General features: G+C 37.2%; 4 protein-coding genes across 5 annotated transcripts; 2 read left to right on the top strand and 2 right to left on the bottom strand.

Annotated features, from left to right (window-relative positions):
- Positions 1-2,137: 2,137 nt before the first annotated feature.
- On the top strand, positions 2,138-69,262 carry MS3_00011102 (uncharacterized protein; the record flags this gene model as incomplete). Its single annotated transcript, XM_051219508.1, has 7 exons — positions 2,138-3,512; positions 38,436-38,654; positions 51,476-51,670; positions 54,201-54,335; positions 58,662-58,940; positions 66,418-66,597; positions 69,074-69,262. The coding sequence occupies exons 1-7, from the start codon at positions 2,586-2,588 to the stop codon at positions 69,260-69,262; spliced, it is 2,124 nt and encodes a 707-aa protein (XP_051064673.1). The 5' UTR covers positions 2,138-2,585.
- A 5,312-nt stretch (positions 69,263-74,574) lies between these two features.
- On the bottom strand, positions 74,575-84,707 carry MS3_00011103 (uncharacterized protein). The gene is made up of 5 exons (XM_051219509.1): positions 84,509-84,707; positions 84,247-84,468; positions 80,564-80,755; positions 78,582-78,746; positions 74,575-75,149 (listed from the first exon to the last, which is right to left on the bottom strand). Exons 1-5 carry the CDS (start codon positions 84,701-84,703, stop codon positions 74,628-74,630), a joined length of 1,296 nt encoding a protein of 431 aa, XP_051064674.1. The 5' UTR covers positions 84,704-84,707; the 3' UTR covers positions 74,575-74,627.
- Positions 84,708-88,614: 3,907 nt separating this feature from the next.
- Positions 88,615-157,239, top strand: FLVCR2_1 (Feline leukemia virus subgroup C receptor- protein 2). Of its 2 annotated transcripts, XM_051217293.1 has the most exons (14): positions 88,615-88,645; positions 89,938-90,110; positions 113,086-113,471; positions 116,509-116,701; positions 121,705-121,884; positions 122,394-122,666; positions 125,062-125,129; positions 130,327-130,427; positions 135,635-135,745; positions 139,784-139,889; positions 141,767-141,878; positions 145,189-145,232; positions 147,420-147,447; positions 155,187-157,239. In XM_051217293.1, the coding sequence occupies exons 2-14, from the start codon at positions 89,948-89,950 to the stop codon at positions 155,192-155,194; spliced, it is 1,773 nt and encodes a 590-aa protein (XP_051064675.1). In that variant the 5' UTR covers positions 88,615-88,645; positions 89,938-89,947; the 3' UTR covers positions 155,195-157,239. The 2 variants fall into 2 exon arrangements, with proteins under 2 accessions (XP_051064675.1, XP_051064676.1); XM_051217294.1 differs by lacking the exon at positions 147,420-147,447 and having other exon boundaries at positions 88,615-88,669.
- Positions 157,240-217,421: 60,182 nt separating this feature from the next.
- MS3_00008955 (uncharacterized protein) lies at positions 217,422-218,949 on the bottom strand (the record flags this gene model as incomplete). The annotated part of the gene is made up of 1 exon (XM_012946969.3): positions 217,422-218,949. Exon 1 carries the CDS (start codon positions 218,568-218,570, stop codon positions 217,422-217,424), a length of 1,149 nt encoding a protein of 382 aa, XP_012802423.3. The 5' UTR covers positions 218,571-218,949.
- Between the last annotated feature and the right edge of the window lie 69,409 nt (positions 218,950-288,358).

Genomic DNA, 288,358 nt, shown 5'->3' on the forward strand with positions numbered 1-288,358 from the left:
CCCTGGACCCAGGTATCGTGCTACTTGGCACTCGTCAGTAAGGTGTACATGTAATCTTGACGGAACTGGTGCTCCCTGGAGGATTCGATCCCATGTCACCCTGCTTCACAGTCAGAGACATTACCACTGAGCTATCCCGGCCGCGACTGACCTCCTGTATGATTGAGATGTAATCACAATTGATTGATCACTAGGTGGTGATACCCAACTACCATCTAATCTCAATATATAGTGCCGGCAGTGCCGAGTCATCTAGATTGGCGGGCACATTGCAACATGATCGATAGCATTCGATCTGCACTAAATAAAGACTTGACATACATGAAATTGATCACCACTCAGTGATCAATCAATTGTGATTACATGTATTTTGTAGTAAACATAACTGAATTACTTAGTTACGTATTAATTCTTACCTAGTATCCTCCTTAAAAAATAAAGTTACTGTTCAGTTGAATAGTCTATGAAGATTGATTGATTTGGTGATTTTTATTTGATACTATAGAATGAGATCGATTGGATGAATTAAGAATGTTGGATAATTGATTTCAACTAACAGATCTTATAAAAAACATCTTTGATAAACTAATTGAAAGATCTGAGATTAATTGTATACATGTTTGTAAGTGCAAACTATTGAGGATATTCATCTAATAATGTCTTTTTGTTGCTAAGAAAAAAATTTAAGGAGTAAAGTAAGTAAGTAATGTTTGTTAAGTGTTGTTGATCACTAGACCTATATTATCACTAAGAAGAGTTTTGGAGATAGTATTACAGTATTATAGTTGAATTCATGTGTTAACCTAATCTAGACCACCATTACAAACCTGTAAGCACTGGAAAGCCGTTTTATCTTAGTATGAAACTCCTCAGCAGTGTACACGTAGGACTTGAACTCAGCTGCTTGACTATTGCATCCGAACGTTTAATCTTCAAACTATTGAGCCGGTATCCAAGGGTATTAATATCTAAATTCAGTCATCAATATAACTTAATAGTATTAGTCGATATCCATTAATTACCCTTGAGAACGTCGAGAACAGTTTTGTTACGATAACAGTGACAGAGATGATAAAATTATTTAGCGAAGTAATAAACCTTCCAATTCGAGAATAATAATCGATGTTTATCATAACTGGTAATTAAAAAAACTATCTTTTGAGGAATTTTCAACTTAAATTCACTTGGTATTATTTACTTGCATCTTCCCATTGATGTTAAGGACTGTAAGTGATCAGTCGCTTATTGGCATATGTACATCCTATGCGGATTGCCTCGATATTGCCTTAATTCCCAAGCAATCTAAACAAAGATGGATAGTGACTAGCAGTGGAATCCAGGATATGTATCTCATCCTATTTAAGCTTTTCAGCTGGATGTACTTTCATCTCGAAATTGAGAGTCACTTCGAGGCTCGAACCCAGTACTGTTCATTTCAAACGCTATCACATTATTCCCTTAGCTACTGAGTCCTGACATCCATTAACTTGTGCAATGCGGTGAAGTTTTATTGTTGTTTAATTGTATCTTTCTATTGTTATTTAGGAGTGCAATGGATCAATCTCTTATTGGTATATGTGTACCCTGTGCCGATTGCCTCGATATTGCATGTAGCCTTTAAGTATTATAATTAAAGATGCATAGGGACTAGTAGTGAAATTCAGTATGCGCATCTCATTTTATTTAAGACTCATCAGCTGGATATACTTGCATCCCAGTATTAACATCTATTTGACAATTTGAACCTAGTACCGTTCGCTTTAAAAATCATCGATTAATTCACTTAACAACTTAGTCCTAATAACCACAAATTCTTATCATCAAGTTGACATGGAAACTAAAAATACAAAAAAAATCCAAAATAGAAATCTGTTCAACATGAATTGATGTTGTAAAATTTTTAACTAAAACTAAACTCTTCTGTCATATCATTAGCTATTTAAATTGTACATTTATATGTTTATAATTAGAAGCGGACAATTCAAATGTGTTTGTTCCTATATAATGACCTTGAATGTATTTCTCAAGGTTGAATTTAATTGGCCAATTATATTGCAGAATTCTGATTGGTGTTTTGATTTTTTTGTTGTTTTTTTGTTGTGGGGGGGGAAATGTGCTATAATATAATTAATTATTTGACATACACCATTATATATTAGACAAAGTATTTTCTTAGTTATACTTTTGACATTCATACATACAAAAGTATATACAAAGTTGTTGCTGTTGTCGTTGCTGTTTTTTTTTATTTTTCGGGGGATCAATGTTAACAGTTATGTAACTTCTCAGAAAAATACAAAAAGTTGTCTGACAAAGCTTGAAAAATAAAAAAAAAATAAACTAAACACGGATTACATGTAACCAAATTCATTCAATATTGTGCAATCATATATAGGCACAGAAACTATTGATACACAATTGTAATAAGTAGGAGAAGAAGAAAAAGAAGAAGACGGACAGTCCCAATATATATATATACATAAAGAGAGAGAGAGAAAGAGGAAAAAAAAGAAGAGGAAGACGAATTAACCAAACATATTTCACCAATATTTAATCAATAAGTCTGATTATATTGACAGCCTAGAATGGAAAGTAATATTCATTTATCAAATAGTGATCATGAATTAGTGTTAGATAAACGTGGTGCTAATACTAATACTAATACAACTAATACTAATAATAGTGTTAATAATACAAATAGATCAATTTTATTAAAACATACAACCTCATTACCAAGTGAAGAAGATTCTAATATTGATTTTAATCAACAAAATAATCAATATCATGAACAATTTCAACGTGATAGACCACAATCATTACGACCACGTATGGTTACAAGATCATCGGTAAATTATCATCAACAATCAAAATATAAATTACAATCAAATAGTGAACAACAACATTTAAATAAAATCAATAAATCATATAGCAATAATAATTATTCTATTCTAACACCATTTAATACAAGAAATAATAGTATTCATCAATCAAGTGATTATATTCCATTATTACATAGTGATAAAGCCTTAGTAACAACAACAACAACAACAACCACCGCCACCACCATCACCAACACCAACACCACAGCAACAACAATCAATATTCCAATTGATAATAATATGGATTCACAATTATTATCTTCATCAATTAGTCCAGAATTCATGGGGAATACATCAAAAGATTCACATATTGATGATTTATTATTAACTAATAAAAAATTCAATCGTACAATTAAATATTTAGATAATACAAAATTAATAAGACGTGAATCAAAATCATATTCAACAACTATATCACCAATACCATTAATTTCTTATCATCAAAATGTATTACCAAATCATATGGATTTATATCCAATGATGATGGATAGATATAATAATAGTAGTACTATAATCGATAAAAAATTCCCTAATAATAATAATAATGATAATGATAATAATAATCATAATAATAATCTAATTAAAAATATAAAACATAAATTCAATATCAATAAAACATTGAATACAACAAAAGTAAGTATCATACAGTTGATTCTTTATTGATTACTTACTTATATTTGTTACTACTCCCAATAGATGAGTATAGGCCACTGATCAGTATTCTCTAATCTATTCTGTCTTGAGCTTTCCTTTCTAGTTCTATCCAATTTTTGTTCATTTTTTATTCTCATGTATGTGTTCTTTGGCCTTCCACTTTTCCGCTTCCCTTCAACATTCCAAGTTAGGGCTTGTCTCGTGATGCAGTTTGATGATTTCCGTAATCTATGTCCTATTCATTTCCATCGAATTTTCCTAATTTCCACTTCAGCTGGAAGCTAGTTTGTCCTCTCCTATAGAACACTGTTGTTGATGGTATCCGGTTAATCAATGTTGAGTATCTTGTGTAGACAACTATTTATAAATACTTGTACATGTTTGATGATGCTTGTAGTAGTTCTCGAAGTTTCAGCTCCGTACAGTAGGACTGCCTTGACGTCCGAATTGAAGATTCTGACTTCGATATTGATTGAAAGGTGCTTTGAGTTCCATATGTTCTTCAATTGTAGGAATGCGACCCTTGCTTTACCAATACTTGCCTTTACGTCTGCATCTGAACCTTCTTGTTCATCGATGATGCTTCCCAGGTATGTGAAGGGTTCTACATCTTCCAGAGTCTCGCCTTCAAGAGTGATTAAACTGCTGTTCTCCGTCTTTAATTTGAGGACCTTGGTTTTCCCTTTGTGTTCTCACTTCTCTTTCGGCTTTGAAGATTCCATAGGAGAGTTTGTCTTGTGATGTAGTTGAGCGCTTTCCTTAATGTGTGTCCTATCCAATTCCAGTGCTTCTTCTTGATTTCTTCCTTCGTTGGAAACTGGTTTTCTTAATTTCTTCTTCAAACTGGAATATGGTTTGTCCTTTTCCACAGTAAATTGTTACTGATAGTATCTGACCAACAGATAATGAGTATCTTATGTAGATAAGGAGAACTTAAATGTTTATTGTATGATAGTTGATCAGTATAAGTTATGTGGTTTACAATGATATATATTTTATGTTTTAACCTATATGAAGGAGTATAGACCGCCCACTAGCATTCATCATTTAAGCTTGTCTTTGGTAATCCATTCCAGTTATTTTCATCTCCTAATTATTCTTCTTATATTAACTTCTAAATCCATATGTAATGTCTTGTCTTGTTTGATCTTCCTCTTTTCCATTTCCCATCACGATTCTAAATTAGTGCTTTTCTCGTGATGTAGTTTGCTCATTACCGTAATGTATGTCTCATCAATTTCCAACTTCTTTTCCTAATTTCTTCTTCAGCTAGAAGCTATTTCAATCTCTTCCATTGTAGATTGTTGCTGATAGTATCCGGCCGACAGATATTGAGTATCTTGTGTAGACAAATAGAACATAAATGTCCATTGTATGACAGTTGACCAGCATGAGTTATGTCCTTAATAATGAATTATAATAAATTATTGACTGTGAAGACTTGTTAATAATAACTATAAATAATGTCGATTTGTTTAGAATTTATGTTTTAACCCTCGTGGAGGAGTATAGGCCAACTAATAGTATTCTCCATAAAACACTGTCCTGGACAATCCTTTCCAGTTCATATTCATATCTTTCATCTCTGCTTCCAATTCCTGACGTAGTGTATTATTTGGTCTTCCTCTTTTCTGCTTCTCATCAGGATTCTGTTATGGCGGGATAAAAGATCAAAATAAGATTGATTACTCATTATGGTTTTTTACTCAACAATAATTCCGTTTAATTCAACTTGATGATCAATCGGTGAAAGATTCGCTTTCGTATTCCCCTGACATTTTGTTCTGTGTAACATACGATATTCTTATATGAAGTATTTTTTATATATGTGATTTATTTTAATTATCAATCGAAGATGGGGGTGTACAAACCAATAAATAAATAAGTGTATTCCCGACTAGACTTGTCGTCATTGCTCGTGCTTCTGGCTGCTTGCGGAATATATTTACCCGTTTCAAACTTGAACTTCTCTTTCTAACTAGCGGGACTGGGACGCATCAGAATAGCTAGCTTATTTGTCTTTCGTGACAAAGTCTTTGTTCCGTTCGCAGAGTAGGTTAACTTGTAATCGCTTCAAACATAGTAGATTCTAAGTGAGCGCTCTTCTCGTGACGTAGTTTGCTCATTTTCTCAATATATTTCCTATCAACATCCTATGTTTTTTTCCTAATTTCTTCTTCAGCTGGAAGCTGTTTTAATCTCCTCCACAATCGATTGTTGCTTATGGTTTCCAACCAACGGATATTGAGTATCTTCTGTAGACAACTGTTTATAAATATTTGTACATTTTTGATGATAGTAGTTCACCACGTTTCAGCTCTGTATAGTAGAACTGTGTTGACCTTAGTAATAAAGATTCTGAATTTGTTGTTATCTCGCAGACATTTGTATTGGGTCAGATTTGTTCTTGAGTTGTAGAAATGCTGTCTTTGATTTGCCAATCCTCACCCTTATGTCTGCATCAGATCCTCATTGTTCGTCGACGATAATCCTCAGATACGTGAAACATTTCACCTCTCCCACAGTTTCTCCATTGAGTGTGATGCGGTTAGTGTTTTACGTGTTGTATTTGAGGATGTTACTTTTTTCCCTTATGTATGTCGAGGCCTAACGGTGTAGAGGCTTCTCCTACACTAATTCCCTTCATCTACCTTTGTGTATAAGAGGTCACGTCATCTGCGGAGTCCAAACCAACAATTGACTGATCAATTGCAGTCTTAAACAACAATCGGAAGGTACAAGTAAAACAACACTAAGTGAATTTATAGTTTTGATCCATTTTTTTGGTGTATGATAAATCCCCATATATATAGTCAATGGTTTCAATGTTGGATTGTACAATTCTTGATTCATTTTTTTCCAAGGACCAGTTATCCTTAGTTATAAAAATTGGTTATCATCAAGGAATGACAGTAAATAGAAAATATTTGAAAGAGGAGGGAATACAGTATATATGTCACCCTGGTTTGTGTATTCGACTAACATTGCACACTAATGATGTTTTTATTAGAACTTGGACTAAGGATTTTGTTTATGCAAATAGTAATCAATACTCAAAGTGATAGATTGATAGGCCAGACCTTCTGAATATCTGTACTTAGTAGTTCAGTAGATAACAAATTTAGCGTTTCTAATAACACTTTTATTTTCAATATGAATATCAATACTGGGCTACAGGTACTTCTCAGGTAACGAGCCGTAAATAAAGTGAAATATGATTCCTGGGTTTCAATGACACCTGAATATCATCTATTCAAAATAAACTGTAACACAATTACTTACTTACACCTGTTACGCCTCGTGGAGGAACATCGGCCACTCACCAGCACTCTCCATGCAACCCTGTCCTGGGCAATCATTTCTAAGTCTTTCCAGTTTTTATTCATCCTTTTCATATAGGCTTATATTTCCCGACATAATGTGTTCTTTGGCTTGTCTTGTGATGCAGTTTGATGATTTGCGTAATGTATGTCCTATCCATTTCCATCGTCTTTTCTTAATTTCCTCTTCATATGGAAGGTGGTTTATTCTCTCTTACACATTTGCTAATCTTAGAACAATACACATATGATCAATATGTGTCAAAAATAAACCTAACTGATATTCATGACTTAAGATCAACATCAGAATCAGTCAGCAAAGTATTAAGAAGAATGTTATATAGCTATACCTCAGTTCAGAAATCGGAAAGCCAATGCAAACATTTATTCATTTGAACAATTAAACTTATATCAAAATTTATAGGAATATTTATTTATTTCAACAGTTGAGATCACGAGTCAATTGAAGTTAGACGACCATGGAAAACCTCGAAGCACTGGACGGCCGTCCCGTCCTATTGTGGGACTCCACGGCAGTGCACAACCACGACCCCGTCTCGCGGGATTCGAACCAAGGGCTTATCAGTCTCGCGCCAGGCGCTTAACCAACTAGACCACTGAGCTGGCATCCAACGGTGTTAATGTCTAACTTCAACTAATCCACGAAATTGAGCGACACATCCACTATTGTTATCAGTGAGTTACCACCTCACAACAGACACGGTTGAACTTCAATGGTTTTGTGTCCGAATCCTGCGAGGCGGAATTGTGGATGCGCACTGCTGAGGAGTCTCACAATAGGGCGAAACAGCCGTCCAGTGCTTACAGGTTCTCCATGGTCGTTTAGCTTCAATTGACTCATGATCTCAACTGTTTAAATTACTATAATCTCCACAAAACCCCTTAGAATATTTATTACTTATTTCATTAGTTACCTATTTCTTTCGTTTCTTCATTCCTTCATTCCTTCCCTCATTCCTTCCTCACTTACTTACTTACGCCTGTCACTTTTCATAGAGGAGCATAGGTCACTAATCACCAAGATTCTTCGTTCAACTCTGTCCTTGACAATTCTTTCCATTTACTAATATATTTCAATTATTTACATTTCTGTATAGTGAACAATTATGCCATTCAATAGAATATGATTGTTTACAGTTTTTTTTGTTTGTTTGTTCTTACAAATTAATATCACAATAGGAAAGTAATAAATAACTTTGTTTTAATTATTGATTTAATATTTAATGGAAAATCTGAATGTAGAATGGTATAGAAAATCTTTACATTCTACTAATCAATAGTATAGTTCTATTTGACGAGAGTATAATTTATGAAAGAAACCAATCAATTATAAGATAAAAGATCTTGGATTTAGGCGTGAATTTCGCTCATTCATTTGATGAAATAAAGCTCCATTGATTTCTGATTGAATGGAACTCTTTGGTTCCTCAACGGCTCTCTGAAGGCTCTGTCGTAGTTCTCAGAAACTGTCCCAACACTATCAATTGTAAATTATAATCTTTATTCTTCACACTACTTTATAATGCTCATTTAGCCCTAGTAATTAGGTGGACATTTACAAAGTCACTTTGGCGTCACTTAAAAATCGTCCGCAAATTGTAGTTTCACCTTTTATTTTTATTCAATAGGTCTGTATTACACTTCATATTTGATTGATACTTTAACTGAGAACTTCTTCTTATTGAATATTGTAGAATACCATACTCCATTTACTGTCATTAGTGACAAAGGAAATGAAATCAGTTATTTCAACAGTTGAGATCATGAGTCAATTGAAGCTAGACCACCATGGAAAACCTGGAAGCACTGGACGGTTTTCCACGTTGGTCTACCTTCAAATGACTCATGATCTCAACTATTGAAAGTACTATAATCTTCACAAAACCCCTTCTAATAGAAATCAGTTATGTAAATAAACTGGAGTTTATAATGTAAACAATGAAATAGTCATTTGTCAGACACAAGAGATCTGGAAGTTGCAATACTTTGATTCAGTATGAATTACAAACCATTTAAATTTATATTCCCTAAGGATCTATAATGAAAAGATAGTAACCTAATATTACTTACTCACTTGCTTACTTACGCCTGTTACTTCTAATCAAGGAGCATAAGCCACTGACAAGCATTCTCCAACCTAATCTGTCCTGGGCTTTCCTTTCTAGTTCTATCCAATTGTTGTTCATTCTTCTTTTTATGTCTGTCTCCGTTTCTTGGTGTAATGTGTTCTTTAGTGATTTGGAAAAGGCCTTGAAACTATATTTTGTCCTATTCATCATATTTCATCAAAGTAACCCCATGCAGATTCTAACAAGCATCAATCACTTTTTTTAGTTCTGAACGCTACTAATAAGCTTATCAAGTAGCAATGGACCTCCTACTAATTGATCATTGAGCACCAACCGATATCACATTGATCTGGTCACTAGTTCGGATAAGTGAAACTCAACTCTTGGATCTATAAGCAATCCGTAGTTAATTTTTAGCAACTTTGGAAATATGAATGAAGTGTGATAAATTTTCTCTTCTCGTTCATTAGATGAATATAATTTGGAATACCTTGTTATTACTTATGTTTCTTCATTCTAAATAAATCTTCCTCATATTACATAAGTAATCAATAACCATTATTCCAAAAACTATCATCATTCTGATTGCTTATAACTATTTATGACATTAATATTCTATATCCTATAAGCCATGTCCAGCGGAGCTAGTCCGTGTCGGGTTGAGACAGGTATCTACCTCAGTACAATGGAAGATGGTCGCGCGATTTCATGGATTGATTGAGGTTAGACATTAACACCGTTGGATGCCGGTCGGCTCAGTGATCTAGAGATTAAGCGTTCGCGCACGAGACCGAAGGCCCTGGGTTCGAATCTTGCGAGTGGGGTAGTGGACGTGCATTGCTGAGGAGTCCCACAATAGGATGAAACGGTTGTCCAGTACTTCCAGGTTTTCAACGATGGTCTAACATCAATCGGTTCATGGTCCTAATAAAAACTATTCGTTTCTATTGGTTTTCGGGACGTAATTCCCCCTTACTTACTTACTTACGCCTGTTGGCCCTCGTGGAGTACCATAGGCACCCACCAGCATTCTCCAACAAACTTTATCCTAGGCAATCCTTTCCCGTCAGACTGATTTTTGCGCTTCATTAAATATTCATAGTTGTTATTTTACGGTGTAAACAAATATTATGGTATGTGCTACTGATGTCAACAGATATAAGTAGTATGTATCATCAATCGAATGTGAAATACCTTGTGACAGAATGTTAAAAAAGATCGAAGGAAAGAGAATAAGAAGATTGAATGATTCATATGGAAACAAAGGAACAATGAAGTCTTAGACGATTGATTGACATTTTGCAAATGAACTATTCACTATATGAGCAAAGATGGATAGTAGCTAGCAGTGGAATCCAGGACGCGCGTTTCGTCCTATTTGGGACTAGTCAGCTGGATATACTAGCATCTCAGAGTTGATGTTCACTCTGGAACTATCCATCTTTGCTTATAATGCTTGTAAATTAAGGCAATATCGAGGCGATACGCACAATATGCATATATACCAATAAGAGACTGATCAATTGCAGTCCTAAAAATCAATTGGAAGATTCAATTAAAAACAATACCAAGTGAATTATTCACTATATGGTTCTCAAATTTTATCATGATGTTCTGTAATGCTGAATTACAATACATTTGATTGTCCTCACTTGTATTCTCGTTCACTACAGTAGTTGTAACAGTAGTAATAATACTAGTACTGTAGTGTATACTACTGATATCGACAGAGATAAGTAGTATGTAACATCAATCAAGAGTGAAATACTTGACGGCAGAAGATTAAAAGGGTCTAAAAGAAGTGAATGAGAACAGAGAATGATTGGTGTGAAAACGAAAGAACATTCAAGTTTTAGATGGTTAATTAACATTTTGCAAATGAAGTATTTACTATATGATTCTCAGATTTTTGTAATTTTGTATCCAAGTATATTCGATTGTCCCACACTTCACCTTCAATATATATTATGAATTCAGTCATGATTTAAGTGTTACTTAATTATCACCTCTAATCTGTTCATTCAATGAACAATTAGCACATACATGTTAATCATACAAAAGAAAAAAATGGGTCAAATCATCAATTTGTTGAAAATGGAAAGTTGTGAGCTTCATTAATATAATAAGATAGACATTGTAATATGGTGTTAATAGATTGAATACACAGTGGATCTGATGCAGATGTGAAGGTGTGGATTAGCATAGCAAGAGCAACATATTTACAACTGAAAAAAACACATCTGGAACTCAAAACAACAGTCCGTCAACCAACACCAAAGTCACAATTTCCAACAAAAATGTCAAGACAGTTCTACTGTATAGGGCAGAAGCTTGGAGAACGATGAGAACTCATACAAGTGTTGATTAGCAATTTTCTATGCAAATTACTTCAGATCCATTGATTAAACACTATAGGCAACAACCTATTGTAGGAAAGAACAAACCGGAAGAAATCAAAAAGATACTCTGGAAGTTGTTAGGACATACATTGAGGAAAGCACCCAACTGGATCACAACGCAAGCTCTCACTTGGAATCTTCAAGGCCAAATGAGAAGTGGAAGATCAAAGAATACATTACGCTGAGAAATGGAGACAGATATGAGAAGAAGTATAAATTGAGGCTCAAAACAGAGTGGGTTGAAGAATGCTGATTGGTAGTCTATGCTCGATTGGGAGTAACAGGCATAAGTAAGTAAGACTAAATAGTTCCATGCGGAAATTTCTTGATTACTAATTTGATTAGTGAAGTTACCGAATCGCTTAATGATATGACCTATTCTCTTTTTCTACTTTAAACACTATACTTTAACTATCAATAGTAATTAATGTATAAATATGATAAATACAGTTTATTTGATGATATGAAGTAAGAAATTATAGCAACTCACGTGCAATTGATTTGGCTCACATGTAATTCGGTTAAGTCATTTTGTTAACTTATTTAACGGATAGAGTCATCGGTACAACAACAACTTATCTATATCATTGTATCTTTATTATTGTTACGAATGTATGACCATGTATGCTTAAGCATTGCTTTCTGCCTACTCATTTATTCACGATGCTAGCCTTACTACTAACCGCTTAATTCATTCGATGATTCATTCATTTCACTATGTATATATATATATATATGTCCATGTTATTCATATTCATTGCTCTCTCTCGTTTAATTGTACTCGCTTACTCGTACCCATATTCGTTGACTCACTCGCTCGCTCGCTCGCTTGCCTGCTTACCTTCCGGCACAACTCTTTCATGCTTGTTTAACGCACCTGTAATTTTGGATATCTGTGTGTGTGTGATCCCATAATAAACATAATCAACACTTCGTATTCGCCTTCTGATTAATGTACCGTACGGGCGTTATCCAATGACAGTTACCAAAACGAACTGTATACAAATTTTAAGGATTATATGGAATACCGACCATCACAAAATCTTAAGTTGTAATAGAACGAGAGATTTCATGCTAGAAAGGGACTCTTTAGAAAAAACTCAATAACAACTCTAACAAGCATCAGAATCAAGATCATAAAATCTTATGATGAATAGTTAAAATTTAGATCATGGTAAACTCAAAGTTTGAAACTTTGAAAATTATACACATTCTTAAAGATCATTCAAAGTTCTTCATCCATTTTCATACATATCATATTTATCACACTTGGGAGTACAAATTAAATTAGAATTCTGTTTGTTTTTGTTTTCTCATTGATTCTCTCAAATTCAAAGAGCTAAGTTATTAAGTGAATAGCGTAAACTTCTATTGGATATGTTTTATGTTATTGTATCTAGTTTTTTAATCGTTTATTCAATCTATTACGTAATAGGCATCATTACCAGGGTTTGATTTGATAATTTCGAATAAATTGAGCATCTATTACATAATATTTCACTGATTGAAATCATGAGCTAATTGAAGCTAGACTACCGTGGAAAAACCTGGGAGCACTGGACGGCCGTTTCATCCTAGTATGGGACTCCTCAACAGTGCACATCCACGATCCCGCCTTGCGAGATTCGAACCCAGGTGTTATCAGTCTCGCTCCAGGCGCTTAACCTTTAGACCACAGAGCCGGCATCCAACGGTATTAATGTCGAAATTCAACTACGGTGGCGCAACTTTGTGGATTGGTTGAAGTTAAACATTAACACCGTTGGATGCCTACCGGCTAAGTGGTCTAGATGTTAAGCGCTCGCGCGCAAGGCCGACAGACCCTGGGTTCGAATCTCGCAGGTTGCGGAATCGTGGATGCGCACTGTTGAAAAGTCCCATACTAGGATGAAAAAGCCGTCTAGTGTTTCCAGGTTTTCCATGGTGTTCTAGCTTCAATTGGCTCATGATTTCAACTATTGAAATTTGTAAAAATCTCCACAAAACCCCTTCTGATATTATGTAATAGCTGAACTCAAGAAATCATAAAATTATTAAAATCGAAATATTATATAAATTCTAAAGGAACAATATGAAAGTGATATTCATTTAAAAGGAATAATCTTTTACTCATCTCTATTCTATTTTTACTGGAAATATATTGAGTTCACATAAAATGTTTCCAAAACGAAATTGTAATTTCTAAAAGTGCTTTGTAATATCCCGCCTTGCAGCCAAACAAGTTGGTGAAGCCTAGTAGGCCTTTTTGAAGAGAAAGAGGTCACATCGAAGCACAGCACAACTACCGAGGCTAAAATAGTTGTTTCTGCAATCCGTTGGAGTTTTCTATTTGACGAGCAACACCGTACGTTAAATGCACCACTTTTGTAAATTTTTTGTCGTTTTCCAATCAAAATGTAATTGTGCTGGTTTTCTCTGTGGATTTCGTAATCAGATTGTGGGTATCGGTAAAAGTTAGCGATCACCCTGATCTCCACCACCTGGTTACCGCTCACGTTAGTTCATGAATCATTCGTCCCACTATCCAGGAGACATGATGCGGACGTGTGAGTCAGATTTTGCCTCCCTTTACTGATAGTGTCGGATATTTATTCTCTTTAAACAGATATAACTTACTTACCTACTTACTGTTGTAACCCCTCATGGAGGAGCATAGACCAATTACTAGTATTTTTTATCCAACTCTGTCCTGGACAATCTTTTCCAGTTGCTATACATCCTTTTCATGTCTGCTTCCAATTCCCGACAAAATGTGTGGATTGACCTTTCACTTTTCCGTTTACATTCAGGATTTCAAGTCAGCGCTTTTATCCTGACGTAGATTGGTAAGTGATTTCTGTAATGCGTGTCCTACCAATTACAACATCTAGTCCCAATCTCCCATACAGATGAAAACTGGTTCGTTCTCTCACAAAACAGACTGTTGTTGATCGTATCCAACCAATCGATGTTGAGTATGTTGTGTAGACAACTATTTATAAATACTTGCACATGCTTGACGATGGTTGTAGTAGTCCTCCATGTTTCAGCTCCATAAAGGAAATCTGTCTCGACATTCATATTGAATATTGTGACTTTGATATTGGTAGACAGACTGTTGTTTTGAGTTGCATATGTTCTTCAAGTGAAGGAATGCGTCCCTTGCCTCCCCAATCCTCGCCATCACATCCGTATCCGATTCTGCTTGTTCATCGATGATGCTTCCCAGGTACGTGAAAGATTCTGTATATTCCAGAGTTTCGCCATGAAGTGTGACTGGGTTGGTTTTCACAGTGTTGTATTTGAGGATGTTACTTTTCCCTTTTTGTATGTTGAGGCCCAGTGATGCAGAAGTTGCTGCTACACTAGTTGTCTTCATCTGCATTTGTTGGTATGTATAGCATAGAAGGGCCATTGTCATCTGTAAAGTCTAAATCTTCTAATTGATTTCGAGTTGTCCATTTTATTCCACGGTTTTCATCAGAACTCGTGGTATTCATAATTCAGACAGACATGATGCTGCGTATTATATTATGTTCACACAACAATTTAGTGATAAACAATTCCAGGTCATTTCATTTTGACTTGTCACTTCAATAAAGTTATCTTCCTATAGTGATCACACTTTGCTTAATGATAAGTCTTGTGAATAATTCTTAGAATATTTTGATCAAGGCTTCGATTGTTGCAATCATTTAGTCAAAAATTTACTAAGGCGACAATCTAACGCCATTATCGTCCTGGAAATATAAACTACACAAATTGAACTTCCTCGTTTATGGTTGCGATCAACCAGCATCTCAATGCAAAGTTTCCATTCCCATAGTAATTATAATTATACTGAATATGTTGTAATGTGTTGAAACTATTCCCAATTATTAAATAGTTTATGCTACTTGACACTCATCAGCAAGATGTACCTGTAATCTTGAGGGAACAGACGTTCTCTGACGTATTCGATAACATGTCAATCAGCTTCATTGTCAGAAACGTTGTTACAGGGTTATTCGAGCAGCGACTGACCTCCTGTATGACTGAAATGTATTTACAATTGATTGATCAATGGATGGTGATCAATATCATGTTCATCAAGTCCTTCTTAGTGCAGATCGAATCCCATCAACTAATTTACAAGATTACAAGTACATCTTGCTGACGATTGTCCAGTAGCACAAAACCTAGGTATATGTATTCCTGTTGACTACCTCCAAACACCATCTTATCTCAACGTAGTGCACGTAATGTCAAGTCACTTAGACTAGTAACCACATTCCAACTTGGTCGATAGCATTCGATTAGCATTAAAGAAGGAGTTTACACACACAGGACATTAATCACCACCAAGTGATCAATGAATTGTACTATTTCTACACAGATACAATAATGAACAAACTAATTCTAATGTAATTTCCAACAGTACAAAAAAATCAATGAAACAAATTCTCTAAACACAATCATTTGAATACATTCAACAAATATAATATGAGCGCAATAAACGTTACTTACTTACTTGCTTACTTACTTACGCCTGTTACTTCCAATGGAGCATAGGTCACCAACCACCATTCTCCAACCCACTCTATCCTCGGTCATAGTAACAAAATGATTTAATTTAATCAATAAAACTGAACAATATACTAAGATCAATAGCGATTATTGTAGAATGTCATATAAAATTTAAACACCTTAGAAATATTATCACATTTCACTATTGTTTAATGGTTATGCAATAATAATAATAATAATTGTAGTAATAATAATAATAGTAACAGTAATGATATTAATAGGAATAGTAATATTAGTAGTAATGTGGTACGTGCTACTTATATTGATATAAGTAGTATATAACACGAGTCAGGAATGTAATGTCTGGCAGCAGAAGATGAGGGAAGATCAAGAAAGGAAGAACGAGAATAGAAAACAATTAGTATAGAAATGCAAGAACAATGAAGTACAAGACAATTATTGAACATTTTGTAAATTAAGTATTATAGTATGATCTTTCTACCTTACCAAGTAACTCTGTAATGTTGTGTTGAATATAATTCGGTTATCCTCACCTGTGTTCTCCTTCACTACAGTAATAGTAATAATAGTAGTAATAATAATCATAATAACACTAACAATAATGATAATAAAGGTGTTCTATTCTCTATTGTTAATCGTTTGTTTATTTCCATAATAAAAACAAAAAGACAAAACAAAGTAATCTTGTTCCCTTAACAATTGAAATACCTTCTATACATACATGTTAATCTTTAATAATAATGAATTATAAGTAGTCTCTTATATCAGTAGTCTATTTTTGTAAAATAGAATAGAATAAAATTATTTATCTATCCATATTTAAATCATTATTGAAATAAACTAAATATAGATACTACTTATTATCAAAATATCATTCTTTATGAAATCAATAGTTTGTATTCTTTCTGATAAGATAACTATTCATGATTATATATAGATATGTTATATGTTTATAGGGATTATACATAAAAATATCGATTTTACTTTGTACTATATGAATTCATGAGACGATAAAAGATAAACTATCATAGAAAACGTGGAAACGCTGGACGGTTGTTTCATCCTAGTATGGAACTTCTTACTAGTATGCGTTCTTAATCCTAATTGCGGGATCCAAACCTAGGATATTCGGTTTTGTGCGCAAACGATTAACCTTTAAACCACTGAGTGGAGCAGCATCAAACTGTGTTAATGTCTAAATTCAACCAATGTTATGTCATTGCCCCACCGTCTAATTTTGTCTTCATTGAGTCAATGCCTCACAACAGATATGGTTGAACACCACCGGTCATGGCTTATCACTAGAAATCCAGGAAATACATTTGATACCAGTCAATAATGAGCACGTAACGATTACTATCAGAAAGGGGGTTTTGAGGGATCGTGGTAATTTAATAATTGAATTCATAAGTCAGTTGAAGCTAAACCACGTTGGAAAACCTGGTGACATTGGACGGCTGGTTCTTCCAAGTATGGGACTCCTCAGTAGTACGCGTTCACAAGACTGCTCCAGGGATTCTAACCCACGATATTCGGTTTCGTGTGCGAACGATTAAACCTCTTGACCATTGAGCAGAGCAGCATCCAACGGTGTTAATGACTAAATTCAACCAATCCACCAAATTTCGACATCGTCCACCATATTGTTCATTCAATCACTGCCTGACAACAGACCCGGTTGAACTTCACTGGCTTCTACAGGTTGAGCGTTCGCGCACAAGACCCAAGTCTTGTATGCGAATCCTGCCAGCAGAATTGTGGATGCGCATTGCTGAGTATTCTTATACTAGGATAAACTGGCCGTCCAATTCTCAAATAAAACACTGTGAAAACCAACCCAGTCACACTTCATGGCGAAACTCTGGAATATACAGAATCTTTCACGTACCTGGGAAGCATCATCGATGAACAAGCAGAATCGGATACGGATGTGATGGCGAGGATTGGGGAGGCAAGGGACACATTCCTTCACTTGAAGAACATATGCAACTCAAAACAACAGTCTGTCTACCAATATCAAAGTCACAATATTCAATATGAATGTCGAGACAGATTTCCTTTATGGAGCTGAAACATGGAGGACTACTACAACCATCGTCAAGCATGTGCAAGTATTTATAAATAGTTGTCTACACAACATACTCAACATCGATTGGTTGGATACGATCAACAACAGTCTGTTTTGTGAGAGAACGAACCAGTTTTCATCTCTATGGGAGATTGGGACTAGATGTTGTAATTGGATAGGATATACATTACAGAAATCATCAACCAATCTACATCACATGAAAAGCGCTAACTTGACATTCTGAATAGAAGCAGTGAAGAGGAAGACCAAAGAATACATTACGCCTGATAATAGAAACAGACATGAAAAGGATGAAAAGCAACTGGAACAAGCTTAAAACGATTGCCCAGGACAGGTTTGTATAGTGTGTGTTCTGTTGAGCAGCTTATTCTCCTCCATGTGGAGTAAAAGGAGTAAGTAATTAAGCTTCAGCGGATTTATTTCTTTGTTCAATATTATATTATCTTTTTTAATAGCATTCATCTTGCTAGCCTTACAATTTTCTTATTATTCTATTTGTCACTTACATTTAAGTGTATAGACCTAATGTCCTAACATAGGCTGATATATGTATATGTATGTATGTATATATACATATTTGTCCCAGTTTATACATTGTTAAAAAATGAATGACCTTCGGGATATTTTGAAACATAATTTATCATTATGAACATATGATATAACAATTTATTTAAATGGATGGAAATATATATGTTTTCGGCAAATGACTTTGACTGGTAGAGAATGAAGAAGAAGAAGAAGAACAAGAACAAGAAGAAGGAAAAGAAATGTAACTTGATTGATAATAATCAAATGATACAAATTGAAAACGATTAGTTCTTGTAGATTTTAGTTATCTTTCAAAACAAACAAAACAATAAAAGATATTGATGGAGTTTTGTTCTCTGAGCTGGATGGTTTGGTCGTGGAGCTTTCATCGTTCTTCTGAAAGCTCCACGACCAAACCATCCAGCTCAGAGAACAAAACTCCATCAAAATCATCCACCTGAGCTACAAATCTTCTCCACCATCTCAATAAAAGATATATTTAATCGTTGAATTCATGAATTTATTGAAGCTAAATCATTATGAATAGATAGGTTCTGGGTTCAAATCCCTTGAATGGCATTGTAAATGGGCACTACTGAGAAATCTTATACTAGGATGAAACTATTGTCCAGTGCATTCAGATTTTTCATGGTGACCTAGCTTTAATCAACTCATGAATTCAACTATTAAATATAAGATATAATTTAAGTATGTAGCCTTGTTTAGAAGGATGAACATAGAGTGGATTTATGGCTTAATTGGTTGATTTTTATTTCAAACATTATTCAACATTCATTACAATGTAACAGTTCATCTTCATTGTGTACTGAAACTGATTTTAAGTTAGTAATTTCTTTGATAAGTCTTCTAGATTCAGTTCCTAAACTCTTCTAGTAACCTTCAGGTTAAATCTACACACATCGAATTGAATACAAGAGAAAAGGTGCGACATATAGAAGAAATACTTTATTTCAAATGTTCATTTATATCCAGAAAATCTTGAGTATTTATAAGTACTTTAGACGGCTTTGGGCCTCTGGAAATTTCTGGAACGCTACTAAACATAATATCAGTATAAATATTCATCCAAACAGAAATTCGACATGTGATTTGTTACTTACTAGATGTTTCTGGAAAAGCTTCTGTTGAATGCTGATTAGATAAGATGTTTGTCGATGTCTTCAGAGCTTTTTGTTTTGACCTTTTTCGATAAGCTTTCTGGATCTCTTCAACAATACAAAAACGTATAGATGGAATTAGCCATCTCTTTATTATTCGTTAGAGATCTTTGAATATGAAAAGGTTCCGATTAATAATCAATATCTTTCAAAATTGATCTTTTGATCTGATCATAAAGGATATGTAAAAGGTTTTTTCAATAGTTGTATAAAACATCCCAGTATCTAGATTATAATCTTCTCGGAAGGTTGAAGCAAATTACTTGTGTAGTCAATGAGAAAACCATTGGGGACAATCAAATGTACGTGAATACAAAATCACAGAATCTCTTAGTAAAATCTGAAAACCACCTAGTAAATGGTTCATTTGTGAAATATCCATCAATTGTCACAGACTTCACTGTTCCTTCGTTTCCACATCAATCATTCTCTGTTTTCGTTCTCTTCTCTTCGATCTTCTTAAACTTCTACCACCAGTCATTTCACATTCGATTGATGATATATACTACTGATATCTGTCGACATCAGTAGCAGACACGACACCAGTATATATATATATATATATATATATATATATATATATATATATATATATATATATATATATATATAGTTGTCTTTTGTCCTACTCCGATTAGATAGTGTGATCATCGTCCTTGATATACATTCATTTTATCTAAAACATATAAATGTTTTCAGTGATACAGTCACGTTGTAATAACCCTGTTCAATAACTGAGTTCAGTCATTTGAAATCTACCCCCTCACTTTCATCCGAAGTGGTAATAATCTTGTAATGAGTTTTCATTACAGAATAACTTTATTTTGGATAGCATTAACAACTAATCTTTATTATAATTTGCCTACAGGTTAGACTGTTCTAAACAAACATAATAATACACTCGATATTAATTTGGTCTTAGATGTGCTCTCAAGTAACTCACTGAAGACAATGGTGGATGTTTCGCTCAATTTTGTGGATTAGTTGAAGTTAGACATTAAAACAGTCGGATGCCGACCGGCTCAGTGGTCTGGAGGTTAAATAATGACGTGCGAGACCGATAGATCCTGGGTTCGAATCTCTCGGGATAAGATCGTGGATGAACACTGCTGAGGGGTCCCGCAGTAGGACGAAACGGCCGTCCAGTGCTTTCAGGTTTTTCATGGTGGTCTAGCTTCAACTGACTCATGATCTTAACTATTAAATTCACTATAATGTACGCAAAACCCCTTTTGATATTAAATCATATAGACAGTGAGATTTTGATCATTGTTGCTTCGTATAAAAAATTGACACAAATTATGGACTAGTGAATCTCACCATATTGGTTTACAAGTTGTTAACTAACTATAAAATCACAAGATTTTGGATTTAATCTCTTGTAAGGTGAAGGTAAATCTGACATCATAACGCAACAACGGTCTAGTTGTTCTTACTTTTCAATGATTTCTCAATTGTTGATGAATTCTACAAACACAAGTCGTCAGTTTAGTAAGTTTGATTTATTCCTGTGATTTAATAAATGAAGCACGAAAAGAACACTTACCTACTTACACCAGGTACCCCTACTGGTGGAACATAGGCCTCATTCTACATCGAACTCCGTCCTGGACAATCTTTTCCAGTTAATTCCAGTTGCTATTCATACTTTTCATGTCCGATTTCATTTCTAAAAGCAGTGTGTCCCTTGATTTTCCTCATTTTCGTTCCCCTTCACGATTCCATATTAGTGTCTGCCTTGTGATGCAGCTTGATGATTTCCTCAATGTCTGTCCTATCCACTTCCAACGTCTTTTCTTGATTTCCTGTACAGATGGAAGCCGGTTTGTTCACTGCCATAGTAAACTATTGCTGATGTTATCTCGTATAGACAACTGTTTATAAATACTTGTAAATTTTTGATGATAGTTGTGGTAGTTCTGCGAGTTTCAACTTCATACAATAGATCTGTCTTCACATTCGTGTTGAATATTCTGACTTTCATAATGGCTTGCAGACATTTGTTTTGAATTCGATATGTTCTTCAATCGCAAGAATGCTATCTTTGATTTACCAATCCTCGTCTTTACGTGTGCATCAGATACTCCTTATTCATCGATAATGCCGTGCAGATACATGAAAGTTTCCACCTCTTCTAGAATTTCTTTAGCGATTGCAATTGAGTTGGTTTTTACCGTGTTGTGTTCGAAGATGTTGCTTTCTCCCTTGTGTATTTTGAAGTCCGCTGATTGCAGAAGTTGCTGCTACACTACTTATTTTCATTGGATAATGTGTATGAGATAGAAGGGTCAGGTCATCTACGAAGTCTAAATCGTCTAGTTGCTCACTAAGCTGTCTATTGTACTCCTTACTTCCCTACAAATATGAAGGTCTTTATCATTCAGTCAATCACAATGAATATAGTCGACTTATTGTCATTATTCGCCTCAAATCAATCAATCCATCAACATCCCTATATTCCATCAGTTGGAAGCACAAAATATACAATCATATTAAATAACGGTAACAAGAAGTGATCAATAACTTATTCTTTATAAAAACGAATGTGAAGTTATCCGGTTCGCGTTAAAGACAATAATAGAAGAAATAGACCATGCTAAATGTCGTCACGTATAGTTCATATATATATGAAGTTGTGGAGATTGTTATGTTTTTTGATTAAGATCATGAATCGTTTGATGATAGACAACCATTGAAAACCTAGAAGCATTGAACGACCGTTTCATCCTAGTATGAAGTTTCACGACAGTGAGCATTCACGATCCAGCATATAGGACTCAAACTCAAGATATTTGTTCTCACGTGTAAGTGCTTAACCACTGAGTGGGTCGGTATCTTACGGTATTAATGTTTAAAATCAACTAATCCATGATCTTGCACAACTCTTTATCCATTGTCTGAGGTAGATAACTTTCTCACATCCGATATGGATTAGACTTCACTATTCACAGCTTCATTATTCACGGTATCCTTATTAAAATTATTTGATTTTATGGTTTACATGGTAAACTGACTTTAGTTGGACAACATCTAGAAACCGAGGAGAAAAGAATAGCTATTTCATGACATTATAGAAAATCTTATTCTATGTTCATTTATAGCTTCACTTACTATCGAACCTAGAACTTTCAGGTTTCATAGCGATTACTCAATCTTTAAACCATTAAATCCGCATCCAATAGTATACATTTTCAAATTCAATCGATTTGTGGACCGTGGTGGAGCATTGCTGAAGTGTTCCATACTAGAACAGAAATGAAGGGATTCTTGATTTTCTGTAATTCTCTAACTAAGGTCATTTCACTAGTTGATGATCAGTTTTTCTAATTTAGTCACACACACATTTGAGACGAATGGTACTAGCTTCGAGTCTAGGGGTGAATATCAACTCTGGTATACAAGTACACCCAGCTGACGAGTTCAAAATAGGACGAAACACGCGTCCTGAACTCCACTACTAGCCATCATCCATCCATACTTATAATGCTTATGACTTAAGGCACTATCGATGCAATACTCATTGGATTTACATAAGTCAGCAAGTGATTGATCCATTGCAGCCCTAAATAACAACGGGAATATTCAAACAAACAATACGAAGTAGATCTTGTTTAATCAACTTGAAAAAAGATAACACAATTAAGAATTGTAATGTATAGGGTACTACAAACAGAATTTGTCAGCCTGATTATTATGTCGGATAAATTGTAAAGTTATGTCATCAATAGAAAATGCGTAGTTATTATTATTTAATAAACATTATGCAATTGCGCAGTTACCATTATAACTAAGATAAGCAATATGAATGTCATTGAGTAGTGCGAAGAATGAACCTACTTGACTACAATAGTCGTTAATATTGTTCAAAAAATGAGAATTAAGACGAGTCTACTGCGCCTGACAGGAAACATATGATGTTAATAGTATCTATATATGTGAACAAAAGGGTCGTTATTTGTTTATTAATTAATCTACCCCTCCCCTACTAGGGATATTTACTTCATAGAATGCACCCTATGTCTTCTGTTAGATGTTTCCTTAGTATTATTGTAGTGAACAGAACACGGGTAAGGGGCATCAAATTACAGAGTTACTTGTTAAAATAGAAAATCCATATAGTAAATTGTTAATTTGCAAAATATTAATCCATCATATCAACCTGGACTATTCCAGTTGCAAACATCAATTCATTGCCTCATATTTTATTGTTCATGAATTTTCTTACAAATTGCATTGTGTTCCCGCTCTTCCTTTCTTGATCTTCCCCCATCTTCTTCTGCCAGACATTATATTTTTAACTCGCGTCATATACTACTTACATTAATATAAGTAGCACGCACCACATTATCTTTTCGAAAGCTAGCATAAGGTTGTAGAGATTATCAGAAATCAATCAAAGTTAGTCAACTAATTGAAAACTTAGAAGCACTAGACAATTGTTTTGTTTTAATATAAGACTTCTAATCTGTGCAAATTCATAACTCTGCTACTGGAAAATGATTTCAGGATCTTCGATCTCACATGTGAACGTTTAATCATCAAATTCATGTGCTGGTGTAGATGTCTATGTTTAGTTAATCAATGATATTGCGTAACTATTTTTCTTTGCTTTCAATGGGTACCTTCTAATCAACCGACAGTAATCCTTCTATTTTATATGAACCAACAACTCATTCGAATATCTGTTTAAGTCATGTCTTTTAGAAGATAGATTATGCTACTATATCAACGCGAAATCAAACAGTACTTTATTTTAATATATGAAAATCATGCATTACATAAATCATTTACATATCCACTTTCAATTGTCCTTTACATACTTCATCATTCTTTCGAATGTGTTATTATTTCGAATGCTCTTGATTTCCTCTCCTCTTCTCTTTATTTCACTCCTCTTCTGATAAGTATTCTATTTTGAATTCCTACTACATACTACTTATATCTGTCCGTATAGTAATAGCGTACAGTCTGATAATTTTTGGTTAGCGCTTTTTTAGCTATTTAGTTTTCTACAAGATATAGTCGTTAACTATATGTCCAATCCTACTCCTTTATCCGGGCTTGGGACCGGCAGTAGCCCCAAAGGGGCTCCAGCTCGAGGTACACCCTGATAATAGTACACAGTGATGTCATAATACATTGTAATTTTTAAACTATAAATAACTATGATAGTAGTCAGTTTGAACTAAACTATTCACACTTCTTTTTTAACCAGTTATTTCTTGTTATTGATATTGATCATCAAAAGAAATCTATGAAAAATAATGGAGAAAAACATATTAATACTTTTAAAGACTGAGGTGAATAAGATGTCATGATATCGGAAGTAACAGTATAGCTAACAATATTCATCTCCCAATGGAATAGGTCTTGTTGTAGTGAAGGTGAGCACAAGTGTGGACACCCAGACGTATGTGAATATAAAATTACAGATTCTGTTAGTTAAATTTGAGCATCATACAGTAAATTCTTCATTTGCATAAGTGTCAATCAATCGTCTCAAGATTCATTGTTCTTTCGTTTACACACCAAACATTCTCTGTTCTCGTTCTCTTCTCTTTGATCTTCTTCACCAGACATTTCACTTTCATTTGATCATACATATTACTTATATATGTTGACATCAGTAGTACACACTGCACCGTCAGTATCCTGTTATGGAAATTGTTAGATTTAATTGAGATCACGAACCCATTTTGGTTATGGGGCCAGTGAGTACGTGGAAGCAATGGACAGTTGTTTCGTCTTGACACGAGACTCTTCGAAAGAGCACGTCAACCACCATGGAAGTGTGAACCAAACTCAGCTCATTTGGTTTTGTACGTAAATATTCAGTCTCCAGATCAATGTATAAGGCTCCTGTGTTGTACTAATCTAATTCCAATTATTCACGAAACTGTGCGTCTATCTTTCATTCCTCACATCCAAAATAGTTGAGCTTTACTGGTCAAGGCTTCTCACTAGAACTCCAGGAATCTCCTCTGCAAGTTAGTTACGTGAATCAAATGAAGTTAGACCTGTACACCATCGGAGCTCGTTTTAGTAGCTGAGAGGTTATGCTTTCGCGCATCGGAACGATATTTCAGGGTTCAATCACTCGTGTTAGAATCGCAGATACAAAATGATACATAGTTGCATAATAGGACAAAACAGCTTTCCATTGTTCCCAAGTTTTTATTAGTGTTTTAACTTCGATCGGTTTACAATTTCAATAAAACCAACATTAATTGTCTATGATATGATGACCCCTTTAAACTTCTGGACTGTTATTTTTCTAAATGTACATTTATTGTCATGGATTTTCCTGTTTAAAAATTGTTTAAATTAACCTACTGTAAATTAATCATTAAGAAACTCGAAATGTATCACCATGGAGATTCGTCCTTTATAGAAACTTATGGTGATTACTGTAAAATTCATACATTCAATACAATAATCAATGAAAATTAGAGATGTCATGGTAAGAAGATTGATCGTTAACATTTATGAATGAATATGATAACTAACTAATCACTATCTTAAAACGGTTTATATACAGTTTTTGAATATAATTTATTTAAGAGTGTTATCCCTCAGGGACGAGCATAGGCCACCTATCAGCATTCTCCATCCAACTCTATCCTCGGCAATCCTTACCAGTTGTTTCCAGTTGCTATTCATTCTTTTCATGTCTACTTTCAATTCCCAGATTTCAATTCATTTTGTATTGTCTGTTTCAATCTTCCCATTGATTTTTAAAACTGCAATTGGTCAGTCTCTTATTGACATATGTGCATCCACTGAGGATTGCCTTGATAGTATCTTAAGTCATAAGAATTATAAGTATGGATGGATGTTGGCTAGTATTGGAATTCAGGTCGCACTTTTCATCTTATTTAGTACTCTTTAGCTGGGTATATCTGCATCCCAGAATTAATGTTCACTCGAGTCAATCTGAATAGTATGCATATATGCCAATAAGAGATCGATCAATTACAGTTCTCAACATCAATGAGAAGATTCAAACAAATAATATAAAATGAATTTAAACTTCTCCCTATTGCATAGGCAAGTGGCCACCAGAACTCACTAGCTAAGTGAATAACGTAATGGTGTTTAAATCGAATTGTATTGGGTTCGAGCCCTGGATAGCATATCAACTGTAGACTGAAGATATATCCAGTTGACAAGTACCAAATAGGAAGAAACGCGCTTCCTTGATTTCACTGACAGTCATTATCCATTTTTGCCTAGAATGCTTATGAATTAAGGCAATATCGAGGCAATTTGTACAGAATGCACATATGCCGATAAGCGACTGATTAATTGCAGTCTTAAACATCAATGCGAAAATTCAAGTAAACCATAACTCACTGGCTAAGTTAATAACATGATAATGTCCAAATCGAATTTTACTGGGTTCGAGCCCTGAACTGCGCCTCAATAATGAGATTCAGATACATCCAGTTGACTAGTCTCAAATAGGACAAGACATTCATTCTGGATTTCATTACTAGCCACTATCCATCTTTTGGGGTACTTAGCCTGTTGTATACCCTGATGATGTTCTCGTAACTTTCGAGGTGCCTGATCTGTAAAAGACGATAGGACAGTGCTGTTCGGAACGTTAGGTCCTCAAAACTCACTTGGGATAGGACCTAATTTTGTAATTTTATTTACAAGATTTGAATTTCTTTGTTTTCGCGACAAAGGCGCTCTTGTCACCATGTCGTATTTCCCACTGGGAAATATCTTAAATGCTATTGGTCCGTTGCATCTTTTAGTATGCTATTTGGTAACTCTTCCCAAGGACGGTTTTATACTGTATATATACGTTTTGAATTGTGTTTGTTGTTATCGCTCGTTTCTGGCTGTTTTGTAGGATATACGTCCCCATTCCAAACTTGGACTTCTCTCTCTAGTTAGTGTGGCTGGGACGCATCAAATAACTAGCTTACTATACTTTGGTCATTGAGATCTTGTTTCTTGTTCGTAGATTAAGTGAACTCGTGATAGCTTCAATCGTAGCAGTGCATAATGCTATTGTTGTATGCTAGATTCAAAGAGAATGGTATACTATATCCATGCAAATCCGCTTTGTTATTGTTCTTATTGTTGTATTATTATTTATCTTTGCTTCAAATAAGATTTCACTACACTTTAGTATCATTCAATAATAGTGAATAAATAAAAAGAGTATTTTCCATATGTAAATATCACAATTGCATTACTTCTTCATATAAGTAGAATGAATGAATAGCTATAAACTTTTATAGATTAGTTCATTCATTCATTCATTAGGGAATTTTATTTGATACTTACGTTTCTTCTTCTTCTTTTTTTTGTTTGGATTTTGGCAAAATTAATTTGCATTACATGAATGGTGTATAATAATAAATTAAGGGAAAGAAATTCAGGGAAAATTTTAATGTTTCATTTCTCTATTATTATTATTATTATTACTATTACTAGTAGTATTAGTATTATTATTATTATTATTATTATTATTAGTAGTAGTAGTAGTAGTAGTAGTAGCAGTAGCAGTGGTAGTAGTGGTAGTAGTAGTAGTAGTAGTAGTAGTAGTAGTAGTAGTAGTAGTTAAGTAGGAAAATGGGCGTTATCCAGCTGTACGATGTCTAAGATATTTCATTATATTCTTCTTTCTTTCTTTTTTCCTTTTTTTCTTTTCTTTTCTTTTTTTCTTTTCTTATCTTTTCTTTTTCCTTATGAATGTACTTTCTATTTTGAATAATAATATAATAATATAATGAATGAAATAGAAGAAAGGTTTATACTAGAAATAAGATATTCTAAATGATTTCAATGTAATTGAATAATAATAATGATAATTACTTGGTCAATTAATAACAGTATAGAAAATTGAATGAATTAAAAGATGTTAATATAAAGAAAAATGAATAATAAAGTACATTGATTACTATTTTCAGTACATGCTTACATTATTTTGGTGGAGTTTTGTTCTGTGAGTTGGATGGTTTGGTCGTGGAGATTTCATCGTTCTTCTGTACGACATCATCCGCAGCACGAACTTCAGATAGAAGTGAAGTGTTCAAATTTCTCCATATGTGTTTCACAGATTGTTCTGTGCACCTCGATGTTCATTGGTTCTTATTGACCTTAAATTTATCATTGTTTACTTCTTTGTTTTGGTTGTGTCTCCCATTGGTTTGATTTTTGTTCTTATACTTGTGCATGATTTTTTATGATTGATTGATAAATTGGATTGATTTCAACATGCTTGTTGATTGCTGATTGACCTGAGTGCCAGGCTTCTAAAAATTCTCTGGTGTTTTTGGAGTTTCCTCTCTCTAAGATTTCCACATTTTTCCAATCGAATGAGTGTCCGCAGTTGTCCACGTTTATTGATATAAGTGAGGAGATACCATGGCGTTTGACTACTAACTGATGTTAGTGTAGGCGAAGGTGAAGGGGGCGTCCGCTTTGTCTGATGTAGTGTTTTTTTGCAGTTGGCACAATTTATTTTGTAGATGATGTTTGATTTGTTTCCCTTTGTTATTTCATCCTTTGGTTTGCATAGGGTTGATTGTAGTGATTTTTTCGGTTTGTGTGCCACACCTATCCCGAAGGTTTTCAGCAGTCTCGTTACGGTTGCTTACTTACTTACGCTTGTCAACCCAAATGGAGAAGCATAGGCCACCGATCAGGATTCTACAACCTACTCTGTCATGGGTCCTTTCCCTTCTATTTCAATCCAATTGTTGTTCATTTTTCTTCCTATGACTGTCACTATTTCTCGGTGTAATGAGCTCTTTGATCTCTCTCTTTTCTTTTAGCCTTGAGGATTAAAAGTGAGGGTTTGCCTTGTGACGTAGTTGAATGATTTCCTCAATGTATGTCCTATCAACTTCCAGCGCTTCTTCCTGATTTCTTCCAGTTTGTTCTGTCCCATAACAGGTTGTTGCCTATAGTGTCTGGCTAATGGATCCGAAGTAATTTGCTTAGACAATTGTTAATAAACACTTGTATCGGTTTTTATCGTTCTCCAAGTTTCCGCCCCATCCAGTAGAACTGTCTTGACGTTTGGATCGAAAATTGTGAATTTAGTATTGGTTGACGGACTGTTGTTTTGAGTTCCAGATGCTTTTTCAGTTGTCGATATGTTGCTCTTGCTATGTCGATCCGCGCCTTCACATCTATATTACTATTTTTAGTAGTCTGTTAAAAAAAAACCTTAGCTAGGTAACTGTTAATAAGACTAGAATAAATCAAATAAACGTTTTGTCATGATTTAGAATTTTTCATTAGGGCCTTATCTATAATCTAACCAGGCAGATAATTCTCAGTGTTTAGGTTACTGCAGTAAGTTGTTTATAGTTAAATTATTGGCTTTGAATCTAACTTGACGAAATTGATATTACTGATGACTATGAATAATCCTGGATTAAATGACATCACAGTTTTACCAAAGTAAAAATATGAATGTTATCAGAAGTCTATCTATGAACCTAAGAATTTAATGATAATTTATACTGACAGATCAACGACGTTCCTCCGCTTTGAGTTAGTGAATATATCGTCAATGTTGTTTTAACAAATAGTCATAACGGTATACAAAGCTAATTCTGTAAGCGTAGGTAATTAGATAGGGTTTTACAGTAAACAGTTTTCAAAAATATTCTAATCCACTAACAATCATTTCCATACTACAATGAAAAGCAATTGACCAGGTTTCTGTTAAGATCTAAATGAAAAAAACGGCAGTGTATGTCTACATCACAATATAACTCCAATTGAATAAAGTTAGAAATGCAAACGACCAAATTGTAACACAATAGTCCAAATGTAATATGTTTATTGTAATGACATAGTGTGGTGCGTGCTACTTATATTGATATAAGTAGTATATAACACAAGTCAGGACTGTAATGTCTGGCAGCAGAAGATGAGGGAAGATCAAGAAAGGAAGAACGGGAATATAAAGCAATTAGTATGGAAATGCAAGAGCAATGAAGTCCAAGACAACTATTGAACATTTTGCAAATTAGGTATTATAGCATGATTTTTCTATTTTACCAAGTAACTCCGTAAGTTTGTACTGAATAATAATTCGGTTGTCCTCACCTATGTTCTCCTTCACTACAATAGGTCTTGAGTTTTCGATTATTGATAGTGTTATCAAAGTTCAGTAGCCAGGTAACAGTTGGTCAGTTCAACATGATTTCCCATATCTCAGTAGGCAAAGTTCAGTTACAGTATCAACTATATTAATTTACAAACAACTCATCTATGCAATAAACGATTAGTCTATTGTTGAGTCGTAGCAAACTTTTGAGTGTATTATCCATTTTTGGTGTTAAAGGTTTCCCGCAGATTGTTATTATTTGATTATTCAAACATTTACTACTTATTAATGTACATTGTATACAGAGAATTTATTTCATAGTTGAATTCATGAGTCAATTAAATCTAGACCGTCATGAAAAACTTGGAACTACTAGACGACCATTTCATCCTAGTTAATGACTACTCAACAATGCGTATCTATAATCCCGCACATGGTAATCGAACCCAGAACCTCTGGTCACACGTACGAACAGTGGCACTATTTCCTCCTAAATATCTATCCTACTTCATGATCAACTCAATTAGGTAATAGCATGAATAAATCTCTAATAGACAAGATGTATGTTTTTCACAATACAAATTATAGCCATTTGTTTATTTGTTATAATAGTTATATCTCAATTAATCTAATCATATAAGTTACATTATACAAATTAAATTAGTTTCCTTTTATATTAATGAATTACCCCTTGAAGCAATAATAATACGATGATTAGAAGAAGAAAAAGATGAATCGCTGCAGAATACTTCTTCGGCATATATTTAATTGAAAAATACTTTTAATTATTCATCTATATACAAACTGATTAATGTCTGAAGCGGTTTTATGGATATTATAGTAATTTCAATGATTGAGATCATGAGTCAGTTGAAGCAAAACCACCATGGAAAACCTGGAAGCATCGGAAGGTGGGACTCCTCAGCGGTACACTTCCACGATCCCGCCCCGCGAGATTCGAACCCAGAACCTATCAATCTCGCGCGCACAAGCACTTAACCTTCAGACCACTGAGTAGGTATCCAATGGTGTTAAGGTTTGACATCAACTAATCCACGAAATCGAACGACACATACACCATTGTCACAATAGACACGGTTGAACTCCACTGGTCACTGCTTCTCACTAGAACTCCAGGATATACCTCTTGAATCCGGTCACTATTGAGCATATGTTGATTATTATCAGAAAGCGTTTTGTGGATATTATAGTAATTTCAATGGTTGAGATCATGAGTCAGTTGAAGCTAATAAGAAAATAAGATCTATATAATAAATACTAACTAATCTTAACTAGTTAGGAAAAAGCGATCGACAGTCGTTTTTGTCCTGCTGTACTGTTCTACAGTAATAAACAATCACAACTCCATCTATAACCGACTTCAGGATCTTTAAGTCTCATTGTCAGAACGCGAATTTCAAATCCCTCTGAATAAGACTTCTCAGCAGTTTAAAGCTTAAGTATTCACCGTACGATCTAAATGTACAGAGTTCGATCTTAAGTAGTTTCATGTATCCTGACTATTGAAGAGTCCGATATTAGTATGGAACAAAATTCCAGTCTTCTTACTCTTCAGGATCAGACTGCGGTGTACATTGGTCATTGAAAATATTTAAACAAAATAATTTAAATTTGATTATCAACTTGGCGGTTGTTTTAAATTCAAATGACACCATCTTCAAGATAACCACAAAGTATTCCCACCAATGATGATGATGATTTGAAATTTTTTATGGTAAGTGCATGTCTTTTGTCTGACAGATGCTTTCCAAGTAAGAACCGGAGTCATACAAGACTTTTCAGTTCATTTCAGTCAAACTTTCTTAAATTTATGAGTTGATCTAAGCTAGACCACCATAGAAAACTTGGAAGCACTGAACGGCTGTTTTGTCCTAGTATGGGACACCTCAGGAGTGTGCATCCACAATCTAGCATGCAGGACTCGAACTCAAAACCTCCGGTTCCGCGCGAGAAAGCTTAACCCCTAGACCACGGAGCCGGAAGGTATCACTGTCTAACTTTTATCGAGCCATGAATGAATGTTCAACCATTAACTCATTGTCTGAGATAAGTACATTTCTCTACCCAACACGATTTGGAAACTATTTGTCATTGCTTCTCATTAAAACTATAGGAAATCATCTTGGAGTCAGTCACTAATCAGCACATGATGATTATGATTAGAATAGGGTTTGTGGAGATTGGCTCATGAATTCAACTACTAAAATTACTACAATCTCCACAAACCCCATTCTAATCATAATCATACACAGATCAAGAATCCATAGAAAATTTCCCACTTCAAAATATGAACAATGGAACTCAGATAATTGACGGGAAAATACTTACTTAGGCTTGTTACCTTTCATGAAGGAGCCTAGGCCATCCACCAGTATTCTCCATCCAACTCTGTCCTGAGAAGTTGTTTCCAGTTGCAATTCATTCTTTTCATGTCTGTTTCTAATTCTCGAAGCAGTTTGTTCTTTGATATTCCTATTTCCCGTTTGCCGCTTGCTGCGGTACGATGATTTCTACAATATATGTCTTATCCACTTCCAACATCTTTTCCTAATCTCATTCTCATCTGAAAGTTGATTTGTTCTCTCCTATAGTGAACTGTTGCTGATAGTATCCAATCAAAGGACATTGAGTATCTTACATAAATAATTGTTTATAAATACTTGTCCCGTCTATAGCTCTTCTAGGGCTACTGTCGGTTCCAAGTCCAGGTAATGAAGAAGGGTTGAGCATGAGGTCAGCAACCTTATCCCGTTGAAAACAACCTTGGTAAAAATTACTAATCAGAATATATAGAATACATGACTATAGTACACTATTATTAAAAAATTTCAATCATCACTTATGTAGAACATTTGTAATAATAAAAAAGAAGAGTTACATAAGTTAATTAGTTGTAATTTACGAAAGATAAAACATATGTCAACAATTTCTATGTTAAAAATAGATTATAATTTAAACTCATATGAAAAAATATACTACAGTTTCTTATACTTGTTAATTAAGTCGAATCGCGCGAGGCTCAATCGTGGACACGCACTGCTGAGGAGTCCCACATTAGGACGAAACGGCCATCCAGTATTTCCAGGTTCATCATGGTGTTCTAACTTCTATTGTCTCATGACCTAAACTATTGAAATTACTATAATATCTACAAAAACCACTTCTGATACTAATATTTAATAGTTAGAATTGTACCAGTTGCAGGGGCTCGTATTATATCAAGCCCATATATGTTATTCTAGCATCTGGCCTTATCAATCTAATGGTTCTTCTCAAGTCACATTTTTACTCCGTCACTTCTTCGCTTATCAATCTTGAGTGTTTTTATGTAAGTCTATGTATGTACATTTTTGATTTTATTCATCACATGTCTGACTATAAATATCAGTTCGCGCTTGATTAAATAGAGTTGGCTCTCATGTCATCTCTACTGCGAGTCGTTTAGTTTCGCTTCTTTGCCTTAGCTACGCTTCTGTAATTGTCTGTCCAGATCAATGAATGTATGAAGTATACGTATTCGAAATCCATTCTCGTGTTTAACTTGTTTAATTGCTTCATTAGCTAACGCAAGTCGTTATTTATATGCGAGGATAGATGACATTTGTACTTCAATAACGATGATCACACTATTTAATTGGAGTCAGATAAAGGGCAACTATATACATATTAATTAAACCAAGTTTGAATGATTACTGGTGTAGTGTCTGTTACTGATGTCGACAGATATAAGTAGTATATATCATCAATCGAATTTGAAATGACTGGTGGTAGAAAGTTAAGAAGATCGAAGAGAAGTGAACGATAACAGAGAATGATTGATGTGGAAACGAAGGAACAATGAAGTCTGAGACAATTGATGGATATTTCGCAAATGAAATATTTACTAGATGGTTCTCAGATTTTACTAAGAAATTGTGTAATTTCGTGCTGAAATACATCCGATTGTCCCCACTTGTGTTGTCGTTTACTACACTGATATTTGTTCAGTTTTCTGTACTAATTATTATTACATGTACAACTGCTTTATACGATACTTATTTACTTACTTTCGCCTGTTATTCCTAGTGGAGCATAGACCAACGGCAAGCATTCTCCAACCCACTCTGTCCTAGATCTTCCTTTCTAGTTCTATCCAATTGTTGTTCACTCTTCTCTTATACTATACTTCAATTATTTAGGAATGATATAATGATTTCTTGAAATGATTGCAATTTCTAACTGATTTTATCATCATTAAGTACTGATGATTTCTAACATTTTGACGTAGTTTGAATGAAAGATTTACTATGGACTAACGATAATGATGACCCATAATCGACTAACCGATTCTGTGGTGAACTAGAATACAAGTGGGGACAGTCGAATGTATTTCAGCAAGAAATTACACAGTCTCTCAGTAAAATCTGAGAACCATACAGTAAATACATCATTTGCAAAATGTCAATCAATTGTCTTAAACTTGACTGTTCCTTTTGCAAATATCACTCAATTGTCTCAGACTTCATTGTTCCTACATTTCCATACCAACTTCTTTCTGTTCCCATTCTTCTCTTCTTGATCTTCTCAATTTCCTGCTGCCAGACATTCTATTATTGACTAATGTTGTGCACTACTTATATCGATATAAGTAGCACATACCACAATTTCATAGATAGTTTTTCATCACAGAAGGATTTTTTGTGGATATTATAGTAATTTCAGTGGTTGAGATCATGAGTCAATTAAAGCTAGACCATCATGAACGGCCGTAATAGACGGCCGTTTCGTCCTAATGTTGGACTCCTCACTAGTGCGCTTCCATGATCGAACACAGGACCTATCAGTCTCCTGCACAAGCGCTTAACCACTAGACCACTGAGCCTGGCGACATCCAACGGTAATAATATCTAACTTCAACTAATCCACGAAATCGAGCGACACATCCACCATCGTCTTCATCAGTGAGTTACTAACTCACATCATCATTTGGAAAAAGATACATATTCAATTGTGAACAGTTTTTAGATCAAGTTCTCTACATGTTCATAGTGTTTTATCAATTGTAGTTTGATGACATTTATGTAAATATTAGCATAAAATTGTTGTTCATATTAACATTCTGCTTTTCATTTGTTTTATATTATCAAGTTCTGTTTGTTTTATGATAGAACACTGATAAATACATGAATGTTTATGTACAAGAATTTAAGTTAAACAATGAATTGCCCTATTTATTTTATATAAATATAGTTTGATAAAAAGGCTAATAACTCATTTCAATCCAATATGGAATTATCTAAATGCGATGAGATAATAATTTATGTATGAACCAATCAGATTTAAGACAAAAAGTCTTGGCGCGAAATTCATTCAACCGTTTGACTAAATAGAATTTTGGCATTCTAGTTGATGTCAGTTCATGATGAAAACCAAAAATCTAATTCTTAATCCAATAGTGACATGTTACGGTGATATTTTAGAAAGCTCCATTACATTCTGATTAAATGGAACTCTTCAGCTCAGTTAGGGCCTCTGAAGGCTCTGTCATAGTTCTCAGAAGCCGTCTCAATAACATCAATTGTAAATCTTATTCCATATTCTTCCAACTGCTTTATAGCCCTCATTTAGTCTTAGTAAGTAGTGTTGTTCAAAAGTTGTTCACAAATTATAGTCTCACCCCAAAGTGTTTAAGTTATTCTGTTGTGATTGACAATGATTGCGACAACATACTAAACAAATATTGACTAAGGAACATATTCTTTTAAGTTATCTTATTTTAGATAGGCTAAGTTAATAGGGCTAAAACAAGAAGAAACAAATTAAAGTTTGTGTGAGTCTGCGGTAACATAAAACTTTTATATCTTCATTGAGCTACTATAATCTATAATCGTAACTGATTGCACAAAATATCGTTATCTTTTGAGTTGAACTAAATTCATATACACACGTTAGTGTTCATAGAAAAAGTATATTTTATGGTAATGGTTTTATTTGATCTTCTTGAGTACAGAAGTAAAGTGAAGACTCTCATTGTTCCTAAGTTTTATTTATTTAAACACTTAAACATTGGCACAAGAAAAAACCCAAATAGATATGCGTCACATAAATTATTCGATTTCTGTGAGGGATATGATACTGACCATGTACCCAAATCGAACAACGTGATTTACTTAGAAGGCCACACTCGAAACCACCAACCTAAAAGTTTGATCCACAAGGTAGTGTAGTGGAGGAACGTCAGGAGATGCAGTCACATGGTTGCCGGTGACCAACAATTCGTTCATACACTATTTGTTTCTTCAGGATTTCATAATCCATGTGTACGACTTGTATGGAATGAGGGTCTTCCAACTCCATTAGGTGGACTGTCTGTGTCCAGAGACCCGGTTAAAGTACCGAACATTCGTTTTTCGTCCTCTCAATTTCTTAAACAACACCATGGATTAGGGAAGGCAGTTAGTACGACTTCCGTGGGAGTGGTTGTATTAACTTGGCCATGTGAGAGCATTTTGAGAGAGGTAGCTAACTCTCCTCACTCACGGTCGTACCAGGGTATTTGGGGGTAAGGACTAGAGGAATACGAAATTATTCACAATACAGTAATCAATCAATATAAATATTCAAGTTCTAATAGAAGCTGAACGCAGAAATATCAATCCATCTGACACGCGTTTTAATCTCATGTGAATCATTAGTTTCATCAAGAATGCACATATACCATGCTGACAAGTGACAATCAACACAAAACCTATATCTAGTGTTTACAAGAATCTATGTCGAAACGACCTGCATCGGTACGTAATGTATGCTAAGTCAGATGACTTAGACTAGTGACTGTATTCCATTTTGACTGACAGAATTCAATCAGGATTTATGATCAGATAAACAAAACATTGGTTGCTACGAAGAACTAGTCATTTTACATGGTCTGATCCGTTTGTATTAGCTGTAGAACCGTCACTTATAGATTACGGAAACTTGTTAAGATATGTTTTTTCTTATATATTTACTAGCGGAAAGGGTTCAGACCACAAAATAGCCCCTGGAACCCTCCTTCTGAGCTATAATTCCTCATTATCATCTTACAACTTTACTATTCTTAACTGATTTTGGCTAAGACTATTGAATACATACCACTGTTCCCAATAAATACACTAATTAACATGAACTTCATGAGTAAATCTATTAGACAAAGCTGATTTCCAATATGTAGTTGAAATCATCTCTTGGTCAAATTCCGATTTTTATGAGTATTCTGCCAATATTCAAACCTTATAATTCACGAACAAAAAAATCAACCTAGATGTGTTTTTGCTTGACACTGTTTGCTTGTATCTTCCTATTGTTGTTTTCGATTGAAATTGATTAATCTCTTGATACCATATGTGTATCCTGTGTGGAATCCCTCAATATTGCCTTAAGTTACAAATATTATAAACAGTGATGGATAGACTGAAACGCGCGTCCTGGATTTCACTGCTAACCACTATCCATGTTTGCTTATAAGTAGTATGATGTGATATTAATCAGTGGTGACCATAGGTGTCTAAATGATTTACCATTTATTCAGTCATTTCACTCACACATAACTCAGTTCAATCTGAAATGGTTACCTAAATGTTATATTGAGTTTAGTTCTCGAATATCTTTCATTGTCAATATACATCACATATTAAACCATCGATTCCATTTATTTTGATTATTTTTAGGCTCGTGTTGAATTAGTTTTAATATTTGTTAAAGTTGGTCAAGTCGATACAGTGAATGAACGATATCAAGCAGATATATTCCTTCAAGCAAGATGGCGTGAACCATTACTTGATGCTATGTGGAATAAAACTAGTTTAAAATCAAAAAGTAATTGGCAAACAAATCCTTCAATTGAAAATCCATTTACAGATTTAACATCAAAACGACAATTGAATACGGTAATTTTTATTCTTTTCATCATCTTACATTCATGAAATGATCTTTTATTTATGCTTTTCTTATAATGAGGTCGATGATACTTGTGACAGTCTAATTGGAATTTTTCTCAAAGTTCCAAGAAGAATGTGTATGCAAATGAAGTTGAAATTACATTAGAAGCGAAATAGTACGAAGTGCTGATTGTATAGTATTACGAATCAAATGAAGTTAGTATCTCATAAAGTATGCATCATTAAGCTGTTTAAAATCTAACATACTATCCTGGATAACCTAAAATACAAGTGTTCACTCTGTGACAAAATTAGAAGTGATGATTCTGATAAGTCCTAAAGGAGAAGGTCGGTCCAGTCTGTTCTTCACTAACGCGATTTAATTCAACAATAATATATGAGAATAATCAGGATGTCTAGTTCAAAAGCAATCATTCAATAACGATCATTTGTCCGATCTCAGTCAGTAACAACGTAGAACTTCGTATATACGTACATCAGTTCGAGTTGTCATACCACATTAGCACAGAGATGCAATTGTCGATTCAAATCCCGTAGTGGAAGTGGTAGTAAGAGTATAAGCAATAATCGGAAAGATTGGGGTTTGAAGATGTTATTCAACGAGTATAATCCAATGAAATAAATTTGGAAAGAGAAAAAAGAAGGGGACATGAAGAAATCAGAAGATTAGAATTTGGGAGAACACAAAGTGAGGACCTGCACCTGCGCCATTGCAAACGATTTTCAGGCATGTCATTTAAGGTCTCTAACCATCGGTCGCTATCATCTCGCGGTCCCCAACCAGGTAGTCTACACCTACCAACATGACTCAGTCCACTTGTCAGTGACTTCATAGATTTGTGCCATGTTTTGGTCTGTTCGTCTCTAGCTTTCTTTTAATTTACTCCTATACAACAAAACATCGCACGTCATTTATGGCGTAGGCGAGATATCCATCTACCAACCAAAAGTCGGGTTTACTGTCCCAGCCATCTCAACTGATGAAGTTTTACGACTTCATCATTTGATTTGCCATCCTTACCTAGTACCCATTGCCTAACAACTGCATTACTTACTCAGTGGTCCCAGGATATACGAGCAATATTTCGAAGACACCTATGATCGAATACTAGTAACCTACGAATATCCTCTACTCTTACCGGCCATATTTGACTACCATAAAGTAGGACGGAACGAACTGCTGTGCAGTAAACCCAACTTTTGGTTGGTAGATGGATATCTCGCCTACGCCATAAATGACGTGCGATGTTTTGTTGTATAGGAGTAAATTAAAAGAAAGCTAGAGACGAACAGACCAAAACATGGCACAAATCTATGAAGTCACTGACAAGTGGACTGAGTCATGTTGGTAGGTGTAGACTACCTGGTTGGGGACCGCGAGATGATAGCGACCGATGGTTAGAGACCTTAAATGACATGCCTGAAAATCGTTTGCAATGGCGCAGGTGCAGGTCCTCACTTTGTGTTCTCCCAAATTCTAATCTTCTGATTTCTTCATGTCCCCTTCTTTTTTCTCTTTCCAAATTTATTTCATTGGATTATACTCGTTGAATAACATCTTCAAACCCCAATCTTTCCGATTATTGCTTATACTCTTACTACCACTTCCACTACGGGATTTGAATCGACAATTGCATCTCTGTGCTAATGTGGTATGACAACTCGAACTGATGTACGTATATACGAAGTTCTACGTTGTTACTGACTGAGATCGGACAAATGATCGTTATTGTTATGTATGGTACTTGAAACTTATCATTCAAAACCTAATCTTGGGCCTCTCGATCATACAACTGAAGAATAAACAGTTATCTAAAGTTTTTAGTAGGTCTTTACTCCATACCAATACAAATAGAAACTTCCTGTTGCATTAAACTACTCTACAAAAAATACCTAAGTAACCAGTAGACACAACAATTGTATATTAATACATAACTAAGAAAGTAACGGCCATCATTATGTTCTTAACAGTTGAATTCACAAGATAAGCTAAGCTAGATAGCCGTTTCATTGTAGTATGGGACTCCTCAATTAGGCACATTCATAATCTCGTACATGGAAATCTACTCAAGGACATTCGATCTCGCGTGCGAACGTTTAACCTCTAGACCACTGAGCCAGCGTTCAACGGTGTTATTGTTTAACTTTAATCAAACCATGATCTTGCGTAACCTTTCATCCATTGAGTGATGTAGATAAATGTCTCACACCTAACAAGGATTAAACTCCAATGGTCATCAATTCTCACTAGAACTAAAGAAAATCTATCTTGAAACAAGTCACAAGTGAGCACAAATACTACAATCCCCGTAAATTCCCATATTGATTATTGTCATCATTGAAGAGGTTAACTAAACATTACAAACCCCTGGTATCTAAATCGTATTCCTTACTTTATTTTACTTACTTACTTACTTACTTACTTACTTACTTGCTTACTTACGCCTGTTACTTACAATAGAGGAGCACATGCCGACGACCAGCATTCTCCAACTCACTCTATTCTAGGTGTACCTTTCTAGTCCTATCGAATTGTTATTCATTCTTTTCATGTCTGTCTCCATTTCATGTCGTAATATATTCCTTGGTCTTCCACTTCTCCATTAACCTTGAGTATTCCATGTGAGAGCTTGCATTGTGATGTAGTTGGTTACTTTTCTCATCAATGTTTTCTCAATACTAATCAGAAAATCTTATTGTTTACACTACAAATCGACAAACATAGTCAAATCTAATTCACTTGATATTGTTTTACTTGAATCTTCCCATTGATGTTTTAGGACTGAAATTGATCAGTCTCTTATTAGCATATGTGCATACTGTGCGTATGCCTCGATATTGCCTTAATTTACAAGCATTATAAGCAAAGATGGAGTGAACATCAACTCTGAGATGCAGGTACATCCAGCTGACGAGTCCCAAACAGGACGAAACGCGCGTCCTGGATTCCACTGCTAGCCACTATCCATCTTTGCTTATAGTCAAATCTAGTTTATAAATAGTGAATATTTAAGGTGTTTTATTCTATTCATATCATTTTAATCTAACTGTCAATAACAGTTAGTATAAGAAGTAGTTTTAATGACACATTTCATTCATATATATGTATATGTCCTATACTTAACTAATTCACAATGACTTTAACTAAATGATATCATTGAGATTAGTACTATTAGTATTATTATTATTATTGTTAATAATAGAGATAGTCTATTTCAATGCTTTTGCTTATGTCAACCATTACAAATTGAACAGTTTAATTCATTATACTTAATGCAATCACAGGATATAAACAAACAGGTCAATTTATTATTTATAATCTTCTCAATAATAACTTGGTGTGTGGTTGTGGAGTTTATTAAGTTATTTTTTTTATTGGGATCATGGATCGATGAATGTTAGATCACTGTTGAAAACCTGGAAACACTAGACGGCCATTTTGTCTTAGTGTGAGGTTCCTCAAAAATGTACATCTATGATCCCACATGTGAGACTCGAGCGCAGTATGTTGGGTCTTGTTCACGAACAGTTAACTTGTAGGCCACTGATCTGGACAACTTTCAACGGTGTTAATGTTTAAATTCAGATAAACCACAAAATTATATAATGTACTGAGGTAGATATTTGTCTCTACCTGATATGGTTTCTTACTAGAACTCCGAGAATTACTTCATTAAGCCAATTATTGGTGAGCACATAGTTTCAAAAATGGTTTAACATTCATCAGTTCATGATCTCAATCAAAAATACAATAACAATTCGGTCATTAATTTCTTTTTAACATTTCACTTCCCAATTTTATTGATTATTTACTCTATGAATCTTTTCTTTTTCTTTTATTGAACTACATGTTTGTAATATGAATATTTTTTTATTTCAATGAATTGAATAAAATATTGAAAAAAAAAGAAAAGATGCTCAATTAATTAATTGAACAATGAATATGCCACAAAAGCCCTTGCACGTCCGTGAGGAGGAAGAGTCAGCTATCTTTCTCAAAATGTACTCACATGGCCACGTAAATAAAACCCCTCCCACGGAAATCCTACTAACTACCTTCTCTCATTCACGGTGTTGTTTAACAAATTGAGAGGACGTAAAACAAATATCCCGTGCTTTAATCGGGTCGCTGGACACAGACAGTCGACCTAGGGGAGTTGGAAAACCCTCATTCCATACAAATCGTACACATGGATTATGAAATCCTGAAGAAACAAATAGTGTATGAACGAATTGTTGGTCACAGGCAACCATGTGACTGTATCTCCTGACGTTGCTCCACTACACTACCTTGTGGATCAAACTTTTAGGTCGGTGGTTTCGAGTGTGGCCTTCTAAGTAAATCACGTTGTTCGATTTGGGCACGTGGTCAGTATCATATCCCTCACAGAAATCGAATAATTTATGTGACGCATATCTATTTGGTGCTTACTTGTACCAATGTTTATGTGTTTAAATGAATAAATAATATATAAATTGAAATCTAGGCTAAGCGTTTCGACTTATTTGTGACTCTTCAGACATTTCAATGTGGGTATTCATATCTACACTATAATGTATAATACTTCGCTTTAATTCTCTATTATTTTTGAATCAATATTCATTATCCACATAATTCATGCCCTTTAGATTAAAACAACTTGGATTATATCTAGTCTAGTGTTAAATAGTTAGAAACAACAGGTATATCATTTTGAATGTATTATCAATTCTCTTTGGTGTAAACCAAGTTATCTTTCAAAAAGTTTGGTCTATTATTTTTAACAGAGGGGGTTTTGTGGAGATTTTTAGAAATTTCACTGGTTGAAATCATGAGTCAATTGAAACTAGACTATCATGGAAAACCTGGGAGCACTGGACGGCCGTTTCTTCCTAGTGTGGGTCTCCTCAGCAGTACGCACCCACTATCCCGCACTCCCCGAGTTTCGAACCCAGGACCTATCAGTTTCGCGTCAGGCGCTTAACCAACTAGACCAATGAGCCGGCATCCAGCGGTGTTAATGTCTAACTCCAAACAATCAACGAAGTTGCGCCACCATATACCATTGTCTTCAGTGAGTTGATATGTCACAACAGTCCTGGTTGAACTCCACTGGTAACGGCTTCTCACTAGAACTCCAGGAGTATTTCTTGAAGTCAGTCACTAGTGAGCAACATAATGTACTTTCTACTTCATTGCTTAACTGAGTATTAGACTAAATTATCTTATTTACTCTCTGAAATAATCATAATCCATGTAGATATACATATATAACATTAGCAAAGTATCATTAACTGATTTCATACTTTATGGATGTCACTGATTACCACCACCAGCAACAACAACAACAGATATCGATGAGATTATAATTTATGGACGATCATTAAGCGACGCTAAAGTAACCCTGAGAGTGTTCACTTAATAACTAAGACCAAATGATGGTTATAAACTAATGTAAAGGATTAGAATTCTGATTCATAGTTGATAGGATTAAGATTAGAAATTAGATCTAAAGTTTTCATCACGAATTGACATCAACTATAATGCTTAAACTCTATTTGATCAAATTGTAACACGTTGTATTAGTGTTTATTCGGAAGCAGAAACAATGTGAAACAACAACACAACAGTGAGAACTGGTAACTACCTCTGAATTGAGAACGCGACGTACTGACACAACAGAGATATATTTAAAAATTGAAAGATTCGGTTCTAGTACAAAAAGGAAAGCTTATTACAAAATGAATTTATTCATTGTCCTGCCGGTTCAGTTTGCTTGTTCCTCTTCTTCTAGTACGTTCACTCTTTGTTGCCCTGTAATGAGGAAAACAAACTCATATTAGTAACGTCATATGTAATGATTTTTAATACCATTACAAAATTTAGATGGTGGTTGAAGGTAGTCAACAGGAAACCCTGGACCCGGGTTTCGTGCTACTTGGCACTCGTCAGCAAGATGTACCCGTAATCTTGTGGGAACTAGTGCTCCCTGGCGGATTCGATCTCGTGTCACCCAGCTTCACAGTCAGAGACGTTACCACTGAGCTATCCGAGCCATGACTAACCTCCTGTAGGACTGAGATGTAATCACAATTGATTGATCACTGGGTGGTGATCAATGTCATGCTTGTCTAGTCCTTATTAGTGCAGATCGAATGCTATCGATCATGTTGCAATGTGGCCACCAGTCTAGGTGACTCGACACTGCGGGCACTATGTATTGAGATTTAGATGGTAGTTGGAGGTAGTCAACAGGAAACCCTGGACCCGGGTTTCGTGCTACTTGGCACTCGTCAGCAAGGTGCACCTGTAATCTTGAGGGAACTGATGCTCCCTGGCGGATTCGATCTCGTGTCACCCAGCTTCACAGTCAGAGACGTTACCACTGAGCTATCCGAGCCGTCTAAATCTCAATACATAGTGCCCGCAGTGTCGAGTCACCTAGAGTGGTGGCCACATTGCAACATGATCGATAGCATTCGATCTGCACTAATAAGGACTAGACAAGCATGACATTGATCACCACCGAGTGATCAATCAATTGTGACCATTACAAAATGAATAAATAAATTTCACGTCAATATCCAAGACATATTACCATAAATCTAAATTAGTTTGTCCATAAATTATAATCTCGCCCAGATATCTTTTTCCAAAAAGTTAAAAGTTCCATATTACATGGTGAATATGATTAACAAACAATAAAGAAACAAACACATACACACAGGTACACGCACGTACGCACGCTTACACATACGCATACATACATATACAAATGTATACAGATACATGTATAATTCCATGTATTTCCTTTTGTTTTCTGTATATAGTTAAAAGTACTGTATGACAATTAGAAAATCTGTGTACGAATTTACGAATCTCTCTCTATATAGTTTGTAAGAAATCAATTTTATGATCCTAGATACTACACACACACACACACTTGAACACACACACAAAGTAAGTAAATAAACTTTTGTTTTCAAAAAAAACATTTTTAATTCCTATCCAATATCAAATGAATATTGTTAATATGTAACTGATCTTAAGTAATATTAAAGTTTAAGATCATGAGTCGTGAAAAGCATTAGACGGCCGTTTCATTCCATTATAGTACTACTCAGTAGTGCGCATCCACGATAACGCATAGCGATATTCGAACCCAGGACTTGTGTGCGAAACTGTTGGGTCTTGGGTTCGAATCTCGCAGGGCGAGATCGTCAATGCACACTGCTGAGGAGTCTCACAGTAGGACGAAACGGCTGTCCGGTACTTTCAAGTTTTCTATGATTGTTTAGCTTCAAGTGATTCATGAATTCAACTAATAAAATTACTTTATTATCCACATAACCCCTTCTGATATGAATATTAAGGTGTATGCTGCTGATGTTAATAGATATATATAGTATATATCATCAATGGAATGTGAAATGACTAGTGAGAGAAGGTTAAGAAGATTGAAGAGAAGAGAACGAGACCAGAGAATGTTTGGTGTAGAAACGAAGGAACAGTCAATTTTGAGACCATTGATTGATATTTTGCAAATGAAGTATTTACTGTATGCAAAGATGAATAGTGGCTAGCAGTAGAAACTAGGACGTGCGTTTCGCCCTATTTGCGAAGATAAAAGCAAAAATTATCAAGTGAATTTAAAACTTCATCCTATCACACAGGTAATTGGCTATACAAAGTCAGTAGTTAAATGGATAACGCAATTTCGTTTGAAACAAACAGTACTGGGTACGGGTCTCAGAGTGAATATCAGGTGCAAGATGCAGGTGCATTCAGCTGACGAGTCCCAAATAGGACGAAACGCGCTTCCTGGATTCCACAGCTAGTCACAGTCCATCTTTGCTTATAATGCTTATGACCTAAGGCAATATCGAGGCAATCGGCATAGGATAAGAGACCGATCACTTACAGTCCTAAACATCAATGGGAAGGTTCAAGTAAGCAATACCAAGTGTATTTACTGTATGATTATTAGATTTTACAAAGGCGTTTTGTAAGTTTGTACTTAAATACATCCAATTGTTCCCATTTGTTTACTCGTTCACTACAACATTATAATAAATAAGTAACTATTCACGAACAATATTTGTTTACAATACAAAAGAAACAATCAAATCATGAAAACCATCCTGAATCTAAGTTCGCTTAAGTAAAAAAAAAACGAAAATTCAATTTTGTCCATTAGTTCATTGTTCTATTTATATTATTTATTTAAACACATAAACATTGGTAAAAACGAGGCTTCAAATAGATATTCGCCATATAAATCATTCGATTCGTGTGAAGGATATGATACAGACCAGATGCCCAAATCGAACAAGGTGATTTGCATAGGAGGACACACTCTCATTAATCAACCTGGAAGTCTAATCCAAAAGGCTCTGGAGCAACGTAAGGAGATGCAGTCACATGGTTGCCTGTGACCAACAATTCGTTCATACACTATTTGTTCCTTTAGGATTCTATAATCCATGTGTTCCATTTGTGTGGAATGAGGGTCTTCCACCTCCGTTAGGTGAACTGTCTGTATTCACCATCCCGGTTAATGCACCAAACATTCGTTTTTCTTCCTCTCAATTTCGTAAGCAACACCATGGATGAGAGAAAGGTAGCGAATTGGTCATCTGTGGGTATGGTTGTATTGACGTGGCTCTGTAAGAGCATTTTGAGAAGGATATTTACCTATACTGCGATTCGTATTAAATGGTTTCACATATTTGTTTCTGTATATAATTCCATTGAATCATGAAAACATCATATCGATAGTGGTCATTCCAGTTAACATACATACATAGAGATAAGTTCATCTATCGACTGTTATCACATATTAGTAATAATTCGCATACTATGTATATAAAGTTGTAGTGAGACTATAATTTATGGACGAATCAATCATATTTACGATAACACGTCTTAGAGTCTAGCACAAAATTCATTCAACCATTTGGTTAAATAGAGTTTTGGAATTATAGCTTATTGTCAGTTGGTGATGAATAGCCTAAATCTAATTCCTAACCTTAACTCCATCAACTGTAAATCATAATCCTTATTCTTCAAACCCCTAGTTATTAAGTGGGCACTCTCAAGATCAGTCTAGCTTCACTCAATGATCGTCTATAAACGATAATCTCACCAAAGTTGTTTCTTTGATATTTATTTAACTGATCATTTGTTTATTAGTAAAACTTAAAGTATCATGTTAAACAGACAATGATTGCGTCACTCTATTGTTTATCAAAATAAAAACAATTCATTATATAAGCAATGATGGACAGTGGCTAGCAGTGGAAACCAGGACGCGCGTTTCATCCTGTTTGGGACTGGTCAGCTGGATGTATCTGCATCTCAGAGTTGATGTTCACTATGGGACTCGAACCCAGTACCATTCGCTTGTATCTTCTCATTGAGGTTTAAGACTGCAATTGATCAGTCTGTTATTGGCATTCATTATATTAAAAAGGTCAATGTGAAAAAGTGTGTAATATGTGTAATGTTATCTTATAAATCAGATTAAAATCATTTCTAATTACGTAATTATTAATAAGATTGAATCTTGACAATTCTATCCTAAATATAAGCCCAAAACTCTAAAAGACTTAGAAAATCACTTTGAGATCATAGACCCGATTATTACTTATTTACTTACTTTCACCTGTTAACCCTTGTGGAGGAGTATAGGCCCCCGATCAGCATTCTTCATCCAACCCTATCCTGGGCAATCCTTTCCATTTATCCTTTTCAGATCTGCTTCCAATCCCTGACGTAGTGTGTTCTTTAACCTTCTTCTCTTCTGTTTCCCTTCACGATTCTGAGTTAGAGCTTGCCTCGTGATGCAGTTTGGTGATTTCCGTAATATGTGTCCTATCCACTTCCAAAGTCTTTTCATAATTTCATCTTCAGATAGAAACTTGTTTGTTTTTGATGGTATCCAGCCAATGGATGTTGAGTATCTTACAGAGAGGATTGTTTTTAAATACTTGCATTTTTTGATGATAGTTGTAGTAGTTCTTCACATTTCAGCTCCATACAGTAGGACTGTGTGTGACGTTCGTATTGAAGATTATAACTTGGATATTGGTTGACAGTTGTTTTGAGTTGCATATGTTCTTCAATTGTAGAAATGCGGCCCTCTGCCTGTAGCTCAGAATTCAATGAGCTAAGTAATCGAATGCAGTCGTTATAAAGTGCCAACAAATAAATGATATCAGAATAGGTTCTGTGGATAATATAGTAATTTCAATAGTTGAATTCATGAGTCAATTGAAGTCAGACTACCATGGAAAACTTGAAAGCACTGGACAGCCGTTTCGTCCTACTGTGGAACTCCTTAATCGTGACTGATAGGTCCTGGGTTCGAATCTCGCGATACCGGTATCATGGATGCGCACTGCTGAGGAGTCCCATACAAAGATGTAATGGCAGTTCAGTGCTTCCAAATTTTTCATGGTGGTCTAGCTTCAACTGACTAATGATGTGAACTATTAAAAATAAGTGATTAAAACAAAATCAACCAGCTCTCAAACGAGTGATCTGAGCACCAGACCTTACATACCCTTTATTTTTCAAACCTGAAGAACTCATATGCTTATATACATAAAATATGAGACCAAACGACACCATTAATGATAAATGTCACTTGGTATACGACTAGGAGATTCGTAATAGAAGGCTAGGTAACAATTTTAATGTGAGCTGACTATAATTTATGAATAGTACTATAACTTAAAAAGCCTGTACATAATGTTACAGTTGCTTCACAAATACACTCAAGAAATATATAAACTGATCTCTATCAAAGCAGTTTCTCTAATTGCATAACTTTATACTTTGATGCTTCTTATTACTTGGTGGCTTCAAATCATTTACGTTAGACAACTTTTACTGAAACATTCTCAAGCATACTTGATGAAACAGCTAGTTGATTTAGTTGTGTGAGGACGGTTCACGGGTAAACTCAAGGAAGATCTAAGAAGCTCCAAAAGAACTGAAGGTATTCCATCCAATCATTTTTAAAAAGAATATTGCAGAATCTATACGTATAGCTTCACTATGGGACAAATGCTACAACTCCCTGTATTCAGATTAGATGACTATAATGATTTCATTTTTACTAAAAACTATAAATACCTGGAAGTTTTATACCATATTTTACATTGTTTTGGAATAGCACTACTTTTACTTGTCGTCTATCTTCATATTTGCGACTTAGAGGGTTCCAGAGTTCGAGCGCTCAATTTGTACGCAGTTTAATAAGAACTTAAGCACTAGATATAACAGGTTGTGAGAAACGTTAATTGTAGATTATCATCATTTTAAGACAGGGATTCTTGGATAAATTGATCATTTTAATTCACAAGCCATTAGAAATATGAACTAATGATCTTATATCTGAGAGTCGAAGATCTTCTACACTAATGTAGTAAACAGGATACCATGTAGCATTTTATTATTTATTTATTTATTCATGTAAACACTTAAACATTGGCACAACGAGGCTTCAAATAGATATTCGCCATATAAATCATTCGATTTGTGTGAGGGATATGATACTGATCAGGTGCCCAAATTGAAGAAGGTAATTTACTTAGGAGGCCACACTAAGAGCCTTAGACCTAGAAGTCTAATCCACAAGGTAGTGTAGTGGAGTAACGTCAGGAGATGCAGTCCCGTGGTAAGCGATGACCAATAATTCGTTCATACACTATTTGTTCCTTCCGGATTCTATAATCCATGTGTACGATTTGTGTGGAATGAGGGTTTTCCAACTACTCTGGGTGGACTGTCTGTATCCACCATCCCGGTTAAAGGGATGGACATTCGTTTTTCGTCCTCTCAATTTGTTAAACAACTCCGTGGATGAGAGAAGGTAGTTAGTAGGAATTTCCTGTCAGTGGCTGTATACACGTGATCATTTGAGAGCATTTCGAGATGAAGAGTTGGCTCTCTCCACTCTCGATCGTACCAGGGCATTTAAGGGTCATTCTATTATGCTAAACCCCCCCCCTAACTGAAGTTTGTGCTGATGATGTCGTTCAGAAGAACGACAAAAGCTCTACGAACAAATCATCCAGCTTAGAGAACAAAATTCCATCAAAATCATTCACCTGAGCTACAAATCTTCACCATCGTAGATGAATTATATTCAATGATTGTAATCTCTATTCATATGAAAAGTATAATAGTCTAATCAAAACTTCATTTGTTGAATATTTTGTTCTAACCTCGAATGCCTCATATGTGACCATAGGAGATATAATTTTAGTTAACGTCAGTCTATAATGATGTTACGTTTATATCAAACCACACATTAAACAGATTTACAAGATAATATTTAACTATATCAGTGGCTTTATTGTATTACATGAATTGATATAGCAGCCATATATACAAATCGTTTTGTTTCGATGATCGGCATTGATTCTACTATGAAGTTGTTGAAAAAAAATCTGTATGATGTTGTGGAGATTGGTAAGTTTTTTTTATTGAGAACATGAATCGATCGATGTTGGACCACCATTGAAAACCTGGAAACCTTGAACGGCCGTTTCGTCCTAGTATGGGACTCCTCAGCAGTGCGTATCCACGATCCCCCACGCTGGATTCGAACTCACGACTCAACATCTAGACCACTGAACCAGCTGGTATCCGACGATATTCACGTCTAATTTTCATCGATCCACGAATCTTTAAATCAATCAATTCATGATCTCAATCGAAAGAAAATCTTTCCAGTTCAATTTATGAAACATTCCTTATTTTGTTATAAACGAAAAGGCACATTTAAAATTCTTTCATATCATATTTAATTTGATTACAGTTGAAGTTACAAGATGATGAATTTTGGAATCCTCGTTTATTAATTGATAATGCTGAAGGTGAACCAATTGAAATAGTTAGTCATGAAGTAGAATTTATAGAACCAGATTTTGAAGCATATCTTGTAGAGAAACGACGAATTAAAGGTATCTTTCATGAAACATTGGAATTAAGACATTTCCCATTTGATTGTCAGGTAATTTAACGAAAGAGTTTTGTCATTTTTCCCTTCTTCTTCTTCTTCTTCTTCTTCTTCTTCTTTGTCTTCTATAACATTTACTAATGTTAATAATATGGGTTTATTAAAGTGTTTATAAATGTATAATGTTATACAATAATAGTATTGTGCAAATGTTCCATAGATGATAGAGTTGATTTGTAGCTTAAATCGATGCTTTTGATGGAGTTTTATTCTCTAATCTGGATGGTTTGGTTGTGAAGCTTTCATTTTCATTGTGAAAGACATCATCAGCGTAAACGTCAGATAGAAGGACTTCAATCCATTCAGCTAAGAGTATAAAACTTCATCAAAATGTTTTATAATTTAATTCCATTTAATAATTGTTTATATGTAGAAAATAATTAAATAAGAATCTATATTATCGACTTGCTTACTTGCTGACATACATTTGTTATTCCTTTTGAAGGAGCATAGGTCGTCCACCAACACTCTTCATCGAATTACATCCTTGATAGTCTTTTCCAATTGGTTCCAGTTGCTATTCATTCTTTTTTGTTCTTCGGTCTTCTTCTTTTAGAACTTGCTTCGTGATACAGTTTGGTGATTTTCGCAATATGTGTTCTATCGACTTTCAACATCTTTTCCTGATTTCCACTTCAACTGAAAGTTGATTTGTTCTCTCCCATAGTAGGCTATTGTTGATGGTATTGTTCATAACTACTTATACTTTCTTAATGATGGTTGTAGTAGTTCTCCACATTTCAGCTCTATACAATAGGACTGTGTTGACGTTCGTATTGAAGATTGTGACTTTGATATTGGTTGAGAGACAGTTGTTTTGAGTGAATTAGTTGATGATGATCTATTCGAAATCATGCTATTCACATCAAGCACATTGGTTATGCTCAAAATATACAGAATTATTAAAATGAATACGTCTGAATACTTTAAGTATGACTGTCTAAATTATTCAGATATTTCTTAGTATTATAACAAGTTCTGTACCTCTATATACAAAATATTTCGTTGATAGGTGTATATAGAAAAAGCAACGCAATTGATTGATCACTAGGTGGTGATCAATATCATGTGGATCAGGTCCTTCTTAGTGAAAATTGAATGCTATCGACCAAGTTGCAATGTAGTCACTAGCCTAGGTGACTCAACATTGTGTGTACTGTGTTGAGGTAAGATGATGGTTGGAGGTAATCAATAGGAAGCCCTGAACCTTGGTTTCGTGCTGCTTGGCACTCATCAGCATAGTGTACCTGTAATCTTGAAGGGACTGATGCTCCCTGACGGATTCGATCCCGGATCAACCAGCTTCACAGTCAGAGACGTTACTACAGAGCTGTCTGAGCCGCGACTGACCTTCTGTATGACTGAGATGTATTTACAATTGATTGATCACTGGGTGGTGATCAATATCATGTTAATCAAGTCCTTCTTAGTGCAGATCGAATCCTATCGTCCAAGCTGCAATGTATCCACTAGTCTAGATGACTCGACATTACGTGAATTATGTTGAAATAAATATGGTGTCATGTGTCAAAATAATTCGTTTCAATTATCAAAATTCAGCAACATATCAGATTGTTTATCACAGTTATGCACTCAGTCTTTCATCGTCCATTTACATCTATTCTATATTCCGCAACCTATGCTAACTGTAGACTGTCTTCTGTAGCTTCTATTCTAGTCTCACAATTATTCGCAACTCGCAGTGTTTTTGGCTTTACGAGACTCCTGTCTTCGGCTACCGACTGTGGAAACTTCCGTACGATCCTCAACTGACTACCACTTGTAAACAATCTTGTGAGTAGTGTCCATCACATTAGTCATGGCTAGTAATTTTTCTTACACAGGTGCGCGTAATTTTGGATACTATTAGTTTAAGCTTTCCTGCCTATTCATTATCTTAACTTAATACACTCTGAATACTTACCTACCATAATATGATTAGACTATTTAGTCCATTTAGTTAAACGTTTAATTTCAGAAGAGGGTTTTGTGGATATTATAGTAATTTTATTCGTTGAATTCATGAGCCAATTGAAGTTAGACTACCATGAAAAACCTAGAAGCATTGGACGGTCGTCTCGTCCTAGCATGGGACTTCTCAGCAGTGCACATCCACGATCTCGCACCGCGAGATTCAAACCCAGGACCTATCGATCTCGCACGTGAACATTTAACCTCCAGACCACTGGGCCGGCCGGTATCTAACAATGTTAATTTCTAACTTCAACCAATCCACAACACTGTGCGACCGTTTATCATTGTCTTTAGTGCGTTACTGTCTCACAACAGACACAGTTTGACTCCACTGGTCACAACTATTCACTAGAATTCCAGGAAACACATTTTGAAGAGTTCTGTAATAGGACGAAACGGCCATACAGTGCTTCCAGGTTTTCCATGGTAGTGTAGCTTTAATCAGCCCATGAATTCGATCATTAAATTACTACCACTTCCACAAACCTTCATTACACTTGTTTAAAAACTCTTAATTCTGTGCTAATTTTTTTCCTATACTAAATATAAGGATCTATCCGTTACAATCACATGTGATCGTACAACAGATGAAGTGGAATTAGTTGCTTCACCAACAGAAGTTAGTCAAGTTGATGTAAGATGTGCAGCTGACAGTCAAGAATGGAAAATATTTCATCATGTCGATGTAAGTTGATAATCTATTTATTTGTAGTGTCGGTCATTATATGAATCCTATATATCTTATTCTATCTTTTGGACAGGCCAATCCAATCATTCTATTTGAGTCATATTTTGACCTTGTTGATTATTCGTTTATCAATCTTGACTGTTTTTATATGAGCGTATTTAGGTGTATACTTCTTATCCTATTCATCACATATCTGTAGCTTATTTTTGTGTGATTATAAATATTGATGAACGCTTGATTAAATGTAGTTGACTTACCCGCCATCACCACTGCTTGTCGTTTCACTTTCCTCTATTGCATTCTCGTTATTTGATTTATTTAATTCCGTTATTCACTCAACGCGATTTAAGTCGATGATTACGTACGAGGATAAGCGACATATACTTTACGACAATAATCATCCATACGATCTACTTGAATTCAGATCCCGGGCCAGCAAAGTCAAGAGCCTGTCGACAAACATCGTCCGATCGAAATGACAACAAAATAAAAGGCCACCAAAAGTTGATAATCTATTCATTTGTTCAAATTTGAATTGTCTTCAATTGATGAATATTGAAAAAAATAAAGACAATTTACAACCCGTGTGGATGCTTTCATTGATAGAAGTTCATATAAATTAAACGGTCTAGAATAATGGTATGGTCTAATAATATGGTCTAGAATAACAGTTATGGTTACTTATTTAAGCTGTTTAGAATAGAGATTTGTGGAGATTTCAGTAATTTAAACTAGATCGTTATTGAAAACCTGAAACCACTAGACGGCCGTTTTGTTCTAATAAAGGACTATTTAGTTCAACAAAACACAAAATCAATTTTTGATGAGAAATCATATTTTTAAACAAAGATGGATGGTAGCTAGTAGTGGAATCTAGGATGTGCGTTTCATCCTATCTGAAACTCATCAACTGAGTGTACTTGAATCTAAGAGTTAATGTTCACTCTGGAAGTCAAACCCAGTAGCATTCGCTTCCAATGCCATTGTGTTATCTACTTAGATACTGAGTTCTGATGCCTTATGCAATAAGGTAAAGTCTAAATTCACTTGATATTGTTTGCTTGTATCTTCCTATTGATGTTTAGGACTACAATTGATCAGTCTGTTGTTGGCGATATCAAGGCAGTCCTTACAGGATGCACATATGTCAACATGAGATTGATCAATTAGTAGTCCTAAACAATAAAATACGAAGATATAAGGTAACAAAACCAAGTGAACTCAATAAAGAAAACATGCATCTTACACAAAATATCAAACTACATAAATACGATTACATTTCGCATACGAGAATAATAATAATGAAACAATGCTATCAATAATCTTATTCACTGTTATCTATTTCATCGCATTAGGGAATCCTTAGCACCTGTTATGTAATACTATGACAAACTTCTCTTTTGCATGCATTCAAATTGTAATCAATCCAACTTTACTTTAGAAATGTCAGTTTCTAACAGTTTAGCTGATACAAACTAGATCCCTATCCAATCAATACTGTATATGACTAATACATTAAAGCAAAAAAGGATCTAGAACACGCCTTTCATCCTATTCGCTATTCTTCAATTGCGTGTACATACATACCAGAGCTGATTTCCACTAAGAGACTCGAACTAAGTACCGTTCGATTCAAACGCTATCACACAAACAAGTCACTAATTGAACTCAATGGCAAAGTGAATAACTCGATAGGATTTAAAACTAATGGTACTAGATCCCAGTCTCAAGGTGATGCACTATTGGGCATGTTAGATCCTCAGAACTCACTTGGTAAATACCTTATTTTTGTAACTTTATTTTGAAAATTTTAATTTCTTATTTTCGTGCCAAAAGCGCTCATTTTCACATTCGTTGTATGCTATTTTGTAACGCTTCCCAAGGACGGTTTTGTGCTGTATATATACGTTTTATTTGTGCTTGTTGTCATTGCTTGTGCTTCTGGCTGCTTGCGGAATATAGTCCCCTGTTCGAACTTGAACTTCTTTCTCTAGTTAACAGGGTTAAGACGCATCAGAATAGCTAGTTTATTACACTTTGGTCACAGAGTTTTTGTTCCGTTCTCAGACTGGGTGAACTCGTAATCACTTCAAACATAGCATGCACGTACATCCAACTGACAAGTCCCAAGCAGAATAAAAGTGCTATCCTAGATTTTACTGTTAGCCATATCGTTTATTCCGATCAACTTGTGTCATAATGGCTATATCAAAGCAACTTGTAGAGGATACATATATACCAATCAAGACCAATTAAATCTCAATCAGAAACATCAGTCACAAGATAATCCAGAACTATATCAAATTTAATTCAATATTCATATGTCTTTTAATCAAATGATAAGAGTCAAGACTATAATTTATGAACGAACCAATCAGATTTAAGATAACAGATCATAGATTTTAGCGCGAAATTCATTCATTCATTCATTTGTCTTAATAATGTTTTTTGGAATTTCAGCTGATGTCAGTTTATGATAAGTTGGTGAACATTCTCAAGATCACTACAGTATCCCATAGTATTATATCTTTGTATACTTTGAGTTTCTGTTATATGATACGTCTTCTATCTGGTCATATAGACAGCGACTATCCAACATTTCCCTATACTTAGAAAGGTTTTTAAACTCTTGAAAGAAAACTGAAGACAGAACATTCAAAAGAGCTGTTATTACGAATGTTCATATATAAAAAACAAATGTATTTTATAGAACATATGTGACTTTGAAGTCCTACAAGCTTATGGAGACATGCTCAATTCTTTAAAAATGCTCACTTGTTAAATAATCAAGATGATGAAAACATAATCATTCAATTCTTAGGTTATTATTAGAAGTTTCTAAAGAACATTGATTAGTCGGAGCACTTTTGACACTGTTCCTGTATTCTGAAGAATTGTTTAAGTAATTATAAAAGGGCTAACAATATAATTACTGATAATTATTTCATCAAATGGATCATTTCAATCATCCGCATGGGATTGTTGAGATTATTAAGTTTTTGATTAAGATCACGAACTGATTGATGTTAGACCAGCATCGAAAAACTGGAAGCACTGGAAAGGCTAACTTACGCTTTTTACTCCCAATGGAGAATAAGCCAACGACCAGCATTCTACAACCCAATCTGTACTGCACCTTCCTTTCGAGTTCTATCCAACTGTTGTTCATTAATCTTTCTATGTCTGTCTCCATTTCCCGGCGTAATGTGTTCTTTGGTCTTCCTCTTTTCCTTTGACCTTCAGGATTCCATGTGAGGGCTTGTCTTGTGACGCAGTTGGGTGCTTTCCCCAATGTGTGTCCTATCCACTTCCAGCGCTTCTTCCTGATTTCTTTCTCCACTGGGATCTTGTTTGTTCTCTCTCACAGTAGGTTGTTGCTGATAGTGTCTGGTCAACGGATCTGAAGATATTTGTGTAGAAAACTGTTAACAAACACTTGTATCTTTTGGATGATGGCTTTCGTAGTTCTCCAAGTTTCCGCCCCATGCATTAGAACTATCTTGACATTTTTATTGAAAGTCCTGACCTTGGTGTTGGTTGACGGACTGTTGTTTTGAGTTCTAGATGTTCTTCAGTTGTAGATATGCTGCTCTTGCTTTGCCCACCCACGCTTTCACATTTGCATCAGATCCATCGTGTTCATCAATGATGCTGTCCAGATATGTAAAGGATTTTATATCTTCCAAATCTTCTCCCTCAAGTGTGATTGGATTGGTGCATGCTGTGTTGTATCGGAGAATCTTGCTTTTACCTTTGTGTATGTTGAGACCTACTACTGCTGAGGCTGCTGCTACACTGGTCGTCTTCTCCCGCATTTATTATTACGTGTGAGATAGAAGAACCAGATCATCTGTGAAGTGTAGCTCGTCCTACTGCATCCTAGCTGTCCACGTATCCCATGCTTCCTCCCAGATGTTGACGTCTTCATGATCCAGTTGATCACCAGACGAAAGAGAAAGGGTGAGAGTAAGCAACCTTGCCTGACACCGGTCTTTACTTCGAACGAGTCTGTCATCTATCCACTGGATGAACGTGTCACTCCATCACAGGACTCCTCAACAGTATTTATCCACGATCCCACTCTCTGGATTCAGTCTCACATGCAAACGATTAACTATTAGACCACCAAATCGGTCGTCATCTAACAGTGTTCATGTCTAACTTCAATCAATCCACTAAATTACGCGACGACCTTTCATTGTACTAAGATAGATGATACCTGTCTCTAACCGACATGGATTGTATTACGTAATCTATATAAAATCAATTCAATCTTTCATGTAATATCTTGTGTGTGTGTTTTTTTTATAATTTCTTCTTTAGATTAAATCAATAGAAATTCAAACAGGTTATAGTCCTGGTACAAGTAAACGTCGTCATCCTGGTTTAGTATTTACAAGTCGTTCAGCGCGTCGTTCTGGTTATTTTCTAGTGAATATGATATTAATTAGTTGTGTATTATGTTTATTATCATTTGCTGCATTCTCTGTACCAGCTAATGAAAATCGTTTACAATTATCATTATTATTATTATTAACTACAGTGACATTTAAATTTGCTGCATCACAAAATCTTCCAAAAATTTCATATTTAACATATTTGGTAAGTAGAATTATATTGAGAATTATTGTTAAAAAAAAAACTGAGATAGATAAAGGATTATAGATGTTGACTCAATGATTTAATGGGTAAGTGTTCGTGTACAAGATTGAAGGTATTGGGTCCGAATCCCGAGAGTGGAATTGTAGATGTACATTACTGAGGATTCTCATAGTAAGACGAAATGGCCAACCAGTGATTTCAGGTTTTCAATAGTGGTCTAGTATCAATCGATTCATGATCTTAATGAAAAAGATTGTATACTCGTTTCATGTTGATTAATGAAGCATTCCAATGGTGAAGATCATGAGTCAGTTGAAGCTAGACCACCATGGAAAACCTGGAAGCACTGGGAGGCTGTTTCGTCCTATTGTGGGATTCCTCAGCAGTGTTCATCCACGACCTCGCCCCCTGCGAGACCCGAACCCAGGACCTACTGGCTTCGCGCCCGAGCACCTAACCACTAGACCACTGAGCCGGCATCCAACAGTGTTAATGTCTAACTTCAACTAATCCACGAAGCATTCACTTGAAAGTTTTAATTAGTTTTGTTTACAACTTTTAACTCTAGTTGCTAGTTACTGTATGGTTAGAATCAAGTGACTTAAAGTTTAAAAATAACTATAATGTGACTACAATCGAATTATTATAATTATTATTATTAGAACGCAAAGAGAAACTAAATATATATGCGTCACACAAGTCACTTGATTTATGTGTGGGTTGTTATGCTGTCCGGGTGCCCAAATCAAAGAAGGTGGTTTACTTTTAAGGCCAATTCCGGAGACTTCGATCTTAATGTCTGATCCACAAGGTAGTGTAGTGGAGGAACGTCCGGAGATGCAGTCCCGTGGTTGCCGGTGATCAATAATTGGTTCATACATAATTTGTTAACTCAGGATCCTGGAGCTTATGTGCACCATTGGTTGAGAATCAGAGTTTTCCAACTCCCTTAGGTGGACTCTCCGTTTTCACCAACCCGGTTAAAGCGCCAGCATTTGCTTTTCGTCCTCTGAATATCCTAAATGCACCCCGTCCTTGAGAAGGCAGTGAGTAGGACCTTTATGTGAGTGGCTGTATACGCACGGCTATGAGAGCATTTCGAGAGCGCTAGGCGAATCTCCCCACCCCCGGTTGTATCGGAGCATTAGAGGGCTTACAATCGAATACTGTTCTGATAATCATGACTTTTGTAGAGATTTCTGCCCAAGTGTCACTGAGCAACAGAGAACACTAAACACTTGAGTTCAGCCGGGTCTGTTGTCGCTCAATTTCGTAAATTGATTAACGTTAAACACTTACACCGTTGGATGCCGGCTAGCTCAGTGGTCTAAAAGTTAAGCCCTGACACATGAGACCAGGGTTCAAATCTCACAAGGTGGGATCGTGGATACGCACTGTTGATGAGTCTCATAATAGAATGAAATGGTAGTCCAATGCTTCCGGGTTTTCCATGATGGTCTAACTTTAACTAACTCATCAATTCAACTATAAAATCTGATGTTTATTCAATTATTTCCTTGATATTTGTATAGATAAATAAATATTCAGTCCAACACTTGCTACATTCTTATACAAATAACAGACCGTCCCATTGATAATAATGATAAGGTGTATTTGTGTATGTACATACGTGCATATGTATGTATATATGAAGATACATTAAATAAACAGAGATAAACTAAAGAGATAAAGCTTCATCTTTCCTTTATAGAGTATTTAACTTAACTGTATAATATCAGATGGGTTTTGTGGAGATTGTAGTATTTTCAATGGTTAAGATCATGAGTCAGTTGAAGCTAGACCACCATGGAAAACATGGAAGCACTGGACGGCCGTTTCATCCATTTGAAATTCACCTATTCTGTCGTGAAGTATAACTTAACAATGAGCATTACAATACGAATAACTAGTCAGCAAATGAAATCCCCCCTTTAGTGGATATTCAGCGCTTCTTTATTATATATAGTCTACTTTAGTGAATACTTCAATATTACTTTATTTTACAAGATTTGTTTGTTGTTACATTCATCTCAATGTTAATATTCACTTTGAGACTCATTTCAAATGAAAATAACTTATGACTTAAGAGTGTGGATCTTGATAAAGATCCATATATTCAACACATTATATCAACTATCAATGAATGTTGACAAATCTAAATAAATAAACTGGATAAAATATAAATTCTGGAGTACACTTTTTCGTAGATTAGTGATCAATTATAACGTTAATGAGATTTCATTTCAGTGTTCTATATTTGCCGAATTGATTAGTTACTTGTTGATCTGTTAGAAATACAAAGATCAATGAATTAGTGGAGTATAAACCTTGTTTTATAGTTGAATTCATGAGTCTATTAAAGTTAGACCACCATAAAAAACCAAAAAGCACTGAATGAACGTTTCGCCCCAGTATGGGACTCCTCAGATGTGAGCACTCACGATCCCGCACATGGAACTCAAACCTAGGACCTTCGGTCTGGCGCGCGAACGCTTGACCTTTAGACTAATGAGCTGGTTGGCATTCAACGGTATTAATGTCTAGCTTCAACTAATCCACGATATTGCGTGACTGTCCATGATTGACTTCAGTGAGTTATTATCTCACTGCTGAGGAGTCCCATAGTAAGACCAAATGGCCATCCAGTGCTACCAGGATTTCCATGGTAGTATAGCTTTAATCGACTCATGAATTCAGCTATTGAAAAGTAGCTACAATCTCCCACAGTAGGCTGTTCCTGATGGTATACAGTTAACAGACATTGAATATCTTACGTAGAAAATTATTGATAAATACTTATACGTTTTTGATGATGTTTGTGATAGTTCTGCAAGTTTCAGTAGAACTATCATGACATTCGTATTAAAGATCGTGACTTTGATGTTGGTTGATAGTTGTTATGAGTTAGATATGTTCTTCAACTGTATGAAAGTTACCCTTGATTTGACAATCCTTACCTTCACATTTGCATCAGATTCTTCTTGTTCGTCGATGATGTTGTCGGGGTACGTGGAATTTTTTTCTACTCCATAGCTTCTCCATAAAGTGTGTTTGGGTTGGTGCTCTCTGTATTGTATTTGAGGATGTTTCTTTATCCCTTGAGATTACTTGATCACTTTCATATATATCTAGGTATCTTGAGAGATTGAATTTAACAAAAATTGAAACATTCCTTTTTCTATAGAGGCTTTCTAGGCATCTGTCTACCAATCATCATTTATTCTGACAAAGCCATTGTGTTATATCGGTAAAAGAAAGATAAAACACAATTAAATGTTCTAGGTATTATATAACCTACCGTGATTGACTTATTGGATCTACTTAGTGTATACTTGTATATTGGTATAAGACTGTTTAAAGTTCCATTTACTTACGTAGTTAATAAACAAACTTTTATACTTTTGATTCTTTCTGTTCGAGATCCATTAGCAAAGAATAAATGCTCCCTAACTTTACTAACCAGAATTTGTCAACAATAGCATATTTGATAACAGAAGAGGTTTTCTTGTGGGTATTATAGTAATTTCAATAGTTGAGATTGTGAGTCAATTGAAGCTGTACCATCATGAAAAACCTGGAAGAACTGAACGACCGTTTCGTCCTACTGTGAGATAGTAACTCACTGAACACAATGGTAGATATATCGCTCAATTTTGTGGATTAATTGAAGTTAGACATTAACACTGTTGGATGCCTACCGGCTCACTGGTCTAGATGTTAGGTGCTCGCGCGCAAGACCGATAGGTACTGAGTTTGAATCTCGCGAGGTGGGATCGCGGGTGCGTACTGCTGAGGAGTCCTACGGTAGGACGAAACAGCCGTTCAGTGTTCCCAGGTTCTCCATGGTAGTCTAGCTTCAACTGACTCATGGTCTCATCTATTGAGATAACATATTTATCCCTTTCTACATATTAGATTACATATTATAATATGCTACGACAGTACGCTACTCAGCAAATGCAAAGTGATTAGATGTAATTATATAGAAATTTTACCGTCAATAGCCATCTTAAAAGTGAATTCTGTTATCTACTGACATCAGACCGAAAATATTAACTTCAAAGTGTGAAAGTTCTACGTTTGGTTAGCAGAAGTATCGTAAAAGTGAACGATTGAGTATTTAGTTGATATGATAAAGCAGTGATCAACATGCTTTTTGATCATTCAGCTCATTTCAGAAAGGGTAGAAAACCATTTCAAAATCAAATTTATTTTCATAGCTACATAGAATTGTCTATTCTAAGCAACTCACTAGTTTTTGATACATGCCTACTTACTTATTACTTACGCCTGTTACTCCCAATGGAGAATAGGCCACCGACCAGCATTCTCCAACCCACTCTGTTCTCTGCCCTCTTTTCTACTTCTATCGAATTGTTGTTCATTTTTCTCACGTCTGTCTCCATTTCTCGACATGATGTGTTCTTTGATTCTCCCCTTTTCCTTTGACCTTGAGGATTCCATGTGAGTGCTTGTCTTGTGACGCAGTTGGACGCTTTCCTCAATGTGTGTCCTAACCACTTCCAATGATTCTTCCTGATTTCTTCTTTCGCTGGCATCTTGTTTGTTCTCTCTCACAGTAGGTCGTTGCTGATGGTGTCTGGCAAATGGATCTGAAGTATTTTGCGTAATGAGAAGCGCTTTACATCAAAGATTTTTTATGTATAGAAAATGTAGGGTATTTTTAGTATTTAGGATGGCCTTGGGTTTCCGGAAAATGCAGGAACCCTACAAAATGTTGTAGCAGTACAGGTAATCATCCAATCAGAAACTCGACGTGTGACTTTTCACATCCTTTTTTTCGACCAAACTTCTATTGAATGCTAATTAGATAAGATGTTTCTCGGCGTTTTCAGAGCCTATTGTTGGCTATTTCTTGATAAGTTTCCTGGATCTCCCCAACAATATCAATGTTTTTAATGATTTCATATAATAAAAAAATTAACTTTGAGCATCCATATATCGGAATTTGGTATGTTAAGTAAGAAAGATTATCAAAACTATCAGAGAATCACATAATAAATGTAAGGATAGTTTTCAGTAAGAATGTACAATGAATGTAACCCTGGCTAATAAATTTACAAATTATTTCACCCTACTATAAAACATTATAAGTAGTTCATACTATAAAATAAAAGATTTAGATCCTGAGGTGCAATAAAAATACTGATCTAGTGTACTTTCTTTTAGTTGATTGAGATCATGAATCGATTAATGTTAGACCACCATTGTAAACTTGAAAGAACTGGACGACCATTTCGTCCTAGTATGGAACTTCTCAGCAGTGTGTATCCACAATCTTGCATGCGGGATTTAAACCCACGACCTTGGATCTCTCGCCTGAACGCTTAACCTCTAGACCAACCACTTAGCTGGCCGGCATCCAACAGTGTCCCATACTAGGATGAAACACCCATCCAGTGCTTTCAGCTATTCAATGATGGTCTAACATCAATAGATTCATGATCACATTCAAAAACTGAACAATCCCCACAGCTTCATACTGACGCATTTTTCTTAAAGAAACAAATCATCTATCTATTTTCATTTCAAATCTAAGTGATTGACATAATATTCTAATCTTGTTTAAGTTTTATATTCTTTAATAATTTCATTGAAATATTTAAAATTCTATGGTATATATATATACTACTTAATTCAATGAAATAATGATGAATAATGATTATCCATTTATTAATAATTACACATTCCCGGTACTGTTTAATATCAACAATGATTTAGTTCTTTTACAAGGATCTAAGTTCTTTGAATTTCTCATTCAACCTGCATAATGACTTTGCTGCTTAAACTAAAAGGCTAACTAGATGAGACTTTCGATTATAAATTATAGTTACAATGTCAAAGAGTAAACAGGCTATGAAACAATATTTTCTATGCATAACACTTACAATGACTTCTACATCGTCCACAAATGCCCTGGTATGATCGAGAGGGGGGGAGAGTCAGCTCTTTCGCTCTCCCTCGAAATGCTCTCAGATGACCACATGCATAAAATCACTCACAAGGAAATCCTATTCACTGCCTTTTCGTGACGAGTATGTTGTTTACGAAATTAAGAGGATGGAATGCGAATCTCTGACTTTTGAATCGGGTTGCTGCACACGAAGGGTTCATTTAGAGGAATCGGAAAACCCTGATCCTGAGGGAACAAATGTCGTATGAACCAATTGTTGGTCACCGACTACCATAAGACTGCCTTTCCTAACGTTGCTCCATTATCTTGTAGATTAAACCTCTAGATCAAAGGCTCGGAGTGTGGTCCCTTAAGAAAGCCACATGCTTCGTTTTGGTCAGCCGAGCAGTATCCCAGCCCTCACACAACTTGAATGATTTATGTAGCGCATACTCTTTTCTTAAGATAACGCATAAATAAATACGGATAAAAATTTACATTTTCGAAATGATGTATAATATTTTGAGTTCAATATGTAGATTTTAGAGGTGTTATACTGTTTGAACTAGATGGTTTAGTCATAATCCATTTACTGCCTCTCTAGACAACATCATCAGATCAGAATTTTTTCTAGGTAGTGAAAACGTCATGACTAAATTGTTCAATTCTGACAATCAAAAAACTTATTTTTCAATGTTTAACAAGATCTCGTTTACACTGTTTTGGTCAAAAAGTCTTCATACGCGTTCTAGAATTGGTTGTACTGATTAGTCACTTAATGGTATTCAATTATTTAATCCTAAGTACTGGTTAAACCCTAACGATGAACTTACAATTCAATTACTAATATTGAATCAATCACTTCAATACTGGAGCTCTCACTTTCTCATAAGCATCAACTTACGCAAATCCCGGCATAGAAGCTTTCCACTGATGGTCTATAACTACATAACGCCTAGAATAGTACATTCAAACATTAAGTCATTTAGGCTAGTGATTGTTACAAATGTTTGTCTAATGAATCCTGTTGTAAATAATCGACATTAAATCCCACTAACGATGCCTAGTACAAGTGTGATTTGGAATACAAAGAGGAAAGTCAACTTTCCATATACCTTGCTTAAATAATCCACCATTCTAGAACTCAGGTAAACGAAGTATCTGATGTATATTCTAAATTTGCACGACAAATTGACCCCCCCCCCATCACTTTTTATCAGAAAAATGATATTAGATCTATCTAATCTGTACACTTCCCTAAAGCATTGAAAGTTGAGTACATTGAGCGTTATTTGATTATATTTAACGACGTTTAGGGATCTTCAAATGATTCTGTAGTAATAACCTTAAATAGTGATTCTCTCCTGATATATTTTTGGATTCACTATATTAATTGTAATCCTCCTATTCATACGATATCAAAAGAAACGATCTTCTTAGGACATTGTTTTCATTTTCAATCCACATAAGGTTCTATTATTTATGCATAAAAAAATGAACTACTTCTAAGTAGCTCAATATTTTTAGTAAAAGTTTTTATATGGATTTTTTTTTATTTCCTAGGATAAAGTTGTCCTGGTGAATTTTTTCATGCTTGTCATTCTCACTGTATGGCATGCTATAGCTCGTGCTGTATCTGCTTCAAAGCCAAAATTTTTAGAATATGAACATTATGTTATGTACAGTCTACTCAGTTGTTATTGTATTGGTTCTGTGTTATTTGGATTAACGGTTTATCTCGATGTAAGTGCATATTAATTAGCATACGTATACTATTGCTTCTGAAAAAAGAAAAAGAATAATAATAATGAGTGTACAGAATAGTTATTATTGTATAATTGAGTATATGGTTGGTAATCTATTTAGCCGCTACTAGGCTAAGCGAACAATTCCAGTGGTTATCTAACATGAAAGAGACATTTCCACTGCATTCTAATTATTCTGCTGATAAACTAAGAAAAAAATTGAATCGACACACAGGATGTTAATTTACATCATGTCCATCAAAAACAAGTTCATAACCATTCAATTTCAGTTCTTCAATGTGAAATTACTTACACTATTCAACATCCATCTGTTTCTAAAGTGTACTTTAAAGGTAACTGTCAGTTATGTTAGGTGTGAGGAATTTGTGCATTGAGTACAACAGAAGATGATCGTGTCATATTGTGATTTTACTGAAGTTAGACTTGGAAATGAATGAATGACAGTTCATTTCGCTAAAAGTTAATCATTCGAGTACTATACTAAAAGCCCTTGATTCGATTTCCGCTGATGAATTCGTGAACAGTTATTGGTAAAGAGTCCAATTATAGGTAAAAATGGAAGTCCAATGTATACAGGTCACTAATAGTTGTCTAGCATAGATCAGTTCATGACCTCAATAAAAGTGAACAAACTCCGCCACCCCATTGTTGGAATTATAACATTGTACGAAATACTTTAGAAAGAGCATTCAACACATCACCATTAAGTTCTTCATTTATCAATCAACTAATAAGAATCTTAGCAAAGAAAACTACCCATCAATTTGTCCCATCACCATGAAGATTTTATGTATCAGGGATAGGGATTAATTTCTGTTTAAGTGTTTCCAACATTCACTTAATTGTCTAAATGTACCATTTTTATAAAACCTACTACATAACGCTTTAGAGATTGATCTATGATACAACATTACAAGTCAGTTACTTGAATTATTTCACTATTTTTATTAGTAGACTTATCACTGTAGACAATAAATAAATAATCGTTTTAATAATTGAATTCATGAATCAATTGAAGCTAGACCATCATAGAAAACTTGAATGCACTGGACGGCTGTTTCATCCTAGTATGGGACTCCTTAGTAGTGCGCATCCCCTAATTCACCGCACGAGATTCGAACCCAAAACCTAAAACTCAAGACCGTTCAGTGCTTTCAGGTTTTTCATGGTGGTCTAGCTTCAATTGACTCATGATCGCATTTGTCTAATAGGGAACCACCACATTGAGATACTGGAATGTTCCTTCGAAAAGACGATTGGATGTAATATCTTCTAGACTTATTAAAGCTTCCTCGAGATCACTTGTGGATCATCCTCACACATAACATATTCAATGAATTACGTAATATATATATAATTTATAAATGAATCATAAAAACCATTTAATCATCAATGTACTCACTTTCTGTGTCATTAAGAAGTTATAACCAATTCATGTTACATCGTAATTTCAGTGGTACAAGTTGATTAAATTGCCTTATATATGATCATACGGTTTTCCTTTACTTATTTAATATCACTAGAGGTGGAAGAGGGGGCGGGGCAATAATAATATTTCATTATTTCCGTTATTATATTTCAAAGAATATTATGGTATATGCTACTGATATCGTCAGATATAAGTAGCATGTATGATCGATCGAAAGTGAAATATCTGAAGGTAGAAGGTTAATAAGATCGAGGGAAAGAGAATGACTAGTGTAGTTACGAAAGAACAATAAAGTCTGAGATGACTGATTGAGATTTTGCAAATAATGTATTCACTGTAGGTTTCTTAGATTTTACGAAGCGATTCTGTATTTTTGTATTCAAGTACATTTGACTGTCTCCAGTTGTGTTCTCGTTCACTAAATTTGATGTTGCTGCCAACCAGGAGATCGGAAGAGTTCTATTCTGCAGATGTCGATGAGGGCCTAGAACTGAAATTCTAGTTGGTGTGCCGTGTACTACTTATATCGACATAAGTAGTACACAACGCTAGTCAGGAATAGAATGTCTAGCAGCAGAAGATCAAGAAGATCGAGAAGGAAAGAACGCGAACAAAAAGCAATTGGTATGAAAATGAAGGAACATTGAAGTCTGAGACAATTGATTGATATTTTGTAAATAAAGTATTTAGCGTATGATCCTCAGATTTTACTAAGAGATTCTGTGTTTTGTTGTTGATATACATTTGATTGTCCCTAATTGTGTTCTCGTTCAGTACATTTGGTGCCACTCCCAACCTGGAGAGAGGAAACGTACTATTCTGCGGACACCGATCAGAGCTTGGAACTGAGATGCTAATTGATGTAATGTGTACTGCTTATGTCGATACAAATAGTACACATCACTAAGAGATTCTGTACTTTTGTATTCAAGCACCTTTGATTGTCCGCTCTTGCGCTCTTTTTCATTTCCGTTTTCTTTTCTTTATTTTTTCTACTCCTTCTTCTTTTTCTTATCTTATTTAGGCTGGTTCAAGAAGACGTTTAATGAAACGTAAAGATGCAGAATTTAATCAATATAAACAACAAATTGAAGCACAAAAACAACATCATTCTATATTAAGTGTATCATTAGAAGAATGGTTAAGTTCACCACATAATAGTATAACAGATAATTTATTAGATAAAAATGATCCTTTAATCAATAATTATTAATAATTCTGATCCAGATTATTTAGGATCATCAATCAGAATAATAATCATAATAATAAAGGTTATATCATTCATGTTGTGATACATACAAATGGATATGGATATGGATATATATATATAAACAGATAGGCGATAGATCCCGATCAACAATGATCTTATTTGTTGTTTATGTTCTATTTCAAAAGGATAACTTATCCATTCTGTACATCGTTGAATAGTATTCAATGAAAATCAAGATGATATTCATCAACTAATGATCCATCGATCATAATTGACCAGTATCAATTATTCAAGATGATCTCTATTGTAAATATGATATACATATATATACATCTCTATCTCCATATAGAGATAGATATCTATATAGATTATAGATATATATACAATGTATACATTGTATACATTATATTGCCCCCCCCAATATTATTATTATTTGTCATTATCGGTGTTGTTCAAATCAATTATGTAATGTGATAATTAAATATTCCAAATGTTTGTTTGTTTGTTTGTTTTTGTTTTCCTTTCTTTTTGCATAATTTTCTTCTTTTTTTTTTCTTTCACATATTTATTTGTCGTAGGGAAATTCAAACGTAATTAGATCAATAAATTCAATGGATATTAGTGTTTTATTTGAATGTTTCCATGGTTACTATAGACTGGTCAGTTTTCTTGTTGGCATGGGGATTGCTTCGATATATCCCATCGAAGTAAAAATGGATAATGGTTAGCAGTAGAATTGATGATGCGCGCCGCTTCATGTTATTCAGGAATCTTCAGCTGAATGCGCTTACATCACATGTTTGGTGTTTAGTTTGAGAATCGAATTCAGTATTATTTGCTTCAAACGTCATCACGTTATCCATTTAGTTACTGAGTCCTCATAGCTGCCTGATTGTTCAATCGGGTGAAATTATATTCACTTGGTGTTGTTTACTTGAAACTACTTATTGATCAGTCGCTTATTGGTATATGTGAATATTGTGAAGATTGCCTCGATATAGCCTTAATTTACAAGCATTATAAGCAAAAATAGATAGTGGTTAGTAGTTGTTGAATCCAGCACGCGTGTTTCGTCCTAAGTGGATAACGTGATGATGTTTGAAGCGAACGGTACTGGGTTCGAGTCTCAGACTGAACATCAACTCAGATGATGAAACCCAAATATTGAGGAACACGCGTCCTGGATTCCACTGCTAGCCACTATTCATCTTTGCTTATTTAGACTAATATTTTGTTCTAATTTATAGTTAATCAGTAAATAATACTGTTAAGTTCGTTCATTGATTAACACAGAATACGGTATACAACCACGGTACTCGAATGTATAGAAACCCCCACAGTTGCAAAGTCAGACGAAAGCTGGAGATTAGATTATTGGGTATCAATCAAATATGTACAAACATTTTTGGGTATTTTTAGATATTAGCTTTTGTTATATCAACATTATAATTCAAGCAATCAGCGAAGACGCATATTATGCTACTGCCCAATTGTAGAATGCCACATTGACATTCTAGAAAGCTCCATCATGTACTGATTGGATGAAAACTCCTTAAGTCTTTTAGGGCCTGTTAGATCTATCGAAGCGTCTAGTTCACCTGAATGAGATACGCGCGAAACCGAAGTTCCAAAACAACGATTTGTCTACAAAAGCGGTTCTTTATTGAATAATACACAACATTTAGGCACAAACCTCAACTTGTGAGGTGTCTGGGGCGTTTTTATACATCCTTCAAGTATAAAATAAAAAGACTTCCTGTAACAGTAACATAAAGAATAATTACAACATACGATAGTACAAAGGACAGCTGATAGCTGTGTCCAAATTTGATAACAGTTTACGAACAACCGAACCAAGAGCAAAACAATATGGAAACTGTTGCGTTTAAACAAATGCACAAAACTAGGGATAACCACTATAGTGATTAAGGTACAGTAATTATAATGATAAATACAATGATAAGTACAATAAACGTTATAAGTTTATGCGAACATTTCAGAACATAACATTACAACTTACGTTACAACATAAGTATAAAAATTGTTGGGAATGCAACTGCTTACTGAATGTAAATAAGTAGTATAGAACACAATATACAAAGGAGTGGAAAGGGAGTGAGTAGTAACAATGTAAGACAAACTTAACAGGCCTCTTAAGGCTCCGACATAATTTTCTGAAGCCATCCCAAGAAATACTACAAACACAATGCTTTGAAGTTAGGGATTTTTGTCTGTGGTATACTACGGTTATAAGACTGAATTGGATCACCAATTTTATAATACAATTAGTTTAGATTAATCGAAGGATTCATTATACATAGACCAGACCATATTAAATTAGATAAACGACTCACAATCAATAATAGAGTACCAGAGTACCAATAGGCAATCAATTAATTCCATATAATTACAAGTAGTTTACACTCAGTAACTTCAGAACGAAAATCAGTAAGTGGGTTGAAGCTATCAAGAGTTCACTTAATCTACGAACGAGAAACAAGATCTCAGTGACCAAAGTATAGTAAGCTAGTTATTTGATGCGTCCCAGCCCCGCTAACTACAGGGAGAAGTTCAAGCTTGGAATGGGGAAGTATATTCTGCAAACAGCCCGAAACGAGCGATAACAACAAACACAATTCAAAACGTATATATACAGTACAAAACCGTTCTTGGGAAGAGTTACTAAATAGCATACTGAAAGACGCAACGGACCAATAGCATTTGAGATATTTCCCGGTGGGAAATATGACATGAAGGTGACAAGAGCGTCTTTGGCGCGAAAACAAAGAAATTCAAATCTTGTAAATAAAATTACAAAATGAGGTCCTTTCCCAAGTGAGTTCTGGGGATCTAACGTCCCCAACAGTAAATAAATCATATATTTAGTATTAAATAAACTAAGTGTCAGTTTGTCAAAACTCAGTAACCAGTCATATTTATTTTCACTACTACAAATCAACAATCAAGTCGAAATTGTTCACTGAAGTCACAATGAACTTGAGTTTACACTACTGAATCAGATATGTTTGATGTTATTTTGCTAGTTAGAGATTCATACCTAAATTAACTAAGAATTGTGTTCAGATTATTTTTGGCTGTTTAAAAATGTTGGACATAAATTAGTTATTCTGTATGAATCTATTTCTTCTCCTGAGATCAACTGCAATTTATAAGTTCTAAATACATCTGACTTTCTACATCGTCAACAAATGCCTCGGTACGGTTAAGAGTAGGGAGAGTCCACTCTCCCTCTCAAAATGCTCTCATATAGCCACGTGTACACAGCTACTGACAGAGAAGTTCCACTCATTGCCATCTCTCATCGACGGTTGTTTAAGAAATTGAGAGGACTTAAAGAGAATGCCGGCGCTTTAACCGAGTTGGTGAATACAGACAGTTCACCTAGGGGAGTTGGAAAACCTTGATTCCAAACCAATGGTGCACATGGACTCTAGAATCCTGAAGGAACAAATGTCGTGTGAACCAGTTGTTGGTCACCGACTACCATGGGACTGCATCTCCTTATGTTGCTCCACTGTCTTGTGGATTAGAAGACCAAAAAAATGAAATTCCAAGAAAACCATCTGATTTGGTCTGGGCGCCCGGGTAGTATCATAGCCCTCACACAAATCAAATCATTTGTGCGGCGCATTTATATTTTTGGTACCTCCTTGTATCAATGTAACTTCAAGACAGTTCTACTGTACGGAGCTAAAACTTAGAGAACTACCACAAACATCATCAAAAAGGTACAAGTATTTATCAACAATTGTCTATGCAAGATACTGAATGTCCGTTGTCTGAATACCACCAGCAAAAGAATGCTGTGGGAGAACAAATCAGCTCCCATTTGAAGAAGAATTTGGGAAAGATAATCGAGGTGGATAGGACATACATTAAGGAAATCATCAAACTGTATCACGAGGCAAGCACTAACTTGGAATTCTGAATAGAAACGAAAAAGCGGAAGTTTAAAGAACAGACTGCGTCGAGAATGGGAAGTAGACGTTAAAATGATGAATAGCAACTGGAGAGGATTGTTCAGGACAGGGTTGAATCCAGAACGCTAGTGGGTGACCTATGTTCTTCTACAAGCGGTAATACGTGTAAGTAAGTAAGACCTAACTGAATGTGAATCAATTAGAAATTCAACTATTTTATATTGCGAAATGTTCTTAATTAAACTAGTAGTATAAAACTTCTCGATAGAATACATCTACGACCTTATCAAATAGTTATACCCACTGGAACTTTCAAGTCTCATAGAGAATGTTTTACATTCACATCACTAAATTACATTTAAATATTCATTAGTCCTATTCTACTTAAATGGCATTAGCTACTGAATGATTAACTTTACCATCAAAATAAACTTCATTCTATAATCGCTATTAATTTATTGCTAAACTAAACTTATGTAATATATATATATATATATATATATATATATATATATATATATATATATATATATATATATATATATATATATATATATATATATATTATAGTGGTTAACCCTATGTTGAGCCCATATAGGTTATTCTAGTTTCTGAATAGATCAATTTATTCCTTCATCATGAATGATTTACCTCTCCTCTTGCTTTGCCTTACTTCACTTCTCCTTGTTTAACATTTATCATGCCTTGATTCGATTTGACTATAAATATTGAGTAATGCTTAATTAAAGACAGTAAGCTGACATTACCTTCTCCACTGTGTATCATTCCGTTTTGGGGCTATTAATAGAGCACTTTAATGGCCCTCAAACGCCTGACTTCAATTGGATTATGTAATTATCGTTATCGACTTAATTTGCGTTAGTAAATAACGGAATTAAATCATTCAAATACAAGAATGAAGTATTGAATATTGTATATTTTGTAAAATTGTTGATCAGATAGACAGAGTGAAGAAAGAGAAGAGGAAAGATCGAAGCAAAACAGATTAGAGAAGGCATAGTGAAGAAGTTTTGCAGCTCAAATGGATGATTTTGACGTTTGTGATGATGATGTCATTCAGAAGAACGATGAAAGCTCCACAACTAAACCATTCAGCTTAGAGAAAGCATATTAACTAACTCTCTTTAATTAAGCGTTGCTCAATATTTATATTTGAATCGAATCGATGTAAGGCAAAGATTAAACGAGGAGAAGTGAAGTAAGGCAAAACAAGGAGAGGCAAATCATTAACAAGGTCAAAATATGATTCAAGACGAAGGAATAAATTGGTCTATCCAGAAACTAGAATCACTTATATGGGTTTAACATAGGACTAACCACTATGTTCCTTTAAAATTCTGGAAAAAGAAACTATTGATATGAATGTATTTTATATAAATAAACAAACAAACAATCAATATCACTAATCAATAATGAGAATAACGTGTAGTGTTATGATGATAACCTCTTTGAGATGTTGGTAATGAATGTCTAAGAGGAGAAGGTGATGATGTCTCATGATGCTTATAATCATTATTATCACGTTGAATAATTGTATTTCGTCTATCATCAGGATTCTCAGATAACATACTAAGATCTTCTACATCTTCATTTCCGCCTAACGGTGAATAAGATTTCATATTAGATGATGATGGTGATGATGATGAATAATTTGATGGTTGTATTATACCATGTTTGTTATATTTTGTTGTTGGATGATTTACATATAATGGTGTTTCTTGACTATGTTGTTCACTTTCAATGAATGAAATTGTTTGTGAATTAGATTCATTATGAAGTTGATTATTGAATGGAATGGATTGTTTTTCTATTCCTTTATAATGATGATATGGATTATTATTAGATATCATTCCAATACTAGGTGAAAATAAACTCATACTTTCATGTCCTGTATCCATAGGTCGTAAGTCTGAATCTAATGCAATCACCTAATAAAATAAAAACAATAGGAAACTGTTCAATCAACAAAGATTAATTTCAAATAAGATGTTGGTTGATAGTTACTTACTTATTCCAGTTACTCCTCGTGAAGGAGCATAGAACGCTCACCAGCATTCTCCATACAACCCTGTCCCAAGCAATCCTTTCTAGCTCCTTCCAGTTGTTATTCATCATTTTCATTTCTGTTTCTGTTTCCCGACGTAATGTGTTCTTTGGCCTTTGTATTTTCCGCTTTCCTTCAGGATTCCAAGTCGGGGCTTGCCTCGTGATGCAGTTTGATGATTTCCGCAATGTATGTTCTATCCATTTCCATCGTCTTTTCCCAATTTCCTCTTCAGCTGAAAGCTGGTTTGTTCTCTCCCACAAAAGGCTGCTGCTGATGGTATCCGGCCAATGGATGTTGAGTATCCTGCGTAGACAACTATTTATAAATACTTGCACCTTCTTGATGATGATTATTGTAGTTCTCCCAGTTTCAGCTCCGTACATTAGAACTGCCTCGAAGTTCGTATTGAAGATTCTCACTTTGATATTGGTTGAGAGTTATTTTGAGTTCCATATGTTCTTCAACTGTAGGAATGTCGCCCTTGCTTTGCCAATCAATCTTTGTTAATTGGTTGATGGTAGTCAACCGGAAAACCCTGGATCTAGGTTTTGTACAATTTGGCACTCGTTAGCAAGGTGTACCTGTAATCTTGAAAGGACTAGTACCTACTGATGGATTCGATCTTGTGTCACACAGCTTCACAGTCAAAGGTGTTATCACATGACATGGATTACCAATCAGTGATCAATCAATTGTGATTAATTTCAAAGTTGTATGTATCAATAATACCCTATAAAGTATAATCCATGTATAATATTTGTATTATAAATGATGCAAATGTTTTAATTTGTGAACTTTGGTATTATTAACCAATAAATAATGAAATATCATCTTCACACATTCAGTGGAGCAATGACTTATAAGTTTAAGAGTTTGACTTTCAACTGCCATGTCACAGATTCATGTTTCAATCTATCTGATTTGCATTTGGCCAACAGTCGATTAGTATCATTAGTTCTCTCATACGTACAAATAAGAGAATCTGGACTTGGTATTTTGCACCCTAGTCAATAGTTTACAACAAAACATCATGAACAGAAATACCTTGTTGACCGAGACCGAAGGCCCTGGGTTCGAATCCCGAGAGCGGGATCGTCGATGCGCACTGCTGAGGAGTCCCACAATAAGACGAAATGGCCGTCCAGTGCTTCCAGGTTTCCAAATGTGGCCTGACATCAATCGGTTCGAGGTCTCAATCAAAAAATTTTAAAAAATAACTGAATTACGTCCTTCTAGTTTTCTTCTAAAAACCAGATGGTAAATCCGTAAATTCAAGAAAATGTCATAATTTTATGGTTGGATTCATGAGTTAATTGAAGCCAGACCACAATGGAAAACCTGGAAGCACTGAACAGCCGTTTCATCCTAGTATGGGACTCTTCAGCAGTGAGCATTCACGATCCTGCCTTGCGAGATTCCAACCCAGGACCTATCAGTCTCGCGCAAGAACGCTCAACCACCCGACCAATGAGTCAGCATCCAACGGTGTTAATGTCTAACTTCAACCAATCCACGAAACTGAGCGATACATCTACTATTGTCATCAGTGAGTTACTATCTCACTATAGACACGGTTGAACTATACAGGTCACTGCTTCTCACTAGAATTCCAGGAAATACCTCTTGAAGCCAGTAACTAATGAGCATACGATGATTATTATCGGAAGGGGTTTTTGTACATATTATAATAATTTTATAGTTGAATTCATGAGTCGACTGAAGCTAAGCCTCCATGGAAAAACTGGAAGCACTGAAATGCCGTTTCGTCTTAGTAAGGAACTCCTCAGCAGTGAGCATACATATCATAATTGCCTACTATCTTCTAGATTGATCATCAGAAAAATGTAATAGAATTTCGATTTACAGTAGGACTAATTACCATTAAAGTAACTACTGTAAATTTGGTGTTCATCTTGTTATGCTAATGACATGTGACAACTTGGATCGGTACATATATGTGCCTGATCCTACGTTGTAACTAACTGACTGGAATTATTTATGCAGTTAATAACTGAATTCTCCTTTTTGAATTACTCAATAAAAGGTTAGGCTAAGACTAAAATCTTACTGAATTAAGTTTATTGGTGATTTTTTATATAGGTTTACAATGATATTAAATAATTCGTCTCATTATAAACATCTTATGCATAGTATAATCCACAATATAACCTGGGATAGTATCAAAATAACTTTATAAGGACTAGTGAATGCTGTATTCCCGAAAGTTGTGGCTACCTTGACGTGGTGACCGGGATTGCCTATCGTGGTGAAGCAACCGAGCTTTATTGGCTGGAACAACCGTTCCTCAAGGTTCTACCACGTCAGACAGGTCGGTTGAAGAGCAGTAAGACTAAAAGCAACAAACCCAAGGCCCGAAGGCGAAGTCGTACTACTGACTGTACAGAGGTGTGACAGCAGTAAGGTGTTTCATTCAGACAACTAGCATAACAGTGATGCTGCCTTCCCCCTAAGAAGGGGTGGGGTTAAAATAGGTCGAACCTAAAAATGCACACCTCGCCTTATCCCACGGATATCCGTCTCCGGCGGTAAGGTCTCAACAAGTACGGAGCTAACAAAAAAATTACTAATAAAAAGGTCGTGTGTGACCGACCTCAAGCAGTTGTCCCTTGGGCACTGCGGTCACGCTCTCAGGTCACTAAGACCACCTCTAATCCAATTTTCTTTTCAGGTACCCCCAGAAGAACCTTTCCACGGTTTGGGCAACCGGGAAGTGATAACCGCCCTCATACTTCTAACAGCACTCAAGACCACTGAATTCTGTATTGAAAATACACATAGATAACTAAATATCAAAATGTGAAATATGATAACCAATAACATAGAGGTAACTATAATAACTAAGTAAATTAAGGTATAAAGTTATTGTGATTGAAGTAATTGTTATCTATGAAGTATTGGAAATTACTGTTATATTGGGAATAGTATATCCGGAGCCAATGAATCTATGAGTGTGAAAAAGGGAACATCAATAGGTTTTCTGAAATGTTTTTCGTATTGAAACCGATTGTTTGTCACTAATGCATCTCTTGAAAGTTGCTCGAAACAACTAACTATCAAGTATACACACTGCTTTCTAATAGATGGCATCGTTTCATACTGAGAATTGTCTATATGGTTCTCTATAATCTAGCAATTATATGTACATATATATAACTCCGCCTGGAGACCCTCCGGAGGCTACTGCCGGTCCCGAGCCCGGATAAAGGAAGAGGGTTAGCGACCCCATCCCGTAGAAAACTAACTCGCTAAAAAAACGCTATATATATACGAAATATATTGATTACAAACATACTTGTTCAGGACGAGCTCCAGTTGATGGAACTTTAACTACAACACCGCCTGCACCCCCAATACCACTTAATCCTCCACTATATAAACCACCACTGCCTATTCGACCGGAAAGAACACTTGGCATACCATAATTTGTTTCAACAGCTTCGAATTTTTCAACTTCTTCCTTGAAGCAAAAAAGTATTAGAGATGAAAGATTGTCATGTGGAATTTATTGTTCAACGAATTTCTTACTATAAATAAGTAAACCAGCCATAATGATCTTAAATGAATATGGAGAAGGTTGTTTAATGCTACATAATTATCATGATTGACTTCAATTTTTGATGTCAACGGCAAACCAATTAGGTATAAGATAACATAACATAACATAACATAATTCGAATTCCTCACACCGGTTTATAACCTTCGTTTGGTCCTAGTTATTAGATGGACATTATCAAGGTTACTTTAACGTCGCTCAAAGATCGTATAGAAATTATAGTCTCACCTTGATAACTACAGTATATGATTGATTAGCTTTCAATATACGTTAAAACTTCATCAACTTATATCTAATTGAATTCTTTTGGGGTTAAATTAAGTTGGATCATATGCCATCTCCGATTTGTTTTGCATCGTTTTCCTGATTGTTTGTTCACATCAACGGCTTTAAAATTCATTCTCATGTTTGACTTATTTAATTCCATTATTCATTAACACAAGTTAAATCGATAATTATACACGAGGGCAACTAGGATTTATTTTTCGATAACTAGATAACTATCAGCAAACGATCAAATTGCAGTTAGATAACGGGCCAACAAAAGTGATGAGTCCGATGTGATAGTGCAGCTTGTCACGTCGGGCTCATCATTTCAGTTAGCGCAGCCTCCTTCATTGCACATCATTTTGCTTCTCTTCGCTTTTTTCGCTTTGTTTCTCTGACCGTCTATTAGAACCAACGATTGTATGAAATATACACATTCGAAATCCATTCTCGTATTTGACTTATTTTTATTCCGTTATTCATTAACGTAAGTTAATTCGATGATTATATGCAAGGATTTGCGGCTTGTATGTTTCGATAGCAACCATCATACGATATAACCGGAGACAGATATCATGCCACTAAAAGACTCTCGGTAATTTTAGATATAATTAAGTGGATCAAAAAACATTACAGTTGAATATTAAAGTATTTAAAGGTTTGTACGGACTCAAATGTATAACTGTATCATGTATTAGTTTTAATAAGTAGACAGATGGTTATTTCATATCCGATATACTATACATGGATTGTTCAATAAAATTAGTGAACTAAGCTACTGCGAATCTTGGTGAAATTAGCGAAGAACTTTCAAAAGATTTATGGGATTTTGATGTTTATACATGAAAATAGTGCCATCAACAAAACGACTCATTTCAAATGGACAAGGTGTTTTAGTAGAGACTACGAAGAATAGAATGGTGATACAAAAGAAGGAAGATCTCTGACTTATTGAGTTGATAAAAATATCAGATGTATGTCATCTGTTGCAATTTACGATGACGAACACACTGTCTGAGTGATTGTTGATAAACTAAATATGATAAACTCGTTTATCTATGCGATTCCGGAAAAAATTAAAACAAGGCAGCAACTGGACTTGACTTCTAATGACTTAACAATAAAAACCTTTATGAAACAAGCTTCACATTTGTGCGCAAGACTGAAGACCCTGAGTCCAAATTCCGCAAGCGAGATCGTGGATGCGCACTGCCAAGGAGTCCCACAATAGGACGAAACGGCTGTCCAGTGCTTCCAGGTTTTCAACGGTGGTCTAACATCAATCAGTTCATGATCTCAATCGAAAACTTAATAATCTCCACAACCCTATACTGAAAATGGAGAATAGTTTGTAAGAGATAAGAATGAGATACCTTATGTTTTATGGAATATGGTCTCTAATAAATACACATGAAAATCATTTCCATATTGATTCTAACTACACAATCACTTACTTGAGCTGCTCGATCTGTATAACTTATACAATACAAGAAACCAGATGAAATAAACGAACAAATAGCTGCTAATATAATAAAACCAAATGACCATGAGAGAAAATATTGATCAGGTCTTGGCATCCATATTCTACTCTGTGAGCTAATACCAAATACTAAAATACATATTGTCAAAAGAATCCCTATAAATATCTGAATCATTTAAAAAGAAAGCATGGAAAAATATGATATTAACTTTTTGTAAAACATAAAACAAGCAATCACTATAGTATATTTTAAAGTAAAAAAATTTCATTAGGTTACGACATGAAAACAACTTTATACAATTATGCTGTTTCACATTACAAAGTCAGCCAGTAACAACGTAGAACTTCGTACGTACGTACATTAGTTCGAGTTGCCACATCACATTAGAACAGAGATACAATTGTCCATTCAAATCCCGTAGTGGTAGAGGTAGTAAGAGTATAAGCAGTAATCGGAAACATTAGGGTTTGAAGATGTTATTTAAAGAGTATAATCTAGTGAAATAAATTTGGAAAGAGGAAAAAAGAGACGAGGATTCAGGAAATTAGAATTTGGGAGAACACAAAGAGTGGATTCACTTAAACAATAGGTAAACTTTCCTTTAATCATTTTGATAAATATCACAAGCTGGAAACTTCACATCGACATCATGAATCATGATACAATTTTATTTAAATCCTTAATAAAACGGAATCATATCTGAATTTTTCGTACACACAGAGGATAGGTTATTTTTAAAGGGAACTGATATTGTTGCTTGGTGTAATAATACAAACTTGAAGCTATGGATGAAGTTTGTTAATTAACGTCAATTTACAAAAGATAAAAAAACTCGGTAGTAAGGATGAAAAATTGCTAGTCTGTTTTCAACTGATGCATTTTAGTATCGTAATCATTACGTATGTAATTGTAGTATAAACTACTACAGAACAAAATCATTAATAATGTAGAAGGCCTTAGTCTACTGATACTAAGCAAGGAAGTTTTTATTCTTGTGAATCTTCTTGCAAAAATCAACCAATAATTTTGATGAAAAGGCTATTCCTTTAGATACTGTCTGGTAACCCTCGATTGGGTGTCGGATCTGAAAAGTTCTCAAAGGTTTATCACTTACGAGGTAATAAATGTTATATGAACCTGAATATGAAACCTACTGTCCGGTACAAAACCTAGGATGAATTTTAGTCTTCGGTATTTAATGATGATCGAACACGAATTCATGGTATCTTAAGACGTGTCATCTATTCCCATACTAGAAACAGTGAGATTTGTGTCAGGCAAACCCGCTGAAAAAAAGCAAGGGGACTAAAATTTATGTTTTCACACTGAAGTAGTTAATCCACAGGTCAACAATGAACGTAAATTTTCTGTTTAATAACCATCTTTAAGTAAAATCGGATATTGCTTACACGGAGTTAACAATTATCTCCATCCTCACATACGTTTTTTTTTTTGAAAAAACGAAAAAATGGCGGATTAACAAATGAACCCAACTCTCTAGGATTTTATTACAGCTGCATAAACGACACCTTCATGGTACTTATGAATTCCATGGAGACAATTATTCTGCTTGATTCAACAGATTTTATCAATCTATGATTACTTTAATGGGAGAATGTAGTGATAGTTCTTCATTTTTAGATGCTTTAGTGGCGAAAATGAATAAATTGACGTCAAAAAGACGTAATAGTAGTAAATCGACATTGATTGGTTATTACACTCATGTAAAGCTCTATATTTCTCAGGTACACGAGAAACCTGGTGAACAGCTTAACACATCATGCCATACTTATTTCCACCGGTGATAATTCTGAAACAAATTTAAATACTGAGAATAGAAACATGTCCATTAAATTTTATTAACAAGCATATGACCAGCTTAGGACAAAGTTAGAGACAATGACAGTTCCTAAGAAACCCATATATTTGAAATCATGACTCTTCAACGACAGTCAGCGAATAAATAACAAAACGGGTAAGAATGACTCTGCAAGATACAAGCGCCATAGGTGAGCCATATACCCTGTTATAAAACTACCTGTTCATTAGAACCGGACATAAGAACGAACTCCTGAAACTAGCTTTATCTATGTACATTAGTGGATTTAACTTCTATAAGGAGCCAGTTACGATGAGCGAAATTTGGACAAATCTGTAACCACATTCTCAAACACCATACTGTTTGATTGAGTAATAGACAGTTCACATGGATAAACTTTATACTAGCTAATCTAATTGATACGAGACACCGTGAGGACGTAAACAATACATTCCTCATCATCCACCAGATCGTATAAAGTAAACCGTACAGTTTACGTATACTCCATTTATATACAGCTTAAGCCATCAACATTTATCTTAATGAACTAGACTTTTGTGTCTATTAAGGATTCAACCGTTGTCCTGGCTTAGGCCATCGGAATAGCTGGCAATAAAATGAGTCGCTAATGACTTATTACACCCAATGTTAAACCGTTTTCTTTTGATCGAAATGTTTGTTTTCGTTCTACTGTTGAGAACCAGTAACATTTTTTTCTTTATGCTTATGTAACTGTGAATAAAATTCGACTTATTGCCAAACGTTTGACAATCTTCTCATACCGTACTATATAATCTATAACCACATACTCCAATTCATTCATTCACTAACCAATGACTTCGAAATGATAGATCACAAGCATTATTAAGAATACAAAATATTAAAAGCTCGGTTTAAATGATGATTTAACCGTTCGTTTGTCGATTATATTTTCTTCTACAACAGGTTGCCTTCGGGGAAAGAAAGCTTACGACGACATAATGTAATAAATTCAGTAATCGCACTTACTTTAGTCCCATACAAAACCAAAAGTCATTAGTTTCTAGAACAAACATTTTGAAGCAGAAATATTCGCAGAAATGCATGCAAACCATCTGTTCAACTACTTCGAAGAAAGAAAAGTGGCCCTCGCATTAATATGTTTTGTTATGGAAAGGACAACTTAGTTACCGGGTAAAATAACATTGAACCCGATATATCATTCTTTTCTAACGAACATTCAAGTATGTCGTTGTACATTGGTAAATTAATTTACATGCATCTTAATAAACGTGTGACGATCCAAGATTTTACTGAGTGTTCATAATAGTGTTCTTAATAATATAAAATCCTATTTCAACTTATAATTAATTGATAACATTAAGTTGAGAGCTACGCCTACAGCCACGAAAATTTCATTCTTGGTGATTTGAAAATAGTGAGCTTTTTTCATATATTCTTGTGTTAACAAACCTCTTCACAGAAGCCTATCGCAGAATTTATGCGGTAACTAAATTGACTGTGCTAAAAACTTGATCCTTCTACAGAGCAGTTCCAAGTTGTAATTGCACAAATGACTTCAAATATCCCAACCCACCAGTTCCATCAAAGGTGAATGATACACAAAAACGGCAACTACAAGATCTTATTACGTAAGCCCTGCTTTTCATTTTTGAGATGAGTAGTGGGTTACCTACTAGAAAATTAACACTATCGCATAACTATACAAGTAAGTTCAAACTCATTATGGCAAAACATTAACCCCTAGCCGAGATAAGGTAGTAAATGATATAAAAATTTAATTATGCGAATAAAGTAATGGTGATTACTGATCGCTAATCTAAGTGATTTTACTTACCTCACCAACAAGAGCCATAGTTGATTCAGCAGCTGGATGACCAAACAACAAGTGGTACAAGACCAGGATTAAAATGACGCAACATTTTGCCGTAAATGCTATAGTTATTAAAACTTGGACACCAATCAACCAGTATGGATTTAGCCACTGCCATATGCCAATCTTGAAGAAAAAACGATCATATACCCAAAAGCACCCGGTCAACACATTAGCGTGGTAATCCTAAACTCTGATAAATCGGACTTATTATTAAGAATAGTACTTGTGGATGCACAAATTTGTCAAAACATACAGACCATATCCCCATGTGGAGAAAAGAACTATGTACACGATCATACGACTGCAACCAATAAGGACTGGAAAACGACAAGAAAAAGAACAGGAACCCTAAAGCAGCTGATATGCAAGCTGCATAGAAAGGCATATACATCTGAGTCAACTTGTAGTCCTTCTTCATTTCCGCTGCAAGATTTATAATTCCGGACAACCCAGAAGGTAAACAATCATAGGTAATTAAAACAATGTTTAGAACACAATTTTCAGTCTCTAATAAGAGGATAACAGAGAATTTTACCACCTATATTTACCAATCCTCTGACTAATCAGCGATAGTGTATTGACTTCTTTTCACTCGCTTATTGACATTAAGTAGAGATTTCAATTTTTGCACATTTCTAATGGGGTTAGTCGAACCGCCTGGCTGCAAATGTCTTGTTAATCAAGTGAAAAGTCTTAAGATAGCAACCATTTTTCACCAAAAAGATATTTGGTTGGCTCAGTTCAGCCAGCTCAAAATCATTTGAAATGTTCGAGATTTGTTAAGTAACGAGATGAATTGAAACGATAGTATAACTTTTTGCCTGATTTTAGGTTTCTTCTCAGTAACCTGAAAATGCGTCATTTAAAGGAGCTGCAAATTTTTTGGCATGTTATCGTTCCAGATGTCTTCCGATGTCTGTTTTTCATGACTTAAGCCACCATATTTTGATTGTCACATAGTGAACTGATTACCTTTGTTCTGTGGTTGATTTTAAAGTTCATCCCCTACTTGTACCAGGGGCTTTTGATATTCACATTTGTTGATTCTTTGACGCTGGGGGAAGTTGAATTTATCTGTCACTTTCCTTTGGGTAGGATTGTAGTAGCTTGGCTTTGGGGTAATTCCTAAAATGTAATATGTCAATCACTCGGAAAACCGTTACTAAAAATATCTCAATGGTGTATGAATGCAGAAGACAGCCGAAGCGCCTACGACAGTTTATCATCCTACAGCGCAGAAACAAATATACAAGCACATCAGTATTTGAGCAGGAAAGCTGATACGCCCAAGCAAGCGAATACTGAGGAGAACTTAGGGTTAAGTCGGTTAAGAAGATTCAGGAAGTGTATGATTCATCGAGTGATCTTCGAGCAACAAACATCTAAGCTGGGGAGGAGGATTTACGGGTGGGTTGTCACATATGATCAAGCATACATATTCATACAGACATGGTGGTAATAATTGTAGGGCCACTGAAGTGTCGCTGGGTCCTAACTAAATCATCTAGCAGTCGGGTCACTGAACTTCAAACAGTTTGTTGATCCTCATCTAGTTCAAAGACAATCAACGCGGATCAGTCAGTTGAACGTCATGGACTAGTCAATGAGGAGGTGGTCTGACACTTTCTTGCTCCTACTCTTACGAATATAATACTGCAGTAATGTCGTTTGTGTTCTACAGTCACCAACACAACCATAACACCTGGATACGATGAAAGGGTAATTCACTTCAGGTACTAAACGGGAGGTGTGATTTCGACGTTAGTTATCCCTCACTCATCCGAAAGATCATCTACGTTAGTGATCTACATGATAATAGCACGAAGACAGGCAGGTTGTTAATGTTAACTGAAGGCCATGACGAAACCAACGTAATTATAGGAGGAGTGTTTTTGACTGACAGAACTATCATTCCATCAGTGGTAATTGAGTCTTACCAACTGCATGTCACTGTTGAAAAAGTGCTGTCTGATGCCACTTTGAACGTCTGTGACATTTTTAATGAATTTAACAGCTTCTAACGTCTTTTAAAAATTTTAATCATAAGTACAACAACTGTTTAGACATGCTGAAACAGTTAAGTTGTGGATTTAGCAGTGATTGTGATACCTTCGCAAGTTCATTCATTACTCGGGCTGTTTCGTTTTAACGGAGCAAAGCTTGCAATTTTAAATGAAAAATGCATAACCATCAACCCTATTTACTGACAAATTGCTAATACTCAACACATCTAATATAAAGCAATCAATGTAAACAAAGATAGAATGCTGTATTCATGATGGGCGAACGGTTACAAAGTAGAAGCTGCTTTATTTGCTAGAGAATAAAGATAGTGAGTTTCCCATCTGTAAACAAGACGGTCACTAGATGTCATCACAACTGGGTTATCCCGGATTAGTGCCAAATATTAGTGTTTCCAGATAAGTTATTCAGCTTAAACATCACATGTACATCATGTGTAATACACTTTTCTGTCAAACCGAAGTATGCGAATTTGTAAGCTTTCACCTAAATACAAGATTGATAAGAACACTTTAAACTGATATTATGTGAAATAAGAATAAAAATGTCTCCCTAAACTAGTGGGGTCTGTAGAGAATTGTCACCAACGAAGTTGAACTAATTAAATGCCTCAGAAGACTGATTACTGAGTGCCGAATAGTCTGCCTCACATAGACAGGGTCGCAAATGACGGATCATTCAGTGGGATGTCTGTTACAGTTGCGGTAGAGTAACTATCCAGTAAACCGCCTCAGTGGTAAGATTCTGTCATTTCTTTGAGTGAATTAAAGAAGCAACTTAGGCTGACCACTAGATTAAACTCGGTGACGCGGCTGATGCACTCGCGGCCAATGTTTGAGAATAGGAAACAACCCAACTGACCTTACGTCTGACTGCCGGGACATAAGTGAACCAACAAAAGTTAAGTATGACAATCATAAGCTCTAACCACTTGCTAACGATAGTAGCAACGATGTCTTGATAATAATGACAATAATGACCGGTACACTAAACTCTACTTGATATTCTTTCCAAAGATTCACATCAAGCACCAACTCCGTAAATATTTATCACAGTGATCGAGATGACTATAATTGACTTGGGAATATGAACAAACAAAACCAGCGATGGAATGAAAATTAATATCAAGATACTTAACAAAAGGAATAGTGGAGAAAAGGTGTATGTGTTTCCAATAAAATTTTCATCGTGCTTCTACACCAATATGCAAATTATTTACAGTAGTATACTGATACTGACTGATTCATACTGCTATATTTTAACGTCACAAAAGACTGGGAATAAATGTGAATGATCAGCTACGTGGTGAAAAGTGTATGTGGTATTTGCAATGGGAATTCGCCATGTTTTTCACTACTTTTTATCATTATTTTCAATCTTTCAGAAGTTTTTTGCAAGTGAACTTTTGTCAACGACATCGAAAGAGGATACCTATTGGTAATTCACAAGCAACCTATATGTATGTATATATATACATATATATTCTCCGATACTCTCCGCCAAGCTTTCAAAAGTTTTGTAATTTCAGAGACATCACTTGTACTAGATGCTATCTAGATTTAAAATAATGTACTTGTACATATGAAGTTCTTGTCGTACAGCGCAAAGTAGAACATGTCAGTTTAAGAATCTTCCTGTAAGTCAACAATTTTGACGGTCAACAGCCAGTTATTTCTGTTTACAAAGCAGTGCTATAGTTTCATTTAGGTTGAGTCGGATTCAGACCTCATGGTCAACATTCAGTTTTGACTATTTTTTTCATGGTAACCAGCTGAATCGACTCCTTTAGTGGCTGGCTGGAACAAAAATAATCTTACGCAAGAAATGTATTATAGGAAAAGACCGTAGACGTTTTCTGTCAAGGCTCTTTGCATTGTGTCATTCAATGATGCACCAATATTATCTCGTGTGTGTCAACCTTGACATTGGCTCAACACTCAGTGATATCACGTCTAATCTAGTAACATTTCCGTTTGACAGGTGACCTTGTAGGGTCTCAATGACATTTTACAGACCCTGAAATCTACGCGACACCAAATGTTGCGTGAGGTACTTCAGATGCCAGTTTTGTTACCTGTGCTGTACTTTTTATTCGTTCAATCATATTCAGTAGAAAAATGATTGACACCAGAATTTTGCCCATACTTCTTGGTTGAAAACTGATAATTTAATAGTTTTATGAGGTCTTAATTATGAAACAACACTTCTTGTCCTGTATTTTTGGAGATGAACGGACAATCGGAAAACGTGTTTAAATCGATCAACAAAGATAGTGAGGTGATTATTGCCTATAAGTGCTTGGTTTGAGCAGCTTTCATGTCACCGTCATACGCATCAGGTACGAGCATTTACATTGTTAAATGTGAGCGTCAATCTTAATATTGACTGTTTTGGTTCACTACAAGTTGTACAAGATACTTTTTTGTCGAAGTGAAGACACTTTAACAAACATGATTTTGTGCATTATTTAAAATTTCAGCATTTAGATCGAATAAGTTTATATTCTATTTTGCGAAGACTTAAAATGAGCTTTCAAACTGCAGCTAAAGTTTTTGTGTGATAAATTTTTCATCGTAACGCACACAATGTATGTTGATTTGCGTATTACTGAACTTTTCCCTCGTGTTTTACATCATTCTTTGACAAAGCAGCTCACGTAAATATAGGGTTTGAGTAAATAAAAAATGTTGATTCATATTTAGACATGTGTATGGTTGTATTTCTATTTATCCCGGATGAACAATTCATTCAAAATCAACATATGAATGTCATAGCTCTTATTAATACACAACATGTAAAAATTATCTGAGTTAATCTCAGACATTCGACTAACAAGCATGACTAAACTGTCTGGATGTGTCGTCATAATAAACAAGTGTTTCTCGTAACCTCTATACGTAAAGGATGAAATAAGTCCATGAGGTACTATGATTCAGTAAAATTTGTATTATTCGTTTAATTATCAAGTGATTATTTTGAATATTACTAAAGGTTTTGTCTACTAAAGGCTTAAAAATGTCGAATCGATTAATTGAGTGCCATTTGTCGACTAATGCTCACAGATTTATGTGAAAACTAGAATCCTTAATCGTATGACTTAGTAAGCTTCAAAATATTGTATACGTCATATATTTCGTTGTTGAAAACTTAACAGATGATAACAAAACAGATAATCTCGACACTTATTAAAACCATAATTGGTTATCCTCTAATAGGACACCTTAATTAAGTAAACTTGACATGTGTACTTGATAAGTAGTTTCTTATTCATAAACGTAATCTAGTTCGTGTTCAGATCTTTCTGCATTCCATAGAAAACGTTTTCTATAAGGATTAACAATGACTCAAGACTTTTCAAGAGAAGTATTAAAAGCATGTTCCTTATACACTATCCCTACTTCTGATTTCCTTCAAAAGTCGAAATTCAAAACATGTCAGGAACTTGTCTCAAAGTTAAAAATGTTTACAATTTGTATACTGATTACTTTCAAAGCCAGTAAGGCCATGCACTATAATAGATACCAAGTAAGTCTTATATTTCAAGTACAGCAAATGAACTGTAAAGGCGCTCACCACACATTTCTAAGTGTTATTTCATATTTTTCACTTTGTTTAATTTGATTATAACAGTGTTTGATAAATGCAAAAGAAAGAGGCCGATGGCTTCACGGTCATCCTATACAAGAGAAGATGGTTTTCGCTACTGATATTTTGTCTGTGTTCATTTGGGAATGCTTATCAGTGGATTCATTTGAATATAATTTCTGATATTGTTCTGTTTTTTTGGGATGCTTCTATTCCAGGTGAGCCATTGTTTGTTGAAGTTATGATTTAGCAAAAACGATTACTGACGTTTTATTACCAATAAACCTATAAGCATGGATACAGAAACCTTTTTTGGCACTTACTGTTATTTCTTATCAAAAAGTACTAGCATTTTTAAGGCTGGTTGTATAGGTTAAGTAACACCTAAGTTTAGAATCTTATATTAGTTAAAATGATTCATTTCACAAATTTTGGGATTTTCTTATTATCTTACTAGCTATGCTGTTTACCATCAAAATAGTTTAATCCATTTTTGAGTGCACAACTGAACTGCATAATTAGCAACGATAAATAAATCTTTCATTTAGCCTATCATATTATAAAGACTCCGTTTGGCGACAGTGATAATAGAAGTATGAGTTGAGTTGGAAGAGTATTTTTCAGACAAATGTACAGACGTATGCGCAATCACACATGTATAAGTGCAGAATTAGGAGGATGTGAATATATGTGATAATTGTGGATAAATTCATGACTTTCTATGAAAAAAATAGTCATTAGAAAGGTAAAAGCGACTCGTGAGCCACATACCGTTTTAGTTATTAAAATAAGTTCAAAAGCTAAGATAATGTGTGTGCACACTATGGTGTAATGACGTAAATAAAACAAACACCTACCAGTCCGTTGGTGTAATAAGTTTATTTAAAAAAATGGCTTGTTTACCGTACTTTGTTAACTATTTTTGTGTATTTTACCAGTTGCGATGTCTGTATGATGATGTATTGATGTATATTTGAGATTTCGTCTGCTACTGTCATCATAATTTGAGTATTGTATCATTTATGGGTCTTATACTGATTTATGTGGATCTGAAATGTTTAAAATGATAGTTAATTTTTGTTACAATCAAATTTGTTTGCTAATATACTTATATTTCTGTTGGTAAGTAGATAGGATCCAAATGAGCTAGTTTAGCATATAGACTGTATAATATATTTCACTTCAGAATGATGGTTTATAGAAAAAGCTTATCTAAAATGTTATTTGTTAGTTATAATTAAAGCGATGAATCTTATTATGCTTCAAACGCATTCCATAAAACTGTCTGTAAGATCTATAATTTTTATTCCACAGAAATACCTTTTTATTTGTTGAATAAACTGAGACTAAGTGACATAATGGATGAATCTTTGTCTTGTAAAATAACAAGTACTTAACTCAGTCAGTCAGCCAGACAACTGCTCAGACTTGTTAAGGAAACCGGTATTAGGAACCCGACTGTTAGCGAAACTATCTCGGAAAAAGATGAATATATTATTCACTATCAATTCAGGAGATTGGATCGATGGGCAGAACACTTTAGGGATCAGTTCAACCGGCCTTCAGTCGACCTGAATGGTAAGTTAATGTAAGTCCTCCAACTCTTTACGAGGTTGAAAATGCTGTAGGAAATCTGAAGCGTGGTTCTGTGACAGTGTTTGTCACTGAAAGGAGTACCAAAGAAGTACATTAATCTTATAAAGACTCTGTACTCGAAAACAACAGGTCGAGTTAGAGCTTATGGCTAACTGTCATCAGAATTCTTTACCTCAAGTGGTACTTAAATAGTATTTTAGTATTGATATTTGTATTGAGATGAATAAATCTACAACTGATGAACTTTAAACAAGACTAAGACCGCTCATCCTGAAACATAATTTAAAGAATTTCTATAACAGTTACAATAGTAGTAGCTTGTAAATTAACCAATAAACTAGACTAAACTAAAATAAAAATTAACTTAATTTTCAATTATATTACTGTTAAACTTGATCTTAGAAAATTAAAAGGTGATTTGGTATACACCACATTTAAATGTATGATCATATTTTAAAACATTTTTAGTTATTAAATCTATCTAAGCTTTATTTATATTACAAAGTTTAAATTAAATGGAATTCATTCCGAGGTATTAAAATTCAACCTATTTCATGACAATTAAGTAGATAGAATAAATATGAATTATTTATTATATAGATCTATTTATTTGTACACATAAATATTGGTACATAGGGATACCGAATATATATGTGCCGCACAAGTCCTTTGATTTATGTGTGGTCTATGATACTGCTAGGGTGCTCAAATCGAAGTAAGTGGTTTCCTAAAGAAGCCACGCTTGGAGCCTGATCCACAAGGCAGTTGAGCAACGTCAGGAGGTGTAGTTCCATGATAGCCGGTGACTAATAATAGGTTCATACGCCATTTGTTCCTTCAGGATACTGGAGCCCATGTACACGATTGGTTTGGAATCAGGGTTTTCCAACTCTCCTAGGTAGACCCTCTGTGTCCACCAACCGATAATATTGTATTCTGATTTTAACTGAAGTACATTTCACAACATAAATTCATTTAATTGTATTTATTTGTCTAGTGTTCCAATGTTTCAATCTCAGTTAGTTGACAGATAGTTTTTATCATTTCATGAATTTATTTACAGCTTTGTGATGTCCTATGTTGTTTTGTTTTACTACCTATTGCATTTACTCATCTTTAAAAACTTTATTATTAGCCAAATACCTTACTTTGAGCTGCATTCAAAATGATCTAGCATTTGATGATAAACAACTTCAACTCATCGCTCGTGTATACGGAGGGCACTGAGTAGGCAGTACTGGGATTAAACGTACGGTGTCATATAAAAATGTTAAATCTATCGATGAGGTAGGGAATATTTATCTAATGAGGTGTCAAGGACAAGTGTTAGGTATGCCTAATCACTGCCTCCTTCAACGGGCAATGCTTATCGACGTAGTATTAGGTTGGATAAAAGCTAGGAGTGCTTAAACAACACAATACCAGATTGACTGTCAGTCTGAGTGATGTTGATAGATCCAAATTCTGTTTGTCGTGATAACTGCGACTAGCAGTTGGAGAATCTGGGTGATATAGCTTAGAATCGTCCAAAGTGGTGCAGGTACATTCACTCTTCGTCTTCGTTTTGGTCTAGAATCTCAGCATCTCTTCATACATGCCTTTCCATGTTATTTTGTTTCTAACCATATTCCTAACATTCAATGTTTATTTTTTCTGATCTTCACTGCTATTACATGATACCGATCTCTTTTACGATTATTCAAGGTATTTTTATCTTACAGTGCCAATGTGGCATGGATACTTTGACCAGCGCACAGTTATGTCAGGCACTATGTTGTTTCAATTTACTAACTGACTGTCACTTCCTTAGACCTGATTTAAGACCTCATAGATGTTCATGATTTTTCTAATTATTTGATAAATTAGGTCAATTTCGATATGGTTACTGGTTGCTGATTGACGTGAATGTAAATCCTTTAAAAATTCTGGGATTCATGGTGTTTCTGTATTCAGGGTTTTAACAATGAAAGCCTAATCATTAAACAACTGGAATCAGAGAACAAAACTCCACTAAAACCATTCAACGTAAATACAAATCTTACCATCTTAAAAACACATTATATATTGACTGTATACAAGTAATGTAAGAAAAAGAAACATTTCGTACAATTCCTCATAAGTTAAATTAGTGTAACACAAACGAGTAAACAAGTAAAAGGACGGACAGGTATAAAGTTATTGAATCTGACACAAATACGTATTGATCCAAATTGTTGAATTTTATAACAGCACAATAAAAGAAAAAATCATTGGATCGAATATTAACGTTCATTTTGTTTAAATGTCAATGATTCGACTAAGAAAGGTGCTACAAACAGTAAGGTCACATGAATAGCTTATTAACACTGACCTAATTCAGTGTTGATACTCTACAAAATCAAGGTTATTTTGATAGAATGACATTCTGTAAATAAATGTACAGTGGGTATGTGTGTTAGAAAGTGCTGACGATAACTCTTCAGCTCAGTGGTCTAGAGGTTAAGCGTTCGCGCGTACGACTGATGGGTCCTTGGGTTGAAATCTCGCGAGGCGGGATCGTGAATGAGCACTGGTGGGAGATCCCACAACAGGACGAAACGGCCGTCCAGTTCTTCTGTTTTGTCTTAATATTAAACTAATCAACAATACCCATTAAATTCCCTGCAAGAGATCCAGCCCAAGACCTCTAGATTTATCTGTTAAGCACTTAATCTTTGAATCACTGAGAACGGAACTAATGGTTTATATGTCTAACTCCAATCATCACACGATGTTCCGCAACTAGCCTCTGTTGCCTCTAAGAGGTAATCATCTCAAAATTCGTCACAGCTTCTTACCAGAAATAGTTTACTATTTATTTACTTAACAAATTCATTTATGTATATAAATTTCTAATGATGATATTAATACTAACAATAATAGTTTTCAATAATGGTTCATATTCAAATCAGGAAACATTAAACTCTTAATTCGGATTATACTTCTTACCCCATAATGGATAACTTGAATCATTTATTCTTATGCATAAACTTGTTCAACTTATATGTTGGTTTGTTTGTTTGTTTCGATTCAGTCCTATTTTTACTTCCGTTTAGAAGTCATGATAATTTATGCATACAACAGGTACACATTCATACATATAAAGAGAACCTAAGAAGCTAGCAAACATATGTATATATATACGTGTGTATATGTTTGTGTTTCATTGGGAGAGGGTTTCCCTTTAGTTTTTTTGACAATTAAACCATTATTTGTAGGCAATGATGGATAGTGGCTAGCAGTGGAATCCAGAACGCGCGTTTCGTCCTATTTGGGACTCGTCAGCCGGATGTACCTGCATCTTAGAGTCGATGTTCACTCTAGGACTCAAATCCAGTACCATTCGCTTCAAACGCCATCGCGTTAGGGAGAAACGCGCGTTCTGGATTTCACTGCTAGCCACTATCCATCATTGCTTACAAAGCTTGTGAATTAAGGCAATATTAAGGCATACGCACAGTATGCACATATGCCAATAAGAGACTGATCAATTGCAGTCTTAAACCTCAATGGGAAGATACAAGCCAAACAATATCAAGTGAATTTAAACCATTATTTTTTAAACAAAAATTAAATGTAAAACAATATTGGATTGTCAAAGATATAAATAAACCGAAATTGAATAAGATTGTCATTTCTAGTAGTCAAGTCGAATTATTGATCATTTGGTAATAAGTTTTGAAAGGAATCGTTATACCAAAGTTTCCTATGAATTTATAGCTCATTTGTTTATCAATATTCAATATATACATATAAGGTATCAAAGATCCTCAGCCATCTTTTTGTTTCGTTCATTTAATGAGTGAGTGTTCTATTCAACAGAATAATTTCCATTGAGGATTTCATTTCAAACTGTAACTTTGTTTTTTTTTGTGATCCCGTAAGTTGGGATAAACCACAGTGGTGTATTCATAGAAGACCATGCTCTTATATGCAGTTTTCATTCACTAAATCAACAGGCATGTGCTTCAAAATGCTAGAGATATTGGAATATAATTGAACATTGAAAAAAGGATGTGTGTATTTGAGTGTGTTTATTTACTATAGGATGATGATGATAGGTTATCGTTACCGCATGTCATAAATGAGTTAATGGTAACTTGGTGGCTAACACCTTAAATTCACATCTTAACTCACCTACTTTGGTTTTCATAAATGGGTTACGTTAGTAGCTCATAATTAATAAAACATGAGAAACAGCTGATTTACCTAAAGCTGTATTCAGCAAACGAGATTATGTCATACAGGAATAGTATGTACATTGGATAAATGATGCTCTGCAGTATTATGTAATGATTCAAGTAACCACTTCAATTAGATCGTTGTCAGGCTTTATTCTAATATATATGAATATTTATATCAAAATCCTAAACTAATTCTCTTAAAGAACTGAAGTAAGAGGCAATAATCACATCTGAGCTTTGTGATTCACTTAAAATGATTGGACCAAATACACTACAACTGTACGGTTTACCAAAAGTCCATTAGTCGGGTCCTTCTCTCCATCCAGTTTTAAATATGTACAATTCTCCATATCACAAAATTACGATGTGGCTGGTTCGAATCTTAGAATCTCTGTACAAATCAACCATACGAAAGTGTCATAGACGTTTACGACTTCATTTCCAAAGTGGAAAATGTGAATATTAGTACAAAACATATGATCTCACTAGATGTAACTTTATTTACCCACGTAACACTAGTCCAGACCATTGAGTTTATATGTAAGCAAATATCGGAATAGAAAGCCGACGTTAGCTTCTCTGAGGATGGCATGAAAGAATTACTCTTAAGATGTATGTTGAATGTCCGCTTTGTTCTTAATATTGTTTATTATACATGAAGTTATGGAAAAGCTATAGGATCACATCTAGACCCAATTGTAGCTGTTTTTTCGTAGTAAAATTAAAAAATGGACCCCTTAATCAGACTTTTAATAAATAAGATCTGTGTTGCCGCTACATCGACGACACATTCATTGTCTTGGATCAGAATACTAACAAATAAGTACTCCTAAGTCAGTTTGGCAGTTTACACTCGGCAATCACTCCCACTGGTCAGAACGAGAGTGACAACAAACTTAATTTCCTTGATATCTTATTAAGTATTTTTATTTATTTATTTTAACACATAGATATTGGTACAAGGAGGCACCAAATACATATGCGCCACACAAATCTCATTTGATATGTGTGAAGGCTGTGATACTACCCGGGTGCCCAAACCGAAGCAGGTGGTTTTCTTAGGGGGCCACACCCGGAGCCTTCGACCTGAAGGTCCGATCCACAAGGCAGTGGAGCATCGTAAGGAGATGCAATCTCATGATAGCCGGTGACCAACGATTGGTTCGTACGCCGTTTGTTCCTTCAGGATACTGGAGCCCATGTGCACCATTGGTTTTAAATCAGGGTTTTCCAACTCTCCCAGGTGGACTCTCCGTGTCTACCAACCTGGTTAAAGCGCCGGACATTCGCATTTCGTCCTGTCAATTTCGTAAACAACACCGTCGATGAGAGAAGGCAATGAGTAGGACTTCCCTGGCAGAGGCTATATACGCGTGACCATATGAAAGCATTTCAAGAGGGAGAGTTGACTATCCCCACTCATGGCCGTACCAGGGACATACAAACCTATATAAATTGTAAAATGAATATCAAATTTATTACTAGTATAGGGGTTGTGGAGATTATTAAGTTTTTGATTGAGATCATGAACCGATTAATGTTAGACCCTCACAATTGAAAACCTGGAAGCACTGGACGGCCCTGGGTTCGAATCCCGCTCGCAGGATCGTGGATGTGCACTGCTGAGGAGTCCCACAATAGGACGAAACGGCCGTCCAGTGCTTCCAGGTTTTCAATTGTGATGGTCTAACATTAATCGGTTCATGATCTAAATCAAATTTATTGTTTAGCATTTATTTATCTAAGCAACAAGATATCGACTAATACATTCAATTGACTGATTTTTTTGATTATATAATGCAAATTGATCAGATATTGTTTATTAATACAGTGATCAAAACACTTATTAACTATTTAATTCCATTTATAATAATTCATTACAAACCGTAGATATCATTTCTGATTTGTGTACGTGTTTTTAGTACGTTGTTATACATTTTGAAGTGTTAATTTAGAAGAGAAAACACTAATATTGAATATTTCACATTTTTTTTTGTAAACTATCTAGACTCAAGTATTACATAAGATAGAATTGTATGAAAGTAAATTCTTTCCATTGTATGTTGTATGTAGGTAGGTAGGTAGGTAGGTAAGTAGGTATATATCTGCACATTGGCACATAACATTGGCATTAAAATTCCTGATAAAGAATAAACCATCAATGAATTGTTTATATTCTTTCAACTATTTCATTGAAGACATAAAAAGTTGTCTATAATGTATCCAATTCATATTTGTTTAATAACATTTTGATAACCAGTTTATTATGGTGTAAATTGAATTAGATTAAGAATAATGAATGTAGTAGAATAACATGAATTCATTATTACTTTACCATAAGCAAAGATGGATAGTGGTTAGCAGTGGAATCCAGGACATGGATTTTGTCCTATTTGATTACTGATCAACTGGATGTGTACCTGTATCACAGAGTTGATGTTCAGTCTAGGACTTGGATACCAGTTACTGTTCGATTCAAATGCCATTGCATTATCCACTTAGTTACTGAGTTCTGATAGCTACTTGCTTGTGCAATAGAATGAAGTTTAAATTCACTTTGTATTGTAACATATTGGAAAAGTCGTCATCAGTGAAAATGAACGATAAAAAGGATGTCTGAAACAACCATAAGAGATATGTTAAATGTGAATGTGAACATTTATAGACTAAACAAATATGAACATTCTTAAATGAAAACTAACAACACAGTGACAAAATTATTTAGAAAAGAAAAAAATGAATATTGTAGTTATGTGATCCTAAAAAAACTTTAATTGCAATCATTTAATCAACTGAATCCAGATCATAAAAGACTTACTTACTTACTTATTTACGCCTGTTACTCCTCGTGAAGGAGCATAGGCTGCTCACCAGGATTCTCCATCCAACCCTATCCTGGGTAATCCGTTCCAGCTCTTTCCAGTTCCTATTCATCCTTTTCATATCTTCTTCTATTTCTCGACGTGATGTGTTCTTTGGCCTTCCTCTTTCCCGTTTCCCTTCAGGATTCCGAGTTAGGGCTTGCCTCAGATCATAAAAGAAGTGAGAATTAATGATTAGTGTTATGAGAAGAAAATTTTCATAACGAACATTTATAAGGTCACCACGTTTAAGCGAAAATGACGACTGACTCCTCACGGATGTGTAGATTCAGTTTATGTTCTTTTTTATAGTAATTACTTCATCGAAGCGTATTAAATTTAACGTTCTTTATTCATGAATGATCTTGATGAACTTTGAGTCTTGGCCGGAATTCTTCCAAATCGTGTCCAAATATAATATTGATATTATTGTAACTATATTCAACGTGTAAATATTCACATCATTTAGCGCATGAATATTTTTTATAGTTCTTTCGTACTTATTTCTCTTTGCTTTAATCTTCACTCATGAGACCTTTTTCGATATTATGAAGTAAAATATGTGAGACTCCAAATACCCTGGTACTGCAGAGAATAGGCAAAGTACTATCTTCTTCTCGAAATGCTCTTGTATGACCAAATCCAGTGCTTTATCCGGGTTAGTGGTTACGCAAAATCCACTAAGAGGAGTTGGAAAGTCCTGATTCCACACTGATGGTGCACATGTACTACAAGATTTTTGGGGAACAAATGGAATAAGAGCTTATTCTTGGTCACCATCAACTATGAGAAGAAATATCCTAAGATTGCTCTATTGCCTTGTCTACTAAACCTCTATGTTAAAAACCTAGGAAGTGATCCACGCAAAAACCACCTTTCTCGGTCCTGCGTCTTGGGGAGTATCACAACCTACACATTAATTTGTGTGGTACCCATATCGTTTGGTCCCCCTTTGCACCAGTGTTTATATTTCTAAATGAATAAACAGTTCACTAGATTAATGAATAAAATATATAAGCTAATTTTAATGAATAAACAATTATGTTTAAGTTGTGAGCAGCTCATACAAAAATATGAAATAATAATGAATTCATTTTATTCTAACACATTGATTGTTCGTAATTTAGTCAAAGTAATTTTCTTTTTACTGTTTTATACCTTAACAACACAATGGTATTTTGGCACCAAATTGGTTAATTGTAATATTATCAGAAGGGGTTTTGTGGAGATTTTAGTAAGTTCAATAGTTGTTATCATGAATCAATTGAAGCTAGATCACCATGGAAAACCTGGAAGCTCTGAACTGGATTGGTTGAAGTTAGACATTAACACAGTTAGATACTGGTCGGTTCAGTGGTCTAATGGTTAAGCGATCGAGCGCGAGACTGATAGCTCCTGGGTTGGATCTCACAGAAGGTGGGATCGTGGATGCGCACTACCACAGAGGAGTCCCATAATAGGACGAAACGGCCGTCTAGTGCTTTCAGGTTTTCCGTGGTAGTCTAGCTTCAATTGACTGATGATTTCAACTATTGTAATGTTAACATTGTTATATTTTAGACATACCATTCAAGTTGTTGAAACTTTTTTAGTTTAACATCACGAATTAACCTTAGTTAATATACACACTAAAAATTCGTTAGTTCTGAATATCTGCTTTGTAAAATTATGAGATTTCTTCGTAGTATGTATTCACTAACTTAAAAGTGATCGAATTTAGGACCTTCATATTTTACAGTGAATAGATATGCACTAGGTGCAAAAACCGGAGAAAGTGATTTTTTTAGGAGTTCACTCCTCGAGCCTTCGTCATAGAGGTCTAATGCATCAGGTAGTGGAACGACGTTAGGAGATGTAGTTCCATGGTAGTCGCTGACCAAAAATAGGTTCACCCGCTTTTTTGTCCCTCAGGATCCTGCAGCCTATGTACACCAATGGTTCATAACTGTGATTTTCCATCTCTCTCTTGATGGATCTTCCATGTCCACCAACCCGGCTAAAGAGCCGGAGATTCCTATTTTGTCCTCTCAACTTCGTAAACTACACCCTTGATGTGAGAAGGTAGTGAGTAGGACTTCCCAGGCAGTGGTTGTATGTACGTGTCCATGTGAGAGCGTTCCAAGATGGAGAGCTGACTCTTCCCGATCTCGGCCGTACTAGGGCGTTTGGGGGCAATATATTACATAACAATTTGTTGATCAAGCTAAAAGAGTTCAGTACAAAATAATTAAAACAACTACTCCTATCATCTAATTTAATGTTTCCTATAAAGAAATATTACCATTAAAAGAGATATATACATATCTTGGTTTCATTGCTGAGACTAAGTAGAATGATTCGAAGTTGACATTCTAGATATTGCTAAAATTATTGGATCGACCTGAAGTGATATAACCATTAACAGTTGAATTAAACATAATGAAATACCTAATAATTTGTTTACCCGTTTGTTTACACAGATATAATGACGGGCATAAATACATAAATGAAATTTTTTTCAGTAGTTGAGATCATGAGTCAATTGAAGTTGGAACACCATGGAAAACCTGGAAGCACTGGGTGGCCAATTCGTCCTATTTTTGGACTCCTCAGTAGTGCGCATCCACGATTCCAGCCCGCGCGATTCAAACCCAGGACCTATTGGTCTCGCGCGTGAACGTGTAACCTCTAGATCACTGAGTCGGTCGGCATCCAACAGTATTATTGTCTAACTTCATTTTTTTGTTGAAAATAAAAATAGAATACCGATTTCTATTCCCTAATTGAATTAAATGAATAAAATTATAAAGTAATTAAGTGGTAAGAGAGTTAAGTAAATGAAAGCATTGAATAATGGATGAAAAATTTTAACGAAACTGTTAATCAAACTTTAATGTGAATCAATTATATACATATAGTTCAAGTTTGAACAAAAGCTAAACTCTTTTACATTTTTTTTAATAGCTGAATTCATCAGTCAATTGAAGCTAGACCACCATGAAAAGCCTGAAAATACTGAACAACCATTTCGTCCTATTATGGGACATCTCTGTGCCAGTGTGCATCCACTATCCCGCCTCACGAGATTCGAACCCATGACCTATCAGTGTCGTGAACCGATCTAAGTCTTTTACATTTACTATTTAACAGGCTATGTGTTGTGAATTTGTAGTTTAGTGGGCTAAACATTCTATATTTAGCCATTAAACTAAATGCTCAAACCTTATTTCTCCTACTTCATTATGTGCAACCATGTAAAACAATACGTCCTTACAAACGGTGTATATGTTGAAGTACACAAATATGTATCTGATAGCTGAGTCAATTAAAATATTCATTTAGCAAATCATTTCGATCAGTTCAACAGTATTTAGGTTTACAATAACATTGCTTATTATCTGTATCAGTAAATTTACTAAGTAGAACGGAAGTTATACAACATCATTCATAGTGATCAATGACAACGTCTATATATCAAAATGAATTCAGTCGTAATGATAGACAGGCTAATATCAGCTAGTAAATATAAAACAATGAATTTTCTTCTCGATTCACTACACTTATAAACAGTATCAACAGGCTAAAGTTTAAAATACACAGATATTGAAATAATAATGTATTTGATGTACGATAATGAAATGTTCCAAATCAGAATGAGTCGATTAAAACTAGATCACCATGGAAGATGTGGAAGCACTGGACGGTCGTTTCGTTCTAGCATGAGACTACTCAGTAGTACGCATCCACGATCCCACCCCGTGCAAGATTCTAACCCAGGACCTATCAGTCTCACGCGCGAGAGCCTAACCATCAGACCACTGCGCCGGCCGGTATCCAACTGTGTTAATGTCTAACTTCAACCAATCCAGTTCAGAGCTTCCACGTTTTTCATGGTAATCTAGCTTCAATTGACTCATGATTTCAACTATTGAAATTACTAAAATCTCCACAAAACCCCTTCTGATATTATGAATCTATCATGAAAAAAGTTACATTTTGCTACAATAAATATTCTTATTTTGTTTATCTGTGTAAAATATAATTATCAGCTTTCATAAACATTTAAATCTAATGAAAACTAAAACAATCCGTCTACTCGGTACCGCGTCGATATCGAAGAAAATTAGTGATTATATTGTTGTTTTTTTAGTATGGTTAGAATTTTCTTAGCAAGATTTTTTTCTGTGGGATGGGTTTGTCGACCCCATGCCCCACCCTCCTCCTTTGCCCGGGCCTTGGACCGTCAGTAATTCTAAAAGAGCTACAGGCGGATAAATCAAATTTGTCAAAGAGAATCATTGGTATGCAAAGTTTAAACATCAAACGAATGCATTTATGTAAGTTACAAATTGATATCAGTTTAGGATCCTATTAAAGATCAAAGAACATTGGATAACTAAAAAATAATAGACAACTTCATGATGTTGATAAAGTTCTAGTTAGTTTTGTCTGGTAGAATTCAGACATGTAGGTAGTGAGACAATTATCAACCATGACATTAAATAATCACCACAATATATCAAAAATTGTCTGAACTTAGAATTGTACACCAACTATATGATTTTAATGGTTGAAAGTTCATTATATAACCTAAAAATATTTCATTTAATCCTTAGAGGGTTAGAGACTATGAGTGACATGGTTCAGAATCGATCACAATGGCGTACTTATATGCACTCTTTGTCCTCCCTTAAACTATGAGATTAAAATCACTTTATATCTTTCTTTCTACGAATTAATTCTTTCTTCCTGTACTGTATCCTTATACACAATCTTTCTTTATATATTACTATCACTGAAGTGACTACTTATATGAATTTGGTGTTGATCTTATTGTCCTAATGAGGTATGGCAACTTGGACCGATAGAAATATTTTCTTGGTTCTATGTTGCAGCAGACTGACTGACTGAGAGGGTTTGGTAGTGCAAACTGTTAAACGATCTTATATTTGGCTGAAACAACTATTCAATTCCTCTTGGTTTCCAATAACAAATCAACTGAAATCAATCTATAATAAATACAACTTACATATATATAATCGATCTTCACAGAGTTCCTTCAACTAAACTGTATTTTTATGGTTAATACAATGACTTCAAATAAGTGCTCTTTTTTAATGAAGTACTAATTAAGTTTATTTTTGATTAGCCTACCTTATAATGACAAACTTTGTTCATTCAATATTGTTAGAATGAATCAACTAGTCACTTTTCTATTGAATTTCATGAATATTATTATTTTTGCTATAAAACTATATAACTATTGACAACTCCTTTCTTTCTATAGTTGATATTGTTCAAAATTGACTGATCATTGAATAATATCCAATGTCATATTTGTTCCATATTTAAGTGTCAATAGAATTTTATCAATCATGTCTTTAGTGTGTTCATTAATTTAGATGATTCTATATCACATACACTGTTTTGAGATTGTATATAGTCATAAGTAGTCAATTTGGGATGAAGAACAAGTACTAACAGACTGAAAAGAAGGATACCTGATCAAGATACTAAACAAAGAAGATCTCAGTAATTGTGAGAACTACAGAGGCATCACACTTCTCTCAATACCAGGAAAAGTCTTCAATAGGGTATTGTTAAACAGAATGAAGGATTTCGTAGACACCCAACTTGGAGATCAACAGGCTGGATAGATCGTGTACAGACCAAATCGCAACACTACTTATCATTCTGGAACAATCAGTTGAATGAAATTCACCACTCTATATTAACTTCATTGACCATGAGAAGGCAACACAAGACTACACCATGGAGGCTTTTCGACACTGCGGTGTGCCTGAGAAGATAGTCAATATCATACAGAATTCCTATGATGGATTAAACTGCTAATCGTGCTTGGAGGACAGCTCACATACTCGTTCGAAGCAAAGACTGGTGTCATGCAAGGTCGCTTACTCTCACTCTTTCTTTTTCTGCTGATGATCGACTGGATCATGAAGACGTGAACATCTAGGGGGAAACACGGGATACAGTGTACAGTTTGGATGCAGCAGGATGATCTACACTTCAAAGATGATCTGGTTCTTCTATCGCAAACGCAATAACAAATGCAGGAGAAGACGACCAGTGTAGCAGTAGCCTCAGCAGCAGTAGGTCTCAACATACACAAAGGGAAAAGCAAGATTCTCCGATACTAAACAACATGCACCAATCAAATCATACATGACGGAGAAGATTTGGAAGATGTAAAAACCTTTACATATCTGGGCAGCATCATTGATGAACACAATGGATCTGATGCAAATGTGAAGACGTGGATCGGCAAAGCAAGAGCAACTTATCTACAATTGAAGAACATCTGGAACTCAAAACAACAGTCTGTCAGCTAACACCAAGGTCAGAATTTTCAATACAAATATCGAGGCAGTCCTATTGAATGGAGTGGAAACTTGGAGAATTACGAAAAACATCACCCAGAAGATACAAGTGTTTGGTAACATTTGTCTACGCAAAATACTTCGGATAAAATTTTGATAACTTTTTAAGTTTGATAGGTCGTACAGCAATGGAAAAAATGAAAATTTAAGAAAAGCATACTTATCCAGTGCTCAATGAAATTAATTCATTTTATGTACAATTCAGTTGATTATTTAAAACTCAAACGTTAGAACAACATATATAAGTGAACAATGTGGTCTCCAGTTAGATTATCATTAAGCTTTACGCTTATTTACTGCTATGTTTCAAGCGATTACGAGTTCATCTAGTCTGAGAACGGAACAAAAACTCTGTGACCAAAGAGTAATAAGCTAGCTATTCTGATGCGTCTTAGCCCCGCTAACTAGAGAGAGAAGTCCAAGTTCAGAATGCGGAAATATATTCCACAAGCAGCCAAAAGCACGAGCACTCATAACAGGCACAAATCAGACGTATATATAGAGCATAAAATTGTCCTTGGGAAGAGTTACAATGTAGCATACTAAAAGATACAACGAACCAATAGAGTTTAAGATTCTCTCAAGTGGAAAGTACGACATGAATTTGAAAGTGAGCGCTTTTGTCACGAAAACAAGAAATTAAACTTTTCAAAATAAAATTGCAAAAATAAGGTGTTTACCGAGTGAGTTCTGAGGATTTAACATCCCCAACACCTCCCCTTTTTAATAACGTACGTTCTTGGAGTCCACTTGCATCGTGACCGTCTGTCGCCGTTGTCGGAGTGACCATCTTCTGGGCCGTAGATTGACTTGTCAACGTGCTTCTTCCTGTTTTGGGACTACGGGTAGATTAAAGGTATCTAAAAGGATGTTCATCGATGAACGAACTGGGGCTAGCCGCTTACGTATCTGGTTTCGAGGTCGAGTCCACCTGTCTCTTCGCACCTCTATCTCGTATATAACATGGCCTAGTTTTCCGACCACATGTGCTTCTGTCCAGAGATGGCGTGGTTCTCCGAAGCACCAGATCGTGGAACGTCCTCAATTTTCTTCCCATGAGGATCTCTGTCATGGACTTTTGCTAGGAGTCACATATCACTAGGTGTCGTTCGGTAAACGACTAAGAAGTTCTGCAGTGTTTCCGCATAAATATTTATATGGATAGATGAAAATAACAAATCAGTTAATCTAATTTGTTCATGACACCGTAAATCCTAACTTTAATTTCAGATAACGGGATCGTGAATGTTCACTGTTGAAGAGTTTCATACTAAGATGTAGTAGTAGCTGTCGGATTCTTTTTCACTTATTCAATGGTTAATAATCTTTAATTAGTTCACACCTAAGTGATTTCTTTTGAAAAGTTTCTACAAGTTCATTAAAGTGATGTCTTCTTAGTAAGAATGCAACCTTAGTGAAATATATTCAAACCTAAGATAATGAAAAAGTAATATTTCTTCATTGATTTTGTCATCTATTATTATTATTCTCTTACTGTTGTATTGAAGTTTACTTAAATGATAGGCGAGACTGTTATATTATAGATAGACCAATTAGGTATATGATAATAGCTCTCGAATTTTGGCACGAAATTCACTCACCCATTTGGCTAAATAGAGATTATAATTGATGTCAGTTTATGATGAGAACCGTAGGTCTAATATCTAACCTTAACCATAAACTTTAAATCATAATTCGAATTCCTCACATTGGTTTATAACCGTCATTTGGTCCTAGTTATTAGGTGTACACTCTGAAGGTCACTTTAACTAACGTCGCTTAAAGGTCGTCTATAAATTATAGTCTCACCAAATGATATCATGACATTAGTGTTAATTACACATTCTTTAGCTATCAGAAAATCACCTCTTTTTTTCTAGAGTATTTTATGTTGTAAATGATAAGCACTGTTGGTAATATGGTAAGATTATAATAACTCTTATGTTTAATTAACATTTTGTCAGCTCAATTAGTTAATGTTTTATTTAGGTGTAAAAAGATTTCAATATTTGGAAGTCACATAAGTTTATAATTACAGAATACATATATAATATAAAGTTTTTTGAGATTGTTGAATTTTCACTATAGAGTTGTGGAGATTATTATTCAGTTATTGATTAAGATCTTGGATCGATTGATATCAAACCACCATTGAAAACCTGGAAGCACTGAACGGTCGTTTCGTCCTATTGTGGAAGATGATTGCACAATTTCATGGATTGGTTGAGGTTTGACACTAACGCCGATGGATGCCGGCTCAATGGTCTAGTGGGTTGATCTTTCGCGCGCGAGACTGAACGCCATGGGTTCGAATCCCACGAGCTGGATCATGGGTGCGCACTGATGAGTAGCAGCACGTTAGGACGAAACGGCCGTCCAGTGCTTCCAGGTTTTCAATGGTGGTTTAACATCAATCGGTTCAAGATCTCAATCAGTAATTGTTGAATTTCACTGGAACTATTAACTGATCTAAATTATATGATTATTGAAAAGGTAGAAGCATTAGATGGCCTTTTCATCCTAGTATAAGGTAACTCAGCAGTGCTCGTGCACGATCCCACAACACAAGATTCGAATCCTTGACCTTCAGTCCTACATGTGAACTTTTAACCTCTAGACCACTGAGCCAGCCGGCACCCAATGGTGTTAATGTCTATATAAGAAATTATTAAACCAGTCAAGGCATTTTATGATTCAATGATGATAATTGTGGAATAGATTACATAAATAAGTGAACAGTACAAATTGGTAATGTGATGACAAGTGCACCAGTTATGTTAAGAATAATAAAGGCTTGAATCAATGGGAAATGATTAGAAAAAATATAGGCAGTGAGATGACATTTCTAAAAATAAGATTACGTAATAAAAAGTGTTTAGATAATTGGACAGTGATGTGTATACTTGGGGTAAAAAATAGATGGGAGGGTGTGAAGAAAAACGAACAAGAAGTATGGATAATAATAATCAATAAAATCATTTACTATAAGGCTAAGGGAAAGATAAAGGGGTTACAAAAATTTCTTATGAATACAAAGACTTGGATTCTTGGCTCGAATTTCTATAGCTTCTGCTATGTGTAAGAAATGAGATCGAACCCCGTAAAGAAAACTAGTCGGAATAGGATAAATCACTTTAAATGACCTATTTTTGTCTACTGTATGACGGCTATCGATCAAGTGTGATAGAACAGAGTTGCGTATTATGTTGATGGTACTCTTTCTTAACCACGAAGGGAGGTGTTCGCTAACTCGTTGATTGATAGTACACCCAATATATCTTTCCCCATAAGAGCAGCTGAATTTCTAGATACACATAGATGTATCAACTTACACATTTAAAAGAACTGAGATCATTCTAAAGTTAAATGATATTAAATGTACTTGAGGAATAGTAGTTTTTTTTCTCAATACTAAGATGACCTCAATATTACAGCATAGATATTCCTGTCAGTTATAAATGACATTGTATACAAAGATTTAAAAAAAAAATTTTTATGGTTGATCATTGTCAGTTAAAATCTTGAGTTTAACAAACTGTCGGGAAAAAAGTGTGTTGAAACTAATTCACAATGATTGACTTTGAACTTGGTTTTTTCTTGAGAAATAAAATGATGAATTGGTCTACGACTGACATTATAGATTCTTGAGGGGGTAATAATTGGCATATGATCATACTTCTGATAACAACAAACATATGTGTTTTAAGTGATCTCGAATGTCGTTCCAGGTATAACAGTGATTTTCACTTTCACCCTGTTCAAACTATGAGAGGATGGATTTTTTGAGGTACTTAAAATGGAAATTATATTAGCGATGGTCTTGACTACTTGAGAATGTGACCACGATGCCCATAGGACAACTGATTGTGGCCTGTCACACTGATGTTTAATGAGTAGTTTTTGATAAGTTAGTTTCATACGTTAAAGTCCTTACCACTAGTGAAAGAAGTTTACAAGATAATATGGGGTGTGTCACTTTAAGACCAGTCTTATTCGATTCCTTTCCTTCCATTGTGGGAAGGCAGTTTATCTCTAGATCATATTTGTTTAAGGAAGACACATTATTATCGTCACACCCCTGTACAAATACCTTCACGAATAAACTATCAGGTGATGGGTTTACTGCTTTTTAACTTGATCATCTTTCACCTGACCTACATTGTGTGGTAGGATCTAAAAGAATATGTTCCATGTGGTGTTGTTTGATTAGATTATTGTGATATTCAGACCTGATTGCCAAGTTAAAGTAACATCCAACGTTAAGGTATAAGCCGATATCATTTATTTTAATACATAATTTACTACCTATATTGTACGTTCAGATAAAAATGTAATACTATATCCACATAAATAAGTAACCAGTAAAGGTAGTTATCTTTGTGAAGAAAAAGAATTACTATTGTAATAGACGTTACTATCAAGGTTGTTTGTAAGTTATGTGTAAGAGAACGTGGCGTCAAAGTTGCAACACTTATCGTACGGATTAAAGAGTATCAGTGCATCGAAAGTACGGCGTTGATAGAACATTTAAATATCAGTCGAGAAGACAGTCTAGATTGCAGAATGGATCGAAAGTTATTAATGAATGAAACTACTTGAAATTCGGTCTATTTAGCTCAAATTTAGTCCTCATGTCACTTCTACGTCCATATAAATGTAAATAAGTCAAATAAGATTCGTTACTGTATTTTGTTACACAGTTGATAAACAACGTGAATTCCTACATTAATTTATTCATCGAGATCATGAACCTATCAATGTTAGATCAAGCATTAAAAACCTGGAAGTAATGATGGTCTAATATTGATCAGTTCATCATGTTAATAAAAGCTCAACAATCTCCATAACTTATTAAATTTACTGATTGTCTGAACTTTATACGTTAGTGAATATGAGGTAGTATCATTTAAAGCAATAGGTTATGAGTTCAAACTGCCTTATGGGCATCAATTTTTGAATGATAGTAAATTAGTTCAATTGATGATTTTCACTCAGGACTATAGTTGTTATAACTTGTGACCGTCAATTAGGGAGTAGTGAATTATAGACCGAACCAATCACGCGTAAAACACGTGTGAGGAGTCTAGAGTCCTGATTGGTCCTGTTTTCCACCTAGCTCAGCCGGTTAAGTCCAGAACACCAATCTCATCCTCTGCAATATGAATCATTTATTTCAAACATACGGGGTTTATATACCAATCAAACAGACCACAACGTACCAATAAAATAGAAAACAACATTTGTATAAGATCTAGCCCAAAAATGGCTGTGAATGTGAGAGACTGTAATTGACAGACTGGGCATAACTCAAGAATGGTAAATCGTACAATAATAGTTCATAGGTCAAAATGAAGCTCATAATAACAGGGACATGAATATGTATAGTTTGGTTATTTAATATACTGGCCTATAAATGGATCCCAAAAATTACCGCTCATTGTTATTCTTATCGGGACATAACAATGTAGTGAACAAGAACATCAGTGGGGACAATCAAATGTGTTTAACACAAAATTACAGAACTTTTTAATAAAACCTAACAATCAAATAGTGAATGCTCAATTTGCAAAATGTCCACCCATTGTCTCAAAATGACCCAGACTTCATTGTTCTTGCATTTTCATACAAATGGCATCCTATTCCATTCTATACTGTTCGATTCTCTTGTTTCTCTGCTGCCTGATCTTCTGTTCACGACCGACATGATATACTACTTATGTCAATATAAGTAGCACACACTATCACAGTAGTATACCACTAGGATTCTAATATTAATCACAATTCAACTTGGTTAATAATTCCCAGGATTTTCATATTTCTCATTATAAACAGAAATAATTCATATTTGAAGCCATGATATGAATAGAAACTTTAAAAAAAATTAGAATGTTTCCGTGACCTGATACAAATCTGATTGACATTGGTATACTATAAGATACACACAAAAAAAAACTACATGATGAACTTCATTTTAATAATAATAATAATAACAACAGCGAACTAAGTGGTAATGTAAATTGTTTCCAATACTCATTGACTAAGTAAATTTAGTTAGTTGGTTCACTTTTGTATCTCTCTTATCCACTTACCTACTTACTCCCTCTCTCACTCTCTCTTTCAATACTATGTTCTTTAAATGTATTATTAACAAAGATACATGTATTATTATATACAGTATTAAATAATTCAATCTGTATAATAATGTGGTCGATTGAAAAAAAAATGTTATAATCCATGAAACATTGAGTAGGATATGTTGAATCAGGTCATTGACTAACTGATTACGATTGATAAACAATATAAACTTGTTATGATTTTCCAAGTTGTTTTTGTTTGTTTGTTGTTGTCGTTGTTGTTGATGTTGATGATCCATTTTCATTTTCATCGTAAATCAATCATGTGTAATGTAAAGGATGTGATATATGTTTGTAAGTTTGTAGCGCAATTCCCTTTCCATGTTTAATGTATATATGATATCTAGGATTTTTCTATTTATTTAAAGAGTGTAGCATGTTTACAGTAAGACGATAGTTTTTACACAAGACTTTATTTCATGATTGAACTAAGGTTTTTACATCCAGCAAGTTGTGATGGGCTCCAGTAGGCTGTTGACCGAAAACATATGTTGATATTTTATTGAAATTACGAGTCGACCAAAGTTAGATAAACATTGAAAAGCTAGAAGCTCTAGGCAACCGTTTCTTTCTATTCTAAGACTTCACAGAAGTGCTCATCAACTACTTTGTATTCGAGAATCGAATGCAAGATCTTCGGTCTCGCGCATTAGTAAAGATTATGCTCTCATCAGCAACAATGATACACTAAATGGACGGTAAACTGGTCGAAAATACTCAATATTACACTTTTATTAAACGTTCAAAAAGCATGTTTATCTCCACATACAGTTTAGTGATCGCTTAGTTGCCAAATCATTTTTATTTTTGGGGGGTGTTACTACTCACATATAACATTTCAATATAATTAAGTAATATATAGCTCATAAGTGAATAAATATATCAGACACTTGAAGATAACATTCTAATTTGTATTTGTAAGCCTTGGATAATGAATCAAACATATTTCTCCACAGATTGATTTTGAATGTATACTCTATTATTTACGTTCTCGTGATACGTGGTCAGCTTATTTACTGAGCACGTAAATTAGGCTTTGCCAGTATCAATACGTTCACTAGAGTTTTATCGTGAAGGAACAATTTTAGGTTGATGACTGATGAACATCATCAGAGGGTAATAAAGATCACAATAGCCTAGGTGTATACACTCTCTTTGCCTTCCATTAAACTAAGAGAATAAAATCACTTCATATCTTTCTTTCTACGAACTAATTCTTTCTTCTTGTACTGTATTTTTATATGCAATCTTTCTTTTATATATTACCATCATTGACTTAACCACTCCTATGAATCCGGTGTTCATCTTGCTGTGCTAATGCGGTATGGCAACTTGGACCGATGCATATATGTGCCTGGTCCCATGTTGTAGCTGACTGACTGACTGAATAAAGATTAAATTATAATTTAACGAGTACAACATTGAGGAGCGAATGAGTAATAATTCGTAAAGTGACAAAACATGTGTCTAATTTATGTTCTGAAGATTTCCATATATGTTTCGAAGAATGGAAACGGAGATAAGAATATAACTACAAAAGAAACGTATTTTGAAAGCAATAAGGCTGATATGTGCTTAACCTTATGAAATGTATTTTCATAACTTCAGTTTGCGTATTTACTAAACAGATTAATTACATGTTGGATGCCGGCTCAGCGGTCTAGAGGTTAGGCATTCGCACGCGAGACCGACGTTCTTCAACTCTATTCCTGGGTTTAGAGTCGCTGATGAGCACTGCTGAGCAGTCCTGTACTAGGAGCAAACGGCCATTCAATACTTCCAGGTCCTAATTAGTTATTTAATTAAGGTCACTTCGTGATTAGAACGGCGAGAATTATACAATCCCCATAAATCTGCTTATACATTGATGACAATCCATTATAAGTAAATAGACCAAAGTTGGAGCATGAATCAAATTTATCAACCATATATAAATTCGTTTATAACAAATAATGACTTCCTCATGAGTATTACAGACTGTTATGAAATTTTTGTTTTTATTTGACCTTCCTATATTCAGGGTCATCTGTAGATACCAAGACAATATCTGTAGATTGGTTGTCAATGATTTATATGCTCGCTTATATTCCATTGATATTTCCTTCTAATTGGATACTGAATAGATGGGGCCTGCGTGTAACTCTGCTAGTTGCCTCAGCTTTGAATGCAGTCGGTGGTTGTATTAAATGTATAGCGGGTGCAGTTACGTATGAAACAACATTTGGACAGTCTAATAAATCTATTCCATTCAGTAATAAACTTGGTTTTCCAATACTTATGGCTGGACAAACTATTTGTGGAATAGCTCAATCCGGTATATTGGGTATACCAGCCCACTTAGCAGCAGTTTGGTTTGGAGTGAATGAAGTTTCAACGGCTACTGCACTTGGTGTATTCGGGAATCAAGTAAGTTTGTATTGTCTACACTGTTTTTTTGCCGTTGATTGATATAAGGCTATATAATTAATCAGTCTCGACCGAAATATGTGGATTCTGAACGAATTAACTTAATGTTATCATCTAATTACATGTTTCCAATAGAACTCGGTGTTGACTAACAATAATATCCTAGATTCATATCCTAACCTACTTAGAACTCATCAACAAGATATATCAACATTTCAGTGTTGATGTCCACCCTAAGACAAAACATAGTACCTATTACTTCAAAAGTCGACACCTTATACACTGAACTACCGCTAGCTTGTGCGATGGGTATGCATGAAATGCATATTCTATATCCTACTACTAGTCATAATTTAACATTAACAAATGCATATAGATAAACTATCTTTTTATATAAATCACAGTTACAACAAATTGTCAGTATTTAATATCACTTGATTAGAATGTATTAATTATTAGAAGTTGTTTACTCTTAGGTGGTAGATGTGTATTTTACAGTTAAATGAAATAAGATGATAAGTAATTGATTAAGAATTATTACAATTATTTTTCAATATCACATATTAACATTATATTCAAAGATGGATAGTGGCTGGCGATGGAGTCCAGGACGTGGCCCACTTCGTCCTATTTGGGGCTCGTCAGCTGGATGTACCCGCATCTTAGTGTTTATGTTCACTCTGGAACTAGAACTCAGTATCGTTCACTTCAAACGCCATCGCGTTGTCCACTTATCTACTGAGTCCCGATAGACACTTGCTTGTACAATGGAGTGAAGTTTAAATTCACTCGGCATCATTTGTTTGCTACCATTCATTTTTGCATATAATGCTTGTGAATTAAGGCTATATCGAGGCAATCCACATAGGATGCACATATGCCTGCAAGAGACTAATCAATTGCAGTCCTAAACATCAATGAGAAGATTCAAGTAAACAATACCAAGTGAATTTATATATTGACGTTATTTTTAAGTTTTACATATCTGAAACACTTAGTACATTTTTGGTCCGGACCACTGTAACATACTTTTAAAAATAGAAACCTTAACAAAAATATATTTGATATGTGCCTAGTAGTTGAATCCAGGATTCACCATACATACATTCTATTCGAGACTTTTTGATTTGGTGTACCAGCATTTGAATGTTGATGTATAGACCAATAATTGAGTTCAGTATTTGTTGCCCCTAAACGTCTAACGCGTTATCCAATAATTTTTTAAAAAAACAAGAATTTACAAACCCTTTCTAATATTTTCATACATGTTGATTAGGTTGATAGCTATTTGAAATGACTAGTTGACTGTTGGGTGTCTGATACTAAACGACCTAGGTTCGAATCCTAGTGTGACTATTAATAGTGGAGTGAGGAGTAAATGTAATTAATGAGTCCCAAACAGAATGTAATGTGCATCCTTTACTCAGGACTGATATTTTGTCTTGTTCGGGATTTATCAAATGGATGTTTTTGCATCTCATTGTTCCTCTTTACTATGAAATTGTAAAGCAGTGCTTATTGCTTCAAACTTTAATGCTCTGTCTATAGAACTGCGAAGTCTAGATCTACAGTAGCTTATACATTGAGTGAAAAAATTTGTTCTTTTAAGTTTGTATAAGTTTCTGAACTGCAATTAATCAATCACTTTTATGATAAGTCTTAATCGACCGATTCGTTGCATTCCTCAATTCCTCATCAACAAAATGTTAAAAATCTACAAATTTCGATAAGTTCAGTTGATTAGATCACTTGGCTAAAATTCAACACTGTAATGTAATACACAACCTAGGAGATCAAAGTAGAAGGTTTAGCGTTTACTCTTGATGTGAAGTCATTACATTCATCAAATAGGATGGAGATTGTGGTCATTTTTCAGCTCTAATTTTAAACAAAAGAAATAAATCTTTTCAAATTAATGATGAAATATTTACAACAAGTGATACACTACGCCAATCAAATGATACGTGCATCTGATTGGCTGAGAGAGATGACTTTTATCTCTAAGTAACATGACATGAACAACTGATAGGTTTAGCTTCCTAGGGGATATATATATATATATATATATATATATATATGTTATATATATGTAGCTCATCTGCAGAAAGAGTGTGTATCTGTATCAAATCTTAGAAACTATGTATCACGGCACAAAAGTTTTGAAAAAATCATTTTTCTGTACCTTACTGATTAAAGATCTCTTACAAAAGACTTTTGACAATTGAGATCATGAGTCGATTGAAGTTAGACCCCCATGAAAAACCTGAAAGCACTGGACGGCCGTTTCGTCCTCGGATGGGACTCCTCGATCCACTCCACGATCCCGCCTCACGAAATTCGAACCCAGGACCTATCGGTCTCACGCGCGAGCGCTTAACCTCTAGACTACTGAGCCGGTAGGCATCCAACGGTGTTAATATCTAACTTTAACTAATCCATGAAATTGAGCAACCCGTCCACCATTGTCTTCAGTGAGTTACTGTCTCACAACAGACACGGTTGAAATATGCCGATCACTGCTTCTCACTAGAATTCCAGGAAATACCTCTTGAAGCCAGTCACTAGTGATCATATGTTGATTAGTATCATAAGGGTTTTGTGGACAAAAATAATTTTTTAACCTACTATTGTAAAGTTTCTATTATTTAAAGTACATTTTGTTGGTTGTATATGTGTGTTCGTGTGTGTGTAAATGTGCGTATTCTGATGTTACTTTATTACCAATTTGCCCATTATTATTTTTATAGAATTTAAAACACTATATCTCTATGACATTGAGACCTAAATTTTGATCAGTCTGTCGACATATGTATATCTTGTATAGATTACTTAACCATATCCATATTGTTAAAAGTTTCATATTGTATAGATGGAACATAGTTAACAGTTACATGTAATTAGTCCTAAATTGAAATGAAACACTTGGAATAAACTCCATCATTAACCATAAAAATGTCATCTGTTCTATAAACATTGTTCATTGTTCATTTGACTAATTGTATAGAATTATTCTTTTCATTATTTATTATTGTTCTAGCTTGGTGTTGCATTTGGTTTTCTAGTACCACCGCTTATTTTACCATCGATACCGTATAGTTCAAATGGAACTAATCAAATTGATCCAACAACAGATATGAATGAATTATTCAATAAAATTAAACACTATATGATGATTATGCTGTATTTTAGTGCTGCTTTAAATATTCTTCCATTTATATTTGTATTGTTTGGTAAGTTGTGTATTATATATTCGATGGGTTTTTTGTGGAGATTGTAGTAATTTCAATGGTTAAGATCATGAGTCAGTTGAAGCTAGACCACCATGGAAAACTTGGAAGCACTGGACGGCCGTTTCGTCCTATTGTGAGACTCCTCAGCAGTGCGCATCCACGACCTCGCCCCCTGCGAGATTCGAACCCAGGACCTACTGGTTTCGCGCATATATATTCGTTGCATAATTTTAAAGTTTCTGTTATAAACCATTGACATGATCAAGATCTATTAAAGTACAAATCGTTACCCATCATATTATGTGGTTTGAAATATCTTGTAGGGAAATTTGATCAGTATTTAACAGAATACTGTTTGATGAACAATCTTGGAGTAATCTATGCCTCCGTGATATTTGGACTGACATTACATAATGTTACTGTTAAATGCATTGACATTGAATTATTCCTAAAACGACTGATTTCTTCTAGAATTGTGACTGACATAATACCACCAGTATTGCTTTAGTTATAAGTTGGATATATAGTTTAAGTTTCAAGTTATTCTTGACTGACGACTGATTGACTTAGTTGGCTGTCGATAAAGAGTTATAAAATACTTACTCTCTCTCTCTCTGTCTCTCTCATATCGCTTTGGTTCAACTTGTTTTGAACTGAAAAATGTTTGAATAAGCAATTAATTTTCAGTTTTCAATTTTTTTGGCGGATTTTCATTCTTTGAGTTGGACGGTTTAATAATGGAGCTTCTATTGTTCAAAAAAAAGTGAAACAATCAAAATAGATGTCTAGACAATTACAGGTTAAAGGTCAACACTGACCAATCAAGATGACAGGAGAATTTGTCAACTTATACATGGAGAAATTCTAATACCTCAATTCTACTTGAAATTTATGCTAATGATATTGTTCAAAAGAACATTGAAAGCTTTATGATTAAGTCATTCAGCTAACAGAAAAAAATCTCACCCACAAATCTTTTCTACCGTTTCAGTTTTTTAATAATAATGTAATATGAGTTCAATTTGGAAGCTAGGATGATGTTAATGTTTTATATTGTGAACAATCATAGTTACACATTATTGTTAAACGAACACGTCAGTTTTTTAACTTTTATATAGTTGTATAAGATCATGAACTTGATTTAAAATCTTATTAAAAATCTAGTAGTTGAATTCATGAGTCAGTTGAAGCTAGACACCACCATGACAAACCTAGAAAGTACTGGACGGTCATTTTGTCCTGGTATGAGACTCTTCAGTAGTTCATACCCACGACCCCACCTAGTGAGATTCAAACCCCATACCTATCAGTCTTGCGCGAGAGCACTTTAACTCTAGACTGATAGGTCCGAGGTTTTGATTTGATTTTGATACTCAGAACTATGAAAGGATTCTTTTTTAAGACTTTAAAATCTGGATCATCTAATTGATCTCTATTTTGTTTTCAATATGACATTGATAAGTTAGAAAAAAATGTTTGATTGAGAGGTTTGTTGAAATTAATAACAGTTAAAGTTTAGTTTTTTTTATGGATAGATGGTGATTGAAAAGCTATTGAGTACACTAGAATGCATAGTGAACATTATGTTTCGTCATAGTATGGATCTTTTTATCAGTAGACACTTAAGTGGTCCTTTATTTGACTCCAATTAGATCATTTAATGATTGAGTGACAGATTGTTAGTGAAATATACATCCTAGCTACCCTCGTATAGAATAATCGACTTAAATCACGTCGTTAGCGAATAACGGAATTGAATAAGTTGAATATAAGAATGGAGTTTCAATATGTATATTTCACACAATCGTTGATTCAGAAAAACAAAGTGAAGATAGTGAAGAGAATAGAGGGGAACGAAACGAATCGGAAAAGGTATATTAGCTATCTACATTTGGTAGTGTTACTCAATATTTATATTCAGATAAAAATAAATTACATACACGTGATGAAGAGCATAAGCAATTAACACACGATCATATAAAAACAGTTAGGGTTAAATAATCGAATAAGTGACAGTGTAAAAATGTTGGGGACGTTAGATCCCCAGAGCTCACTTGGGAAAGGACCTGATTTGGTAATTTTATTTAGAAAATTTGAATTTCTTTGTTTTCGCGCTCTTGTCATCTTCATGTATTTCCCAGTGGGAAAATATCTTAAATGCTATTGGTCCATTGCGTCTCTTAGTATGTTATTTGGTAACTTCCCAAGGACGGTTTTGTACTGTATATATACGTCTTGAATTGTGTTTGTTTTTATCGCTCGTTTCTGGCTGTTTGCAGAGATACATCCCCATTCCAAGCTTGAAATTCTCCCTCTAGTTAGAGGGGCTGGAACGCATCAATAGCTAGTTTACTGGTCTTTGGTCACCGAGTCTTGTTCTCGCTCGCAGATCAAGTGAACTCGTGATAGCTTCACACCTATTAAAATATGTGGCTTGTAACGAATGGAAAGATGAGTGGTCTGTCCAGTGGCTAGAATCACCTAAATGGGCTTGATATAGTACGAGCCCTTACAACACTTACTATACAGACAGTCTTTAAACCTAGAGTATTTAGATTTCGCGTCATGTGCTTAAACTGTAGAGTATAATGCTGAAATTTTCAGTACACCATGAAGTCATCTAATCCCATAAGTTTCTGAATAAAATCTAACACAAAAACATACAAATCGTCTAAATTATATGCTACTATCAAATGTTAACTAAAAATACCAATCGATTGGAAACAGTTACTAAGATCGCTTAAGTCTAACTATTATGGTAGTTACCAATCGACATTATATTCATTCTTGATAAAATATCATCACCTCATGTCATATTCATTGATGTTACCATTGGACTTTTTAGGTAGAATATTTTTCACTAAGTAGAAACTATCAATCATTGTTTTCATAGTTTATATCATGAACCGATGTTTAAAGACCTTGAATGACATGGCTAAAGATCGTTTGCAATGGCGCAAGTACATCCACTTTTTGTGTTCTCCCAAATTCTAATCTTCTAAATTCTTCATGTCCCTTTTTTTTCTCTTCCCAAATTTACTTCACTGGATTATACTCGTTGAATAACATCTTCAAACGCTCATCATTCCGATTACTGCTTATACTTTAACTATTTCTACCACGACAATTGTATCTGTGTGCTAATGTGGTATGCCAACTCGAACTGATGTACGTACGTACAAAGTTCTATGTTGTTACTGACTGACTTATATCATGAACTGTTCTTAGTTAGATAACTACTGAAAACTAAATATCCCTGGAAAATTGTTGAAAATATGCATTCATCTTAGAAAAATATGACAATTCATCAATTAAAATTGATAGAAATCAAAATAACATCCTCACCTATTAATCAAGTTTAAACAGTTAATTGGTGATGTCTACATAAAGGTGAATGATATGTAGTTTAATAGAAATAAACGATAGATAATAATGTGATCAGCCAACTTGTTTATGACAAGATGAAAATACACATAAGCTTTGTCGAAACACAAAGACAAAGTCGGCATATTGTAATTTGATCAATAGAATGTAATTATTATTAAATGACTAGACAAACAATAATATTAATCACTACACAATAGTCAATCACACTGTGAAATACTTCAAGTCAGTTGGGTCATGGACACTGTTTGTATATTAACCCAGTATATTTGAACTACATGATTCTTATCACAGAGGCTGAGATTGGTGTTCTGGACTCAACAGGCAAGGTTAGGCAGGAGGAAGGACAAATAAAGTCTCTAGACTGCTCGTACAAGCTTTATACGTCATTAATACGGTTGATAAATCACTGTTCTGTGATTGGCTGTATCATTACACTATATATTGATAGGAACAACAGGGTCACAAGTTATGACAGACACTCCAATAGTGATATCTCTGAGTGTGTAGCGGAATAATTGAGATTTGGGCGTCAAATAGCACAAAACTTAGATCCAGAAGAGAATCCTTCTAAATACTTACAAACACCTAATGAACATATCTTTTATGAGTGACATAATTTAAACATTGGAAACTTATATAATCATACATTTTTATTTAAGTTAATTAATCCATTAAATGATTTAGTTCAATTAAGGAGTTAATTGAATTCTATTGTTTTATAATCGATTCTGATTTCTGGACATGTAGGCAATCTACTTCATGTCATTCACTGAAATATTAATTTGTTATCTTAAAAAACCTATAATGTATTCATATTTCTTAATAAAGAGTTCAAATTACTGAACCCAATTGTTTTCCAATGAATACAATATTTCAATAGTTGAGATAATGAGTTAATTGAAGCTAGACCATCATGGAAAACCTAGAAGCACCGGACGACCGTTTCGTCCTATTATGGGGCTCCTCAGCAGTGCGCATCCATGACCTTGCCTCGCAGGATTCAAACACAGGACATATCAGTTTCATGCGCGAGCGCTTAACCTCTAGACCACTGAGCCGGTCGGCATTCAGCCGTGTTAATGTCTAACTTCAACCAATCCACGAAATTGAGCGGTACATACAATATTAATAATTAAAAATTCAGTAATCTATATTACGTTCTAAAAGATGGTGAATGTGAAATCTTTATTCTTAAACAGTTCTCTCAAGAGAATAAAACAACATTTCTTTGGCATTATATTTGGAATAAACAGCGAGGCTATAATTTCTGAACAAACCAATCAGAGATAAGATAACAGGTCTAAGATTTTGGCGCAAAACTCACTCATCCAATTGGATAGATTGAGTTTTAGCAGTATAGATGATGTCAGTTCGTGATGAAAACTGCAAATCTAATTCTTAACATCAATCATCAACTGTTAATCATTATTGTAATCCCTCACATTGGTTTATAATCGTCAATTGGTCCTAGTTATTAGGTGTACACTCTGAAGGTCACTTTAGAGTCGCTCAAAGGTCGTTCATAAATGATAGTCTCACCGAATAAACTTTGCTTTGTTATAAATTAATTATTAATCGTTTGAATTCAATTTTATCTTTTATTCAATTCTATTAAGGTTTTCGTGCAAAACCTAAAACTGAACCAAGTTTAGCACAATATAAACGTAGTGGTTCATCGGTTATTCATAAATTACATGTAAATGACCAATTATCCATTGATAACAAACCTTCAAATGGAATTCATTCAATAGTCAATAATAATGGTCTACACGAAAAGAAAAACAATATTGATAAAGGTAATATATTGTTGTTGTTATATCCTGATGATGAGAATAATAAATGGTAACTTTTAGGATCCATTTATGAACTAATACTGTACATATATATTTATTGTATAAGTGTTAAGTAAGTAAACTGTCAATATTCATGTCCCTCTTATCATAAGCTTTATTTTGACCTATGAACTATTATTATACGATTTACCATTCTTGAGTTATGCCCAGTGTGTCAATTCCAGTCTCCCGCATTCACAGCCACTTTTGAAATATAATGATTCATATCGCGGAGGCTGAGATTAGTATTCTGGACTCTAACAGACAGGCATAGCTAAACAGGAAGAAGGATCGGTAAGGACTCTAGACTACTAGTACGAGTTGATACGTCATTGGATCGGTCGATAAATCACTGTTCCCGAATAGGCGTTATCATTACGTTATACATTGATAAGGTCAGAAACTCACAAGTTATAACAGTTTTCATGAAATGACTGTAAATCTCTTGTTTTCTTTTTAAATATTTTTCCTAGAATTCTATACAAAATCATTAGACGCTGATCAACAATATCCAGCGCTTAGTCCAAATGAACATTCAATATCATCAACAAAACAGGATACCCTAAATACAAATGATTCAATCATGAATAATTTTATTATCAATATTGATGATAAAAATGATATCAGTAGTATAGATAATTATTCATATCAATCATTACAAAATAATCCTAGAAATGAAACTATTTCAATGGCATTAAAACGTTTGTTTAAAAATACTCCATTCATTTTATTGTTTATTAGTTATGGTAAGTATATTTGAAGTTTATTTTGTTTTTAATATGACCATATTTAGTACATAACATGATTATCGTAAACTTATTCCTTATGTTATGATTCAGTCAAGAGGAGGAGGGGGTACCTGAAAAGGAAATTGGATCAGAGGTGATCTTAGTGACCTGAGAGCGTGACCGCAATGCCCAAGGGTCAACTGCTTGAGATCGGTCACACACGACCTTTTTATGAGTAATTTTTGTGTTAGCTCCATACTTGTTGAGACCTTACCACCGGAGACGGATATCCGTGGGATAAGGCGAGGTGTGCAGTTTTACGGTCGACCTTTTCTAACCCCACCCCTCCTCATGGAAAGGCAGCATCACTTTCATACTGGTTGTCTGAAGGAAACACCTTACTGCTGTCACACCTCTGTACAGTCAGCAGTACGACTTCGCCTTCGGACCTTAGGTTTGTTGCTTTTAGTCTTACCGCTCTTCAACCGACCTGTCTGACATGATAGAACCTTGAGGAACGGTTGTTCCAGCCAGTATAGCTCGGTTGCTTCATCATGATAGGAAAGTCCGACTACCACGTCAAGGTAGCAACAACGGTCGGGTTATGTTATGATTTCTATTTATGGGATGTTTGAAATGGTTTCTCAAATTAAGAATGGTAAACTTTTAAAGGTGTAGATTGAATAAACACTATGGGATGATTCAAATCAACAATACTAAGTGAGAATTTCAACTTCATCCCATTACACAAACAAGTGATTATCAGGATTCAGTAGCTAAGTAGATGACGCAATGGTATTTTAAATCAACTGTACTGGGTTTAAGTCTTAGAATGAACATCAATTCTGAGACGTAGTTACATTCAGCTGACGAGTCCCAAATAGGACGAAGTAGCGTGTGTCCTGGATTCCACTGCTAGCCATCATCTATCTTTGCTTAGAATGCTTGTGAATTAAGGCTATATCGAGGCAATCCACATAGGATGCACATATGTCAATAAGAGACTGATCAATTACAGTCCTAAACATCAATGGGAATATTCAAACCAACAAAACCAATTGAATTTAAGAAAATATTTCTTTTCAATTTTTGATTGAGATCATAAAACGATTGATGTTAGAACACCACCTGGAAGCACTGGACGGCCATTTCGTCCTATTGTGAAACTCCTTAGAAGTGCTCGTCCACGATTCTACTATGGGGATTCGAACCCAGGGCCTTCATTCTCGCGCGCGAACGTTTAATTTACCAGACCACTGAGCCGGCATTCAACGGTGTTAATGTCTTACCTCAACCAATCCACGAAATTGCGCAACCACAATAGAACGAAACGGCCATCAAGGGCTTCTAGACTTTCAATGGTGGTCTAAGATCAATCGTTTTATGATCTCAGTCCAGAATTTAATAATCTCCACAACCCCTATACTGATATTTCCTTTCAATTTGTCCTTCATTTAAAACTCTAAACTAATATAAAAGTCAAACCAGTTGAGAATAAAATTAGTACTAAATATAAATGGTAGTTAGTCAGTTTAATAATGTTTTAAAATTTATACGTGCTATACAAATAATTATCTATTATGAATTCAGTAACTAATTAGATAATATGTTAGATTGAATATCAATTTTGAAAATGGTAGATATATATCTTAGATAGGTACCTCTTGAATAAGAACTAATCCATGTCATGAATGATTTCACTACTAGCCATGTTTTATCTTTTCTATATAAATACATGACTATATAAACAGTTAATTATAAAATTTTATTATTTATTTTAACACATAGATATTGGTACAAGGAGGCACCAAATACGCATGCGCCACACAAATCTCATTTGATTTGTGCGAGGACTATGATACTGCCCGAGTGCCCAAACCGAAGCGGGTGGTTTTCTAAGGGGGCCACACCCGGGGCCATCGACCTTTAGGTCTGATCCACAAGGCAGTGGAGCATCGTAAGGAGATGCAGTCCCATGGTTACCAGTGACCAACGATTAGTTCATACGCCATTTGTTCCTTCAGGATCCTGGTTTGGAATAAGAGTTTTCAAACTCCCCTAGGTGAACCCTCCGTGTCTACCAACCCGATGAAAGAGCCGGACATTCGCATTTCATCATCTGAATTTCGTAAACAACACCCTCGCCACGAGAATGCAATAAGTAGGACTTCCCTTGCAAAGGTTATATACACGTGGCCATTTGAGAGCATTTCGAGAGGGAGAGCGGACTCTCCCCACTCTCGGCCGTACCAGGGCATTTGGGGGCACAGTTAATTTAAAAATGTCGTTATGTAAGAATAAGAATTAAATTAGGTCAGTATTAAGCAACTAAATAAACATGTTTGTTGCTATTAGTAACATATATATAAAATATGCATAATTATGTGTTGTTTTCGTAATTTTAATTGTTCAGGTATACTTACTGGTGTCTACTATGCTGTTGGTACATTATTAAATAGTATTTTACTAGGATATTTCACAGTGAGTCAGTATTTTTTATTCAAATTGGTTTTCCATGGTGGTCTAGGTTCAATTGACTTATGATCTCAACTATTGAAATTACTACAATCTCCATAAAATCCCTTCTGATATTAATCAACATATGCTCACTAGTGACTGGCTTCAAGACGTATATCCTGGAGTTCTAGTGAGAAGCCGTGACCAATGGAGTTCAACCACATCTGTTGTGAAATAGTAACTCACTGAAGACAATGGTGGATGTGTCGCTCAATTTCATGGATTAGTCGAAGTTAGACATAAACACTTTATGGAGGCCTACCGACTCAGTCGTCTAGTGATAGGTCCTACCGATAGGTCCTGGATTCGAATCCTACGAGGCAGGGTCGTGGATTCGCGCTACTGAGGAGTTCATAAGAGGACAAAACGATCGTTCAGTGCTTCAAGGTTTTCCATGGTGGTCTAGCTTCAATTGACTCATGATCTCAACTATTGAAATTACTATAATATTCACAAAACCCCTTCTGATATTATTAAAAATTGATTCACTATTCTTTTTCAAATACATCAGATGTTGGCCAAGAGGTTAAAGGCTTATCATATGAACTAAAGGTCATAGGTTCGATCTGTGATAGAATTGTAAATATGTGTTTATAGGAAGTCTCACATTTGAATGAAACAACTATCCAATTACTTTCTGATTTTTATATGTTATTTAACTAAGATTAGTATGTGATATGAACTGTGTAATATTATACTGTATTAACTTATTCTCTCGTATTATTACAAAATATAAACTATTGTCTAGACCTATTAGTCATGGGGATCGTGAATGCGTACTGCTGAGTAGGAGTCCTATACTAGGATGAAACATCCATCCAGGTTTTCCATTGTGGTGTCTAGCTTCAATTGACTCATGAATTCAATTATTAATCTATTATAATCTCCACAAAACTCCTCTCTGTGAATATTCTCTAAACTTTGAATAGTTTTAATCACATGGTATACAAATGTTTATTATTGTATGTAATAAACATACAGTATATTGTAATGAACAATGATACCATTATTGTACATATAAAAATACCAAATAACCATGTGATCTTTTATGAGTACTGAAATCAATCTAATTAAATGTAAAACTTTCTTGTTTATCTAAATAATTGTCAACTTTTATTTAGAATTAAGATAATCATTTGAATAGATCAATGTTAACATGAAAGCCAGTAATGATGATAGAATGATATGAGATTGAATAATACAAAGTATCAATTATTCAGAATTGTTTAATATATCAACAAGTGTCAACTAATTCGAAGTCTAAATATTTAGTTTCTTATCACCTCAAATTCATCTAATATCCATTTAACATACCTATAATAGTAGGTCACTTAACTAATTTTCACAGATTGAAATCATGAGTCAGTTGAAGCTAGACCACCATTGAAAACCTGGAAGCACTGGACGGCCGTTTCGTCCTAGTATGGGATTCCTCAGCAGTGCGCATTCACGATCCCGTACCACGCGGGGCTCGAACCCAGGACCTACTGGCTTCGCGCGTGAGCGCTTAACTAATTGCCTACTTTGTAACGTAAGATCAATAGACTATTTCCAACAGGTTAATTAGTATAGTTGATATTGAATACTTGGTATGGCCTTTACATGAATGTTAGTAGTTTTTGTACAATCAGTTACAAGAAGGGATTAGTTGAAATAATATTTTATAGGGTAGAAAGGATATGTACTACGGACAAACTGGAATCAGAATTGATGAACGTTGAAAAATGCCTAAGAGACAAATGTTACCCACAAAAATTTATTGACAAATATAAAAAACCTAAAAACAAAAAAACAAACCGGAAATAATTATGGTCAATAAAAAAAAAAATCAATATCTCTAAATCTCAACTTCAAAGGTGATGATGTCGCAAACACAATCATCAGGAGACTGAACATTGTGCTAGCCAGAACTTATTTGGCAGCCAAACTATTAATTCTCTATAAAACAACATGTTCAATAACTTGATCTAAAGTTGATAAGCACGCCTTTCATGTTACCGCCAACTGTATTTATAAATTGACGTGTACCTGCTAAAGCAGCTACATTGGCCAAACAGAAAGGATGGCATATCGTAGATTTTTTTGAGCGTATTGGAAAAAGCCTCAGAGCAAGAGAAAGAAATACTCTAAACAGTGCAGTTACCAAATATCTCCTTGATACAGAACATCATTTTGCAATTTTTTAATGTGATTAGTAAACAGCCAAACTCCAGTCTTCTGAAGCTGTTGCTATAAGGCGTCAAAACATATAACTAAACCTGAGTATTTAGAAAATCTACTCAAATTGCGTAAATATTTCAAGAAAGACTCATCAGGTGAGGTCATTAAAATTAATCATGGGAAATTCAAACATTTATAGTTTTATAGGTAAACTCACCAGTCGATTAAAGCTAAGCCACCATAGAAAACTTAGAAGCACTGGACGGCCGTTTCATCCTATTGTTGGACTCCTCAGCAGTGTGTATCCACGATCCCGTCTGACAAGATTAGAACCCAATTTGTTTGTGAAGTAGAATAAGTTAGGAAAAATTATTAAAACGCTTCTTAGTATTAACAGTATCTAGAATTAAAGAAATGATCGAATATCAATCTCATCATAGTTTAGCTCCCTCTAGTTTTCAAATCTTTCTTGTCAAAACTATCACGAGTATTGTGGAATATTGACATAAAATAAATCCATTGATAATCTCACTTTCTAATATGTCCATCTAATAAAATTGTTCAATTTCATATGTAACTTTTGCTGTAACAGTCCTCATGTATTTTACTCTTCAGAACAGTTAGTGATAACTACGTTTTCCAACTGAACATTTCTTTAGTCAACCGTATCAATCATCAGAGTATTACATATCCTTCAAGATTAAAAAGAAATGCATTTTAACGTGCAAAACTGTTTCAAGTATTTTCAATACTCAAAAAAACAAAACAAATGACATTTGTGATGGTGGAAAAGATTTGTAGCTCAAATAGATGATTTTGTGCTCTGAGCTGTATGGTTTGGTTGCTTTGAAAGGTTGACCACGCAGTTATTTGTGTTTCTTTATGGGTGGTTTTGAGATCTTGATTATTTTCTTCTTTGTTCTCTGTGGCGTTTGCATAATGTCTCGATGGCTGTTGTTAAGATTTCCAAATGTTCTGACGTTAGTGCTTTTGTAGCCTCATCTTTTGATCCTCTATAATGTGTTGGTAATGTGCATCCGTTATCATTAGGTGTAACATTTTTCTTCCACTTTCATCAGCTATTCTCCATCCCAATGAGTAGTTGGTTTGAGTTCTGTATCTTACACTTGTCGGTAGAACATGCTGACGGTGGCACTCGTGGAGAAAATACAATTTTTCTCGTGTGCAAACCTGTCTTTTGGCGAAGCTCTCACATTTTCGAATAACGAGAAGCGTTGAACATTGAACCTAGATGACATTACTCACTAGTCAGTTACTAATTAATTTAAAATATTTGAGTTTTAAGGGAAACTGGTTACAACTTCAATAGCTGAGTAGTGTCGTTTCAGACTATGATACTAGGTAATGTGGGTTTTCATTTACCAAGCTCCATCAGTTGCCTCAAGATTACAGGTACGACCTGGAGACGAGTGTCAACTTGTATCAACTCCACGCTCAGAGTTTCCTGTCAAGTATCAACAACCACATAACCTAGTTAAACGTGAGATGATTTGATCTCATTTGCAGGAAGATATGGACCCATTTTATCAGCTTTGTAGTACCTTTAAGCAAGGCGTTTCTTCAGTGTTGAACTTACTCAAACTCCTCACATGATTCGATCATGCGCCGTTCAATATCGTAGTCGAAAATAATATGCAATCAGTTATTCAGCCGATAATTGTTAGTGAACTCATGATGACAAACATTGTTCCCCATACTTCCAAAGTACACTTCAATATGAAGTGAAATCAATTTGAAAACGATTAAAAACTACGACGTAATAAAGCGTTGTTTCATCTTAGCTCTGATACTCTTTAACAAGAGGATGAAACAGTGATTTCAGACAAGATCACAAACTATGATCAATAAGTCTGTGGAGAAAGTTATTAGTTTTAAACCAATGAACTACAATCCATTTGAAATCTATACGTCCGACTTCAGTTAATCCATTATATATCGACTAATTCTTATCGAATATATGGGCAGTTCTAATGTAATCAGCTACTTAGATCATGGTTATCAATTCAAAAAATTCTGTGAAATGCATCTGAAAACTGTGTATTGTAAAAGACACGCTCATGAAGAAAAGTGATCGGGTATTGTTACTTACTTACGCCTGTTACTCCCAATGCAGCATAGGCCACCGACCAGCATTCTCCAACCCACTCTGTTCTCTGTCCGCCTTTCTAGTTCTATACAATTGTTGTTCATTCTTCTCATGTCTGTCTCCATTTCTCGGCGTAATGTGTTCTTTGGTCTTTCTCTTCTCCTTTGACCCTAAGGATTCCAAGTGAAGGCTTTCCTCACTGTGTGTCCTATTCACTTCCATCGCTTCTTCCTGATTTCTTCCTCCTCTGGGATCTGGTTTGTTCTCCCCCAAATTAGGTTTTTGCAGATAGTGTCTGGTCAACAAATCCAAAATATTTTGGTAGACAACCATTAGCAAACACTTGTATCTTCTGGATGAATGCTTTTGTAGTTCTCGAGGTTTTCGCCCCATACAGTAGAACTGCCTTGACATTTGTATTGAAAATCCTGACCTTGGTGTTGGTTGTCATTTGTTGTGAGTTCCAGATGTCCTTCAGCTTTAGATATATTGCTGTTGCTTTACCGATCCGCTTCTTCACATCTGCGTCAGATCTACCGTGTTCATCAATGATGCCGCCCAAATATGTAAAGCTTTTTACATCCTCCAAAAATTCTCATGGAGCTCCTCTGAGGCTACAACCGGTCCCAAGACTGGATAAAGAAGGAGGAGGTTGGGCATGGAGTCAACCACTCCATCCCATAGATAACTAACTAGCTAAAAATAAACGCTTACCAAATCGGATAATATTAATCGCAACTTATCATAACACTCATTTAAACTATTCAAGATTAACTGGGTTTTTTCTTTTCTATTATATAAAATGTAGATAAAGACTGTTGTCATTGAAATTCACCTTGTATTACATTAATCTTTAATATTTTTGTTTACATTTTATATTATTAATGAAATAAGAATTCTAATCTATCTGGTTGGGCTGGTTTCACAATGATTATTGCCGGTATATTTGGATCAGTAATAACTGGTGTAATTTTAGATAAAACAAAAAAATTTAAGTAAGATAAACAATCATTTATTCTATGTTTATTTTCACTGTTTATTTATCTAACAATATTCTATTCATTTTTAATAGTTATTTAAATCATTTGATTGTTATAATACACTCAGTCAGTCAGCTATAACGTAGAACTAGACACATATATGCATCGGTCCAAAGTGCCATACCGCATTAGCACAGCAAGATGAACACCGGATTCATAGAAGTAGTTAATTCAATGGTAGTGATGTATAAAAGAAAGATTGAATATAAGGATATAGTACAGGAAGAAAGAATTAGTTCGTAGAAAGAAAGATATAAAGCAGTTTTAATCTCTTAGTTTAAGGGAAGACAGAGAGTGTTTACACCTGCGCCATTGTGATCGATTCTGAACCATGTCACGAAAAGTCTTCAACCGTTCGTTCCGATAGTCATATGGACACCAACCAAGTAGTCTGCATCTACCAACAGTTAGTGACTTCAAGCACTGATGCCACGTCTTGGTTTGACCGCCCCTAAATTCCTTCCAACCATCACCAACTCTAGTCAGCATTACACGTCGTGGTAAACACTGTTCAGTCATATGTAACACGCGGCCCAACCATCTCAGTCGATGAAAATTCACAACCTCATCAACTGATTTACCATCATTCTCTAATATCATGCATCTAACTTCAATATTACGTACCCGGTGATCCCAGCAGACGCCAGCAATCTTTCTAAGGCATCTGCGATCAAATACTAGTAACTTATGAGTATCTTCTCATAATGACCACGTTTCGCAGCCGTATAAACTATCTGGTTGTTTAGTGATTGAATATTTCAAATTTTTATTTTTATTCCTTAACTACATCCCATATACTTAGTTCTCTTTTTTTCTTACAATCACTGATTATGTTTTCATTTCGATTCTGTTTACTATTCAGTTTCATAACTATGCCAATTTCGGATTAATAAATATTTATTTTTATCAATAGTTGAGATTATGATTCAGTTGAAGCTAGACCACTATAGAAAACCTGGAAGCACTGGACAGCCAATTTGTCCTATTGCCAGCTCACTGGTCTAGTGGTTAAGCGCTCACGCGCGAGACGGATAGGTCCTGGGTTGAAATCTCACAGGGGGTGGGATCGTGGATGCGCACTATCACAGAGGAGTCCCATAATAAGACGAAACGGCCGTCCAGTGTCTCCAGGTTTTCCATGGTGATCTAGCTTCAATTCAATCATGATCTCAACTATTGAAATTTATTTATCTATTTAACGTATTATTACTGAATTATAACTAACTATCTAACTAACTAACTGAATAACCTTCAACTTCACTGAACTTTCTGCATAGAAACATAAAACAACTAGTTACTTATCGTTGTTAAATCCTATGCAAATCTTATTCATAATCCTGTTAAGTGAAAAGAAAAGAAAGCTATTTGGTGTATTTTACTTAGATCAGCGTTAAACTTGTCTAGATCGAAATAAAAAAAATTGACCTGTGTTTTTTTAAATGTTATGTCAGTTGACAGATCAAAAATAGTTATGATTGAACGTGATTTAAGTAATATAAATGTTATTGAGTTATGTAATATATATACAAAACATCAATGTAGCTTATGATGGAATGTATTAGCTGTTTGAAAATAGTCGATAGAAAAACTTGGAACTGGGTTTCTAGTTGTTTAACACATGTCAAATAGGTGTCACCGTAGTCTTGAGATAACTAACGGGTTTTTGTTGCATCTAAATTGTTTTTTTTTAGTTCGTCTGGTATTCACCGATCTTGTAAAAGTAGTGTACTTGTTATCGAGTCATTTAGACTAGTATTCAGAGTGCAACTTTATCGACAAAATTTAATCAACTCTACATTTTAGACAAACGTAACGTAGATCATTACTCATTGACCAATTGGTGTAAATATTTCAGTGCTACTGGATTTCAGCGGTAGTTTAAACAGCTCATCGATAACATAACAAACTGTGAAGTAAAGTGATTTGATCAATGGCGTTTATTAGAGAAAAGATATTTCATTATCAGGTACAATGTATAATTGGTATTGTTGATTAACTGGATTCATTTTAAAGTATCTCAGATAATCCTAAAGGACTAGTGACGTTTTTAAAAACAAATGAAAATTTCCTTTATTATTAAAGACATCAAAGTATGAATTATAAGTTTTAATGACACAATGCACATAGTTGAAGTAAGATGAAGTTTACTACTTGCCTATGGTAGTGTAATCTATATCTGTATGATCAGACGTACAATCGGTTTCTTGTAATTGATATAAGTTTTCATACATTTATCTGCTTCGATTTGGGCACCCAGGCAGTATCATAGCTCTCACGCATATTGAATGAGATTTGTGTAGCGCATATGTATTTGGTGCCTCCTTGTATCAATATCTATGTGTTAAAATAAATAAATAAACATTTATCTTATGTTCAACATTACAACAACTACGATATTACATATTTCTATAAAATGTAATATTTATAATGCAATTAAATGTCTCTTCATTATTATTAGTATACGATTGTAGAGATTATTAAGTTTTTCACTGAGATCATAAAGCGATTGATGTTAGATCACCATTGAAAAACTGGAAGCACTGGACGGCTGTTTCAGTCTCAGTCAAAAACCTAATGACCTCCACAACCTTATACAGATAATTACTATATGCTCACTAGTGACAAGTTTAACGCTGATCTAAGTAAAATACACTAAATAGCTTTCTTTTCTTTTCACTTAACCAGATTATGAATAAGATTTGCATAAGATTTAACAACGTTAAGTAACTAGTTGTTTTATGTTTCTATGCAGAAAGTTCAGTGAAGTTGAAGGTTATTCAGTTAGTTAGTTAGTTAGTTAGTTATAATTCAGTAATAACACGTTAAATAAATAAATCAATTTCCATAGTTGAGATCATGATTGAATTGAAGCTAAATCACCATGGAAAACCTGGAGACACTGGACGGCCGTTTCGTCTTATTATGGGACTCCTCTGTGGTAGTGCGCATCCACGATCCCACCCCTGTGAGATTTCAACCCAGGACCTATCATTCTCGCGCGCGAGCGCTTAACCACTTGACCAGTGAGCTGGTAATAGGACAAATTGGCCATCCAGTGCTTCCAGGTTTTCCATAGTGGTCTAGCTTCAACTGAATCATAATCTCAACTATTAAAAATTACTATACTATTCACAACCCCCCCCGTCACTGATATCTTGTTATGTTGTTTTCTTTTTATAGATGAAATCATTCTATTTCTTGAAAAAAAAAAGTTTTTTTTGGTTTTTAGTTTTGATTGATTGTAGAAAAACATTTTTGTTTGTTTGTTTAAAGTAAATATGTTCAAGTATATTCTGTATCTAAGGTGTAATCACATTCATTTATGCAATATATTATCAATTAACACTAAGTGAGAGAATTATGAACGATGAGATTAAGTAATGAAAGGTCTTCTTTGAAAGCTAATGGATGTGAAAACATTAACTCATTAACTATATGCAAGAAAAATAATAAAACAACATATATCTTAAATGTCATAATAAGTAATGATATAGATAGAGATAACTGTATGAGATAATATCATGAAAAAGACATAGATAATCTGATATGGGAGAGTTAATCATCAGAGGTAAACTATGATAAGAAAATCAATTAATGACAATCATAAATGATCTAAAAAACAAGTGTACTTTATTCATTATGAAATAGACTAATTTCCTAAAGATTAGAGTATCATATTTATTATATCTTGATGAGAATAATGAATGATAACTGTTGGAGTCTATTTCTGGACTAATACTGTACATATATATTTATTGTATAAGTGTTAAATAACTAAACGGTGCGGGATCGTGGATGCGCACTGCTGAGGAGTCCCATACCAGGACGAAACGGCCGTCCAGTGCTTCCAGGTTTTCAATGGTGGTCTAGCTTCAACTGACTCATGATTTCAAACTGTGAAATTTCTAAAATTCTCCACAAAACCCATTCTGATAAACGGTTAATATTTATGTTCCTCTTATTATGAGCTTTATTTTGACCTATGAACTATATTATTATACGATTTACCATTGTTGAGTTATGCCCAGTCTGTCAATTCCAGTCTCCCACATTCACAGCCACTTTTGAAATATAATGATTCATATCGGGCAGGCTGAGATTAGTATTCTGAACTCAACAGGCAGGCAGAGCTAGGGAGGGAAAAGGATCGATAAAGACTATAAACTGCTCATATGGGTTTTATGTGTCATTAGTTCAGTCGATAATTCACTGTTCCCGAATTGGCGTTATCATTACGTCATATCAGTCAGTAACAGCATAGAACTTCGTACGTACGTACATCAGTTCAAGTTGCCACACCACATTAGCACAGAGATGCAGTTGTCGATTCAAATCCCGTAGTAGTAGAGGTAATAAGAGTATAAGCAGTAATTGGGAAGATTAGGGTTTGGAGATGTTATTTAAAGAGTATAATCCAGTGAAATAAACTTGGAAAGAGGAAAAAAGGGACATGAAGAATTCAGGAGATTAGAATTTGGGAGAACACAGAAATTGGATGCACCTGCGCCATTGCAAACGATTTTCAGCTATGTCATTCAGGGTCTCTAACCATCGGTTGCTATCATCTTGCGGTCCCCAACCAGGTAGTCTACACCTACCAACATGACTCAGTCCACTTGTCAGTGACTTCATGGACTTGTGCCATGTTTTGGTTTGGCCGCCCCTAGCTTTCTTCCAACCTACTCCTATACCACTGAACATAGCACGTCGAGGTAGTCATATATTATTAGGACAGAGGGTCCAAGTTATAACACATATATATAAGTATTTGTACATTTTCATTCGATAATCTAATAGACTTTTTTGATTACTCTTGTGTTCTCACTCAAATAGTCACTACGAAGGACTGTGAGTGGGGAGGGTTAACACATAGCACCCCGTGTATCAGTAACACATTTATGACAATGTCCATCACAACATACTAAGTTGTTATCTATCCAATAATTATTAATAATCATTTTGATAAATTCAAAGAAATTAATTAAATAATTCATCCATGAGAAATCTATCTTACTTCTAAGAGAATTGACAATTAACTACACTTTTGTACTTGCTCAGTTGTTCAATGATTTGATCTTGATGAAAAGAGAGTAATGGTATACACATAATCAGTCATTAATCTAAACGAATTATTGATTTTATATTATTTTGGTTTCATTTAGATTAATCACATGCATTATATATATACTAAGTTTATTGTTTATGGGAATCTTTACTGGAATATTATATTTTCGTTCAATGCCAATAGTCTTTATCATTATGTTCTGTTTAGGGTAAGTTATCATTTCTTATATGTATATGCAGTATGATCTTAACTAATGATACAATGAATGTTTAAATGAATTCAATTATGATTAAATGAAGCTGATACAGTGTAAGAAAGATTTATGACAGTTGACTAAAGAAGAGAATAAGAAGATAGATTAAAATATTATTCAGTTGAATAGTACTTCATTTGTTTTAAGCCTTTAAATGCCCACACATGGCTACATCCATACAACCACTGACAGGGAAGTGCTATTCACTGCCTTCTCTGATCGACGGTGTTTTTTTACAAAATTGAGAGGACGAAAAACGGATATCTGGTGCTTTCATCGGGTTGGTGAACATGTAGAGTCTACCTAGGGGAGTTGGAAAACCCTGATTACAAACCAATGTTGCAGATTGGCTCTAGGATCCTGAAGGAACAAATGGCGTATGAACCTATTATTGGTCACTGGTAACCATGGAACTGCATCACGTGACATTGCTCCACTGCCTTGTGAATTAGACTTTTGGGTCACAGGCTCAGGGTGTGGCCTCATAAGAAAACCACCTGCACGAACGATGATTGTTGCAGAATAATATGAATTCATTTTATTTCGTTAGGTTCTTACCAGCTGACTAAAGATGAATATATATGTATCGTGATGAGATCGTGGCCTTATTAATTGCATAGCGAACACAAACACGAATGGGGTAATCGAAATTACAGAGTATCTCACTGAGATCTAAGAACTGCAGAGTAAATACATAATTTGCAAAATCTCAATCAATTGTCTCAAACTTGACTATTCCTTTACAAATATCAGTCCATCGTCTTAGATTTCATTGTTTCTGCATTATCATATCAATTGCTTTCTGTTCCCATTCTCGCCTCCATGATCTATTGAAATATATTCTGTTCCTGACTATCGTTATATACCACTTATGTGGATATAAGTAGCTTACACCACAACTGCAACAATCTTCGTTCTTTTCTCTTGAATTGATCATAATCAAACTTGTTTAATTAGTTTATTGGTTCGACAATCAAAACGAATTCTACCCTTCAAAATATTTCACTTCTTTTGGGTGTATAAATATCGAATGTTAATATCTTAATCTTTAATTGCTAAGAACTAGTCATTTAGTTAAAGCCAATACATTTTCAGCTACCCCTAAAGTATTAAATTAAAGATATGGAGTGTAAATTAAATTTACTAGAGGGACAAAACTTTACATACCACTCACAGTAGTAGTAACTCTGTGTTCTACTTTAGAACAAACTAGAAAATGAATTATTTGAAACAGTTAATTGTTTTCTCATCCTAACAGATCCATATATGCTACAGATACGATACCTACTCTACTTAAACCTAACTAACTGAGTTCTTATGCGTTATGTAGGATATTTCAATAAATATCTCATATTGAGATGGTGGAGAAGATTTGTAGCTCAGGTGGATGATTTTGGTGGAGTTTTGTTCTCTGAGCTGGATGGTTTGGTCGTGGAGCTTTCATCGTTCTTCTGATGTCGTTCAGAAGAACGATGAAAACCATCCACTAAACTCCAAATATCTCATATTATTTGTAGAAAAAATAAACATGTATAATACATATATTTGCTGATAAAGTTTATATTTGCAGACAGTATTTCACTTCAACTAGATATTTCGAAACTATTTAATTAAATTGTATAAATTCATGAATCAATTAAAGCTAGGTCACCATGGAAAACCTGAAAGCACTGGACGGTTATTTTGTCCTAAAATGGGATTGGTTGAAGTTAGACATTCATACCGTTGAATGCCGACTTAATGGTTTTGAGGTTAAGTGTTTTCACACGAAACCGAAGTTCCTGTATTTGAGTCCCATGTGCGGAATCGTGGACGCGAACGCCAGAGGAATCCCATACTAGGATGAAACGACCGTTCAGTGCTTCAAGGTATTCAATGACGGTCTAACTTAGATCGACTCGTGAATTGAACTTCAAAAATTGGCTTTTTATTATAAACTATCAAGAACCAAATATTGACAAATATTTCAATAGAAGTTCCTCAGTAATTCAATACAATTGTTTCAGTAATAAATATATAAAAAGTAGTTGAATCTACTAACGCCTAGTTAACATTATTCACTGAACACCTAGTACTGTTCACATCTAACATCAAACCTTCAAGAAAATACACTGAAATATAGGCAGCTACACGTTACAGTATGAATACAGTTCGATTATCTAAATCTTTAACTGATGTATTCAATAATTGTTCTCTTTGATTGAAGAAACAAAAGAAAAAAACATCTAAGTGAATTGAAGTAGAACAAACAAGATCAGATCATAAAACAATATGAAAGTTGATCCCATTCTATCGATCAAATTATATAATAATGAGACTGGAGATATCAATTTTATTTCCTACCTTTAATGTAGTGTGTGTGATTGAAGCCCAATTATTAAAAATATCTTTAGACCTAGCTATAATATTAGTTAAGACTTGCCACGCTAACAGTCTTGAACAAACCGTGTTACCCTTTTTGTAATCCTATATCTGACTCCAATTAGATCATATGAATGTTATTGAAGTATACATGTTGCTTATCCTTGTATATAATCATCGATTTAACTCTCGTTAGTGTATAACAGAATTTTGAATATGTATATTTTGTACACTCAATGATCTGAACAGGCAATCAAGAGGACGAAGCAAAGAGAAATGACACGATTTTATGAGCGATTCAAAATATCGTGAAAACAGAGTATTTTATCGTTTATGGTTATGATAGCGGAATAAGTCATGAAGATAAGTTGAGTAGATTATAACAAAAATTGGTCTGTGATGCTGACAGAATATAAAGATCAAGAATAGTGGAATATGAACATGTTTTAATAAGCCGTAGTAGAGTAAATAGTTTCGATTAGCGATGAGTGGATTAGAATTTACACACATGGAGTTTCTGTTCGTAGGATAAGATGTACACACACATACGCTCATATAAAAGCAGTCAAGGTTAATAAGTGAATAGTTAAAAAGGTCAAAACATGACTCAAGAAGAATGCATAAAATGACTTGTTCGGAAGCTAGAATAAGTTATATGGGCTTAACATATTAAATGACACTACAACCTGCATGTTAATGAATAATAATCTTTGCAATCAGACAAAGAGTATTAGTTCTTTCAATACTGCAATTAGACGTTAATTACAACTAGCTCCGACTAGCAAGAAACTTAAGTTTAGGCTTTCTTGCTGATTACTTCAAATCATCACTAATGAGTTTCATCAATTCTTACTAAGAAATATGATATTAATAAATGATAGTAAATATTATAGTATCCTAGAAAACTGTTATTAAAAAAGAAAACATGTACAGAAGGCAGTGTACATGTACAACGCGTTATTTACAATACTGTAATGAATTTTGTTACTTACATCCCATGTTCTCACATTAAATTGTTGACTTTGTAGTTGTTAAATAAATGCCGGCTCAGTGGTCTAGTGGTTAAGCGCCCGCGCGCGAGACTGCTAGTTCTTGGGTTCAAATCTCGCGAGGCGAGATCGTCGATGTGCACTGCTGAGGAGTCCCACAATAGGACAAAGTGGCCGTCCAGTGCTTTTAGGTTTTCCATGGTGTTCTCGCTTCAACTGACTCATGACCATTGAAATTACTATCATATCCACAAAAACCCTGTTTGGTTGATATATAGACCCAGTATGTCTGAAATAAATGATTCGCATAGTGGAAGCTGTATTAGTGTTCTGAACTCAACTAGACGGGCTAGTCGAGCAAAAAACCAATAGGACACTAGACTGCTCATTCCGGTCGAACGTCATTGGTTTAGTACAGTACAAAAGTGAATCATTCGTATTTTTTGATTTGCGAATAAATTACATGACAACTAGCGGCCATAAAGTTACGACATCTTACTTGAACAAAACAATTATTCAGTAGTATATAAATCTTAATCATACCATCTTAATTTTGTCTATTCTATAAAGTTCTTTGTTTATTCATTTATCTGTGATAACTTCACTTTGTTTTTTAATAAATTTCTCTTACTACTTATTTCAGTTTCTTTATGACCGGTTATTTAAGTATTGGTTTTGAATTAGCCGCTGAATTAACTTATCCAGAAAGTGAAGGTTTATCTTCTGGTCTGTTGAATACATCAGCACAGGTAAATGTTATTATATAAATATATTGATATATGAAGAATATAAATATATATAATTCGGTGAATAATGAACGATATGCTGTAAGGTATGCTACTTCTGTCGATATAAGTAGTATATAACATCAGTCAGAAGTGGAATGCTTGGGAGCAAAAGATCGGGAAGATTGAGTCATAGAGAACGGGAACATAAAGACTAATTGTTGTGACAATAATGGAACGATAATGTTTAAGACAATTGATGGAGGATTTGCAAAAGAAGAATTGAACGTATCGTTTTTACATTTTACCATAGAACTTTAGAATTTAGTATTAAAATACAATTGGTTGTCCCTACTTGTGTTCTCCTTCATAACAATAATATAATAGCATATATATATATATATATATATATATGCTAATCCCAGTTGTTACAGTTCATCTCAACGCGACCACAGAAAGAAATCGTCAGTTTATGAAAGTAAGTAAGTGATCTGACATTGATAGGAAAAGAATCAACAATAACAATTGATCATATTTAAGATCAGCAGAATAAATTGTTTAGTTTGTGGAGAAATTTGAATAGTTCACTTCTATCTGAAGTTTTTTTCTGATGATGATGATGTTGTTCTCCAGAAAGACAAAAGTTTCATAATTCAACTATTGAGCTCAGGCCCCCAAATGCCCTGGTATGGCCGAGAGTGGGATGGGCCCTCCCTCCCTCTCGAAATGCTCTCACAAGGCCACTCGTATACAGCCTCTGCCAGGGAAGTCCTACTCACTGCCTTCTTGTGACGGGGGTGTTATTTACGAAAATGAGAGGACGAAAAGCGAATGTCCAGCGCTTTAATCGGATCCCAAACCAATGGTGCATATGGGCTCCAGTATCCTGCGGGAACAAATGGCGTATGAACCAATCGTTGGTCACCGGCTACCATGGTAATGCATCTCCTTACGATGCTCCACTGCCTTGTGGATCAGACCTTTAGGTCAAAGGCTCGGGGTGTGGCCCCCTAAAGAAACCACCTGCTTCGGTCTGGGCACCCGGGCAGTTTCACAGCCCACACACACACAAATATGGTGTAGCGCATATATATTTGGTGCCCTCCTTTACCAATATTTATGTGTTGAAATAAATAATAATAATAATAAATTGAGCTCAGAGGATGAAATTTCAAAAATAAAAAGATCCTCAGTAGTTGTAAATATTCTTACTCATCTCAAATATAATTTAAAAGAAATGAGCTCCCAAGCTCGAGTTATGTCACACAAGATTTACAACTGAAGAATACGTTTATCCGTATACAGAATAAGTCGGTGCGACTGTTAATGACCTCATAGACTGACATTCTGTACAAATCGTCATAAACAATAACTAAATATAGGTCGATTGTTTCATAATCTCCTTAAGTGATAACGATTTCTCTATATACTCGAAAGACTGAATTCTAAGAAAACAATCATTTAAAGATATATTCTCTTGTAACTAAAATCTAGTTATCTCTACAGGTCAATTACATTTCATTATGTGTCATATTTTACCATGATAGTGAAATATATCAATGTATTTTTCAATATTTTTTGACAGTATAAATAGTTGGTAAGTGGTTTGATGCATTAAGTGTTTAACAACTGAATAGCAAATTCGAATACTGTCTACTTCTTTACTTGTATAAAAGATTCTTGTAGCTATCTATGTTGTTCACAATACATACATATGAAATCAAATACATTTTACTTAGTAGAAAATATATAATAAGATTTCGATAAATATCCCATGACTAACAAAATTGCCTGTTATTGTAAATATAGTCTAATTGTATTCCAGAGTTTATTACGTAATCATTCCTATATAAATATTCTGTTTGTGTATTGTTTTCTTTCTCTCATAAACATAACGTCAGATATTTGGCCTTATACTGATTCATGTTGCAACACCATTGAGAACAAATTATGGAGTTTTGCCTGGAAATTTATTCCTTACAGGATTAACACTAATTGGAACAATAATGACAGGTATGTTCGTATAGGCGAATATGTAAAAATGCATTAATATTAGATCAGAACACCTAGGGAACAGTTATTTCATGTGTCGTTTGATTTCGTGAATTACTTGAAGTTAGACATTGACATCATTGGATGCCGGCTTAGTGGTCTACAGGTTAAGAGTTCATGCGCGAGACTGATAGATCTTGCGTCCGAATCTTACGAGGCGGAATCGTGGATGAGTACTGATGAGAAGTCCCACAATAGGACGAAACGGCCGTCTAGTGCTTTCACGTTTTCTATGGTGTTCTAGCTTCAATTGACTCATGATCCCAACTATCGGAGTTATTTCATTGTTAATCAGTTCTGTTAACAAACAAATATCAATTAATCGGTCACAATCAATATAGTAAGTGTGTACATGCAAACATAGACTACGGTTATAACTTAATATTGTTAACACAATACAATGGGATTATCGGAATGAATAATGAAGAGAATTACAATAACAACAAAATCATTAATGGATAATAGTCAGAATGGGAAAATAAATATTATGTAAAATTGTCAAAACTCAACATCTAGATGATGAAGGTTGAACACATTAACGGTGATCAAAGATTTATCACAATTACAGTACTATTCCCAACTAGACAGTCTCTACATTACCAATATGGCCTATACTAATAGTCGGTAACTCCATGGAATGATCATATAATTGGCGGTGTCGGGAATTTGATACCGATACACGTGCTACACCCTAACTCCCCATCTGACTACTTGAGCAAGAAACAATAGTGGACGAGAAAGTATATTGGGCTACCGAATAAAATACACAATGAAATGGACTTGCCCTTTAGGTCGCTTTTGATTGCCATCGATTGAGCATCCTATTTGCCTACTTCTGATAGGCTTACCATAATACCTTTCCCTCCTGAAAAATAAGTCCTGCTTCTTGAATTTAACTGAAGGCATTGAGGGGAACATTGTCTTTTTGATGATCTTCTTAGAGTCTGGCCTTCACTTCTTCTGCGCTAATCGTGTCGCTTTAGACTGACTGAATCAATTAAATGATCTAATGCCCAGTTCGAGCTAAAGGGTCCCTTATCCGAATTTAATCGTCTATCGCGGATGTGGTTCACATGTCGTGTCAGATATAAACCTCGGACATCAATTTTGAACATCAAGTCACCGACTCCTCTTACGATAACACTCGCTACCCCCTCAAGCCCCTATATCAAGTGCCCATCACTTTTTTTCAACCTACTCCTTTCACCAGTCAATAATGCGCTACAAATATAGCGATGCCTAGCGATACGATATACTCATTATGTATTCTGTTTAGTTAGACTGTTGAAATAGAAATAATATGGGATCGTAAATTTGAAACTGAATACAGTAGGGTATTTTGATTAAAAAAAATCTTTAAAATTACATAAGCTGATATTTGTGAAGACCAATTACGAATTTAGAAATGTATACAGCATGTAGGGAGAGAGAGAAAGCAATGATTTACGATCTTCAATTTATATCTAAATTAGGTAGATCAGTAAAACAATTATTACATTTAATTTTTTTCCATCATTATTTGGATGTGATATTTTGTCGTTAATCTAAACACTGTAAGCTAAATGGATGGTCAACAGGAGGACTGTGGACCCTATGATTCATGCTAGTTGACACCTGTCAGCAAAGTATACGCGCGATCCCTAAGGAACCGATATTTCTTATGAGATTCTAGCCTTCGACACCCATTTTCATAGTCCATGATATTATCAATGAACTTTTTAGGCCTCCAATTGCCTCCTGCAGTACTTCAATAAATTTCTATCGATTAATCACCAAATAGTGAAGAATTTCTTGTATGTCTAGCCTTGAATGTTGGTCATTTTTCTTTAGAATTGATCTGGCAATAAGAAGTAACCGATAGTAATAAACCAACGGAATTTTGCTATTAGATCCATTACACAATATATGACATCAACACTCTACATCTGATGAAATAGTTTTGTTATCAATAATTAGTCATTGAGATATTTATTCTAGCTATAACTACATTCAATATAACATGCTCTTGAATGTTTTCTGTGAATGAATCATAATTTCAACCAACTATTGTGTCAAATATTTATTATTATTTGTGATTACTTGATAAATACCATGAATTATCTGGATTTTATTTCGTAGATCGATGTACCCAGTGTATATGTCATGAAAACTGGGTTCGGCGGCTTCTTAGTGTTACACAATCTCAGAATATTCTTAAAACTGACCGATTTAGAATGAGATTTCTCAATTTCTTGACAAAAATTAGTAACGAATTTGGATGAATCTTAGATTAACAATCTGAATACTGTCTGTAATACTGATAAACATGATTCAACGTTCTGTGTAGAATAAACGGATTGTGGTTAGTAGTAAAATGTAGGACATATGTGTTCTCATATTAGAACCGCATCTCCTGAACCCTAGAACTCAACAATTTGGGTATCTAGCTTTAAATATTTCCGGAAATTACTCACTTTTGCTCACTGTTGATTATTTTAAGAGGTTATCTCCAGTGAGAAGCTATGACCATTGATATTTGAAAGTTAGACAAATATCGTTAATGACAATGAATGATGTTTATGTAGCTTCTTAAATTGACTGAGTTTGAAAAGTTAATCAGTTAACTTTCAACTCAGTAATTCTCCTGTCAAATTCTCGCCAATGAAACCTGAGGATTCTGTATTTAATTCCTGACGGGGTTGTAAATGCCTATTTCTTTCGAGTCGCATAGAGCCTCGAAACATCTCTCCAGAGCTTCTTGGCTTCCAGTGGTATTTAAACAATCTCCATTATTAAGAATGAAACAAATATATAATTAAATATATATAATATGTAATTATATATATATATCGTTTAATTAATAATTAATGAATAAACTAATCTTCTTCTCAGTTAGTCAGTCAGTCAGTCACAGCGTAGAACTTCGTACATACGTACATCAGTTCGAGTTGCCACACCACATTAGCACATAGATGCAGTGGTCGATTCAAATCCCGTAGTGCTAGATATAGTAAAATTATAAGCTGTAATCAATATGATAGTTCCATTCCATTACACTAAGCAGTAGACAGTAATTTATTGCACAATTATAGTAATACAGCTATACCAGTATTAGTAATTTCTAGCTATCCCCTCTTTATGTAATTGATAACAGAAATGATAAAGGTTTACGTAACTGAGATTTGTTTCTTTCGTATGATCTCTAATTAACTTTTACATTTATATAACACATTCTTGCATTCTTTTATCACATGCTTATTGATTCTATCTTCTATGACTTTATATTTTACAGTGTTAATTAAAGAGAATCTTTATCGTCAACAAGCACATGAACGTGTAAGTTTTTTGTCTATGGAATTACTTATTATGATCTGTTTATTTTATCAATAATCTTCATGTCTAGTTTAGATAATACTGGTTATTAAAATATACTTGAATTCATCAGTTGATCTAAATTAGACCATCATTAAAAACTTGAGAGTATTGAATGACCATTTCGTCCTAGTATGGTTGGTAGATGTAGACTATCTGGTTGGGGACTGCGAGATGATATCAACAGATGGTTAGAGACCTTGAATGACATGGCTGAAAATCGTTTGCAATGGCGCAAGTGCATCCACTCTTTGTGTTCTCCCGCATTCCAATCTCCTGAATCCTCCTTGTCTCTTTTTTTTTTCTCTTTCCAAATTTATTTCACTGGATTATGCTCGTTGAATAACATCTTCAAACCCTCATCTTTCCAATTACTGCCAATACTCTTATCACCTCTACTACTACTACTACAGGATTTGAATCGACAACTGCATCTCTGTGCTAATGTGGTGTGGCAACTAGAACTGATGTACGTACGTACAAAGTTCTACGTTGTTACTGACTGACTGACCTAGTATGGAACTCTTCAACAGTACGCATCTACAATCCTTGGGTTCAAGTTTCGTGCGCTAAGATCTATCTTAGATTGACTCATGAATTCAACTATCAAAATTATTACAATCTACACAAATCCCCATTCTGGTAATAAAATATGCATCTTACTTAGATTAGTAATCAACAGTTAGATAATAATTTCAATGGTTGAGATCATGAGTCAGTTGAAGTTAGACCACCATGGAAAACCTGGAACCACTGAACGGCCGTTTTGTCCTAATATGGGACTCCTCAGCAGTACTCATTGACGATCCCGCCTCGTGAGATTTTAACTCTGGACCTAACACTCCCGCGCGCGAGTGCTTACCCACTAAACCACTGAGCCAGCATCCAACGGTGTTAATGTCTAACTTCAACTAATCCACGAAATTGAGCGATAATGATAATGATTCAGAAATTTCATTAGAACCCTTGCAACTTGTGTTAGTTGTGGAGTAGACGATATGTTCATTTGTTAACAAGCGGTGTCAATGTACAGCTTAGCAGTCATCTTTGTATTTCTCAGTGGTTATGAAATATGATCGATCAAAGTAAAATATTTATGTAAGCGCCAAGTTCGTGATCATAGATTTTTTCACGATAGTGCTTTGATATGGTGGAACAACCGGGTGAGTATCGTGAAACCATACGAAGTTGGCTAATTAGATAGTGAATGCATATTGACTGCGATGGTTAGGACACGTATAACGTATACCCAATCAAAACCGACTTTGGCGCCTTTTGTTAACTAGTGTAAAAGTAAAATGTAAGAAAATTAGGAGCGGTTAAACCAAGGAGTTGTATCAATACATGAAGTTATTAACTGTTGGTAGATGTAGATTAACTGGTTGGTGTTGGGATGGTAACCATAATCCGTGGTTAGAGTAGTTGCGTGACATGATACAGAGTTAGTCTCGCCGTTACGAATGAATCCGCTCCATACATATCTTTCTCTATAAATTCAGTCCTAGTATTCTGTCAGACATACTATTTCATCATGTATTCTTGAATCATATTCTAAATATTTAATCATTCTCACATTTATTTCTATAAATGCAAACTGTCACAAAAACATTAAGTGAGATAGTTATACAATAAACTTATTGACTGTTTCGTCATAATAGAAGGACTCTTAAACGATAAGCATATTGATGCAGTTCAAACTTCATTTATTGAATGCTAAGTTAGTAGTTTCGAAGGTTAAGTGATGGAAGGAATTCTCCTGGTGAGTACCATCTAAACATTAAAACATTCTTCACAAAACTTCATTTATTCTATGAATATTCCTACTTGGTAAGGTTGACAGATAAATCGCCAAAATGCATATAGAAATCCTTCTGATCGAGTTATATTCATTAGCACTTAAGCTGTAGTTTTAAAAAAAGAAGAGTTACACAAGTTGATGATCAACTGTTTGATAAAAAAAGAAACCCTAATAGTCTAACATGAATTAAATTGTTCAATCGGATACTGGATTGTTTGTTAATGATTACTTCTTTCCTTTCCTAAACACTGGGGGGGAGGGGGAAAGGTATTCATATTACAGAAGGCTAAAATACTTCACATGTAGACAATTTTCAATTACATTAAAGTGTAATATTGATTTTAACACTTTAGAAGAAGGCTGAAACACAAAATGTTCCCGGTAGGTGTGTGCTTTATTTTCTCTTCATCTGAGCTATAATGTTTACATTACGTTTTTGTAAACGCTTTATAGAAATTGTGTGCTCTGTTATCATCTAATTATTTCCCATCTATTAAGTGTATTTATTTATTCATTTATTTTGTGTGTGTATGTGTGTGCATGTATGAAAGTGTTTCTTGTATTCTTCATTTTATACAGAACGAAAATGACATTTTCATAATAAGTTGGATTCATTATTTTCTATTTCAAAGCTTCTTATCGACTCCAAACAGACTAAAATTACAATTATCAGTATGGGGTTGTGGAGATTATTAAGTTTTTTTCTAATTATTGTAATCATGAATCAATTGATGTTAGACCATCATTGAAAATCTGAAAGCACTGGACGATCGTTTTGTCTTATTGGGGAACTTCTCAACAGTGTGTATCCACCATCTCGCTCACGGTGTTTGAACCTAGGGCCTTTGATCTCGAACATCATACAAAACATAGTTAAGTATGATGTCTACGAAGATATTGAAAATTATTGAAGAAGATTAAAGGAAATCAGTATAAGATTGTGGAGAGTGTTGAATTTTACTCAAATCACAAAACGATTAAATTTTGACAACCAATTAAAAATCTGGAAGCATTAAAATGCGGTTTTTTTGTTCTAGTATGGAACTTCACAACAATACTCACCCATGACATTAGAAAAATAATGGGTTACATAGTTGTAATGAAAACTGAGTGATTGCATAATTATTCAAAATAGTTAGAATGATAGTAAAACTATTATGTGAATATCAACTACATAAGAGATAAAGAAAGTTAAATGGTCATGGTCATTATGGTAATGAAAAGCTTATCACAATTACTTTCTATACATATACATCAGGTTGAATGTGTTTGTTAACAATCAGAATTAGCAAACAGAGTAAAACTAATGTTCATTGTCTGTTAATGTATTCCATAAACTATCTATATCCATTATTCATCAGATGGGTCCATCAAATGTATGGCAATTGGAATGATGAAAAATTCACTTACAAAGACAAGTTCTTAAGAATTGATTCAGATCACTTCAGAGAGACCCTTTTCTTTGTCTTTTCAATATACTTAGTACATAAAATATATGTTAATTCATAGATACAACTGTAGGTAACAGCGGACGTGTATTGATCTACAATCGAATGTTATAACGAACATTCGACGTAATATATTGAAAGCAATAGAACCATAGAGCTATGTTTCATCTTATATTTTATATTCAATTCTTCTTATGTATGATGTTTGATTCCATTTTCAATATTTATCTATCCCACCTTCACTAACTAAAATAGGTTCAACTTCTATTTATAGCTAATATGAATACTCCTCCCTGTAGTTTTAGATGGCAAGACTATAATTTGTGGACGGATCAATCAGGTATAAGATAACAGATCTCGAATTTTGGCCCGAAATTCATTCATACATTTGCCTAAATAGAGTTTTGGCATTATAGCAGATGTCAGTTCGTGATGAAAACCCTAAATCTAATTCATAACCCCAAACCATGAATTGTAAATCATAATTCGAATTACTCACATTGGTTTATAACCCTCATTTGGTCCTAGTTATTAGATGGACACTCTCAAGGTTACTTTAGCGTCGGTCAATGTTCGTCCATAACTTATAGTTTACCACTGATAAGTAATCTTGAAATAGACAATAATGAAATCGTTTTATTCTACAAATCTTGCTTCGTTTTTCCCTCAACATCATTCATGACTAAATTGTTCACTTGAGTGTATGATATCTTGAATGATGGTACAGTCTTGTTGGAATATGCATATCTGTTTAGTTTATCTTCTATAATGACCTACACGAAATATAAGCCATGTATTACTTTTCTTGTTTTTTTCTTGTGTTACAATAATATTATTAAAAGAATGGGTTTTGTGGAGAGTTTTAGAAATTTCACAGGTTGAAATCATGAGTCGATTGAAGCTAGACCACCATGGAAAACCTGGAAGCACTGGACGGCCGTTTCGTCCTAGTACGGGACTCCTCCGCAGTTCGCATCCACGATCCCGCACCACGCGGGGTCCGAGCCCAGGACCTACTGGCTTCACGCGCGAGCACTTAACCACTAGACCACTGAGCCGGCATCCAAAGGTGTTACTGTCTAACTTCAACCAATCCACGAAGTTGCGTCACCGTATACCATTGTCTTCAGTGAGTTGTTATCTCACAACAGACCTGGTTGAACTCCACTGGTAACGGCTTCTCACTAGAACTCCAGGAGTTTTTCCTGAAGTCAGTCACTAGTGAGCAGTTGATTATTATCAGAATGAGTTTTGTGGAGAGTTTTAGAAATTTCACAGGTTGGAATATTATTATAACTTATACCCTGTTACCCCTATCAATGTATAAAGTAATGACACCGCCAATTAGAGAACAATGGTTTATCGACCGGACTAATGACGTATAAAACAAGTACGAGCAGTCTGGAGTTTCTATCGGTCCTTACTCTCCCACCCTAGCTCCGCTTGTTAAGTACAGAACATCAACCTCAACCACTGCGATATGAATCATGTATTTGAAACATACTGGGTTTATATACCAACCAGACAGACCACATCATACCATAAAATAGGAAACAACATTTGTACAAGATTTAGCCAAAGCTAACTGTAGTTGACAGATTGGGCATAACTCTAGAGAATGGTAAATCTTATAATAATAATTTATAGATCAAAATGAATCTTATATTAAGAGGAATATGAATAAACGTAGTTTAGTTACTTAACAATGATACAATAAAAATATACGTCTTATATTAGTCAAGAAATAGATCCCAACAGTTACCATCCATTATTCTCGTAGGGATATAACATATATTAATGTTTTAATATGTGAATAAGTCCAATAATAAATATAGAATAGAACTAAAACTGTTTACATAGTTGAATTCATGAGTCGATCTAAGCTGAACCACTTAAGATTTTGGTTTCGAATCACTCGTGAAGGATTATGGATGCACATTGCTGAGGAGTCCCATACTAAGATGAAACAGACATTTAATGCTTCCAAGTTTTCATTGAGAGGATCTAGCTTAGATCGACTCGTAAACTGTGTAAATACTATAATCTCCACAAATCTCTATACTGGTAAAACTGTTAATTTTACTGTAAATAAATGTTGATCTATTTAAGAGGAAACCTTTTTTCTTGATGACTTCATTTTCAATACTAAACACTACAGATTCATATAATCAAATCAGTTGATAAATTCAAAGAGAACTTCATTACTTCTAATTAACTAGAAACATGTTAAATTTACGATGATTAATATCATGTAAACGATTATTTAACATACTTTAGTTAGCGAAATCGAGTTGAATAAATAATTCAAACTGAATTGAAGAATCATAATAACAAGAAAAGTAGAACATTGAATGCATGAATGAACATAGTTATGATCAATATGTATTTAATATCAAATGGGTTTTGTGGATATTATAGTAATTTCAATGGTTAAGATCATGAGTCTGTTGAAGCTAGACCACCATGGAGAACCTGGAAGTAGGTCCTGGGTTCGAATCTCGCAGGAGGCGAAATCGTGGATCCGCACTACTAAGGAGTCCCACAATAGGATGAAAAACGGCCACCCAGTGCTTCCAGGTTTTCCATAGTGGTCTAGCTTCAAATGACTCATGATCTTAACCAATATGTATTTATCTGTTGAGAAGTTGTATTACAGAGTAGGACCTATATCTGTAAGGAAGTGAAATATTTGCATGTAACATTGTCATACATCTGATGAATACTTACTTACTTACGCCTGTTACTGTTGGAATATTCAGAAAATTATCCCAAAAATTATCTTGTTAAGTCTAATGCTATCCTTGGACTTGAAATAGCATCATTTTCTTATTGGTCAATTTTTATTTCACGTGTCGTTTCCCTCCTGGTCAATATTGTACAATGTTATTTTCTGTTTTATGGTACGATGTGGTCTGCTTGATTGGTATATAAACAGAGTATGTTTGAAATATAGTGATTCATATCTCAGAGGCTGAGACTTGCGTTCTGAACTTAACTGACTGGGCTAAACAGGAAGCAGGGCCAATCAGAACTCTAGACTGCCCATACAGTTTTACGTGTCATTGATCCGATCGATAAGTCACTGCTCCATAATCAGCGGTCACACGTTATAACAGTTACCTCCAATGGAGTATAGGCTATCGACCAGCATTCTCATGTCTGTCTCCATTTCTCGGCGTACTGTGTTCTTTGTTCTACCTCTTCTTCTATGGTCTTGAGGATTCTAATCGAAAGCTTGCCTTGTGACGCAGTTAAGTGCTTTCTTCATTTTGCGTCGTAAGGTTGTCATACACCTGATTGACAGAGAATATACAATGAATATCAATGAAGTATCTAAGATAAACAATAGATAATCAACATCAATCTTGATTCACTTTTGAGAAACAATTATTGACAAACGTTTTCAACTTGGTGTAATTTACTTTTCACTGACATGGTGATCATTATTATCAGTCAAATAACTCTTTTAGCTTATTAACCTTATTCATCATAGATTTTTATCATTTATGAACTAATTGTCTTGATATATTTTAATTTGATTACGATCCTAATCACTTATTGACTTAATACACATTCCTCCTAAGCAAAGATGGATAGCGGCTAGCAGTGGATTCTAGGTCGCACGTTTCATCCTATTCGGGGCTCGTCAGCTGGATATACTTGCACCTCAGAGTTGATGTTCACTATGGGACTCAAACCCAGTACCGTTCAGTTCAAATGCCATCACGTTATCCACTTGGCTACTGTGTCATGAGAACCACTTGCTTGTGCAATGGAGGGAAGTTTAAATTCTCTTGGTAATATTTACTTGAATCTTCCAATCGATGATTAGGACTGCAACTGATCAGTCTCTTGAAGCGAAGCATACTAGATTCGAGTCTCAGAGTGACCATCAATTCTGAGATACAGGTACATCCAGATGAAAAGTCTCAAATGGAATGAAATGTGTTTTCTGGATCCCACTGCTAGCCACTATCCATCTCTGCGCACTTTCTAAAATTCTTATAAATCCTAACCATATAGTTACTTATACCTTTTTATGATCTATTCTCATCATTTTAACTTTTTCGCTCTGTTTCGAACAACCATCTGTTTTAACTTTAACTAACTAAAGTATGTTAAACAAATGTTTACAATGATATTATCAATTTTAATCTCAGTCTGTTTCCAGTTATTAAAGAGTTATCAAGTAGAACAAATTCATTTTATTCTTTGAATGTTACTATGTTTACTTGAATAACATTAACTATTTTTATTAACAATTTCAACAGTTGAGATCATGAGTCAATTGAAGCTAGACCACCATTGAAAACCTGGAAGCACTGAACGGCCCTTTTGACTCATGATCTCAACCGTTGAAATTACTACAATCTCCACAAAACCCCTTCTGATACTAATCAACATATGATCACTAGTGAATGGCTTCAAGAGGTATATCCTGGAGTTCTGGTGAGATTTAGTGACCAGTGGAGTTCAACTGGATCAGTTGTTAGATAGTAACTCATTGATGACTATGGTGAATGTGTCGCTCAATTTCATGGATTAGTTGAAGTTAGACATGAACACCGTTGGATACCGGCTCAGTGGTCTAGTTGGTTAAGTGCCTGGCGCGAGACTGATAGGTCCTGGGTTTGAATCTCGTGGGGGCGGGATCGTAGGTGAGCCCTGCTTAGGAGTCCCATACTAAGACGAGACAGCCATCCAGTGCTTCTAGGTTTTCCATAGTGGTCTAGCTTCAATTGACTCATGATTTCAACCAGTGTGATCTTAGTACTGTTTATCAAGTAATTAATAAACAGAATATCAGCAGGCATTTATGTTACTAAAACACTTCAGCTATTCTTCCTCTCAACTTTAATTCATGCAGTCACAGTTGCTTTTGCTTAATGAATGAAATGAATTTTTTGCATATTGAAAAAAAAAATACAAAACTATATTTGTAAAACATTTTATTGATTTTTTCTTAAAGAAAAAAATAATCAATATTTGGAAGATCTAGATCATATCAAGTGTATTGTTGAAGAATTCACTTTCACTTAGATTGTTTTGATTGTTTTACAATTTTTCAAAAGATTTAGATAAAACTAGGCTACAATATTATTTTCTAATGAATCTCTTTAATAGTTTTAATATTATTTCTTTTTATTTTCATAATGATCAGCTGATATCGGAATCATTTGAAACTGAAACAACATGGAACTATTATTATTGTTTTGATCAAAATTTGACACTTACCGTCTATACCCTTTTCTTTGAAAACTTAGAACTTTTAAGTTTAGATGTGTTCAACATGATAGTATATAGTCAGGCTCCAAAATTCTTTGGTACGGCTGAGAGTAAAGAAAGTAAGATCTCTCTCTCTCTCTCTCGAAATGCTCTCACATGGCCACGTGTATACAACCACTATCACAGAAGTCCTACTCATTACCTTCTCTCATCGACGGTGTTGTTAACGAAATTGAGAAGACGAAATGCAAATGTGCGGCTCTTTAACCGGGTTGGTCGACATGGAGAGTTCACCTAGGGGAGTTAGAAAACCTTGATTACATACAAATGCTGCACATGGATTCTGGGATCCTGAAGAACAAATGGTGTATGAAGCAATCGTCGGTCACCGGTTATCATGGGACTGCATCTCCACTACCTTGTAAATCAGAACTTTGAGTCACAGATTCGGAGTGTGGCCCCATAAGGAAACCGCCTGCTTCGGTTTGGGCACCTGGGCAGTATTCTAGACCTCACACAAATCGGATGACTTATGTGGCGCAAATCTATTTGGTGCCACTTTGTACCAATGTTTATATGTTTAAATAAATAAAATATAAATGGTGTTTAGTAACTTACAGTAAAATATTATGAATCTAATAAGAACTTTGAAGATTACATTTTTAAAGTATATCTTTCATGTATTTTAGTCTAATAGATGATTGCTTTCCTGGTACAATATGACCTCTTTATTTTGCTTAGTATTTTTAAGCATAAAAGTTGTATAGTATAGGGAGTTATTGTTATGTTAGATATCTGCTGATGACAACCTCAGCTGCTTTAACGTAGTACATGTGATGTTTAACCACCAAACTATTGTTTTTATTATTACTTATTTAATCACATAAACATTGGCAACGTAAAAAAAAGATTCAGTTCCACGGTAGCCGGTGACCAACGATTGGTTCATACGTCATTTGTTCCTTCAGGATCCTAGAATCCATGTCCACCATTGGTTTTGAATCAGGGTTTTCCAACTACCCTAGGTGAACTCTCCGTGTCCAGCGCCGGACATTCGCATTTCGTCTTCTCAATTTCGTTAACAACACCGTCGATGAGAGAAGGCAGTGAGTATACACGTGGCCATGTGAGAGCATTTTGAGAGAGAGAGATTTGACTTTCTCCGTTCCCAGCCGTACCAGGGCATTTGGGGGCAGTAGTAGTTCTATACCAGGTTGAAGTAACTATCCATCGCTTCTTAGTTTCCAATCATTGTCTAATTAACATCAATCCTCCATATAACTTTCTTCTTAACTATTTCATCTGAAATCAAAATTCATGAAACGAATGAAGTTTGCCTTCAGAAGAACCTTCATTAAGTTGTAAATGGAATTTTGCACTATATATATGTTCGTATATTGTTTAATTTCTTATATCGTTTTCTTGCCTTACTTTCTTTACATCTAGATGAATAGACATTTAACAAAACAAATTAATGAAGATCTAAATGTTCAACATAATGAATTCAATGAAACATGAACAACTTTACTTTCTCATTTTTTTTTAAAAAAATTTTGTTCTTTTAAATATTAGAATGAATAATTTCCCAAGTGCTCAAAATTATGCAATACAATGATCAATATCGATATGTGGTTGTGTGTGTGTGTGTACGTGTGTAATCTCTCTCTCTCTCTCTCTCTCTATATATATATATATATATATATATATATATATATATATATATATATATATATATATGCATATCTATTAGAACAATTCTCTTGATGTATTTCTTTTGTACTCTCTCTCTGTCCCTCTCGTACCATCTCCATCATCACCCCTATCCCCATCATCATCATTATCATCATCATCCCCATCCCCATCAACATGTGAAATAAAATCATGAATACTTGATAAAAAGAAAACAACAAAATCTCAGATATCGACTATCATTTACATTCATTCTTTATTGTCAATTTTTTTTTATGAAGATGTTTTATTTTTAAAAGTGAAATCATTCAGTGATCTTTTGTTTTGTATCTGTGTGTGTGTATGCGTGTGTGTGTGTGTGTGTTTGTTTGTTTGTTTGTTTGTTTATGTGAATATATTCACATCTGTTTTTAAAACAAAAAATTTTTTTCTCTTTTTGATAGTAACACTGATTACGTAATTTTCTACTACTACTACTATTCTTCTTCTTATTATTAACCCGATCTCGTTTTGTTCTATTTTGTGACTGTATTATTATTATTTTTTGTTTCTCATACTGAATTAGATTAGATTTGTCTTTTTGTTTTTCTATTACATAAAATGTATCTAACGAAGAGAAAAAGAAAACAAAAACAAACAAGTAAACAAAAGAAAATGGTAGAGAGAAAAATGACTACCTTCATTGTGGTGTTTTTTTTTTAATTTTCGGTTCACATTTCTAAAATGTTCACTTGTTTATGTTTCACTTTTTTCTTCTTCTTTTTCTTTTTTTTTCTTTTTCACAGTGGCTTATTTTCTCTCACATAGATTGTTGTTCCGTTTTTCTTTTTTTTTTCGCAGTGGTTTATCTTCTCTCACATAGATTGTCATTTCGTTTTCTTTCTGCTTTTTCTCTCTTTTTTTTCTTTTTCACAGTGGCTTATCTTCTCTCACATAGATTGTTCTTCCGTTTTTTTTCTTTGGTATGTTTTACCTTTACACTATAATTGTTATAATCATTATAAATTCTCTTTATAAAATATGGAATTAGATCATGTTGACAAGCAGGTAAGCAAATGTTTGTTTATTTTTTTTAAATACAAATAAATGAGTTTTGTTTGTTGTCTGTTGGTTACTGTTTAAAAGGTGATCTTTTCACTGTGTGTATATCAATACATGATAGTTTATACCTTTTAAACAAACGTAATAATGTTAAGTATGTAATAATGTGTGAATATTACTGATGATATTATGTCTATTCTAACAAGAGATACTAGACTTTAATTCAGGTTAGGATCTGAAAAGTTGGAATAATGAACATTTCCCAAATACAATCCAAATGATCTTGATTGTCTAGTCATAGTATTCTGACATTAGACAATGAGTTTTAAGCGTTCTTTAAACCCTGAGCTGAGCTATTTCATTTACTAACTTACATATGTGTTGTATGCAGTATAAGCTATATTGCTATATAGAGCTGAAGATATTGTGGATGGTTTAGCATTAATTTGGCAAGTTTTGCTGACTGTTCATGTACAAAATTCGTTTGCTGATCAACTGATTTCATTTGTATCGGTGGTTGTTTTTCACTGTTCTCAAGGATCATTGTCATTGGGTGGGACATTGTAAGACATGTCTCCATTTCTAACATTAATGAGTTTGACTGTCGTGTAAGCGGAATAGGTCAACTTTGACCTGTTCGTGCAGTGAATAACTGATTCACGCGATCATTGATCGGAATAACTATACATGTGATGTGAATGTGTAAACGAAGGGTGCGAATAGTCCACCAGGGTGTTTAGTACCTTTGTGGTTGCGCCACAGGTTTGAGCTGTACTATCCAGATTGTAGCGACAAAGGATTATACGGTGTTTGGTTCCTCTGTGAAACAGGATTGAGCTTCTTGAGTTATAAAATTTAAGCCTAGATGGTGTCTGGTTCTCCTGAAAACTGATGTAAAATTACTTATATTATTTAACTATCTAACAAGCTACATTATTAGTTAAAAGTTTTAGTTAATTATAATGGTGGATGGTAGCTTAATTTCGTGGGTTGGTTGAAGTTAAACATTAAAATCATTGAATGCCGGCCGGCTCAGTGGTCCAGAGGTTAAGCGTTCATGCACTAAACCGATAAGTCCTGGGCTCGAATATGGCGGGGCGGGGTCGTGGGTGTGCATTGTTGAGGAGTTCCACAGTAGGACGAAACGGTGGTCCAGTACTTCCATGTTTTACAAGGTGGTCAATTGACCCATGAACTCAACTATTAGATTACTATAATATCCACAAAATCCCTTAGTGATAATTAATTATTCATCCATAAATTACGCTTATTCTCATAACCCTATTCAAGTGTTTAATGAGTTATAGAAGGCATTTACAATCATAAGTTTTTATAAAACATTTCTAATCATTTCACCGTGCGATTTGCTAGTTGGACTCGTAGCAGTGTTTTTATGTGGTTTTTCTACGTTCAGTAGGACGTTGATAAATACTTCAACTGGAACATTGTCCGAGTCAAAACATGTGCTACAGGATGAATGACAATTTTCAGTTGAGCCTCTCCAACGATGGCTGACGGTAATATGGTCTATTTGAATCTATTGATTATTCGATTATGGAGGTTGCCACGTTAGATAGTGTTTCTCCTCATGATTAAAGTTAGTGTTTGCGAGAAATAAATGGTTATCTGAGCATAGTTGTGTTATATTTAGAGCTTATATTCCTGATATACCGCGTATAACTTGAGCACTAGAACGTTAGAACCCTTCCAATCGCAACGAGAAGACAGAAAACTAGTGAAAGGAATGTTATTCGAGAGGGTATCGACGACAACTCTAGTCAAAAATACACTTGCATATATATCTAGATTGTACACACACTTTGATTAATAATTAGGATGAAATCACATATATAGAAAATACTCAGTTATTACGAATCATATGCTGAGCATAGTTCATGTCACCTTAATACAATAATATCGTATGTTGTACAGAATAAAAGGTCACATTGGATAACAAAACAAATACTAAATTGAGTAATTATGATATTGGATTAGAAAACGGAAGTAATGTAGAATAAACTTCATAATTATTCAGTCAATCGGATCTTGACTTTTCTTTCCATCATATCAAGTTGTAACAGACGGTCGCTATTATCTGTTCGCAACACCGTAAGATCCGCCCAAAGTCAATTCGGTTTGGTTTAGTTTACCTACTTAAGCAAAAAATCACCTGCCACTATTACTACATCAGAGAGTTTAACTTTTTGAAGGAGGTTGGGTGGCTCTCTATAAAATCCATCTTTAGCTTAGTCCGAGCTGCAATCAGTGGGTGTGTAGGTCGAAACAACGAGAAGGCAGGGTCGTGTGTCCCTAACTTTTCGAGTTCGTATTGTCCCATTTAGTTGAACAACTTATATGTGAATGTATATAGGCATCCAATCGAAAAAGGATTGTTATATCTTAAAAATTAGTGCTATATCAACAGTAGCGAGGCTGCGTAAATTAGCTGTGGGGGGTCTCCAGGTATATGAAGGGTAAATCTTGGCTGTTATTTATATTGAAAAAATGAGGTCAAACGAATGACTATACTTGAAATCTGTATGCACGTTTCGGACATGCAGTATTCATCAATGGCGTAAGGCTTTAAAGTCCTAATTAAAGAAACCTGTTTTCCTAACCGTCTCGAGGTTCGAACATTAAAAGCTCCAAAATGTAATCAAGAGTCTGGTTTCAGGAGGCTAGGACCTAAAAAGAAAGCTAATTTAGTGGTGGTCTTAGCGACCTAGGAGTATGACTACAAAGCTCAATGGACAACTAATAGAGGCCGGTCACGCACAATCTTTATGGAGAAAGAAATCTGTGGGTAATGTGTGGTCCGACATTTTTACAGTCGACCTTTTCTAATCCCTTCCATCACCATTGCAGATGCTGATTGTCTGATGGATCACTCAACTACTGTCTCACCTCTCAACATCCGGAGGCACGACTTCGCCCTCGGGCCTCAAGTTGCTGCTTTTGATCTCACTGTTCTCCAACCAACCTGCTTGGCATGGTATGATCTAAAGGATAATATGTTTAAGCAAATTTTGCTTGAATGAATGACCGAAACAGGCAAACACGAATACCACTTCTAGGTAGCAGATGCAGTCGCGTTATTTGTTTCTGTTCATGACTAGTAGTGTCGCTGTTTCATCGCAAATCATTCAAAGGATTTACTTTAGTGAATCAGTTTTGTAACAAGTCGTCACTTGACCACACTCCTTAACACCAACTAATTTATCCATATTCGTTCTTTTTTCATTTGGAAAGTCGGAAACTAGTTTATGAAATTATAAAAGACTACTTCTCAGCAAACATATAATTATTACTATTACATACAACTTCCTGATTCAGGTCACTTTGTTTTCAGTGAACATACAGTATAGAATACTAGTTAATTAATACTTAGTTGCATTTGTACCCTGTCAATTTAAATAGAATGAAAACATGAATAACAATGAAAGTTCCTAACATTGATCCATTCATGATATCAATCTAAACTAAACAATCTCCACAACCCTATACTGATAATTATCATGTGGTCACTAATGACTAGATTCAAGCTGGATTTCCTGAAGTTCTAGTGAGAAGCCGTGACCAGTGGAGTCCAACCATGTTTGTTATGAAGCAGTGACTCACTGAAGACAGTGATGGATGGTCGCGCAATATCGTGGATTGGTTGAATTTAAATGTTAACACCGTCGGGTCCCGTCTAAGTTGTCTAGAGGTTAAACGTTCGTGTGCCAGAATGAAGGTGCAGATTTCGAGTCCTACATGCGTGGTCGTGAATGCATACTGCTGGGGAGTCCGATAATGGGACGAAACGGTCGTCTAGTGCCTTCAGTTTTTCCATGGTGGTCTAGCTTAGATCGACTCAACTATTTACATTTCATGTTATTACATTTTGAAATTTACGCTGTTAATGTTACATTAAAAAAAGACTTTGAAAACTGAATAACCATAATAGGCATGCAAATTTCGAACTTTCCACATACAGGAATTTCACGTTTTCTTATCAGTTGCATACAACCCAAGTTCAGAATTATGAATATTTGTATAGAGAGTGCTGGTGGGCGGCTTATGCTCCTCCACGAAGAGTAACAGGCGTAAGTATGATGAATATAAAGTGAATGGAAATAATTTAATAAAAATAATTGACAGACAAAATATATCAATCTTATTCCATTTTACAAGGACATTCAGCGTCAAATGTTTCCGATTTGACCTACATATACAGAAGGAGAATGTGATAAGCCTTTCCCTGCCATAGTGTTCGAAGGTTCATCTAATAACCTTTATTGATCCTAAACTTTTTTTTCCTTAACCCTGTCCCCCAACCTTGTTATTTCCTTATTATTCTTTCATCCTCTGATATTAATCTGTTACATAATCATATGAATGTTCTGAGATTAGATGGTGGTTGGAGGTAGTCAACAGGAAACCCTGGACCCGGGTTTCGTGCTACTTGGCACTCGTCAGCAAGGTGATCGATAGCATTCGATCTGCACTAATAAGGACTAGACAAGCATGACATTGATCACCACCCAGTGATCAATCAATTGTGATCATATGAATGCTCAAATCTTTATTTATTTTATCATGTTGAGTGATTAATTAATCCCTTTTTTTAATTTTATTATCTTTTCATAACCTCTAAATTACTACCTCCTAACAATGTAAATATTCACCGATTCTAACCATGTTTATTCGTACACTTCATATCCCTATTCTTCTTCTTCTGATTATTAGGATTTTGGTTATGTTTGGAACATTTATCTAAATGATTATAACTTGTGACCCTTGTGTCCTATTTAATATATCACACGATACAATCGTCAATTAGAGTCATCGGACCAATGACATATAAACCAGTACGAGTAGCCTAGAATTCTTATTAGTCCTTTGAAATAGTAGTTTCTCTCTTAACTCAGCCAATTCAGTCTAGAACGCCAATAACAGCTTTCACTCCATGAATTCTACATTTCAAACCTATTTGGTGTATATACCAGTCAAACAGGCCACATCACATCACGAAATAGGAAATAACATTTGTACAAGATTAAGCCAAAAAGTGGCTGTGATTGTGAGGAACTGTGACTAATAGATTGAGAATAACTTGAGAATAGTTAATCATATGACAGTAACTGATAAGTCAAATGAAAGCTTATAATAAAAGGAATATAATTATATATAGCTTAGTTTGTTAACATTTATACAACAAGAATATATGTATAATATCAGTCCGTAAATAGTCCTCAGAAGTTACACCAAATATAATGTTCACTAGAATATACCCTGGTCTAACCTCACTATTACTTACCCGGTGATCCCAGCAGACGCCAGCAATATTTCTAAGGCATCTGTGGCTATTAGTATTTGACCACAGATGCCTTAGAAATATTGCTCACATCTGCTGAGATCACCGGGTAAGTAATAGTGAGGTTAGACGGGGTATTAGGGAATGATGGTAAATCAGTTGATGAGGTTCTGAATCTTCATCGACTGAGATGGTTGGGCCACCTGTTACGTATGCCTGAACACCGATTACCACGACGTGCAATGCTATCCGGTATTGGAAATGGTTGGAAGAAAGTTAGGGGCGGCCAAACTAAAACGTGTCATCAGTGCTTGAAGTCACTAACTTCTAGTCTGAGCCATGTTGGTAGATGCAGACTACTTGGTTGGGGTCCGCATGACTATCGTAACCAATGGTTGGAGACTCTGTGTGACATGGCTCAGAATCGATCACAATGGCGTCGGTGTATACACTCCCTGTCTTCCCTTAAACTAAGAGATTAAAATCGCTTCATATCTTTCTTTCTACGAACCAATTCTTTCTTCTTGTACTATATCTCTATATACAATCTTTCTCCTACATATTACTACCTTTGACCTAACCACTGCTATGAATCCGGTGTTCATCTTGTTGTGCTGATGCGGTATGGCAACCTGGACCGATGCACATATGTGCCTGGTCCTACGTTGTAGCTGACTGACTGAGAATATAACAGATTATATGAAGAGTAATTGGGAGTTTTGTCTCAAAGTGTGAACGATAATTCACATTAAATTCACTCTGTATTGTTTACTTGAATCTTCTCATTGATGTTTAGGACTGCCATTGATCAGTCTCTTATTGGCATATGTACACACTATGTGTATTGCCTCGGTATTACATTAATTCACAAGCATTCTAAGCAAAGATAGATGGTGGCTAGCAGTGGAATCCAGAACGCACGCTGCTTTATCCTATTTAGAACTCGTCAGCTGAATGTACCTGCACCGCAGAGTTGATGTCCACTTCGTGACTCCAACCCAGTATCATTCGCTCCAAACACCATTGTGTTATCCACTTAGCTACTGTGTCCTGATAGCCACTTGATTGTGCAATAGAGTGAAGTTTAAATTCACTTTGAATTTTTAATTGTTGAGATCATGAGTCAATTGAAGCTAGACCACCATGGAAAACCTGGAAGCACTTCGTATTGTTCATTTAAATCTTCTCACTATCCATCTTTGCTTAGAATGCTTGTGAATTAAGGCAATATCGAGGCAACACGCACAGTATACACATAAGCATATAAGAGACTAATACAATTGCAATCCTAAACATCAATGGGAAGATTCAAGTAAACAATACCAATTGAATTATCCCACATTTAAAAAAAAACACAAAAACAGTTCAACTATGACATAATCGTTACTTGGATCCATCATAACCTACATTAGTTTCCTTTTTATAAAGATGATTTATACTGTAGAACCAATCATACGGAAGTATATACATATATATGCAATAGGGAGAGAAGGAGAAAGATTGACATTAGTGAAGTATGTACTGTTTAGTTTAGGTAAAAAGTGACCTTGAACTAGTCAAATCCATCTTTCACATAGTGTTCAATAGGTAGAACCAAGTTAAAATGATCCTTATCAAATTTTAATTTGCTACAATTTCTTATTTTATTTTAAAATATAACTTCTGATTATGATATTCATTGGGTTGTAACTAAGTAGTAGAACACTTACTAATTTACACTTATTACTTCTCATGGAGGAGCACAGGTCACTCACCAGCATTCTTTATTAAACTCTGCCCTGGAAAATCCTTTTCAGTTCTTTCCAGTTGCCATTCATTTTATAATGTCTGCTTCTGATTCCTGATATAGTGTGTTCCTTAGTCTACTTCTTTTCTGTTGCTATTCAGGATTCCAAGTTAGTGCTTGCCTTGTGATGTGGTTTGATGATTTCTGTAATGTATGTCCTATCCACCTCCATTGGCTTTCCTAAGTTCTTTTTCAAATCAAAGCTGATTTGTACTCTCCCACAGTATGCTGTTGCTGATGGTAATCGGCCAATAGATTTTGAGTATCTTGTGTAGACAACTATTTATAAATACCTGTACTCCAATGATGATGGTTGCAGTAGTTCTCGAAATTTTAGCTCCGTACAGTAGAACTGTCATGACGTTCGTATTGAAGATTCTGACTTTGATGTTGGTTGACAGTTGTTTTGGGTTCCATATGTTCTTCAACTGTAGTGATGCTATTGCCAATTCTTGTATTTACGTCTGCATCAGATCTTCCTACTTCATCGATAATGTTGCATAGTTACTTGAAAGTTTCCATCGCTTTCAAAGTTTCTTCATCAAGTGTGTTTGGGTTGGTGTTCTGCGTGATGTTTTTGAATATCTTGCGTTTTCCCATATATAAGTTGAGGCATAATGCAGTAGAGCCTGTTGCACCATTCAGTGGTTGTTATCTACGACCAGTAGAACCTGTAGCATCATTGATGAACACGGTGAATCTGATGCAGATGTGAAGGCGCGGATCGGTAAAGCAAGAGCAGCATATTTACAACTGAAGAACATCTGGAACTCAAAACAACTGTCAACCAACACCAAGGTCAGAGTTTCCAATACAAAAGTAAAAACAGTTTTATTGAGTGGGGCGGAAACCTGGTGAACATAAAAAAACCATCATCCAGAAGATACAAGTGGAGAAGATTTGTAGCTCAGGTGGATGATTTGATGGAGTTTGTTCTCTGAGCTGGATGGTTTGGTCGTGGAGCTTTCATCGTTCTTCTGAACGACATCATCAGCACAAACTTCTATCTGAAGTTTGTGCTGATGATGTCGTTCAGAAGAACGATGAAAGCTCCACGACCAAACCATCCAGCTCAGAGAACAAAACTCCATCAAAAAGAAGATACAAGTGTTTATTAACAATTGTCTACGCAGAATACTTCAGATCAGTTGACCAGACACTATCAGCAACAACCTAATGTGAGAGAGAACAAATTGGATTCCAGAGACGAGAGATCAAAAAGAAGCACTGGAAGTGGATATCACACATATTGAGGAAAGCACCCAACTGCGTCACGAGGCAAGCCCTCACATGGAATCGTCGAGGTCAAAGGAAAAGAGGAGGACGAAAGAACACATTACATCGAGAAATGGAGACAGACATGAGGAAAATGAACAAAAATTGGATAGAACTAGAAAGGTAGGCCCAGGTGAGAGTAGGTTGTAGAATGCTGGTCGGTGGCCTATGCTGTATTGAGAGTAACAGGCGTAAGTATGTACGTAAATATGTAAGTATCCACTTGGCTACGGAGTCTAATCATTTCCTGGTTTGTTCAACAAAGATAAATTGTAATTTAACAGTAGCTAAGTGGACCACACATTCACACCTTATGCGAAAGACACTGGGTTCAAATTACAAGAGTAAACATCAATTCAGATTATGTAAACCATTTTGGTGATCTTATTCGAATTTACGGAGGGTTAAATAAGGTGAGTAACATACATAACTATGCAACTAAAGCAAATCGACAAGACAATACTAATTGAATTCACGAGTCAGTTAAAGCTAGACTACTATGGAAAACCTGAAAGCACTGGATAACCTTTTTTTCCTTGTATGGGACTCCTCAGAAGTACACACCCACGACCCCACACGTTGAATTTGAATCCAGTTCATAAAATCAAATGAATAAATTAGTACAATCTTCACAAACTCCTATTCTGACAATAAGTCTTTCTTGTAAAATATGTATCAAAGTTGGAAATTAGGTAATTCAGTGGTTCAAGTAACTCATCATTATCATTTCAGATAGCCTTACTTTATCCATTGATATACATACATATATCTTTGTTATCATGGTACATCAAACTATATCATATATTATCTCATATTACAGTTAAATATAAGTAACATACATATTATATTCGAACAGGTTTATGCCTAATGTTCATGTGTGGCTACTTCTTCTTCTTCTTCTTCCTCCTCCTCTTCTTCTTCTTCCTCCTCCTCCCCCTCCCCCTCTTCTTCTTCTTCCCCTCCTCTTCCTCTTCTTCTTCTTCTTCCTCCTCCTCCTCCTCCTCCTGTTCCTCTTTTTCTGCTTCGTCTTCCTCTTCTTCGTCTTCGTCCTCCTCTTCTTCTTCTTCTTCCTCTTCTTCTTCTTCGAGGATATGCAACTAGAAGAAAATCTTTTAGTTTATTTGTCATAAATCATATACTGGATTATTGTGTATATTAATATTAGTATAGATGAAAGTTACTACTAATAGTAACAAGTAGTGTTAAATAATTTATTGAAAGTTTAATTCATTTAGAAATATACTACTTATAAGTAATTTTCAGAATGAATTAAAAACTGTTAGAGAAACATTAAAAAACCAGAAAACATTTGATAACTGATTTATTACAGTTTTAAATTCATTAAGATTGTATCGATGATATAATTAGGTAGAATTTCGACGGAAACAAAATGATTTGGAATTGTCTATAATGGAAATGTTCACTGTTAATCAATCCAACATACCGAATAAGTCAGTCAGTCAACTATAACTTAGCAACAGGCACATTTTGCATCGATCTAAGTTGCAATATTTCATTACCACAACAAGATAAACACCAAATTCATAGAATTAGTCACTTCAATGATAGTAATGTATAAAGAAAGATTATGTATAAGGATACAGTACAGGGAGAAAGAATTAATTCATAGAAAGAAAGGTATAAAGCAATTTTAATCTCATAGTTTAAAGGAAGACAGAGAGTGTATACACCTACAGCATTGTGATCGATTCTGAACCATGTCACCAAGAGTCTTCAACTATTGGTGACGATAGTCATATGGATACCAACCAAGTAGTCTGTATCTACCAACAAGGTTCAGATTGGAAGTTAGTGACTTCAAGCACTGATGCCATGTCATGGTTTGGTCACCCCTAACATCCAACCATCCCCAACACTAGTCAGCATTGCACGTCCTGGTAATCGGTATCCAGGCATACGTAACAGGTGGCCCAACCATCTCAGTCAATGAAGATTCACAACCTCATCAACTGATTAACCATCATTCCCTAATACCGTGCGTCTAACCTCACTATTACTTGCCCGGTGATCCCAGCAGATGCGAGCAATATTTCTAAGACATATGTGGTCAAATACTATTAGCTTATGACTATCTTCTACTCTTAATAGCCGTAAAGTAGAACAGAACGAACTGCCGCGCAGGTAGGTGATGTAAGTTGGCGAAAGCCAAACGAGTTTTACTAGTCCGTGTTGAGATATTGTCAGACACCAACCCATTAGGTCTGATCAGACTTCCATGGCCAGTCCTGAAGCAACAACTTGCATTTAGAGGGGGGGGAACGCATTCCACACATCCTGGCATTGTTGCCCAATGCTACCAAAAGACTGCATTTTATCAGTGTCTTCACCAAACAGGACTATGTCATACCACATAAAAAGCACAAGCCTAAGAATAATTTGGTAATCCATTACAATCCTCTATTACCTTAAACTTGGAAAATATTTGGAGTGTTTGGTTGTCCAAACATTGTTTTAGGTATTTTTTAAAGAAAAAACAAACCACTGAAAACCAGGAATCATTTTTTAAAATTCTTATCAGAATATGGGTTTTGTGGAGGATGTAGTCATCTAATCTAACTAGTTGAATTTATGAGTCAATTGAAGCTAGATCACCATGGAAAACCTGAAAGCACTGGAAGGTTATTTTGTCCTGGTATGGGATTCCTCAGCAAAGCGCATCCATGATCCTGCCTCGCGCGATTCTAACCCAGGAACTATCAGTCTCGCGCGCGAACGCCTAACCTCTAGACCACTGAGCCGGCAGGTATTAAACGGTGTTAATGTCTAACTCTAACCAATCCACGAAGTTAAGCCACCGCCACCACTGTCTTCAGTGAGTTACTATCTCACATCAGACCCAGTTGAACTCCACTGGTCACTGTTTCTCACCAGAACTCCAAGAATTACCTCTTGAAGCCAGTGACTAGTGAGCCTACGATGATTATTTTCAGAAGGAGTTTTGTGAAGATTTTAGTAATTTTATAGTTAAATTCATGAGTCAATTAAAGCTAGACCACCATGGAACACCTGGAAGCAGTGGACGGTCGTTTTGTCCCAGTATAGGACTCTTCAGAAATGAGCATCCACAATTCGTCACGTAGGACTCAAACCGTGGACTTTCTGTCTCGTGAACGGACGCTTAACCTCTAGACTACTGAGCCGGTTAGCATCCAACGGCGTTAATGTCTAACTTCAATCAATCCAAAATATTGCTCAAACGTTCACTATTGTTTTCACTGAATAACTGCCTCACAACAGACACGGTTAAACTCCATTGTTCGCCAAAGCATTTAAATTCTTGGTTTAAGGAAATTATCCCATAAATAAAGAGAGTTTCAAGAAGAATAAATCCTTTTCAAGTTGTCCATTCATATTGATAGTTTTTGAATAAATACATAAATCAATAGAAAGATAGAACAGATTTCATCATAAGGTGTCATAAGACTTAAACTATCAATAAGGTTTGGTTATTCATCAGAGGTTTAGAGAAAAATAGGTTAAGAATAATTTACGGGTCAGAACTAGAAGAGATAATTGTTCAATTGACAGATATAAAGAAAAATAAAGAACATAAAGGTCATAATAACAGTCGAATAATAATTACAGGGTAATAATAACTGACTATAGTTTAAAATGAGAAAATAATGCGAAGAACAAAACAAGTCTAAAATATTGTGGAGAAGGAGATTGAGCTGAATGAAGGATGAAAGATTAGAAGCGTCGTTTCAACACACTATGTTGAGGCTTGAATTGATGGATCACCAACTCTTTAGTAATGTATAAGTTTTTAATCTAACCTCCCTTTAATCCAATCCATGCCCTGAGTGAATCAAGTGCTTCTATATTGAAATGATGATCGTTTTACATTCCCATTTTAAAACCATATCGGGTAATATTCTGAAACGAAGTTAAAAAGTATTCACTTTATGCGCCCAATGTAACTTCCTCCATAAGAGAAAGTAAATTTATAGATGCACATCAATATAATGTAAAGCGGAAGTACATCCTTAACACATCCGTGAATGGTAGGCCGGTTTGAGAAGGCAATACGAAGTTTAGCTGGATAAAATGTTTTATGCTGAGATTTTGAAATCCGCTTATTCAAGATTTTGGCGGTCGTATCTTCTTTAAATCTTATATTCATGAAAAGTTTTTTTATCTCTTAATACTTCCTTAGGATGTTGTCTTTGTATTAGGATCCTAGCGACAAATCTAATTGGATAACCATGTCCGATCAGTATCTGTCTCAGTTAAAGTAGTTCGTAATCGATTATGTCATGAGAACATATTTGCCTAGTCCTAGAAAATAAAGAGCTAACCATTTAACAGTCATATTCATATCAAGTATAGAGCGTTATATTGTTGTAATGTATCGAATACACGCCGCCTTAAAGTTTCGTGGTTACCTCATTACTTTTCAAGTATTCATTGATTTAAATTTTACGATATTGTGTACCTATCACTTCACTTTATCGTCTAGAATGACGTCGAAATCAATAACACATAACGAGATTAGTATTAAATCGTTCAGGTTTGTATCTAATCTGTTGAGTTGATTAACAAGAACTCCATCAATCTCATTCGTGGATTGAGTAATATCTCTATTCTGATGTCATATAACTTTGTTATCGTTCACATTGTTCCCATCAATTGTGATGTTTTTTTACAAATCATGTGGAATGACATTATCACAAAATTCTGATATGAATAATATGACATAGCACAAGATAGGGGCGGCCTGCTTGAGCATCTGGGCTACCTGTTCCTGCCATCTAGATATTTCAACAAGTTATCTATTGTTGTTTGTTTTAATATATCATTATGTTTATTAATCGCATAGAGTATTCTGCTGCGTTTCTGAAAAGTGTACAACCTTTCGTTGTCAAAGTTACAGAAAACCCAATAAGAGACAATATGGTTGCTGGCAATGTACAACGAAAAGAATGTACATTATTCAGTTGTTCATTCACTGAAGTGCTAACATCTAACTGGCGATTCCTCAATATTTATCGCCAGGACCGACCAAGAAGAAAGAAACGGAAACTTGTTGAAATACTTTGCGCTGAGAATTCTATATTGTACCAAAATTATAATATTGAATAAAGCTAATAATAATAATATTGTAAGAAACTAAGATATCTGATAATTGAAGATGACCACTCAGTATAATGAATCGATTGAAGTTAAGTAATATAAATCATCGGATACCGGTTCATTGGTCACAACGTAACATGAAAGTACAGAACACGGGTGGGGACAACCGACTTGTATTTAGCACAAAATGACAGAGTTACTTGTTAAAATAGAAAAACCATGTAGTAAATCGTTCCTTTGCAAAATATCAATGCATCATATCAACCTGGACTGTTCCTGTTTGCAAACATCAATCCATTGTCTCAAATTTCATTTCCTTACAAATTGCATTGTGTTGTCGCTCTTCCTTTCTTGATCTTCTCCCATCTTCTGCTGCCAGACATTACATTTTAACTCGCGTCATATACTACTCATATCAATATAAGTAGCACACACCATACTACGATCGATCTCGAGTAGGGTCTAGATATGTACTGTGGAGCTGTCGAATTATAGCACTTCTTTTACAATTATGTTTGTTTACGGTTAATTTTGTTAAGCCATTCAACTAACTTATTTAACAGACAATATTATTCGAACAGTAAAAATTTGTTTACTTCTTTGTATTATTATTAATACTAACTTGTCTGTATGACTATATATGCTTGGTCACATGTTACAGCCTACGTACAAATTCCTCACTTTACCTTAAATGTTAGTTGCTCAAATATTGCTCAGTGAACCATTTGCTTTTCTATATATATACCATCGGGATTAATTGAATAACGCTTCAAACGTCATCGCGTTATCCACTTAGTACTGAGTACTGACAGTCACTGGTTTATGCAATGGACTCAGTAGCTAAGTGGATAACGCGATAGCATTTGAAGTGAACAGTACTGGATTCCAGTAGCAGAGTGGACATCAACTCTGAGATGCAGGCACATGCAGCTGACCAGTATCAAATAGAATGAAACGCTCTTCAAACTGGATTCAAATTCTAGCCACCACCACCATCTATCTTGGCTTACAATGTTTGTGACTGAAGGCATTATGGCGATAATCCGTAAAATATGCCCATATTGTAGTGAGAGATTGATCCATTACAGTCCTAAGCATCAATGAGAAGATTGAATCGAACAATACAAAATGAACTATCTCTTTTTTATTCATATTGTTGATAAGACTCAATCATCATTCTGTGTTTTAATACATCCTGTATTAATTAGAGTTGAAGATAAAAGTTTGATAGATGTATATTTGAAAATGTAACACTGATCATTGTAATGAAAAGTAACATTCATTTGTTCATTTGTTAATGTACTGAGATACTACTCTGTAAGTGACAGTCGTTATACAGTGTATGATAAACGATAAACTTTAATATTTAGTCATTTGAATGCTTGATTTCAAGTTGTGAAGATGAATGGATACGACCTATTTTGTTCTTGTTAGGATGAAATCAATAAACATTCTGTGACTAGGAGAGATCGTTGTGAAATAGTTCATTTCAAGCATTACGTAATAATGTGATTGTAATTGGAAAGATGAATGTAATGATATATTATATTGTAAAAGTGTAAATAGATTCTTTAATGTGTAAATATCTTAAATATAAATGGATATTTTGAATTGGGTGGAGTGGGGTTAGGTGGGGTGGTTGACAATGTTTCTCTCATGCTAATTTTCTAGTGAATGAGAACACCAGTTGTGACAATCGAACGTACTTAGATACAAAAATTACAGAATCTCTTAGTAAAATCTGTGAATCATATAGTAAATACTTCATTTGGCGAAATGTCAATCAATCGTCTCAAACTTCATTGTTCTTTCATTTCCACATCAATCACTCTCCATTCTCGTTCTCTTTTCTTTGACTTTGTTAACCTTCTATCGTCAAGTTTCTCACTTTCGATTAATGATACAATACTACTTATATCTGTCAACATCAGTAGTACACACACCACAGTAATATAAATCATATAATGTATATATATATATATATATATATATATATATATATCCTGGTGATCGACTGGATCATGAGGACGTCAACGTGTGAAGGGAAGCACGGGACACAATGGACACCTAAGATGCAGTTGGATGATCTAGACTTCGTAGATGATCTGGCCCTTCTATCCCAAACGCAACAACAAATGCAGGAGAAGACAAACAGTGTGGCAGCAGCCTCAGCAGCAGTAGGTCTCAATATACACAAAGGGAAAAGCAGGATTCTCCGATACAACACAAAATGCACCAATCCAATCACAATTGACGGAGACGAATTGGAAGATGTAAAACCTTTACGTATTTGGTCAGCATCATTGACGAACAGGGTGGATCTGATGCAGATGTGAAGGTGCGGATAGGCAAAGCAAGAGCAGCATATTTACAACTGAGGAACATCTGGAACTCAAAGCAACTGTCAACCAACACCAAGGTCAGGATTTTCAATACAAATGTCAAGACAGTTCTACTATATGGGGCAGAAACCTGGAGAACTACGAAAGCCATCATCCAGAAAATACAGGTGTTTATTAACAGTTGTCTACGCAACATTCTTCAGATCCGTTGGCCGGTCACTATTAACAACAACCTACTGTGGGAGAGAACAAACCAGATCCCAGTGGAGGAAGAAATCAGGAAGAAGCGCTAGAAGTGGATAAGACACACATTGAGGAAAGCACCCAACTGCGTCACAAGACAAGCCCTCACATGGAATCCTCAAGGCCAAAGGAAAAAAGAAAGACCAAAGAACACATTACGCCGAGAAATGAAAATAGACATGAGAAAAATGAACAAGAATTGGATAGAACTAGAAAAGAAGGCCCAGGACATAATGGGTTGTAGAATGCTGGTCGGAGGCCTATGCTCCATTGGGAGTAACAGGCGTCAGTAAGTATATATATATATATATATATATATTTGAATCTGTAAGACAACTGAATATCTTATCTACAATTTAATGTTTACTACCATAATACTAACTGATTTTCATTTTTCTTTTTTTAAATGGAAAAATGGATGGATATTAGAAATTGTTTGTGTTTAATGTATTGGGCGTATCTATGAACACAATATATCTGTATCTGTATGGTAATTTTGTCCTATTTTTTCTTATGATTGTTATTATTAGTTAGCAATTTGATTAATTCTACACGATAACTGATTACTATACACACACACTCTCTTTCTCTCACACACACACACTCACACACACACACACAAATAAACATGCATAACAACAAATACAATAAATGACAATAAATCTTATATTTAAATCATATTTCAGTGAAGAATTCAGTTGTAAACATAGAACATTGTACTCATAGTAATAATAATAATAATAAAATTGAATAAAACTGAAGGTCATTGATTGTTATTACTATTATTAGTGGCAGTATTATTGAACAAAGAAAGAGCTATTGATGAAACTGAAGAGGTAGTTTATATTAAATGACGAAATATAACTGGTTACAGACTATTTGTTATGTAATCTTAGTATAAGATACTTAATAAGAAAGATAGTTAGTTATTTAATGGATGGTGATATTATTCTAGACAGTTTTATAGGGTTTGATTAGTAGTAATGGTGAATGAGATATGAAATTGATTTTTATCTAATTATATGTTATATGAAGGGGTATAGACTACTGACCAGCATTCTCTATTCAACTTTGTCTTGGACAATCCTTTCCAGTTGTATCCAGTTGCAATTCATCTTTTTCATGTCTGCTTCTAATTCTCCACATAGTGTGTTCTTCGGTTTTCCTCTTTTCTGTTTCCATTCAGGATTCTAAGTTAGGGCTTGCTTCGTGATGCAGTTTGGTGATTTCCTCAATGTGTGTATTATTGGCTTCTAACGTATTTTTCTAATTTCATTTTCAGGTGGAATGTTGTTTGTCCTCTCCCACAAAAGCCTGTTGCTGATAGTATCCGGCAAATGGATGTTGAGTATCTTGCCTAGACAACTATTTATAAATACTTGTACCTTCTTGATGATGGTTGTACTAGTTCCCCACGTTTCACCTCTATACAATAGGACTGTCTCGACGTTCGTATCGTAGATTGTGACTCTGATATTAGCTAACAGACAGCTATTTTGAGTTTCATATTTTCTTCAAGTGTAGGAATGTCGCCCTTGCTTTGCCAATCCTCGCTTTTACGTCTGCATCAGATCCTTCTCGTTAACCGATGATTCTTCTCAGATACATGAAATATTCCACCTCCTCCAGAGTTTCTCCATCAAATGTGATTGGTTTGGTGTTCTCTGTGTTGTATCTGAGGATCTTGCTTTTTCCTTTTTGTATGTTGAAGCTTACTGATGCAGAGACTGCTGATATACTAGTTGTCTTCATCTGCATTTGTTCATGTGTATGGGTCGTCTGCGAAGTCCAAATCTTCTAATTGATTCTGAGCTTTCCATTGTATTCCGTGTTTCTACTCAGATATCGAAGTCATTATAATGTAATCGACCACTAGAAGAAAGAGAAAGGTGGAGAGTAAGCAGCCTTGTCTGACTCCAGTCATGCCTAATTGCATAATATTGTAAACATGTATTCACATAACAAATTAATAAATTATTACTGCTGAATACAAATCTGAATATTAATCTAATTGTAAACAGGCTACATAAAGTGTGGATTAATTGAAGTTAGACATTTACACCGTTGAATTCAGTCGTTCGCGCGCGAGATCGATAGATCTTGCGTTTCAATCTCACGAAGCGGGATCCTGGATGCTTACTGCTAAGGAGTTCTACAATAGAACGAAACGACAGTCCAGTGTTTCCACGTTTTCCATAGTGGTCTAACTTCAATTGACGCATAATTTCAACTATTAAAGTTAAATAATTCTCTATCACAATTCTTTAATTTTACTCTTTGGATCTTTACTCTTGTGTTCAGTTTGTTATGTGAATTCAGTCTAAGATTATCAAAAGTGGCTAAGAAATCGATCCAAGCCTTGATTTAGAAATACTTTTCAATTCGAAATAGAAATAATCTTCATCATTATCACGTTAGTTTATTATTTGTTTAATCAAAATGGAGTTAGTTTGATTATACTCAACATTGTTTTCCAGCTTTCTCAAAACATTCTAAGTACTCTAACACTCAATAAATCCAAAACTGAAGTTAAAGAGCATTTGTTTTTCAAGACAAGAGAATTTAAAAAGGGTAGCACAATAAGTAAGCTGTTTTGCTAGACTACTAAATACTTGTAAAATATTAAGTGATCAAAATAATTTGTTATTAAACAGTCAGTTAGTCAATCAGCTACAACGTAAGACCAGGCACATATATGCATCGGTCCAAGTTGCGACGCCTCATTATCACAACAGCAAATTGATAGTAGTTAATTCAATGGTGGTTATATATAAAAGAAAGATTGCATAGAAGAATTAGTTGGTAGAAAGAAAGATATGAAGCAACTTTAATCTCATCGTTTAAAGGAAGACAACGAGTTTATACACCGACGTCATTATGATCGATCGTGAGCCATGTCACCTACAGTCTCTAACTGTTGATTAGGATAGCCACACAGACCGCAACAAAGTAGTGTACATCTACCAACATGTTTCAGACCAGAAATCAGTGACTTCAAGCACTGATACCATATTTTGGTTTGGCCACCCCTAACTTTCTTCCAACCATCCCCAACACTAGTCAACATTGCGCGTCGTAGTAATCTGTGGCATACGTAACACCTGGCCCAACCAAATCAGTAGATTTTTATTAAACAATTTCAGACCAAATTAGAAGGACAGAATTATGATACATATATAATTCATGTTCACGAAGATAGTTAAACTGAACTAACTCACATAATCTATTGTATTCGATAGATCTAGTTCGTCATTAGTATTTTGTATTATTCTTGCTAAGAAATCACAGAGTCAAAATATTCATAGTTGTCAGAGACTGAATTTTCATACTCTAACGCCTTATGACGGTTATCATATGATTATTGCTGAAAAATAGCAATGAACAACCTTAGTTATCAAATGAAAAGCCTTACATCAAATTCTGAACTTTAGTTATTCACTGAGAGCCAAATCTACTATCCCAATGATGGGGATGACAAAATAAAGAAACACGCATCGACTGACTACATTTGAATGTTTAAAACACTTTTTGACTGTTCTATAGAACTGGAGTAAACCATGTGATTCAGTTAACATTTATTAAATGTTTAATTAACGCCGAAACAAGGCAGTAAATTATCTTAATGTCACAAAATTTTGGAAGCATTTTGACTGTAAAATTCTGGCATAGAAATACATTCAATATCCGTAATACAGTTACTAAGAATGCACTTAAATATTCTGCCAAGTTACCAAAGATTAACGAATACAAAATCAAAAAATACTTGCGATCAAATAATGATAAATTTTATTTTATACTTGGGGTCCGACTAAAGTTCAAAGATCGATCGTAAGCAGGATAGTGAACATGCACTCCGAAAAATTCCCACACTGCGACAAAACAACTATACAGTGCTTCAAGATTTTAAATGTTTATCTAACTAAAACCTATATGTTGAGTATGAATGAAAATCAAAAACAATCAGAAATAATTCCCGTAATCCGGAAAATAGCATCTCATCATTTTTAACAAATATATATTACCTACTTGCGAGTAGTATCAAATTAAATACAAAATATTTATCATAAAACAATTACAATTCATCACAAGAAGAAAAAAAAATAGCAAGCATCAAAAAACAATTTATTTGATAATATTAAAAACAAATAACACACTCACCGATATAGACAAACAAAAGTTTGCGCCTGCATATACGATTGGAGTGAGTGACAATGCAAGCGGTATTGTTGATGTGAGTGAGTGAGTGTTGGTGTTGTGTGTGTGTGTGTGTGTAAGTGAGCATAGACAGTTGTCAAAATCCTGCCCCAGGTGAGACTCGAACTCACGACCTTCAGATTATGAGACTGACGCGCTAACCTACTGCGCTACTAGGGCGTAGCTGGCCGCCACGGCCCCAGCCTCACCATATCCATCCACACACACCCAAACATCACTAACACAACACAACCAACATTTACACAACTAACTTACACTCAACTAATATGCTCACCTCCACAACAACAAACAAACACAACTACGACCACTACTAACTACACCATCACTACAAATACTAACAGCAATACCACTGCTTCATAATCATACTACTCACTCACTATACAACCTCCATATCTACCACTAACACTAAACCACAACCAACACGACTTCGACTACTCCACCAACACCATGTGATTTCACGTCCACACACAACCGACTCATCAACCTACCTCTCTTATTCACTAACATAGTTCATAATCAGTTGAGTTGATCCACATCGTTGCACACCCAATGACGCGTCGACTGCAAGTCATGTGGTAGTGTGTTGTAATGAGTGTGTCGGATTTCGTGTAACCAGCATGAAATTCATCTTCATCCACTTTCATCATTAATATCCACAGGCGGTCTTGCCTCGTTTTGTCCATCTACACGCCTTCCATCACACACGGATACACATGCTTCAAACATTCATGCAGACTGGAGGCAGAACATCAAACCAGTCGAGAGACGCCAGCCACTTCATATTTGTCATCCACCGAACAACCTCCACACAATGCTGTTCCGTCGCAGCTTGTCAGCCAACATCATCACCATCATCATCATCATCATCATCATCATCATCATCAACTTCTTCCGTCAACTTCATGTCAACTCGAGGAACACATCATCTCACACACAGACATGAACACGAACACACGCACGCACGCGACCATACATACAGGTAGCGTCACACAACGAAACACTGACATATGGAAGCTGTGAACAGAACATGTCAGCTGGTCGCAGCTCGAATGGAACATCGAGTGATCAGTCATTATCGATGTGCTTAATCGGCATCTGATCACTGACCAGGTGTCTGGTGTTTGCCAGTTTCAATGACGGAATAACTGTATCGGATACAGTGTGGTGCGCACTCGTCAGTCGAATGAGAGCAGTCGACGTCGACTATGGACTGTGTGGAGAAGATGAGAACTGGACGACTAAACCAAATCTACACTCTCTCACATCGCATCCAACCACCAATCTCACACCTATTGCCATCACAATAAACACCACAAACACTACCGACATGAACTCCAGAAACTAAGCCAGCATCAACGACAACATCGACATCAGGATAATTGGATACACTCAATCAGAGTATATGTAACAGCCGACTATCCACCTGGATCTCGCTGCTCCATATCAGCACAGACATTCTCTGCTACAGCCGTCACGGGGATGATATTCGTGGTGTCTCTTCTCTCGTCCCCATCCACTGATGTCGAACTTGATCGAATGGCAAGACAGCAGGTCATGCCAATGACGTTGACTTCTGGCATCTCTCAGCACGCTTCATATGGCATGCATGCCTCAAAGCTCCACCGATCAGATGATTGACTGGTTGATTGTCACACAGATGACTAACGGGTCGAACAATTTGAGAGATGGAATGCAGGCTTCCAGTGAGTGAGTGAGTGTGTGTGTGTGTGTGTGAGTGAGTGAGTGAGTGTGATTGAGGCGGTCAATTGCACACACGACAGTTTGTGCGTGCATATACGATTGGAGTGAGTGACAATGCAAGCGGTATTGTTGATGTGAGTGAGTGAGTGTTGGTGTTGTGTGTGTGTGTGTGTGTGTGTGTGTGTGTGTGTAAGTGAGCATAGACAGTTGTCAAAAGCCTGCCCCAGGTGAGACTCGAACTCACGACCTTCAGATTATGAGACTGACGCGCTAACCTACTGCGCTACTAGGGCGTAGCTGGCCGCCACGGCCCCAGCCTCACCATATCCATCCACACACACCCAAACATCACTAACACAACACAACCAACATTTACACAACTAACTTACACTCAACTAATATGCTCACCTCCACAACAACAAACAAACACAACTACGACCACTACTAACTACACCATCACTACAAATACTAACAGCAATACCACTGCTTCATAATCATACTACTCACTCACTATACAACCTCCATATCTACCACTAACACTAAACCACAACCAACACGACTTCGACTACTCCACCAACACCATGTGATTTCACGTCCACACACACAACCGACTCATCAACCTACCTCTCTTATTCACTAACATAGTTCATAATCAGTTGAGTTGATCCACATCGTTGCACACCCAATGACGCGTCGACTGCAAGTCATGTGGTAGTGTGTTGTAATGAGTGTGTCGGATTTCGTGTAACCAGCATGAAATTCATCTTCATCCACTTTCATCATTAATATCCACAGGCGGTCTTGCCTCGTTTTGTCCATCTACACGCCTTCCATCACACACGGATACACATGCTTCAAACATTCATGCAGACTGGAGGCAGAACATCAAACCAGTCGAGAGACGCCAGCCACTTCATATTTGTCATCCACCGAACAACCTCCACACAATGCTGTTCCGTCGCAGCTTGTCAGCCAACATCATCACCATCATCATCATCATCATCATCATCATCATCATCAACTTCTTCCGTCAACTTCATGTCAACTCGAGGAACACATCATCTCACACACAGACATGAACACGAACACACGCACGCACGCGACCATACATACAGGTAGCGTCACACAACGAAACACTGACATATGGAAGCTGTGAACAGAACATGTCAGCTGGTCGCAGCTCGAATGGAACATCGAGTGATCAGTCATTATCGATGTGCTTAATCGGCATCTGATCACTGACCAGGTGTCTGGTGTTTGCCAGTTTCAATGACGGAATAACTGTATCGGATACAGTGTGGTGCGCACTCGTCAGTCGAATGAGAGCAGTCGACGTCGACTATGGACTGTGTGGAGAAGATGAGAACTGGACGACTAAACCAAATCTACACTCTCTCACATCGCATCCAACCACCAATCTCACACCTATTGCCATCACAATAAACACCACAAACACTACCGACATGAACTCCAGAAACTAAGCCAGCATCAACGACAACATCGACATCAGGATAATTGGATACACTCAATCAGAGTATATGTAACAGCCGACTATCCACCTGGATCTCGCTGCTCCATATCAGCACAGACATTCTCTGCTACAGCCGTCACGGGGATGATATTCGTGGTGTCTCTTCTCTCGTCCCCATCCACTGATGTCGAACTTGATCGAATGGCAAGACAGCAGGTCATGCCAATGACGTTGACTTCTGGCATCTCTCAGCACGCTTCATATGGCATGCATGCCTCAAAGCTCCACCGATCAGATGATTGACTGGTTGATTGTCACACAGATGACTAACGGGTCGAACAATTTGAGAGATGGAATGCAGGCTTCCAGTGAGTGAGTGAGTGTGTGTGTGTGTGTGTGTGAGTGAGTGAGTGAGTGAGTGATTGAGGCGGTCAATTGCACACACGACAGTTTGTGCGTGCATATACGATTGGAGTGAGTGACAATGCAAGCGGTATTGTTGATGTGAGTGAGTGAGTGTTGTGTGTGTGTGTGTGTGTGTGTGTGTGTGTAAGTGAGCATAGACAGTTGTCAAAAGCCTGCCCCAGGTGAGACTCGAACTCACGACCTTCAGATTATGAGACTGACGCGCTAACCTACTGCGCTACTAGGGCGTAGCTGGCCGCCACGGCCCCAGCCTCACCATATCCATCCACACACACCCAAACATCACTAACACAACACAACCAACATTTACACAACTAACTTACACTCAACTAATATGCTCACCTCCACAACAACAAACAAACACAACTACGACCACTACTAACTACACCATCACTACAAATACTAACAGCAATACCACTGCTTCATAATCATACTACTCACTCACTATACAACCTCCATATCTACCACTAACACTAAACCACAACCAACACGACTTCGACTACTCCACCAACACCATGTGATTTCACGTCCACACACAACCGACTCATCAACCTACCTCTCTTATTCACTAACATAGTTCATAATCAGTTGAGTTGATCCACATCGTTGCACACCCAATGACGCGTCGACTGCAAGTCATGTGGTAGTGTGTTGTAATGAGTGTGTCGGATTTCGTGTAACCAGCATGAAATTCATCTTCATCCACTTTCATCATTAATATCCACAGGCGGTCTTGCCTCGTTTTGTCCATCTACACGCCTTCCATCACACACGGATACACATGCTTCAAACATTCATGCAGACTGGAGGCAGAACATCAAACCAGTCGAGAGACGCCAGCCACTTCATATTTGTCATCCACCGAACAACCTCCACACAATGCTGTTCCGTCGCAGCTTGTCAGCCAACATCATCACCATCATCATCATCATCATCATCATCATCATCATCAACTTCTTCCGTCAACTTCATGTCAACTCGAGGAACACATCATCTCACACACAGACATGAACACGAACACACGCACGCACGCGACCATACATACAGGTAGCGTCACACAACGAAACACTGACATATGGAAGCTGTGAACAGAACATGTCAGCTGGTCGCAGCTCGAATGGAACATCGAGTGATCAGTCATTATCGATGTGCTTAATCGGCATCTGATCACTGACCAGGTGTCCGGTGTATGCCAGTTTCAATGACAGAATAACTGTATCGGATACAGTGTGGTGCGCACTCGTCAGTCGAATGAGAGCAGTCGACGTCGACTATGGACTGTGTGGAGAAGATGAGAACTGGACGACTAAACCAAATCTACACTCTCTCACATCGCATCCAACCACCAATCTCACACCTATTGCCATCACAATAAACACCACAAACACTACCGACATGAACTCCAGAAACTAAGCCAGCATCAACGACAACATCGACATCAGGATAATTGGATACACTCAATCAGAGTATATGTAACAGCCGACTATCCACCTGGATCTCGCTGCTCCATATCAGCACAGACATTCTCTGCTACAGCCGTCACGGGGATGATATTCGTGGTGTCTCTTCTCTCGTTCCCCATCCACTGATGTCGAACTTGATCGAATGGCAAGACAGCAGGTCATGCCAATGACGTTGACTTCTGGCATCTCTCAGCACGCTTCATATGGCATGCATGCCTCAAAGCTCCACCGATCAGATGATTGACTGGTTGATTGTCACACAGATGACTAACGGGTCGAACAATTTGAGAGATGGAATGCAGGCTTCCAGTGAGTGAGTGAGTGTGTGTGTGTGTGTGTGAGTGAGTGAGTGAGTGAGTGTGATTGAGGTCGGTCATTGCACACACGACAGTTTGTGCGTGCATATACGATTGGAGTGAGTGACAATGCAAGCGGTATTGTTGATGTGAGTGAGTGTTGTTGTGTGTGTGTGTGTGTGTGTGTGTGTGTGTGTAAGTGAGCATAGACAGTTGTCAAAAGCCTGCCCCAGGTGAGACTCGAACTCACGACCTTCAGATTATGAGACTGACGCGCTAACCTACTGCGCTACTAGGGCGTAGCTGGCCGCCACGGCCCCAGCCTCACCATATCCATCCACACACACCCAAACATCACTAACACAACACAACCAACATTTACACAACTAACTTACACTCAACTAATATGCTCACCTCCACAACAACAAACAAACACAACTACGACCACTACTAACTACACCATCACTACAAATACTAACAGCAATACCACTGCTTCATAATCATACTACTCACTCACTATACAACCTCCATATCTACCACTAACACTAAACCACAACCAACACGACTTCGACTACTCCACCAACACCATGTGATTTCACGTCCACACACAACCGACTCATCAACCTACTCTCTTATTCACTAACATAGTTCATAATCAGTTGAGTTGATCCACATCGTTGCACACCCAATGACGCGTCGACTGCAAGTCATGTGGTAGTGTGTTTTAATTAGTGTGTTGGATTTCGTGTAACCAGCATGAAATTCATCTTCGTCCACTTTCATCAATAATATCCACAGGCGGTCTTGCCTCGTTTTGTCCATCTACACGCCTTCCATCACACACGGATACACATGCTTCAAACATTCATGCAGACTGGAGGCAGAACATCAAACCAGTCGAGAGACGCCAGCCACTTCATATTTGTCATCCACCGAACAACCTCCACACAATGCTGTTCCGTCGCAGCTTGTCAGCCAACATCCACCATCATCATCATCATCATCATCATCATCAACTTCTTCCGTCAACTTCATGTCAACTCGAGGAACACATCATCTCACACACAGACATGAACACGACACACACGCACGCACGCGACCATACATACAGGTAGCGTCACACAACGAAACACTGACATATGGAAGCTGTGAACAGAACATGTCAGCTGGTCGCAGCTCGAATGGAACATCGAGTGATCAGTCATTATCGATGTGCTTAATCGGCATCTGATCACTGACCAGGTGTCTGGTGTTTGCCAGTTTCAATGACGGAATAACTGTATCGGATACAGTGTGGTGCGCACTCGTCAGTCGAATGAGAGCAGTCGACGTCGACTATGGACTGTGTGGAGAAGATGAGAACTGGACGACTAAACCAAATCTACACTCTCTCACATCGCATCCAACCACCAATCTCACACCTATTGCCATCACAATAAACACCACAAACACTACCGACATGAACTCCAGAAACTAAGCCAGCATCAACGACAACATCGACATCAGGATAATTGGATACACTCAATCAGAGTATATGTAACAGCCGACTATCCACCTGGATCTCGCTGCTCCATATCAGCACAGACATTCTCTGCTACAGCCGTCACGGGGATGATATTCGTGGTGTCTCTTCTCTCGTCCCCATCCACTGATGTCGAACTTGATCGAATGGCAAGACAGCAGGTCATGCCAATGACGTTGACTTCTGGCATCTCTCAGCACGCTTCATATGGCATGCATGCCTCAAAGCTCCACCGATCAGATGATTGACTGGTTGATTGTCACACAGATGACTAACGGGTCGAACAATTTGAGAGATGGAATGCAGGCTTCCAGTGAGTGAGTGAGTGTGTGTGTGTGTGTGAGTGAGTGAGTGAGTGAGTGTGTGATTGAGTCGGTCAGTTGCACACACGACAGTTTGTGCGTGCATATACGATTGGAGTGAGTGACAATGCAAGCGGTATTGTTGATGTGAGTGAGTGTTGTGTTGTGTGTGTGTGTGTGTGTGTGTGTGTGTGTAAGTGAGCATAGACAGTTGTCAAAAGCCTGCCCCAGGTGAGACTCGAACTCACGACCTTCAGATTATGAGACTGACGCGCTAACCTACTGCGCTACTAGGGCGTAGCTGGCCGCCACGGCCCCAGCCTCACCATATCCATCCACACACACCCAAACATCACTAACACAACACAACCAACATTTACACAACTAACTTACACTCAACTAATATGCTCACCTCCACAACAACAAACAAACACAACTACGACCACTACTAACTACACCATCACTACAAATACTAACAGCAATACCACTGCTTCATAATCATACTACTCACTCACTATACAACCTCCATATCTACCACTAACACTAAACCACAACCAACACGACTTCGACTACTCCACCAACACCATGTGATTTCACGTCCACACACAACCGACTCATCAACCTACTCTCTTATTCACTAACATAGTTCATAATCAGTTGAGTTGATCCACATCGTTGCACACCCAATGACGCGTCGACTGCAAGTCATGTGGTAGTGTGTTGTAATGAGTGTGTCGGATTTCGTGTAACCAGCATGAAATTCATCTTCATCCACTTTCATCATTAATATCCACAGGCGGTCTTGCCTCGTTTTGTCCATCTACACGCCTTCCATCACACACGGATACACATGCTTCAAACATTCATGCAGACTGGAGGCAGAACATCAAACCAGTCGAGAGACGCCAGCCACTTCATATTTGTCATCCACCGAACAACCTCCACACAATGCTGTTCCGTCGCAGCTTGTCAACATCACCATCATCATCATCATCATCATCATCATCTTCCGTCAAATTCATGTCAACTCGAGGAACACATCATCTCACACACATGAACATGAACACACACACACGCACGCACGAACGACCATACATACAGGTAGCGTCACACAACGAAACACTGACATATGGAAGCTGTGAACAGAACATGTCAGCTGGTCGCAGCTCGAATGGAACATCGAGTGATCAGTCATTATCGATGTGCTTAATCGGCATCTGATCACTGACCAGGTGTCTGGTGTTGCCAGTTTCAATGACGGAATAACTGTATCGGATACAGTGTGGTGCGCACTCGTCAGTCGGATGAGAGCAGTCGACGTCGACTATGGACTGTGTGGAGAAGATGAGAACTCGACGACTAAACCAAATCTACACTCTCTCACATCGCATCCAACCACCAATCTCACATCTATTGCCATCACAATAAACACCACAAACACTACCGACATGAACTCCAGAAACTAAGCCAGCATCAACGACAACATCGACATCAGGATAATTGGATACACTCAATCAGAGTATATGTAACAGCCGACTATCCACCTGGATCTCGCTGCTCCATATCAGCACAGACATTCTCTGCTACAGCCGTCACGGGGATGATATTCGTGGTGTCTCTTCTCTCGTCCCCATCCACTGATGTCGAACTTGATCGAATGGCAAGACAGCAGGTCATGCCAATGACGTTGACTTCTGGCATCTCTCAGCACGCTTCATATGGCATGCATGCCTCAAAGCTCCACCGATCAGATGATTGACTGGTTGATTGTCACACAGATGACTAACGGGTCGAACAATTTGAGAGATGGAATGCAGGCTTCCAGTGAGTGAGTGAGTGTGTGTGTGTGTGTGAGTGAGTGAGTGAGTGAGTGATTGAGGCGGTCAGTTGCACACACGACAGTTTGTGCGTGCATATACGACCGGAATAAGTGACAATGCAAGCGGTATTGTTGATGTGAGTGAGTGTTGTGTTGTGTGTGTGTGTGTGTGTGTGTGTGTGTGTAAGTGAGTCATAGACAGTTGTCAAAAGCCTGCCCCAGGTGAGACTCGAACTCACGACCTTCAGATTATGAGACTGACGCGCTAACCTACTGCGCTACTAGGGCGTAGCTGGCCGCCACGACCCCAGACTCACCATATGCACACACACACCACAAACATCACTAACACAACACAACCAACATTTACACAACTAACTTACACTCAAATAATATGCTCCACAACAACAACATACAAAACAACTACGACCACTACTAACTACACCATCACTACAAATACTAACAGCAATACTGCTTCATAATCCTACTTCCACCATTACTACTACTCACCACTCACTACAAATCACTATCACACTCAACTACCACTGCTTCATAATCATACTCACTCACTCACTATACAACCTCCATATCTACCACTAACACTAAACCACAACCAGCACGACTTCGACTACTCCACCAACACCATGTGATTTCACGTCCACACACAACCGACTCATCAACCTAACTCTCTTATTCACCAACATAGTTCATAATCAGTTGACTTGATTCACATCGTTGCACACCCAATGACGCGTCGACTGCAAGTCATGTGGTAGTGTGTTGTAATTAGTGTGTTGGATTTCGTGTAACCAGCATGAAATTCATCTTCATCCACTTTCATCAATAATATCCACACGTGGCCTTGCCTCGTTTTGTCCATCTAAACGCCTTCCATCACACACGGATACACATGCTTCAAACATTCATGCAGACTGGCAGCAGAACATCAAACCAGTCGAGAGACGCCAGACACTTCATATTTGTCATCCATCGAACAACCTCCACACAATACTGTTCCGTCGCAGCTTGTCAACCACCATCATCATCATCATCATCATCATTCCGTCAAATTCATGTCAATGTCAACTCGAGGAACACATCATCTCACACACTGACATGAACACGACACACGCACGCACGCACGAACGCCACCATACATACAGGTAGCGTCACACAACAAAACACTGACATATTAAAGCTGTGAACAGAACATGTCAGCTGGTCGCAGCTCGAATGGAACATCGAGTGATCAGTCATTATCGATGTGCTTAATCGGCATCTGATCACTGACCAGGTGTCTGGTGTTGCCAGTTTCAATGACGGAATAACTGTATCGGATACAGTGTGGTGCGCACTCGTCAGTCGAATGAGAGCAGTCGACGTCGACTATGGACTGTGTGGAGAAGATGAGAACTCGACGATAAACTAAATCTACACTCTCTCACATCGCATCCAACCACCAATCTCACATCTATTGCCATCACAATAAACACCACAAACACTACCGACATGAACTCCAGAAACTAAGCCAGCATCAACGACAACATCGACATCAGGATAATTGGATACACTCAATCAGAGTATATGTAACAGCCGACTATCCACCTGGATCTCGCTGCTCCATATCAGCACAGACATTCTCTGCTACAGCCGTCACGGGGATGATATTCGTGGTGTCTCTTCTCTCGTCCCCATCCACTGATGTCGAACTTGATCGAATGGCAAGACAGCAGGTCATGCCAATGACGTTGACTTCTGGCATCTCTCAGCACGCTTCATATGGCATGCATGCCTCAAAGCTCCACCGATCAGATGATTGACTGGTTGATTGTCACACAGATGACTAACGGTCGAACAATTTGAGAGATGGAATGCAGGCTTTCAGTGGGTGAGTGAGTGAGTGAGTGTGTGTGTGTGTGTGGTGAGTGAGTGAGTGAGTGTGTGATTGAGTCGGTCAGTTGCACACACGACAGTTTGTGCGTGCATATACGATTGGAGTGAGTGACAATGCAAGCGGTATTGTTGATGTGAGTGAGTGAGTGTTGTGTGTGTGTGTGTGTGTGTGTGTGTAAGTGAGCATAGACAGTTGTCAAAAGCCTGCCCCAGGTGAGACTCGAACTCACGACCTTCAGATTATGAGACTGACGCGCTAACCTACTGCGCTACTAGGGCGTAGCTGGCCGCCACGGCCCCAGCCTCACCATATCCATCCACACACACCCAAACATCACTAACACAACACAACCAACATTTACACAACTAACTTACACTCAACTAATATGCTCACCTCCACAACAACAAACAAACACAACTACGACCACTACTAACTACACCATCACTACAAATACTAACAGCAATACCACTGCTTCATAATCCTACTTCCACCATTACTACTCACCACTCACTCACTCACCTAATCACTCATTCACTCACTCACTTCACTCAATCACTCATCACTCACTTCATAATCATACTACTCACTCACTATACAACCTCCATATCTACCACTAACACTAAACCACAACCAACACGACTTCGACTACTCCACCAACACCATGTGATTTCACGTCCACACACAACCGACTCATCAACCTACTCTCTTATTCACTAACATAGTTCATAATCAGTTGAGTTGATCCACATCGTTGCACACCCAATGACGCGTCGACTGCAAGTCATGTGGTAGTGTGTTGTAATGAGTGTGTCGGATTTCGTGTAACCAGCATGAAATTCATCTTCATCCACTTTCATCATTAATATCCACAGGCGGTCTTGCCTCGTTTTGTCCATCTACACGCCTTCCATCACACACGGATACACATGCTTCAAACATTCATGCAGACTGGAGCAGAACATCAAACCAGTCGAGAGACGCCAGCCACTTCATATTTGTCATCCACCGAACAACCTCCACACAATGCTGTTCCGTCGCAGCTTGTCACACCATCACATCATCATCATCACATCATCTCAACTTCTTCCGTCAAATTCATGTCAACTCGAGGAACACATCATCTCACACACAGACATGAACACGACACACACGCACGCACGCGACCATACATACAGGTAGCGTCACACAACGAAACACTGACATATGGAAGCTGTGAACAGAACATGTCAGCTGGTCGCAGCTCGAATGGAACATCGAGTGATCAGTCATTATCGATGTGCTTAATCGGCATCTGATCACTGACCAGGTGTCTGGTGTTTGCCAGTTTCAATGACAGAATAACTGTATCGGATATAGTGTGGTGCGCACTCGTCAGTCGGATGAGAGCAGTCGACGTCGACTATGGACTGTGTGGAGAAGATGAGAACTCGACGACTAAACCAAATCTACACTCTCTCACATCGCATCCAACCACCAATCTCACACCTATTGCCATCACAATAAACACCACAAACACTACCGACATGAACTCCAGAAACTAAGCCAGCATCAACGACAACATCGACATCAGGATAATTGGATACACTCCATCAGAGTATATGTAACAGCCGACTATCCACCTGGATCTCGCTGCTCCATATCAGCACAGACATTCTCTGCTACAGCCGTCACGGGGATGATATTCGTGGTGTCTCTTCTCTCGTCCCCCATCCACTGATGTCGAACTTGATCGAATGGCAAGACAGCAGGTCATGCCAATGACGTTGACTTCTGGCATCTCTCAGCACGCTTCATATGGCATGCATGCCTCAAAGCTCCACCGATCAGATGATTGACTGGTTGATTGTCACACAGATGACTAACGGGTCGAACAATTTGAGAGATGGAATGCAGGCTTCCAGTGAGTGAGTGAGTGAGTGAGTGAGTGAGCGAGTGAGTGAATGTGTGATTCAGTCGGTCAATTGCACACGCGACAATTTGTGCGTGCATATACGATTGGAGTGAGTGACAATGCAAGCGGTATTGTTGATGTGAGTGAGTGTTGGTGTTGTGTGTGTGTGTGTGTGTGTGTGTAAGTGGTGATAGACAGTTGTCAAAAGCCTGCCCGAGGTGAGACTCGAACTCACGACCTTCAGATTATGAGACTGACGCGCTAACCTACTGCGCTACTAGGGCGTAGCTGGCCGCCACGGCCCCAGCCTCACCATATCCATCCACACACACCCAAACATCACTAACACAACACAACCAACATTTACACAACTAACTTACACTCAACTAATATGCTCACCTCCACAACAACAAACAAACACAACTACGACCACTACTAACTACACCATCACTACAAATACTAACAGCAATACCACTGCTTCATAATCATACTACTCACTCACTATACAACCTCCATATCTACCACTAACACTAAACCACAACCAACACGACTTCGACTACTCCACCAACACCATGTGATTTCACGTCCACACACAACCGACTCATCAACCTACCTCTCTTATTCACTAACATAGTTCATAATCAGTTGAGTTGATCCACATCGTTGCACACCCAATGACGCGTCGACTGCAAGTCATGTGGTAGTGTGTTGTAATGAGTGTGTCGGATTTCGTGTAACCAGCATGAAATTCATCTTCATCCACTTTCATCATTAATATCCACAGGCGGTCTTGCCTCGTTTTGTCCATCTACACGCCTTCCATCACACACGGATACACATGCTTCAAACATTCATGCAGACTGGAGGCAGAACATCAAACCAGTCGAGAGACGCCAGCCACTTCATATTTGTCATCCACCGAACAACCTCCACACAATGCTGTTCCGTCGCAGCTTGTCAGCCAACATCATCATCATCATCATCATCATCATCATCATCATCATCATCATCATCATCATCACTTCTTCCGTCAACTTCTTCCGTCAAATTCATGTCAACTCGAGGAACACATCATCTCACACACAGACATGAACACGAACACACACACACGCACGCACGCGACCATACATACAGGTAGCGTCACACAACGAAACACTGACATATGGAAGCTGTGAACAGAACATGTCAGCTGGTCGCAGCTCGAATGGAACATCGAGTGATCAGTCATTATCGATGTGCTTAATCGGCATCTGATCACTGACCAGGTGTCTGGTGTTTGCCAGTTTCAATGACGGAATAACTGTATCGGATACAGTGTGGTGCGCACTCGTCAGTCGGATGAGAACAGTCGACGTCGACTATGGACTGTGTGGAGAAGATGAGAACTGGACGACTAAACCAAATCTACACTCTCTCATATCGCATCCAACCACCAATCTCACACCTATTGCCATCACAATAAACACCACAAACACTACCGACATGAACTCCAGAAACTAAGCCAGCATCAACGACAACATCGACATCAGGATAATTGGATACACTCCATCAGAGTATATGTAACAGCCGACTATCCACCTGGATCTCGCTGCTCCATATCAGCACAGACATTCTCTGCTACAGCCGTCACGGGGATGATATTCGTGGTGTCTCTTCTCTCGTCCCCCATCCACTGATGTCGAACTTGATCGAATGGCAAGACAGCAGGTCATGCCAATGACGTTGACTTCTGGCATCTCTCTGCACGCTTCATGTGGCATGCATGCCTCAAAGCTTCACCGATCAGATGATTGACTGGTTGGTTGTCACACAGATGACTAACGGGTCGAACAATTTGAGAGATGGAATGCAGGCTTCCAGTGAGTGAGTGAGTGATTGAGGCGGTCAATTGCACACACGACAGTTTGTGCGTGCATATACGATTGGAGTGAGTGACAATGCAAGCGGTATTGTTGATGTGAGTGAGTGAGTGTTGGTGTGTGTGTGTGTGTGTGTGTGTGTAAGTGGTGATAGACAGTTGTCAAAAGCCTGCCCCAGGTGAGACTCGAACTCACGACCTTCAGATTATGAGACTGACGCGCTAACCTACTGCGCTACTAGGGCGTAGCTGGCCGCCACGGCCCCAGCCTCACCATATCCATCCACACACACCCAAACATCACTAACACAACACAACCAACATTTACACAACTAACTTACACTCAACTAATATGCTCACCTCCACAACAACAAACAAACACAACTACGACCACTACTAACTACACCATCACTACAAATACTAACAGCAATACCACTGCTTCATAATCATACTACTCACTCACTATACAACCTCCATATCTACCACTAACACTAAACCACAACCAACACGACTTCGACTACTCCACCAACACCATGTGATTTCACGTCCACACACAACCGACTCATCAACCTACCTCTCTTATTCACTAACATAGTTCATAATCAGTTGAGTTGATCCACATCGTTGCACACCCAATGACGCGTCGACTGCAAGTCATGTGGTAGTGTGTTGTAATAGTGTGTCGGATTTCGTGTAACCAGCATGAAATTCATCTTCATCCACTTTCATCATTAATATCCACAGGCGGTCTTGCCTCGTTTTGTCCATCTACACGCCTTCCATCACACACGGATACACATGCTTCAAACATTCATGCAGACTGGAGGCAGAACATCAAACCAGTCGAGAGACGCCAGCCACTTCATATTTGTCATCCACCGAACAACCTCCACACAATGCTGTTCCGTCGCAGCTTGTCAACATCATCATCATCATCATCATCATCATCATCATCATCATCAACTTCTTCCGTCAACTTCATGTCAACTCGAGGAACACATCATCTCACACACAGACATGAACACACACACACGCACGCACGCGACCATACATACAGGTAGCGTCACACAACGAAACACTGACATATGGAAGCTGTGAACAGAACATGTCAGCTGGTCGCAGCTCGAATGGAACATCGAGTGATCAGTCATTATCGATGTGCTTAATCGGCATCTGATCACTGACCAGGTGTCTGGTGTTTGCCAGTTTCAATGACGGAATAACTGTATCGGATACAGTGTGGTGCGCACTCGTCAGTCGAATGAGAGCAGTCGACGTCGACTATGGACTGTGTGGAGAAGATGAGAACTGGACGACTAAACCAAATCTACACTCTCTCATATCGCATCCAACCACCAATCTCACACCTATTGCCATCACAATAAACACCACAAACACTACCGACATGAACTCCAGAAACTAAGCCAGCATCAACGACAACATCGACATCAGGATAATTGGATACACTCAATCAGAGTATATGTAACAGCCGACTATCCACCTGGATCTCGCTGCTCCATATCAGCACAGACATTCTCTGCTACAGCCGTCACGGGGATGATATTCGTGGTGTCTCTTCTCTCGTCCCCATCCACTGATGTCGAACTTGATCGAATGGCAAGACAGCAGGTCATGCCAATGACGTTGACTTCTGGCATCTCTCAGCACGCTTCATATGGCATGCATGCCTCAAAGCTCCACCGATCAGATGATTGACTGGTTGATTGTCACACAGATGACTAACGGGTCGAACAATTTGAGAGATGGAATGCAGGCTTCCAGTGAGTGAGTGAGTGTGTGTGTGAGTGAGTGAGTGAGTGAGTGAGTGAGTGATTGAGGCGGTCAATTGCACACACGACAGTTTGTGCGTGCATATACGATTGGAGTGAGTGACAATGCAAGCGGTATTGTTGATGTGAGTGAGTGTTGTGTGTGTGTGTGTGTGTGTGTGTGTGTAAGTGAGCATAGACAGTTGTCAAAAGCCTGCCCCAGGTGAGACTCGAACTCACGACCTTCAGATTATGAGACTGACGCGCTAACCTACTGCGCTACTAGGGCGTAGCTGGCCGCCACGGCCCCAGCCTCACCATATCCATCCACACACACCCAAACATCACTAACACAACACAACCAACATTTACACAACTAACTTACACTCAACTAATATGCTCACCTCCACAACAACAAACAAACACAACTACGACCACTACTAACTACACCATCACTACAAATACTAACAGCAATACCACTGCTTCATAATCATACTACTCACTCACTATACAACCTCCATATCTACCACTAACACTAAACCACAACCAACACGACTTCGACTACTCCACCAACACCATGTGATTTCACGTCCACACACAACCGACTCATCAACCTACCTCTCTTATTCACTAACATAGTTCATAATCAGTTGACTTGATTCACATCGTTGCACACCCAATGACGCGTCGACTGCAAGTCATGTGGTAGTGTGTTGTAATGAGTGTGTCGGATTTCGTGTAACCAGCATGAAATTCATCTTCATCCACTTTCATCATTAATATCCACAGGCGGTCTTGCCTCGTTTTGTCCATCTACACGCCTTCCATCACACACGGATACACATGCTTCAAACATTCATGCAGACTGGAGGCAGAACATCAAACCAGTCGAGAGACGCCAGCCACTTCATATTTGTCATCCACCGAACAACCTCCACACAATGCTGTTCCGTCGCAGCTTGTCAGCCAACATCATCACACATCATCATCATCATCATCATCATCATCATCATCATATCATCATCATCACACACACACACACACACACACATCATCATCATCATCATCATCATCATCATCATCATCATCATCATCATCATCATCATCATCATCATCATCATCATCAATCATCATCATCATCATTCACATCATCACACACATCATCACACCACACATCATCACATCATCATCATCATCATCATCATCATCATTCATCATCATCATCATCATCATCACATCATCATCATCACACACACATCATACACATCATCACACATCATCATCACATCACATCACACCCACACACACACATCACATCATCATCATCATCATCATCACAACTTCTTCCGTCAACTTCATGTCAACTCGAGGAACACATCATCTCACACACAGACATGAACACGAACACACGCACGCACGCGACCATACATACAGGTAGCGTCACACAACGAAACACTGACATATGGAAGCTGTGAACAGAACATGTCAGCTGGTCGCAGCTCGAATGGAACATCGAGTGATCAGTCATTATCGATGTGCTTAATCGGCATCTGATCACTGACCAGGTGTCTGGTGTTTGCCAGTTTCAATGACGGAATAACTGTATCGGATACAGTGTGGTGCGCACTCGTCAGTCGAATGAGAGCAGTCGACGTCGACTATGGACTGTGTGGAGAAGATGAGAACTGGACGACTAAACCAAATCTACACTCTCTCACATCGCATCCAACCACCAATCTCACACCTATTGCCATCACAATAAACACCACAAACACTACCGACATGAACTCCAGAAACTAAGCCAGCATCAACAACAACATCGACATCAGGATAATTGGATACACTCAATCAGAGTATATGTAACAGCCGACTATCCACCTGGATCTCGCTGCTCCATATCAGCACAGACATTCTCTGCTACAGCCGTCACGGGGATGATATTCGTGGTGTCTCTTCTCTCGTCCCCATCCACTGATGTCGAACTTGATCGAATGGCAAGACAGCAGGTCATGCCAATGACGTTGACTTCTGGCATCTCTCAGCACGCTTCATATGGCATGCATGCCTCAAAGCTCCACCGACCAGATGATTGACTGGTTGATTGTCACACAGATGACTAACGGGTCGAACAATTTGAGAGATGGAATGCAGGCTTCCAGTGAGTGAGTGAGTGTGTGTGTGTGTGTGAGTGAGTGAGTGAGTGAGTGAGTGATTGAGGCGGTCAATTGCACACACGACAGTTTGTGCGTGCATATACGATTGGAGTGAGTGACAATGCAAGCGGTATTGTTGATGTGAGTGAGTGAGTGTTGGTGTTGTGTGTGTGTGTGTGTGTGTAAGTGAGCATAGACAGTTGTCAAAATCCTGCCCCAGGTGAGACTCGAACTTATTTCATTCCGAACATCAGTATTTTTCTCTGTTCTTCTTTCTTTCTCTCTTTTAGTTGAATACTTTCACCAGGTCGATTGGTTTTTTCTGAGTTGATCCTCATATCCGTTTTTTAGATTTCAGATTTACGATATTTTTAGGAGATTGAGCTACAGATCTCATTGAAATATCTCTTCGTAAAAGTTATGTGAATGATGAATAAGCCCAACGTTCTTCAAAACTACATTATTCTTTTAAGTGAAAAGAAAAATGCAACAAGCATTTTTTCTCAGATCTACTGTAGGTAGAAAAGTACATGGTTCAATCAAACGATCTATTTTTAGGAAGCCAACTTGGACAGACCAATGCCATAAATATCATAGTTGTTTCTCAGTTCAATGCAAATGGTATTTGGTAAAAGGTTTATTCAATACGATTAATCGTATTTGCACAAACAACGCTATTGAGGACGAAGAAATTGTGTTTAGCGAAACATTCATGGAGAATGATTATCCTCTAAAATTCATAAATCAATGGAAAGAGAGACCTACTATAAATTTCGGCACAATAAACCACTGTCTACATCACCATTCCATACAGCTTACTGGTGAGCCTTCACCTATTAGTGTTAATGTCAAAATTCAATCAACATTCTTCTATTGCCTGCGATAAATGACTGTCTTACATATGACATGGTTATAGACAATATCAGACGAGAGAACTAATAATTCAATTATATATCAGATCAGATTATCAGTCGGAGATTATATGTGTGTAAAATATTCTGAACTGAGTAGTACAGTTAGTACTAATCAAATTTATCATGCGCTTCCAAGATTAACAATGAGATCAAGTATGTTTATAATAATAATAATAATAATAATAATAATAATAATAATAATAATAATAATCTTGTTTCTTATGTTACCTGTAATTTGTTAGTAGTATGAATATTATGCCCTAATTTGAATGTTGCTCCATAATATCACAATTCCGCTTGTTTGTTAGTGATTTATAGCAGATTTATAGACATGTAAAAGAGCACTGTTTAGAGCTAAGAAGGAAGGAGAAATGGAAGATGTCATTCAAAGATTTTTGCTAACTGACCGCGATGTTTGGAAAGAAAATTAAAATACCAATGGAACAAATGAAATTCAGACACAAAACCAGCTTCTGCAAAAACAGATTAATAGAATAACAATCCAATAAGCGATATGATGCATTATTCAGAGAGTTCAGTGTGGAGTGAACGATAATAGCGATATATCTCCATTATGTAAAGCCAACCTGGAAGATTGGAACTATAATCCACATGAAAAGAAAAGTCATTTATGAAGTAAAAGTCGGATTAAAGATATCGATGCGATATGCAAATCAACTACGACCAGCCAGAAAAGAGTAGGAGAGTGGAATTGATTTAAATTCAGATAAACCATTAAACATACCAACTAAATTGATTAATGGAACTAAAAAGGACTCAAGTAATAAGAGAAAGTGTACAATACCTTCAAGGCGGTTGCAGAGTATCAGACGAAAACCTAGTCGAATAAGAATAAATCTTTATAATCTTTATTATCCCTAATGCTTCAAAAAAGAGGAACTGTTTTATTCGAAGAAGATTAAATTATGGATAACTTCGGGGAACTATTTATAGACTGTTAATATATATGTAGAGAGAGACAGTTTGTTCACATTTAATTTGGTTATGCCCTTTTGTTAACTTATTCAACGGATGGAGTTGTTCGTTCAGTAACAACTTATCTATATCATTGTATCTTTATTATTGTTGTGAATGTATGAACATGTGTGCTTGAGCATTGCTTTACTGCCTACGCATTTATTCACTCTGCTAGCCTTACTCTTATTCGCTTAATTGATTCGATGATTCATTCATTTCACTGTGTATATACATGTACATTTTAATCTTGTTCATTGTCTCGCACACTCACTCGCTTTCCCGCTTGCTTTTCGGCATTACTCTTTCATGCTTGATTAGCGTACCTGTAATTTCGGTTGTATGTGCGTAATGCAATAATTAACGTAATCAACACTAAGTGTTCGCCTTCTGATTAATACACCGCTTGAGTGACAGTTGTCAGGACGAACTATATACGAAGTTTAAGGATTATATTGAATACCGACCACCACAATATATATGACTGTTAAGTGACTAGATTATACATATCTATATTCCTTTAATCATAAGCTTTCGTTTGATGTATTGGCTATTATTATAATATTTAATACTCTTAAGTTATTCCCCATCGAGTAGTTACAGTCTCTCATACTCACGGCCACTTTTGGCTTGATCTTGTATAATTGTTTTTGTATTTTATGGTGTGATGTGGTCTGGTTTGCTTGTATATAAACTATATATGTCTGAAATATACTATTCATACAGTGAAGGCAGAGATTGCTTTCTGAACTCAACGGGCAGGGCTAGCCAAGAATAACCAATAAAGATCCAGAGTTGACACAAGGCTGCTAGTACCATGTTTGACACGTCATTGGTTCAGAACAACAACAAGGTCATATAAATCAGTATCGTGGTTGGCGATTTTGCCGCGTGATAATTACCAGGGCAAAATTCATAACAGGTAGAAGTAAACCAAATATATTTTATTGATAGGTTCTTCTGAAACAAAGACAAAATTTCAATGCAAATTATTTAAATGTGCTAAAATAAAAAATCGATGTTGATCTGCGTATTGTAACAGCTGGTTACACTTGTGGTAGTATCTGTGAATGAGAAAGCAGTTAGACCTATTTTGCCATCGAGCTCCTTTTGAATCTGTCTACGTTATATATAAGTCTGAAGCATATAACCTCAAAACTCGCTTTCAAAACGTAGAAAATGATTTGGGATAAAGCATAAGAAATCAATTAATACAATCTATCTTGATCTAAACACACCATATAAGATTTAGTCTTGAGAATATCCCAATTCCTTATGAGTTAATCAATTTTGCTATTGTCAAAGGATCTAAGGTGTTGATGTTATCGTTTTTGTTTGATTGTATTATGGTTCCTATTCTTCAACTTCAACATTCCCATCCTGATGATTATGATAAATGTTGGTATCGTACCTGGTTCCTTTAAAATTAGTAGTTGGAGCTATTATAACTTGTGGACTGTGTGCTCTGTTAATGTATAACGTGATGATATCGCCAATTAAAGAACAGTGATTCATCGATCGGACAAATGACGCATAAAAACCGTGCGAGCAGTCTACAGTACTTATCGGTCCAGCCTAACCTCACCTGTTACAGTCCACAACACCAATATCAACCTCCACGATATCAATCATGTATTTCAAATATACTGGGTTTATATACAAACCAAACAGACTATATTGCACCACAAAATAGAAAATAACATTTGTACAAGATCTAGTCAGACGTGGCTTTGAATGTAGGAGACTGTAATTAATAGATTGGGCATAACTCAAGAATGGTGAATGGAATCATAATAGTTTATGGGTCAAAATAAGGCATATAATAAGAGGAACATGAATATGAATAGTGTAGCTACTTAACAATTATACAATAAGAATATATGTATGGTATTGTTCTATAAATAGTTCTCAAAAGTTACCATTCCTAATTCTCGTCGGCATATAACACTCTTCATTCGCATCAAATGCTTTTACATAAATGAAAGAATGTGAGTGAAATGTGACTAATTTTATAGTTTCATGCTGAATAAACACATAATAATTGGATGAGCACTGTTGAGGAGTCCCATAATAGAACGAAACGGCCGTCCAGTGCTTCCATATTTTCCATTAGGTCTAGCTTGAATTGAATCATAATCTCAACTAATAAAATCATAAATAATTTAGTTAAGATGTAATTCATGTGTAAATTTCTTAAATCAACTGAAAATAATGTGTTTGATACGGAAATTCAACAATGTTCCATGATCTTCTTCTGATATCCATTCTTCCTTCCTTCCCATGAGCCGAATCAGTGAACTACTTGAGTAAACAGAAAGCTTTCATTGACTAACTTAATAGAAAATACATGCGCTACTTATTCATTAATATCTATCTATCTGTCTTGGAAAATTATACTACATTTCCAACTAGTTTCAACTGTTCACTAACCCAGTAGAGTTTTTCTTCCACTCCTGTCTATTCTCACAAGTAGATAGTTTTAAAGTATTAGTGCCCCCAAATGCCATGGTACGGCCGAGAGTGAGGAGAGTCCGCTCTCCCTCTCGAAACGCTCTCACACGGCCACACGTATATAGCCTCTAGCTGGGAAGTCCTACTCACTGTCTTCTCGTGGCACCGGTGTTATTTACGAAAATGAGAGGGCGAAAAGCGAATGTCCGGCGCTTTAACCGGATCCCAAACCAATGGTGCACATGGGTTCCAGTATCCTGAGGGAACAAATGGCGTATGAACCAATTTTCGGTCACCGGCTACCATGAAACTGCATCTCCTCACGATGCTCCACTGCCTTTTGGGTTAGACCTTTAGGTCAAGGGCTCGGGATGTGGTCCCTTAAGAAAACCACCTGCTTCGGTTTGTGCACCGGGGCAGTATCACAGCCCACACACAAATATAATGAAAGTGATGTATAATAGTATCAGATCTAGAACATTGTCCATCATAACAATACAAAGTAGTTATTGTCTATACATCAACGAAAGACCGAATTTTATGTGTGTGAAATGAAAAAGTAGTGGTAATCAGTAACTTAATTTAACTGTTATAACGCTTGGATTTATTTGTCTAAACGAATGGGACACCGATTTGCCTTAGACGAATGTCTACACTAGATACACTTTCAATGTCTATTATGCAGGACGCCAATACAACTCAAATCAACAACACGTGATTAGCCTGACTAGAATGTAAGTATATTCCCATATTCAAAACCGACAACGATCATAGTAATAATAAGGGTAAGAGAATATATAACTCATTTAGTACCTATCAGACTATCATCTACTAGTCTGACTAAACAAACAACCAATCATTATCATCTTTGCCCACATATCACTATCATTATTTGAATCCCTCAACAAATGGGAATTTATCTTTATCAGATGAAAGAATTAGTATCTCAGTAACCTTATTTCCCAGTCAACTAAACTGATGTTGAAAATATAATAAAATAACTGAATAGTGATGATCTGAATAGTTTCCGAGTTGTTTACTACTGTCATAGTCTAAATTCAATACCTGGAAACATTCGTGTTGGTTTCTTTTACAGTGTTTTATCACTAAAATGACATATCTAGTTAAATGCCATTACCGATTTAAATTGTTTCATATGAACGTCTCAAATATTCTACCTTTTTATAATATCACTTAATTTGATGCTGCTTATCATATTATGAATATTTTTCCAATTCATTAATCGATTGTAATATAGGTCCTGGGTTCGAATCTCGCGAGGCGGGATCGTGGATACACACTGCTGAGGAGTTCTATGCTAGGACGAAACGGCCGTTCATTATTCCAGGTTTTCAATAGTGGTCTAAATTCAATTGACTCATAAATTCGATTGGAGGTGGATATGGCATATATCGAAGAAATCATTAAACTGCATCACGAGGCAAGCCCTAACTCAGAACCGTGAAGGGAAACAGAAGAGAAGAAGGTTAAAGAACACATTACGTCGGGAAATAGAAGCAGATACGAAAAGAATGAACAACAACTGAAAAGAGCTGGGAAGGATTGACCAGGGTAGGGTTGGATGGAGAATGCTGGTGAGCGGTCTATGCTCCTCCATGAGGAGTAACAGGCGTAAGTAAGTGTGGCTCTTGGGTCAACGAAGTACTCATTGAGAAGTGCTCAGTGAAAGATTAAAGGCTATTATAACTAGTGAAACTAGTGTAACGAAGTGTAAGGTATATAAATTATGCTGTCAATAAAAATAAGTACTTATTTTTTATAGATGAAATCATAAGCGAGTCTTAATTAGACTGCAGCGATTTGGATGACTCTCCCGGTCTCCCACATAGTACGAGCATTCCATGTAGCTAAATTAATGGTTGCTCTGATTACCAGATGGGGCGTCAGCCTCGTGACTTCCGAAGGAACTCGGCTTTCACTATGAGGCGTCATAACTCTTCTAAATGAAGACCTCCTAATTCCCAGGGCAGAGTTTAAATTATTTTTCCTGCTTAGCTTTTTATAGCGAGTTAGTTTTCTGCGGGTGCGGTCGCTAACCCCATGCCCAACCCTGTTCCTTTATCTTGGCTTTGGACCGACAGCAACCCCAGAGGGGCTCCAGGAGGAGTTCTTAATTACACTACTGTGAAAAAATCTAATTGAATTACACACTCAAGCATTGCCTATATTAAATGAAATATCTATAGTCTGCCATATTAAATTCGCCAACTTTTGCAGTAATGTCATTTTGAAAACAAAGGAAAGGATCAGTGAAAAGCTCGAAAAATCTTGTATTATTACTAATCAAGTTAATTTATTCCCAGTAAATCCTGAAAAGTATGTCACTAATTTATCCTCCATTGTATTATCTGCTAATGAAAAGGAAGCACTTTCTCTTGGTTTTAATTTCTCGGTCCCGATAACGCAAATGTCTGAATTGGAAATAAATGCCCAATTTGAAAATCTATATGATCAACTGAGTACTCTAACCCCTACGTCGTTAAATAATCAAAGCTGGTGTAAAGCTAAACTAATGGATATAGCACACCACTTTCATAATGTTGGACCAAAACAGAGAAGCATATTAACTTCTCACCATTTTAAATCATTAAAAGAACTACGAACAAACTCTGATATTGTCTTGTTAAAACCTGATAAAGGATCAGGCTTAGTTATCATGAATAAATGTGAATATAAAAGTAAGATGTTATCCATCCTTAGTGATGAAAGTAAACTTATGCCTGATGTTGAATTTGGAGGTATTAGCAAACTAGAAGTAAGAGTAAATTCAAACCTAGAAAAATTGCTTCTCATGAATATTATTAATAAAGAGGAATTTAACTTTCTAAAACCTATGGGTTCCAAGTACCCTCATTTATATGGACTATCTAAAATTCACAAACCTAATGTTCCTTTACGTTCAATTCTATCAATGTGCAGATCACCTACACATAATCTGGCTAAATGGTTAACAAAGTTGTTGGACCCTATTCGAAGACATCTATGTAAGTATTCTCTAAAGGATTCTTTTGAACTGGTTGATCATTTAGATGATATTAATATCAAGGAAAAGACAATGTGTTCATTTGATGTAAATTCCTTGTTTACAAATGTACCTTTAAAAAAAACCATTGATATATTATGTGATTACATATCTGAAAACAATTTTCAGTCACGTGTACCTGTAAAACTTCTTAAAGATTTACTATTACTATGTACTGACAAAGTTCAGTTCACTTTTGAAGGTGAATACTTTCGTCAGATTGATGGAGTTGCTATGGGTAGTCCGCTAGGACCATTATTAGCAGATGTGTTCATGGCACATGTTGAAAATCAGACTGATGACCTAATCGGAAACATGTCACTTTATAAGAGATATGTGGACGATATCTTAGTTGTTTGTGAGAGAAAAGAGGATATGTACCGTTTATTAAATAAACTTAACACTCTCCAAAACCATATTAGTCTCTCATTTGAAGAGGAGAAAAACGATCAGCTTCCTTTCCTAGATATGCTTCTGAGTAGACGAGAAGATGGCTCAGTCAAGCGATCTGTTTTTAGAAAACCAACGTGGACAGGTCAATATCTTAGTTATTATAGTTATTGCCGTGTGCAATACAAACGTGGTTTGATAAGATGTCTTTTCAACAGACTCGACCGTATTTGTATCAATGACGCCATTGATGATGTTAAGTTGTTAAATAAAACGTTAATAGAAAATGGCTATCCTCTGAAATTCATAAATAGATGGAAAGTCCATGGTTCAGCGAGACCTACTGTAGCCTCGGTAGAGAAAAAGCCTGTCTACATCACCTTACCATTCAGAGGTGATTCAAATAGCCTTTTACTGAAACAACGACTTAAATCAGTCATCAATAAAACGTATTGCGCAGCAAAGGTCATCATCAAAGAAAGAACAAGGTGTATGTGTGACCAGATTGTTCGAAATGTATTGCTCTAATATATCACATAGTTCTGATAAACTACGTCTTCTCATTGCATTATCGAAGTTTCGATAAGTCATAACAAAGGAAAAATATTAAAGTACACAAAAACAAATGTGATTACCACTCTGGACAGTAAATCAGTACTACCAGGGTAGGTTAAGTGTAAGTACAAATTGTTTTTGAACACATAAAGGGGGTTTCAATTTTCGTATAGCCAAGGCTTCAATTAACCTTAGTATACGTCCTTGACGGCTTTGGTACAACACAACAAATGCTGATTTGATATCAACCTTATGACCCGTCTCAATCAAATGTTTCGCAATGGATGATGATGTTTGTCTATCCTGTGATCTTATTTCACCATTGGAATTCATCTGATTTTGCAACCATTTTGGTATATGTTCACCCACCCTTAATTGCAAATCACGATTGCTCCTCCCTACGTACGTGTTTCAAAGGGACTAATTGTTTTAAAAAATTTATAAGTATTGAACAACTATATTGTCCTATTATGTAACTTGTTCGTGAAGTAAGTTGACATTTAAATAAGGTTCTTTGTATTCGGACAACGGAATAATCATATTTCTAAATGTCAATAGTTACGAGATCAAAGATCTGTTCATTGTCAGTTACTTTTTCCGTTTAAGCGTCAAACGGTTAATAATCACTTTTAAAACAGCGATATATAAACAAAATCGTCATATTCATCATGTTGAACTGGAAAGTTGTGCAATAACGTAAATAAACTAAAGTTAGAAACTTGGGTCTTTTTATGCTGGCTATGTAGTTCAAGGTTGACCCATTTATCGTGAAATATTTACTTTCTGAGTTCACCCCCTTAGATGATCACTAGTGAGCTCTCCTAAGTAGCCCCCAATCTCGAACGTAATAAATTTTCAGTATATTATGGTTTCCTGTCATTGTAAGGCTAAAATCTTCCAATGAAGTAAACCATCTTTCACGCTGAATAATCTTCATAAACTTCTCTATATTATTAGCAGACTACAAGAATTTCTCGGAAAATTTGAGGCTGAGCATACCTCCTGAAATCAATACTTAGTAGGAAGTTCCCAGGAAGTTTCCGAAAAACGATATACTTCAGTTCTTAGCCTGATTAGATAGTTAATATTTTTTTTTAATTAAATTTGACATATCTTTAAAAGTTTGCAGAATATCAGGGTTATTCGGACACATATATACCTAAACTAGCCTTGGAAGTATAGTTTCTCCACCCTTTCGTCTTCCATTCAAAGTTAAAGTTCAGAAGATTTTTAAGGACTACTAGGAAGTAGTTAAATAGTTAGTTTCAAAAGTTCAACTTGTAGACTTATCACAATTTGCAAAGATGAATAGTGTCTAGCAGTGGAATCCAGGACGCGCGTTTCTTCCTATTTACGACTCGCCAGCTGGACGTATCTGCATCTCAGAGTCGATGTTTGCTCCGGGGCTCGAAGACCAGGAGCATAAGATTCAAACGCCATCACGTTATCCACTTAGCTAGTGCGTCCTGATAACCACTTGCTTGTGTAGTGGGGTGAATTTTATATTCACTTTATATCGCTTGCTTACATCTTTCTATTGTTGTTTAGGACTACAACTGATCCGTCTCTTTAAACAAACGGCACTGGATTCTAGTCCTGGAGTAAAAATTAACTCTAGGATACAGGTGCGTGTAGCTAACGAATCCCAAATAGGACGAAACACGCATCCTGAATTTCAACTTCTAGTCTTTATCTATCTTTGTTTAGAATGTATGTGAATTAAGGTAATATCAAGACAGTCCGCACAGTATGCACATATACTAATAAGAGACTGATCAATTACAGTCCTAAAACATCAATGAGAAATCATTAAATAACAATAATAATAAGCTTTATTGTTAATACAAATTAATGCTTATTCTCTATAGAACAAAAGAAAGACGTTCCAATTATTATCATTATATGAATAGATTATTATCTTTAAATCATTAACGTTTCTATATGAGTAAGTATACACGTAGTTAATAACAGTAGATGAACTCTTGACATAGAAAGAAAGAAATTAAGAAAGAATAAAAACAAAACAAGATATCAATGATTCAGATTGACTCTTCATTATCTAAATGTTTTATTGAGAATTCTATTGTAAGATTCCGTTATGAGATAGTAACTGAATGATGACAATGGTTGATGCGTCACTTAATTTCATGGATTAGTTGAAGCTAAACATTAACATTGTTGAATACCGGTTAGCTCAATGGTCTAAAGGTTAAGCGCTCGCGCATGAGACTGATAGGCGGGATCATGGATGCGTACTGTTGAGGAGCCCCATACTAGAATGAAACGGTCGTCCATATTTTTCCAGGTTTTCTATAGTAATCTAGCTTCAAATGACTCAGGATATCAACTATTAAAATTCTATATTGTATTAAACATATAATATTGAATGAAACTATCATATGCCGACGAGAATTAGGAATGGTAACTTTTGAGAACTATCTATAGAACAATACCATACATATATTCCTATTGTATAGTTGATAAATAGTTACACTGTTCATATTAGTGTTCCTCTTATTATAAGCTTTATTTTGACCCATAAACTATTAGGATACCATTCACCATTCTTGAGTTATGCCCAATCTATTAATTACTATCTCCTACATTCACAGCCACGTCTGACTAAATCTTGTACAAATGTTGTTTTCTGTTTTGTGGTGCGATATAGTCTGTTTGATTTGTATATAAACCCAGTATGTTTGAAATATGTGATTGATATTGTGGAGGCTGATATTGGTGTTCTGGACTGTAACAGGTGAGGTTAGGCTGGAAGAAGGATCGATAAGGATTCGAGACTACTCGTACGCATTCATGCGTCATTGTTCTGATCGATGAATCACTGTTCTTTAATTGGTGGTACCTTTAAATTTGTATATTAATAGGGCACACAGGCCACAAGTTATAACAAAAACCATTAATATTATTTATAATAATCAAATATCTGATGATCGGATTTTAATTGATTGATTGATTGATTTATTGATTGACTGACTATTATTCTTATCACTACTATCACACATTTCACTCGTTCTATTCAATTATCAATTATCAATCATATGATCGATAGAAAAGTCTACCTGTATTTTTTTGTGTGTAACAAAATGACTTACCTGTCATTTAGTATCTGGTCAATGTATTAATGAATAATAATGTAGTTGTCAACGTGTAAATGATATTTATCTAAATGAAGTGTAGTGTAACAAGTATTGATCCGTAATAACAGTAATAATGATGAAACGTAGATTAAAATGAAAACAACCATACTGATAACTTGTGTTATGTTTCTTTATATGCAATATATTTGGTTATATATTTTTTTCGTTAGAAAGATCATCATCGATTGAGGAAAACACTCAACTGCTTCACAAGACAAACCCTCACATGGAATCCTCAAGGCCAAAGGAAAAGAGGAAGACGAAAGAACACAGTACGCTGAGTAATGGAGACAGATATGAGAAGGATGAACAAGAATTGAACAGAACTAGAAAAGAAGGCCCAGGACAAAGTGGGTTGGAGAATGCTAGTTGGAGGTATATGCTTCTCCATTAGGAGTAACAGGCGTAAGTAAGTAAGTAAGGCTCATCTATTGTATTTTAATGATTATATATGATAAGTCATTTGAATCATGTCCCACTTCCTATTTGTAAATTCTATAATGTATTGGTGTTAGTTAACTATATATGTCATAAGAATGATCTAAACGGTTGTTAGATTTAATCATGATATAGTTGAACTTCAATGGCTATGACTTCTTATTAAAACTTTAGGAATATTATGAAATGAATTGCTAGTCAGCTGATGTTCATATATCATGGCATAGAATCGATCAAAACGGTTTAGGTTTATACATTCTATATCTTGCCTTAAACTGTGAAATCAAAATTCCTTCTCTTTCTATCATATCCCTTATTATGTGATCTATCTTTTATATATATATTACTACCATTGTAGTAACTACTTCTATGAATTTGATGTTCATCTTGCTGTGTTAATAAGATGTGGCAATTTGGACCGATGTATATATGTACCTGATCCTACATTAAAGCTGACTGACTGATGTTCATATAAACTTAGTCTTCGATTTGAGTAAATCTTGATGTATTCCATTTATTTAACTAAGAACTATTATAGATAAAAGTATTAGATAACGAATTGGTTGATCATATGGAATTTCAGTAAGTACATAACAGTTGATAAATAATATAACAATCTAGTTATATTCTAATGATCATTTCAATTCGTTTCAAAGCGAGCTGTATTTCACCTCGGTAAGACTGTAATCTATGGATGAACCAGTCAGAAGCGCTTGCAGAATCTCTAGGTCACAGTGCCAATTCCAGAACTTAATGATCACGTACGATCGGTACACAGCGAATTTTAGAGAAAACTTGATAATTGAGCGACTAAAATAAATGGAACTATTAAAAAGTTCTTTTATTTGTGATTGTGTTAATCAAATAACTTGTAGACCTTGTGCAGACTACCGTGATGTTGTTGTCTTTCGATGTAATATATGTTAGAGGAAGAAGTCTACTAGAATAGGAACTTCTTTCGCTCGATCCAGATTGAGACTAAGGCAACTTATGACAATCGTTGCGAACTGGATAATAAAAGCACCATTAACACTGGTTGCAGCCGAGTACTATCATATATACGGATGATTGGAGAGCGTACAGATGCCCACATAGACTTGGTTATATGCATCGTGTCGTTGTCTAAAAGCGGCATTTTTGGATCCAACAACCAGAGTGCACACAGACAATATTCAAGCTATGTATTCCAGGCTGAAAGACTTTTTGCAACCTTATCATGGCTCCAGAGGTCGACTATTATGTAACCGTACGGATGATTTCTTCTTTCATATGCATTACGATTTTAGAAACTGTGAACTTCTTTCTAACCTTGACAAACTTTTGAACCATGTAAAAGAAGTGTATCCAGTCAACCACCAGAAGAAAGAGGAAGGGAGAGAGTCGAAAGCCTTGTCTGACTCCGATAGAGTAAAACTATTTCAGAGCCTTAATAATGGACAAACAAATCTCTTCAAGGTTATGGATCATTTATTAAAATAGGATTAGGAATTAGGGTTATGAGTTAAAATTAGTGGGGTTTTTTTATCATAAACTGATATCAGTTGTAATACATGACACTTAAACTCCATATCCTAGGTCCTAACTTATCAGTTTATTTATCAGGAGTTTTTGTGAATATTATAGTTGAGATCATGGAAAACCTGGAAACACTAGACGTTTGTTCCGTCCTATTGTGGGACTCCTCCGTAGCAGTGCGCATCTACGATCTCGCCTCATGAGTAGCGTGCATGGGCGCTTAACCACTAGTTCACTGAGCCGGCATCCAATGGTGTTAATGTATAGCTTCAACCAATCCACAAAATTGAGCGACATATCCACCATTATCATCAGTGAGTTACCATCTCACAACAGACATGGTTTATTTATCTTTGCTGTCATTTGACTGGCTAAAACAGTTTATCATCTCTAAGTCTTTTGCTGATTTAATTCAAAATTATCAGACAATTCAACCGTAATGATAATTTAACTGTCCAATAAGTAAATCGCTCTCACAAGCGAGACTGATAGGTATTGAGTTCGAATCTTGAGAGGTGAGATTGTGGATGCGCACTATTGGGGAGTCCTATACTAGGATGAAACGGATAGTCAGTGCTTCCAGGTTTTCCATGATGATCTAGCTTCAATTGATTCATGAATTCAATTATTAAATGACTATAATATCCACAATACTTCTCTCCGCATATACAATTATTGCTTACTATATTTACATGTATGTATGTATGTGAAAGCTTTACTGTGTTGAAACTGTTATACAAAACAATAAGACTAGACAAATAACATAAGGGTAGACGTTCAAGGTCATGAATATGTATAGACAAAACTTAATATTTTCCAGTAAACATGAAATATACAGTTTGATCTTGATAAGGTTTTGAAATGATCATTTTATATGATATTAATTTTACTCTTTATGTAGAATATATATTGAATAAAACTGTTGACTTTGTTATCTTTTTCTCAAATAACAAATAATGTTCTCAGAAAGGGAGGTTTTTTGTGAATAGTGTAGTCATTTATTAATTGAATTCATGTATCAATTGAAGCTAGACCATCATGGAAAAGCTGGAAGCGCTAGACGGCCGTTTAATCCTAGTATGGGACTCCTTAGTAGTGAGCATCTACGATCCCGCCTTGCGAGATTCGAACTCAGTGCCGATCAGACTCATGCGTGAATGTTTAATCTCTAAGTCATTGAGCCGGCATCCAACTGTGCTAGTGTCTAACTTCAACCAATCCACAAAATTTTCCCACCGTCCACCATTATCTTCAGTGAGTCACTGCTACATAACAAACATGGTTGAACTCCACTGATCACGGCTTCTCACTAGAACTCAAGGAATTACATCTAAAACCAATCACTAGTGATCGTATGAAGATTACTATGAGAAAAGGGTTTTCGTGGAGATTGTAGTTATTTAATAATTGAATTCTTGAGTTAATTGAAGCTAGACCATTACTATAGAAAACCTGGAAATACTGGAGTGCCGTTTCGTTCTCGTATAGGACTTCTCATCAGTTCGCATCCACGACCCCTCCCCGCAGGACTCAAATGTTCTAGATATTACGATTAATTAGGACGTAAAAACAATTTACACTAGTTGACCGATATTTAGACTTGAAAAATTTTTCCATCACAAATGAAATCATCAATCCTTTCATCATTGTATGTGAATATGGTTCGTTTGAAAATTTGTTATGTAATGGAGATATGTAACTCAGTTGAATAAGTTTAGGTAAGTTTCATTTGTTGTACTGGAATCCAAGACACGCGCTTCATCCTGGTTGAGACTCGTCAGCCAGATGTATTAACACCTCAGAGTTGACATTCACTGTGGGAATACCGAGGCAATATGCGCAGTATGTATATATCTCATTAAGACTCTGATCAACTGCATTCCTAAACATCAGTGAGAAGATTCAAACAACCAGTACAAGATGAACAATCTGAATCATTTGTTTACACGTAGCCTATTGATATTATTTAGGTGTTCAAAATGTAGTTGGTTGAGATGGGTTTGAATTCATAATCTAATGATTGAAATCTAAAAGCTTTAACTACTACTCAGCATACACTATTTGTAATGCTTCATGTTTTCCCGAAAAAAAACACTCTTGTCTTTAAAATTCCAAGAATTTCGCATCCATACTTTTTAGATAATTATCTTATAATTATATTTTTATGAACTATTCAACCAACTTACTTATGTATGTCTGTTACTCCTCGTGGAGGAATGTAGGCCGCCCACCAGCATTTGCCATCCAAACCTGTCCCAAGCAATCCTTTCCAGCTCTTTCCAGTTGTTGTTCATCCTTATCATATCTGATTCCATTTCCCGATGTAATGTGTTCTGTGACCTTCCTCTTTTCTACTTCCCTTCAAGATTCCATATTAGTGTTTGTCTCGTGATACAGGTTGGTGATTTCCATAATGTATGTCCTGTACATTTCCATCGAATTTTCCTAATTTCCTCTTCAGCTGGAAGCTAGTTTGTTCTCTCCCACAGAAAGCTGTTGCTGATTGTATCCGGCTAATGGGTGTTGAGTATCTTGTGTAGACAATTATTTATAAATACTTGTACCTTCTTGATGATGGTTGTAGTAGTTCTCGAAGTTTCATCTCCGTACAGTAGAACTACCTTGACGTTGGTATTGAAGATTGTGACTTTGATATTGATTGAAAGTTGTTTTGAGTTCCATATATTCTTCAATTGTAGGAATACATCGCTTGATTTGCCAATCAAATTCATAAATAGAAGTAATCCAAGTTTATAGAAACCAGTTAAAAGATGTCAATGACAAACATTCTAACTTAAGATTAAAAAGGAAACAATCATGGACTATGAAAACATATTTAAGCTGATTAAAAAGATAGAAACTCTGTACATGTTACTTTTAACTCCATTCAAGTTTTATCATATCTATTATATAATCATAGTTAAACTAATTCTTATCAGAAATTATTTCTAATATTGATCAACTATTGTTGTCCATTAACAGTAATGAATAGGTTGGATTAGTTGAAGTTAGACATTAAAACCGGTAGATGACGGCCAGTTTAATGGTGTAGTGATTAAGCACTTACGTGCGAGATTTATAGATTGTCGGTTCAAATCTTGTGAAGCGGGATTGTGAATACGTACTGCTACGAAGGACTTCCACAATAGGACAAAACAGTCATCCAGTGTTTTCAGGTTTTCCATAATGATGGTCTACCTTCAATTGATTCATGATCTCAACTATTAAAATTATTATCATATCCACAAATATCCCCTGCTGATCGTAATGGATAACTTTTTAAAAAAAAATAAAACTAATCAATAATGTACTTTTATTTACTATCTATTGATTTATCGATTATTTTTTTGACATAGTTACTAAAAGATAAACAAGTTTTGGCAAGACCAAATTGTGTTGTGTTTTTTTCTCTCTCAACATAATGATTTCGTGTTAGTAACTAATATTTCAAGAATGAATATGGATGTTCTATATGACGGTTTATTATTATTATTATGATTATCGATCAGCTGATATTGATTACTTCCATTAATTATGTATGATTTAAGGTTAATAGTGTTATATATAAGTTTGTCTAATATAGATATAGAATTAAAGATTTAATTCTTCTCTCATTTAAAGATGATATGATTACTATTACCATCTTTAATTAATGCGGATGTATGTTGTCATGGATTTGTGCCCACTATTAATAATATAACGTAATGATACTGTCAATTAGAGAATAGTGATTTATCAAACGGAACAATGATGCATAAAATCACGTACGAGTCCTGATCGGTCCTGCTCCCTGCTTAACCCTGAATGTTACAGTCCAGAATACCAACCTCAACCTCTAAGATATGAATCACTTCAAATATACTGGGTTTATATACAGACCACATCATACCATAAAATAGAAAATATACATTTGTACAAGATCTAGCCAAAAGTGGCTGTGGATGTGAGACACTGTAATTAATCGACTGAACATAACTCAAGAACGGTAAATCGTATAATAATAGTCTATGGGTTAAAATAAAGCTTATAATAAGAGGAATATGAATATCCATACTTAACACTTATACAATAAATATATATGTACAGTATCAGTCCAGACATAGACTCCAACAGTTACCATTCATTATTCTCATTGAAATATAACGTATGTGACAATATGGAGTTATTTCTGTAGGGATGTATTATATTCATTATGAAGAACTTGGATAATCTGATATAATATTGTTTCTTCTACTTAATTAGATAGTTAGATAAATTGACGATCAGAGTTAGTTAGTTAGTTGTTACGCCTTAATTTTTAATCTACACTTAATGTGGCATGCATGCATCAAAGCTCCACCGATCAGATGATTGACTGGTTGATTGTCACACAGATGACTAACGGGTCGAACAATTTGAGAGATGGAATGCAGGCTTCCAGTGAGTGAGTGAGTGTGTGTGTGTGAGTGAGTGAGTGAGTGATTGAGGCGGTCAGTTGCACACGCGACAGTTTGTGCGTGCATATACGATTGGAGTGAGTGACAATGCAAGCGGTATTGTTGATGTGAGTGAGTGAGTGTTGGTGTTGTGTGTGTGTGTGTGTGTGTGTGTGTAAGTGAGCATAGACAGTTGTCAAAAGCCTGCCCCAGGTGAGACTCGAACTCACGACCTTCAGATTATGAGACTGACGCGCTAACCTACTGCGCTACTAGGGCGTAGCTGGCCGCCACGGCCCCAGCCTCACCATATCCATCCACACACACCCAAACATCATTAACACAACACAACACAACCAACATTTACACAACTAACTTACACTCAACTAATATGCTCACCTCCACAACAACAAACAAACACAACTACGACCACTACTAACTACACCATCACTACAAATACTAACAGGAATACCACTGCTTCATAATCATACTACTCACTCACTATACAACCTCCATATCTACCACTAACACTAAACCACAACCAGCACGACTTCGACTACTCCACCAACACCATGTGATTTCACGTCCACGCACAAACATTTACAATTGATCTGTCTTTATACTTCCACCCAACATTCAATGCTCATTTTCAGTGTTATGGAAAATTTCAATGTGATTAAGTCAATAGGAAAAGTTGTTTCTCATGTTCATTCATGTTTTTAATGTGAATAAATAATGTTGGTAATATAACATAGTATGTATACTTTGTTCCATAATAATTTAGATGGATAATTGGGTTAAGGAACGTGATAATGAACGTGGATATATGAGAATGATTGATCTGAGATCATATTTAGGATTTTATAAATTGCTTAGACAGTTGACCTTTTTATAAAAAAAAAATCTATATTATCAACGATTCAACACTCTAAAGTTCATTTACATTCCTTTGAACTGAAATCAGTTAATTGATCCATTCTATACTGATCTTGATTTTGCAAATTCTTGAGTTATATATTTCACCTAGATCTGTTTAAAAATAAATATGAATGAAATGGAAAGTACGGCATAATAACTTGATTTGTCAATCAACTAGTGATCAGTAAGCTGTGAGCAGTGGAGTTCAACTGTATCTGTTGTAAAGCATTTACTCAATGAAGACAATGATGAACGATTGTGAATTAATTAAAGTTAAACATTAACACTATTGAATCCAGGTTCATTGATCTAGAGATTAACCATTCAAGCACGAAACTAATGGTCATAGGTTCGAGTCCTGATGTGTAAAATCATGGATGCCCATTTCTAAGAAGTTCTATTCTACGACAATAATGGTCTAACTTAAATCAACTCATGAATTCAACTTTGAAAATCGAAATAAAATAACATATATAGTCTAAATGAACAATTAAGATCAGAAGGGATTCTGTGGATATAATAGTAATTTTAATAGTTGAGATCATGAGTCATTTGAAGCTAGACCACCACTATGGAAAATCTGAAAACACTAGATGACTGTTTCGTCCTATTGTGGGACTCCTTCATGGCAGTGTGCATCCACGATCCCGCCTCGCGAGACCTATCGTACATGTTTAGAAATGGGGAAATGTGATAAGTTAATAAAAAAACAACGGGAAAATAAGGCAAATAAAACTTTATATGTACAGATAATGAATTAAGTTAATTAATTCAAGAACATTGTTAGTTGCTAAGCATTTGACAGTAGATATAGTAAAACCATGTTCTATATATATAATCAAAGATCATGTGAATGTTGTAATAAAGAAATAAAAAAAAACTAGGATAATGTATAATCAATATCCATAACAGTAATATCCTTGTAAGGCAATATGTAGGAGAAAGAGAGGGGGAGAGAGGGAGAAAGAGAGGGGGGGAGAGGGCGAGAGAGAGAGAGAGGAATTGAAATATCACAAGATAATCAACATTACAATTTTGACCTTGATATTTTCTAATAAAAGCTTTATTGTTAATGATTAGTTAGATCAAATGGGTAATAATCTTTGCCATTACAATTATCTTCTTTTATTTATCTACCTCTTTCTTCTTGTAAACGTTCTCGCGAGGGGGGATTATGGATGCGCACTACTGAGGAGTCTCACAGTAGGATGAAGCGGCTGTTCAGTGCTTCCAGGTTTTCCATGATGGTCTAGCTTCAATTGACTCGTGAATTCAATTAATAAATTACCAGAATATCTACAAAACCCTTCATTAATTATTAAGTTGTTAATTTCTTGGGGGTATTTTTTGTACTATATATCTAAGATGAATTATGATTTAGGATTGTAAATCCAAGAATTCTGGTTTGAATTATTTTTCCTGATTGACGTTTTGTTAGCGAGTTAGTTTTCTACAGGATGCGGTCGCTAACCCCATGCCCAACTCTCTTCCTTTACCCGGGCTTGGGGCCAGAAGTAACTCTAAAAAAGATACAGATGGAAATCTTCAAACTGCACCACGAGACAAGCCCTAACTTGGATTCCTGAAAGGAAACGGAAAATAGGAAGGCCAAAGAACACATTACGTCTGGAAATAGAAGCAAATAGGAAAAGGATGAATAGCAACTGGAAAGACTTCGAAAGGATTTCCCAGAACAGGGTTCGATGGCGAGTGAGTAAGTAAGGAATTTTAGTATGAAAATCTTGACCACTGGAATTTAAACGATACAGGGCTAGTGGTAGCTGCCTACCAATTACATTACATAGAGGTTGTTAAATATTATTATTCGACTGAAACTAGAAGTGTATACAATTGAATTCCATTTCATTGGTTTCAAGCTTAAATAGTTATTGAAAGATTTAAAAGCCTAAGTTCGACCCCTGGTAGGATTTTAAATACGTAGTGCTCAAAACTCTGCCTCCAATGATAATCTGACTAAGATTGTTTCGTAGTGTAAACTATGAAATAATTATAATACTTTTATGCATCAAAAGTAGGGATTTTATATAGTTATAGTTATTTTTTATAGTCTAGCTCAGAATAGTACATTTTGATTCTTTGAAAATGAATGATAATCAAAGATGAATAATGGTTAGTAATGGAACCCAGGATGTGCGCCACTTAGAGTTATTTGGGACTTGTCAGTTGGATGTATTTAAATCTCAGAGTTGATGTTCACTCTGAGACTCGAACTCAGTACCATTTGAAGTAGTTTCTAAACGTTTTATTCTGTTAGTTATAAAATATGATTTTATGCAAATTCATTTTACATACTAATGATTATCCGAAGAGATTTTGTGGAGATTTTAATAATTTCAATAGTTGAAATCATGAGTCAATTGAAACTAAAACACTATGAAAAACCTAGAAGTACTGGATGATTGATAGATCTTTGATTCGAACCTCTCGAGGCAGAATCATAGATGCGCACTGCTGAGGTGTTCTATACTAGAATGAAACAGCCATCCAATACTTCCAGGTTTTCCATGATTCTCTACCTTTATTTGACTCATGAATTCATCTACTCCTGAAGTTCTAATGAGAATTCGTTACCAGTTGAGTTCAACCAGATCTGTTGTGAGATAGGAACTCACTGAAGACAATGGTATACGGTGACGCAACTTCGTGAATTGGTTGAAGTTATACCGGCTCAGTGGTCTAGTTGGTTAAGCGCCTGACGCGAGACTGATAGGTCCTGGGTTCGAATCTCACGAGGGGCGGGATCGTGGATGCGCACTGCTATGGGTGAGTCCCATACTAGGACGAAACGTCCGTCCAGTGCTTCCAGGTTCTCCATGGTGGTCTAGCTTCAATTGACTCATGATTTCAACCAGTGAAATAACAATAATGATAGAAACATATATACACATAGACACATAAGTTTTATCCATTCATATGAACTATTACAGATTATACAAACAAGAATTTAATCAATATACAATGGAGAAGTATGTATATACCATACTACCTATTACATAATCACACATAGTACAGAATAAACAAACAAAAAAAACTGCATAAATCTGTATATATATGTGTATTTGTTTCTTTAAAATCATACTTATATACAGTGAAATATGGACAATAGATCAGAATATAACTAGAATTATTATATTATTTACACTCATGGATTAGAGCTAATAGTCATTTATAAAATAACTAAGTATCATCATATACAACATTGGTGTGTGCTTGTTTGTTTGTTTGCATACAATAATTACTCATAATTATTGTTTAATACTTCATATTGTCCAATACTACTAACAAATAGTATTTAAGTAGTAATTGAATAAGTAGACTATAATTAAAGAATGAAATTGAATTAAATTAATCTTTTAATGTTGACATCGTTTGTTGTATATTATTATTCAACCATTGAATAACACGATTATGTGATGTATGCCAAAAATCAGTCAATTCTAAATTGAACATTTCATCTAAATAATCAATCGTTTTGATAAAATCATTATCATTATCTTTATCCTTGATAACATCATTCAGATTTTTATCCAGTGTATAATTTCGTTTGAATTCAAATGATTGACATTTATTACATTCTTCAATAGAATTAGTCATTTCATTCAGAGATGATTGTTGATCTTCATGAATATGGTGATGATGATGATGGTGGTGGTGATGATGATGCTGATGATGGTGATAATGAATATGATGATAATGATGAGAAGGATATTTATCCCGGAAATGAGGAGGATTATCAATATCGCTTTCAATGGGTTCGATTTTCTCTGTCACTTCAGTGTTTAATGAATCCCTACGTGGTTGTTGTTGTTGCTGTTGTCCAATATCATCAATATTATTGTCAGTGTCATTTGTTTTCTTCAAAGATTCTTCATTTGTTAAGTTAATTTCCTTATCTGTACTATGATTTTGACATTGATCATACTGTTGACAATGATGATGATGATGATGATGGTGGTGATGATGATGATGTTGATAATGATGCCTATGATGTGCATAATCTGGTTCTTGATGATGAATAGAAAAATCTTCATCTGATAATTTAATAGTAAATTTATTTGCTTTCCTATCAGTAGCTGGTGATTGAGATGAACATGTTTTTAACCACATACTCCAATTAGAATCATCATTTTCTGAATTATCATTTGATATTATAGGAATACTATATGATGATAATTCACTTAATCCAGATAATGGTAGAATATCTGTATCTAATGAATCATCAAGCCACATTAATGATGATTGATTTAATATTGTTGACTCTTTTCGACTATTATCATTATTATTATTATTATTATTACCATTATTATTACTAGTTGAATAGTCGGGATTCATTTCATCTTGTAAATTATCAATCATAGTATCATACATATTTGATTGATTATTGATTTTTTCTTCATGGGAATAAATGTTAGAGAAATGACTTTTCAAATCATCAACATCATCATTATCATCTCCATAATCCATAAATGAATGTTGTGTAATATGATATTCCATTATTTTCAATGATTTAGTTGCATATTATAATGTTCAATTCATTTATTGTTCTGTAACATTCCTATATGGATCTTTATTTCGTATATACATAGATATAATGAAATATATATGTGTATGTTTGCTTTATAATGCATCAGATGAAGTTTCTCACATCACCAATATCATCGCTGCCAACATCATCATCATCATCATCATCATCATCATCATGATCATCCACTCGTATGGATTTTTGCATTCCAATCATGATCAAATGAAATATTTCAAGTTCAAATAGATTTCATTTTAACCAATCAGAAATTGAATTATAATTCAACCAATCAAAAACGAGATAATTCAATCATTTGATTAATTTATTAACCAATAGAAATTTAGACAAATCAATTATTATATTCTACGCATAAATCTATTATTTAAATATTCAGATTATAAATATAGGTGGTTAGAAATGGATAGAAACAGGATTGTAGGTTTCGTTCGATTTGAAAAGTAAACAATATCAAGTGAATTTACACTTCAATTCATTGCACAAACAAGTGATTATTAGGACATAGTAGTTAAGTGATTAATACGATGGCATTTGAATGGAATGATAATGGGTTCGAGTCCCATCCTAGTGAACATCAACTCTGAGATGTATGTACATCCAGTTGAAGAGTCACAAAATGGGGTGAAATGCGAATTCTAGATTCCACTGCTAGTTACTATCCATCTTTGCATATAATGCTTGTGAATGAAGGCAATGCGCACAGTATCTATGTCATAGTATGGGACTCCTCAGTAGTGCACATCCACGATCCCTCACATAGAGTTCGAACTCAGGCCTTTCCGTCTCTCGCGCGACGGTCTATAGTAGTGGTAGTGATAGTTGTGGATTCTATGCTTACTCAAGGTCACTGCACACTTGTCTTTGGTAGGGTTAGTCTGTGTACCTATAAATATACATGAACTGTGAAATGAATTCATTCGCAACACAACAATATAGCCTAATACGCAATTATGAGAAGTTTACAATGTCTAATTAGATTGATTGTTTGATGAACATCGAGACAAATAATAACTGAAAATTTATGTTGTTTAGATACTACTGAGATAACAAACACCTGTAGACATTTATTTTTGTGTTGATTGTTTGAATTTTCCCATTATTATTTAGGACTGCAATTGATCAGTCTCTTATTGACATATGTGTATTTTGTGCCGATTGCCTCGATATTGCCTTAACTCATATGTATCCTAAGTAAAGATGAATAGTGACTAGCAGTGGAATCCAGGACGCGCATTTCGTCCCATTTGGGACTCGTCAACTCGACGTACTTGTATCCTAAAGTTAATGCTCCCTCTGGGACTCGATCCCTGAGATTTAAGTACATCCAGATGACGAGTTTTAAACAGGATGAAACACACGTCCTGAGTTCTACTGCTAGCCACCATCTATCTCTGCCTATAGTGCTTGTAGATATTTCTGAAAGAAATAATAATTCAACAAAACAATGAGAAACATTTCATGTATATGTTTTCGCAGAATAGGAAAGTGAATTATAAAAGATCAATCCAGATTACATACGTTACTGTTTGTAAGAATTTGAATTATTAAATTAGTGGTATTTAGAATTCAATTTTTTTAACAATCTTCATCGGCCTATATTCATCCGGTAATGATTAACTTGATAGAGTTCTTTTTTGTTACAAATTTCATTGAATAGATAGATAGATTATAGCTAATACGATAAGGTATTATGTTCAGCTTCGAATGAAAATATCATTACTATAATGATGGTATATTTAACTGATAAGTCATGAATAAGACGAAATTTACATTCATGATTCCACTACTAACTACAATTTATTTATGGAAATGAATAGTTAATTACTGTTGTAGTGAAGGAGAACACAGATGAGGACAACCGAATTGTATTTAGCACAAAATTACAGAGTTACTTGCCAAAATAGAAAAACCATACTATAATACTTAACTTGCAAAATGTTCAATAATTATCTCGAACTTCGTTGTTCTTGCATTTCCATACTAATTGCTTTCTATTCCCGCTCTTCCTTTATTGATCTTCCCCAACTTCCGCTGCCAGACATTACATTCCTGACTCGCGTCACATACTACTTATATCAATAAAAGGAGTACGCACCACGCTGTTAGTTGTTATAAAATGTCATCACAGTTCTAAGTAGCTGTATATTGTGAAGTACTTATTCCTATTAGTTGTTAATCAAATGAAATAGTAAAGGTTGTTCATTTGAACAATCTGACAATATAACATCTGTTATACTTGTATGAATAACATCAACTACAGTGATAAATAATACTTTAAAATCAATAAACTTTAATTCCATTGATACTTACCACATTTGTCACATCAAATGAACTGACCACATTGAATAAATAAATAAATCAAGGTAAACTGATTGTACTTATAATCAATTGAGAATAATAATTCCGACTATTCATATCGTGTTCTTTCGCTTTAGATGACAATCACCATGACTTACTTACGCCTGTGAATCCTCGTAGAGGAGCATAGACCGACCACCAGCACTCTCCATCCAACCCTGTCCTAAGCAATCCTTTCCAGCTCTTTACAGTTGCTTCTATTTCCCGACGTATTGTGTTCTTTGGCTTTCCACTTTTCCGCTTCCCTTCAACATTCCAAGTTAGGGATTGCCTCGTGATTCAGTTTGATGATTTCCGTAATGTATGTCCCACCCATTTCCATCGAATTTTCCTAATTTCCACTTCAGCTGGAAGCTAGTTTGTTCTCTCCTATAGAACACTGTTGTTGATGGTATCCGGTTAATCAATGTTGAGTATCTTGTGTAGATAATTATTTATAAATACTTGTACCTTCTTGATGATGGTTGTAGTAGTTCTCGAAGTTTCATCTGCGTACAGTAGGACTGCCTTGACATTGGTATTGAAGATTGTGATTTTGATATTGGTTGACTCCGCCTGCAGCTCTTCTAGGATTGATACCATCCAATATAATAAATAGAAAGGTTACTGTTAAGTTATTTAACTTCTGAACAATCTCTAATAAAAGTGAGATAATTAAAATAATTGGTTACTAGGCTTAACGACCATACTGAAACTTGATCTAAAGTTTTTGCTTGCAACTCAAGATTAGAAGAGAATAATATTGGTATCGGAATGGGTTTTGTGGAGAATGTAGTATTTTCAATAGTTGAGATCATAAATAAATTAAAGCTAGACCAATATGGAAAACCTGGAATCACTGGACAGTCGTTTATTTTTATTGTGGGACTCTTCCGTAGCAGTGAGCATCCACGATCCCGCCTCGCGGGATTCGAACCCAGGACCTATCAGTCTTACGCGTGAGCGCCTAACCACTATTAACTACTATTCATTGGTTAGTGAGCATGGAGATTGTTTTTTTGTTCTGCTGGCCGATTGTTAAGTATAAACCCTTCGTCCACCGGAAATCTCAATTTAGAAACTCAACCCTTTTATTAGGAGTACAAATTAATCTATTTGGTTTTAAGGACTTGTGATACTACAAGAATTACCTAAATCAAAGTAGACTGAAAGACATACCCTTGAATTAAGTAGCAGTGCATAAATACCTACTCTGAATTACACACTTATTAGTGATGAGAATTGAACTTAATACACTATTATGATTTGACTGATAACAACTAGATTGTAAACTGTCAAAACTTTACGCACACTTTCTAAATACAAATGTTCTATTTTGATGAAGTTTTGTTCTCTGGGCTGGATGGTTTGGTCGTGGAACTTTCATCTTTCCTCTGAACAACATCATCAACACAAACTTTAGGTGAAGTGTTCGAATTTCTCCACACGTGGTTCACAGCTTGTACTGTACAGCTCGATGTTCGAATCCTTTACGTGTACCTGAACTTTGTGCTGATGATATCATTGAGAAGAACGATGAAAGCTCCACGACCAAACCATCCAGCTCAGAGAACAAAAATCCATCAAAATCATCCATCTGAGGTACAAATCTTCTCCATCATCACAAATATTCTATTTTTATGTAGGCAGTATACAATAAATGGAAACACATACTCATACTCATACTCATAGTTTATAAGTATCAACACCGAGGTTGGAATTGATCGTTTTAAAGAAATTGAGCATTGGTTGAAGAGTTAATAATAAGTATTCCTTTGTAATATTCCAATGAGTAGAAAAATCGTACTTCTGATATGACAAGTAATCTCATTAACGAGGCAACTTTGTATAGAAGATACATGGATGGTAGCCTAGTTATATTTAGTAATGATTTTGAGGTTTCTCAGTTATTAGATAAACTCAATGGGGTTCAAAATGATATCTTAATGACCTATAAAGCAGAAAATAATGGCCAATTGCTCTTTTTAGACATACTTTAGAGTCAAAGGGGGAATGATACTATGAGATGGTCAGTTTATAAGAAACCAACTTGGACAGGGCAATATTTAAACTTTCATAGTTTCTGTCCATCACAATACAAGTGAAGCTTGATTAACTGTCTCTTTAATAGGATTCAAAGAATTTGCACTACTGATGCGGTTGAAGAAGATGAAAATTCGCTGACTCACACATTAGTCTTAAATGGTTATTCAATAAAGTTTATAAATAGGTGCAAAAGTCAGTCAACACCAAGATCTCTCGCTTATTCAGTTCCAAAGAATAAAGTTTATATCTATCTATTATATAGAGATGAATCCAATAGAATAGTTTTAAGACACAGATTGAAAGCAGCCATCGAGTAAACCTATTATGCTGCTCAATTGGTTGTGATCGAAAAGTTTACGTCCATGATTCCAAATAAATTTAGACAATGCAAAAATGATTACGTCACATCACATTGTATTTACCAATTTACATGTTTGTGTGGACACACACTTATAGGGAAGAGTAATCGAACAATTCAATCAAGGGCCATAGAACATGTGCCTAGATGGCTTTAAAATCAGTGTATGCCAAATGATCCGATCAACGTGGGGGGTAGAAAATCATGTTTATCAATAGTGAAGCACATAATTGAAACGGGGCACAAAATTGGCATCAATACAGTTTTTAAAACATTGTATGGAAACTGTCAAGGGCGAATTCTTAGGTTAACTGAAGCCTTGGCTATTCGTAAATTCAACCTCGCCCCCTACGTATCCAAAAACAATTTATTTTAACCTTGAATTTACCATGGTAATCCTTAAGTCATTTTATGGCCTAGAATGATGCAACGATTTATTTCTATATGATATAAAAAATAGGTTTCTCTCCCCTTTATTCTTAATACTTGAACCTTCATATAAACTATTCTAACAAGTATATATGTGACCAAATTATTCGAAATGTATGGCGCAAATACATCATAGTTTTCAGATCAACTCCATCTTCACACTCATATGCGATAAATGTATGCATGTAAGCACGTATGTAATATAGATAGATAGATAGATAGATAGATAGATAGATAGATAGATAGATAGATAGATAGATAGATAGATAGATAGATAGATAGATAGATAGATAGATAGATAGATAGATAGATAGATAGATAGATAGATAGATAGATAGATAGATAGATAGATAGATAGATAGATAGATAGATAGATAGATAGATAGATAGATAGATAGATAGATAGATAGATAGATAGATAGATAGATAGATAGATAGATAGATAGATAGATAGATAGATAGATAGATAGATAGATAGATAGATAGATAGATAGATAGATAGATAGATAGATAGATAGATAGATAGATAGATAGATAGATAGATAGATAGATAGATAGATAGATAGATAGATAGATAGATAGATAGATAGATAGATAGATAGATAGATAGATAGATAGATAGATAGATAGATAGATAGATAGATAGATAGATAGATAGATAGATAGATAGATAGATAGATAGATAGATAGATAGATAGATAGATAGATAGATAGATAGATAGATAGATAGATAGATAGATAGATAGATAGATAGATAGATAGATAGATAGATAGATAGATAGATAGATAGATAGATAGATAGATAGATAGATAGATAGATAGATAGATAGATAGATAGATAGATAGATAGATAGATAGATAGATAGATAGATAGATAGATAGATAGATAGATAGATAGATAGATAGATAGATAGATAGATAGATAGATAGATAGATAGATAGATAGATAGATAGATAGATAGATAGATAGATAGATAGATAGATAGATAGATAGATAGATAGATAGATAGATAGATAGATAGATAGATAGATAGATAGATAGATAGATAGATAGATAGATAGATAGATAGATAGATAGATAGATAGATAGATAGATAGATAGATAGATAGATAGATAAAAGTGAGTGAGTGAGTGAGTGAGTGAAAGAGAATAATCTTTGATCTTTTCTTTCCACATTGATGATTTTATGAATTGGATCATGGATATGATCTTTTATTTTCTTTCATCAGTCACTGTGAATTGTAACACCTTAGTTATACAACAATAATGATTCTATATCATACAATCGTTGATTGATTTGTTCATAGTGAATCACCCTCTGACTGTTGTTATTATTATTTATGTATTAAGATATTGTATCAATGTAGTTTTAATGTGAACTAGTTGGCTATCTGTTATAACTCAAAAGGTTCCATCATATGATTGATGACATTGTTGTCTAATTGTTCAATCATTAATCATATATCAATCACACAAATTGAGTTGAATTCGTGTCGGGTGGAGATAATGGATGAAGGGTTGCACAAGATCATGGATCGATTGAAGTTAGGCATTAACACCGTTGAATGCTGGTTTATTGATTTAGAGCCTCAGTATTCATGTGTGAAGCTGAAGGTCCTTCGTTCGAGCCTCTTGTGGGGGATCGTGGATGCGCACTGCTGAGGAGTCCCATTCTAGGATAAAATGGCCATCCAGTACTCTCAGGATTTTAATGGTGATCTAACTTAGATCAATCCATGAATTTAACTATGAAATTTGATTAACACTGCTTCGATGTTGGGTGGGTTCAGTGGAGCTGGTCGATTCAACAGTTCTTTGAAGTGTTCTACCCACCTGTTTTGTTGCTCTTCAATGTTGGTGATTACCTTGCCTTCCTTGCTTTTCACTGGTCGTTCTGGTTTGTGGCGATTTCCAGAGAGTTTCTTTGTCGTGTCATATAATTGTCTCATGTTTCCTTCTCTTGCAGCCTTTTCCGCCGTCGTTGCTAAATCTTCCACATATTTACGTTTGTCGGTTCTGATGCACCTCTTCACTTGTTTGTTTATTTCCGTGTATTCAGCTTGTGCCTTGGCTTTTTCTGCTCTTGTTCGGCTGGTATTGATCGCTGCCTTCTTGTTCCTCCTTTCTAGAATCTTATCCAGTGTACCAACAGTGATCCATTCCTTGTGGTGGTGCTTCTTGTGACCCAGGACCTCATGACATGTTGAAGTGATTGCCTCTTTGATCCCCTTCCAGTTGCTCTCCACAGTAGTTCCTTCTCCATTGAGTAGATCATGAAAGGCCTGGAACTTGTTGCTGAGGACTATCTTGAATTTGTTGAGTTTGTTAGTATCCTGGAGAAAGGCCGTATTGAACTTTTGTGATACTGTCTGCCCCGTTGTCCAGTGCTTCTTGAGTTTCAATTTCATCTTGGCGACCAGTAAGTGATGATCTGATGCTATATCAGCTCCTCTCTTGGTTCTCACGTCCTCTATAGTCCTCCTGAACGTTTTGTTGATGCAAATATGGTCGATTTGGTTTTGTGTAGAGTGATCCGGTGAAGTCCATGTGGTTTTGTGTATGCGTTTATGTGGGAATATGGTGCCACCTATGACCAGTTTATTGAAGGCACATAGGTTTGCAAATCTCTCACCATTTTCGTTTCTTTCTCCCAGTCCGTGTCGTCCCATGATGTCTTCATATCCAGTGTTGTCCGTTCCAACCTTGGCGTTGAAATCTCCCATCAGAATGGTCAGGTCCTTTGTTGGGCACTTCTCGACTATTGACTGCAGCCTATTGTAGAATTGATCTTTAGCGTCTTCATTGTAGTCGTTGGTAGGCGCATAGCATTGGATGATGTTCATTGAAATATCCTCTTTCTTTGTTTTAAACGAGGCTTTGATGATCCTTGGTCCATGAGATTCCCATCCTATAAGTGCATTTTGCGCTTGTTTGGACAGCATCAATGCAACTCCTTGTGTATGTGGTGCATTTTCTTCTTCATGGCCGGAGTATAACAGGAGCTCTCCTGTAGTTAGTCGTTGTTGTCCAACTTGTGTCCAATGTGTTTCACTGATCCCAAGTACCTCTAGGTTGTATCTTCTCATTTCTGCAGCAATCTGGAAGGCTCTTCCGGTGTCCCACATTGTACGAACATTCCATGTACCTAAATAAATGGTCGCTCAGGTTGTCAGAAGGGGCATCGGCCTCGTAACTTCCGAAGGGATTCGGCTTTCATCATGAGGCGTCATAATTCTTCTAAATGAAGATCTTCTGACTCCCAGGGCAGAGTTTAAAAGGTTTGAATAGTTTTTTCTGGTTAGCGTTTTTTTAGCGAGTTAGTTTTCTACGGGATGGGGACGCTAACCCCATGCCCAACCCTCCTCCTTTATCCGGGCTTGGGACCGGCAGTAGCCCCCGGAGGGACTCCAGGCGGAGTTATACCTGGAAGTACTTGACCGCTATTTCGTCCTATTATAGGACTCTTCAGCAGTGTACTGCCACGGTCTCAACTCGCAAGGTTCGATTCCAGGACCTATCAGTCTCACACACGAATGCTTAACTTCTAGACCACTAAGCCGGCATTCAGTGGTGAAAATATTAATATCATTCGATAGAATAACAAATTAAGGTGGGTTAAGCTCAAAGGGACTCAAGAAAATGAAAGAAAGGAGAGATTTCTTCTATCAAAAATATGAAATGAGATATTATGTGATTAAATGATGAGATTTATAACTGTTTTAAATAGTTAACATTGATATCAACATTGTGTTCACTATGAAACAGATGACAAGGAATGGGTGTGTTGGAAACAAGTTGATCATTTCAATCTTAATCTTTTGTAGAATGTACTCCAAGATGTGTACATGAACATTCCTTCTTGTTCTTTTAATTTGAATGCTTTTATGAAAACACACTTATACACTTATGCCTGTTACTCCTTATGAAGGAGCATAAGCTAACGACCAGCATTCCCCAGAAAACTCTTTCCTGAACAATCAAATTCATGTTCCTGTTATCATAAGCTTTATTTCGACCTATTATGATACCATTTACCATTCTTGAGCTATACCTATTCTATTAATTACAGTCTGTCACATTGACAGCCACTTTTGGCTACTATCTTGTACAAATGTATATTTTCTATTTTATGATACGACGTGGTCTGTTTGATTTGTATATAAACCCGATATGTTTGAACTACATGATTCACATCATGGAAGCTGACACTGGTGTTCTGGACTTTAACAGACAGGGTCAGGCAGGAATCAGGGCCAGTAAGGACTCTAGACTACCCGTATAGGTTCACGCGTCATTGTTACGTTTGATAAATCACTGTTCTCTAATTGGCGATATCATTACGTTATATGTTCATAGGGCACAAAGGCCACATGATATAACAACAAAAGAAACAATTTATTGTTTATCATTAAACAACTTGATCACATCTAATCAATAATAGTAACTTGTGTTATCAAGATAAATCACAAGTTTCTTTATTCTGAACATTGTTAATTAACAGAAAGATACTTTACGTTTCTTGTTTAATTAGATTAGTTATGTAATATGACAATGATCATTTGAGAAGAGCATATACATAGAAGAAATGGTAATGTAGTGAATCGGTAGACAGGTGAGGCCAACCTATTACATTTAGGATGAAATTACATAGTTAAATTCACTTGATGTTGATTTACTTACATCTTCCTATTGTTATTTAAGACTACAAATGATCAGTCTTTTGTTGGAAAATGTGTATCCTGTGCGTATTGCCTCGATATAGCGTTAAGTCATAAGCTTTTTAAGCGAAGATGGATAGTGGATAGCAGTGGAATCCAGGACGGGCATTTCGTCCTATTTATACTGGGTTCGAGTCCCAGAATGAATATCAACTATGGGATGCAGTTACCTTCAGCTGACAAATCTCAACTATGGACGAAACACGCGTCCTGGATTCCATTGCTACCAACTATCCATCTTTGCTTACAAAGTTAGTTGATAAAATAGAAAAAAAAACCATACTCTAATACTTCATTTGTAAAATGTTCACTAATTGTCTCAAACTTTATTGTTCCTGCATTTCCATGCCAATTGCTTCTTGTTCCTGTTCTTTCTTCCTCGATCTTCTCAATCTTCTACTATCAGACATTCTATTCCTGACTAGCGTTTTATACTACTTATGTTGATATAAGTAGCACCCCATCACAGTACGATAATATTAAGAGCACATTTCATCTACCATCTTATGTTTAGAAATATTTTATATTCAATAAGCAAACAATTACCAATGTTAAGCTTAGATTGTAAGATGATACGATGTGCGTTTTTTTCTTCTTTTTCTTCTTCAAATTTTCCATTTATCTAACAGAAATATAAATAAAACTATGGAATGTATTTACTGTAATTTATACTGTATGTAGTTTATATGGCCTTCAAATATCAACAAAGACTTAGATACGGTTGGAGGTAATGTGGATTCGCTTTACCCATCGAAATATTCACATACGACCTTGAGCTGATAGTCTCCGATGAAGAATTCTTACTCAATATTCTCGCTGGATGTTGTTTTTAGTTACCAAAAGAAGGGAATGAAAGTTAAACATTTTGTACATAAACTGGATTAGTGAATATGAAGGATTCAACTCAAGAGAATTGAAACACCCCAATTTCAAACCAATAGTGTATATAGGCTCGGTACATATATGTATGATCTTATCAGTAATTAAGCCTCTAACCCCAACTATCAACTATAGATCATAATCCTTATTCTTCAAATTGTTTTATAACCCTCATTTAGCCTTAGTAAGTAGGTAGACACTCTCAAAGTCAATTTAGCGTCGCTCAAAGGTTATCCATAAATTATAGTCTCACTGATTTGTCGACGGTTCATTTGTATTGACTCAAATTGGAATGTTAAAATGATCTAGAATTGTCCATGTAATCACATGAATAACTCATATAGTAACATTAAAGCCGGTTCAGTGATCTAGAGGTTAAGCGTCCGCTCGTGAGACTGAAGGTCCTGAATTCAAATCCTGAGAGCGGGATCGTGGATAGAAGAGTAAATATCACTCTAACTGTTAGGATGGATTCCGAGAATTACGATGGAGCATCCAGTCACCCTGAAAATATTCGAAGAGTTTTCATCTAATCACAACGTGATTGAGCTTTCTAGAATATCAACGTGGTATGCTATGATTGGACAGTAGCATAACTCGACCCCCTTCTGGATTGATTGGCTCAATTATAATGATGTTACAACAAACGCTAATATTTATATGTATCCATGATTTTCAGTACATTTGATTTTTATCCAACAAACACTTCTCCAACTATCTTTTGTCTTGTGATTTTGCAACTGTGTGGTTTCTATACACTCGAGTACAGTAGTCCTATACCGTATTGCGCATTAATCAAGTAACGAACATAACACTAATCTAGATTCCAAGTGATATTTACTCTTATTGATATTTCTAAATTAAGTAGGATATATCAGAATGGTTTTTTGTGTGGATATTTTAGTAATTTCAATGAGCCAATTGAAACTAGACCATCATAGAAAGTCTAGAAGCATTGAACGGACGTTTTGTCATGGATGCACACTATTCAGGAGTCTCACAATTGAACGAAATGACCATCCAGTACTTCCAGATTTTTAATGGTTATCTAACATCAAATCGGTCCATGATCTCAATCAATTTCATGAATTTTGACCTAATTCATTCATAAGTTCATTAAACATACTACTAATCTTCCAAAAAAGAAAACAAAAAAAACAATTGAATTATCAGAATGGGTTTTGTGGAGATTTTAGAAATTTCACTAGTTGAAATCATGAGTCAATTGAAGTTACACAACCATGGAAAAACTGGAAGCACTGGACGGACGTTTCGTCTTAGTATGGGACTCACTCAAAGCAGTGCATACCCACTATCCCGCCCTCCGCGAGATTCGAACCCATGGCCTGTCAGTCTCGCGTCAGGCGCTTAATCAATGTTGTGGATGCGCAGGAATAGACCAATAATTATCATGTTAAGTCCAATGGTGTCCTTGGACTTTAAATGGAATTTCCTATTGGTCGATATCTGTTCACTTGTACAAAATGTTGTTTCTATTTTTATGGTACGCTGTGGTATGCTTGACTGGTATATAAACAAAGTATGTTTGAAATATAGTGATTCATATCTCAGAGGTTGTGACTTGTCTTCTGGACTCAACTGGCTGGGCTGGACAGGGAAGCAGGACCAATCGGGACTCTAGGCCGTCCGTACGTGTTTGCGTGTCATTGTAATCGATCGATAACACAGGCTACATCAATTTTTCAGTCATAACAATCAACTAGACCACTGAGCCGGCATCCAACGGTTTTAATGTCTAACTTCAACCAATTCACGAAGTTTCACCACCATACACCATTGTCTTCAGTGAGTTCCTATCTCACAACAGATCTGGTTGAACTCCACTGGTAACGACTTCTCTCTAGAACTCCAGGAATGATTAAGCGTCTGGCGCGAGACTGATAGGTCCTGGGTTCGAATATCGCGGGCGTGTGATCGTGGATGCGCACTGCTGAGGAATCCCATACTCGGACGAAACGGCTGTCCAGTGCTTCCAGGTTTTCCATGGTTGTGTAGCTTCAATTGACTCATGATTTCAACCAGTGAAACAACTGAATTGTTCATTTTTTTGAATATTTTTTTCCACTCGAATGATTATATAATCGATTAATCATCTATTGTTACATAATCAATACAATCAGGGCCATAATACATCATAAATATTGATCAGATAAATGAAATATATAAAATAGTGATCATTTAAAACAAGAAAATTTTTTTTTGGTAAAACATACAAAAAATTATTGATTTCTATATACATGTTTGATTTAATAATGAAAATCGATCAATAATCTGATTCCTATAATCAATAATGATCACATTTCACCTTGACCCATTTTAATCAATAGGAAGTTGAATTGATTTAGTTTATGCATAAAAGATTTAAATGATGTATGTTGAGTATTTTTATTTATTTGATTACATAATTATTGGTACAAGGAGGCATCCAATATATATGTGCATCACACAATAATCAAGAAATCAGTAGTAGTTATCATTGATGTGTATGAAGGTTGTGATACTGCTCAGGTGCCCAAACCGAAGCAGGTGATTTTCGTAGGGGACTACTATTCAAACCTTTGACTTAAAAATCTGATTCATAACGTAGTGGAGCAACGTCAGGAGATGCAGTCTTATGGTAGCTGGTGACTAACGACTGATTCATACATGTTTCGTTCCTTCAGGATCCTGGAGCTCATGTGCACTGTGGTGGCCAGTATTCCAGATAACCCTTAAACTTCGTATACAGTTCGTCTTGATAACCATCACTAGATAACGCCCCAACGGTATATTAATCAGAAGGCGAACACAAAGTGTTGATTATGTTTATTATGGGACCACACACATATATATCCAAAATTACAGGTGCGTTGAACAAGCATGAAAGAGTTGTGCCGAAAGGCAAGCAGGCAAGCGAGTGAGTGAGTGAGTGAGTGAGTGAGCGAGTGAGTGAGTGAGTGAGTGAGTGAGTGAGGGAATATGAGTACGAGTAAGCGAGTACAATTAAGCGAGAGAGAGCAATGAATATGAATAACATGGACATATATATACATAGTGAAATGAAAGAATCACCGAATCAATTAAGCAGTTAGTAGTAAGGCTAGTAACGTGAATAAATGCGTAGGCAGTAAGCAATGTTCAAGCATACATGTTCATACATTCGCAACAATAATAAAGATACAATGATATAGATAAGTTGTTGTTGTTTTTGTACGGATGACTCAGTTCGTTAATAAGTTTACCAAAATGACTTAACCGAATTAAGTGTGAACCAACTCAATCGCGCGTGAGTTGCTATAGCATCATTTGTTTGAAATCAAAGTTTTCCAACTCCCCTAGATGAATCCTCCGTGTCTATCAACCTGATAAAAGCGCTGAACATTCGGTTTTCGTCCTCTCAATTTCGTAAACAACACCCTCGCCATAACAACGTAGTGAGCAGAACTTCCATGTTTGCATACATGTAGCCATGTAAGAGTATTTCTAGAGGGATAGCGGACTCTCTCCACCCTCGGTCGTACCAGGGCATTTGGGGCTTGTTCAGTAAATAATATTGGCAACGATAAAAACAGTGAAAGTTTCATTGAAAAAATATAGTGTGCGAAAGTTTTTTAAAAATATTTACTCCTTGTAGTTATGAATACGTACCTTAATGTTTACATGTGTATTTATGAACACTTTAGTGGGGCCCTTTATTTTGTCGTCATTTAGATCGGACGATGTTTATCGACAGGCTCTTGACTTTAATGGCCCGGGACCTGAATCCAAATAGATCGTATGGATGATTACTGTCGAAATATATATGTCGCATATCCTCGTATCTAATCATCGACTTAAATCGCGTTGAGTGAATAACAGAATTAAATAAGTCAAATAACGAGAATGGTTTTTTGAATACATATATTTTGTATATGAAGCGAATGGAATAGCGCAAAGCGAAACGACGGGCAGTGGTGATGGCGGGGAAGCTAACTCCATTTAACCAAGCGTTAATCAATATTTATAGTCACACAAAAATAAGTTACAGACATGTGATGAATAGGATAAGAATGGTACACACGTATGCGCTCAAATACAAACAGTCAAGATTATTGATAAGCGAAAAATTACCAAGGTCAAAATGTGATTCAAGTAGAATGTATAGATTGGCCTGTCCGAAAACCAGAATAAGATATATGGGCTTAACATAATAAGCGACAATACAGCACTAAATAAGTTCAGTTGGTATAATCTCACCAGAAAATATTGACCTTCCGTATAAAACAACATTTTATTGGAGAATTCTTGAATATAATAGTGTTTTTTTTCTACATAAGATCCTAGTGTCGAGTCAACTAGACTGGTAGCCACATTACAACATGGTCTATAAGATTCCATCTGTGCTAAGAAGGATCTGACATACATGACATTGATCATGAACCAGTGATAAATCAATTGTAAATGTTTTCCTCTCTCAGTTTTTCTTTCACTTTTTAACAGCTATGCATAGAAAAGTGTTTTTGTAGAACAAAAAACTCCGAAAATTTCACATTTTGAGACAAACATAATATCACATTGGTTTTGTGGATATTATAGTAATTTCAATGGTTAAGATCATGAGTCACTTGAATCTAGACCACCATGGAAAACCTGGAAGCACTGGACGGCTGTTTCGTTCTATTGTGGGACCTCTCGGCGGCTTCGACTTAGTGATCTGATGGTTCAGTGCTCGCGCGCGAAACCAGTAGGTTCTGGGTTCGAATCTCCCAGGGGAGAGGTCGTGGATGCGCGTTGCTGAGGCGTCTCACAATAGGACGAAACGGCCGTCCAGTGCTCCCAGATTTTTCATGGTGGTCTAGCTTCAACTGACTAGTGATCTTAACCATTGAAATTACAAACATAATATGTTTAAACTATTTAATAAGAATCTAGTTGTTATAACTTGTGTGTGCCCTGTTAATGTATAACGTGATGATATCGCCAATTAGAGAACAGTAATTTATTGATCGGACCGATGAAGCATAAAATCCCGTACAAACAGTCTAGAGTCCTGATTAGTCCTGCTTTCTGCTTAACCCAGCCAGCTAAGTCCAGAACATCAATCTCAGCTTCTGCGATCTGTATCATTTATTTCAAGCATACTGGGTTTATATACCAACCAAACAGACCACATCGTACCGTAAAATAGAAAATAACATTTATACAATTTCTAGCTCAAAAATGGCTGTGAATGTGAGAGACTGGGATTAACAGACTGCGCACAGCTCAAGAATGGTAAATCGTATGATAATAGTTCATAGATCAAAATGAAGCTCATAATAAGAGGGACATGAATATGCATAGTTTAGTTAATTAACAATGATACAATATATTAGTCAAGAAATAGATCCCAACAGTTACCATTCATTATTCTCATAGGGATATAAAACTAGTAATCTATAAAACAATACAGTCAATAGTAAACTTCTCTAGAAGATTTCTATGTTTATCTCCGGTTTCATTTAATTCACATAATTAGAAAAACAGCTCCTCTTTACGTATGTTCTAAATAAGGAATATGATCTATTCTCTCTTATTTGAATTATTATACATCTTCATCGTAAGAAATTAGCTACCTTATTCGAATTCGCTTGTAATGATTGACTGGCAGAGGCATATCATAAGGTTTAGTTAAGTAAGGAAATCAACTTTCAATTACAGTGTGACCAATGTTTTCAAAGAGTTAAATGCTTATTTTTAAAATAAACAGGAACGAAAGTCAGAAATAGTTTTGTAGATATTGTACTAATTTCAATGGTTGAGATCATGAGTTAATTGAGTCTAAACCACCATGGAAAACCTGGAATCACTGAACGGCCGTTTCGTCTTATTATGAGACTCCTTCGTAGCAGTGCGCATCCACGTTCCCGCCTTGCGAGACTCAAACCTAGAACCTGTCAGTCTCGCGCGCTAGCACTTAACCATCAGACCACTGAGGAGGTTGGTTTACAACGGTGTTAGTATCTAACTTCAATCAATCCACGGATCGTGAATGAGCACCGCTGAGGAGTCCCATACTAGGACGAAACGGCCATTCAGTGCTTCCAGGTTTTCCATGGTAGTCTAGCTTCAATTGAATGATGATCTCAACCACTGAAATCGAGTAGGATATCATTACCGATTCATTATTGGTAACGCATCAACCATTAATTAAATAGTATAATGAAAGCATTTGAAAGTCTGTGTAAAGTAAAATCAAGACCTGGTTTGCGTACGTCCACGAGTGTCTGGTTATGATTTCATGATTTTTATCAGAGTGATTGTTGAATCTATCAAGTCATCTAATCACATGACTGAGATACACTCGAAACGGAATTTGACAAAATTGTGATTTATTTAAAAAGCTGTTCTTTATTAAAGAATAGACATAAGTTAGTTACAAACCTCAACTTGTAACATATCTGTAGCGCGTACGTGCATCTGTAAGTTTGAAGGAAAATGAGCTCCCTGTTATAGTAACCTAAAGAATAGTTACAAAGTATGATAGTGCAAATGACAGATAATAGCTATGTTTAATCTTGATAACAGTTTATCAACAGCCAAAAACGAAACCAGAAGTAAACAATGTGGATACCGCTGCGTTTAAACAAAGATTTGAGTCACAATATGCGCGAAGAAATTGCTAGGAATAAAACTATTTACTGAATAATAACAAGTAGTATGAAATAATACACAAAAAGAAAGTTGACTGGAAGAGAATAAGTACAGAGGATATAAACAAACTTAATAGTTATCTTATGTTAACGCAATACATGGTGAACAATCTGACCACGTATATACTTGTTAAAAGCATTCCCAATTAATCCTGATAAGTACTTCGTTTGTGTTATGACTTTAAGTTGAGTCGATTTTTACCCTGTGCTAATTGTCGTGTCCTTGACTGGAAAATCAGAGAGCAGCGTACTTATCGATCGATTACAGTGACACGTAAACACGTACGGACGGCCTAGAGTCTCGATTGGTCTCGCTTCCCTGTCTAACCCAGTCAGTTGAGTCCAGAACACAAGTCACAACCTCTGAGATATGAATCATTATATTTCAAACATACTTTGTTTATATACCAATCAAGCATACCACATCGTACCATAAAAATAGAAAACAACATTTTGTACAATTTTCAACAAGTGAACAGATATCAACCAATAGGAAATGTCCATTTAAAGTCCAAGGACACCATTGGACTTAACATGATAATTATTGGTCTATTCCTCCGCATCCACAACAGTTTGGTTTTAATTTCTCAGTCCCTATAATGCAAATGTTAGAATTGGAGATCAATGTACAACTTGAGAATCTACATCATCGACTGAGTAGTCGAACCACTATGACTTTAAATGATGGAAGCTAATGTAAAGCTAAACTGGTGGATAAAGCACACCAGTTTCATAATACTGGACCAAATCAGAGAGACATATTAACTTCTCAGCATTTTAACTAACTAAAGAAACTACGAACAAATCCTGATATCGTCTTGTTGAAGTCTGATAAAGGATCCAGACTGGTTATCATGAATAAATGTGAATATAAAAGTAAGATGTTATCCATCGTCAGTGATGAAAATCAATTTATGCCTGATATTGGATTTGCAAGTATTAGCAAACTAAAGGGAATAGTAAATTCAAACCTAGAAAAAATTGCTAAACATGAATATTATTGATAAAGAGGAATTTAATTTTCTAAAACCTATGGGTTCTCAGTACCTTCATTTATACGGACTACCTAAAATTCATAAATCAAATCGTTCTTTACGCCCAATTTTATCAATGTACCGATTACTTACACATAACCTAGCTAAATAGCTAACAAAATTGCTGAATCCTATCCGAAGACGTTTATGTAAGTATTCTCCGAATGATTGATCCATCATTTAAGTGATATTATTATCGAGAAAAAGACAATGTGTTCAGTTGATGTGAATTCCTTGTTCATAAATGTTCCTTTGAAAAAGTCTATTGATATATTATGTGACTACATGTCTTTAAACAACCTTAAATTAACTGTCCTTTTAAAAATTCTTAAGGATTTACTAGTATTATGTACTGACCAAGTTCAATTTCAAGGTGAATACTTTCGTCAGATTGACGGGGTTGCTATGGATAGTCAGTTAGGATCATTACTGGCAGATGTGTTCGTGGCACATGTTGAAAATATGACTGAAGACCTAATCGAAAACATGTGACTTGATAAGAGATATGTGGACGATATCTTAGTTGTCTGTGAAAGGAAGGAGGATATGAACTGCTTATTGAATAAACTTAGTAATCGCCAAAACTACATCAGTCTCTCATGCGAAGAGGAGAGGGACTACTAGCTTCCATTCCTAGATATACCTCTAAGAAGACGAGAAGATAGGACAATCAAACGAACTATATTTAGAAAATCAACATGGACAGGTCAATACCACAGTTATTATTATACTTATTGCCCTGTGAAATACAAATGATGTTTATTAAGGTGCCTATCTAACAGGCCTGATCGTATTTTCCCAAATAACGCTATTGATGATGATTTTGGGTTGTTAGATAAAAAGTTAATGGAAAAGGCTATCCCCTGAAATTCATCACTAGATGGAAAGTTCATGGAATAGTGAGACCAATTGCAGCTTTGTCAGAGAAAAAGCCTGTCTATATCAACTTAATAGTTAGAGGTGATTGAAACAAGCATTTCTTGAAATACAGGATTTAACCAGTCATTAACAAGACATATCGTGCAGCAAAGGTCAGTATCAGTGTAAAAAAACGTACATATTTTAGACGAAAATATAAAACACAAGCATGTAATCGTGTGATATAACAATGATAACAAATGTGAATGTCGATCTGAAGGTGCGTGTTAGCGTGTGATCAAGCATAGATAATTGAATAAATAAAAAAAGAGGTAAATAAAAGTATGGTTCACGAGAGACTGCAAGAGAGAAAGAGTGAGTGAGTGAGTGAGTTAGTGATTGAGTGAGTTAGTGATTGAATTAGTGGGATGAGTGTGTCATGAGGAATGTGTTTTGATGTTCCCCATTGGATTGTTCGAGTGAGGTGGAGAGTGGATGGCAGCCGAATGTTCCGGTTTCCCGTTATCATGGTTGTGGTCAGCCAGTGATTCGAGTTCGGTGTTGGCAGTGTCGGTTTGCTGATCATCAGAGTTGATGTGTAATTGTATGATATGTGTGATAGTTGTGTTACTGTGGTATATGTTTGTGAGATAGTAGAGTAGGTGACGATTGTGCGTTATGTGTATGTGTTTATGTTTGTCGGAGTTGGGTGTTGTGTGGGACGAGGTGTATGTGAGCGTGTATACATGCGCCCGCGTGGCCTAATGGATAAGGCGTCTGCCTCCTAAGTAGAAGATTGCGGGTTCGAGTCCCGCCGTGGGTGTGGATTTTGTGGATATACGAAATTCCGAATCTCACCGAACCACTCCACATCTACTGCACGTCAGTATCAATCGTCAGATAGATCACTGACTGCTTCTGTCTGGTGCATGGAATAGGAGCGGAGGGTCCGATCAGTCGGCGCACACCGACTCGCGGTAAGTCCACATTCCTCTAGGTCGGTCCACCGCATACACGTCATCCACCTACAGTCTCTACTAATGATTCGCTTTCGCTATATGTCTTGTCGGTGCGACACTCATACACCGTCCTAACCTACAACCTAACTCATCATCGCTACCAAACACACACTGTGACAGATGTATCACACACACACACACACACACACTCACCACTCTACTCACTCATCCACCCACTCACTTACACACACTCTCGCTCTCTCACACACACACACATACACACTCTGACAACCACCACTTGAGCAGTAGTCAATCGTTGTCGCATAGACAACAAACAACTGACTGCCTCTCAGTCAACAAGTTCACTGAATCACAGAACGTCACAGCGTCAACACCAGTTCCAGTCTGTGATCAGTTGAAATGCACACATTGAATAAGGAGATCATTAAAATCTCACGAACAAATGCCAAAATAATTAGAATGCAGTGATGTGTGGTGTTTGTGTTGATGTTGCAGTATATTTGTGTGTAACGCTCTTGAACTGACATGTTGCATGCTGATTCTGTGACTGTTATGTATGAAAGTGTATCCGCTCAAAATCACCTAATCGAGCACTCAGTCAGTCAGTCAGTTAGTCAGCTAGTCAGTCAGTCAGTCAGTCAGTCAGTCAATCAGTCAATCAGTCGTCCAATTATACGCACGTCTCGAGTGAGATGAAAGTTTAGTGGTCCCATATCTGACTCCACTTAGATCGTTTCTTACTTTTATTGAAATGTACATGTCGCCAATCCTCGTATATAATCATCGACTTAGATCACGTTGGTGAATAACGCGATTAAACAAGTCAAATTGGATAATGGATTTTGAATAGGTATATTTCGTACAATCGTTGATCGGAAAGCGAAGCAAAACAAAATTACGTGCAATGGAGAAGGCGAATGAGCCAACTCAATTTAGCCAAGCGTGAATCCATATTTATAGTCGAATAAAAATCAGTTACAGACATGTGACGGTGCACACACAGACGCTCGTATAAAAACAGCAGTCAAGTTTGATAAGCGAATAATTAACAAGGTTAAAATGTGACTCAAGAAGGATGAATAGACTGGTCGGTCCGAAACCTAGAATGAATGAGCGATCGAGCGTACGAGCGAGCGATAGTGTGAGTGAGTTAGTGATTGAGTGAGTTAGTGATTGAATTAGTGGGATGAGTGTGTCATGAGGAATGTGTTTTGATGTTCCCCATTGGATTGTTCGAGTGAGGTGGAGAGTGGATGGCAGCCGAATGTTCCGGTTTCCCGTTATCATGGTTGTGGTCAGCCAGTGATTCGAGTTCGGTGTTGGCAGTGTCGGTTTGCTGATCATCAGAGTTGATGTGTAATTGTATGATATGTGTGATAGTTGTGTTACTGTGGTATATGTTTGTGAGATAGTAGAGTAGGTGACGATTGTGCGTTATGTGTATGTGTTTATGTTTGTCGGAGTTGGGTGTTGTGTGGGACGAGGTGTATGTGAGCGTGTATACATGCGCCCGCGTGGCCTAATGGATAAGGCGTCTGCCTCCTAAGTAGAAGATTGCGGGTTCGAGTCCCGCCGTGGGTGTGGATTTTGTGGATATACGAAATTCCGAATCTCACCGAACCACTCCACATCTACTGCACGTCAGTATCAATCGTCAGATAGATCACTGACTGCTTCTGTCTGGTGCATGGAATAGGAGCGGAGGGTCCGATCAGTCGGCGCACACCGACTCGCGGTAAGTCCACATTCCTCTAGGTCGGTCCACCGCATACACGTCATCCACCTACAGTCTCTACTAATGATTCGCTTTCGCTATATGTCTTGTCGGTGCGACACTCATACACCGTCCTAACCTACAACCTAACTCATCATCGCTACCAAACACACACTGTGACAGATGTATCAACACACACACACACACACTCACCACTCTACTCACTCATCCACCCACTCACTTACACACACTCTCGCTCTCTCACACACACACACATACACACTCTGACAACCACCACTTGAGCAGTAGTCAATGGTTGTCGCACAGACAACAAACAACTGACTGCCTCTCAGTCAACAAGTTCACTGAATCACAGAACGTCACAGCGTCAACACCAGTTCCAGTCTGTGATCAGTTGAAATGCACACATTGAATAAGGAGATCATTAAAATCTCACGAACAAATGCCAAAATAATTAGAATGCAGTGATGTGTGGTGTTTGTGTTGATGTTGCAGTATATTTGTGTGTAACGCTCTTGTACTGACATGTTGCATGCTGATTCTGTGACTGTTATGTATGAAAGTGTATCCGCTCAAAATCACCTAATCGAGCACTCAGTCAGTCAGTCAGTTAGTCAGCTAATCAGTCAGTCAGTCAGTCATTCAGTCAGTCAATCAGTCAATCAGTCGTCCAATTATACGCACGTCTCGAGTGAGATGAAAGTTTAGTGGTCCCATATCTGACTCCACTTAGATCGTTTCTTACTTTTATTGAAATGTACATGTCGCCAATCCTCGTATATAATCATCGACTTAGATCACGTTGGTGAATAACGCGATTAAACAAGTCAAATTGGATAATGGATTTTTGAATAGGTATATTTCGTACAATCGTTGATCGGAAAGCGAAGCAAAACAAAATTACGTGCAATGGAGAAGGCGAATGAGCCAACTCAATTTAGCCAAGCGTGAATCCATATTTATAGTCGAATAAAAATCAGTTACAGACATGTGACGGTGCACACACAGACGCTCGTATAAAAACAGCAGTCAAGTTTGATAAGCGAATAATTAACAAGGTTAAAATGTGACTCAAGAAGGATGAATAGACTGGTCGGTCCGAAACCTAGAATGAATGAGCGATCGAGCGTACGAGCGAGCGATAGTGTGAGTGAGTTAGTGATTGAGTGAGTTAGTGATTGAATTAGTGGGATGAGTGTGTCATGAGGAATGTGTTTTGATGTTCCCCATTGGATTGTTCGAGTGAGGTGGAGAGTGGATGGCAGCCGAATGTTCCGGTTTCCCGTTATCATGGTTGTGGTCAGCCAGTGATTCGAGTTCGGTGTTGGCAGTGTCGGTTTGCTGATCATCAGAGTTGATGTGTAATTGTATGATATGTGTGATAGTTGTGTTACTGTGGTATATGTTTGTGAGATAGTAGAGTAGGTGACGATTGTGCGTTATGTGTATGTGTTTATGTTTGTCGGAGTTGGGTGTTGTGTGGGACGAGGTGTATGTGAGCGTGTATACATGCGCCTGCGTGGCCTAATGGATAAGGCGTCTGCCTCCTAAGTAGAAGATTGCGGGTTCGAGTCCCGCCGTGGGTGTGGATTTTGTGGATATACGAAATTCCGAATCTCACCGAACCACTCCACATCTACTGCACGTCAGTATCAATCGTCAGATAGATCACTGACTGCTTCTGTCTGGTGCATGGAATAGGAGCGGAGGGTCCGATCAGTCGGCGCACACCGACTCGCGGTAAGTCCACATTCCTCTAGGTCGGTCCACCGCATACACGTCATCCACCTACAGTCTCTACTAATGATTCGCTTTCGCTATATGTCTTGTCGGTGCGACACTCATACACCGTCCTAACCTACAACCTAACTCATCATCGCTACCAAACACACACTGTGACAGATGTATCAACACACACACACACACACTCACCACTCTACTCACTCATCCACCCACTCACTTACACACTCTCGCTCTCTCACACACACACATACACACTCTGACAACCACCACTTGAGCAGTAGTCAATGGTTGTCGCACAGACAACAAACAACTGACTGCCTCTCAGTCAACAAGTTCACTGAATCACACAACGTCACAGCGTCAACACCAGTTCCAGTCTGTGATCAGTTGAAATGCACACATTGAATAAGGAGATCATTAAAATCTCACGAACAAATGCCAAAATAATTAGAATGCAGTGATGTGTGGTGTTTGTGTTGATGTTGCAGTATATTTGTGTGTAACGCTCTTGTACTGACATGTTGCATGCTGATTCTGTGACTGTTATGTATGAAAGTGTATCCGCTCAAAATCACCTAATCGAGCACTCAGTCATTCAGTCAGTCAATCAGTCAATCAGTCGTCCAATTATACGCACGTCTCGAGTGAGATGAAAGTTTAGTGGTCCCATATCTGACTCCACTTAGATCGTTTCTTACTTTTATTGAAATGTACATGTCGCCAATCCTCGTATATAATCATCGACTTAGATCACGTTGGTGAATAACGCGATTAAACAAGTCAAATTGGATAATGGATTTTTGAATAGGTATATTTCGTACAATCGTTGATCGGAAAGCGAAGCAAAACAAAATTACGTGCAATGGAGAAGGCGAATGAGCCAACTCAATTTAGCCAAGCGTGAATCCATATTTATAGTCGAATAAAAATCAGTTACAGACATGTGACGGTGCACACACAGACGCTCGTATAAAAACAGCAGTCAAGTTTGATAAGCGAATAATTAACAAGGTTAAAATGTGACTCAAGAAGGATGAATAGACTGGTCGGTCCGAAACCTAGAATGAATGAGCGATCGAGCGTACGAGCGAGCGATAGTGTGAGTGAGTTAGTGATTGAGTGAGTTAGTGATTGAATTAGTGGGATGAGTGTGTCATGAGGAATGTGTTTTGATGTTCCCCATTGGATTGTTCGAGTGAGGTGGAGAGTGGATGGCAGCCGAATGTTCCGGTTTCCCGTTATCATGGTTGTGGTCAGCCAGTGATTCGAGTTCGGTGTTGGCAGTGTCGGTTTGCTGATCATCAGAGTTGATGTGTAATTGTATGATATGTGTGATAGTTGTGTTACTGTGGTATATGTTTGTGAGATAGTAGAGTAGGTGACGATTGTGCGTTATGTGTATGTGTTTATGTTTGTCGGAGTTGGGTGTTGTGTGGGACGAGGTGTATGTGAGCGTGTATACATGCGCCCGCGTGGCCTAATGGATAAGGCGTCTGCCTCCTAAGTAGAAGATTGCGGGTTCGAGTCCCGCCGTGGGTGTGGATTTTGTGGATATACGAAATTCCGAATCTCACCGAACCACTCCACATCTACTGCACGTCAGTATCAATCGTCAGATAGATCACTGACTGCTTCTGTCTGGTGCATGGAATAGGAGCGGAGGGTCCGATCAGTCGGCGCACACCGACTCGCGGTAAGTCCACATTCCTCTAGGTCGGTCCACCGCATACACGTCATCCACCTACAGTCTCTACTAATGATTCGCTTTCGCTATATGTCTTGTCGGTGCGACACTCATACACCGTCCTAACCTACAACCTAACTCATCATCGCTACCAAACACACACTGTGACAGATGTATCACACACACACACACACACTCACCACTCTACTCACTCATCCACCCACTCACTGACACACACACTCGCGCTCTCACACACACACACATACACACTCTGACAACCACCACTTGAGCAGTAGTCAATGGTTGTCGCACAGACAACAAACAACTGACTGCCTCTCAGTCAACAAGTTCACTGAATCACACAACGTCACAGCGTCAACACCAGTTCCAGTCTGTGATCAGTTGAAATGCACACATTGAATAAGGAGATCATTAAAATCTCACGAACAAATGCCAAAATAATTAGAATGCAGTGATGTGTGGTGTTTGTGTTGATGTTGCAGTATATTTGTGTGTAACGCTCTTGAACTGACATGTTGCATGCTGATTCTGTGACTGTTATGTATGAAAGTGTATCCGCTCAAAATCACCTAATCGAGCACTCAGTCAGTCAGTCAGTTAGTCAGCTAGTCAGTCAGTCAGTCAGTCAGTCATTCAGTCAGTCAATCAGTCAATCAGTCGTCCAATTATACGCACGTCTCGAGTGAGATGAAAGTTTAGTGGTCCCATATCTGACTCCACTTAGATCGTTTCTTACTTTTATTGAAATGTACATGTCGCCAATCCTCGTATATAATCATCGACTTAGATCACGTTGGTGAATAACGCGATTAAACAAGTCAAATTGGATAATGGATTTTGAATAGGTATATTTCGTACAATCGTTGATCGGAAAGCGAAGCAAAACAAAATTACGTGCAATGGAGAAGGCGAATGAGCCAACTCAATTTAGCCAAGCGTGAATCCATATTTATAGTCGAATAAAAATCAGTTACAGACATGTGACGGTGCACACACAGACGCTCGTATAAAAACAGCAGTCAAGTTTGATAAGCGAATAATTAACAAGGTTAAAATGTGACTCAAGAAGGATGAATAGACTGGTCGGTCCGAAACCTAGAATGAATGAGCGATCGAGCGTACGAGCGAGCGATAGTGTGAGTGAGTTAGTGATTGAGTGAGTTAGTGATTGAATTAGTGGGATGAGTGTGTCATGAGGAATGTGTTTTGATGTTCCCCATTGGATTGTTCGAGTGAGGTGGAGAGTGGATGGCAGCCGAATGTTCCGGTTTCCCGTTATCATGGTTGTGGTCAGCCAGTGATTCGAGTTCGGTGTTGGCAGTGTCGGTTTGCTGATCATCAGAGTTGATGTGTAATTGTATGATATGTGTGATAGTTGTGTTACTGTGGTATATGTTTGTGAGATAGTAGAGTAGGTGACGATTGTGCGTTATGTGTATGTGTTTATGTTTGTCGGAGTTGGGTGTTGTGTGGGACGAGGTGTATGTGAGCGTGTATACATGCGCCTGCGTGGCCTAATGGATAAGGCGTCTGCCTCCTAAGTAGAAGATTGCGGGTTCGAGTCCCGCCGTGGGTGTGGATTTTGTGGATATACGAAATTCCGAATCTCACCGAACCACTCCACATCTACTGCACGTCAGTATCAATCGTCAGATAGATCACTGACTGCTTCTGTCTGGTGCATGGAATAGGAGCGGAGGGTCCGATCAGTCGGCGCACACCGACTCGCGGTAAGTCCACATTCCTCTAGGTCGGTCCACCGCATACACGTCATCCACCTACAGTCTCTACTAATGATTCGCTTTCGCTATATGTCTTGTCGGTGCGACACTCATACACCGTCCTAACCTACAACCTAACTCATCATCGCTACCAAACACACACTGTGACAGATGTATCAACACACACACACACACTCACCACTCTACTCACTCATCCACCCACTCACTTACACACACACTCGCGCTCTCACACACACACACATACACACTCTGACAACCACCACTTGAGCAGTAGTCAATGGTTGTCGCACAGACAACAAACAACTGACTGCCTCTCAGTCAACAAGTTCACTGAATCACACAACGTCACAGCGTCAACACCAGTTCCAGTCTGTGATCAGTTGAAATGCACACATTGAATAAGGAGATCATTAAAATCTCACGAACAAATGCCAAAATAATTAGAATGCAGTGATGTGTGGTGTTTGTGTTGATGTTGCAGTATATTTGTGTGTAACGCTCTTGAACTGACATGTTGCATGCTGATTCTGTGACTGTTATGTATGAAAGTGTATCCGCTCAAAATCACCTAATCGAGCACTCAGTCAGTCAGTCAGTTAGTCAGCTAGTCAGTCAGTCAGTCAGTCAGTCATTCAGTCAGTCAATCAGTCAATCAGTCGTCCAATTATACGCACGTCTCGAGTGAGATGAAAGTTTAGTGGTCCCATATCTGACTCCACTTAGATCGTTTCTTACTTTTATTGAAATGTACATGTCGCCAATCCTCGTATATAATCATCGACTTAGATCACGTTGGTGAATAACGCGATTAAACAAGTCAAATTGGATAATGGATTTTTGAATAGGTATATTTCGTACAATCGTTGATCGGAAAGCGAAGCAAAACAAAATTACGTGCAATGGAGAAGGCGAATGAGCCAACTCAATTTAGCCAAGCGTGAATCCATATTTATAGTCGAATAAAAATCAGTTACAGACATGTGACGGTGCACACACAGACGCTCGTATAAAAACAGCAGTCAAGTTTGATAAGCGAATAATTAACAAGGTTAAAATGTGACTCAAGAAGGATGAATAGACTGGTCGGTCCGAAACCTAGAATGAATGAGCGATCGAGCGTACGAGCGAGCGATAGTGTGAGTGAGTTAGTGATTGAGTGAGTTAGTGATTGAATTAGTGGGATGAGTGTGTCATGAGGAATGTGTTTTGATGTTCCCCATTGGATTGTTCGAGTGAGGTGGAGAGTGGATGGCAGCCGAATGTTCCGGTTTCCCGTTATCATGGTTGTGGTCAGCCAGTGATTCGAGTTCGGTGTTGGCAGTGTCGGTTTGCTGATCATCAGAGTTGATGTGTAATTGTATGATATGTGTGATAGTTGTGTTACTGTGGTATATGTTTGTGAGATAGTAGAGTAGGTGACGATTGTGCGTTATGTGTATGTGTTTATGTTTGTCGGAGTTGGGTGTTGTGTGGGACGAGGTGTATGTGAGCGTGTATACATGCGCCCGCGTGGCCTAATGGATAAGGCGTCTGCCTCCTAAGTAGAAGATTGCGGGTTCGAGTCCCGCCGTGGGTGTGGATTTTGTGGATATACGAAATTCCGAATCTCACCGAACCACTCCACATCTACTGCACGTCAGTATCAATCGTCAGATAGATCACTGACTGCTTCTGTCTGGTGCATGGAATAGGAGCGGAGGGTCCGATCAGTCGGCGCACACCGACTCGCGGTAAGTCCACATTCCTCTAGGTCGGTCCACCGCATACACGTCATCCACCTACAGTCTCTACTAATGATTCGCTTTCGCTATATGTCTTGTCGGTGCGACACTCATACACCGTCCTAACCTACAACCTAACTCATCATCGCTACCAAACACACACTGTGACAGATGTATCACACACACACACTCACCACTCTACTCACTCATCCACCCACTCACTTACACACACACTCGCGCTCTCACACACACACACATACACACTCTGACAACCACCACTTGAGCAGTAGTCAATGGTTGTCGCACAGACAACAAACAACTGACTGCCTCTCAGTCAACAAGTTCACTGAATCACACAACGTCACAGCGTCAACACCAGTTCCAGTCTGTGATCAGTTGAAATGCACACATTGAATAAGGAGATCATTAAAATCTCACGAACAAATGCCAAAATAATTAGAATGCAGTGATGTGTGGTGTTTGTGTTGATGTTGCAGTATATTTGTGTGTAACGCTCTTGAACTGACATGTTGCATGCTGATTCTGTGACTGTTATGTATGAAAGTGTATCCGCTCAAAATCACCTAATCGAGCACTCAGTCAGTCAGTCAGTTAGTCAGCTAGTCAGTCAGTCAGTCAGTCAGTCATTCAGTCAGTCAATCAGTCAATCAGTCGTCCAATTATACGCACGTCTCGAGTGAGATGAAAGTTTAGTGGTCCCATATCTGACTCCACTTAGATCGTTTCTTACTTTTATTGAAATGTACATGTCGCCAATCCTCGTATATAATCATCGACTTAGATCACGTTGGTGAATAACGCGATTAAACAAGTCAAATTGGATAATGGATTTTTGAATAGGTATATTTCGTACAATCGTTGATCGGAAAGCGAAGCAAAACAAAATTACGTGCAATGGAGAAGGCGAATGAGCCAACTCAATTTAGCCAAGCGTGAATCCATATTTATAGTCGAATAAAAATCAGTTACAGACATGTGACGGTGCACACACAGACGCTCGTATAAAAACAGCAGTCAAGTTTGATAAGCGAATAATTAACAAGGTTAAAATGTGACTCAAGAAGGATGAATAGACTGGTCGGTCCGAAACCTAGAATGAATGAGCGATCGAGCGTACGAGCGAGCGATAGTGTGAGTGAGTTAGTGATTGAATTAGTGGGATGAGTGTGTCATGAGGAATGTGTTTTGATGTTCCCCATTGGATTGTTCGAGTGAGGTGGAGAGTGGATGGCAGCCGAATGTTCCGGTTTCCCGTTATCATGGTTGTGGTCAGCCAGTGATTCGAGTTCGGTGTTGGCAGTGTCGGTTTGCTGATCATCAGAGTTGATGTGTAATTGTATGATATGTGTGATAGTTGTGTTACTGTGGTATATGTTTGTGAGATAGTAGAGTAGGTGACGATTGTGCGTTATGTGTATGTGTTTATGTTTGTCGGAGTTGGGTGTTGTGTGGGACGAGGTGTATGTGAGCGTGTATACATGCGCCCGCGTGGCCTAATGGATAAGGCGTCTGCCTCCTAAGTAGAAGATTGCGGGTTCGAGTCCCGCCGTGGGTGTGGATTTTGTGGATATACGAAATTCCGAATCTCACCGAACCACTCCACATCTACTGCACGTCAGTATCAATCGTCAGATAGATCACTGACTGCTTCTGTCTGGTGCATGGAATAGGAGCGGAGGGTCCGATCAGTCGGCGCACACCGACTCGCGGTAAGTCCACATTCCTCTAGGTCGGTCCACCGCATACACGTCATCCACCTACAGTCTCTACTAATGATTCGCTTTCGCTATATGTCTTGTCGGTGCGACACTCATACACCGTCCTAACCTACAACCTAACTCATCATCGCTACCAAACACACACTGTGACAGATGTATCACACACACACTCACCACTCTACTCACTCATCCACCCACTCACACTTACACACACTCGCGCTCTCACACACACACATACACACTCTGACAACCACCACTTGAGCAGTAGTCAATGGTTGTCGCACAGACAACAAACAACTGACTGCCTCTCAGTCAACAAGTTCACTGAATCACACAACGTCACAGCGTCAACACCAGTTCCAGTCTGTGATCAGTTGAAATGCACACATTGAATAAGGAGATCATTAAAATCTCACGAACAAATGCCAAAATAATTAGAATGCAGTGATGTGTGGTGTTTGTGTTGATGTTGCAGTATATTTGTGTGTAACGCTCTTGAACTGACATGTTGCATGCTGATTCTGTGACTGTTATGTATGAAAGTGTATCCGCTCAAAATCACCTAATCGAGCACTCAGTCAGTCAGTCAGTTAGTCAGCTAGTCAGTCAGTCAGTCAGTCAGTCATTCAGTCAGTCAATCAGTCAATCAGTCGTCCAATTATACGCACGTCTCGAGTGAGATGAAAGTTTAGTGGTCCCATATCTGACTCCACTTAGATCGTTTCTTACTTTTATTGAAATGTACATGTCGCCAATCCTCGTATATAATCATCGACTTAGATCACGTTGGTGAATAACGCGATTAAACAAGTCAAATTGGATAATGGATTTTTGAATAGGTATATTTCGTACAATCGTTGATCGGAAAGCGAAGCAAAACAAAATTACGTGCAATGGAGAAGGCGAATGAGCCAACTCAATTTAGCCAAGCGTGAATCCATATTTATAGTCGAATAAAAATCAGTTACAGACATGTGACGGTGCACACACAGACGCTCGTATAAAAACAGCAGTCAAGTTTGATAAGCGAATAATTAACAAGGTTAAAATGTGACTCAAGAAGGATGAATAGACTGGTCGGTCCGAAACCTAGAATGAATGAGCGATCGAGCGTACGAGCGAGCGATAGTGTGAGTGAGTTAGTGATTGAGTGAGTTAGTGATTGAATTAGTGGGATGAGTGTGTCATGAGGAATGTGTTTTGATGTTCCCCATTGGATTGTTCGAGTGAGGTGGAGAGTGGATGGCAGCCGAATGTTCCGGTTTCCCGTTATCATGGTTGTGGTCAGCCAGTGATTCGAGTTCGGTGTTGGCAGTGTCGGTTTGCTGATCATCAGAGTTGATGTGTAATTGTATGATATGTGTGATAGTTGTGTTACTGTGGTATATGTTTGTGAGATAGTAGAGTAGGTGACGATTGTGCGTTATGTGTATGTGTTTATGTTTGTCGGAGTTGGGTGTTGTGTGGGACGAGGTGTATGTGAGCGTGTATACATGCGCCCGCGTGGCCTAATGGATAAGGCGTCTGCCTCCTAAGTAGAAGATTGCGGGTTCGAGTCCCGCCGTGGGTGTGGATTTTGTGGATATACGAAATTCCGAATCTCACCGAACCACTCCACATCTACTGCACGTCAGTATCAATCGTCAGATAGATCACTGACTGCTTCTGTCTGGTGCATGGAATAGGAGCGGAGGGTCCGATCAGTCGGCGCACACCGACTCGCGGTAAGTCCACATTCCTCTAGGTCGGTCCACCGCATACACGTCATCCACCTACAGTCTCTACTAATGATTCGCTTTCGCTATATGTCTTGTCGGTGCGACACTCATACACCGTCCTAACCTACAACCTAACTCATCATCGCTACCAAACACACACTGTGACAGATGTATCAACACACACACTCACCACTCTACTCACTCATCCACCCACTCACTGACACACACACTCGCGCTCTCACACACACACACATACACACTCTGACAACCACCACTTGAGCAGTAGTCAATGGTTGTCGCACAGACAACAAACAACTGACTGCCTCTCAGTCAACAAGTTCACTGAATCACACAACGTCACAGCGTCAACACCAGTTCCAGTCTGTGATCAGTTGAAATGCACACATTGAATAAGGAGATCATTAAAATCTCACGAACAAATGCCAAAATAATTAGAATGCAGTGATGTGTGGTGTTTGTGTTGATGTTGCAGTATATTTGTGTGTAACGCTCTTGTACTGACATGTTGCATGCTGATTCTGTGACTGTTATGTATGAAAGTGTATCCGCTCAAAATCACCTAATCGAGCACTCAGTCAGTCAGTCAGTTAGTCAGCTAGTCAGTCAGTCAGTCAGTCATTCAGTCAGTCAATCAGTCAATCAGTCGTCCAATTATACGCACGTCTCGAGTGAGATGAAAGTTTAGTGGTCCCATATCTGACTCCACTTAGATCGTTTCTTACTTTTATTGAAATGTACATGTCGCCAATCCTCGTATATAATCATCGACTTAGATCACGTTGGTGAATAACGCGATTAAACAAGTCAAATTGGATAATGGATTTTTGAATAGGTATATTTCGTACAATCGTTGATCGGAAAGCGAAGCAAAACAAAATTACGTGCAATGGAGAAGGCGAATGAGCCAACTCAATTTAGCCAAGCGTGAATCCATATTTATAGTCGAATAAAAATCAGTTACAGACATGTGACGGTGCACACACAGACGCTCGTATAAAAACAGCAGTCAAGTTTGATAAGCGAATAATTAACAAGGTTAAAATGTGACTCAAGAAGGATGAATAGACTGGTCGGTCCGAAACCTAGAATGAATGAGCGATCGAGCGTACGAGCGAGCGATAGTGTGAGTGAGTTAGTGATTGAGTGAGTTAGTGATTGAATTAGTGGGATGAGTGTGTCATGAGGAATGTGTTTTGATGTTCCCCATTGGATTGTTCGAGTGAGGTGGAGAGTGGATGGCAGCCGAATGTTCCGGTTTCCCGTTATCATGGTTGTGGTCAGCCAGTGATTCGAGTTCGGTGTTGGCAGTGTCGGTTTGCTGATCATCAGAGTTGATGTGTAATTGTATGATATGTGTGATAGTTGTGTTACTGTGGTATATGTTTGTGAGATAGTAGAGTAGGTGACGATTGTGCGTTATGTGTATGTGTTTATGTTTGTCGGAGTTGGGTGTTGTGTGGGACGAGGTGTATGTGAGCGTGTATACATGCGCCCGCGTGGCCTAATGGATAAGGCGTCTGCCTCCTAAGTAGAAGATTGCGGGTTCGAGTCCCGCCGTGGGTGTGGATTTTGTGGATATACGAAATTCCGAATCTCACCGAACCACTCCACATCTACTGCACGTCAGTATCAATCGTCAGATAGATCACTGACTGCTTCTGTCTGGTGCATGGAATAGGAGCGGAGGGTCCGATCAGTCGGCGCACACCGACTCGCGGTAAGTCCACATTCCTCTAGGTCGGTCCACCGCATACACGTCATCCACCTACAGTCTCTACTAATGATTCGCTTTCGCTATATGTCTTGTCGGTGCGACACTCATACACCGTCCTAACCTACAACCTAACTCATCATCGCTACCAAACACACACTGTGACAGATGTATCAACACACACACACACACTCACCACTCTACTCACTCATCCACCCACTCACTTACACACACTCGCTCTCTCACACACACACACATACACACTCTGACAACCACCACTTGAGCAGTAGTCAATGGTTGTCGCACAGACAACAAACAACTGACTGCCTCTCAGTCAACAAGTTCACTGAATCACACAACGTCACAGCGTCAACACCAGTTCCAGTCTGTGATCAGTTGAAATGCACACATTGAATAAGGAGATCATTAAAATCTCACGAACAAATGCCAAAATAATTAGAATGCAGTGATGTGTGGTGTTTGTGTTGATGTTGCAGTATATTTGTGTGTAACGCTCTTGTACTGACATGTTGCATGCTGATTCTGTGACTGTTATGTATGAAAGTGTATCCGCTCAAAATCACCTAATCGAGCACTCAGTCAGTCAGTCAGTTAGTCAGCTAGTCAGTCAGTCAGTCAGTCAGTCATTCAGTCAGTCAATCAGTCAATCAGTCGTCCAATTATACGCACGTCTCGAGTGAGATGAAAGTTTAGTGGTCCCATATCTGACTCCACTTAGATCGTTTCTTACTTTTATTGAAATGTACATGTCGCCAATCCTCGTATATAATCATCGACTTAGATCACGTTGGTGAATAACGCGATTAAACAAGTCAAATTGGATAATGGATTTTGAATAGGTATATTTCGTACAATCGTTGATCGGAAAGCGAAGCAAAACAAAATTACGTGCAATGGAGAAGGCGAATGAGCCAACTCAATTTAGCCAAGCGTGAATCCATATTTATAGTCGAATAAAAATCAGTTACAGACATGTGACGGTGCACACACAGACGCTCGTATAAAAACAGCAGTCAAGTTTGATAAGCGAATAATTAACAAGGTTAAAATGTGACTCAAGAAGGATGAATAGACTGGTCGGTCCGAAACCTAGAATGAATGAGCGATCGAGCGTACGAGCGAGCGATAGTGTGAGTGAGTTAGTGATTGAGTGAGTTAGTGATTGAATTAGTGGGATGAGTGTGTCATGAGGAATGTGTTTTGATGTTCCCCATTGGATTGTTCGAGTGAGGTGGAGAGTGGATGGCAGCCGAATGTTCCGGTTTCCCGTTATCATGGTTGTGGTCAGCCAGTGATTCGAGTTCGGTGTTGGCAGTGTCGGTTTGCTGATCATCAGAGTTGATGTGTAATTGTATGATATGTGTGATAGTTGTGTTACTGTGGTATATGTTTGTGAGATAGTAGAGTAGGTGACGATTGTGCGTTATGTGTATGTGTTTATGTTTGTCGGAGTTGGGTGTTGTGTGGGACGAGGTGTATGTGAGCGTGTATACATGCGCCCGCGTGGCCTAATGGATAAGGCGTCTGCCTCCTAAGTAGAAGATTGCGGGTTCGAGTCCCGCCGTGGGTGTGGATTTTGTGGATATACGAAATTCCGAATCTCACCGAACCACTCCACATCTACTGCACGTCAGTATCAATCGTCAGATAGATCACTGACTGCTTCTGTCTGGTGCATGGAATAGGAGCGGAGGGTCCGATCAGTCGGCGCACACCGACTCGCGGTAAGTCCACATTCCTCTAGGTCGGTCCACCGCATACACGTCATCCACCTACAGTCTCTACTAATGATTCGCTTTCGCTATATGTCTTGTCGGTGCGACACTCATACACCGTCCTAACCTACAACCTAACTCATCATCGCTACCAAACACACACTGTGACAGATGTATCAACACACACACACACACTCACCACTCTACTCACTCATCCACCCACTCACTTACACACACACTCGCGCTCTCACACACACACATACACACTCTGACAACCACCACTTGAGCAGTAGTCAATGGTTGTCGCACAGACAACAAACAACTGACTGCCTCTCAGTCAACAAGTTCACTGAATCACACAACGTCACAGCGTCAACACCAGTTCCAGTCTGTGATCAGTTGAAATGCACACATTGAATAAGGAGATCATTAAAATCTCACGAACAAATGCCAAAATAATTAGAATGCAGTGATGTGTGGTGTTTGTGTTGATGTTGCAGTATATTTGTGTGTAACGCTCTTGTACTGACATGTTGCATGCTGATTCTGTGACTGTTATGTATGAAAGTGTATCCGCTCAAAATCACCTAATCGAGCACTCAGTCAGTCAGTCAGTTAGTCAGCTAGTCAGTCAGTCAGTCAGTCATTCAGTCAGTCAATCAGTCAATCAGTCGTCCAATTATACGCACGTCTCGAGTGAGATGAAAGTTTAGTGGTCCCATATCTGACTCCACTTAGATCGTTTCTTACTTTTATTGAAATGTACATGTCGCCAATCCTCGTATATAATCATCGACTTAGATCACGTTGGTGAATAACGCGATTAAACAAGTCAAATTGGATAATGGATTTTTGAATAGGTATATTTCGTACAATCGTTGATCGGAAAGCGAAGCAAAACAAAATTACGTGCAATGGAGAAGGCGAATGAGCCAACTCAATTTAGCCAAGCGTGAATCCATATTTATAGTCGAATAAAAATCAGTTACAGACATGTGACGGTGCACACACAGACGCTCGTATAAAAACAGCAGTCAAGTTTGATAAGCGAATAATTAACAAGGTTAAAATGTGACTCAAGAAGGATGAATAGACTGGTCGGTCCGAAACCTAGAATGAATGAGCGATCGAGCGTACGAGCGAGCGATAGTGTGAGTGAGTTAGTGATTGAATTAGTGGGATGAGTGTGTCATGAGGAATGTGTTTTGATGTTCCCCATTGGATTGTTCGAGTGAGGTGGAGAGTGGATGGCAGCCGAATGTTCCGGTTTCCCGTTATCATGGTTGTGGTCAGCCAGTGATTCGAGTTCGGTGTTGGCAGTGTCGGTTTGCTGATCATCAGAGTTGATGTGTAATTGTATGATATGTGTGATAGTTGTGTTACTGTGGTATATGTTTGTGAGATAGTAGAGTAGGTGACGATTGTGCGTTATGTGTATGTGTTTATGTTTGTCGGAGTTGGGTGTTGTGTGGGACGAGGTGTATGTGAGCGTGTATACATGCGCCCGCGTGGCCTAATGGATAAGGCGTCTGCCTCCTAAGTAGAAGATTGCGGGTTCGAGTCCCGCCGTGGGTGTGGATTTTGTGGATATACGAAATTCCGAATCTCACCGAACCACTCCACATCTACTGCACGTCAGTATCAATCGTCAGATAGATCACTGACTGCTTCTGTCTGGTGCATGGAATAGGAGCGGAGGGTCCGATCAGTCGGCGCACACCGACTCGCGGTAAGTCCACATTCCTCTAGGTCGGTCCACCGCATACACGTCATCCACCTACAGTCTCTACTAATGATTCGCTTTCGCTATATGTCTTGTCGGTGCGACACTCATACACCGTCTAACCTACAACCTAACTCATCATCGCTACCAAACACACACTGTGACAGATGTATCAACACACACACACACACACTCACCACTCTACTCACTCATCCACCCACTCACTTACACACACTCTCGCTCTCTCACACACACACACATACACACTCTGACAACCACCACTTGAGCAGTAGTCAATGGTTGTCGCACAGACAACAAACAACTGACTGCCTCTCAGTCAACAAGTTCACTGAATCACACAACGTCACAGCGTCAACACCAGTTCCAGTCTGTGATCAGTTGAAATGCACACATTGAATAAGGAGATCATTAAAATCTCACGAACAAATGCCAAAATAATTAGAATGCAGTGATGTGTGGTGTTTGTGTTGATGTTGCAGTATATTTGTGTGTAACGCTCTTGTACTGACATGTTGCATGCTGATTCTGTGACTGTTATGTATGAAAGTGTATCCGCTCAAAATCACCTAATCGAGCACTCAGTCAGTCAGTCAGTTAGTCAGCTAGTCAGTCAGTCAGTCAGTCAGTCATTCAGTCAGTCAATCAGTCAATCAGTCGTCCAATTATACGCACGTCTCGAGTGAGATGAAAGTTTAGTGGTCCCATATCTGACTCCACTTAGATCGTTTCTTACTTTTATTGAAATGTACATGTCGCCAATCCTCGTATATAATCATCGACTTAGATCACGTTGGTGAATAACGCGATTAAACAAGTCAAATTGGATAATGGATTTTTGAATAGGTATATTTCGTACAATCGTTGATCGGAAAGCGAAGCAAAACAAAATTACGTGCAATGGAGAAGGCGAATGAGCCAACTCAATTTAGCCAAGCGTGAATCCATATTTATAGTCGAATAAAAATCAGTTACAGACATGTGACGGTGCACACACAGACGCTCGTATAAAAACAGCAGTCAAGTTTGATAAGCGAATAATTAACAAGGTTAAAATGTGACTCAAGAAGGATGAATAGACTGGTCGGTCCGAAACCTAGAATGAATGAGCGATCGAGCGTACGAGCGAGCGATAGTGTGAGTGAGTTAGTGATTGAATTAGTGGGATGAGTGTGTCATGAGGAATGTGTTTTGATGTTCCCCATTGGATTGTTCGAGTGAGGTGGAGAGTGGATGGCAGCCGAATGTTCCGGTTTCCCGTTATCATGGTTGTGGTCAGCCAGTGATTCGAGTTCGGTGTTGGCAGTGTCGGTTTGCTGATCATCAGAGTTGATGTGTAATTGTATGATATGTGTGATAGTTGTGTTACTGTGGTATATGTTTGTGAGATAGTAGAGTAGGTGACGATTGTGCGTTATGTGTATGTGTTTATGTTTGTCGGAGTTGGGTGTTGTGTGGGACGAGGTGTATGTGAGCGTGTATACATGCGCCCGCGTGGCCTAATGGATAAGGCGTCTGCCTCCTAAGTAGAAGATTGCGGGTTCGAGTCCCGCCGTGGGTGTGGATTTTGTGGATATACGAAATTCCGAATCTCACCGAACCACTCCACATCTACTGCACGTCAGTATCAATCGTCAGATAGATCACTGACTGCTTCTGTCTGGTGCATGGAATAGGAGCGGAGGGTCCGATCAGTCGGCGCACACCGACTCGCGGTAAGTCCACATTCCTCTAGGTCGGTCCACCGCATACACGTCATCCACCTACAGTCTCTACTAATGATTCGCTTTCGCTATATGTCTTGTCGGTGCGACACTCATACACCGTCCTAACCTACAACCTAACTCATCATCGCTACCAAACACACACTGTGACAGATGTATCACACACACACACACACCACTCTACCACTCTACTCACTCATCCACCCACTCACTTACACACACTCGCTCTCTCTCACACACACACATACACACTCTGACAACCACCACTTGAGCAGTAGTCAATGGTTGTCGCACAGACAACAAACAACTGACTGCCTCTCAGTCAACAAGTTCACTGAATCACACAACGTCACAGCGTCAACACCAGTTCCAGTCTGTGATCAGTTGAAATGCACACATTGAATAAGGAGATCATTAAAATCTCACGAACAAATGCCAAAATAATTAGAATGCAGTGATGTGTGGTGTTTGTGTTGATGTTGCAGTATATTTGTGTGTAACGCTCTTGTACTGACATGTTGCATGCTGATTCTGTGACTGTTATGTATGAAAGTGTATCCGCTCAAAATCACCTAATCGAGCACTCAGTCAGTCAGTCAGTTAGTCAGCTAGTCAGTCAGTCAGTCAGTCATTCAGTCAGTCAATCAGTCAATCAGTCGTCCAATTATACGCACGTCTCGAGTGAGATGAAAGTTTAGTGGTCCCATATCTGACTCCACTTAGATCGTTTCTTACTTTTATTGAAATGTACATGTCGCCAATCCTCGTATATAATCATCGACTTAGATCACGTTGGTGAATAACGCGATTAAACAAGTCAAATTGGATAATGGATTTTTGAATAGGTATATTTCGTACAATCGTTGATCGGAAAGCGAAGCAAAACAAAATTACGTGCAATGGAGAAGGCGAATGAGCCAACTCAATTTAGCCAAGCGTGAATCCATATTTATAGTCGAATAAAAATCAGTTACAGACATGTGACGGTGCACACACAGACGCTCGTATAAAAACAGCAGTCAAGTTTGATAAGCGAATAATTAACAAGGTTAAAATGTGACTCAAGAAGGATGAATAGACTGGTCGGTCCGAAACCTAGAATGAATGAGCGATCGAGCGTACGAGCGAGCGATAGTGTGAGTGAGTTAGTGATTGAGTGAGTTAGTGATTGAATTAGTGGGATGAGTGTGTCATGAGGAATGTGTTTTGATGTTCCCCATTGGATTGTTCGAGTGAGGTGGAGAGTGGATGGCAGCCGAATGTTCCGGTTTCCCGTTATCATGGTTGTGGTCAGCCAGTGATTCGAGTTCGGTGTTGGCAGTGTCGGTTTGCTGATCATCAGAGTTGATGTGTAATTGTATGATATGTGTGATAGTTGTGTTACTGTGGTATATGTTTGTGAGATAGTAGAGTAGGTGACGATTGTGCGTTATGTGTATGTGTTTATGTTTGTCGGAGTTGGGTGTTGTGTGGGACGAGGTGTATGTGAGCGTGTATACATGCGCCCGCGTGGCCTAATGGATAAGGCGTCTGCCTCCTAAGTAGAAGATTGCGGGTTCGAGTCCCGCCGTGGGTGTGGATTTTGTGGATATACGAAATTCCGAATCTCACCGAACCACTCCACATCTACTGCACGTCAGTATCAATCGTCAGATAGATCACTGACTGCTTCTGTCTGGTGCATGGAATAGGAGCGGAGGGTCCGATCAGTCGGCGCACACCGACTCGCGGTAAGTCCACATTCCTCTAGGTCGGTCCACCGCATACACGTCATCCACCTACAGTCTCTACTAATGATTCGCTTTCGCTATATGTCTTGTCGGTGCGACACTCATACACCGTCCTAACCTACAACCTAACTCATCATCGCTACCAAACACACACTGTGACAGATGTATCAACACACACACACACACTCACCACTCTACTCACTCATCCACCCACTCACTTACACACACTCTCGCTCTCTCACACACACACACATACACACTCTGACAACCACCACTTGAGCAGTAGTCAATGGTTGTCGCACAGACAACAAACAACTGACTGCCTCTCAGTCAACAAGTTCACTGAATCACACAACGTCACAGCGTCAACACCAGTTCCAGTCTGTGATCAGTTGAAATGCACACATTGAATAAGGAGATCATTAAAATCTCACGAACAAATGCCAAAATAATTAGAATGCAGTGATGTGTGGTGTTTGTGTTGATGTTGCAGTATATTTGTGTGTAACGCTCTTGTACTGACATGTTGCATGCTGATTCTGTGACTGTTATGTATGAAAGTGTATCCGCTCAAAATCACCTAATCGAGCACTCAGTCAGTCAGTCAGTTAGTCAGCTAGTCAGTCAGTCAGTCAGTCAGTCATTCAGTCAGTCAATCAGTCAATCAGTCGTCCAATTATACGCACGTCTCGAGTGAGATGAAAGTTTAGTGGTCCCATATCTGACTCCACTTAGATCGTTTCTTACTTTTATTGAAATGTACATGTCGCCAATCCTCGTATATAATCATCGACTTAGATCACGTTGGTGAATAACGCGATTAAACAAGTCAAATTGGATAATGGATTTTGAATAGGTATATTTCGTACAATCGTTGATCGGAAAGCGAAGCAAAACAAAATTACGTGCAATGGAGAAGGCGAATGAGCCAACTCAATTTAGCCAAGCGTGAATCCATATTTATAGTCGAATAAAAATCAGTTACAGACATGTGACGGTGCACACACAGACGCTCGTATAAAAACAGCAGTCAAGTTTGATAAGCGAATAATTAACAAGGTTAAAATGTGACTCAAGAAGGATGAATAGACTGGTCGGTCCGAAACCTAGAATGAATGAGCGATCGAGCGTACGAGCGAGCGATAGTGTGAGTGAGTTAGTGATTGAGTGAGTTAGTGATTGAATTAGTGGGATGAGTGTGTCATGAGGAATGTGTTTTGATGTTCCCCATTGGATTGTTCGAGTGAGGTGGAGAGTGGATGGCAGCCGAATGTTCCGGTTTCCCGTTATCATGGTTGTGGTCAGCCAGTGATTCGAGTTCGGTGTTGGCAGTGTCGGTTTGCTGATCATCAGAGTTGATGTGTAATTGTATGATATGTGTGATAGTTGTGTTACTGTGGTATATGTTTGTGAGATAGTAGAGTAGGTGACGATTGTGCGTTATGTGTATGTGTTTATGTTTGTCGGAGTTGGGTGTTGTGTGGGACGAGGTGTATGTGAGCGTGTATACATGCGCCCGCGTGGCCTAATGGATAAGGCGTCTGCCTCCTAAGTAGAAGATTGCGGGTTCGAGTCCCGCCGTGGGTGTGGATTTTGTGGATATACGAAATTCCGAATCTCACCGAACCACTCCACATCTACTGCACGTCAGTATCAATCGTCAGATAGATCACTGACTGCTTCTGTCTGGTGCATGGAATAGGAGCGGAGGGTCCGATCAGTCGGCGCACACCGACTCGCGGTAAGTCCACATTCCTCTAGGTCGGTCCACCGCATACACGTCATCCACCTACAGTCTCTACTAATGATTCGCTTTCGCTATATGTCTTGTCGGTGCGACACTCATACACCGTCCTAACCTACAACCTAACTCATCATCGCTACCAAACACACACTGTGACAGATGTATCAACACACACACACACACTCACCACTCTACTCACTCATCCACCCACTCACTTACACACACTCTCGCTCTCACACACACACATACACACTCTGACAACCACCACTTGAGCAGTAGTCAATGGTTGTCGCACAGACAACAAACAACTGACTGCCTCTCAGTCAACAAGTTCACTGAATCACACAACGTCACAGCGTCAACACCAGTTCCAGTCTGTGATCAGTTGAAATGCACACATTGAATAAGGAGATCATTAAAATCTCACGAACAAATGCCAAAATAATTAGAATGCAGTGATGTGTGGTGTTTGTGTTGATGTTGCAGTATATTTGTGTGTAACGCTCTTGTACTGACATGTTGCATGCTGATTCTGTGACTGTTATGTATGAAAGTGTATCCGCTCAAAATCACCTAATCGAGCACTCAGTCAGTCAGTCAGTTAGTCAGCTAGTCAGTCAGTCAGTCAGTCAGTCATTCAGTCAGTCAATCAGTCAATCAGTCGTCCAATTATACGCACGTCTCGAGTGAGATGAAAGTTTAGTGGTCCCATATCTGACTCCACTTAGATCGTTTCTTACTTTTATTGAAATGTACATGTCGCCAATCCTCGTATATAATCATCGACTTAGATCACGTTGGTGAATAACGCGATTAAACAAGTCAAATTGGATAATGGATTTTGAATAGGTATATTTCGTACAATCGTTGATCGGAAAGCGAAGCAAAACAAAATTACGTGCAATGGAGAAGGCGAATGAGCCAACTCAATTTAGCCAAGCGTGAATCCATATTTATAGTCGAATAAAAATCAGTTACAGACATGTGACGGTGCACACACAGACGCTCGTATAAAAACAGCAGTCAAGTTTGATAAGCGAATAATTAACAAGGTTAAAATGTGACTCAAGAAGGATGAATAGACTGGTCGGTCCGAAACCTAGAATGAATGAGCGATCGAGCGTACGAGCGAGCGATAGTGTGAGTGAGTTAGTGATTGAGTGAGTTAGTGATTGAATTAGTGGGATGAGTGTGTCATGAGGAATGTGTTTTGATGTTCCCCATTGGATTGTTCGAGTGAGGTGGAGAGTGGATGGCAGCCGAATGTTCCGGTTTCCCGTTATCATGGTTGTGGTCAGCCAGTGATTCGAGTTCGGTGTTGGCAGTGTCGGTTTGCTGATCATCAGAGTTGATGTGTAATTGTATGATATGTGTGATAGTTGTGTTACTGTGGTATATGTTTGTGAGATAGTAGAGTAGGTGACGATTGTGCGTTATGTGTATGTGTTTATGTTTGTCGGAGTTGGGTGTTGTGTGGGACGAGGTGTATGTGAGCGTGTATACATGCGCCCGCGTGGCCTAATGGATAAGGCGTCTGCCTCCTAAGTAGAAGATTGCGGGTTCGAGTCCCGCCGTGGGTGTGGATTTTGTGGATATACGAAATTCCGAATCTCACCGAACCACTCCACATCTACTGCACGTCAGTATCAATCGTCAGATAGATCACTGACTGCTTCTGTCTGGTGCATGGAATAGGAGCGGAGGGTCCGATCAGTCGGCGCACACCGACTCGCGGTAAGTCCACATTCCTCTAGGTCGGTCCACCGCATACACGTCATCCACCTACAGTCTCTACTAATGATTCGCTTTCGCTATATGTCTTGTCGGTGCGACACTCATACACCGTCCTAACCTACAACCTAACTCATCATCGCTACCAAACACACACTGTGACAGATGTATCAACACACACACACACACTCACCACTCTACTCACTCATCCACCCACTCACTTACACACACTCTCGCTCTCTCACACACACACACATACACACTCTGACAACCACCACTTGAGCAGTAGTCAATGGTTGTCGCACAGACAACAAACAACTGACTGCCTCTCAGTCAACAAGTTCACTGAATCACACAACGTCACAGCGTCAACACCAGTTCCAGTCTGTGATCAGTTGAAATGCACACATTGAATAAGGAGATCATTAAAATCTCACGAACAAATGCCAAAATAATTAGAATGCAGTGATGTGTGGTGTTTGTGTTGATGTTGCAGTATATTTGTGTGTAACGCTCTTGTACTGACATGTTGCATGCTGATTCTGTGACTGTTATGTATGAAAGTGTATCCGCTCAAAATCACCTAATCGAGCACTCAGTCAGTCAGTCAGTTAGTCAGCTAGTCAGTCAGTCAGTCAGTCATTCAGTCAGTCAATCAGTCAATCAGTCGTCCAATTATACGCACGTCTCGAGTGAGATGAAAGTTTAGTGGTCCCATATCTGACTCCACTTAGATCGTTTCTTACTTTTATTGAAATGTACATGTCGCCAATCCTCGTATATAATCATCGACTTAGATCACGTTGGTGAATAACGCGATTAAACAAGTCAAATTGGATAATGGATTTTTGAATAGGTATATTTCGTACAATCGTTGATCGGAAAGCGAAGCAAAACAAAATTACGTGCAATGGAGAAGGCGAATGAGCCAACTCAATTTAGCCAAGCGTGAATCCATATTTATAGTCGAATAAAAATCAGTTACAGACATGTGACGGTGCACACACAGACGCTCGTATAAAAACAGCAGTCAAGTTTGATAAGCGAATAATTAACAAGGTTAAAATGTGACTCAAGAAGGATGAATAGACTGGTCGGTCCGAAACCTAGAATGAATGAGCGATCGAGCGTACGAGCGAGCGATAGTGTGAGTGAGTTAGTGATTGAGTGAGTTAGTGATTGAATTAGTGGGATGAGTGTGTCATGAGGAATGTGTTTTGATGTTCCCCATTGGATTGTTCGAGTGAGGTGGAGAGTGGATGGCAGCCGAATGTTCCGGTTTCCCGTTATCATGGTTGTGGTCAGCCAGTGATTCGAGTTCGGTGTTGGCAGTGTCGGTTTGCTGATCATCAGAGTTGATGTGTAATTGTATGATATGTGTGATAGTTGTGTTACTGTGGTATATGTTTGTGAGATAGTAGAGTAGGTGACGATTGTGCGTTATGTGTATGTGTTTATGTTTGTCGGAGTTGGGTGTTGTGTGGGACGAGGTGTATGTGAGCGTGTATACATGCGCCCGCGTGGCCTAATGGATAAGGCGTCTGCCTCCTAAGTAGAAGATTGCGGGTTCGAGTCCCGCCGTGGGTGTGGATTTTGTGGATATACGAAATTCCGAATCTCACCGAACCACTCCACATCTACTGCACGTCAGTATCAATCGTCAGATAGATCACTGACTGCTTCTGTCTGGTGCATGGAATAGGAGCGGAGGGTCCGATCAGTCGGCGCACACCGACTCGCGGTAAGTCCACATTCCTCTAGGTCGGTCCACCGCATACACGTCATCCACCTACAGTCTCTACTAATGATTCGCTTTCGCTATATGTCTTGTCGGTGCGACACTCATACACCGTCCTAACCTACAACCTAACTCATCATCGCTACCAAACACACACTGTGACAGATGTATCAACACACACACACACACACTCACCACTCTACTCACTCATCCACCCACTCACTTACACACACTCTCGCTCTCTCACACACACACATACACACTCTGACAACCACCACTTGAGCAGTAGTCAATGGTTGTCGCACAGACAACAAACAACTGACTGCCTCTCAGTCAACAAGTTCACTGAATCACACAACGTCACAGCGTCAACACCAGTTCCAGTCTGTGATCAGTTGAAATGCACACATTGAATAAGGAGATCATTAAAATCTCACGAACAAATGCCAAAATAATTAGAATGCAGTGATGTGTGGTGTTTGTGTTGATGTTGCAGTATATTTGTGTGTAACGCTCTTGTACTGACATGTTGCATGCTGATTCTGTGACTGTTATGTATGAAAGTGTATCCGCTCAAAATCACCTAATCGAGCACTCAGTCAGTCAGTCAGTTAGTCAGCTAGTCAGTCAGTCAGTCAGTCATTCAGTCAGTCAATCAGTCAATCAGTCGTCCAATTATACGCACGTCTCGAGTGAGATGAAAGTTTAGTGGTCCCATATCTGACTCCACTTAGATCGTTTCTTACTTTTATTGAAATGTACATGTCGCCAATCCTCGTATATAATCATCGACTTAGATCACGTTGGTGAATAACGCGATTAAACAAGTCAAATTGGATAATGGATTTTTGAATAGGTATATTTCGTACAATCGTTGATCGGAAAGCGAAGCAAAACAAAATTACGTGCAATGGAGAAGGCGAATGAGCCAACTCAATTTAGCCAAGCGTGAATCCATATTTATAGTCGAATAAAAATCAGTTACAGACATGTGACGGTGCACACACAGACGCTCGTATAAAAACAGCAGTCAAGTTTGATAAGCGAATAATTAACAAGGTTAAAATGTGACTCAAGAAGGATGAATAGACTGGTCGGTCCGAAACCTAGAATGAATGAGCGATCGAGCGTACGAGCGAGCGATAGTGTGAGTGAGTTAGTGATTGAGTGAGTTAGTGATTGAATTAGTGGGATGAGTGTGTCATGAGGAATGTGTTTTGATGTTCCCCATTGGATTGTTCGAGTGAGGTGGAGAGTGGATGGCAGCCGAATGTTCCGGTTTCCCGTTATCATGGTTGTGGTCAGCCAGTGATTCGAGTTCGGTGTTGGCAGTGTCGGTTTGCTGATCATCAGAGTTGATGTGTAATTGTATGATATGTGTGATAGTTGTGTTACTGTGGTATATGTTTGTGAGATAGTAGAGTAGGTGACGATTGTGCGTTATGTGTATGTGTTTATGTTTGTCGGAGTTGGGTGTTGTGTGGGACGAGGTGTATGTGAGCGTGTATACATGCGCCCGCGTGGCCTAATGGATAAGGCGTCTGCCTCCTAAGTAGAAGATTGCGGGTTCGAGTCCCGCCGTGGGTGTGGATTTTGTGGATATACGAAATTCCGAATCTCACCGAACCACTCCACATCTACTGCACGTCAGTATCAATCGTCAGATAGATCACTGACTGCTTCTGTCTGGTGCATGGAATAGGAGCGGAGGGTCCGATCAGTCGGCGCACACCGACTCGCGGTAAGTCCACATTCCTCTAGGTCGGTCCACCGCATACACGTCATCCACCTACAGTCTCTACTAATGATTCGCTTTCGCTATATGTCTTGTCGGTGCGACACTCATACACCGTCCTAACCTACAACCTAACTCATCATCGCTACCGAACACACACTGTGACAGATGTATCAACACACACACACACACTCACCACTCTACTCACTCATCCACCCACTCACTTACACACACTCTCGCTCTCTCTCACACACACACATACACACTCTGACAACCACCACTTGAGCAGTAGTCAATGGTTGTCGCATAGACAACAAACAACTGACTGCCTCTCAGTCAACAAGTTCACTGAATCACACAACGTCACAGCGTCAACACCAGTTCCAGTCTGTGATCAGTTGAAATGCACACATTGAATAAGGAGATCATTAAAATCTCACGAACAAATGCCAAAATAATTAGAATGCAGTGATGTGTGGTGTTTGTGTTGATGTTGCAGTATATTTGTGTGTAACGCTCTTGTACTGACATGTTGCATGCTGATTCTGTGACTGTTATGTATGAAAGTGTATCCGCTCAAAATCACCTAATCGAGCACTCAGTCAGTCAGTCAGTTAGTCAGCTAGTCAGTCAGTCAGTCAGTCATTCAGTCAGTCAATCAGTCAATCAGTCGTCCAATTATACGCACGTCTCGAGTGAGATGAAAGTTTAGTGGTCCCATATCTGACTCCACTTAGATCGTTTCTTACTTTTATTGAAATGTACATGTCGCCAATCCTCGTATATAATCATCGACTTAGATCACGTTGGTGAATAACGCGATTAAACAAGTCAAATTGGATAATGGATTTTTGAATAGGTATATTTCGTACAATCGTTGATCGGAAAGCGAAGCAAAACAAAATTACGTGCAATGGAGAAGGCGAATGAGCCAACTCAATTTAGCCAAGCGTGAATCCATATTTATAGTCGAATAAAAATCAGTTACAGACATGTGACGGTGCACACACAGACGCTCGTATAAAAACAGCAGTCAAGTTTGATAAGCGAATAATTAACAAGGTTAAAATGTGACTCAAGAAGGATGAATAGACTGGTCGGTCCGAAACCTAGAATGAATGAGCGATCGAGCGTACGAGCGAGCGATAGTGTGAGTGAGTTAGTGATTGAGTGAGTTAGTGATTGAATTAGTGGGATGAGTGTGTCATGAGGAATGTGTTTTGATGTTCCCCATTGGATTGTTCGAGTGAGGTGGAGAGTGGATGGCAGCCGAATGTTCCGGTTTCCCGTTATCATGGTTGTGGTCAGCCAGTGATTCGAGTTCGGTGTTGGCAGTGTCGGTTTGCTGATCATCAGAGTTGATGTGTAATTGTATGATATGTGTGATAGTTGTGTTACTGTGGTATATGTTTGTGAGATAGTAGAGTAGGTGACGATTGTGCGTTATGTGTATGTGTTTATGTTTGTCGGAGTTGGGTGTTGTGTGGGACGAGGTGTATGTGAGCGTGTATACATGCGCCCGCGTGGCCTAATGGATAAGGCGTCTGCCTCCTAAGTAGAAGATTGCGGGTTCGAGTCCCGCCGTGGGTGTGGATTTTGTGGATATACGAAATTCCGAATCTCACCGAACCACTCCACATCTACTGCACGTCAGTATCAATCGTCAGATAGATCACTGACTGCTTCTGTCTGGTGCATGGAATAGGAGCGGAGGGTCCGATCAGTCGGCGCACACCGACTCGCGGTAAGTCCACATTCCTCTAGGTCGGTCCACCGCATACACGTCATCCACCTACAGTCTCTACTAATGATTCGCTTTCGCTATATGTCTTGTCGGTGCGACACTCATACACCGTCCTAACCTACAACCTAACTCATCATCGCTACCAAACACACACTGTGACAGATGTATCAACACACACACACACACTCACCACTCTACTCACTCATCCACCCACTCACTTACACACACACTCGCGCTCTCACACACACACACATACACACTCTGACAACCACCACTTGAGCAGTAGTCAATGGTTGTCGCACAGACAACAAACAACTGACTGCCTCTCAGTCAACAAGTTCACTGAATCACACAACGTCACAGCGTCAACACCAGTTCCAGTCTGTGATCCGTTGAAATGCACACATTGAATAAGGAGATCATTAAAATCTCACGAACAAATGCCAAAATAATTAGAATGCAGTGATGTGTGGTGTTTGTGTTGATGTTGCAGTATATTTGTGTGTAACGCTCTTGAACTGACATGTTGCATGCTGATTCTGTGACTGTTATGTATGAAAGTGTATCCGCTCAAAATCACCTAATCGAGCACTCAGTCAGTCAGTCAGTTAGTCAGTCAGTCAGTCAGTCATTCAGTCAGTCAATCAGTCAATCAGTCGTCCAATTATACGCACGTCTCGAGTGAGATGAAAGTTTAGTGGTCCCATATCTGACTCCACTTAGATCGTTTCTTACTTTTATTGAAATGTACATGTCGCCAATCCTCGTATATAATCATCGACTTAGATCACGTTGGTGAATAACGCGATTAAACAAGTCAAATTGGATAATGGATTTTTGAATAGGTATATTTCGTACAATCGTTGATCGGAAAGCGAAGCAAAACAAAATTACGTGCAATGGAGAAGGCGAATGAGCCAACTCAATTTAGCCAAGCGTGAATCCATATTTATAGTCGAATAAAAATCAGTTACAGACATGTGACGGTGCACACACAGACGCTCGTATAAAAACAGCAGTCAAGTTTGATAAGCGAATAATTAACAAGGTTAAAATGTGACTCAAGAAGGATGAATAGACTGGTCGGTCCGAAACCTAGAATGAATGAGCGATCGAGCGTACGAGCGAGCGATAGTGTGAGTGAGTTAGTGATTGAGTGAGTTAGTGATTGAATTAGTGGGATGAGTGTGTCATGAGGAATGTGTTTTGATGTTCCCCATTGGATTGTTCGAGTGAGGTGGAGAGTGGATGGCAGCCGAATGTTCCGGTTTCCCGTTATCATGGTTGTGGTCAGCCAGTGATTCGAGTTCGGTGTTGGCAGTGTCGGTTTGCTGATCATCAGAGTTGATGTGTAATTGTATGATATGTGTGATAGTTGTGTTACTGTGGTATATGTTTGTGAGATAGTAGAGTAGGTGACGATTGTGCGTTATGTGTATGTGTTTATGTTTGTCGGAGTTGGGTGTTGTGTGGGACGAGGTGTATGTGAGCGTGTATACATGCGCCCGCGTGGCCTAATGGATAAGGCGTCTGCCTCCTAAGTAGAAGATTGCGGGTTCGAGTCCCGCCGTGGGTGTGGATTTTGTGGATATACGAAATTCCGAATCTCACCGAACCACTCCACATCTACTGCACGTCAGTATCAATCGTCAGATAGATCACTGACTGCTTCTGTCTGGTGCATGGAATAGGAGCGGAGGGTCCGATCAGTCGGCGCACACCGACTCGCGGTAAGTCCACATTCCTCTAGGTCGGTCCACCGCATACACGTCATCCACCTACAGTCTCTACTAATGATTCGCTTTCGCTATATGTCTTGTCGGTGCGACACTCATACACCGTCCTAACCTACAACCTAACTCATCATCGCTACCAAACACACACTGTGACAGATGTATCAACACACACACACACACTCACCACTCTACTCACTCATCCACCCACTCACTTACACACACTCTCGCTCTCACACACACACATACACACTCTGACAACCACCACTTGAGCAGTAGTCAATGGTTGTCGCATAGACAACAAACAACTGACTGCCTCTCAGTCAACAAGTTCACTGAATCACACAACGTCACAGCGTCAACACCAGTTCCAGTCTGTGATCAGTTGAAATGCACACATTGAATAAGGAGATCATTAAAATCTCACGAACAAATGCCAAAATAATTAGAATGCAGTGATGTGTGGTGTTTGTGTTGATGTTGCAGTATATTTGTGTGTAACGCTCTTGTACTGACATGTTGCATGCTGATTCTGTGACTGTTATGTATGAAAGTGTATCCGCTCAAAATCACCTAATCGAGCACTCAGTCAGTCAGTCAGTTAGTCAGCTAGTCAGTCAGTCAGTCAGTCATTCAGTCAGTCAATCAGTCAATCAGTCGTCCAATTATACGCACGTCTCGAGTGAGATGAAAGTTTAGTGGTCCCATATCTGACTCCACTTAGATCGTTTCTTACTTTTATTGAAATGTACATGTCGCCAATCCTCGTATATAATCATCGACTTAGATCACGTTGGTGAATAACGCGATTAAACAAGTCAAATTGGATAATGGATTTTTGAATAGGTATATTTCGTACAATCGTTGATCGGAAAGCGAAGCAAAACAAAATTACGTGCAATGGAGAAGGCGAATGAGCCAACTCAATTTAGCCAAGCGTGAATCCATATTTATAGTCGAATAAAAATCAGTTACAGACATGTGACGGTGCACACACAGACGCTCGTATAAAAACAGCAGTCAAGTTTGATAAGCGAATAATTAACAAGGTTAAAATGTGACTCAAGAAGGATGAATAGACTGGTCGGTCCGAAACCTAGAATGAATGAGCGATCGAGCGTACGAGCGAGCGATAGTGTGAGTGAGTTAGTGATTGAGTGAGTTAGTGATTGAATTAGTGGGATGAGTGTGTCATGAGGAATGTGTTTTGATGTTCCCCATTGGATTGTTCGAGTGAGGTGGAGAGTGGATGGCAGCCGAATGTTCCGGTTTCCCGTTATCATGGTTGTGGTCAGCCAGTGATTCGAGTTCGGTGTTGGCAGTGTCGGTTTGCTGATCATCAGAGTTGATGTGTAATTGTATGATATGTGTGATAGTTGTGTTACTGTGGTATATGTTTGTGAGATAGTAGAGTAGGTGACGATTGTGCGTTATGTGTATGTGTTTATGTTTGTCGGAGTTGGGTGTTGTGTGGGACGAGGTGTATGTGAGCGTGTATACATGCGCCCGCGTGGCCTAATGGATAAGGCGTCTGCCTCCTAAGTAGAAGATTGCGGGTTCGAGTCCCGCCGTGGGTGTGGATTTTGTGGATATACGAAATTCCGAATCTCACCGAACCACTCCACATCTACTGCACGTCAGTATCAATCGTCAGATAGATCACTGACTGCTTCTGTCTGGTGCATGGAATAGGAGCGGAGGGTCCGATCAGTCGGCGCACACCGACTCGCGGTAAGTCCACATTCCTCTAGGTCGGTCCACCGCATACACGTCATCCACCTACAGTCTCTACTAATGATTCGCTTTCGCTATATGTCTTGTCGGTGCGACACTCATACACCGTCCTAACCTACAACCTAACTCATCATCGCTACCAAACACACACTGTGACAGATGTATCAACACACACACACACACTCACCACTCTACTCACTCATCCACCCACTCACTTACACACACTCGCTCTCTCACACACACACACATACACACTCTGACAACCACCACTTGAGCAGTAGTCAATGGTTGTCGCATAGACAACAAACAACTGACTGCCTCTCAGTCAACAAGTTCACTGAATCACACAACGTCACAGCGTCAACACCAGTTCCAGTCTGTGATCAGTTGAAATGCACACATTGAATAAGGAGATCATTAAAATCTCACGAACAAATGCCAAAATAATTAGAATGCAGTGATGTGTGGTGTTTGTGTTGATGTTGCAGTATATTTGTGTGTAACGCTCTTGTACTGACATGTTGCATGCTGATTCTGTGACTGTTATGTATGAAAGTGTATCCGCTCAAAATCACCTAATCGAGCACTCAGTCAGTCAGTCAGTTAGTCAGCTAGTCAGTCAGTCAGTCAGTCATTCAGTCAGTCAATCAGTCAATCAGTCGTCCAATTATACGCACGTCTCGAGTGAGATGAAAGTTTAGTGGTCCCATATCTGACTCCACTTAGATCGTTTCTTACTTTTATTGAAATGTACATGTCGCCAATCCTCGTATATAATCATCGACTTAGATCACGTTGGTGAATAACGCGATTAAACAAGTCAAATTGGATAATGGATTTTTGAATAGGTATATTTCGTACAATCGTTGATCGGAAAGCGAAGCAAAACAAAATTACGTGCAATGGAGAAGGCGAATGAGCCAACTCAATTTAGCCAAGCGTGAATCCATATTTATAGTCGAATAAAAATCAGTTACAGACATGTGACGGTGCACACACAGACGCTCGTATAAAAACAGCAGTCAAGTTTGATAAGCGAATAATTAACAAGGTTAAAATGTGACTCAAGAAGGATGAATAGACTGGTCGGTCCGAAACCTAGAATGAATGAGCGATCGAGCGTACGAGCGAGCGATAGTGTGAGTGAGTTAGTGATTGAGTGAGTTAGTGATTGAATTAGTGGGATGAGTGTGTCATGAGGAATGTGTTTTGATGTTCCCCATTGGATTGTTCGAGTGAGGTGGAGAGTGGATGGCAGCCGAATGTTCCGGTTTCCCGTTATCATGGTTGTGGTCAGCCAGTGATTCGAGTTCGGTGTTGGCAGTGTCGGTTTGCTGATCATCAGAGTTGATGTGTAATTGTATGATATGTGTGATAGTTGTGTTACTGTGGTATATGTTTGTGAGATAGTAGAGTAGGTGACGATTGTGCGTTATGTGTATGTGTTTATGTTTGTCGGAGTTGGGTGTTGTGTGGGACGAGGTGTATGTGAGCGTGTATACATGCGCCCGCGTGGCCTAATGGATAAGGCGTCTGCCTCCTAAGTAGAAGATTGCGGGTTCGAGTCCCGCCGTGGGTGTGGATTTTGTGGATATACGAAATTCCGAATCTCACCGAACCACTCCACATCTACTGCACGTCAGTATCAATCGTCAGATAGATCACTGACTGCTTCTGTCTGGTGCATGGAATAGGAGCGGAGGGTCCGATCAGTCGGCGCACACCGACTCGCGGTAAGTCCACATTCCTCTAGGTCGGTCCACCGCATACACGTCATCCACCTACAGTCTCTACTAATGATTCGCTTTCGCTATATGTCTTGTCGGTGCGACACTCATACACCGTCTAACCTACAACCTAACTCATCATCGCTACCAAACACACACTGTGACAGATGTATCAACACACACACACACACTCACCACTCTACTCACTCATCCACCCACTCACTTACACACACTCGCTCTCTCACACACACACACATACACACTCTGACAACCACCACTTGAGCAGTAGTCAATGGTTGTCGCACAGACAACAAACAACTGACTGCCTCTCAGTCAACAAGTTCACTGAATCACACAACGTCACAGCGTCAACACCAGTTCCAGTCTGTGATCAGTTGAAATGCACACATTGAATAAGGAGATCATTAAAATCTCACGAACAAATGCCAAAATAATTAGAATGCAGTGATGTGTGGTGTTTGTGTTGATGTTGCAGTATATTTGTGTGTAACGCTCTTGAACTGACATGTTGCATGCTGATTCTGTGACTGTTATGTATGAAAGTGTATCCGCTCAAAATCACCTAATCGAGCACTCAGTCAGTCAGTCAGTTAGTCAGCTAGTCAGTCAGTCAGTCAGTCATTCAGTCAGTCAATCAGTCAATCAGTCGTCCAATTATACGCACGTCTCGAGTGAGATGAAAGTTTAGTGGTCCCATATCTGACTCCACTTAGATCGTTTCTTACTTTTATTGAAATGTACATGTCGCCAATCCTCGTATATAATCATCGACTTAGATCACGTTGGTGAATAACGCGATTAAACAAGTCAAATTGGATAATGGATTTTTGAATAGGTATATTTCGTACAATCGTTGATCGGAAAGCGAAGCAAAACAAAATTACGTGCAATGGAGAAGGCGAATGAGCCAACTCAATTTAGCCAAGCGTGAATCCATATTTATAGTCGAATAAAAATCAGTTACAGACATGTGACGGTGCACACACAGACGCTCGTATAAAAACAGCAGTCAAGTTTGATAAGCGAATAATTAACAAGGTTAAAATGTGACTCAAGAAGGATGAATAGACTGGTCGGTCCGAAACCTAGAATGAATGAGCGATCGAGCGTACGAGCGAGCGATAGTGTGAGTGAGTTAGTGATTGAGTGAGTTAGTGATTGAATTAGTGGGATGAGTGTGTCATGAGGAATGTGTTTTGATGTTCCCCATTGGATTGTTCGAGTGAGGTGGAGAGTGGATGGCAGCCGAATGTTCCGGTTTCCCGTTATCATGGTTGTGGTCAGCCAGTGATTCGAGTTCGGTGTTGGCAGTGTCGGTTTGCTGATCATCAGAGTTGATGTGTAATTGTATGATATGTGTGATAGTTGTGTTACTGTGGTATATGTTTGTGAGATAGTAGAGTAGGTGACGATTGTGCGTTATGTGTATGTGTTTATGTTTGTCGGAGTTGGGTGTTGTGTGGGACGAGGTGTATGTGAGCGTGTATACATGCGCCCGCGTGGCCTAATGGATAAGGCGTCTGCCTCCTAAGTAGAAGATTGCGGGTTCGAGTCCCGCCGTGGGTGTGGATTTTGTGGATATACGAAATTCCGAATCTCACCGAACCACTCCACATCTACTGCACGTCAGTATCAATCGTCAGATAGATCACTGACTGCTTCTGTCTGGTGCATGGAATAGGAGCGGAGGGTCCGATCAGTCGGCGCACACCGACTCGCGGTAAGTCCACATTCCTCTAGGTCGGTCCACCGCATACACGTCATCCACCTACAGTCTCTACTAATGATTCGCTTTCGCTATATGTCTTGTCGGTGCGACACTCATACACCGTCCTAACCTACAACCTAACTCATCATCGCTACCAAACACACACTGTGACAGATGTATCAACACACACACACACACTCACCACTCTACTCACTCATCCACCCACTCACTTACACACACTGTCGCTCTCTCACACACACACACATACACACTCTGACAACCACCACTTGAGCAGTAGTCAATGGTTGTCGCACAGACAACAAACAACTGACTGCCTCTCAGTCAACAAGTTCACTGAATCACACAACGTCACAGCGTCAACACCAGTTCCAGTCTGTGATCAGTTGAAATGCACACATTGAATAAGGAGATCATTAAAATCTCACGAACAAATGCCAAAATAATTAGAATGCAGTGATGTGTGGTGTTTGTGTTGATGTTGCAGTATATTTGTGTGTAACGCTCTTGAACTGACATGTTGCATGCTGATTCTGTGACTGTTATGTATGAAAGTGTATCCGCTCAAAATCACCTAATCGAGCACTCAGTCAGTCAGTCAGTTAGTCAGCTAGTCAGTCAGTCAGTCAGTCATTCAGTCAGTCAATCAGTCAATCAGTCGTCCAATTATACGCACGTCTCGAGTGAGATGAAAGTTTAGTGGTCCCATATCTGACTCCACTTAGATCGTTTCTTACTTTTATTGAAATGTACATGTCGCCAATCCTCGTATATAATCATCGACTTAGATCACGTTGGTGAATAACGCGATTAAACAAGTCAAATTGGATAATGGATTTTTGAATAGGTATATTTCGTACAATCGTTGATCGGAAAGCGAAGCAAAACAAAATTACGTGCAATGGAGAAGGCGAATGAGCCAACTCAATTTAGCCAAGCGTGAATCCATATTTATAGTCGAATAAAAATCAGTTACAGACATGTGACGGTGCACACACAGACGCTCGTATAAAAACAGCAGTCAAGTTTGATAAGCGAATAATTAACAAGGTTAAAATGTGACTCAAGAAGGATGAATAGACTGGTCGGTCCGAAACCTAGAATGAATGAGCGATCGAGCGTACGAGCGAGCGATAGTGTGAGTGAGTTAGTGATTGAGTGAGTTAGTGATTGAATTAGTGGGATGAGTGTGTCATGAGGAATGTGTTTTGATGTTCCCCATTGGATTGTTCGAGTGAGGTGGAGAGTGGATGGCAGCCGAATGTTCCGGTTTCCCGTTATCATGGTTGTGGTCAGCCAGTGATTCGAGTTCGGTGTTGGCAGTGTCGGTTTGCTGATCATCAGAGTTGATGTGTAATTGTATGATATGTGTGATAGTTGTGTTACTGTGGTATATGTTTGTGAGATAGTAGAGTAGGTGACGATTGTGCGTTATGTGTATGTGTTTATGTTTGTCGGAGTTGGGTGTTGTGTGGGACGAGGTGTATGTGAGCGTGTATACATGCGCCCGCGTGGCCTAATGGATAAGGCGTCTGCCTCCTAAGTAGAAGATTGCGGGTTCGAGTCCCGCCGTGGGTGTGGATTTTGTGGATATACGAAATTCCGAATCTCACCGAACCACTCCACATCTACTGCACGTCAGTATCAATCGTCAGATAGATCACTGACTGCTTCTGTCTGGTGCATGGAATAGGAGCGGAGGGTCCGATCAGTCGGCGCACACCGACTCGCGGTAAGTCCACATTCCTCTAGGTCGGTCCACCGCATACACGTCATCCACCTACAGTCTCTACTAATGATTCGCTTTCGCTATATGTCTTGTCGGTGCGACACTCATACACCGTCCTAACCTACAACTTAACTCATCATCGCTACCAAACACACACTGTGACAGATGTATCAACACACACACACACACTCACCACTCTACTCACTCATCCACCCACTCACTTACACACACTCGCTCTCTCACACACACACACATACACACTCTGACAACCACCACTTGAGCAGTAGTCAATGGTTGTCGCACAGACAACAAACAACTGACTGCCTCTCAGTCAACAAGTTCACTGAATCACACAACGTCACAGCGTCAACACCAGTTCCAGTCTGTGATCAGTTGAAATGCACACATTGAATAAGGAGATCATTAAAATCTCACGAACAAATGCCAAAATAATTAGAATGCAGTGATGTGTGGTGTTTGTGTTGATGTTGCAGTATATTTGTGTGTAACGCTCTTGAACTGACATGTTGCATGCTGATTCTGTGACTGTTATGTATGAAAGTGTATCCGCTCAAAATCACCTAATCGAGCACTCAGTCAGTCAGTCAGTTAGTCAGCTAGTCAGTCAGTCAGTCAGTCATTCAGTCAGTCAATCAGTCAATCAGTCGTCCAATTATACGCACGTCTCGAGTGAGATGAAAGTTTAGTGGTCCCATATCTGACTCCACTTAGATCGTTTCTTACTTTTATTGAAATGTACATGTCGCCAATCCTCGTATATAATCATCGACTTAGATCACGTTGGTGAATAACGCGATTAAACAAGTCAAATTGGATAATGGATTTTTGAATAGGTATATTTCGTACAATCGTTGATCGGAAAGCGAAGCAAAACAAAATTACGTGCAATGGAGAAGGCGAATGAGCCAACTCAATTTAGCCAAGCGTGAATCCATATTTATAGTCGAATAAAAATCAGTTACAGACATGTGACGGTGCACACACAGACGCTCGTATAAAAACAGCAGTCAAGTTTGATAAGCGAATAATTAACAAGGTTAAAATGTGACTCAAGAAGGATGAATAGACTGGTCGGTCCGAAACCTAGAATGAATGAGCGATCGAGCGTACGAGCGAGCGATAGTGTGAGTGAGTTAGTGATTGAGTGAGTTAGTGATTGAATTAGTGGGATGAGTGTGTCATGAGGAATGTGTTTTGATGTTCCCCATTGGATTGTTCGAGTGAGGTGGAGAGTGGATGGCAGCCGAATGTTCCGGTTTCCCGTTATCATGGTTGTGGTCAGCCAGTGATTCGAGTTCGGTGTTGGCAGTGTCGGTTTGCTGATCATCAGAGTTGATGTGTAATTGTATGATATGTGTGATAGTTGTGTTACTGTGGTATATGTTTGTGAGATAGTAGAGTAGGTGACGATTGTGCGTTATGTGTATGTGTTTATGTTTGTCGGAGTTGGGTGTTGTGTGGGACGAGGTGTATGTGAGCGTGTATACATGCGCCCGCGTGGCCTAATGGATAAGGCGTCTGCCTCCTAAGTAGAAGATTGCGGGTTCGAGTCCCGCCGTGGGTGTGGATTTTGTGGATATACGAAATTCCGAATCTCACCGAACCACTCCACATCTACTGCACGTCAGTATCAATCGTCAGATAGATCACTGACTGCTTCTGTCTGGTGCATGGAATAGGAGCGGAGGGTCCGATCAGTCGGCGCACACCGACTCGCGGTAAGTCCACATTCCTCTAGGTCGGTCCACCGCATACACGTCATCCACCTACAGTCTCTACTAATGATTCGCTTTCGCTATATGTCTTGTCGGTGCGACACTCATACACCGTCCTAACCTACAACCTAACTCATCATCGCTACCAAACACACACTGTGACAGATGTATCAACACACACACACACACTCACCACTCTACTCACTCATCCACCCACTCACTTACACACACTCTCGCTCTCTCACACACACACACATACACACTCTGACAACCACCACTTGAGCAGTAGTCAATGGTTGTCGCACAGACAACAAACAACTGACTGCCTCTCAGTCAACAAGTTCACTGAATCACACAACGTCACAGCGTCAACACCAGTTCCAGTCTGTGATCAGTTGAAATGCACACATTGAATAAGGAGATCATTAAAATCTCACGAACAAATGCCAAAATAATTAGAATGCAGTGATGTGTGGTGTTTGTGTTGATGTTGCAGTATATTTGTGTGTAACGCTCTTGTACTGACATGTTGCATGCTGATTCTGTGACTGTTATGTATGAAAGTGTATCCGCTCAAAATCACCTAATCGAGCACTCAGTCAGTCAGTCAGTTAGTCAGCTAGTCAGTCAGTCAGTCAGTCAGTCAGTCAGTCAATCAGTCAATCAGTCGTCCAATTATACGCACGTCTCGAGTGAGATGAAAGTTTAGTGGTCCCATATCTGACTCCACTTAGATCGTTTCTTACTTTTATTGAAATGTACATGTCGCCAATCCTCGTATATAATCATCGACTTAGATCACGTTGGTGAATAACGCGATTAAACAAGTCAAATTGGATAATGGATTTTTGAATAGGTATATTTCGTACAATCGTTGATCGGAAAGCGAAGCAAAACAAAATTACGTGCAATGGAGAAGGCGAATGAGCCAACTCAATTTAGCCAAGCGTGAATCCATATTTATAGTCGAATAAAAATCAGTTACAGACATGTGACGGTGCACACACAGACGCTCGTATAAAAACAGCAGTCAAGTTTGATAAGCGAATAATTAACAAGGTTAAAATGTGACTCAAGAAGGATGAATAGACTGGTCGGTCCGAAACCTAGAATGAATGAGCGATCGAGCGTACGAGCGAGCGATAGTGTGAGTGAGTTAGTGATTGAGTGAGTTAGTGATTGAATTAGTGGGATGAGTGTGTCATGAGGAATGTGTTTTGATGTTCCCCATTGGATTGTTCGAGTGAGGTGGAGAGTGGATGGCAGCCGAATGTTCCGGTTTCCCGTTATCATGGTTGTGGTCAGCCAGTGATTCGAGTTCGGTGTTGGCAGTGTCGGTTTGCTGATCATCAGAGTTGATGTGTAATTGTATGATATGTGTGATAGTTGTGTTACTGTGGTATATGTTTGTGAGATAGTAGAGTAGGTGACGATTGTGCGTTATGTGTATGTGTTTATGTTTGTCGGAGTTGGGTGTTGTGTGGGACGAGGTGTATGTGAGCGTGTATACATGCGCCCGCGTGGCCTAATGGATAAGGCGTCTGCCTCCTAAGTAGAAGATTGCGGGTTCGAGTCCCGCCGTGGGTGTGGATTTTGTGGATATACGAAATTCCGAATCTCACCGAACCACTCCACATCTACTGCACGTCAGTATCAATCGTCAGATAGATCACTGACTGCTTCTGTCTGGTGCATGGAATAGGAGCGGAGGGTCCGATCAGTCGGCGCACACCGACTCGCGGTAAGTCCACATTCCTCTAGGTCGGTCCACCGCATACACGTCATCCACCTACAGTCTCTACTAATGATTCGCTTTCGCTATATGTCTTGTCGGTGCGACACTCATACACCGTCCTAACCTACAACCTAACTCATCATCGCTACCAAACACACACTGTGACAGATGTATCAACACACACACACACACTCACCACTCTACTCACTCATCCACCCACTCACTTACACACACTGTCGCTCTCTCACACACACACACATACACACTCTGACAACCACCACTTGAGCAGTAGTCAATGGTTGTCGCACAGACAACAAACAACTGACTGCCTCTCAGTCAACAAGTTCACTGAATCACACAACGTCACAGCGTCAACACCAGTTCCAGTCTGTGATCAGTTGAAATGCACACATTGAATAAGGAGATCATTAAAATCTCACGAACAAATGCCAAAATAATTAGAATGCAGTGATGTGTGGTGTTTGTGTTGATGTTGCAGTATATTTGTGTGTAACGCTCTTGTACTGACATGTTGCATGCTGATTCTGTGACTGTTATGTATGAAAGTGTATCCGCTCAAAATCACCTAATCGAGCACTCAGTCAGTCAGTCAGTTAGTCAGCTAGTCAGTCAGTCAGTCAGTCAGTCAATCAGTCAATCAGTCGTCCAATTATACGCACGTCTCGAGTGAGATGAAAGTTTAGTGGTCCCATATCTGACTCCACTTAGATCGTTTCTTACTTTTATTGAAATGTACATGTCGCCAATCCTCGTATATAATCATCGACTTAGATCACGTTGGTGAATAACGCGATTAAACAAGTCAAATTGGATAATGGATTTTTGAATAGGTATATTTCGTACAATCGTTGATCGGAAAGCGAAGCAAAACAAAATTACGTGCAATGGAGAAGGCGAATGAGCCAACTCAATTTAGCCAAGCGTGAATCCATATTTATAGTCGAATAAAAATCAGTTACAGACATGTGACGGTGCACACACAGACGCTCGTATAAAAACAGCAGTCAAGTTTGATAAGCGAATAATTAACAAGGTTAAAATGTGACTCAAGAAGGATGAATAGACTGGTCGGTCCGAAACCTAGAATGAATGAGCGATCGAGCGTACGAGCGAGCGATAGTGTGAGTGAGTTAGTGATTGAGTGAGTTAGTGATTGAATTAGTGGGATGAGTGTGTCATGAGGAATGTGTTTTGATGTTCCCCATTGGATTGTTCGAGTGAGGTGGAGAGTGGATGGCAGCCGAATGTTCCGGTTTCCCGTTATCATGGTTGTGGTCAGCCAGTGATTCGAGTTCGGTGTTGGCAGTGTCGGTTTGCTGATCATCAGAGTTGATGTGTAATTGTATGATATGTGTGATAGTTGTGTTACTGTGGTATATGTTTGTGAGATAGTAGAGTAGGTGACGATTGTGCGTTATGTGTATGTGTTTATGTTTGTCGGAGTTGGGTGTTGTGTGGGACGAGGTGTATGTGAGCGTGTATACATGCGCCCGCGTGGCCTAATGGATAAGGCGTCTGCCTCCTAAGTAGAAGATTGCGGGTTCGAGTCCCGCCGTGGGTGTGGATTTTGTGGATATACGAAATTCCGAATCTCACCGAACCACTCCACATCTACTGCACGTCAGTATCAATCGTCAGATAGATCACTGACTGCTTCTGTCTGGTGCATGGAATAGGAGCGGAGGGTCCGATCAGTCGGCGCACACCGACTCGCGGTAAGTCCACATTCCTCTAGGTCGGTCCACCGCATACACGTCATCCACCTACAGTCTCTACTAATGATTCGCTTTCGCTATATGTCTTGTCGGTGCGACACTCATACACCGTCCTAACCTACAACCTAACTCATCATCGCTACCAAACACACACTGTGACAGATGTATCAACACACACACACACACTCACCACTCTACTCACTCATCCACCCACTCACTTACACACACTGTCGCTCTCTCACACACACACACATACACACTCTGACAACCACCACTTGAGCAGTAGTCAATGGTTGTCGCACAGACAACAAACAACTGACTGCCTCTCAGTCAACAAGTTCACTGAATCACACAACGTCACAGCGTCAACACCAGTTCCAGTCTGTGATCAGTTGAAATGCACACATTGAATAAGGAGATCATTAAAATCTCACGAACAAATGCCAAAATAATTAGAATGCAGTGATGTGTGGTGTTTGTGTTGATGTTGCAGTATATTTGTGTGTAACGCTCTTGAACTGACATGTTGCATGCTGATTCTGTGACTGTTATGTATGAAAGTGTATCCGCTCAAAATCACCTAATCGAGCACTCAGTCAGTCAGTCAGTTAGTCAGCTAGTCAGTCAGTCAGTCAGTCATTCAGTCAGTCAATCAGTCAATCAGTCGTCCAATTATACGCACGTCTCGAGTGAGATGAAAGTTTAGTGGTCCCATATCTGACTCCACTTAGATCGTTTCTTACTTTTATTGAAATGTACATGTCGCCAATCCTCGTATATAATCATCGACTTAGATCACGTTGGTGAATAACGCGATTAAACAAGTCAAATTGGATAATGGATTTTTGAATAGGTATATTTCGTACAATCGTTGATCGGAAAGCGAAGCAAAACAAAATTACGTGCAATGGAGAAGGCGAATGAGCCAACTCAATTTAGCCAAGCGTGAATCCATATTTATAGTCGAATAAAAATCAGTTACAGACATGTGACGGTGCACACACAGACGCTCGTATAAAAACAGCAGTCAAGTTTGATAAGCGAATAATTAACAAGGTTAAAATGTGACTCAAGAAGGATGAATAGACTGGTCGGTCCGAAACCTAGAATGAATGAGCGATCGAGCGTACGAGCGAGCGATAGTGTGAGTGAGTTAGTGATTGAGTGAGTTAGTGATTGAATTAGTGGGATGAGTGTGTCATGAGGAATGTGTTTTGATGTTCCCCATTGGATTGTTCGAGTGAGGTGGAGAGTGGATGGCAGCCGAATGTTCCGGTTTCCCGTTATCATGGTTGTGGTCAGCCAGTGATTCGAGTTCGGTGTTGGCAGTGTCGGTTTGCTGATCATCAGAGTTGATGTGTAATTGTATGATATGTGTGATAGTTGTGTTACTGTGGTATATGTTTGTGAGATAGTAGAGTAGGTGACGATTGTGCGTTATGTGTATGTGTTTATGTTTGTCGGAGTTGGGTGTTGTGTGGGACGAGGTGTATGTGAGCGTGTATACATGCGCCCGCGTGGCCTAATGGATAAGGCGTCTGCCTCCTAAGTAGAAGATTGCGGGTTCGAGTCCCGCCGTGGGTGTGGATTTTGTGGATATACGAAATTCCGAATCTCACCGAACCACTCCACATCTACTGCACGTCAGTATCAATCGTCAGATAGATCACTGACTGCTTCTGTCTGGTGCATGGAATAGGAGCGGAGGGTCCGATCAGTCGGCGCACACCGACTCGCGGTAAGTCCACATTCCTCTAGGTCGGTCCACCGCATACACGTCATCCACCTACAGTCTCTACTAATGATTCGCTTTCGCTATATGTCTTGTCGGTGCGACACTCATACACCGTCCTAACCTACAACCTAACTCATCATCGCTACCAAACACACACTGTGACAGATGTATCAACACACACACACACACTCACCACTCTACTCACTCATCCACCCACTCACTTACACACACTCTCGCTCTCTCACACACACACACATACACACTCTGACAACCACCACTTGAGCAGTAGTCAATGGTTGTCGCACAGACAACAAACAACTGACTGCCTCTCAGTCAACAAGTTCACTGAATCACACAACGTCACAGCGTCAACACCAGTTCCAGTCTGTGATCAGTTGAAATGCACACATTGAATAAGGAGATCATTAAAATCTCACGAACAAATGCCAAAATAATTAGAATGCAGTGATGTGTGGTGTTTGTGTTGATGTTGCAGTATATTTGTGTGTAACGCTCTTGAACTGACATGTTGCATGCTGATTCTGTGACTGTTATGTATGAAAGTGTATCCGCTCAAAATCACCTAATCGAGCACTCAGTCAGTCAGTCAGTTAGTCAGCTAGTCAGTCAGTCAGTCAGTCATTCAGTCAGTCAATCAGTCAATCAGTCGTCCAATTATACGCACGTCTCGAGTGAGATGAAAGTTTAGTGGTCCCATATCTGACTCCACTTAGATCGTTTCTTACTTTTATTGAAATGTACATGTCGCCAATCCTCGTATATAATCATCGACTTAGATCACGTTGGTGAATAACGCGATTAAACAAGTCAAATTGGATAATGGATTTTTGAATAGGTATATTTCGTACAATCGTTGATCGGAAAGCGAAGCAAAACAAAATTACGTGCAATGGAGAAGGCGAATGAGCCAACTCAATTTAGCCAAGCGTGAATCCATATTTATAGTCGAATAAAAATCAGTTACAGACATGTGACGGTGCACACACAGACGCTCGTATAAAAACAGCAGTCAAGTTTGATAAGCGAATAATTAACAAGGTTAAAATGTGACTCAAGAAGGATGAATAGACTGGTCGGTCCGAAACCTAGAATGAATGAGCGATCGAGCGTACGAGCGAGCGATAGTGTGAGTGAGTTAGTGATTGAGTGAGTTAGTGATTGAATTAGTGGGATGAGTGTGTCATGAGGAATGTGTTTTGATGTTCCCCATTGGATTGTTCGAGTGAGGTGGAGAGTGGATGGCAGCCGAATGTTCCGGTTTCCCGTTATCATGGTTGTGGTCAGCCAGTGATTCGAGTTCGGTGTTGGCAGTGTCGGTTTGCTGATCATCAGAGTTGATGTGTAATTGTATGATATGTGTGATAGTTGTGTTACTGTGGTATATGTTTGTGAGATAGTAGAGTAGGTGACGATTGTGCGTTATGTGTATGTGTTTATGTTTGTCGGAGTTGGGTGTTGTGTGGGACGAGGTGTATGTGAGCGTGTATACATGCGCCCGCGTGGCCTAATGGATAAGGCGTCTGCCTCCTAAGTAGAAGATTGCGGGTTCGAGTCCCGCCGTGGGTGTGGATTTTGTGGATATACGAAATTCCGAATCTCACCGAACCACTCCACATCTACTGCACGTCAGTATCAATCGTCAGATAGATCACTGACTGCTTCTGTCTGGTGCATGGAATAGGAGCGGAGGGTCCGATCAGTCGGCGCACACCGACTCGCGGTAAGTCCACATTCCTCTAGGTCGGTCCACCGCATACACGTCATCCACCTACAGTCTCTACTAATGATTCGCTTTCGCTATATGTCTTGTCGGTGCGACACTCATACACCGTCCTAACCTACAACCTAACTCATCATCGCTACCAAACACACACTGTGACAGATGTATCAACACACACACACACACTCACCACTCTACTCACTCATCCACCCACTCACTTACACACACTGTCGCTCTCTCACACACACACACATACACACTCTGACAACCACCACTTGAGCAGTAGTCAATGGTTGTCGCACAGACAACAAACAACTGACTGCCTCTCAGTCAACAAGTTCACTGAATCACACAACGTCACAGCGTCAACACCAGTTCCAGTCTGTGATCAGTTGAAATGCACACATTGAATAAGGAGATCATTAAAATCTCACGAACAAATGCCAAAATAATTAGAATGCAGTGATGTGTGGTGTTTGTGTTGATGTTGCAGTATATTTGTGTGTAACGCTCTTGAACTGACATGTTGCATGCTGATTCTGTGACTGTTATGTATGAAAGTGTATCCGCTCAAAATCACCTAATCGAGCACTCAGTCAGTCAGTCAGTTAGTCAGCTAGTCAGTCAGTCAGTCAGTCATTCAGTCAGTCAATCAGTCAATCAGTCGTCCAATTATACGCACGTCTCGAGTGAGATGAAAGTTTAGTGGTCCCATATCTGACTCCACTTAGATCGTTTCTTACTTTTATTGAAATGTACATGTCGCCAATCCTCGTATATAATCATCGACTTAGATCACGTTGGTGAATAACGCGATTAAACAAGTCAAATTGGATAATGGATTTTGAATAGGTATATTTCGTACAATCGTTGATCGGAAAGCGAAGCAAAACAAAATTACGTGCAATGGAGAAGGCGAATGAGCCAACTCAATTTAGCCAAGCGTGAATCCATATTTATAGTCGAATAAAAATCAGTTACAGACATGTGACGGTGCACACACAGACGCTCGTATAAAAACAGCAGTCAAGTTTGATAAGCGAATAATTAACAAGGTTAAAATGTGACTCAAGAAGGATGAATAGACTGGTCGGTCCGAAACCTAGAATGAATGAGCGATCGAGCGTACGAGCGAGCGATAGTGTGAGTGAGTTAGTGATTGAGTGAGTTAGTGATTGAATTAGTGGGATGAGTGTGTCATGAGGAATGTGTTTTGATGTTCCCCATTGGATTGTTCGAGTGAGGTGGAGAGTGGATGGCAGCCGAATGTTCCGGTTTCCCGTTATCATGGTTGTGGTCAGCCAGTGATTCGAGTTCGGTGTTGGCAGTGTCGGTTTGCTGATCATCAGAGTTGATGTGTAATTGTATGATATGTGTGATAGTTGTGTTACTGTGGTATATGTTTGTGAGATAGTAGAGTAGGTGACGATTGTGCGTTATGTGTATGTGTTTATGTTTGTCGGAGTTGGGTGTTGTGTGGGACGAGGTGTATGTGAGCGTGTATACATGCGCCCGCGTGGCCTAATGGATAAGGCGTCTGCCTCCTAAGTAGAAGATTGCGGGTTCGAGTCCCGCCGTGGGTGTGGATTTTGTGGATATACGAAATTCCGAATCTCACCGAACCACTCCACATCTACTGCACGTCAGTATCAATCGTCAGATAGATCACTGACTGCTTCTGTCTGGTGCATGGAATAGGAGCGGAGGGTCCGATCAGTCGGCGCACACCGACTCGCGGTAAGTCCACATTCCTCTAGGTCGGTCCACCGCATACACGTCATCCACCTACAGTCTCTACTAATGATTCGCTTTCGCTATATGTCTTGTCGGTGCGACACTCATACACCGTCCTAACCTACAACCTAACTCATCATCGCTACCAAACACACACTGTGACAGATGTATCAACACACACACACACACTCACCACTCTACTCACTCATCCACCCACTCACTTACACACACACTCGCCTCTCACACACACACACATACACACTCTGACAACCACCACTTGAGCAGTAGTCAATGGTTGTCGCACAGACAACAAACAACTGACTGCCTCTCAGTCAACAAGTTCACTGAATCACACAACGTCACAGCGTCAACACCAGTTCCAGTCTGTGATCAGTTGAAATGCACACATTGAATAAGGAGATCATTAAAATCTCACGAACAAATGCCAAAATAATTAGAATGCAGTGATGTGTGGTGTTTGTGTTGATGTTGCAGTATATTTGTGTGTAACGCTCTTGAACTGACATGTTGCATGCTGATTCTGTGACTGTTATGTATGAAAGTGTATCCGCTCAAAATCACCTAATCGAGCACTCAGTCAGTCAGTCAGTTAGTCAGCTAGTCAGTCAGTCAGTCAGTCATTCAGTCAGTCAATCAGTCAATCAGTCGTCCAATTATACGCACGTCTCGAGTGAGATGAAAGTTTAGTGGTCCCATATCTGACTCCACTTAGATCGTTTCTTACTTTTATTGAAATGTACATGTCGCCAATCCTCGTATATAATCATCGACTTAGATCACGTTGGTGAATAACGCGATTAAACAAGTCAAATTGGATAATGGATTTTTGAATAGGTATATTTCGTACAATCGTTGATCGGAAAGC

Source organism: Schistosoma haematobium, chromosome 5 (genome assembly GCF_000699445.3).
Source record: "Schistosoma haematobium chromosome 5, whole genome shotgun sequence".
NCBI classification, from domain to species: Eukaryota; Metazoa; Platyhelminthes; class Trematoda; order Strigeidida; family Schistosomatidae; genus Schistosoma; species Schistosoma haematobium.

Excerpts from the sequence above, each read along its gene's own strand:
- FLVCR2_1 (XM_051217294.1), top strand. The coding sequence starts at position 89,948 with ATGCAAAAGAAAGAGGCCGATGGCTTCACGGTCATCCTATACAAGAGA. Across the intron at positions 116,702-121,704 it reads ATTTATATTTGTATTGTTTG|GTTTTCGTGCAAAACCTAAA; the intron begins GTAAGTTGTGTA and ends AATTCTATTAAG. Across the intron at positions 122,667-125,061 it reads TTTATTGTTTATTAGTTATG|GTATACTTACTGGTGTCTAC; the intron begins GTAAGTATATTT and ends TTAATTGTTCAG.
- MS3_00011103 (XM_051219509.1), bottom strand. The coding sequence starts at position 84,703 with ATGAAGAAGGACTACAAGTTGACTCAGATGTATATGCCTTTCTATGCA. Across the intron at positions 80,756-84,246 it reads CTATGGCTCTTGTTGGTGAG|ATATTTATAGGGATTCTTTT; the intron begins GTAAGTAAAATC and ends TAAATGATTCAG. Across the intron at positions 78,747-80,563 it reads ATACAGATCGAGCAGCTCAA|GAAGAAGTTGAAAAATTCGA; the intron begins GTAAGTGATTGT and ends TTTTGCTTCAAG.